The sequence below is a fragment of the Salarias fasciatus genome, chromosome 11 (genome assembly GCF_902148845.1).
Source record: "Salarias fasciatus chromosome 11, fSalaFa1.1, whole genome shotgun sequence".
In the NCBI taxonomy this organism is placed as follows: domain Eukaryota; kingdom Metazoa; phylum Chordata; class Actinopteri; order Blenniiformes; family Blenniidae; genus Salarias; species Salarias fasciatus.
Genome location: NC_043755.1, coordinates 6,841,633 through 7,098,191, shown reverse-complemented (window position 1 = coordinate 7,098,191; position 256,559 = coordinate 6,841,633). Strand labels below are relative to the sequence as shown.

The 256,559-nt window shown below is 43.8% G+C and overlaps 12 protein-coding genes across 20 annotated transcripts; 4 read left to right on the top strand and 8 right to left on the bottom strand.

Annotated features, from left to right (window-relative positions):
* Positions 1-22,355: 22,355 nt before the first annotated feature.
* Positions 22,356-105,204, bottom strand: LOC115396991 (poliovirus receptor homolog). 2 transcript variants are annotated; one of them, XM_030103130.1, is made up of 10 exons: positions 104,706-105,204; positions 74,989-75,098; positions 73,832-74,081; positions 71,027-71,320; positions 69,750-69,867; positions 68,978-69,129; positions 25,992-26,127; positions 25,773-25,830; positions 25,595-25,684; positions 22,356-23,988 (listed from the first exon to the last, which is right to left on the bottom strand). In XM_030103130.1, the coding sequence occupies exons 1-10, from the start codon at positions 104,791-104,793 to the stop codon at positions 23,770-23,772; spliced, it is 1,515 nt and encodes a 504-aa protein (XP_029958990.1). In that variant the 5' UTR covers positions 104,794-105,204; the 3' UTR covers positions 22,356-23,769. The 2 variants fall into 2 exon arrangements, with proteins under 2 accessions (XP_029958990.1, XP_029958989.1); XM_030103129.1 differs by lacking the exons at positions 22,356-23,988; positions 25,595-25,684; positions 25,773-25,830; positions 25,992-26,127 and adding an exon at positions 58,387-61,791.
* A 2,678-nt stretch (positions 105,205-107,882) lies between these two features.
* On the top strand, positions 107,883-121,529 carry g6fl (g6f-like). The gene is made up of 11 exons (XM_030103131.1): positions 107,883-108,059; positions 109,436-109,768; positions 111,841-112,107; positions 112,425-112,460; positions 112,749-113,084; positions 115,605-115,859; positions 119,563-119,685; positions 119,954-120,024; positions 120,302-120,328; positions 120,688-120,734; positions 121,168-121,529. The coding sequence occupies exons 1-11, from the start codon at positions 107,987-107,989 to the stop codon at positions 121,187-121,189; spliced, it is 1,590 nt and encodes a 529-aa protein (XP_029958991.1). The 5' UTR covers positions 107,883-107,986; the 3' UTR covers positions 121,190-121,529.
* A 105-nt stretch (positions 121,530-121,634) lies between these two features.
* On the top strand, positions 121,635-134,012 carry abhd16a (abhydrolase domain containing 16A, phospholipase). The gene is made up of 20 exons (XM_030103168.1): positions 121,635-121,751; positions 122,233-122,289; positions 122,370-122,436; positions 125,724-125,810; positions 126,034-126,119; positions 126,237-126,310; positions 126,498-126,605; positions 127,042-127,156; positions 127,250-127,351; positions 127,462-127,525; positions 127,623-127,672; positions 128,320-128,443; positions 129,913-130,017; positions 130,114-130,177; positions 130,350-130,406; positions 131,135-131,197; positions 131,290-131,366; positions 132,310-132,408; positions 132,516-132,562; positions 133,198-134,012. The coding sequence occupies exons 1-20, from the start codon at positions 121,650-121,652 to the stop codon at positions 133,279-133,281; spliced, it is 1,632 nt and encodes a 543-aa protein (XP_029959028.1). The 5' UTR covers positions 121,635-121,649; the 3' UTR covers positions 133,282-134,012.
* vars1 (valyl-tRNA synthetase 1) lies at positions 133,806-148,076 on the bottom strand. Its single transcript, XM_030103066.1, has 29 exons — positions 147,984-148,076; positions 146,483-146,838; positions 146,259-146,402; positions 145,972-146,179; positions 145,770-145,885; positions 145,582-145,657; positions 143,539-143,639; positions 143,317-143,444; positions 143,030-143,194; positions 142,873-142,954; positions 142,665-142,784; positions 141,666-141,774; positions 141,395-141,574; positions 141,107-141,231; positions 140,871-140,974; positions 140,617-140,775; positions 138,858-138,948; positions 138,625-138,730; positions 138,396-138,466; positions 137,810-137,935; positions 137,616-137,720; positions 137,004-137,151; positions 136,703-136,830; positions 136,300-136,455; positions 135,986-136,207; positions 135,746-135,857; positions 134,660-134,835; positions 134,233-134,382; positions 133,806-134,125 (listed from the first exon to the last, which is right to left on the bottom strand). The coding sequence occupies exons 2-29, from the start codon at positions 146,834-146,836 to the stop codon at positions 134,057-134,059; spliced, it is 3,831 nt and encodes a 1,276-aa protein (XP_029958926.1). The 5' UTR covers positions 146,837-146,838; positions 147,984-148,076; the 3' UTR covers positions 133,806-134,056.
* Positions 148,077-149,044: 968 nt separating this feature from the next.
* Positions 149,045-153,523, bottom strand: LOC115396981 (uncharacterized). The gene is made up of 3 exons (XM_030103111.1): positions 152,881-153,523; positions 151,095-152,153; positions 149,045-149,572 (listed from the first exon to the last, which is right to left on the bottom strand). The coding sequence occupies exons 1-3, from the start codon at positions 153,208-153,210 to the stop codon at positions 149,054-149,056; spliced, it is 1,908 nt and encodes a 635-aa protein (XP_029958971.1). The 5' UTR covers positions 153,211-153,523; the 3' UTR covers positions 149,045-149,053.
* Positions 153,524-154,668: 1,145 nt separating this feature from the next.
* ino80e (INO80 complex subunit E) lies at positions 154,669-157,528 on the bottom strand. The gene is made up of 8 exons (XM_030103195.1): positions 157,458-157,528; positions 157,080-157,162; positions 156,913-156,983; positions 156,784-156,836; positions 156,613-156,694; positions 156,109-156,229; positions 155,715-155,813; positions 154,669-155,475 (listed from the first exon to the last, which is right to left on the bottom strand). The coding sequence occupies exons 1-8, from the start codon at positions 157,483-157,485 to the stop codon at positions 155,269-155,271; spliced, it is 744 nt and encodes a 247-aa protein (XP_029959055.1). The 5' UTR covers positions 157,486-157,528; the 3' UTR covers positions 154,669-155,268.
* A 1,657-nt stretch (positions 157,529-159,185) lies between these two features.
* Positions 159,186-161,704, top strand: LOC115397044 (E3 ubiquitin-protein ligase TRIM69). Of its 3 annotated transcripts, none has more exons than XM_030103207.1 (5): positions 159,186-159,380; positions 159,615-159,710; positions 159,895-160,123; positions 160,693-160,877; positions 160,962-161,704. In XM_030103207.1, the coding sequence occupies exons 4-5, from the start codon at positions 160,856-160,858 to the stop codon at positions 161,513-161,515; spliced, it is 576 nt and encodes a 191-aa protein (XP_029959067.1). In that variant the 5' UTR covers positions 159,186-159,380; positions 159,615-159,710; positions 159,895-160,123; positions 160,693-160,855; the 3' UTR covers positions 161,516-161,704. The 3 variants fall into 3 exon arrangements, with proteins under 3 accessions (XP_029959067.1, XP_029959069.1, XP_029959068.1); XM_030103209.1 differs by having other exon boundaries at positions 159,890-160,123; positions 160,762-160,877; XM_030103208.1 differs by lacking the exons at positions 159,186-159,380; positions 159,615-159,710; positions 159,895-160,123 and having other exon boundaries at positions 160,547-160,877.
* A 3,207-nt stretch (positions 161,705-164,911) lies between these two features.
* Positions 164,912-177,404, bottom strand: LOC115396983 (cadherin-related family member 5). The gene is made up of 12 exons (XM_030103113.1): positions 177,047-177,404; positions 172,543-172,608; positions 172,003-172,021; positions 171,647-171,912; positions 170,154-170,271; positions 169,550-169,728; positions 169,140-169,282; positions 168,514-168,661; positions 168,095-168,276; positions 167,896-167,988; positions 166,965-167,219; positions 164,912-166,928 (listed from the first exon to the last, which is right to left on the bottom strand). The coding sequence occupies exons 2-12, from the start codon at positions 172,586-172,588 to the stop codon at positions 166,494-166,496; spliced, it is 1,884 nt and encodes a 627-aa protein (XP_029958973.1). The 5' UTR covers positions 172,589-172,608; positions 177,047-177,404; the 3' UTR covers positions 164,912-166,493.
* A 731-nt stretch (positions 177,405-178,135) lies between these two features.
* mdc1 (mediator of DNA damage checkpoint 1) lies at positions 178,136-188,734 on the bottom strand. 2 transcript variants are annotated; one of them, XM_030103050.1, is made up of 12 exons: positions 188,721-188,734; positions 188,107-188,241; positions 187,039-187,623; positions 186,882-186,960; positions 185,521-186,749; positions 184,600-184,659; positions 181,540-184,496; positions 180,930-181,070; positions 180,514-180,696; positions 180,289-180,414; positions 179,598-179,708; positions 178,136-179,367 (listed from the first exon to the last, which is right to left on the bottom strand). In XM_030103050.1, the coding sequence occupies exons 2-12, from the start codon at positions 188,237-188,239 to the stop codon at positions 179,164-179,166; spliced, it is 5,808 nt and encodes a 1,935-aa protein (XP_029958910.1). In that variant the 5' UTR covers positions 188,240-188,241; positions 188,721-188,734; the 3' UTR covers positions 178,136-179,163. The 2 variants fall into 2 exon arrangements, with proteins under 2 accessions (XP_029958910.1, XP_029958911.1); XM_030103051.1 differs by having other exon boundaries at positions 184,600-184,656.
* Positions 188,735-191,461: 2,727 nt separating this feature from the next.
* tubb5 (tubulin, beta 5) lies at positions 191,462-195,918 on the bottom strand. 2 transcript variants are annotated; one of them, XM_030103152.1, is made up of 5 exons: positions 195,783-195,918; positions 193,257-193,365; positions 192,882-192,992; positions 192,547-192,791; positions 191,462-192,429 (listed from the first exon to the last, which is right to left on the bottom strand). In XM_030103152.1, exons 1-5 carry the CDS (start codon positions 195,837-195,839, stop codon positions 191,617-191,619), a joined length of 1,335 nt encoding a protein of 444 aa, XP_029959012.1. In that variant the 5' UTR covers positions 195,840-195,918; the 3' UTR covers positions 191,462-191,616. The 2 variants fall into 2 exon arrangements, with proteins under 2 accessions (XP_029959012.1, XP_029959014.1); XM_030103154.1 differs by having other exon boundaries at positions 192,882-192,989.
* Positions 195,919-197,903: 1,985 nt separating this feature from the next.
* Positions 197,904-205,307, top strand: flot1b (flotillin 1b). Its single transcript, XM_030103161.1, has 13 exons — positions 197,904-198,041; positions 199,203-199,253; positions 199,729-199,804; positions 200,023-200,113; positions 200,684-200,827; positions 200,973-201,092; positions 201,429-201,524; positions 201,612-201,764; positions 201,929-202,110; positions 203,019-203,064; positions 203,216-203,353; positions 203,442-203,606; positions 203,697-205,307. Exons 2-13 carry the CDS (start codon positions 199,211-199,213, stop codon positions 203,724-203,726), a joined length of 1,284 nt encoding a protein of 427 aa, XP_029959021.1. The 5' UTR covers positions 197,904-198,041; positions 199,203-199,210; the 3' UTR covers positions 203,727-205,307.
* Positions 205,308-205,504: 197 nt separating this feature from the next.
* ddr1 (discoidin domain receptor tyrosine kinase 1) lies at positions 205,505-256,001 on the bottom strand. 4 transcript variants are annotated; one of them, XM_030103077.1, is made up of 20 exons: positions 255,670-256,001; positions 239,594-239,751; positions 234,869-234,971; positions 231,252-231,327; positions 229,054-229,206; positions 228,327-228,474; positions 226,077-226,179; positions 225,158-225,344; positions 219,956-220,205; positions 216,805-216,951; positions 216,226-216,279; positions 214,988-215,154; positions 213,152-213,359; positions 212,101-212,220; positions 210,176-210,477; positions 209,940-210,067; positions 208,955-209,152; positions 208,592-208,859; positions 208,241-208,390; positions 207,413-207,553 (listed from the first exon to the last, which is right to left on the bottom strand). In XM_030103077.1, exons 2-20 carry the CDS (start codon positions 239,691-239,693, stop codon positions 207,413-207,415), a joined length of 3,003 nt encoding a protein of 1,000 aa, XP_029958937.1. In that variant the 5' UTR covers positions 239,694-239,751; positions 255,670-256,001. The 4 variants fall into 4 exon arrangements, with proteins under 4 accessions (XP_029958938.1, XP_029958937.1, XP_029958940.1 ...); XM_030103078.1 differs by lacking the exon at positions 255,670-256,001 and having other exon boundaries at positions 205,505-207,553; positions 239,594-239,693; XM_030103080.1 differs by lacking the exon at positions 212,101-212,220.
* Positions 256,002-256,559: the final 558 nt, after the last annotated feature.

The following is a 256,559-nucleotide window of genomic DNA, read 5'->3' as shown; positions in this document are numbered from 1 at the left end:
ACTGAGATTATCTGCCAATAATAAAATACTAGATATTAACAATATGTTTTTGAGTTTGAACTCATATTATTGCTTTTTAAACCAATAGTACAACATTCATAGGAGACATATCTCAACAGGAAATATAGAGTGAGGATTAATAATGTAATCCTGAAGTCCACTGTGCTGCCCACATGAGAGAGCTGTTAATAAAGTTCCTTCAATCTCATTTCATTCAAAATGGCCGTCAGCAGTACCCTTTTGTAACCTCTGCCGTGCCTCCACGTTTCTCCCTCCGTCCTGCCCTCCACCACCGCCGAGCCTTTACACGCCTTGCAGTACAAGACAGATGGGGAGGGAAACATCCCCCATTTCTCCCGCTCCGGAGCAAAAGCAGCCGGATGACCTTGTCTCGGGCTCATTCTGCTGAGTCAGAAATCAAAGGATGTGTGAAAGGGGGGGGGGACCAATAGGAGGCAAAAGGAAGGAGAGTGAGAAGCAGGGAGACGACACAGAGGCAGAGCTGCTGCTTATTGTTACTCTGATTGTGTCTCTGGATGCTGCGCATGCTGATACTGCTGTGTCACACTCATTTACATGAGGCTGATTTGTATTCCGGCATGCGGGGCTCAGAGAGATGAAGTGCCACGTGTGATAGTATGCATCATCAGTGATTTTTAGAGAGTGTGGCGTCAAGGGCTGCGGTGAATAGGCCTACTCAATGTCAGGAGGTTTTCGTGTGGAAGTTCAGGAAGTTCAGGAAGAAATATGCTGTCAGTGTAAAGTTGCATAGTATTCTACATGTGGGCTGCCTGGTGATGTAGTAGATAACACACACTTTGAAGCTCTTTCTGTGTGGACTTTGCATGTTCTACCTGTGGATGATGAATCACTTAAACCTCTCAAATCATTTGACTGCTGGAAAGATCATTTCTTAACAATGATTATTGAAATTTTTCTACAATAACTACCTCTGGGATGTTTTTCCAGACACACGCAGCCAGAAAAGGACTATTGCAGGTGAGCTCATCCTGGGTGATATAAGACCTCATTTGCAATCATCGACTCAGTTCATCCCAAAAGCGTTAGAGAGTTTTAGTATTAGTCAGATAGTGAGTCAATAGTTAAATTCTCCTACGTTAACCCCAAACTAAGTAAAAGAAAAGAAAGAGGCACATTAGTTAATGAAAGAAAATGATTACTTGACACAACTGTTATTTGATACTGCAATTCCAATTTACATTTTAATCCATGTCATAAATCTGTTCATGTTCAGTGCCACTCTGTCAGATTCAGGGTTGCAGTCGGCTGGAGTTAATCCCGGCGACCGTGGACGAGAGAGAGCACCTGTCCAGGGTACGTCCGGACGGGTCGCCTGTCCATCACAGAACAAACACAAAGAGACAATCACACACACACACACACACACACACACACACACACACACACACACACACACACACACACACACGTGCATACCCCAAGGGCAACTTATCATGTGTGTGTGTGTTTTTCACTTCTTTTTTTTTACTGTTGGAGGAAACTGAAGTAGCTTGAGAAATTCTATGAGAACATGAACACTGCACACAGTAAGGCCCCCGTAACATCTACAGGATATTCTCCCTCACCGCGACTCTTCTGTGCAGCCCTGATATATTTTCTACTTAAAAAAAAAACAACATATACAAAGGTTGGATTACTTTCTTTGATATCACATGATCTCCTCCATACCATCACTAACAGCCCCTGGGTAGATCGGATCGCTACACGACTCCTTCGTCCATGTAATATATCTATGAACTGCTAAATTTAGAGTTTGTGTGGGCATATGGAGTTATTTGTATTTGTGTGTGTGTGTGTGTGTGTGTGTGTGTGTGTGCATGTATGTGCAAGTGTGAAGGTGATCCTAGCTAATCCGGTTTTATAAATGTCTGACATAATCTGTGTTCCACTCACAGAGCCCAGAAGCGGGAGCAGGGAGTGAAAAGAGACAGAGGGGGACGAGGAGAGGGGAGGAGGGGAGAAAGAGAGACTATGGGGCAAAAAGAGGAGGGGACAGAGATGACAGGGGATGGATGATGAAGAGACAGATGGGGTTAAGGAGGTTGACAGACGTGAAGCATGAGAGGGGCGGGGCGGGGAGTGGAGTAAGAAATAAGCAAGACGTGGATGAAGGGGGACGGAGGCAGGTGGGCGGTGGAAAATTCCTCAGGGATTTAGTGTGGAAAGAGTGACACGGGGCTGTCTCTGAAGATTTAGCAATCATGGAGTGGCACCGGGAGGGTAGAGCAGAACATGCACTCAGATATGTGATAAAGCAAATAAAGAAAAACAGCATGTCGTAGGAATGCAAGTCTGAAAGCAGAATCGATCATCGTGCACCAAGAGAGTGAAAATAGCAGAGAAGTTACAATTGCTTTTGACATTTTCCAGCATGTAATATTTTACAATTACGAGTATTAAACCTGCTTTTGTTATTCTACTCTTTACACTCAGTAGGTACAACTTGGACAAGACCAACAGAAAGTACAAAACTAATATTGCACAATATTACACAGACCGGTCATACCTCCGAGAATATCCTGCCTTTTAATTAGCCGATCTTATAAAAGTCATTTTATATGCAGGAGATAATGAATAAGCCCATGCAGTGCTTAGAGAGCCTCTAGTTACCACCTATCTTTTCATTCTCCTGAATAATATGATTTCTGGAAGTTAAGTGAATAAAAACTGCAAATACTTTGGCATTTGTTGACAAATACATTTTGCAGAAAGTTTAATGAAGGGGTCTGGAACCCATGGCTCTGGAGCAACTTGCACGTATGATGAAAACACACACATTTTATAACATTGACAGTCGTCTTGTAAAGAGATTTAAAGTGCTGAATGTTTTGATAATGCTTTAGTCGAAGCCCCAGACTGCTCCATAGCATCATCCCACATACAGGCAGAAAAACGTCTCCTGCTGGTTCTTGTCATTGGAACATCAAAGTTCCTAAATCCTTCAATTTATACGAGTTATGTCTACAAGAAAAAAATGTTTTGAATCCTGACAGGTAACAACTTATGACATGCTTTAAACATAAACAGCACAGTATATGCATTTTTAATAACTTAGATTTGAGAATAGAGGATTAGTGTGATCAAGATACTCTGCTTTATTTAAAATTCTTATTGCCCATTTTTTGTTGGTGAAACAGCGACGGAACTGAATTCTTGTATTTATTGCCCCAAACAGGGGTCTCCAACTCCAGTCCTCGAGGACTGGAGTTGGAGACCCCTTTTCTACACAATAAGTTAAAGGTGCATTAAGGAGTTTTTCAACTTTAAAAATACTTATTTTCCACCATAAATATGTTACAAATATTCAATGATGTGTAGAGTGAGCCCTGACATATTCATTGCAAGTACTGCTAACAGCGCTAAATTATCATTTGAAAGTTGCAGTACCGGTCCGGCACCAGAATGTTTTGGGGAGAATTTGAGAGGATGTGACATAATGTGCGCTCCCGCTGGTCTAATTTGCTTAGGTTTCGTTTTGTCCACCATTACTCCGCCAGATGCTTAGCGAGCAACAACTGAGCAGTACTGAGGATGGATCTTCCAGAAAGTAAGAAAGGACCGGCTTCTAGCACTGCCACAACTCCAGCACAGACCCCACCAGGCAAAAGAAACTTAAATTTTACTCGAGCGCTACTAAAAGAGCGAGGAAGGAGATCCCCTCTCTCGTGCACTTACATGGACGCAAGCCACAGGCACGAGCGTTTCACTAAGCTGCAGTTACGCCCAAGGCCTGCAGGGGCCGTTGTTTCGCATAAAACGTGCAAACTCCTTAATGCACCTTTAAGTATCGAAGAATTAGGGAACAACATAGTGCAGAGTGCATTGTGATCAAGGACATTTTTAACTCTATCGACTCTATTGCTTGGGATTTTAAATATTTTAGTTTTTATGTGTCTGATGTGCAATTTACAACATAATTCATGGTTTATCATGAAACCTAAGTGTTTTATTTCTGAGGCATTTTGAATTTATACCATTGAGCTCATCCTTTTTTTTGTGATTTGAATTTGTAATTTCCAAATATCAATACTTTAGTTTTATTTCAATTTGGAGATAATTTATTACTGCCCTTCCACTTTCTTATTTTTCTCATTTCATTATTTATATTATCAATGAGTTCATCAAAACTGTCATCCCTATAAAAAATGCTTGTATCATCAGCGACTACATAGCTGAACTTCTAAAATGGTTAAAAGAATTGGAAAAAAATTCAAATGAAACTGCAATTCTAAAATCTCAGAGGCGCTTACTGTAGTTTTTAAATCTTAATAAAAGCAACATGAACTACAGGTTTTGTAAATACTTGAAAACTTTACCCTGTATATATTTATAAAACGTGTTACCTTTATTTTATAAGTTAATATTGCAAAAATATCTCTTTTGGTTCTGAGAGTTGCTGACCTCCAGTCAAGCTTTGTAACAATATTTAGAATAAGGAAGATATTAGATTGATGTAGTTTTGTGGGGTAAAACAGCTCTGATTCAAGATCCTGGCAGCAACCACATATATAAATAGATGTTTTAGCAGCAGACATTTAAACCTGTCATTTCAGGAGGAGCTCTGGTGTTAGTAATAACATTAACGGCGGCTCTGTGCCATTCAAACGTTCCTCTAATCCACACCAGGCAGCCGGCATGCACAGCGCCGGCGCCCAGGACTTAAGATGCTTAATATATTCATTACTCATGTTATTATTTACACCTCAGCTTTGTCCTAATAAATGCCAGGAAAGTTGAAGCAAAAGGGAAAAAATATGCAGCGCCTCATAATCGGGAGATGATGTTTAAAAACCTGACAACGTGCTCTTGGTGCTTCCAGAATACTCTCACACCTGACTGCACTCGGTGCACACAGACGCAATAAATCCTTCCTGTTCAGCAGTTTGTACAATGATCTAAATGCACGTGTGACTTCGTCTTGCTATAACTCAAATCCCCCCCCCTGTAAATCAGTGTCAGTCACCTCCTCTCTCTGCATCTGTGCATGTGGTTCTGAAGCATTTCCTCTCCTCTCTTTGTCCTCCCTGACCCCCCCCCCCCCCCCCCCCCCCCCCCCAATCGCCTCCTCCTCCTCTGGTAGCTGTCCTTTCAGCACCACAGCCACTGCAGCAAAGCTCTGCTCCACTCCACCTTCAGCATCAAGCTCTCTCTCTCTTTCTCTCTCTCTCTCTCTCTCTCCCTCTCTCTCTCTCTCTCGCTCTCTCTCCCTCTCTCTCTCTATTCTAATATTAACTCTTGAAAGCTTGAAAGCTCATCCGCATCTGAATACAGGAGTATCATGTTTCTGATGGGAACTTTCAATCTTTCTGTTGGGCTTTTCTGATGGACATTTTCAGGGGAAAAAAAACACTTTCATGCATTTTTCCCTAAAAGTTCATGTATCTGAGGATATTTTTTCCTCCTTCTTTTCTCTCTTGTTCTATAAATATAAACTCTCGACAGGGGAGGATTCAGAATGAAAGCAATAAGCTTTCCACGTCTCTCAGCCTGCAGGGCCATTTCAAAGAAAACTACTTGCCTCCCATTTTATGTTTCTTCCCACACTGAAGTATTTATTTTTAATATGCACTTAAAGCACATTGAAAATCTACATTAAGATTTTATATCACACTAATATACTGGCATCCAAGCATTTCCATCTTATCGCTCTGTGATATTAGGCTGATGATCAGCATTTGACCCAAAACTTGGAAATCAAGACTTTAAGCATTATATATCACTCTGTGTCTATTATTGCATGTATGAAAGCAAAACAACATAAAATAGTCCCTGAAATATTTATTTTGTGAGCAGATTTTGAGTCTTTCCTTGTTTCAGTCATGACAACCTAAATCCCATGTTTAACCAACCTCTCCCCATCATTTAATTAAGTTATAAAGCACCGAAGAAAAAAGTGGGGAGTGAAACACTGTAAAGCACAGCTAACTCACACCCAGCCAGAGTTAACTTCAAGAGGGACATTTGCAGATCTAAATGGTCCAGAATCTTGATGGTCAGCCATCCAGTGACTGGAGCAAGTGGTGGAAATGATATCCGATAACGACCATACGTTTCCTCTTTAATACATAGTTTTACTTCAATGAAATGCCAAAGTCGCTTTCTCCATGAGGAGTGTCACTAATCTCTAGTGTGTAGCAGCCATGCAGCAAACTTGAGAGTGAGGGGCGAAGTTAATCGTGTGCAGTTTGTACACTCCGTCAATTAATTAGACCTCCTGAGAAGAGGTTAATTAAGCAGCATAAGAGGAAACATCTGTGTGGGTGTAAAATAAGCGTCTGAGTGCTTTGAAGAAGCAGTCGGAAATGAACGCTTATTCTTGTTGAGCCATGCTATCGTGTTTCTGTAGTAAACACGAAGCTGCACGCAGCAGCTGGTCAGCTTTGCATAAACACTTTAAAAGGGAGTCTGGTCTGAATCTGAAACAAAGAAAGTCTGAAAAACACTCAGCACTCACCAGTGTTGGAAAATCTTTAAAAACTTGTGCATCACAGTGTTTTAATCACGCACATGTAGTGTGACATATTAGCCGAGGTGTGAGTGCAAGTTTGGTTTTATCCGATGATTAATTCAGTTAATAAGTTCATTTGCATAGATAAGAAAAAAAAATCTCTCCAGTGCTGCTTGGTGCTGAGTTGGTTGGAGAAATCCCTGGTTCGAGTTGGGGCTTGGGAGCCTTGCAATGTGGAGTTTGTATGTTCTTCTTTGTGTCAGATTTCAGTCCAAACACATAAAGACATGCAATATGTATAATCTGTTAGTCTTTTACCTTGCATTGTACAATACTTTGTGATCTTTTATCTGTGAAAAATGCTGCAAAATAAACTTCACTTACTTACTTACATTAAGTTTGGCAGCTGTAGTTTGCCTGTTGTCAGCTGGGATCATCTCCCACTAACGTAAGTGCTATAGATGGGTGAATAGATGGAATATGTCGCCACTGAAGGTGCTAGAGTTCTTGCAGAAAAGATTTTTTTCTTCTTCTGTATTCTGACCTTGTTCCGGGACTGATACTGTTCCTGACTGTGGCTTTGTGTTTTCATCTCTAATATCAAGCTACATAAATAATCTCAAAGGATTATTTATGTACTGAATATTAATCTCAATAGGATTTTTTTCTTCAAAAATGTTAAACGACGCTAAAGCTTTGTTCAGTCATCCATTAAAGACGAGTGCAGTGAAGATTCAAGGTCGAATCTGTTTAAGTCTGGAGGTTTTTTTTTTTTTTATTTCCGTGGTTGGCCACATTGTTCTTGTGATAAAATATTACTCATAATTATAAGCATTTTTGGAAGAACCTAACAGAGCCCAGTCATCTGTATTAGATGTGCTAATGTCAAACTGAAAGTGGTGCTACCAGGATGGGGGAAAATGACTTCTGAGTCCGCTAATGATTGGGCACATTAGCAGATGAGCTTTGCACCTTAGATGGAGACTTTAAAGCCTAATATGTGGCGTATTAAATCATTTAAGATTTTTTTTCCTTTCTTTAGTTTTCAGAATTGTTCTCTTGTTATGTTTTACCCAGCATCCTCTCCCCATTCATTCCAGACGGCACATTTGACTGAATTCGTTCTCCACGGAGGCCGTTCCCGCTGACGCTCTATCTGCTTAAGCTGCTTTGAAGCTGTTTGCTTTGTGTTTTTTCAGCTCTGCTGAGCTTGTAGTGTGTCACGCTCACTTATCGTAGAGGAGAAGGTTTGCTGAGTTCAAACCGCACTGGCTATCTGTAAGCACGGGTCAAGTGTTTGTGTTTTTTTTTTTTTTGTTTTTTGGTTTTTTCACTGCTAGTGTGCATTGGAGTGCTTGCAGTTAGGTATCTTTTGTCACTCTGATAAGTGACCTGTCATGTGAAGTCGAGCAGAGAGGCCCCGAGCTGATTTAAAAAAAAAAAAACAAAAAAAAAACAGGACGGTTTATGAACGTGAGCTGGAAAGATGTATTGTCAGCATCTTGTGTTGGCTGCATCACAGCGTTCTCTGATACATGTGAACTTGAACGTGTGTGTGTGTGTGTGTGTGTGTGTGTGTGTGTGTGTGTGTGTGTGCAGCCAGTACAGTAAGAAGCCTCAGGAGTGATGGGGATGATGACAGTGTTGTAGCGGAGCTGGAGAGGAGCCATGTGCTCCACGGGGGAACCGGCCCTTTAATGCCTATCGGCCAATCAGGCAGGGGATGCTGGGAGCAGGCCGTCCTTGGGAACGACCTTGCAGGGGGGCTGGAAGATGGAGAGGGTGCACAGGGAACGGCACAGAAGGGCCAGGAAAGAGGAGCAGAAACAAGGGAATGCAGAGATTACGGAGGAAGTGTGAGCAATATAAAAAGCAGGGAGAGAAGTAAGGATGTGAAACATATTCATCTGCACAATTCAGCGCCACAAAAAACTGACAGATGGATACAATAAGTAGACGGATAGTTAAAACGCAGACAGATGAATGAGAGATAGATAGTTGAGGACGCTAAGAGGATTAAAAGTTCAGCTGCGTAGTTGTGGCTAACTCCACCTCTCTGTCTCGGCCTCTCCCTCTGCCACAGACATGCAGACGTCACCGCGTTCAGATTAAACTGACAGCATGCCACGCTCCCACATTGCATAAGAAGTTCTCTGAAAGGGAGGAAGGAAAGCAATAAGGACACAGGCTCAGATTTAGAGGTGGGTATAAAGAAATATGCTGGATAAAGATAAATGAGACTCAGGATTTCTTGGTCCTCTTTTTTTTTGCCCTGACGATGAGAGCATCTTAAATCTTAAATCTAATTGAGAAAGAGAGAGAAGCTTGAAAATCACTCTCATAACAGTACGGTGAGGAAACAGTGACAGTAATTTGGCATAAACAGCACAAAAAGCTGAGCAACAAGACCCCTTCATGTGTTTTTCCAATGTCTCTTCAGTTTAATCCAAACAAAAACCACAACGGTAACAATGAAAAGACTCTGTTGTTTGGTATTTATTTGTCCAGGGGACTAATGTCAAATACAATCCAAGGTGAATCCCATTAAAATAGATTACATCTATCCATCCATCCATTTATGGCTGCAGGGGGGAAATTAAACTGAGATATAATGAAATGTTAGAAAGAATTCATGGAGTTTAGTGTTAATGTGAGGAAAATGTGGCAATGTTGGCTCTTTTCTTCACAATAGATGGATGTGGTATCTTACAATCTACATTTTAAATAGGAGTGAAATCTTTCTTAATGTGAGAAATAAATGCTCATAAGCCAAACAAAATCGCATCTTGGCTGAGTTTCGTGTCAGCATTGGGAAACGTCTCCTGTCTGATTCTGACACTATCTGACAGATCTGAGCTGAATTGTTGATCACAGTCCAGGTTTCATCACACTACATCAGCACATGCCTGCACTTGTGCTTCTTTGGTTGAGCAACAGTGAATTCCTGCAGCCATGGAGGCACCAGAGGTTTAGTGAAGCTTTCAGTAGGTTGTTCCAGAAGATGGTCAACAATCAGGAATGAGCTGTACAAAAGGTAACAGATTAGAATGCGTATATACAGGAGTGCCAGCTGAACAGCAGAGGAATCAGACACACAGTTTTTCATCCATATTTATATTCTTCATCTTAATATTCTTCTTTGCTCAAATAATGTACAGGCCGATATTCATTCTGTCTGGCATATCTAACTGTTTTCAGGTATTTCTTGATTGTAAATAACATCATATCCCCGTCTTAATGGCAGGCACTACTCACCAGAGTGTTATTGGTGTTCTTGTGTCACTTTTATTATGAAATTGTACTTCTGAAGTGGTTAAATATTCCCTCTTATGCAAAGTTAGATCATTTTCACCCAAAGTGAGGAGCAAGACTGATTTTATCTCTGAAAACACTTTGTGCTCCTCGTCCCCAGGGCCGACTTAAAGCCTGAGGCATTTAGTTTTTAGGTTCTACGTTAGTCTCCTTTTTTTTATATTAATATCTCCTGAACACCCTGAAGGCATTTCTACAAACTACTGATCAGTCACTCTACCTAAAATCTTATTTTAAGCTTTATATGACTTTACATGCATTAGGAAAACCTACAAATCTTTAATGATGTTTCTCTGTGGTACTATACTGTACTATATTGTGATACACAACCACGAGATGCTCATTCAGTTTTATTTTATCTCGATTCATTTTAATGTAGTTGATCTTGACCACAGTCTAGTCATGCAGCGTGCAGAGTCAGGTTTCCAGGCCTGCTCCGTCTGTGGTGTCAGCAGCAGGAGCAGCGGCGCTGTGGCCCCTCCGGATGCATCTCGCCTGGTGTGTGGCCCCATTCTGTTCCAGATGATATGTGAGGTGTGTCTCAGTGCATGTGTGTGTGTGTGTAAAACAAAGACAGTACAAAGAAAACCAAGTCTGTATAATGCCTTAATATGTTGGCGCCGGTACACAAAAGTGTATTGGTGCATGGACTATATGTACATCCGTGTGTGTGTGTGTGTGTGTGTGTGTGTGTGTGTGTGTGTGTGTGTGTGTGTGTGGCGGGCCCTGCTGCTGCTGTGCTCAATGAGTCACTGTGATGGAGTGCGAGCCCGACACTATGCTAGTTAGGCAACCTCAGCAGTGTTTTCATTACTGCTGCACCCAGCAACCTCAGATATGAAGCTCCCACCATGTCTCACCGCCCCCCTTCGCTCTGCTGGATCACTCAAACACACTCAGACCCACACACACACACACGCACGCTCAGTCTTGTATTTCTATCCTTGTGGGGACCGTCCATTGACTCCCATTCATGTCTAGCCCCTAACCCAGACCCTTACCCTAACCCTAACCCACACCACAACAAAGCCTAACCCTAAAGAAATGTTTTTGCACTTTTACTTTTTTCAGTAACAACAACATGGTCAAGAAAACACTGTTTCTCCTACTTAGGACCGGAAACAGGTCCCCACAAGGCACGTCGTTCCACGTTTTGCTATCCTTGTGGGGACATTTGGCCCCAACAAGGATAGAAATACGAGAACGCACACACACACACACACACACACACACACACACAGACACACACACACACACACACACACTCACACTCACATCTATAACCAAAAGCTAAAGGCCGCAGAAGAGGAAATATGCCTCTTCTCTGCTGGCTAATTTTGGAAGTTCATTTGTCTTCTGAGTGTGTGTCAGGTGTGTATGCGTCAGTGTGTGTGTGTGTTTGTGTGTGTGTGTGTGTGTGTGTGTGTGTGTGTGTGTGTGTGTGTGTGTGTGCATTTCTTTGTCTTCTGTCCCCCAGGCTTGTCCACTGGATGTGCATCCGTGCCCTTATCCCGAGCCCCGTTCTGACAGAAAGAGGCTGCTGTGTGCTCGTTACTCTCACACACACTGTTCTGCTATGGCTTCATAATTGGCTCTGCAATGGCTGCTGCTTTGCTCCCTCTGTGTCTGTGTATTCATGTGAATACTTACAGGCTGCAACTCAAATGTAAACTGGTCTGTAAGAGTTGGGCCACGACGGGCAGGGTGTATACAACACCGATCCTGACTGAGACCCTCATATGAAAATGATCAAACATGCATCAAACTTTTCCCTGAAAACTTCAGTCTCCAGATCATTGCCGAGCAGCGTCCCATTTGAGGCCTCGGTGAGTCAGGAAGTGGATTCATTCATCTTCTGAAGGCTGGACTGCTGCATTAAACTATATCTCTGGATCACTGCCAGGAGTCTCCAGTTCTGCTTCTTAGATACAAATTAGAGAGTGGCAACACCACCAATTTCCCATGCAAAGCAACACGGGCAGCCTGTCTGCACCATGGGAGTAATTTGTAATTCTGCTCCAAGTCAGTGTTCTGAACCAGTACTCAAGGAAACCAAGCTTAATGTGCATAACCGGACAGATCATTTGAAGGAGAAGGATTTTATTTTTCCACCAGCCGGATGACCTTCTGAGTACTGATTCTATAAGAGTGAATACCAGAGCTGACTTTACACCCCAGCCAGTAAAGGGTACAACTACAAATAGCATTGAAAACAAACTTCAGGGTGATTATTCGACATCCATCTGCTAAACGCCACTGTCCCTTTTTACCACAGAAAAAGGCCTCACGACCTTTACATCCCTGTTTCTGCATGTTATAGACCACATTCCCTCTGATTTATTAACTTATATACAGGAGAAGTATCATCTGTGCAGGTGACACATGCTAATGCTGGATAAAGAGCTTGAGTTTGCACATTTTCCACGCCATCCTGCCTCGTGTCCTCGATAGAATTCTGTTTTTCTTTCTCTCCATCCTCACCTCGCTCTCACACTTCACTCCATCTAGTCCTTTCCCTCTTCGCCACTGGCCTCTGGGTGAGTCTAATTCGGGCAGCAACACCTCAGTTACACTCGACTTTTACTGTCCCAGATATAAGAGTCTTACATCTGCATTTTCACAAGGCGCGTCTTGAGTGGATGTGTGCGTGCGGCTCGTGTGAACACATGAGTAATGTGATGAGGATGGAGGAGATGAAAAGAGAATTGTGGGGGAGGGGGGGATGGGAGGAAGCGTGTCCCCAGGGTCATTTTACTGGGGTGACCCTAATGGCTGATTGGTTAATTCCCTGTCCTCTGAGCCATCCCATGATGCTCAGAGGAAGGAGAACTCCCAAGGTTACGCATGCCAACACACGGAGGAGCATGCAGCGCGCAACACAACCGCAGACGTGCACAGACACGTGCGCAGACAAGTGAAGCGGAACTTTATCCATAGCGAAGCCTCGGGGATTGTCACATTTCCATTTTAACTGGTAAGGACATGTTATAGCAGTAAATCACAGGTCATTCACAACATGTGAAGAGCAAGGTGAAAGACTGACAGAGGACAGTCGGTCTATAAACTAGATCCACTAAGAACCCAACGCCATCAAAATTATGCTTATTTTTCATTCCTTTATCACTCGTAAATAACAAATACAGCTTGAAACCCATTAATTAATACTTTGAGAGGCAATTAATTGACAAAAAAATCAGATAAGAACACAGCAAGGTCAAAACTGGAATGGCTAGAGGGCTCTTACTTTCAGCAATCTTGAGAATAATGGTAGAAAAAAAATGCAATAATAAAGAAAAAAACACCCTCTTTGGATGTTTTTAAAAAATTTTACTCAATGTAATCTTTAAGATTCTTGAAAAAAATGTAATTAGTGGTTCAAATTAGTTTGTTTTTTTGTTTTACAATAGGTCAATTTTGAGAGGACTTTCTGAAATATATCAGCTGAGACATTCTAAAGGCAAAGAAAATATAATGGATGCAAAAAAAATGCAAGATTTCTGACCATACTCCGTAGGTTAAGCATTTCATGTCGAACCTTAACTAACAAAAGAATCTGTAGTTAAAAGACTGACTATGCTGGCTGGAAATAAGCCGAATGACGACAAGAGCAGTTCTAATAATCCCAGAGTCTTTTCATCAACTTTCAAATGTTTAAATAAATGGCAAACCGTCAAGTAAAATGGGCCAGGTGACACAATAACATAAGATTTAATATACTGCATGCATGACGCTCTTTAATAATTCCTGTTTGGGCTATCGTAGTGTATTGTATTGGCTGTTAGTCTTTAAGAGGCATCAGCCAGGATTTCCAATTGTCTTTATTATTTGTTGATAATGACAAATGCACTTTTGACCGAGCAAATAACAAATACTGTATCCCAAATAGGCTACAGCAGGAGCAAAGCACTGTGTGCCTTGCTTTAAGGAATAATCATTATAATCATTTGGAAAGAGGAGATTGTCTTTGACTTGTAACAGTTTTAAAGACCTCACTTGCAAAATATGAAGTGAACTTTCTAAAATCCTTTGAGGCGCAGTGACAAAAGTAAATCCAAGAGAAAGAAGGAAAACCAAAACTCCAGCAAAAAATGTCTAAACCACAGAGATACGATGCAGTTCATGAAATGAAATGTGATTTAGGCCGAACAACCAACTAACAGCAGAAAGCCCGATACCAAGTACAGACAGAAAATGAACTGAGGTGGTGCACAACAGGAAGAGAAAACAGGACGTGATATGAACACACAAAATAAAACAGGAACTGGAACAAAAGGCCACACATGAAGGGAATACAGATACAGAGACAAATTTTTAATAAGAAATAATGCAATTCATTATTGTCATTATTACTCTTATTATTTTAAGTAGTAGGAGCTGTCGCAGTATGATGCTGAAAGTCAGCATTTTGTTAGGTAGATAAGATTAACACTGTGTGACTACAACGTGTGTGTGCGTGTGTGTGTATCATTGATAAATTCAAATCCTGGTGACCTTTTCCCGTGAGGATTAGGGAGAATTGTGGGTAGATTATGACTGCAGGCTTGATCAAATTGAAACCAACATCTGGACACACACTGGTATGCCAGCAAGCAGAGACACACACACATAAGCTCACACACACACACACACACACACATACATGCACTTCATTAGGTTGAGTAGCTCTAACCCACAAATAAATCATGATTCAGTCTTCCGTGACAAGTTAGCTTGCGCGTGCTAACGTGCCACGCCGCTAAATCAAGGCGTCGTTCCTCTGACTGGACAGTCGCTTCAGCTAATGATCGGAGTGTGAAAACATGTCGTCATTGAACTGGTCCTCTGTGTGTCTGTCAGGGAGTGTGTGAGTGTGTTTGTGTGTGTGTGTGTGTGTGTGTGTGTGATTTTGGATTTAATGAAATTAGCTGTAATAAAGGGGATTGGATGAGCGTCCATGAGGCACTCAGAGGTTTTGTCTCTGGGGAATTTAACCGTCTGGCCTTTGGGTGGGTGCGTCTTATCAGTCTGGTTACACTTATTTCCTCACTAAAACACACAATCAAGCAGAAAATAACCTGGCCTGATTAGGAAGTCTGTATTTCTCTGCACGGCTCTGCAGTGAGTAGTCCGGATAAACTATTTGGACTCATTGTTTGAAGGAGCAGCCCTTATTATTCTACAGTCAACATGCGGTGTACAGGTCGCGCTTGATTCAAGTAGCTTTCCTCTTGATTGTTTGGACAGACGACAAATTAAAGCACAAATCAACATGATGGATGTTTTGGGACAGTTTGTTCGAGAGACGAGCGTTGCGAAGCTGCGGCAGCACAGCGCATTTAACGTCTCGCTTGTTTATATGAACCCAAACATATAAATCAAATCATCCTCACACACTCGGACAACCCCTGACGTTGTTAATTTACAGGCTGATCTACGACGCCATATTCAAATGTTTTATAGCCCAGATACACCCATTCCCAAAACACTGTCGCCAGACTGCGAAACCCCTGAATGACTCACGAGTGTTGTGATTTTTTCTTCTTCTTCTTCATTAAGTCAAAGTGATCATTTCTCTTTTATGACATTTCAGTGCTGAAAAGCTGTTGAGTGAAAATGACTGCATGCTGGAGCACTCAGAAAGAAGTGTTGCTGTAATGCCGCTGCTGCTGGCAGTAATGCAGGATTAACTCATTGCTGTTATGTTGAGTTGGAGAGCCGCTGTCTCTCGGTCCTACTCCCTGCTGTTTCCTCCTTCACGGCCCTGAATAAACAGCAGCTTTTCTTTCTAACAGCTGTGTGCATGTTGGGAGATTCGCTCAGCTGTTTTGTTGTTGCGCCTCCTCCCTAGAGAGTGTTTCAGTTGAAACAAGCATATTTTATTAATGACTGATTTACTCAAACAGACCAAGATAACATATGCGCGCCGTCATTTGTTTTCTAACTCATGTTTTTTTTTTTTTTCTGAATCAGTCATCAGACTGACTAACACAGAGCTAAACTGCAGTGATGAGGCTTTTTTTTTGGCGCGGTAAACCAGGATGACATACATATGCAAGTTGACCTTGCAAATGAAAAAATTACATCAACTATAATATTTAAAAAAGGAAAGAAAAAAAAAAGGAACAGCTGTTCCTGAATTACACAACAATCACTGTGGGAATCACACGGCCAAGGAAACGACAGACTGTTGCCAACATTAATCTGTTAAAAGCACTGTGGTAGATTCCAGGCTGCACTCACTTTTCTCTAGAAAGTGTTGGATGTTCATCATAGGGTTTATAAAAAGAAAAAGGCTCAATAGATGTCAACATTTTCAGTTTTCCAGTACTTAGTTTGGACGAGTTGTCGTTATATTTAGGTTAGTATGCTTTTATTGTACTTGTCAGATTAGGATCAAACTGGACTGAGAGATGCTCCTGGACTAACATGTGGCACTTCTACAAAAGACAAATTAATACAGAACTGAAATGATCACACAAAACACCAACAAATTTCAGGTGCAAATATTATATTTTTATTATTACTGATTCAAACTCTTAATTTCAGGTTCAAGTTTTCTATTCATGCCTGTAGCAAAGCTGGATGTTAGCCAGAGATTTCCAACGTGTTGAAATATGCATGGAACTGAAATCTCACGGCAGCCAAACTCTCATGCTACACATTTTCTCCTCATGCAAGTGATAATTTATGGATAAAAGCTGGATTTCTGTGTTTTTTTTCACATAATTGTTAGCAGCTGTTGTGATCCATATGCTATAAAAACATTAGCGTTGTTGACTCTTGAAACCTGAAGCTTGGTGAGTTTACTGTGTAAACTTTACAGTTTATATCATCTGAAACTGGTGTTACGCGGTTTTGCATCAAAACTGTCATTCAATTTCATTTCATCATCATTACAGCTACAAAAATGCATCGGAAAGTTTAACTTTTAACTACCTTAGTTAATCATTTTATCTTTCACTTATTTTTTCTTATCACGAGTTATAACAGGAAAAAAATCTTTCTGATATAAGGTATCACCCTGCATGACTCTGAGCTTCACACTTTGCGAGCCGCTGTTGTAATCTCTTGAGAAAACGCCATAGAAAGAATATTTTATTGTCAGGATGTGACCTTGTGTTAAAACCAAACCTTAATGCTTGAATAAAAGTAAATTACCCATTAACTGCCGGTGCTGATGAAGTCATTAGTTCCAGCTTATGAATCCTCCACAAAGACGGCCCGGAGTCTCAGCTCCTGTTTAATTCACGCCATCATTAATGTGGACAAGGTCCTCATCCTCACCTGAGTGTTTTTACAGTTTTGTCTGATTAAGGCTAAATCAGCATGACGAAAGCCGCGTTTACGGCTTCATCGCTCACTTCCAGCAGTTTTTATTGCTGCACGGCTCGTCGTCATTATATGAGACGGAATTAACGGCAAGTGTATGAAAACCCGGAGGCTGGCCCTTTATGGCCCTGTGGTCCTGCTGACCGGAGAGGATTTCTCACGTGTTGCAGCGCATTCTGAGATCGCCTGCGACTTAACTGAGGGTAATAAAGCCCGACTCCTCTGTCTCCTGTCTGCCTCATCTCATCCAGGTGGAGCACCTGCTCAGCACATCTGTGCACGCCGTCCTTCGGCCTGCCTCTGCAGTGCGGGCCTCCGGGCCGCGATTGGAGGAGAGAGGGGAGACACGCCGCAGTGCGATTGGACCGGAGGTGACACTCGGCAAAACGTGACTGGAAGTACGAGGACACTTATGTTGCTGGGCTTGTTAAAAATAATCACTCCGTTAAAGCACAGGCACCAAAAAAGTATGGAGAGGAATGAAGGTTGGACCAAAAAACCGAGGCGTTATGAGATGGACACACTCAGGACAGAGAGGATGTGTGTGAGATGTAACAGCCACCTCTGTGTCACACTATCCTCTCACACACTTAACATTTCAGCACAGGAAGGATGTGGTCCCGCTCAAGTCAGCGCCTCAATTTAGACAATAACTCAGCAAGTAGCCACGAGAATGGACAGCATCGCTCCTGGCAGCGTCATTCACACAGACGGATCTGAGCCGGCTCGTCCTCTCAGACGAGGAGACGTGGAGACAGTCCGAGGGAGTCGTTCAGCAGGTACACGACAGTGATGCAACCTGAGCTGATAGCATTAAATATTTACTCTGGTTTAAAACCAGCTGGCATCACGACTTCCTCCAGAGGAACAAGACGCAAATATCACAGACAGACTCACACCGGGCTGCTGACAGATTTCATATTCACATGAGATGATTGCACCAAGCACTGCTGTGCCTAACTAGTCTCATGCTCAACTTCTGTTTGTCTCTCTACAGCAGGGGTGGGGAACCCTGGTCCTGGAGGGCCGCAAACCTGAATGTTTTCCATGTCTCCCTGCTTCAACACACCTGAATCGAATCAAGATTCATGGCCAAGTCCAGCAGAAAGCCAGATAACGAGCCTCATTGCAACCAGCTGTGTTGAAGCAGGGAGACATGGAAAACATGCAGGTTTGCGGCCCTCCAGGACCAGGGTTCCCCACCCCTGCTCTACAGTGATATTGAAGCCTCACACACAAACATTTTATTTGTGAAGGTAAAAGTGAATTCAAGAAGTTAAATATACTACTTTTGAACCATTAACTTTACCTTTAAATTAACATGCAATTATAATCCCTAAAAGTTACAGGAGTGTAAATCAGATGTTTAACTGAGTCGATTCCCCTTTCGAAAGGAAATAATTGAGTTAGAGAGCAAAAATACAAAACGTAGAGAAGGATTCAACAAAAGGCTAAAGAAGTAACTGGCACAAATCAGAACCAACTGGAGAAGCATTTTACAACAAATCATGTTTGAATTGCAGCCTGACTGGGCATTAAAGGAGGCTTTCAGAGGGCCGCCACCTCTCAGATGGACAGAAAGACACGTAAAGAGGTGCACCAAACAAACAGCGTCTCAACAGAAATCACTGTCTGTGAAGAAATGGAGATGCTGAATTATAGTTAACATGATTTCTTTGATTATGTGTTGCCTCTATCAAATTGAAAAAGAGCAAATATCTTCTGTGAAAGGGTAAAAAGCTTCAGTATCTGTTCTATTTTTCAGATCTGTAAATAACCACCCTATGTTTTTCTCACGTTACACACAGCGTCCCAACCTTTTTGGGAGCTGATGATGAGTAACAGATACAGTATATGAGGGTGAAAACGCTCGATGAAACAGGAGTAAGTACTTATCTCTCTCATCAACAAATGGTCTCAGAATGACTGTGGAGTTTGCATGTTTCTCCTGTGTCTGTTTTCAGAAGCTTTCTGCCACAATCTAAAGACATGTTGTGTCTCTCTGTGATGGACTGATCACAGGGAGATCAGAACAACAACATAAAAAATAACATGAAATTGCATCATGTTATAATCGCGTGTGCTTGTGATTTGCATCATTTCTTTTTTTTAGAGAGGCACAAAACTTTGTTTAATTGCATCAGCAGATTTGGATGTTGGCAGCTCAGTTGGGTTGCTGGAGTTGTTATTCCCACAGATCAGGGGTAGGAGCGCCAAACTCCACCTACTTCAGTCAGAAAACACTGTTTCCCGCCTCGGGCATGCACGGAGCAAAATGCTGTAAGACTGAATCATACTATCAAACCTTCCCTCGGCCTCTTTTGCAGATTTATTCTGTTGGCTGCGGTTTCATTATTTCAATAACATGTTGGGGATTCGTTGCGTGCGGCTGCAAAGACGCCACTTGTTCAGAAATGAATGCTTTGTGTTTGTGAGTGTAGCTCCAGACAAGGTTTAATAAATAAATAATTGCCACTATCAGAAGGTTGTCGGTGTTTTTCTGATTCATGAAAGGAGCTGCAGCTTGAGCCAAACAGATAATTTGGTCTCTTAACATTGCGACACCCACAGTCCTTTGAAAGATATTCATAGCGCCGCTTCAGCTTCAGCTCTACATTAAACGTGTTTATGTTGAGGCTCTTAGATTTTATTTTTTTCCAGAACAAACTTGAAACAGATTATTTTCTTTGTATTTAGGTGTCCTTAACAGTTTCACAAGCTTTTCCAAACAGAGGACATGAGGAAAGGAGTTGTGTATATTTGGATCAGTCTGCGGCGATCCTGGCCTCTCCCAGCTGTCTGCTGGCCTTGTCTGCCCTCCACCTTCAGCTCCAGCTTTAATCCTCAAAGCTTCTCTCTCTCTCTCTTTCACAGCCTGTACCCCTTATCTATTCTCCACCCTCTCTGTCAGTTTCTCCCCCTTCAGTCTCACGTGCTTCCCCCATTGTGTCACTCACCACGGAGCCGGGGCCGGGGCCGGGACCGCCGCCGCCCTCGTCCTCTCGCCATCCTCTCAGGTAGCCCGTCCTTCTGGCCTGGTGTTTGCACAGTGGACGCCGCAGAGAGTTGTTGAAAAAAAATCAAATAAGAGAGAGATTTGAAGAGGAACCGGAGCAAACGGTAGAAAAAGCAAGCTCGTAATCTGGGATCATTTTACATAATCTAATTTACATAAAGTGCCTTTACTTTTGTCATTCACTAAATGGAAACCGATTCATGTGTTCCTGTCATCCTCTTATGGATAATTGAAGCTTCAGAAGTGTTTCTCTTCTTCCAAAGTAACATTTGATTGAATAAAATCGCTGCTTTGATATGACCACTGTTGAATCTGTGATCATTTCCTGGTTTTAAAAATTCAAGGTCGTTGAAGGTTCTCCGCTCCTCGTCAGGCCCGTACTCCTAAATCGGTGTTCGTCTTTACTCACCAACCATGCAATCAGCATACAGCCAAACATGCTCATCACTGTCATACACATGATGAGCCTGGGCAGAGTGTCTCCATCAGGCGGGGAGCGGCATGAGGAATGGCTCCCTGTCGGCCTTCGCCACCATGATGCCGCACACTTACTCTACTGGCAGTCAAGGTCACCCGGTAAATCCCTCCTCACCTACTTTACCAGGAGTCAAATCAGTCGTTTCCTCCTTCCCCCATCTTTTCTGTCCAGCCTGATTCGCCCAATCCCTCTCTTCTGCCTCTATTTTTAACCGGCTTAGCTGTATTGAAGGCATGAGAGGTTTATTCTCTGCCTTCTCTCTCACTCATTACCTGGCCGCCGATTCACAAAGTCTGGTAATCCCATAATGCTGCAACCGCACAGATCACAGCTAGTTTACAGGAGAGTAACACGGCGGAGGCGGAGAACAGCTCCCCTTTCAGAACAGCATGTCATAATGTACCGTTTGATCCCTGAAAATGAACTGCCTAAGTGAATTCTGTTATTGTATCGTATTTATTTCTACATCCATAGACCAGACCTTCCCATCATACTCATTTAATCAATACCCTCAGAGCCATTAGAGTGTCCCAGTCCTGCCGTTCCCAGATCACATGCATCGATCCAGATGTTTGTGTAGAAATCACCTCAATGCATATCCGCAAAATCGTGTTCGGGGTGCTGCAGCTCAGCTGAAATGATAAAGAGATGATCTTTAACTGCTGCAAGACACACACAACGGGTCTCCATTTAAATATAGATAAGCGTGACTTTAACTGTGCTTCTGCAGACTGATCTGACCTTGGTGTTAAGTCCTCGGCAGGCGTCCGTTGCGAAATGCATTATGTCAGCAATAAACCCATTACACTTTCAGTACTTCTTAGAATCTCCGTGTACCTGTGTGATCAGAATACAGGCAGTGAACAGACTGCAGAGTCATCGTGTGCTGCTAGCCGGGCCTCGTCTCCATCTGCAGGACCGTGAGCTAATCTGCACCGGCCCGGTCTCATCCAGGACACGACTGCACGTCGAACCAGATAAGCTGCAAAGACACAAGTGGTTTATACACATGACTCAGTGCTTCAGGAAGGTGATGGACGTAATCCTTACATTCTGCATCTACAAGAATGCCATAATTGGTTCTTTAGGTTTGATCACAGCAATGCGAAATGGGTGTAATACATTTATCAAGACTGCAAATACCCGACTGAAGGAAATAATGCTTAAGATACAAAAAGATGAGTCAGACAGGAGGAGGGAGGGAAGCACAGCAGAACTAGTTTCCACTGGATCAGGTGTGCTGCTGCGGTCCTCACAGGGATTTCTCTGGGTGCTTGCAGCTTCAGTTTGCTCCACAGCTCCTCATCGTTTACTGACAAATGCCATAAATTCATTTGCAGATAGATCAACACTCATACAATTCATTTTGTTGGTGTTTGGCTCATTTGCAGGTGATGATGATGATGATGATGTCCCTCTATGCTGTGGACCACAAGCCTGCAATCTGAGTCCATACTGCTCCCACATGGTGAAGCGGTGCAATAACACGGACAGGCACATTAGAAAATGCACATCATTGCAAGCTAATTGTTTTGCAAGTTATTGCAGCACTACTGAAGGATACAATAAAAAAAAATCTGAGTATTCATATGCTTTCATTGTGATAGTTATAGGTTTTGGTTTAAGTGAAGAAATTTTGAAAATAAGTACTCTTAAATGTTTTTACATAAATATTTCAGATTATGTTTTAACTAACATGATGATTTCACAATTTACAACAATAGAATAAACACATTATGAGCATATTTTGAGTTTCACAGTTTTAAGACTTTATTGAATCAACTGCTACCACAGTGAGGAAGACATAAACCCGCAGTAAAATAGATCAAAAAAAGATTCCTGAAAGCAGATCATTTATTTTGGAAGTTAAATAAAACACACCAAATTGGCACTAAAACACAAAAAAGACATCTATAAGGTCATGATGGAGGAGAAAAACTGCCCTTTCTTGCCGTGACCCTGGAGATGGACGGACCTGTGGATATGAGCTGGCTCTGTGTCAGCCCGTTTGAAAACTCCATAAACAACTATCTAATCCTCCACTAGAGATGAATCGCAACAGATTTCATGGACATAATCCAGATTTCCCTAAATCCATCTGAGCTTGCTGGTAGACAAAGCGTAATATAAAAAAAAACAGGTAGAAAAGTTGAAGTAACAGATCCTCCAAAACACACTATAATGGCGCTGGCTTGCTATGGCTTTAAAGATTGATAAATGCATGTAAAAAAAAAAAAAAAAGTGAAAAACGAAGAAAAACAAATCAGGCACACCCCAGATCGTTCCGTGTGATCACCTCATCACTCTTTCTTTTGTTTGTTCCTATCAGAGCTGAGAGGCGATACATTTTCAGAGGAAAGGCAAAGGGCAAATGCAAGAAAGAAAAAAAACAAGAAGAAAGAAAAATCAACATATTCAAATCACAACATGCACATTAACAGACAGTGTTGCTCCAGCAGTTAAACCCCTTGACTTCAGTTGAAAACATAATGTCGTCACGGTCTGCGGGCCGCGTCTCGGTGCCGGCTGATTAACTGCCGCTAATGGCTTCTCCACGGGGCGCCCCGGTTACACCGACTCCAAGCCCACTGGGTTTGGAAACCGGCAACAGGAGACAGATAAGACGAGACAGAGGTGAAGCCCGATATCCGGCATATTGTGCCTCTCGGAACCAAGTCGTGACCGTGACGTGCGCGGCGGCGGCCCCACATTCAGCGATGAGAGCCTCTTCGGTGTCAACATCTGCTTCACGCTCCGGCAAAGCCGGCAAAACCTGAGTGGGAGCTGACAGCAGATGGTGCTTCGAAGGGTTCGCTTAGAGTTATCAACAGCTTTAACTCATCGTTTCTTTACATTCCTGTGGCTGCACACTGTGCTCTAGTACTCAAAGGCCACATTCATTTTGTTTTTCTTTTAATCCTTTCAGAGCTTATGAAGATTGTCAGAAGAACAACACACAATGCGCTCTGATTTGTGCAACATTTAAAGGCTGCTGGTGACCAGGAAACTCATCAAATGTTCACATTTCCAGCTTGTTACCATATATCAGAGCGACTTTCAGCCCTATTTAAACAGAAATGAGGATTCACTCATTCATCCATGCACCCCAAACAGTATTTACACACACACACACACACACACACACAGACTGCCGTCCATGTACCCTTAAACAAACATGGCGGGCGACACGAAGCTGTCCCCTCGGCTGATGTCGGTGGCGGGGTGGTAGTCCCGGGGCTCGCGGTCTGTGTGCACGTACGGCGGGGGAACCTCGCTGTTCTCAGGGTCATCCCAGCCGGAGGGGGCAGCAGAGTAGTAATGGAGGTCATCCACAGGCACCCCGGCCTCGTCATCGTCGTCGTCGTCGTGGTAGGCGTCCAGGTTCTGCCAGCGACAAGCAAGAACAAGCAAGGTGATTGGTACCTATCCTTCTTTTTTTCCCCAACATTCATATGACAAATAGTAGAGTGTTTTTAATTCCATATAAGTAAATGAGAAACCTTCAGAGTCAATCTAAAACATTAAAACATGACAGTATGATTTAGGTTTATAATGAAAAGAAGATAATTGGACCGTTGAGGGGTTTTGAAAGCAAAAAAAAAAAAAAAAAAACGAATGTGGGTATTTAATTTACCACTATTTTACCAGTTAAATGCCCCGTGTCACTGATGTTAGCGTGGAGGTTGGTGCTTCTGCTTATGGAGGGCCTCTTTCATGTTTTCAGTCTATCACACACACCACACTGCAATCAGTGACCTGAAGAACACGCTTTCCTTGAGTTTCAGGTGTTTTGGAGCAGAAAGTGATTGAAGACCTAGCTTGAACTGGGGCCTTTTGTCCACAAGGTGGCGTTCTTCACTCTTTGTGAGAGCGTGAAACCTGGTTTCCTGGTTTACTCTGGGTAGACTGGGGACCACTGAAGGGATTACATCTCTCATTTCATCTTGAAGGGGCCTGAACTGCCCCCAGCAGAGCTGGAGGACGGGGATCTAACCCTGCGGACTAGGCACGAAGAAGTTGAACGTCAAGACGGCTGCATGTTGAAAACACTAAAGTGTCCTGTATTTTATAGGTATGATAAGTAACCAATTGAACTGAAACAGATCTCTGGGAGTTAAGAGTCCAGATCTGAAGGTGGTGCTGCAGCTGGAGCAGAGGACACTCCGGTGAAACTCCGTATGTGTTTTGATCCAATGCAGGATAAGTAAACAGTCTTTGATTGCAGGAGTCACCTTCAGTGTCAGTTTACAGGAAAATAAAAAGACGGAGTTCTATCCAAACATACTCTAATCATAATATTGTTTTAGATTCATTTGGCACAGATCAAGAGATAAATGAACTAATGGCCCACTGATACAAAAGAAAAACTGAGAAAATTCACTTTGCATTTCATGGAGGCTTTCGGAAACCGCCCTCTGTCTCTGCTTTAGCCTAATCAAAGACTTCTTCGCAGCGATGCAGCAGCGCACTGATACAAGACATCCCCAAAAGTTTAATCATCAAGCTGCAGTCGGCGGTGTCTCACATTAGCCTGATTTCAGACCTCTAATTTATCGCTGGCAAATCAAAAAAAACAACTGAATGTATAATCAGCATGAATATCAGGCTAATCTCGCCCACCGCTGTGTCACAAATAAACAAAAAGATTGCGGCTCACACTGCATCTTAACGATTTCAATCTCGCTGATGGGCTTTGAAAATGGTAAAATCAATGAATGAATAAAAGATAAACATCCTAATTTATTCATGAGCTCACAAATTGAGTACATTTGAAATAAAAAGAGGATCTTGGAGTTTAAATGTCGAATTTCCTATTCTAGTTATTAACTTTCTGCCCCTGAGTTCACTGTTAAACTGAGGGAAACAGATTTTCAGCAGGCTCTTAAACTCACATCGCAAATGAGGACGTTTCATCTCCTCTCTTTCTGACTGGCAGAGAAAAACACTGCTGAGTTGGAGTGATTGGACGGCTCGGCGTTACTGTTCCTACCGTGACGGGTTCTGGGGCAGTCTGGGTGGAGTAGTACTGGTTCTGCAGAGGTCTGGCCTCGGCCGCCGGAGCAGGGTTTGAGTTCACCGCCTGAAGACACACACAGGGTAATCGATCAATCATATTTCAACAGATCCACCAACCTGACACGCTGATCCATGTTCGAATACCGTCTTACCCTGTTGGCAGTGTTATTGTTCTTCTTAGGAGGGGGCGGCTTGTATTTGGGTGGACCACTAAAAAAATACAAAAGGCATGTTGTAGTCAGTGAAGCAAAAAAAAAGAAAAATGACAAAAAATATTATCTAATGGAGCTATTTGCAAACAGCTGAGGGAATGAAAAGGCTTTATAAAGAGGTGTTTTGAACTGAGGAGAGGTTGACACAGATATACTCACTCTCCGTTGAGTTTGTTGATCTTGTGTTTGCGGTACATCGCGATACTCGTCCCGATGATCGCCAGGAGTACAATGACTCCGATGATGGCTCCGATAATGGTTCCTGTGGTGGGGCCTTTCTCTGGAAGGCGAGTGCCTGGAAAAACGACAGTGAAAACAAAAAAAACTCATCATGAGACAAATCTTTACATTTGGCCGAATGACAGAAAGCATTCACTCGATTACGGATATATTAGACATAATGTATTTGTAAAAAGAGCTGACAAAACAAGTGATTTTCCAATCAGATTCTTTATTTGCACAGTTGTATTTGATCAAATTGTGAACAGTTTACACCAGTGATTGCAGCTGCTGAACGACAATCAAAAGAGCAGAATGTGTTCATTTACCGTTTCACCCAGACGAAGACAGATGATGCTCAAATGAACGAAACAACTGCAAGCATCTTGTCATGTCAGTCTGGCACTGCTTGCATAAATCAGTCTACGTTTAGCTCCACTTAACATGTTTTAATCAGAAACAGTCTATTATGAAGTTAAAAAATGAAAAGCTAGGCGCCGAAGAGGAAGCCTGATTAGACTGCAGTGTGAGGAAAGACGACCGTTTCAGAAAATGTCATGAAAGCATGTTTAAGTTCAAGAAGCACAACTTTTGGCATATTTTTGAGCAGCATCGCAGCTAATATTAGTCATGTTTGTCATTTTAGTATCTTTTCTAATCACAGGGCAATTTGTAAGGAAACCAGAGGGGGATGAGACGGAGGGGGTGTTTTGTTTTGGTTTTTCCCCCCAGCGCACCTAATTATCTGTCATTTTTAAGAAAAATAAGAAATCATGGTGGAAAAAAAATATATGAATAAGTAGTGTATTACTCATTTCAGTAAACATTTTTTGATGATAAAATATGCTTTCAAACAGCCACAAGTGTTAAAGGTTTTGCAGTTGCAGCCTACATATCTCCCTCTCTTTCACTTCAATAATAATGTGTATGAATCCAAAAAGATCTCAACAACTCAGGCTCTCTTTGTGACAATCATTAGGAAATAGTTTAGACCGGATGGTTTTTTTTTTATTATTTTGATTTTGCTGAAAAACAGTCGATAAAACCAACTTAACATGACACTTGTGCCGCTCTGGGTTCAACAGCGGCTGGTAACCTTGCAGAGTTTTCTCTGGTTATCTGGCAGCCACTCAAAGCCTCTAAACACACATGAGAGTGCTAATGATCTTCCTACTCGGTTTCTCCTTTGAAGAAGAAGAAAGCAGCTGTGTTATGCAGCTGAAAGCTTGGGGAATAGGAAACCTTGAGTCTGGAACTGTCATTCAGAGAGTCAGCGCTCCCGAAGCTGAGGATGCATCCCGCACTTAAATTAAAGGGGGAAAAAAAAAATGTTAATCATATCTCGAGTCCTCAGGTTTTCTTTATGGGAAAAGTCGGAAAAATAATGCAACCCCCAAAGATGAAAACAACGGTGTGTTTTTGTGTGTGTGTGTGTGTGTGTGTGTGTGTGTGTGTGTGTAAGGATAACGGGAGTCGTTCCACAGCCTCGTCGGTAAAAGTAAAGTCTTTCTAGTGTGAACGGGAAAAGTGGGGCTCGGCAGTGAAAACCAGTTTGTGTTCCACTGCGCTGGTTTGATTAGAGTGTCGAGTCACATGGGTGATTAAGACGAAACAGAGGAATCATGCAGAGGTTCCTCTAATGAACCATGACCACACCGAGCAACGCCTGGCAATCACACACTCTCACACACACACACACGCACACACACAAATGATCCCGTGCACGCACACACACACTGTGTGCTTGCTGAAGGTGCAAACCCAGCTCGTTATCCTCCGTATTCCCAGGGGATTATGTTAATGAGAGGGTGGTAAAGGGCAGAGAGGATCTGAGGCTCATTTGATGAAGACAAACCCTGGTCTTAATAATTGGAAGGGTCATGATTGAATGTTGTTAGTCCTCTAATTACGGTCCTTTCCTAACAATAGACTACTTTGAATATCTCCTAAAAATTATTTCCGTTCTTCCTCGCACACAAAAGTGTCCTAATGATCGTGCCTTTTTCGTGCTTCTCATTACACCGCGGCACATCATCTCCAACCACTGACCTTACAAGTGCTCCCCTGAACAAAGGCTTTGCTTTTTATGCTTTTTGTCGCGGTAAATAATTTATGAAGGCTGCATTTGAGAGACTTCTGTTCAAGCAGCAACACAAAAGCCTCTATAAACACATTCATTGTTAAGCTATTGTTGTATTTTTTTTTTTGTAAACTAACAGAAATCAATTGAAAGTAAAAACTAAATTGAGGAAGAAGTAAAAAAAAAAAAAAGCAACAGAGGTGAACGTGCCGTATCAAACAACAGCAATCACTAAGCTTAGCCACTTTTTCAGGATGAAATAAATGTGTTCCCCAGACATAATGAACAGAAATTCTTCTTTTGATGAGGTGAACTGAGTTAATTAAGTTGTTTGAATTTATTCTGTGGGGCACAAATAACTTTTTCATTGTTTATTTCCCTCTAGTGCCAAAACGTACACTGCTCATATCTTGGGACCGGAACCAACATGTGGTGCCCTCATTGCATCTCAAGTAGTTCTCCGTTTCTGGAGGGACACAAACCGCCACGGCGCTCACTCACACTGAGACAGAGAGAGAGAGTGTGTGTGTGTGTGTTTAATCTATCACTGACAATTTAAAAAACTTTCTGTAGAATTAAACATCAATTATGCATCAAGTGAGTCAAAGTACTTTTATTTGGCTGATTCATTAAGTACTCAATAAAACGATGCACAAAAAGGGGCTATTAAAGCTTTTTAACGCGAAAAAAGAGAATTAGGCTCAGGGCTGCAGGGAAATAAACCGGAATTATTCACACAACAATCCTAAAAAAGTGTGACTGAAAAGCTTGAAAGTGAGTGAAAACAATTCTGCTTCAGCCTCCCTGCGTAAAGCAGATTCTGGCTTTGAAAACTTCAGCATCCAAACAGGTATTTTAATGGGAGCGGAGAAATGATCTGTTTCAAAGATTTAAAAAAAGATCAGAATCAGGCAGGGATTTGTTGCTATTCAATTTTCAGCTGCAACAAACGCTTCGCTTGAGGCATCTAAGCTACAGGCGGATTTCAAACAATGGAAATATTTATTTTCCCCCCCAAGTTGTCTTCAAACTGCAGAACTTCAATTTATTTAGATATTTTACACCATGCCGTTTTATTCTTCATCATTTCAGCTGACAAGTAATGAAAACATAAAACAGTACCCGAAAATATTACGTTTCAGAAGATTGGATGTTTTAGCCATCTGTTGTCTTTTCTAACTAGCAGACACAATTGTCCCGACTTAATTTTCTAAATGATTGAAACTGATGTAAATGTTATGAATATCAAAAAAATTTACAATTAGTTAATTCCCTTCATGGAGCATCAACCCTCTGCCACTTGGTGGGGCTGTGTCTCTTTAACAGCAAAGCACTGTGGGAGAGGCGCTTCACTTCTTAAACCAAACACTGGACTCATATTTCCAGCATTTTGTGTTAGTGTTTCCTCATTCCAGAGCTCAGTGTGTTTATCATGACACCAGCCTCCTCATCTTATATATAGATTTATTTTAAAGTCTACAGAGACCCATTCATTTCTGCTTCGCCTTATCTCTGGCATCATTATCCAACCAATGTCATTTCCACTCCTGCAGATTTCAGGTGGAGAGCCGCTCCTTCCTCCCAGATAACCCCTGATAGAAAAGAGAAAGCAGCAGGAAAAGAGGGCAATTTTGAGGATTGCGGCGCATTGCTTTTTGCGTGAATGACTGGACTTGAGAGCATGCCCTCCGTGTTGGCCCTGGACACCAGCCATGTCTTGCGCTAATGAAATATCCCAGAAAGAGAAAGAGAGGGAGTGTGTGTGTGTGTGTGTGTGTGTGTGTGTGTGTGTGTGTGTGTGTGTGTGTGTGTGTGTATGTGTGTGTGTGTGTGTGTGTGTGTGTGTGTGTGTGTGTGTGTGTGTGTGTGTGTGTGTACTGTATGGCTGCAGGGCTTGTTTAAATCCTTGCGGCTTTCTGTCAAGGACATGTAACTGGACCAGCACTTACCCACAAAAATCCCTCACATTAAGACCAAACCGCCCTTCCGAACACAAAAACACACGCCGAAAATACACGGCATTGTATTAAGAAGCAGCTGGCATCCTGTCCTCCAATCTGAGCCTGACATATTTACACGGAAACGCTGGTCTGCAGCGCGCCCTTTGCCCCCCCCTGCTCTTCCTTTCTAGACAAACATCACAGGCACACACAAAGACATGTCTGCGTACATACATATTTGAACACTAAAACAGACATGAAAACAAGCGTACACAAATTCATTTCAGTGGAGAATAGCCCCGAGGCGGAGAGCAGCCCTTCAACCAAAGCATGTTCTGTTTTTTTTCTTCTTCTTTTTTTTTTTTTTTTTCCCCCAACGGTGAATGAGAAGATGGTTCAAAGTTCAAGCTCAGTAAAAGGTCAGCTTGCATTCCTGTGAGCAGATCAATGCTGGGACCATCCACCCCTTCCCTATACGTGAGTCCTGCCTTGCTCAGCCTTGCCTGCCTGGCCAGCAAGTCAACCATGGCCCAACACTCCCCCACGGGGACAGCCGAGGAGTGGGAGTGAGAGGGAAGAGGAGATGAGGCTGGATGGTTGGCTGAAACCGTCTGAAATTACTGCAGACTTACTTCAGCAAGTTGGAAATACCAGGAAAAATCTCCTGAGCTTTAAGATGCACGGATGAATCCCAGCTGCAGCTTTACACCCGGTGGCGACTTTTTCGATTTTACCTCTATTCTCTTAATTTCCTTTTTCATAGCGCTTTGAGGCGGTTTAAAAAAAAAAAAGGAAAGAAAGAAAGAAATTCGGGGTGCAGATCAGCACTCCTTTAAAACTTCGTAAATGTGCGTCGCTGACAAGGAAGCTGAAATAAAATAAAGAGAGCGCTCGAGGGATTCACTGAGCGAGCGGAGAGGAGACGCAGGGGTCCAAACAGAGGAGCTGGTGAGAACGACATTGAGGGCCGAGGAGGTGAGCGGAGGAGAATCAGAAGTGGAAGCCGGGGTGAGGCAGCAGGAAAAGCCAACAGAGATGAAGGCTGTGATTAAGAGGCTGGCTTCAGATAAGTACGGAGGGATTTCCCGGCTCCTGTCTGCAATGGGCTGATCACACACTGAGGGGATGAAGGAGAGAGCGGGAAGACAAAGATCTCACATCCCTCTCTTTTCCACTCAATCCCTTGTTCTCTCTTCCTGTGTGTTTACGCCTCTCCCTGAAGGGATTAAGGTTAACATGTTGGCCTATCCTCAACTTCCCCGCACGAGCTAGGCTTTTGTTGCATTTATCTATGCCTCCTCTCCTTTCATCCCTCCTTTCGCCCCCCCCCCCCCAGCCATCCCTCTTTCCCGTCATCCTGCTCCGTCGCCGCTGCAATTTGGGATTCGCTTGTTTGGCGCTGTAATACGACAGGCCAAATCTGCAGCGTCTCCCTCTGCATCTCTTATCTCTTGTGCCTAACGAGTAGAGATAAGCCTGTTTTTATTACCCTCTCTGACCTGTTCAGCAAATCTGTTCAGCACAGGCACACCTACACAACTTTTTTTTTTTTTTTTTTTTTTTTACTGCACTGAATGCCTACATACCAAGCAGAAAAATAATCTGAGTCCTGGAGGTCCAGCGAAGGAATGATTCACATGCGGTTGGTCTTGGCTTAACAGATTAGCAGAGTGCTGGTCACTAGAAATAATGATGATGATGATAAAAAAAAAAAAAAAAACCCAATCCTCCTGTAGCTGATGATCAAATTCATTCCGAATGGGTCAGCTCGACTTTTTAAAAAGTGACTTTTGACCAAAACATCCAAAGCCCAAGGCATCCCGTCGGCTCAGCTCGCTGCCGCTCCGGCCATGTGGCGGTGATGTAGTGGGGTTGTCCCGCTTGTAAATTCTTCCCTCTTTTTCGCTTGTTAGAGCCTTAAAGTCACACTCCATTTGCTTTTTAGCCAAGTGAAAAAGATCTTTTTAATTAAATAAATGCCAGACGTTTGATCAGCTTAGCACCGTTTGGGTTTTTTGATGAAGAATTCTCTTTTCTGCGAGAATTTTCCTTGTTGTCTCTAAGATGTCAGCGGAAACTTGCGTCGCGGCAGAGGCTCGCCCTTAATTCGAAGTTTCAGTGTAATGAGACAAACCGGTTTCAGCTGAAATTCGAGCCGTTTGAACTCGGCTGAGACTCCAGCTACAGTATCACCAGGCATAGAAAAACACAAGGCTACCACGGTCACAGCAGAGTGCCTGGAGATGAGATTAGGACCGAATGAATTGATGGCCTCTGAAAGAGATTAAGATAAAGAACAGTACATGTAATCTCATTTCTCACAAAGAGAAAAAGAGAAATCCTAGTCTTTAGATGTTGGGGTTAACTTAGTAAAAAAACACTCTGTGTGTCTGCATTCATTCAGGCTGATTCGCGTATAGAGCTGGTAATATAGTAACTCAATCAATGGCGGAGATAACTGCAGAATGGAGCGGGAAGGAAAAGACGGGGGAGGAGAGCACAGACAAACGGCTGGAAAAGTGAAAAAAAAAACAGGCATAGAAAACAGAAGAAAGTGAAGGTTATGGCTACAGAGAGGGCACATACATGCACTGCAGACCTAAACACACACACACACTTAAATTATTCACAATCAATCCAAGTGGTACAGTGCTGAGAGCTGCAGCTACCTTTGACATTAATTTTACGGCAGTTAAAGACCTGTAACACCCACCGCCACAATCACTGTCCTCCTCACTGCCATTGACTGTTCACTGCACTCATGATGGTGCCATTACTATTCACTTCAGCACCGAACAAATCACGCCAAATTGATTGTTGCTTGTTTGGACAACACAACCAGCTGAACAGACTCAGTCAGGGCAGATTCTACCGATCTGGAGTGTGTGTGTGTGTGTGTGTGTGTGTGTGTGTGTGTGTGTGTGTGTGTGTGTGTGTGTGTGTGTTCTTGTATTTCTATCCTTGTCGGGGCCAAATGTCCCCACAAGGATAGCAAAACGTGGAACGACGTGCCTTGTGGGGACCTTTTTCCGGTCCTAAGTAGGAGAAACAGTGTTTTCTTGACCATGTTGTTGTTACTGAAAAAAGTAAAAGTGCAAAAACATTTCTTTAGGGTTAGGCTTTGTTGTGGTGTGGGTTAGGGTTAGGGTAAGGGTCAGGGTTAGGGGCTAGACATGAATGGGAGTCAATGGACGGTCCCCACAAGGATAGAAATACAAGACTGTGCGTGTGTGTGTGTGTGTGTGTGTGTGTGTGTGTGTGTGTGTGTGTGTGTGAGAGAGAGAGAGAGCATGTGTGTGTGTGGACAAATCAGTAGTCTTGTTGGTCATTTCTAATCTCTCATGCTTCCTGGGCTCAACCTTGTACATATCAACTGTCTGCGGATTAAATTCATGTCACTGACATACACTTTGTGCACAAAATGTGCGCGTGTGCGCGCATCTGTGCGTATTTTGACATTTTGAAAAGCCGTGTGATGGGGAAATTTGAAAACTCTTTACGGTGTGTGTGTGTGTGTGTGTGTGTGTGTGTGTGTGTGTGTGTGTGTGTGTGTGCTCTCCCTCTCTGGGGAGACAGTGTGTTCCCTGCCACTGTGCATCAAAGCACACTCAGTTGCCTTGGGAGAAGGCAGGGAGGGACTCTCTCTCTCTCTCTCTCTCTCTCTCCCTCTCTCTTCCTCTTCTCCACCAAGGCTGCATCATCCCCTCCATTTCCCTCTCTTTCTGACAAGGTCGCCGGTCCCCTCGTGCTGTCTCGCTATCAATATTTACTGTCCACTTTACACTGGCACCGAGGTGGTCAGCTGCAGCCAGCAGAGAGAGCAGGGCTGCATTAGCCAAATGTAGCTGTCCACTCAGAACATGATTGATCCGCCGTAAAGCAAACACAGCCTCTTCTCCACTCTTTTTTTTTTTAAACACCCCTCACACACACACACACTCAGAAAAACAGTGTGAGGTAACAGGGAGCGCTGAAAACAGTGTGCAGACACTTAACAGAGATGTGACAAGTGCTGCAAAAGCACAGGTCAGACCGATATTCCATCTGCGGGAGCTTCCCAGTTGTTACAGACCGATTTTTAGCGCTCTCCAAAATCAAACACATTAAAGTAATTATGATACATCGCACCTAGTCTCACAATAAAAGTGGCGCTATTAAAAGCCTACACGCCGCATATTTACCATAATATCCGTTTTAGCGCTGTACCTTCATTATAAATTCTGTAATGTAATTATAATGATGTTAACGCAAATGATTCATTTTGCTCCGATGCACTTAAGATTACCTCTAGGCAGACTTAAAAGCCGCAATCTGTGTTCTAAACATTTAAAAAGCTTTAATTACACTAGTGGTGTTCATGAAACACGGCAGGAAAAGTGATTAATCATTTCAGCTATATAATTGCGGCTTTGTGAGTTCTTCAAAAAGCTTTTTTTTTATATCATCAGTAGAGACTCTTCATTATACAAGCTGTGACACAGATTTACACAATACCGTCTTTTCAAACGATTAAAGTAGACACTTTGCAAAGTATCAGTGCAATATGTGAAATTCTGCAACTTTAAATGACACTCGGTGAAATGAGTTACAGCATAAGGCTCAATCAGCCATAAGAAGAATCCTGAAAGCTGAAGTGAATAACACCGGTGATCTCTGGATCACACCGCCGGCCACTGTGTGGGATACATCTAGCAGGTATGGTGCTGTAAAAGGCAGAGCGAAACATTATTGTGCATTATAATGCGTATATATAATGCTTTGGCCTGTCAGTTATAGTCATCTTTATATTACAAGCATAATAAGAACAGTGAGATTGAGTTATATACCGAGTTACACTCAGGGGTAAAGTAGGAGAATTGTTTTATATGAAAGGAAAACAACAATTTCTTTCTAATAATACTTGATTTTCCTTAAAAAAAAAACACGCCGTTATTGACTCGTAGGTGTGAATGTCACTTCTTCCTGTGATGGAGTCAGATCAGTTCCAGAACCCCGTGACCCCGAGTTGGATAAAGTGATGTATGGAAGAGAGATGAGCAGCATCAGGGTCAAAACTAGAGGTTTGCCGACTGTGTGTCCAGGTTCTTTACTGCAACACATCCTGATGATAACTGTTCACAGTGTACAGTTTCTGCTTGTACACAATATTCCCTCTATTTTTATCTGTCAAGGTATCTAATGAGTGCTCTCCACACTCAGAGAAAAATCGCCGTCTGCTAAAAGCACAAACTATCCTTTTAACAAGAGCTGAATTGGTGAGCTTGAGAGGTGGTGCGAGCTAAACCTCTCAAGATGGACAAGCACCATAGCCAGAGATAGCAGAAGTACACAAGTACGCACGCTTCTGGCTTGAGAAGATGTTTAGATACCGCTATGAAGGAAAAAAAAAAAGATCCTGGTAAAAGCAGAATACTTGAACTGTTTTTTTTTTTTTTTACTTGCATAAAGCAAAAAAAAAAAAAAAAAAAAAAGTATAGACATTGGAGTATAATTCAAAAGGAAAAAAGATAAAAAGGCACTCTTTGAAAAAATTTCCACTGGCCGCCGTTTCTGTTCTTCCTGCCAACACCTTCAAACAATTCTTTAAAACGGGAGAGAAGTCTTGAAACCCAGTTCACTTTCAGCCATGTGGTGACTCGTTCCCTCAATCACACTCATCTCTCTTCATCTTGATCTTCTCTTCAGTTGACTTCATTGTTTGCTTCATCTCTTGGTGTCTTTTCACACGGCGTTAATCTTTGCGAGGCTGCCATGCCCAAAATGCGTTGATAAAAAGAGAAACATTTTTTTCCTGTTACTGTTTAATTTGTTTGGATTAAAATGAAGATTCCTTTGTCATTTCTTCACTGCTTGCATTAAGGGCTTTAGCAATTTAAATATTGCATTAAAAATGTCAATATGCGCACTTACAGCCTTTTATCTCCCTTGCTTGCTTCACACTGCCTCATCTTCACAGTGTGAGTTTGTGCACACAAGTAGCCGGCCTGCACCTAAACTTTGCTCCCAGGTTACGACTGGAGACACGTCCGCAACCAAACAGGCGGCCAAAGACGGGAGACGGAGTTGACCGATCCATTTTACTACAAACCTGTTCAACAGCTTCCCCTCTGGCAGGGCGAGACGAGTCAGTGTCACACAGTGAGGTCTTAGTCATTTCTTTGAATGGAAATAAAACCCGACTGCGCGCTGATCAGGTCGCTTCACCTGCACAGTGAGACGCCGGTCATAGGATAGTTGTGAAGGTTTATTTGTTGTTGCACTTTTCAATTCTTCAATAAATAATTATATAAATCTGTGATCAAGCTTCACTTGTTATCGTTAATGTCATATTTGTTTCCCGCGACAACCGAGAAGTGACAGTCTGACATGGTGACAGCTCGAGTTTGTATTCTGTAAACAAAATGGTGTCAAACTCACCACACATGAAAACGTGGGTATATATTTATACTTTAGAATCACTCAGCAGGGGCCTGAGGCTGACACTGACAACATTTTTTTGTGATTTCTTCTATATGCAAACTAAGATTGGACTAAGCTAAGACACTAAGCGCCCAAAAACTATATTCAAGTATTTATACTTCTTTGCGACCAATTTCTGAACTCATTTTCTTTTACCGAAGCAAAGTTAATCACATCCCAGCAACATGACTCCATACTTATCACACAGACCAAAACAGTTACATTTGATCATCTAATTTCCAGCCAAAAAAAATAAAAAATAAACTTATTTCCCACAAAGTCAAACAAAGTGTGAGGTGAGTAATTTGAGAAACCTTTTTAAAAAGCAGCATGTTTCCCACATCTTTATTGAATGTGACACGCAAGGAAATGTGTTTATATGTAAATGATGATATTACACTCTCCTGGGTGGCATTTACATGTTTTTCATCCAGGAGTAAGTAACTTGCAATTATAATGTCAGCCAACTCCTCAAACAAACATTGGAACTTGCAGTAAACGCTGCCATCTAAGAAAATCCAGCCACCTATTTTACCTCACCATGCCTTTAGGCTTCCCATCCATCTTCTCGCCCTGCTTTTTCCCGCTCTCCTTCGCCACCCCCCCGCCCCCCCCCCCCCCCCCCCCCCCCCCAACGCCACGCTTTTCCTCCTCCTGCCGGTGTCGCCGCGGCCTTGAGGCCAGGCAGTCAGGAGCAGCTGGTGTGTTTACCTGCCCTCCTAACCACCACTAACCTCTGGCTAGAAGGGACTCTCACCTCATTACCCACCACTCAGCCACACATGCAGCCTCAAACACCGCGATCCTCTTAGATTTCTCCCCTACAGCCAGGATCCTACACTGTAACAGCCTTCATGTGCTGCAATTTATTCAGCAGCCCGCTGTGCGAAAATATAACATACTGTATAATGAGAAGGGGGAAAGAACCAACGTGGAGGACTTGGCTGAGTCTCCCTTCCTCCCTCTCCGAGTCAGTTCGCTCACTTGTCTCAACTCTTGCCGACTCATATGAGAGTGCGCTTCATGTCGCCCTCCTACCAAGTTCCTCACACGCAGCGCCAGAAAGGAAACACCGCAGGAGGAAGCGAGCGGGGGGAGAGATGGCGAAGGAGAGAAGAGGCTGTCGAACATATAGGAAAAGAAAAAAAAAAAAAAAACAGAGACAACTGAGAGAATAGAAGATTTAATCTGGAGGGTGGGGAAGCAGATGTTGAGGGTGTGTAGGAGGGAGAGGAATCGAAGACGAAAACTATGTGCTGCACAAGAAAAGCTGCGAATGTCTCAGATTCCTTTGCTGCATCTTATATAACTAATAAACCCTGTGTGGAATTTGTTATGTTTTTGCTCGGAGTAATGATTTCCTTTCAAGTGTTGTTTACTGTGTTTTGTACCTGAAGTATTGTTGACCGCGAAAATAGGAAGCCTAAAAGAGCCTCACGCCGAGTCCTGGGAGTGCCGTGGCGGTAATAGGCCCCATCTCTCCCTCAAACTGCCTCTCATCAGCTGCTGATTAATGACACACAGAGTCATAATGGTCTTGCTCGCTCTCCACATTCATTCACTTTCCTCTTCATCCAATGCCCCCGGAGAGAGACCGCAACAACGCGGGCCGTCGAAACACCCCAAAACTGCGCGAGCTCCAAAGTGGAATTCAAATGCTCATTATGAGAGGCGCTTCCTCTATTGCCGTTCGGTAATGCACCGCCACCAGGAGCCGGTGGACACAGAAACAATAGAATACAGAAAAGATGGGAAGGTGGGGCGCAACAGCATTCATAGTTTAATTTATCCGAGTGTAAATAAAGAATGGTTTCATTAGTTTTTAAATGTGCCTGATTGGCTGTTTGGCACTGAGTGCTGGTGATTTATGCACTGGTTAAAAATAGACGTGCACATAAACAGACTTTATAGCTAATATGAGTTTGTATTTGTACAAAACTGTTTCAAGGTTTTATGCTGGTGTGTAAAAGTGCTACTTATCTGTCAATTATTAAAATCACACAGATAATTGACAGGCTTTTAATCCATCTGCAAAAAGACACAGACATAAAACAGCCAACGGCATCACCAGACTATCTTTTTCATAAAAACGTCTGGAGTTACATGAAGAGAGAGAAGGATTTCATCAACTGTTTCCAGTAAAGATCTGTGGTCCATTCTCAAAGATGTTTGGAGACCCCCCCCCCTCCCGTGCTGTGTTCCTATAAGAACTGTGCACAAGAGTAGCGAGAAGGAAAAAACAAGCTCCTTAGAAAGTAAAAGAAAAAAAAAATACTAATCTTCTGTTCACTTACTTTGCATTTTCTCATGTGATTACAAAAGAAAAAAAAATGCCTCTAGTCTCTAAAGCATTGTTGATTTGTAGAGTCTTTATTTCACAATCTTAACTGCAAATGCGCAGTACTGTACATGGAGGAAAACAACCAGAAACCATTTGTTGGAAACCAGAAATCTTCACCGCCTTTTATTCTTGCAGTTGCTGTGCATGTGTCAGTCTTCTCAAAAGGTCATCACCATGACTGCTGTACAGCTGAAACAACAATACATCACGCCGGCGTGCAGCTGCAGCTCAATACCGAGCATCTTTCACGTGTTCATAAGTGCGAGCAGGCGCACGCGACACGGCCTCGCATGAGACGGGAAACGCAAACGCGCACCGACATCCCCGTTGCAACTGATGCGCTTTCTGAAGCCAGCCGCACAGATGCAAATATTCACATATATGGACACGCTTTAACCCGCGCATATCACAGATGAAAGATGCCAAACTGCTCTACATACATCAAACAACGTTACACCAACTAGCCGCCGTTAACAAACGCTTGCAGCATCAATAATGAATAAATCTGCATTCTCATCTCCGTGTTTTGAATCCACTAAAGGCAACGCCACTGATCCCATTGTTCCGAGCCATAAATGGTTGCAGGCACAGGTTAGTTATTGGAATTGCTCTTTCATGCACCATTTATATGAATATTCTGATACAACCAAACCTCCTCCGTCTCCCCCTCTGCTCAGTTTTGTTCTCATGTCCTACCCTCGCTCTCCTTTGCGGGGGCTGTGTTTGTTTTCTGTGTCTCACAGCAGCAGTATTTATGTTCACTGTTTGAGAGCGTGTGGGGTAATCAATAATGTTTCAGTGAAGGACACTTAGGAGCAGATTGGAGCCCAAATCCAAGCCAGCATGAAAGACAACATGACAGAAACACTTGCTGCTCGACCTGAAGGGGCTCAGTGTGACATCCACCCTGACTATCAACAGAGCATGCACGCACGCACGCACGCACGCGCGCGCACACACACACTCTTAACTCCTTACGACTGTCTTCAAATACAGTTAAAACATTTACACACTGTTACATCAAAGCAGGTAAACTAATGAGTTATTGACCGATGAGCCGGCGCACAATCTACAGCCAATCCAAGCGCATCTACTGAGAGCACAAAGGACGTGACCAGCGTCCCACTGCAGCCGAGCACTCTGCTACAGCTGGAGAGTGTGTGTGTGTGGCGTGCATGCGTACCTCTGTGTGTGTGTGTGTGTGCATGCAGTTGCTGGGCTGACTGTGTGTACACAAGTCATTATTAGAGGTTTAGTGTGTGCTCACCAGTCAGTCAGGCTCCAGTCAGAGGAGTCAGCTTAAGGGCTCATAGCAGCTCCCTGAGGAGACACTAAATACCATCAGCCGTTTAAATCCATCCATGACCATTTTAAATATGCAGCACACACTCACTCCATTTTTAATAAGGGCTCTGAGCAAGACAGAAGGAAGAAAAAAGAAGAGAGAGGAGACGGACTGAGACAGAGAAAAGGAGAGGGGGGCACGGAGCGAGGAGTGGGGGGGGGGAGGAATATGAGTTGGGAAAAAAAAAAAAGGGGAGCAGAGTCTGTTGCATTGATTTCTTGGCAGTTTGGCACCGGCCCTGATTCGCCTGGAAAAGCCACGGATGTGTCAGAATCAGTTAGGCACGCAAGAAAAGAGGGAGCGCGCATATACATCCAACGTCGTCACATGCACGTATATATACACACACACACACACGGCAACATGTGCGGAAAACGCACAGCCAAATGCTCACATGGAGCGGCTCATCAAACAGAGAACACAGCATGCATGAGTCCTGAAAGTCAGAGAGCGAGTGTCTGCAGGTTACAAAAAGCACGGGCGTGAAAGGTGCAAGTGAAAGCAGAGGATGATGCAAAGGGTCTTGATGCCTTTCTGAGGAAATCCAGGTATTTCTCTCTGAAGGCAGAGTCAAAAATAGATACTATTACACACACCTAGATGGGCAGTAAATTTCTGCTTAATCCCTGGCTTAACTTAGCTCAGAAACCCGTCTGCTCTGCTCAACTTTCAAAGCACACCTGACTGTGTGCGAGCTGTATGCACAGCCCGGCAGAGGAGCCGGGGAGAAGTCGGATGTACGTTTTGATCTGAGGATGGATGAGACATTATGATCAAAGTCGGCGAGTGAGGAGAATCAGCCGATCTTAGCCGTGGATCCACGAGCAACTTCCAGTCAGACTACCTGATTAGCCAGGCGTTTGTGGCCTAAAATCAAGCATGAAAAAGTGGAGGGAATATTGATGATGGAGCCTCAGGCCCAGTTGTATGTCAGCGCCACTGAAAACACACAATGATACTAATGATTGTGAAGTCAGGAGGTTTGATTCTCACTGCGGGCATCTCTGTAGCAGCACTGATCCCGACACACACCACTATTTCCTCACTTTGTTAATACAGCAAATAGCTCATATTTTTCATGATTCATTTTGTTAATATCAGCAGCAGGGAATATACTTCCCTTGTTAAATATTTCATATGAATGAACACTGACTACAAACTGCTCCTTCTGGTTTATAGTTAATATTTAACAATAATTTAAGTCTTTGAGTGTTAGACTGCTGGGATTCAGTCTACAGAATCAAGCGTGTAGAGTTCTGCTTGCCTAAGTTTGTGTTTCATATATTCCTCCAGCAGCCCAGAAACATGAGTTTGAGGGTGATTGGTGGCTGTACAGAGCCTGAAGGTGTGAATGTGAGTGTGTGCGATTGTCTGTCTCTCCGTGTTTGCCCTGCGATGGGCCAGTGACCTGCTGTCAGGCGGATAAAACGGCATACAGGATAAATGGATGAAAGTCTGCTGCATTGCATTTGTTGGTGGGCCGCATGGAGCTCTCTCTCGCTTAATCCCAACAGTTTAAAAATATGAATTACTGTCGATCTCTGACTTGAAATTGCCAACTGTGATTGGCCCCAGCCAACATGACCCTGAGTTGAGTAAAGTGGTAAAAAAAAAATAGGTTGAATATGACTGTGTATCGTAAATACTGACAGAATGAATGGGTTGTCTGATAATACACAAGGAAAATAACGTAATCAATTCAAATTGTCACTTGAAAAAAAATCTTATTGGAACGATTAAGATGGATTACAAGGTTTTATGAATGGACTGCTATATGTTTAGAAAGTACAGATTAAGTGCGTGTTTTGAAGGGGCTGATTAAGCCATACTTAGCATTTATGAGCGTAACTGTAGGTTTTTTTTTTGCCGCCTGTTGAATTATTGATGAAAACATCACTTGAGATTCATGGCTGTGAGCGGAACACTTGAGAAAAAGCCTATATGTTGAAAGCGTGCACTCAGCGGCCACGATGTCACTCTCAGTATAATAGAGCAGCAGCTTGCTGAACACCATTTCCTGCTCCACACACACACACACACACACACACACACACACACACACACACACACACACACACACACACACAGTGCCTCTTGCTTCAGGTGACAGGTGTGTCACAGCGGCGTGGCAGGAAGCCAGTGATCCCACCTGACGGACGGAGTGACCGGTTAGTCAGCGAGCCAGCTGATTCACTGGCCGAGAGAACAAGAACTCGCCCGCCGTCACGCCCGCTGCGCTTCTGTAAACGCGGCTCTATTCTCTAAAAGAATAAAAGAAGGGCGAGTGTGTCACTCTGGGTTTACACATGTGGCAGTGCCTATACAAACAAACGCACTGGCACCCAAGATGCAGATTAGACATGTTGTGTTTATTACCCTCTGTGCCACAGACCAAACCGGTGCCGGGACCTCCATTCATTCGGCTGTCAGTAAAGACACAATAGGACAGTCACACTTTCTTTGACGCGCCACTCCGGAATGTTAATCACCACAGAAACCCATTATCTTCACATCCTCTCGTCCCCTCCCTCCATTTGTCTTCCCTTCCTTTTAAAACCTGACAAACTCATTCCTCGTTACCAGAAAGTACCATTGTTTCACTGAGCGCACATGTAGAGAGAGAGACGCAGACATGAGGCGGCGCAGATAAGGCGAGAGCAGCAGAGAGCGCAGGCCTGCCTGACTGCTGACATAAATTGGGGATCATAAAAAGTGTCTTCTTGGAATTAATCTGCGAAGAATGAATAAAGTGGAGTACCTCGGGGAGAGGTGTGCGACTGTGTGTGTGTGTGTGTGTACTTCTAGAATCCATAATGAAGACAAAATAATGAAGAGAAACATGAAATACATGACTTTCAAATCCATTCAAAGCTTGATGATCTGGATTTAAGAAGTGCCTGTGTGCGCGTGTGTGTGTGTGTGTGTGTGCGCGCGTGTGTGTATATACACAGTGAGGCTCTGCTGTGTCTATGTTCATGGCTCAGCTGTGACATACTCCTTGCCTCTCCTTTTTCGCTGCAGCGCCTACAGGAAGTGCCACATACATCATGAATTTTATGCATAAGGCTGAATGTCAACACTGATGCATAATTTTTGCAGTAAAATGCTAAATGTCACCAAACACCAGGCTCTGTTTCGACTGACGGCGAGCCTTGTATCACCAGAGGAGGTGCTGGCAGCCAGCAGTCGCCATGCCAGCCGTCACACCACAACTGAAAGGCTACAATTGTACTGTGCGCCGTTGTGGCAGCAGCACCAGAGTAGGCGACAAGCGAGACAGGGGGACAGGGAGGGCAATGAAAGCAGATTTGAAGGAGAAGAAAGTGAGCGGAGATGCCTTTTTCTTCACTCACACTTTATATTCACAATAGGGTGAAAAAGTGTTTGCTCCCTCCTGATTTCTTAATTTTTTTGCACGTTTGTCACATGTTTCAAATATAGGGCAAAGACAACACCGGTACTGGCATCAGTTCCAACAGGGGATCCTGACTTTCATGCTACCTCAAAGTTAAACTGAAACTCTTGGCTCATTAAGAAGCTCAATCACATAACAAGGTTGTGCGATGGAATCAGTTTTTGCTCTAAGCTCAAAGAGAAGACTGAGTGATGGGCGGAATGCCGCTATTGTAGAGTTATCGCACTGCACCTGTATTAATCTCAGCCAGGAATATTCTGAATGCTCCAGCTAATTAAAAGGCTCATATTTCTATTTGTACACATTTCAAGTAAAGACATGGAGGTCACTGCAGATCCGTTAAAGGGACGCTTGCTGTCGTCCTTATGGCGAGTACACAGTTAAAAGTCACATGCTTTTGTAAACAATTTGCAAACAGCACCTGCTTTTTTGACCAGTCTTGGTTCATTTGCTTGTCACCATTTGGATCGGGGCAACAATTACACCTTGGTTCCCTTTATGCAAACTAAACTTTCCAGGTTCAGGCTCGCGCTCAGATTGCCACTGCAGTTGTTTTGAAATCTGGTTCACTGGTTTGAATCAAGGCAGACAAAAGCAAAACGTTTCTTTGTTTTCCTCTGGTTAGTTGTGTGCCAGCATTAACACTTCGGCATAATGATTGTATGTCACACATGGCATGAATGTGTTGAACTTTACAAACTGTATGCCGAGGTAAAGGCAGTTGTTGTGGTGTCACGTAGAAATCCATAAGCAGAGGGTTAAACTAACTGTGATATCATAAACATGTTTTAAACTGAATGCAATCTCAAAATCTCATATTATGTTGAAGATATAGTTAAAAAACATAATTCTGATACCACGCTCCCATGCTTCACATGAAGAGTTTCTGTCCATAGTTATTGTTTTAATCAGCCCAGCTCAGATAATACCTTGATTTGTTTCTGGATACACAACGCCATGAAAAACTGTATATTTCACATCGACTCTTTCAGGATGTATCTGTTTGTCTAGTATACAGCTTAAAATAACCACTGTGTGGTTATTATGGTTATCATTATTACCACTGTGTGGATACATTTTCAGACTACCCAGCGAAGATAAACGCAAAACAGTGCAAACTTCAACCTGCCAATAAATCCGTTGTTTTCTTGTTCCCCTGAAATGTCACAACTATGCTTTGCAATGACTGGCTGACAGAGAAAAGGGGGGACTTGGGACACAGACGGTGATTCCAGGATCAAAGTATTATTTGGAGATTTCAATTAGACATGGGGTTGTTTTTTGTGTTTTTGTTTTTTATTGTTATGGGCTTTTGCACGCATAAAATTGAAAGATTAATTTGCACTGCACTGTTTGTTTTTTTGTGTATTATTGTCTTCCAGATTTTAATTAGATATAAGATTGTGCGTACAGTGTGATAAAAGGATGTGATAAAAGTCGAGCCGAGCGCTTTGGCCTCGTGGACATCGCTGAATCTTCCCTCGCATTTGCAGTAAACTTGTCGGGAGTGCTAGCAACATTTGGCTGAACAGCATGAGTTTATAATAACTGACCCAGTGGTGGGACAACAAGGTTCAAGACATTAAGTATTAAAGACTCGCTCTGTCCAAAATATACTTCTTCTCTTATTTGCGATGGTATCGAGCCAAGAAAATAGTTTTTCCCTGGCAATATTATGTTGTTTCTGTCTCCAGTGTCTCCTGCCAATCCAACGCAGGAAAAAAAAAATATGATAAAAAGCCCAGAAGCTTCATCTACCGGTATTAACACAGACAGTTTATCTGCATGCCGAATCTAAATAAAAACATGCATCCATCTACTGGCTGTCACACCTGGTATTAATAAGCCTTCTAGTTATCAACACTCCGCACTCATTACAATCAAATTTCAGTATGCAAATTAGTTCCGCATGGATGGTGTACTCATCAGCAAATCTGGCTCGTCCAAGGTCAGGGAGCATTATTACTTTTTAATAAACTATTGTGGGGAAAGACCAACTGTAGCAGGAACAAGCGGCGCTGTGTGACCCCTCAGTGAGTTTGATTGCCTTTTCACCCGGCGGACAACCAATCAGCATCTCCAGATGGAGCTTTGGCCGGTCCCATCGCTGTCGGATCACGATTCATCCTACAGTTATTTATGTCTGACGTCGACATATGTGTTTTGCCACTCCAGTTAGCATAACCAGACTGTTAATGCCAGGTGTATATTGGGTGTGGAAATTAAAAATTAAGACTTGGTTGGAATATATATTCTCAAAATCTGTTGCTGTGACAATCAACAACTGTCACGACAAACAGTTCTCACAGGGACTGTTCCTTTAACACAAAGTATTTGATTGTGATAATGGAGGGCAGTTGTATTTAAAACTCTCAATATATATATATATATATATTAAAAAAACAATAAAAAAATCAGAAATGTGCATCGCCAGAAAGCAGAATAACTAATACTTGAACGTGATGAACTGGCACTTTCCAAGACGCCATTCATTGTCCTGACATGCTTTGTACTCACGACACCGACGGCCAAATAAAAAAAAAAAGAAGAAAAAAAAAAAAACAGACAGGCAAAGTGAGGACAGAGAGAGGAGAGGATACGGAAAGAATAAGTAGCCAGTGATGCAAATATAAAGCTTAAACTCTTCCTCCAAGGCAGGAGACCACCAGCTGAGCTCCTCAAATGAAAAACGACACTATTAATATGTATGTGGTGAGCTGGCATCAAGTATTCTCAACAAAACATGCACCACAAGAGACACTGGAGGAAAAAAAAAAACACAAGGGTGAGAGTGCATGTGCATAAGCATACACACACACGCGCACACACACTCTACTCAACTCTACTAAAAGCAGGGAGCGAGAGCTACATACAGATATGCGATACTCTTGATTTTTAAAGCGCTTAGTTTGCGCTCATGACCTTTAAGGTTGAAAGGGTGAGTAATGAGGAGCGGGGCAAGTCAGCCAGGCCACGGAGTGAAGGGCGGAGATGGAGGGATGGCAGAGCGACAGACAGAGAGAGGAAGAATGAAGGAAGAAATATGAAGGCGCTGTCATCCCATTTCTCCTCCCCGCGGCTCCCCCAGCTGTTGTTCTCTCTCCCTCTCTTGATCACTTTTCATTGTCACTCATCCCTCCAATCACCCCCGAACCACTAGGCTGCTTTTTTTCTCTCCGATGCCCTCTCTTTCATCCCTCTCACTCCCTTCCCTCTTTTTTCTCCCCCCCCCCCCCTTTCTTCATCCACACAAATGACTCAGTGAAACAGGTCAAGTGTTACGAAATTTCCCCTGCAGCTCAACCTGCCTAATACAAGGCCCGGCTCATTGCACCAAGACAAGTAATACGCTGCCTACTCACATGGAGGGACACACTCACACACACACACACACACACACACTCGGCTCCCACCAACACACTATGAATATAAGCTCTTCAAATGCCGAAAAATTTGCATATATATCCATTATCTACACGAGTGCCGATTCACCCCAGTGCACATCAGATTCATCCCGTAGCAATATTTAACATTTTTGTGGACCATTATTACAGTCAAAGACGTCAGGAAACTAACTTCCACGTCTTTCCGTTTGTGTGTAAATAACAAGACATTTTTCGTAAAGAGCAGCATCGCATCCACATTCTAGAAAAGATCAAACAGTTTGACGGTCTTCAGAGTTTTTTGAAATTGCTAAAAGCAAGGAGCTTTTACCCCGGTGCAATTGAAATTATGACGACAATCTGATGACACCACCGAGAAATAATTGGTGGACTAATTGGTGTTTAAAAATACAACACATTCGAAGCCCTGTGCACTCATAATAGGGGCCAGTGCAAGAGCAAAACCAGTACAGAAGTGAGGCAGAAATCACATTGAAACACATTCTGCCTCATCCTTCTTTCTACCTCTCTCACCTATCCACACTAATGAATAGCAATTGGTAGACAGAAAACCCTGAAGCACTGGAGTAAAAGTGGTATTAAGAGGAGGACAGCAGGGTAAAGGGCCTTAAAATAGGATAAATGACCAGGAAAAACTAAAGTCAACACACACACGCATACACAGACACTGACACACACACACACACACACTTGCCCTTTAACACAGCCAAACACACAACATGACAAACCGGGCGCCCAACAGCGGAGTGTGCAATTGTGTTTGCTCTGCAGGCAGGAGTGTTGTGATATAGAAATGCAACAGCTCCATATATCAGGGTGGCGGGGACCTATAGAGGATAAACGACCTGTGAGCGGCACCTGGACAGTGTGTGTAATACACAGATAAATAACTGGGAACTGGAAGCTGTATGATGACACACAGACTCCCGGAGAGAGCATGTAAACCAAAGCAACGAGCACAAGATGAGAAACAGACCGCAGGCTCCAGGACTGGACCGGAGCGGAGCGCACACTTGTTTAGGAGAGTTCTGTTTGTGGGAATCCAGTGGGGACGGCAGTCGTTTGGGAGGAAACGGCTTAAGAAAACCGAAATATACTGGAATATAAATTAATCAAAATGTGAGCGCTGCATTCAAGTGCCTCTGTGTCGTGTTTTTTTTTTTTTTTTTTTTTTTTTTGTCATTTACACCCCGTTGCGTTCTCAAGGAGTTCAAGCTATTACACACTGCAAACACAGCACAGCTCTGCGCGGATGTTTCCCTTTGCTGCAGGTTGGTCAAATCAATCTGCAATGAACCAGTTATTACTGTCAAGGTGGCAGAGATCGGATCCGTGTTTGCGAGAGTGATAATCGACCGTGTTTGTAAACATTTCACGTAGGAGCAGCCTGTGATGCCAAAAGGCAAATCTGAATAACATTTAATTTCCTCCTCCAAGATAAGACCTTTTGTTCACTCAAGACTATTTTATTCCATCATTGCCCTCAGCCGACAGTTAAACGGACAAGAGATGTGGCGGCTCGGCTGTGCTTCTCATTCCAATGCTGAGCTATTTTCAAAACTTACGCACACTTTCTCTCCCTCTCTCTACCGCCATTCCTCACATTCACCACTGGAGTGTACTTCAGCGGTGACTCAGAGCTGTTACCCATGATGCTTCTGCTGTGGGGTTGAGTGACAGGCAATGTGGTCGAAATCGCCGAGGACCCTTGAGGGGAGGAGGGGTTAACAAGGGGCCAAAGACGCACAGAAGACCCCCAGCAGGTGCTGCACTGCGGTCACGGACCGCCACAGCGGTGCTGCGCACAAATACAACCGTACACGGAGACGGTGGAAAAGGGCAGCGCCTGACAGCCATCACTATCTTCAGCAGGAGCGGAGCGGCGAGATGTTACGCACACACACACTTTCTGTTTCTTGGAGCAATAATTAACGGGTTAAATCAATGATCCATTTTCCTTTGAAATGGCGCCTCTCGGTTCAATAGCCAGTGATTGGAGATGTGTGTTGAAAGCGAGAAAAAAGGAAATGGAACGATTACGGAGGATTTTACACCCCTTGTATTGGTTAAAGACGCACAGCCACATGCACTCACACACGTATGCCCCTTTAACAGACTCACAATGGTTTAACATTTAGTCCACAGCAGACGATAAGGAGATGGAAGTGGCAGAGAAAAGGACAGGAGCAAGAGAAGTGATTACAGGAAAAGAGATGTCGAGATAAGATGACAGACAGATGAATGAGGAGGCAGTCTGCAGTTATAAAGGAGGAGCTGACACATGCACACGAGAACACACACACACACACACACACACACACACATATACCCACCCACCCACACAATTTTGTGGAGTTCTGACAGTCCTGTCCTCACTACGGCTGTAATTCAATGTCAAACAAAGAAAGCCGAGAAGACTTGAACCCTACAGGGGAAGTGGCCAGTGCTGATAACATCACTCTGAACTGCTGCTGGAGACTCTCAAACCAGCTCGGTCCACTTTAACCAAACCGCATGTAGCAGCAGGCTTACAGAGCAAAAACGTACTGAGGAAAAAAAAAAAACCACACAACATGGAGACAGGATAATTAAGTGTGAATCTGTGAACTTCCTGTGCTAACGACTGTATCACCGCAGTAGAAAACTACATCAACACACTGACTGTCTCTGTAGTTTATAACTGCTACCACACATGTAAAACCATACAAGGCAAAAAAATGTGTATATTTCATCAACAACAACAAAAAAGTAAAGTAATATAGACAACATAAGATGCAAGAGGGCTGAACTTCCTCCCTTTAGAATTTTTGTAAACTTCATCGGGGCATAGTGATTGATTCAAGCACCATAACTAGCAACCAAATCAAATACATGTCTTTTAAAGTCTAACTAAAAGAAAGTTGTCACCTCTTACATGCTGAGAGGGAAACTCATGTGGATTAAGTTAGTTTGAATTGCAGATTTCCAAAAAATAACTGGTTAATTTATTACCCCCCAAAAAAGTGGTACTAAAACTGCGGGTTTGAGTTTATTAAAATCATATTAATGTTAGTATTTTTCTTTTATCCAAGCGACACGGCGACATCAAAGACTTCCACCTCCTGCTTCAAGCAACCTGACCACACTAGAGCAGCAGCTGTGGCAGGTACCGAGACCTACAATCAGACAAACTTTGAAAGTTAAAAAAAAAAAAAAAAAGTTTACAGCCTGTCAACAATGGTCTTTCATTTCTCAAAGGATCAAATGCTGAATTTAGACATTTAACCAAACTTTCCCACTTGGTGTGGGATCATCTGTGTACAGTGTCACTTTCAATAAAATAGAGGTGACAGCTCTGTGTGAGTTTGTTCGATGTATTTTGTCCAGCTGTCTGTGTCTAAGGACTGTGAGGGCGGTAACATTTAATTCCCCTTATGCAGTAGAAGGAGACAGACTGACCAGAGCTGGGGGTAAACTCCCATCATCACACGCAAAAGCCAACCTTAGCCATGTGAATCAACATGGAAATACTGATTGTGGTAATTTCATTGGCAGGGATAATCATTCAAAATACTTAATTATGATGGGACAATAGGTTATGCCATCATTAAATAGTGATTCAGCATTAATAGGATAAACATACACAGCATCATGAATATTACTTGTTCATCAGCATTGCGAAAATATTCATGATGAACTCCCACACAGAAAAAAAAAAAATACCAAATTTGCATGCACACTGCACTGTCAGGCAGGCAGGCAAGCATCTGCACAGCAGCCACATCCACAAATGAATAGCTCCACAATCATCCACCATTTACTGTGGATTTGGAAGTCTCAAGAAGACCGTCTCCCATCCTTAATACCAAATATTTGCAGACTTGTTTCATTTTTATCACCATATTCATCTCCCATCCTGTATGTTTATGTCTGAGTGTATGCAGACGTGCATGTGCCAGTGCGTGCATGTACTTTGTAAGAGCTGCCTGTTGAGACGGTGAATTAAGCAGCAAGTGCATTTGATCTGCAAAACACTTGGGGGCAAATACACAAAAAAATGAAACACACACACACACACACACACACACACACGCTTGCATACAGCATCAAAATCATTTCCGTCACAGAATCTATTCTTAGGAGCAGCAACAAACCATTCTTTCCCTGATATAAATCTCTTTTATTCATACCCACGCAGCCACGCACATACACACACACACACACACACGCATGCAGACACGTGCACATTTAGCTCAAAGCTACACTCCCTGGTGGTCATACTGCATTCACATAATGTTCTTTGTTTTGTTTTTTTTTTATTTTCTAGAACATGATTTGTTCCAGGTAAGTCACAGCATGAAGACCTTTCGGGGCTTATTTCAGTGCACAAACAGGCGTGCACGCACGCTGCAGCTTTCATCTGCTGGCGGTGGGTGTTTGTGCAGGTGTGTCGGGGTCAGCGGCGCTCCGAGGACGTCAAAGCCTCATCGCCTCTCCCTTTTCTCTCCCCTCACATTTTCAGGCGCGCGCACGCACGCACACAAGCGCCCAATCCGATCTGTGAGAAGCTAAAATCAACACAGCTGCAACAACTCAGCCCTCATCGCCCTCCTCCCTTCACTCAGCCATCTCCACTCCATCTTTAATCAGAGTTCTCCTCCCTTGCTCTGTTCTGCTTTTTACCCTTTTGCTCCCTCCGTCCTCTCCAACTCCTCCTCGCCTCTCTTCCTGCTTTTGCGCAATCTTGTCTTACTCACTGTTAAATTTATATATCGGCTGGATCTCTCTGTAGCTTTCGCCAAGAAACAAGACCCCAGATCTAACCTCTCCACCCCCACCCCTTTGGTCTCCTTTGCACCATCGCAGACTCTTTTGCACTCCCCCCCCCAGTAGTATCGCCCTCGCTTCAATCCTCTCCCTGCCCTTCCCTGCCCTCCCAGCAGCCGGCCGTGCGTGTACCACCCCGAGGGACGCTCGTCCGCCCTGCAGAGCTCTGCAACCACCCTGATACCTTCAGCCCTGTCAGCACGGGACAGGAAGAGTGAACGCCCACGGGCCTCCAGGGGGGAAACAGGAGCGTACACTTCCCTCCTTTCTGCCCGTCTTTGCGTTTGTGTGTGTGTGTGTGTGTGTGTGTGTGTGTGTGTGTGTGTGTGTGTGTGTGTGTGTGTGTGTGTGTGTGTGTACGTGCGCGCAGCAAGACGCACGTCTCGACAAAACTGAATAACCAGAAGCCACAAGATCGGATGTTATCGTTTACAGCTTGAGGAACAGGAATGATACGATTTCCAATTTCCTGTGATTATTTACAAATGCAACTTCCTCCGCGCTCTGCTCTCACCTTGCTCGGCACAGTAACAATTTCCTGCTCTGAAAAATACATTTGCCAGGTATTTTTTTTTTTTTGATTCAGCCTGTCTTGTAGAAGAAAATAAAAGAAAAAATAAAACAGAACATAAACATCACTTCAACAGAGAGGTTACAGTTCAGGATATTTTTTGCACAAATTGATATTACTGAGGAAAGAAAATGCCTTTTTTGAACTGCATTTCATTATCATCTTAGGTATTATGGTAATGCGTGTTTCTGGAGTAAACAGTGGATGAGTGGTTGTTGCCTGACGCAAAACAAACTCAACCAAAGTAGCAAAACTGAGACTAGACAGAGGATTAAAACAAACAACATAATCCCAGTCCTCACGGAAAAAAAAAAAAAAAAACAAACATAACCACTGGCAAAAAAAAAAACCAAAAAAAAACCTGTGCCATACAAAAAAAAAGAGGATCTAAAGTCGATTTAGCACTCACAAACCCACCACGGTCAAATAAATCAGCCTCTAACACACCAACATCTAATTTACCAACAGGTTGAGTCACAACGGTCTCAGACAGTGTGAAATGAAGAAATCCATTCAAGAGATTGTTTTATGAAACAATGATTTAGATTTCCCGTTCAATCAGGAAAAACAGGAGTCTAAAGCCTGAAAATATCAGCAGTGGAGGCAAAGCGTGGGTGTCAAGAATTAGGACAACAGATAGGTGAGTACGTACAGAACTCTGCAAAGGTTTTTTATTCTAAAATACAATGCACCCATTCCAATATGAAGCTATTCAGCAGAGGACAATAAACTCCACTGTACAGACAATTTCGTCAAGAACTATCTCCCAGTATAAATAAGAGTGACGAGTCCTGTTCATTCCTTTTGCATTGTCCAACTAAGAAGAAGAAATTAGGAGTACTGAAACATTCAGGACTGTGTAAAAGCTATAGAGAACAGTGATAATGAGCTGCAGGTAAATCAAGGTGAAACTATTCATTCGTACTCAATCTGAGAAATTCGCTCTGGAAATTTTGATGTCAAGATTCAAACAGCTCAACGAACAGTCTGAATTGAGACTCATGGACTCAATAAACCCTTCCTTTTCCTGAATGATTCAACTCACTGCATTATTACATTTGGTATAAATATCCATAATAATGTTTGATGATAGCATTGCTTTTTATGAAGTCAAAGGTTGATTGGTGATAAAAAAAAAAAAAAATCTTCAAAACAATACTTTCACCGTCAGTTCATCCATTCATTACACAATAGCAGATCATCACAGGCTTTACACAGAGAAGCAATCACACAATTAATTATCAACTGTTAGTAATTTCAGAGGCCCATTTAAAGATATGTCTGTGGATTGTACCTAGAAAAAGACATGCGAACCTCAACACTTTGGCCAGGAATTGCAAAAAGATCATTTTTCTGAGATGTAAGTGCACCACCCACAACCGCCGAGCACGAGCCACAGCTCCTCATCGGACTGATTACTTCATCAATTCACTTGCTTCCTCAAAAGGTCAAAAAAGAAACGAACACAATTACAAATCAGGCATAAGCTGTGCCAAAATCTGGACATAAACCATTCTGTCAAATGAGACTAAGAAGCAACTTATCCGCACACTGTTGTAAATGTTCCTGGAGAAATGGCTTGAAAAATGAATACGCTACCTCAGCAACACTACGCAACAGACATATTAGACTCAGTGTTTTCTTATAAAAGAGCATGGGCAAATTAAATTAAAAGTGTTAGCAAATTCGCAGAAAGTAAAATAATCCTCCACACATGCTTCTCCACATGCTTGTTACGTGCTGCTGGGTCGTAACTCGGTGCCATCAACCTTTCCAGGGTCTTCCCTCCTTCAAGCCGCGTCCTCAGCAAACACAGAGCGGGTTTGGACCGAGTTCAGACAAGTTGGCCCGAGAAAGACATTCCTCTGTTTGGACACAACAACTCATTAACTTCCTCCTACGAACTACGAGGACCGCGGGCTGGGAGTCAAACAACTGTGTGGCGGGACACAGAGCCCGAATATTGAGAAACACCATTTAAAATAATTAGCTGGTCAAAGACTCAGCGTTTGCGAGAAATGACTCCCACCGACTGTAACACAGCTGGGTATTTCATGAGCCTAAACAGGCCAGAAGAAGAGTGATTCCATTAATGCTAATAAAAATATGCAGGGACCTACTTTCATAATTGAGGTCAGAGGCAGACACTTGCTTTAATCTTTGTGAGGAGCCAGGTCACCACATCCATCACTCAGACATCCATGCAACACGCCTGGCCATTCATCACTCACTCTGGGATTTATTAGTCAGGTCTGGATCCAGAGGGTGAGAGGTTAAATGAGGAGCATTGTGTTGGGCCTTATCAGCAGAGAGAGACCAAAGTAGGTCTGTGTGCTAATCCACAACACACAGACGCCATCAGATGTTTAATCAACACTGTGGCGGTAGCTGCCAGCGCTGGAAGTTAAATATAAAGCCATGCACAAACATGCATGTGTCAAACACCACGCACAAGCACTGAAGTCACGTGCGCACACACACACACACACACACACACACATATGCAAACAATCTGTTAATATTTGAGTTCATAAACAGTTCCGCACGCAAACATCCAGAGGAAATGTGATCCGTCTGCACCCTGCGGAGCACTCAGCGGGTGCCCAGCCGCACGGACAGACTTCTTTAGCACGCTGTATGACCAAAGATACACTTAGATGCTCGCTCTCTGCCTAATGCACGCCCACACGCATGCACACAACTTGATATGAACAGGGCCTCTACCAGCTAACCCGATGGCCCGAGGGAACCACACCATGTCTCATCATTGTAAGCTAATGTCGAACACGGTGCTAGCGCTTTGGCGTAGCTCCTGTCGCTTTGGCTTCGGATCCAGGTTATTTGCCCGAAGCCCAAATAGGCCAGGTTCCTGCATTATGGGGTCACTGCCTTCACATGATGTGCATACCTTGTCCCTGTGACAAAGGCTGACAGAAACGCTCGTGTCACACGGGCTCTTATTACTCCACGCAGCTTAAAAGGCGCGCTGCTGCGCTTGACTCTTTCACATTCAGATACAAAAACCAAAGGAGGCAGAGTGTGTCTGTGTGTCTCTGTGTGTAAGTACTCCATCTCGCCAGCCTCGAATCCAAAGCAATTAGAGAGGCCAGATGGTGGGCTGGACCCACAGTAAATAGCTGTGCATTGACAGAAGAAGCCTGCAACAAAAATGAACTGTGACAAGGAGCCAGGATGACACACAGATTACATGACGGCATCAAAGCACCGAGCGAACACGGAGGACATGCTGCTATAACCGCCATAAACCAACTGTCACCATTACGGAGATGTTAAGAGCAGAACTTTATTGTGTCGTTTGGAACGCTGCGCAGAGGGGTTTTTTGTATGTTAAAGGAATAAGGCAGGTGTACATGCACGCATGAGCACTCAAGCCAGCACATTTGGAAACCCACTCATACACACAGACAAACATCCACTCGCCCGTCTGTTAAAATTTGACCAAACTAGTTTGGTTTAGTCAGAGTTCAAACAATGCAGCCTTTGAGAGGCACTCCATTCACGGAGTTTCAGCTTGGCCTGCACATTCCCCAACTGAAAACACAAACTGCCTCCCTCCAGGAAAACCGCCGAGGCTACAGCAACGCATTCCGCATTGATCTTCTCTCTCTGTTTGTATAATTTTTTTTGGTGTTCCTTTTTTTTTTCCCATGAGAGCTGTTGGGGTCATGCAGGATGTAATAACTTTGATAAACATTGACCAAAAAAAAAAAAAAAAAGTCTGACCACTTTTGTGTTGCGACTTCTCGTTGTCCACACACTCGGGTGAAAAACGGAAACATGTCCCTCCAGCATCTCATACACCTGTTACCAAGGCAGCAAGTTTACTTCAGCCAACCAGCACATGTTTACAGCAGAGAGAGACAATAAGGAGGTGGAGCCTGAGAACACGACAAAATGGCTTCTCCTATTCCTGTGCTCAGTTTCCCATAAAGCTGTTATCACACCTCTGTTGACACACACACACAGATTTATCAAGAACTAAACGAGACAAACAGCCAGACCAGGAAATGAGAGCGCACGCACACGCACGCACACACACACAGAGGGCGTGTTTCGAGTTGAAACCACCGGTGACAAGAGACAGAGAGGCCACTTCATATCCTGATCAATTAATCTATAAATCTAATCAGTGAGAATCAATGACCGGCGCTTCTATTCAATCTGGCTCCTCAGTCATCCAGCTCTCCTCGAAGTGTTAAAGAGACAGAGGGAAGGAAAAGGGGAGAAACACACAGCAACACCAGGACGTTTCAAAAATCAAGAAATCTTTAATAGCAACCAAATACGAAAAAAAAAATATAGAAAGACATGACAAAATTGTGACAACAATTCTGATTTGATTTTTTTTCTTTTACCAAAAAACAAAAAAATAAAATCAAAAAATACAGTAAAGAAAAACAACTTTTACACAGAGCAGTCAATAATAAAAAGCACATTTTGGGGGTAAGACTGTTTTTGTCATGTGTGTATATAGTTCATTTGTATAGAAGAAGCACATTTGCCAGTTTTGGCAGCAATCACAGCGCAGCAGTCAAGAATAAAGCACTCAGAAAACATAAATTATAAAGCACTGCAAAATAACAGAAAAGAGGAGAAACTGTAATAGGAGAAAATAAATCCTTCATGCTTGCTGTCACTGAGTAATACACAAACGTGACACCATAAATTAGTAATTCTTCTTCTCTGCTACATATTTATATATTTATACTATGTACACAGGGGAGGGTTTCTCTATTTTTTTCTTTATGCGAGTGAGATGGGAGATGTTAAGGCTTTGATTACTCATCAGATGTCTGAAGCCAAAGAAATAAACAGTCTGCGGCTTTCCAAAAAAGAAAAGTACAGAATATTTAACCTTGTGCTGGACCCAGAGCCGAGATGGCAGGTTTTCTGTAAAAGCATTTTCTCTAACAGGCTGGACTTGGGTGCTGAGGCGTGTGGCAGTGCCGCGCACGTGTGTGTCTGTAGAGGCGGCTGTGGCAGCGGAGGTGGCTGAATTAGAAGTCAAAACAAGATTTTGGTGAGCAGTAGGAAGTTGTGACTCCTCTAAAAGCATTCAAGACATCTGCGGAGGGGGAGGAGGTCAGCACAGTGGCATTTGTATGAAAGCTATATTTTCCCCGCATAGAACAAAAGCAGAACGGACAAACGCTTTCCTAAAGGACCCGCTGTGCTGACACCAGGTGAAGGGTGTGAGTCCCTGAAAATGTGGTTGTCTGTGTTATACATGGTCACTGACTCAGGAAAAGGCCTGCACTATTTGGGGGGGGATTGAAAGCAGCGGAGCGGTGGGGGACACTTCATGCTCTTTCCACACTAACAGGACACAGTAGAAGTCCTGACAGAGCCACTGAGCACGAAGAGCAGGGAGAAGAAGCGGATTTGTGTGGCTGTGTATGTGCGCGTGGACTTCTGTGTGCAGCTATGCCGGCACTTTTTGTGTGGGCTTATGTCAGGAGACGGCAGAGTTGTCAGGTGTGAGGCGTCTTCTGCACAGTCTGGCTGTGGGAGGGAGCGTAATGAGAGTGACTGAAGGGTGTTTGTGTGTGGGCGAATGTATCTCTGCTTTCTGCACACGTATGTACTGTATATATAAAGTATGTGCAAGCAAACAAGAGTGTTTTCAAAATGCACAAGAGCATCTTCAGCTTTTGCCATTTTATCCCGGTGACCAAGGGGGTGACAGCTGGGGTTACAGCCCCACCGGGCACAGAGAGATGCCTTAAAGCCTGCACGCGCACGTGCACGCACACACACACTTATACAATTCAAACGCAGAAAAGATTTGTGTGGTTGTCGTCTTGCTGATAAATTATAAATACTGAGTGTATTTTCGCATTGTGCAGGGTGTCCGTCAGGGAGATGGAGATGCCAATAGTCCACAATGAAATATGTGCTTATTAGGTGAATATGTAAGCAAGTTTTAAAAAAAAAAAAAAAAAGAAAAGAAAAGAAAATTAGCCTATATAATTTCCCCCAAGTCAAACTGATTCTTCGACTTTCGGTAAACCAAGCTCGGCTAGTTTAGTATGCCGTAACACCTGAAGTACCGAGGTACTCACAAGGTTAGAAATTACATTCTGAAAGCCCTCAAAGACATTGAACTTCAGTCAACCCAGAATGCCATTTTGTCTGTACTTACACAACACTGGCGCCGTCGACCTGATATTTACATTTTCATAAATATCCACATTTTTCACAAGAAAAATAAAGATGCTTACATATATAGTACACAGATACCGCACCAAAATGTACATACAACAGTTTAGTCCCTTATCAGTTTTTTTTTTTTCACCCCCAGTACTATGCTCCATTTTCTCTGCGTAGCAGTGACACACTCACACACACAAACACACAAGTGCAAAAATAAGTAATACATTTTTATATCGAGTGGTTGTGACAAATCAGCTGTGTTCAGTAAATTTACTGTACCCCAGGTTGACAGGAGTTGCTTTTATGTATAAGCTAAGGCCATTAGACGATAATCCTATTGAACACACTGGCTTACAATATGCCAGACGGCGCTCAAATGCTTAAACACCGTCTCTATTTTTTGTGGTCTGCCTCCTGTGTGTCTCTCCTCTCTCTCCTCCTCTCTGAAGGTGAACAGCCATCGCAGGAGCCGTTTCGCCCTGCACAGATACTCTTAACTGTATGCAAGTGTTTCTCTCGCGTCTGTGGTTCAAGGTTAAAAACAGGCAGGATAAGAAAAGACGGGGCGAGCGGCGTCGTCTCTGCCCTTGGCATTAGATCGCTCTTTGCTTGACCTTATGACCTGCAGCCAACGCCAACCCAGATCTCAGGTGGCCCTTTACGAGAGGTCATGACAGTCATCCAGGCTGTGCTCACTGGATTCCCGGTGGGTCAGAAGGGGAGCTGATTTGAAGGCCAGGAAAATCATGATTAGAGGAGCTTCCGTGGGGCTTCGCTCAGCGATTGTCCGTCACAGTCACCCAGTGGCTACGCAGAGACAGTGACGCATCCAAATGTATACACAGAGCCTCCGAGACAGCAGCATACAGTAGCCATGGAGCAATATTTGCCTGAGTGGGCCTCCAGTGGCTCATTAAAAGGATAAATTAACAGTCAGGAGACAATCATCCCTGAACCTGCATCATAAAACCGCCATTTCACTGCATGTTGCCTGTTAGTCAATATGACTCCCATCGCTTTGCTGTAGATGCTACCTTTTACGTCTCCCGATCAATTTACTACATTTAACCACATCCACTAATGGGAAGAAATATCATATGCTCTCATCTAAAACTGTTGTACTCTGAAAGTGGGGGGTTCCATTACATTCGGCCATTTACAACAGCATGGGAGGAGGCGGCGGGTGTCTGTGCAGCGGAGTGAGCCCGGCCACTCCAGGTGGATTAGTCAGTGCTGGCATGTCAGAGCAGGCCAGTCTGGAGTAGAGTAAGTGGGCCGTTTGACACATCAGGAGCAGTAAAATACTCCCCTGCTCTTGGTAGCCCTGACCTCGACACTGGCCTGGATAAATCATAAACTCCCCATAAACACCGGAGAGAGGGATGAATGGAGGAAGAGAGGGTGAGACAGAGGGGTGACAGAGAGACAGAGGTGGCGGAGTGGGGGGGGGGGATCGCCACGTCATAAACGATAAGTGGTGGCAATCTGTTGGTCCCGGCTAAGCGAGCGACTTCACGGCTCATTACCAATCAAGCTCCTCTTGTCAGGTGCGCTCTGAAGAGACGAGGATGAGGAAGAAGAGAAAAGAAAAGACGTGTTCCCATCCCGTCTTTCTCCCCCCCAACCCCGCATCCCCCTCTCCATCCCTTGACCCTGTCAGATCGGCTGCACCTCATTCCCCCATCTCTTGTTTACCGTCTACCTCCTCCAGGCACTGTTCAGAAGTTTGCATGTGAACACCTCGTTAAGAACTTGGCTCCATCACTCGGCAAACTTTCTTTTGTTTAATTCGGCTGCGTTTGTATTTGTGCAGCACATAACGACCTCTTGCTCTCTGAATTTTCCTCACCTCAAATCTACCCACAGTTTGCAGAGATGTTTATTTTTTTTTTCAGTTTGAGAGCAAAGCTTGATAGAGCGGAAAGAAGAACTCACCGGTGGACATGAGCAAATACAGCGCCTGCCAGTCTCTACATCACCTGATGGTTAGGTCTCTAAATCACTGCCTCTGGATTCATCAATATTACCCACGGGATGTCACAGCACCACACAGTACCAAAACAAAAAGGGTTTCCCAAGAGACAGCTGAGCACGGCAGGCAACTGTTGGACAACCTCTTCCACTTGTACTGTTTCGGAGAAGATAAGAGTGAATATGCAAGTGAGCGGCTTCCTCTATAGCCAAGCTTGTATCATGATTCCATTACTTTACTCCCACGCTTTATAATTTCTCTTTTAGTCTGTCAAGAGTCAAGGTCCCAGTGAAAGTGAGAGTGAGCAGAAGCGGTGGGAGGCAGGTTGTTCTTTTCTCTTTGATTTTCAGTTTGTAGAGACCAGATAATGGCAACACTCCTTTTACAAGACCCCACCAGAAAGCGTCCTTTTCATTCAGTCCGATTGGGGGCTGCACTGTGATTAATAATAGGCTAGGTTTAAAATCAATTTGAAAAAATAAAAGTGGTTTTACTGTATCATTTTCTTTTCTCTAACAGACAGGGACACCACCCTGGAGCCACAATATCCTCAGGAGGAATTTTCCATCGACCCTTCATTTTTCTCCTCTTTTTTGCTCCTCCTCCTCCTCCACCACCTCCTCCTCCTCCGCCTCCTCCTCGTCTATACGTAAACTGCAGTCCGAGAGATGACCGAGCCGTCCTTCTGGGACTCCATGTCATCATCCATGTAATCTCCGATCATACCGCTCTGGTCGTGCGGCGGGCGAAGCTGAAGGATTGGGCCGCCTCCGCCGAAGTGGTCATACCTCTCCTCCTCCTCCAGCTCATCAAACTTCCTCCTTTCTGCGTCATCTAATTCACTGCTTAGCAGGATGTCTTGGGCGGTGGGTGTAGTGGCGACCACTTCGGGCCGGCCCCCCACGGTGAGCGGCTGGTGGTGGTTGTTTTTCTCTCCGAGGCTTGGGTGGGACGAGCCCTCGCTGTAAACGTAGATGGGGCCGTTGTTGTTCGCCCCTCCTCCGATGATTCCGCCTCCCGTGCCTCCGCCCGTGCCGTTCTTGCTGGCCTTCTTTCCGCCTCCAAATATGCGCGTCTTCATGTCGCTGCCGCCATTGGCGCGGTAACCCTGCTGCTGCCTGCGTCTAAGGGTGACGAGCACCGCGACGAGAGCGCCGACCAAAAGAAGGCCCAGCAGGGTGCAAATCACAATTATCGCCACCGGGCCAGGGTCGGATGGGTTCTGTAGGGGCTCTGTAGGAGGGAGGAGAGGCAGGGAGAAAAGGGAAGAAAATGCTTGAGAAAAGGTGGGGAGCACAATCGAGAAGGAGATAGAAAATAGAGAAAGCATAAAGATGCTGGGAAGAGAGAAAGGGGAAAATAGAAGTAAAGTCTGGGATGGATGATGTCAGTGCTGCTGGTCTGAATTGCATTCAGTCAAGTGTGGAGGAGTGCTGAGGTGTCAGTACAGTCAAGTGTGTGTCTGTATGTGTGTGCTGAGCTTCCTGGCTTGGTGACATTTCCTCCTCTCCCTCAGAGCTGCTCCTGTCCCCATTCCCACAGACACGTCACAACAAATGTCTCCCATTCCACGTTTCCCCTGCTGCCTTCCAATGGCCAGGGTCTGTCCAAGGTGCGCCGCAAATCACAAGACGAGGCGGAGGAGGAGGGGGGGGAGGCGGTGAAAAAAGTGCAAGCCACACACACACACTTTCTGAGCGGAGCGGGGAATGGCGTGTACGTGCAGGGCAGGGCAGGTGGAGGCCGTGCAGAGGAGTTGAATAATGATGAATGGAGGGAGGAAATTAGAGGAGGAGGAGGCAGAGGCGGATTGAGTGAGTGACAAAGTGACACAGCAAAGTGACAAGTCTTCCTGGAAGCCATGAGCAAGGAGCAGGAGGACAAACTGGCACCCCTCTCCGCTTTCTGCGAACCGCAGGCGCTGTTCGAGAGCACGTCGGTGCTATATGTGGATCCATTTTCACATTGTTAAGTCACAATGGCCTCGCTGCTCATGCATACACATAAAAGGAAACAATTAAGGTTAATTTTAAGTTAGACAAAGGCATTGTTAGAGAGCAAACTGGCAAAGAAAACGTTGGCGTAAAACTAAGGCTCCTTTTCCGAATACACAGAATTTACCGTTTGTGTGTCTGTGTGCATAAAAACTCCAGGGATGAAGGGAGGTGTCTAAATCAGGGTTGTGAAGAGTTCCCATATGACTTGACAGTCACATCGTGCTTTTTTCCAGAACTCACACTTCCCCTCCCATGACATCTTTCTTCAGTGATATTAGTGCTGCATTGTAAAGCAGGAACCTAATACTCAACCAATAAATGCAGCTTTACAGGAAGAACGCAAGTTAACAGTGTTTGAAATGTTTATTTGAATGACGGCATTAAAATGCTGAAAGCTTAGGACAATTGACAATTTCTTCCTTTTTTCAAGATGACTCCTTAAAATGCATCACTTTGGTTTGGCGTTGTCAAATGTGTGCAACTATGAAGTAAATCAACAAAAACCGTGATCAAAAAAATCACATTAAAAATGCATAAACCTGACGAAGACGCCAGCATTCAGCGCCAGCTTTTAGCCCGTGGTGTCCTATACACTCAGCCTAGTTAGGACTCTGAATAAAGGCGCAGGAAACACAAGCAGAGTGTTGCTGCTTTGTACAGGCTTTTCAGGGTCATCAGCTCAGGGCTCTAAGTGCTTTTGGGGACTCTGACAACTCCCGACAAACAGAACCTGTGACTGTTTTTCCCCTGTGGTCATCATCTGTAACTCAGTAGGAAGAAAGTAACATTGCTCGACTTAATGCTGTTTGCATTCACAGCGCAGCGGAGCACTTTGAATAAAAATGTCCCACAAACTGTGAAAGTTAGAGGAAAAAAAAATAAAAGAAGACGACAACATAGCGAGTGCAATAACTTAAACAGAGAGGATAAGTACATCAGAGGAACAGCTTAGACTTTATTCCACAAGCTGTTACTTGAACAACATGCCTTCTTCAAAGCTTTAAACTGTAAGCCTACTTTTAGAAGCGAGGAAATGGATGACTCAGAAATAAATAAAATTTCGCGTTACTCTTTCAACAAAGCTCATTGTTGTAGAAACATCGTGTTATGGAATAAAGTAGGTTTATTATCTGTCACTCAAAAGCACCGTGAGCTCCCCGCAGGTTTGAGAGCACGAGCTACAGAGGGAAACCAAATTTGTGGTGAGTAAATGAATTTTTAATTTCAGTCCCCAGTTAAAAGTGATCAAGAACCCTTAGCTAAGCTGAACATCCTCTCTGCTGCTCTGGCTTTCCTTTCCACTCTGCGCGCTCTCACCAGCTGCTGCAGAGGATTAACCAGTAGACACTGCTGTTGAAATCCCTGCCTAAATTTGAGAGCAGCAAATCAGACCAATTCTTATTGTCACTCCTATTTGAAATCCAGCAGAAGCCGACCTCTCTTGTTAAGTATACAGAGAGCTGACAGAATTACTCGTGTAACACTGATTCTTGTCAAAAGAGAAAAATGTTAGTCCTCTGCTGTCTACACCTGTGCTACCATCATTTCATCCTCCTTTTCTACACTATATTTTTCTCCTTTTTTCCTGCCACCACTTCACCACCTGTCCCCTGCATACACTCTCTCCATCTCCTCTAAATCCATTTCCTTTGTCATCCCCCCAATTTACGTTTGTATTTCTGTCATATACCACTTCCTCCCGCTCTCCCCTGTGCTTCACTTTCAACAGACGCCTAGGGAAGGAATTAATAATGTGGATACATTTTCTATTACTTTCGTTGATTTTCTCCCACCCATCTCCCCAAGCACACCGGCTCTCTTCACCCGTATTCTCTCCAGAGTTGTGCTAAACATTCCTGTTCACACACACGAGAGTGAGAGCTAGCCCTCGGTGTCCACTCGAAACAGGAACACAAGAAATGCATTTTCACCTCAGACTCCGCGGAGCTTCACCGAATGCTCAGTGCCAACAATCTCTGCACAAACTTGGAGCTGGATGCTGCCACATGCTGCCATCACATCAAAGGGAATTACAAAGAAATTTGAATGCAAATTCTTCCTAAATTCCACTCATCCAATTATTTTTAATGCGTCGCTCAAGTCAGTTCTTAAGTGTCTCCCTCAAAGTCTGTGCTTGTAAATCCTTTTGTGGATGATAATTCATATTTTATTCTACCCTTCTGGAGGCCACACTTAAAAGATTCAAAAGCGAGATGTAAAGGAGCAACGCCAGACTCCAAGAACAGGGCCACTACAGACTCAGACACATCCTAACAAAGCACCCGTGGAATTTATTTAAGTGGGTGAAGAGAGGACAACTTACAAACACATGCTGCTGGATGAGCAAGCAGAAAAAAACTGCAATATGCATGCTGTGTGGATAATAGAGAAGAAGGAAGGAAAAAAAACAGAAAAGCTAACATGGATAGCTACAGTAAGAACCCCCCCCTCCCCACATGCAGGGCATACTGTGGAAGCCAAAACACAGCATGCTTCCTGTGAAGTCACGTCCAACTGGACTGTAAGCTCCAAGTGACCGCAAGTAATGAGAGAGATGGAGCGGAAGTAACATTTACTGCAGCCTCCCAAAAACATGCATGGTCACATACACACTCCCCCGCACCATTATGGTCATCAGCGGTCAGACGTCAGGCCGGGCAGGACCCAGAGCGTGGCTCAACAGTATTCTCTGTCAGCATGTTAAGTTATTGAACAGAGTTCTATGAGTGTGTGTGTGTGTGTGTGTGTGTGTGTGTGTGTGTGTGTGTGTGTGTTAATGAGGAGCAGGAAGGGGGCCAGTCGTAGGCTGCAGGGAGACTTGGCTCCATCAGACCTGTTCTCTGGCTGTTTTCGCATGGCCGGAGACACACAGTGACAGACAGACAGATGCAGGCAGACACACACTCATACACACACACATACACACACTCTCAAGCCAGCAGAGGAAAATCACCAAGCCCCTTGCCCTTGAACTGTCTCCTCAGATGAGTCTGAAAATGGCAGCAAAGACACCAAAACGAAAGGGAATCTTTTTCCCGCTGAACTGAGGAGCCCCTCGGACTTATGAGGGACACCGAGTCCAGGGCATTTAACTTTTGAGGTTCAGCTGAGCCAGCCCTGTAAAGGACAAGGCGAGAAAACAATCCAGAGGACGGGAGGAATCTAGGTTAGCCACATGAGAGAAACCCCCCCCCTTCCCTGAGACGAACCCGGAATGAAGGATTGGATGGACGGATGGAGACTACTAAGCTGTGATTAAGGAACAGCTACTGGTATTTAAGAGTTTGACTTGGAGAGAGAGGGAGATAGCATGCTCATGAGAGAGAGGGAGAGAGAAAGAGAGAGAATGCTGGGGGCAGGAGAGTCTTCTCTGAGCAGGGAGATCAGCGCCAGACTTGCGGAGGCTGAAAGACAACCTGAGAGAGATAAGGAGGATGAGGAGGGAGCATATGCTAACTGAGAGGATGAGAGATGCAATGAAAAGAGCAAACTGCAGCGAAAGAGATAGCGAGGGAAAGATAAATCAAAAGAAAGCGGAGAGGAGGGCAGGATAGGTTTGTGTGTGACTCAGCGGCAGGATCGAAGATGAGAGACGGCGAGGCAAGGAGAGGAGAGGACATCCATCCCTCTCTGCCTCCCTGTGCACAGGACAAGACTGAAGGCAGAAGACACGAGTCAGCACACAGATACACACTCGTCTGTGTGTGTGTGTCATGCAGCTGTGGGGTAAAGGAGACTCGGGGACCTGCTATGTAGCAGGTGCTGGCCATTTCACGCCTGTCGGCCCCTCTTAGCCCTGTTTGTCTACACACAGTCACATTAGCCTCCGCAGGTCTGAATCACACCACCATCTGGAGTCATTCCACATCTTTCTTACACTTTTCGACTATCATGCACTCCTTCAGTTCACTTTCACAACAGCATCCTTCTTTGTCCCTTTTTCTGCTTCTGCAAAACCTGCTTCGATCTGACACATGCTGGGTGCCTTAGTCATCCGCTAACTGCCAGCAAATTTAGCTCATATTCTATCCTCCTTTCTCTCTGCCAATGAGTAAGAGAGGAGTAGGATGGAGGGAGGAGGTGGTCGGCAGCAAGAGAACAAGACGAGCTGGAGGAGGCAGATGACAGGACAAGGAAGCTGTGGGAAGTTCAACATGGGATGAGACCAATGGGACCAAACAGAGAAAAAAAAACTGAAGCTGAACGAGGAAGAGAAAAAAAAGGAGAAAGCGGGATGGAGGATGGGGAAGGAGTGGAAATGTGGGATAAAAGAGAGCGGGAGAGGAACGGATGGTGGAAGAGAAGCAGCCAGGAGCTGAAGCAGCAAAGGGTGACTGATCCACTCTGAGAGGCTTGGAGACAGACAGAAACACACGCTATGCTGAGAGATAGAGGAGTCCAATAGCGGCGGAGATAGAATGCTGTGGCACAAGATTCCCATGAGAGTTTTAAATGCTGTCAGCATTGCTTCCTACCGCCATCTCTCTCATGCCTTTTCTCTCTCTTCTCTGACTGAGGATTGCATGCTGGCGCCGATTTATCCCGGTGCATGTTCCTCGACTTTGTAGTGTAAAAAGCAGCAACCTCTACCTTTCTCCCCACTTCCAAGATCTTTGCATCTTTCTTTCTTTTTGCATGTAATACACAGTAGGAGATGGTGACATCCTTTGTGTTAAAGAATCCGAGTACACTACTACTATATGCAGCAGTACAGAATGGCCCCAAAGGACTGGTGACGCATACTGTGGCACCATAAGGAGCCAAGGGACTTGAAGGAAAGATGGGGGATGAGAGCAAAAGACACAGAAAAAAGGAAAGAGTAAGACTGAGCAAGAGGCTGAAAAAAAAAAATAGAAAATGCACATCGAAGCTGGGTGGCCATCAGAGAAATGTACTGCCCCACCCCCATCACAGGCACGGCTTACTCCTGTGTCAGCAGAAAATAACTTCCGGTTAAGTGCAGGCAGAAGATTCGAGTGGGATGTATTTTGTATGAGGTGAAATGCAGGGCCGATCCCCGCTGTGAAGGGTGCAGCTCAACTCTTGAAAAAACAAGTCGGGAACAAACTTTACGGTCTGTTTTTCATTTTGAGAGGCACCATTCTGGATGGTTTAACTCATGAACCAGAGGAGGTACGAACAGCCAACCACTGCACAGATGGAGACAAGTGTTTCACAGACAGACAGAAGTCGACGAGTGCAACCCTGAACGCAGCTGTACCCGAGTAAACATTAAAACCTTCTCTAGTTCGATGTCAGCATCATTGTGGGTAAAATGTCACCTCTACTGATCAGAAACCGATGTTTTTTAAGGCTTTGACTCTGATGAACACATTGGTCATTTCATTCTCGTCGCTCTCCCTTCTCAGTACTGATGGCCGTCGGGAGAGAGGCGAACTTGTAGCTTTTGTGTTGAACACTTAAGGAGAATGAACTCCCTTCTCATGAAAAAAAAAAAGCTGAAACATTTGTTAAAAAGGACCATCTTGTTAGTGTAGATGACTCACGCTGCAAACTACTGTGAAAAAAACCTTGTGGAGAAATTGCTTTGTGAAATGGCCAAAGGACATACCAAAGGACATACAAAGCAGCAGACAGACCTTGGGCTCTGCTGAGACACAGAAACTTTGAGAATACAGATTATTGTGAGCATGCAAATGTACAGGGAAAAAAAGTGACATTTAATCTTAACAGTCCACAGAGGAAGAGGGCTATCAAGCTGAAGGAGAATAACTCCCTCCAAAAAACACAGGAAAAAAGCATGCACATACACACAAGCCAGTGTCTGAGTCAAACTCACACCATGGACAGAGCAGCTGGACCCTCTAGCCCTACACTAGACACCCAAGACGGTCCTCAGCACCGTGTGTGTGTGTGTGTGTTATGTGTGTGAGTGTTATGTCGTAAGAGGCTGAACAGAGTGCATCCCCTGAGAGACACAAAAACACAGAACATTTGTAGCTTGTGTGATGAAAGTGTACTTGGTTCCTGTTCATCAGTTTAGAGGATAAAAATGCTTTTTCGTATACAAGCCAGGAGAGAGTTTACAAGATGAATGAGACCCAAGTGAGTCCCATGAGGGTTTGTCATTTCACTTCAGAAGTGTTTGCAGCTTTACCGATACATTTACGACATACATTTTATCAGCACGTTAGTGTGATTTGCAGAAGCTGCAAATTTCCTGAGCATTGGTTTTAATCTATTTAGGGCAGCAGACGAGTGGATTTATGATGACGAGAACATCTCTAATATTACTTCCTCACATTGCGAGGAAGTGCAAAAAAGGACCCTTCTGGAACTAATTGAATCTTCTCACAAACACTTTGCATGCTGCACTTAAAGCAGATTAAAACTCAACACTTTTTCCAAATGACTTTTATCTTTATGAACCTCTACATGAGAGCTGGTTTGTCACTACTCACCTCTGACTAGGACTGTAACTTGCTCCTTTGTGGTCCCGATGCGGTTCGCGACCTCACAGACAAAAGTGGTGTTCACGGACTCGTCCACCTTCAGCACCTTCAACACGTTGTCTTTAAGTTGCACCGTTTCCGGCATCTCCATGCCCGACATGCTGCAGAGACATGAGCACAGTGGCGTGAGCGAGTGAGGGAGAAGAAAATCAAGAAGGCCAAAATAGTGAAATAAAATGAGACAGTGGCTTGTTTGACTTTGAGCACAATGAAATGGACATTGACAGAAATGTACTGCACTGTGCATTGTCAGGAAAATCTGCTAATCTTGATCAGCAGTGCAAAACCAATTGGTTTTCCCACCCTACTCATGAGCCATTTCATTCAGACCCAGCTGGAAAATACAATAGTGAGGGAAGAAAAATTACAACTGTTGGATTCAGTCCCAAAAATCTCATCTTTTCTATTTTAAAGTCAGACATTTTCAGGGTTTTTTTTCCCCCCCACAGTTATGTTAATGGCTGATAATTCCCAAAAAGTAACAGAAGGAGCCACACTGTGTTTCTCATTATGCAAGGGTTAAATTCTCGAGTCACAGAGTCCATTATGAGAAATTATACAGCTATCTCCATAATCAGAGCACAGTTCTGTAGTGGCAATAATAAAAGCGCTGATTGCAGCTTGGTGAGGATTGCATCTTTTTAGCATGAAGGGCAAGAGAGAGAAAAAAGGGAGAAAAGAAACAGAAGCAAGAGAGATTCCAGGATATGAAAATACTCACGTCTTCCAGTTGACACTGAACGGAGGAGGGTTTGCTGCAGCCTCGCAGGTGAGCATTACATTTGTACGTCCAACATACCAGTTATTGTCATAACCGACAATTCTGACCTGTGGGGGATCTTTTGATAAGAAAAGGAACAACAGAGGACAGAGGAAAGAGCAGAGAGTTAAATTAATGACTGAGGCTTTACGTTGGCACAACAATACAGTCCCGTTTGGTTTCAATGAAGCTGGAGCAGCAAAAAAAAAAAAAAAAAAAAAAAAAAGAATAACTTTCAAATAAAACTCCAAATGCCTAGTTCTGTTGCAAAGAAGCACAGGTATACTCCAAATATTTTTAGTAATTGTTCAAAAAAAACAAAAACAAAAAAAAAAAACCCAACAACTAAGACAACTAGCCTTAAATTTCCAATAGTAAAATCAGTGCAATCTAAAATTCCATCTTTCACCGTTTCTCTTCAGACAAACTTTGGCAAAAGCGCAACGCTTGGGTATCTGCCAATTTCAGCAGCCTTTTCTATGAACTGATCATACTTTCACACTAATTTTGCCCACAACAAGGTATCTAGCTTGCATTGCCACCATCTGCTGTTCTGTGCCGGGTGTTTCGGGTGCTTTCACACCAGGAGAGAACAGGGATGGATCATTGATTGGCCACAAAAACTTAAATGTAGCTCATTCAGTCCAGTTTGCATGACCTAAAAAAAACACATGCAATAAACAATGAAGGATTTTCAGATCACTAGTTTTTCATTTGCCATGTATCACTAAGTGATTTTTCATTACCATGCCAGTATTTCACATCTGCTCAAGAGACATTCCACTCACTATTTCTTTCCTTTCCTCGGCTTTGTCCTCAGCACTGTTGCTTTTGTTTTCATTAAAACTGAAGCCCATTCCCTACGTCACTCTGTGGTTCACTTCCTGCGTTTGTTCTGCCAGATAGTCTGTGTTTAATCTATGAACAAACTGCAGCGCAGTTAATTTGTGAGTGAAACCGAGACCCACATGTTGAACGGTGCACACAGATCATCCATACCAGAGTGCACAAATCAAGCGGACTATCCAAAGAAGTGAACTCTTCTCAGTTTGAAGCAGAACTAACAGCATTAGTGTGAAATTGTCTGAAGTGTTGCGTTATATCCCCACCCTCACGGGAAAATTTAACAATCACAGTTATTCTGGACCCCAGTGGGCCAGTCTGACACCTTCGTTAACAGAAAAGGGATCTGGGGAGAGGTAATGGCTGTTCATGAGTGTGTGTGCGCCGACTCTTACACTGAATGGCCAGCTTCATTTGGAAGCTCTCGTCTTTGACTTGGGTCCTGTGATTCACCACACAGCTGATGTCTTTCCCGTTGTCGGCCGCCGTGGGAATCATGCGGTACTCGCTGGTCACCGTCACCGTGTTTTCGGCCCCCGGCTTCTCCGCGAGTGTCTCGTTTCCGTTGGCTGTGGTCACCCATTTCAGCTTGGCGGCGGGGCGGCCGTCGGCAGACTCGCAGCGCGCCACCACCACCGGCTTAGTGCCGGCCACCACGGACACGGCCGTGGCCGAGTTCTGAGGCTTTGCTGATGGACGGATGAAAAGGTGCAGGGTGGAGACACAAAGAGACAGAGAGTGGCAGAGAGAAGATTAAAGGATGTACAGATAGATAAAATGGAAATAAGACAGCTGAGGGAAAAGATAATGTGTGCCATTATTGATAAACAATTTGAATCACTCGCCTGGCAAAAACAAATCCAAAACCTCAATCTCCAAACGTCCTCTGTCCTTCTACTCAACCGCTCTCTCTCTGCACACACAATCTTTTACCCTCTACAAGCCTACATTGATAAACAATTACAAGCAGCAGCACAAACACACCCCAACCCTAAATCTTCTTTATCTCTCTCTCCATTTCTTTAATCTATTCTCCTTCTATCCCTATTACCTTCAATTGATAAACAATTTCCCTGACGGGCCCCGTGCATTTCCATACACAATTTCTAAATCACTACATGATCTCAATCATCCCCTCCACTCCCCCCTCTCGCTCCTCATACCTCCCCGACTGCCCTCTCTGATACTGGTGTGGGATCAGGGGAGAGCAGGGAGGACAGGAGCTGACAGCAGGCATGACAAGCAGCCAGATCAATACACTGCCTGAGGGGAGGCATGGAGGCACGGTGCTTTAGAGAGAGAGAAGTGCGGGCAAGAGGCACAGGTACCGGGGTCAAGGTTAGGCCCGTAGTTCCCTTGCATTAACAAGAACACAAATGATCTGACAATACCACTTATAATAGCAATTAGGCCAGGCTGAGGATGCTTTTAACCTGCGTGCTACCTCTGGGGGAAGGAGCGAGTCGGAGGGAAACCGAGAGAGGCAGGCTAAAGATTCTTTTGAATGTATGAATACATAACAACCCAGATAAATATGCACATGCTCGCTATGGATGAGTGACAAATTAAATTGAGAAATCATTATACAGGAGCGCTTCATTTCACCGTGGTTGATGATCAACAGGTAAAACCGTGCTGGAAAAGCAAACATCGCTTAAATACAGAAGCAGATTCTTGGCTAGAAAAGATAATTTCAATGATAAAGGATGCCTAAAACAAGCGGTCAACTCTACTCCTTTCAATTTGTTTGAAGAACGAAGTCTTTCAAGTGTGCACTAACTTGAGATAGCGATTGCACTTCAAAAAAAAAGTTTCTGTGTGTGATGTCTCTGCAACTGACAAACAGAAAACAGGGGCTTACAAAGTGGCACTTGTTGAACAGTATTGTCATTAAGAAAAGGATGATTTACCCAACCAAATCTACAAAAAGCGTTCAGAAATGTGTAAGTCCTTGCGAGGCAGACACCTGCAGTGGGTCTGAACCAGACAGTACATTTTGGCAAATAGCTGCACTGAGTTTGGATGTTACCCTTGACAGAAATGTGGTGCGCGATACCCAACAACAGAGCTGCTGTGTTTCTCCTATTTGTCAAAGGCTTGCTTTCAGGGAGGCTGTGAGAACCCCTGTCCACCAGAGAGGAGCTGATCTTGCTGATGTTTAATACTAACATTAAAAAAAATAAACTATGTGGTCCCAAAAAAGACATTAAAAAAAAAATCATTAGTTAATCACAAATTCTTATTGTTGTAATAACAATATTCTATATCCAAAGCTTGGAGTGATTTATTCACACAATATTGTTGCCAAACTACTCCGACATCTGCATCTTTGCATTAGGGATCACAAAGGAAACACGAAATATTAAAACCTGTCACTGCAAGAAATTAAGCACATAGATTTCACTTTCATTCGGTGTGCACAGCAATATGCAATACCTACGAGATTTAAAAATGACACCAGTTTATTACTGTTTTAGAGCCTCACAATGAGAACATCCCAGTGCGAGTGTGTTTGGAGTTTGCATGTTCTACTCGTGCACGTACGGCTCATCTGTGGTTTTCTACTATACTCCAGAAACATGCATTGCAGGACTGTCTGTGACTCTAAACTTCCTCTATTTGTGAATGCTTAAGTGTTTTCTTCCTGTGTTGGTCGGGGTGTGTACTCCATTTCACCAGCTACAATGTCTGCCAACATGAATTTGACACAGCAAAAAAAACAAAAAAAAGCTGGAAGGATGGATTATCTTTTGGTTATCTGACAACTGAACCTCATGTGATGAACTAAAACTGAAAGCTTGGTATTGGAAAAGTCCCTCCGTTTTTTCCAAAGCTGTGAGCGACTGTTAAATATCTGAAGCACTTTCATTTACAGAAAAAAAACCCTGGTTGTTCAGTTACTTGAAGAAAGGATTTCAAAACTGCACAGAAGGGCCCACTGTTTTGATTATAATCGAGCATTCAACCCAGGTCCTTTAAGGTTTTCTATTTCATCTGTCATACATTTTTATGTATTTGTGAAATTCTAATTGACCTCTGGTCTTATTTAAAAAAAAAAAAAAATTAAAAAAAAAAGACATGTAATAAATATTCGGTGTCAACTTCAATTAAAAAGTAAATAAAAAAGCAAAATTTCAACATTGTTTCTTTGTAATAAATCTTAAATATAAGGTCCACTGTTAAATGATTTGACGACATACCCAGCATGATCAGGAAGGTGATGCCCTGCTCGTTGCCTCTCGGGTAGGTAGCGTACTCGCAGATGTACTTCCCCTCGTCTGTCATCCGGACATCAGTTATCTGGATGGAAGGGGTTTTCAAGTCTGGAGAACTGTTTGTGAAGCTGACTCGGCCTTGCAGAGGGGACTCTGGGTAGTTGGGATCAAAGTTTGGATGAAGCACGGCTATGTTCACCCTGTCCCCGTCCTTCGGCTCATAAATCCACGTGACCTGCGACCAAACATGGAAAGGGGTCAGTGGTAAATGACACCGTGTCAGTGACAGAAGGAAAAACAACATGCCTCATTTATCAAGACGCTGATAGGTGACAGGAGAGAGCATTTTGGAGTCATCCACATTTTAATGTAAACTCTGCAGGGTAGCATGCACAGCATCATAATCAAGCAAGTGGAGCAGGTATGAATATGGATGCCAGTTTTACAGAAGCGTCGCTCTCTCAGCTGTTCTTAGTGGAACCAAGCAGAGTTGTGCACTTCCCACTTCATTGAAATGCGACTAAGAAGAACACTCATTACCATATTCAATCCCCTAAAGCAAAATGAAGCTTAGTATTGTTTGTTTGGAGTAATAAAACATTAAGCCTAAATGTGATAAAAACCTATTGCTCGCCCCAGGATTATTTCTGTGGGCTATGGTTAGTTAGATTAAGGTTTAATGTGCCAAATAAACAAGGCACATGGACCAGTTTCAGTATTTTATGGTTATTTTTTTATTGCAGGGAATTGTTCACATACATTTGTCCACCTTAAGTTCCACATATTTGCAGATTTAGGTCGGCAGGTAATTGTATGGTTTAATTTAAAAGTAAAACTGCCGTACATTTAGTCACATACCTAATAGTGCATTCACTTAATGGCTGGCGTCTGCTGTATTCAATTGTGAAAGCGAAGTGTAGCCTCATACAATTGCAACAAATTGTGTTGTGCCAAGTCAGCACAATGAGCTGCAGTTTCCAGATGAATCTGACAATTTCATTGGAATTTCATATCACAAAACCCATTCAGAGTTGATATGAGAGTCACACATAATCACAAAGTAATTCAGGAAAAAAACTGTTGCATCAGGACTGTGTGTGTGTGTGTGTGTGTGTGTGTGTGTGTGTGTGTGTGTGTCTCACCATTGTAAGCTGCGTCCCACTGACATCGGTGAAGGCACAGCGCAGGTTGACTGTCTGGCCAGGATACGACAACACCTCTGGCTCCGTCTTCACCCGCTGACCTGAAGTTCCTGAATGAAACAAAGACAGAGAAAAGAAAAACATTAATCTCAGCTTTTATTCTTTATTCACTTCCACAGCAGGGGTGGAACGAAATAAGGAGAGGGGAGCAGAGGAATCACGCTGGAACAAAGCCTTGTGATGATAAATGAGGACAGTATGGAAGTGTCTGGTACAGCAGAGGACAGCATTAGTGAACCCAGGCAAGTAGGCCAAGAGTCTGGTATCGCTCCATGACTCCGCATGGACAAAGTGGCTGAAAGGGAGAAAAAAAAAAAAAAGGGAGGGGGATGTGTGCAGCAACATGGGAGGAAAGCCGCTCTTCTTTTTCACATCGGTCATAAATCATGTGGATGGGTTATGCTTTCCTAAAACCTGCCATTTGCTGTGCCGACGCATTCCTGCGTTACAGCAAAGAGTCAAAATAAATATGCTTTTCTTAGAGTGTTGTGTCAGTGGGTGCGCAAGAACCAGAAAGAGCGAGGGAGCCTTAAAACGACAATCTGTCCGTGTGCGGCTGCGTGCATGTGTCTGTGTGTTTGTAATCCAGGTCTCTGTGAAAATGTAATTACTTGTATGAGTAAGCGCGCATTAGTGTATGTCAGCAAGATGGCACCTGTTTTAAGTAAGAGTGGATTACCTGCGGATGCACAACTTCAAATGTCTGCAACTAGGGCTGCGTGTGTGCGCAGGAGTGTGCGTGTGAGCGTTCACAATGTGTTTGCCGACAAGCTACATACGCACACATTCAACAGCACCAGTGAAACAGGTTTCCCCGAAGACAAACAATTACTTGCAAAACTAGTTCAACTGGTTAGTGTCTCACCAAAACTGTTGTGTTGAAACTAATATGATCTGGAGGGCTGAGAGAACACACACACACACACACACACATATACACACACACACACACTAAACACCCACACGAAACCCATACGGTAAGAGATAAGAAGAAAGGGCAGCGCTGTCTTTCTCTTTTGACGAGCAATAAACACACATTCTCTCCTCTCGGGACATCTGAGATATCAATACAGAGGAAGAAAAGAGTGAGGAATGAGTGAAAGACTGTGGAGAAGCACAGAAGAAAACAAGCCTTTCCTAGAATAACACCACCTCTCCCAGGACCAGCCCAATTTACAACCACCAAACAACCCCCTTGCAGCCACAGAGAAACCTCTGGACAACCACTAAGCAGCCTGTGGGAGAAGCGCGCAGCCTTATTGGGCTGGAAAGAAGACCAACCTGCTCTTTTTTCTTCCCCCTGCCATAGATACACTAGCATATCTGTGCAAGTCAACCCAAGCATGTGCACGCACGCACGCACACACACACATACATACATACATGCATTTCAAGACAGCTTTATTGCGGAGCTCCTGGCCTGTAATCTTTCAAATGTCTGGAGTATTTAATGAAAGATCAAGCCACAACCTATTGTCAATCTGCTTGAACTAGTCTGACAAACTGCAGATTAGCTTTGGGAATAAGAGCGGTTCTCTGGTTACAAAAAGATGTAACAAAAAAAAAGAGAAAGGGGAACGAAAGGTTATTGAAACCCTTGATTACTGGTCCTGATTGTGGCATGAGGAAACAAGTCTGCCCGACTTGTCGGAAGTGATTATGCTGTGTGGAAGTGAAGATGAGTAACTACGCCTCATATTTCTTGTATGAGCACATGAGCGAATTCAGTCAGAAATCCATGCACGTGTGCACATTTGCCGTGTTCTCACAACAATGTGAAAGGGGCAGAGCTGAGCCGGGCCTGTTGTCCGTCATTCAGAGGCAATAAGAGGGGAGGCAGCACGGGTCAACTCCAGCCAGCACTGCAATGAGAGGCGGGCTGGCCTTATGAGACTCTCTGCAGCTCCAGGGAAATGAGTATTACACACAAGACATACAAGGACTTGCAAAGCTTCATATTGTGATGGCGCGAAGGACTCCATTGTTAGAAGGGCAGATGGAGTGAGGGAAAAGTCAGATTGTGCACATGACGGAAGTGGGGAGTCGGGGCGACATTTGTATAAAGTAACTGTTGTAAAAAAAAAATATTTGGAAAGCACTGGTCATAAAAAAAAACGGAACATTGGAGGCAGAGTGACGCAGGGTGTGAGGAAATGAAAGAATAAAAGACAGTTCAAGGGTACTAAAGTGAAGAAAGCAGCAGAAGTGGGGGAGAGAGGGTTGGAGGGGAGGGAAGTGAGAACAGAAGCCTTGTGTCACCGCCGCTCCACTTTACAGTAGCCCTGCTGCCTCCAGGTGACATACACCAAACCAAATGCACATGAGCAAACAAAGACACACACACACATACACACACACACACACTCAAACTGCCCTCTTTAAGTAGTCAGATGTCAGCATTCTAAGTACTGTCACCTATCATTATGTCTTTAACACCCACATGATGTTCACATAGGCTCTAATATTACACTGATGGTGCTGTGACAGCCCTGCCATATTATGACAGTCCTCTCTGATCCCCTGCCTGGTCACGCTGACATTTCCATATTTCCCACCATTCGTCTGTGAAGAGGGAAATGAAATGGGAGGAAGTACGCTCGGAGGATGGAGGGATGAAATGAAGAGACGCGAGACAGCCTGGGAATGCCAAAGCGATGGAGGACGAGAGCGGAGGCGAGGGGGGGGGGGGGGGGGGGGGCATGGTGTGCAAAGAAAGTGGGGATGAAAGGGTGCGAAGGGAACGTGGTGCCAGGAATAGAGAATGAAAGAGGAAGCGAAAAGAGGACGTGGTGGGAGACGAGAAGAGAGGAGGATCTCGAAGGGGAGACGGTCTGAGCTATAAACAAGGTTAATATGAGACAGCTGAGGGACAAAAGAGAGAGGCATTTATAAGAGAAGCAAGAGAGGAAGGAGATGTAAGGAGGGGGAAACAGACCCAGTGCAATGCAGTGGGAGCAACTGAGAAAGGAGAGGTACTGGGGTGGCACAGGTAGAGAGAAACAGAGCGAGGAGAGGCAGAGGAGGGGAGAAGAGTGGGAGGCGTGAAGCACCGAGAGGCAGAGGAGACTCCACACCTGACCTTGTGCGAAACACAGCGGCTGTGAATAGACAGCAAAAAAGGAAAAGGCGTGAATGAGCCAGAGGAAGCAAGAGAGCGAGTTAAAAAAAAAAAAAATAATAAGAAAAAAAAAATCCTAATTTTGTCTGCAGTCCATTTGAGCCAGCCACGGCTTATAAAACGAAGAGTCGCTTATCAGGCTGTGTCCGCCTGACTCGCTGCCTGGCTGGCCGACTCCGACGCCTAATGGCATTCATGTCCTCTGCCTGATCCCCACTACAGGGGAGAAAAGCACAACGTCAGGGGGACAAGGAGCGCAGGCCATCAACTAAAATATCTAATGGCGTTGGGAGCTCGGTGACTCTGCCATTTCATCAAGCTAGTGGCTACGCACTGTCAGGTGGGCTACAACGGGGCTTCCACATTCTCCATGTTCCTGAAGATTGCTTCTGTGTGTGTGAGAGTGTGTTCATTCCTTTGGCCTCTCTAACTCAGTAAGTAGTCTTAGCATTCATTATTCTTCCAGACCTGTGTGAATTTCTCCATTTCCTTTATTCCTTTCAATGCTGTTATTGTTGTGACCACCCTGTGGCCTCCTGAAGAAAAATAGCTTTTACACAGGCGTTACAGAGTGCAGGGCGGAGCCTCGGTTTTCCGTCCTGATGGGATCCATCTCTGCCTGCTCTCGCTTTCTCTCAGCATCTTCTCACTCTGATGGTTCTTCAAAGCTTTTTTTTTTTTTTTTTAATCTTACAGGCAAATTAGAATGATCTCCAATGTACCTTAACAAACTTAACGTGCTCTGCTTTGCAAGATCCAACCTCACTCATAACGAATGCACGTCGAGTGTCGGTATTATTACATATTCACCACAGTGTTTAACAGTAACCAGCAGACATTGGGGGCTGAGAGCATCCTTGAACTTCCTCCAAACAAGGACCAAAGTGCTGAATCAAAATTGTCAAGGATGATGCATTCAATCGCATCTATTTTTTTCCCCCACTGTGAAAGGGCCTGGGTTATATATTCTCAGTACGACAGCGTCTGTGTTTTTGTACTGGTCTTGAATACAAGTGGTTTCTGAGTGGAAGCTCTGCCAAATACCAGCTTTGTGAAACTCCCAATGTGCAATTTTGTTCTTTTTTCTTTCGAGACACTGGCACAGAAACACAGATTCAATTCCGCGATTATTACTGAGGTTATAGTTTTGCACCGCGCAGCTTGTAAGTATTGTGACAGAGATACATTTTTTTTTTGTGCTTCTGGGTTTTTATTGCAGCCAATTGAGCTGAAATTAAACAGTAGCCAAGATTATAGGACTGACTTCCAGCGTTGTGGCAACTGAAAGAACATTAGCCTCAAAACTGTTTCATGTGAGTCAGCGTGGGAGTCGGGGAGATTTGTCCGAGCTTTAAATGTTTTTATAAGGTCAATTCCTACAATGTATTAAGTCAGTAATTATTAACAGTGTAAATAAAGCTGAAAGCGCGGAGTGTGCTCTGAAATTCTGTCCCCTGTGAGCCGCCAGGGCATTCAACAGCTCCTCCAAACAAACTACTCAAAATGATTATTTTTATTTCTTGAAAGACTATTATTTTGGTCTTTTTGACTGATATACATTCACTTCGAGATTAGACTGTTCGTCTTCTTCAAAGTCCATCTGAGCTGTGAAAACTCATAAACACAGCCAATCGAAAATGTATTAAAGCTGGCATTCTAGTTGAAATGACCTGCCAGCGGAGCTACCCTGAGAACAGATTTCTCTGTGATGCTGCCATGGTCGAGTCCAAACCGAAAAACAGTGACGCTGCCGGAGCTGTGTGTCATGTCCAAACTGCTGCTCGTCGGTTCTAATAGCTGTTATCAGCTGGAGCCTGAAAACAGCGTCAACCTGAACCTGCTGTCTGCTGCTGCTGCTATCAGGCATCACCGGTTCCTGTGACTTCCACGTCCACACTCACACACACATGCACACGCGCATGCACACACACACACAGATGAACATCTATACTGCATGCGTGCTCACGCACGTTTATTTGTGGACACTTTGGTATGCAGGGAGCACAGACTGAACGCAGCTTAGCTTTGACAGGCGAGGCAGTTTGACAAGCTAAGAATAAAACGAGGAAATGAAGACTTGAGATGTGTCTCGTCTTCTCATTGACCCTTCTACTGGTGCTCTAAAGGTCCAATCGATAACACAAGGGGAAGCTAGATTTAGAAATAGCCATCGTACATTATGAACTTCTCGCATGACATCCTAATATAATCTGGATTTTTTTTTTGTGCCAGCGCGTGTATGACACATCAGTGAGGAAAATTTGAGTGAAAAGCACGTTTGTTTAAGGTAAAATCTAAAATAAAATAAAAAAAACCACATACACCCACACACTTTGAAAAACTTCAAAGCTATCGGATGAAACCAATACTCAAATTGCTGCAGATGTAAAATCAACATGAAAACACAAAAAAGACAAGCCGCTGTAAGAAGGGTTTGGATGTTACAGCGCGGTTGCACACAGGAAACAAGAGGTAAAACCAACTTCTGTGATGCAACAGGAGCCGGGAAAAAAAAAGATCCAAGAGAGGAGTGCTACATTTCACTTTGTTCACAGTGACATGATGAAACATTTGATAACCGACTCTGAACAGCGAGTGTGGAAAGAAAAGGGGAAATCAGACACACAGGCAGAAATGAGGAAGGGAAGCAGAAATGCATGAAATGTAACAGAAGGGGAATGAAGGAAAAACCGGGGTTTGGAAGGAGGGACACACACACACACACAGACATGAACAGGCTTCAAAGTGCCGAGGAGAAATGAACAGCTGGAGGAAAAATCTGCACCGGGAGAGGTGTGTGTTTAGCAAGTGTGTGCATCTATAACCACACACACATCTGTATACTAATGCATATTCCTAGTTAGTTGCTTGTTTATTAAAAAAGGGGGAAAAAAACAAGCCCTAGGTCTTCAATGAATATCATTTGCAAAAGTAAGCATTTGCCAATTCAATTAAGTGTATCATCTTAATGAAGAAAGACCCAGCAGGGAAGAGTAAAAGAAAAATAAGAAAAAATCAAATTAAAAATAAGATTAAGTTTTATTTTCAGAAATATCAGAGCACTTCAGCTCCAAATGCCATAACTTAGAGCACTCATAACTGGACCATGACCTTCATCTTGCCATGAAACTAAGTTTATACACTATGCATGAGCTCAAGAGTAAAAGGAAACTGGCTAAGTCGGAGAATTCACAATGGGATCCCCCAACCATTTTACAGTATAGGTCCCGACATGAAATTACACACAATAGCTCCTGCACACGCCCCTCTGTGGACTTCACCGTCTCTCTCTCTCATCCTCTGTATTCCGTCCCGAGCTATGCACATAATACAAACAGATTATTTGAGGTCAAGCAAGCCCTGCTGGCCAAACAGGTCTGAAATGAAAATCGTGTTTAGTCAGGTGAACTCAGAAAAACGGGAGCGGCCCTTCAAAACGCGGTTTCCCTTGTTCCGCCGCCACGTCTCGCACCTTGCAACAGGAGGGTGAACCTTACAACTAACAACATGATTCAACACAACACGCTGAATCATTTAGCATCTGCCATACTAAGGGAAAAACATGCATAAGAGATAAAAAAGACTTGCAAAGTAGTCAAAATCCAGTGCATGCGTATGTGGTCACCTCATACAAAAATTTCCTCGTGTTCGACTGCTCCATAAACGCAAAACCACTCTTAGACTGGCAGTCATAGAAACACATGATTGTACACACACTGGGTGGAGAGGCACTCTTCTCCACAGGGTGAATAATTCATCCCTTGGTAAGAACGAAAGCAGTGTGCTCTCCTCCTCCTCCTCTCATCACTTCATTATTGATAAACACCAACATCCACACTGTACCTGACCCAGGAGAGACGGGGGGGAAAAGAGAGCAAGCGAGGGAAGGAGAGAGGTGGTCAAAGAGGGAAGGCAGCGGTAAAGAATTATTACGGGATGTGAAAAAAATACAGCAGCTGTGTAGAGCAGAGGTGTATGATACATAAAATACAAAAAAGGAAAAAGTCAAAGGCCATCAGACACCAGTGTGGTTTAATGGTATTGCATGTTTTTATCTGTCGCTGGTCCCCTTTAGGGTCAGTAAAGCCTTGCTTGTAACAAGCAGTTTACTGTGGACAGGAAGGACATAGCCCTCCTGAGCTAAACAAATAACTCCTGCTTCTATAGTGCCTTGCTAGTGCCATCGCTTCAACCCACTGAATAAGTGACTGAATAACTTACTGGCTGGATGGCTGACAGACACCCAGCTCCCCTGCGGCTCCTGGCTCGGCTTTGTCTGTTCGGGCCATGCACATCATTCTACCTCCACCGCTCCCTGCCTTCTCTCTGCATCGCTCACTTTCTTTTTCCCGTCCCTCAGTGCTGTAGCCCTGTCCTGTCTTTTCATTTTGGAATAAATCCTTTTCATCCCTCTGGCTCATTCTGCTCTTCCTTGACTTCCTCCCCCCCCCCGCAATCCTACTAGTTCTTTTTCTGTCCGACTTCTTCATCCAAGCCCCGTGTGCCATCGTCCCTCATGGTAATTGTAGCGGGCATGTTATTTTAGCCCTGCATGTAATATTGGGTTTTAGTGCTGGGTGACCACATTGACAGATATGCAGTCAGTGAAGAAGCATAAAATGTAAATCCGTGGTTTGGAGAAAAACATTTTATTTTATTTTTTTTCAGGCAGGTCCACAGTCAGAGTCCAGGAAAGATCTAGATGTATTATCCATTAAAGAAGCTGCGGTAACCTTTTATCAAAGTTTGCAGTCAGCTCGCACAAAAAAAAAAAAAAAAAAAATCTTCAGACGCCTCTCTGTAAATGGCAATGGAGATGTGCGTTTGTGTGTGCGCATTCAGAGTTTTGCTGTATCTCACTTTGGAAATAGCCAGGAATTAAAGGATCAGGCTCAATCCGATGTGCCCCACTGGAGCGAAGTGTCAGGTACTTCTACAAATGTCCAAGGCTGGCTGTGCATGCATGAGTTCTGTCCTCGCTCTCCTCACCCATCACTTCATATACGCGTGCATACATCCATCCCCTCTGTGTGTCAGCTGCTAACATAATGTGATTATGCATCCTATTTTCGCCTTCCTAACAACACTCGGATGCGCAAGTCTACCAAGGTGTCAGAGAAGATATTTCAGGCTGGGTGTGATCCTTTCGCTGAATTAAAAACAGAGCTGCCTGTTAAAGTGAGAGGAATTCCATGACAACCCCGCCCCCGGACCTAAACACAGCTGTGTTTCCAGGTTTTTTTTTTTTTTTCTTTTTTCTGCTGTCAACATTCACCTTTAGTTCACCTTGAAAAAAAGGAGGGGTTTTTTACCCCGGTGGCACATCCGGTAGAGTCAGGGCTGCCACTCAACCTGCCACTGACGAACCCACTGGTCAACAACACTGTCAACACATGTTCATAGTTTAAGGGGTGAGGAGACCGGCCTAATTTATGCCACGCGGTTGAGGATTAGAATGCAGTCCTGTGATATGAGGGAGACGACTGCCATTAGCGCAGTCAATCTGTCAGGAGGATCACACAGCATGTTAGCAAATCAATGCCGGCCATATGGATGACAGAAGGTCAGCCACCACAAGCAAACAAACAAGGAGGAGCGTACCAATATTAAAATAAACCGATGAGTGTGTGTCCTTCATAACATGCAGCAACAACCAGCTTGAGTTGAAAAACTGATTGCAACTGTGTGTGTGTGTGTGTGTGTGTGTGTGTGTGTGTGTGTGTGTGTGTGTGTGTGTGTGTGTGGGAGCAGAGAGAAGCAATCTGCAGGAGAGGTTTCAGTGGACGGATGACGTATCCAAAATGACACCCACACTCAAGAAAAAGTGCTTTAAGTTCTGGGAAAGTACATCAGTGACAAAGTTAATATACAGTAGAGTACAAATGTTTTTGGCTGCTTCGATCGATAAAGTAATAGCGGCAGAAAGCTGCCTGATTGGCTCCAAATGAATTCTGCAGTAGAGCAAAAAAGCTCTAAATTGTAGAGCCAGTGTTTATTAAGCACTGCCGTCAGTGTGAGAAAGAACAAGAGGTCCTGAAGTGATAAGACGGCCCCTATGGAGCCCTTAATGTAAAAAGCCTGTTTTAAGTTATCTCCTGTTTATTCAGTTCACAATTTATATTATGTAATAAACTATGAATACATAATTTTTTAATGAATTTGTGCAGTTTTTTTTTTTAATTCCACACCAACCTAAAACTTTCCAACAGTATTGTGTAATCATATTCAGCAGTCACCAACCTGTCAAAAAAGTTAAGTTCTGTATTAAAACACAACGAGGACACGTGGCTGTTTCTGAATACAATCTTTTTGCCATGAGAGACAAATGAGAGCTACACTGAGGTGAACAGATGGTAACAATTAATAAACATCAGGCATGTAGGATGTGGCGAAAGAACAAAAAGATAGAAGTGGAAAGCAACAGATAACCGAAGCAATTAAAAGTCGAAAGAAACCCTCCTTTTTACATTAGGCCAGCTGCATTGTGTTCGCCAAAGTTACCTTCCCACAGGTCTGCAGTGAGCCGTGAGGGCGGAGGTGAACAGCACATTGTCTCCCAGCCTCAATAGGAGGCAGGTAAGATGAAACTCTCTCACACACCAACACATTCCCCCTATCGGTTCCTCCAAAGAAGGATGGAGGGAGGGTGTTATCGAGGAGCGAGGGAATAAAACTGAAATAGAAAATACAGACGGCTGTGGTGTCGTTAGGAAAAGTTCCACGGAGGAGAAAAGTGATAAACAGCTGGGACTTATGATGAGGAAGTAGTCTGAGCTGTTTTTTTAGCCCTCTCTCCATTTTCTTTCTGTGAGCTGGATGTTTAGATCAACTTTGATTATTCCCGGAAGGACAGTCACTATGACAACTTGCCTCGGGAACGCGGTGTATTGTTCCGACGCTGATAGACGGATAAATGAATGAGTAAAAGACAGACAGGCCCACAGCTCAAGGAGACGGATCAGAAAGAAAGAGGGGCACAACCTGATATTCCCTCTCAAGCCAGTTTATTGAATAAAATGAAAGTGGAGAGTGAACAGTGAAAACAATCGTGCCTGAAAGCTGTAAAACAATGAAACAAGAGGTGAGGCTGAAACTACAGGCTATAAAACTGCACACAAAACAGGTTTATCTCATAAAGGGGTAAGTATGCATGACAACTCAGAGAGTGTCCATTAACTAAACCACAGGGACAAAACAGGAAAGGCAAAGTTAAAAGTTCAATCATATAAAGGAGAAGGTCAAAAGCCGCCATAAAAGACTGCTACAAATAAACAAAATCGTATAATGGCTCAATATCAACGTATGTTTACATATCTGCTCGGTGACTAGCTTATATTTACTGGACTGAACTGTAGACACATGTAATGTTATTGTATGTAAAAATCAGTTCCAGTGCATTTAATGGATTAGTTCCAGGCCAGCTACTCAATCGACAGACAAATCACCTACTATGTAGAAACTGATTAATCACACCATTCACTTATTCAATACAAAATGTAAAGACTTCTTTGGATTTTGAGGATTTTCTGCATATATTTAAATCTAATTGCAGCCTGATTTGACAGACAGATTTTGAGAGAAAAGAGTACAATGGAAATGTTAATTTTCCCCCTTTAGTCAAAACACTTATATCTCAAGTATTTTTGTTCATAATTTTAGCTTACAAATCGTGAAACTCAATAGTACAACATTTTGAATTAATAAAATATGTCACAAGGTCGGCAGAATTAAATTTCTTTTAACCAGAGCTCTAAAAACAATAAAAAAAAAACTAAATTCCAACAGGCTTGAAATGTGTTAGTTCATCAATAGTTGCCATGGTAAAAATAGACCAATGCTCTGATCAATGTGAAATGTGTTTCAGAGGATGTGGCAAATGTTGACTGAGTGTCAACTTCCAACCGAGTAGATTACAATACCAACAGTGCAATGAATGAACCACTAAGAAGCAGCGTGTGATGAGAGGAAAACAATATTAACTCCAACACTACAAGGTCGCATCCTCTGCTGTCGGTTTACGTGAAGAAAATGAAAATTTACATAAACGCCACTCACGAGAAACACCTGCTGTCAGTCTCAAATAAAAGCATCGATGAAACAATGAGGTTAACTAATGAGGTTATGAGATTTTACTTTAAATATCTTAAGATACGGCTGCCTTTAGTGAACAGAAATAAAAAAAAAAAAGGCTCTGGTTCTTAGATCTTGGTATTGATGATAAACAAGCTGTCTTCAACACTTCTATCTCTGTGAAGAGTGGCGGCTTCAGCTTCCGTTCAACAACAGCATGAACCCAGTTTTAGCCCGTAATGGCTCGGCAGTCACAATGATGCCACAATTGATCCATCTCTCAGAAGATTGAAGCCACTTCTTAGAGATCATGAGAAGGAGCGCGACAACAAACACACACACACACACAAACACACACACACACACACACACGAGAGGCACTGGAGCGCTCCTGTCAGGCCGTCATTACATTGGGTCGGGGGGCTGCCTTTGTTTACCATTCGGCCCTTTAAGACAGAGTGACAGATAGAGGATTGGGAAGTGAGGGATGGATAGACAGGGGTATGAACATCCAGAAATGAACCTGCCATGCTCCAGTGGCCAGCTTCAAGGACAGACAGACCCTTCAATAACACTGCGTCTGTGTAATTAGACAGCGCTCTGTCACGCACCAAAGAATTACTCCTATTTGTGTCATATTAAACGCAGCATGGGTATCCCTCACACGCGCTTTGCCGTTGAGCCCTAATGCAAAAAAGGGGAGCAAAGGGGGGATTTGTATGAATTTAATTATGTTCATAATTCGTTCATCTTTAGCTGTAATCACTTGGGGTTGAGTTAAGTAAATCCACTTTTCAGCTAGCCACCCACACCCTGTGTTGCCACAAAAAAAAGAAGAATAAGTTCTGGGTTTTTCCAGGGGAATTTCATTGACAAACTGAAGCTCTCAAAGTGAAAGTAAACATAGTTTTGGTATGCGGTGGTGAAATATTAACAGCTACACCCTTTCGACTGAAGTGCTCTGTGCTGCTGCGGCTCACACGCGTTTGTGTGTGTGTGGGTGTCTGCTTGTGTACGATACTGTGTCTCTGAGGCCACCTGCAGTGTCTCCGAAAGGCACAGGAAGAAAGAAATCTGCGGTTGCGTTGCGTGCATCTCTGTGTGTCTGGTTTTTCTTTTGGATGAGATTTTGTGTGTCTCTAGCCGAGTGTGTTTGGTGCACCTCACAGCCAAATCGCTGCACAGGCAGGCGGCCTTTTCAACAGAGAGCGAGAGGAGGGGAGCAGATCAAACACAAGCCAACTAATCACAGACGCCGGCTAATTAGCGCAGTCCTCAAAGGGGAACCAGGAATGAGTGATGATTCCCCCTTATGAATTTCCCAATGACGCTGTGCCGTATGCCACCATGAATACTTACATGGTACAGAGAGAGGGGGGAAAAAAACAAGAGGCTGAAGTGCAGAGAAACACCTCTGGCCTCGCTGTAATCTTATCATCTGAGGGCAAAGAAGCAAAGTAGCGCTCAATATCTCTTATCAGTGTTTCGGTCATGTGCACACAGCACACTGAAGCGTTCTCACTGTCACAAACTCACCTCGGCATTTTATCTTAACATCCTCGAATTAGACTGCATGTAATGTTTCTCCATTAAGGGATTTCTGAAGCGATTAAGTCCCGGGCGCGGTGATATTCCAGCCTCCAGAACGAAGCACAGGTTGTCGTTTCTGTGCAAAAGCTCTGAGTGCTGATTAGCCAGCGGATCTGCCACACTGATCCCAGATTTCCACAAGATCAGAGGCAGCCAATTACAGATGTGACACACACACGTACGCTTTATGCACACACTCGCAAATGCACCCCGCCACATGGACGCAGACGGACGCCTGGCCGGGAACGGATCCCTTCGGGCGAGAATCATCGCAGTGGCGTGAACCTCCTCCTCTTCTCCTCTAATATCAGATGAGAGGACACCTGTCAGAGGAGGCCGAGTTCTACCGCTCACCCTGGCAGAGGCAGAGACCACGGGATGACAGAGTGCTGATAAAGATTGTCTTAACTATATACAAAGACACACAGGCCATTGAGAGCCTAAATAAAACACTCCATCACTTTTCAAGTATCCAACTGTCTTTTTTTTTCCTGTCTTTTTATCTCCCTATACATCAACGTCAAGCTAAACATAGAAAGTCTAATTCTAGCTCAGGGCCTGGCTTTGAACACCATTATGTCAGTGGTAGGACAAACAATAACAACAGAAGTACAGTCATTCACATTTCCCTCATTTCACCAGATTTATGAAGGAACAATATACTCTCTGTACCCTCTGCAAAACTGCCATCAATGGCTGACATTTGTTTCACATGATTACAGTGTGACAGTTGGCATTCATGTGAGCAGACAAATGTGCAGAGAACCCAGACTTATTGTTGTGACAAAAATGCTGATATTCTTTGAACATTAACAGCCACATCGGGGAGGGTGGAAAGTGAAACAAATTGCTGAGGCTGGTCAGAGAAGACAAAAGACATTTGAAAATAAAATTAAACTCGCCAATTTACGGTTCAGCGGCGCCGTAACGGGGGAACAAAAAGGCATGTAGATAAATAAGAACATAAGAGGGGAGACGGAGAGGGATATGGCAGGGGGGTGGGGGCGCCGCTGCTGCAGAGCAAAGCAACAGCTGCTGAGCATCACATCTGCTCCAAGTGGAGTCATCAGCAAACAGACAGACTGGAACCGACCCACTGAGGCAAGCCCGGGGGAGAGGGAGAGATGGACAGAGGAAGAGTGGAAGGGAGCGTTGGTAAGGCAAAGCGATGAGAGGATGGAGACTAGAAGGATACAATTAAAGATATGGAGGGAGGGGGAAAAAAAAAAAAGAAACGGGGATGAAGCAAGGAGAGCACGAGCAACCTGTTACTCTGCCCAAATGGAGGTGATGGGCTGGGCTGGGGAAGGGCTTGCATGGAGCGGGAAACATACCCCTTGCTGTCAATCTCCTTATCCTCCCTTCCCTGTCCGACTCACCCTTTCCCTGACATCCTTCCTCCCTCCCTTCCTCCATCTTTCTCTTCAGTGAGACTGACAGAACAAGAGAAGCCTGTGAGGGTAAAGATGAAAGGCCTGTGCGTGTGCACGAGGTGAATGAATGACCTCTCTTATCCCTCGCCCCCACTTTGGAGATGCGCTGCCTTGATACAATAGCAATAAAAAGAAATGCATATAAACCCTACTGGGGGCCATGTGGAGGTCGCACCCGAACGTGTGTGTTTGTACATGTGCTTCGCGCCTGTGTGTGTTTATCTTCGCATCGTGTTCCCACGTTAGAAAATGAGACACATCAAACATCGCTCTAACAAGGCTGTCACAGCGTGAAAGCCTCGCTCCGCGTCCTGCAGTGCACACCTTCGGCCTGCGGAGAAGCACCCCGAGGAGAGGTAGAGACCCTGAGAAGTATGCATTGTTCATTCATGATAGCAGCCACTGGCAGCGCGGGCAAGCCCGTAGCAGGGTAAGCGATGTCATTTGGCAGCAAATGAAGGGGAAAGAGCAAAGCAGTTTCTGCATCTCTCTGAGGTCTCACAGCTAGCTCTAACATTAAGTTGGTCCGGGTGCGGGACAAAGCTCAGTTTGTGTTCACATCTCTGCATGGTGAAATAAACATAGCTGCTGCTTCACAGTTTCCTTAGCTCGCCGTCTTATCTCACCCTCCTTCATTGTCACCCCCGCTGCCTTAAAGCGGAATCTACCGACACAGCGTGCTTTTCCAAAAATATTTACCCACTCATTATTGTCTGAACACAAAGGCCATTCTCTCAGCCTCTCTGATGTCTAACATTCAAACAAACCCTGCATCCTCATGAACTTGCTGACTGCACCTGCCCTGAACCGCTCTTCCCTCTCTGCACACACGCACGCCCTCTGTGCACGCTCTCACACACACTTGTTACTGTGGGGATTCCTCCTGTGTCCACTTGGTTTGTACCTTTGATTGATCTTAAAAGTTGTGAAAGGAAAGAAAACATGCATAGAAGCGACAACAGTGCCCACACCTCGCCTGCGGCACACAGTGTGGTTCTGCCTCTCACATCCTCGCACATGCTCCTCTGATTCAATACCCCTGACACTGTCTTAACACCTTTTCCTGTGCAGCTTGTGCCCCTCTTTCCTCTCCTGTCTCTGTTCCTCTCGCTCCATCCTATCTCACTCTGTCACCTTACATTCTCCCTTCGGTCCTCCTTAATCTGTTTCCTCATTGCTTCCTCCCTGCTAACCAATTTTCAAAGCAGCTTTTCCAACTAATCCAACATTTTCTGTTTTTAGCAAGCAAACCCAAATATAAGTTCATTAACAATCAAGTGCTGAAATCAGTTGCAGTGTTGCAAAGCTCCGGCTTTTCCTGGCTCCACACTCATTAGCATATGTTTGAAAACCAAGTCTAAATGAAATGATCAGAGATGATGATGAACTACAAACAAAGACCCAGAATTATTCCTATGATGTGGCTGCATGTCACGCTGGTTTTTAATGTGTTGCACTTATGATTTTTTAACTAGGTACCTAAAATAGATGCAAATGAATGGAGAGAGAAAAAAGCAGCCTGGGCACCCAGAGTAGCGACATGTCCCCAGGGTGCCTACTGTTTTCGGGTGATTGTTCAAGAACTCCTATGGGTATGCACATGCTAATAAGTAATAATGCCGTATCAAAGCGAGGTGTTGCATTGAATCTTCTGTCTTGTGGCTTCACAGTATCTCCGACTTATTTTCAGCCACCCCACCCTCCTCCTCCTCCCTGATAGGGGATCTGGTTCCACAGGCTGCACCTGTGTCTCATTACAGCCACTGATGGTTCAGTAACAGGCTCCTCTCTTCCCTCGCCATTGTGCTCTCACTCCCATACTGCCTTTAGCTAGTGCCAACATACATTTACCTCCAGCAGCACGGCTGAACTCGGCTCTTCTGCTCGCTCGCCCTGATGCATCTACTCACCTGATCTCTGCAACTCCTTTTCTCCTGTCGCTCCTGCAACTACAGACTCAGCACAAACCGAGTTTGTCAACTGTTAGGCGCTCTAATGATTTTGTGCTTAGCTGACTCATTCACTCAATTTGTCAAGACGTCCTCCAAGCTGTTTTTTACTTGAAAGGGGCATTTGTAGTGTTTAAATCAACCTGCAAATGCCAATACAGTTCGGATCGACCACAATTTTACATTTTCCTGATAATATTCCAGTCAGCATCTCGTTCTTTTTCATATTTACTTATGAAGAATAAGGTTCAGGAAAAATTTCCAGAGACCACATAGCATATACAGGTGCATCATCCAAAAATAGCTAATTATCTTCATAATTCAACTCAGTTAAAATATAGTTTTGATTTATGTCATGGAAAGCAAAGATACAGTAAAAATAATGTAAATAAATTAATCTGTAGGATTCAATTTTTTCCATATAAACGTTAGATCAAGATAAAGCATTTCAGTTAATGCTAAGCACGGAGGGATACAAACATATATTTTTAAATTATTTTCAAATTGTTTCAGATGCTTCGGTATATACGCTGACAACTGAGACACATTCATAATGCAGCACTGTGTCAAAGGCACAAAACTGAAATGAGAAATGTGCTTGATAAAACCTATTTTTCTATATATTAACAGATTCTGATGCATGAAAGCATGAAAGATGAGAAATCGCACTTGCATTGGTAAAAGTTCCAACAAGGCACATCACATATTTCTCAAGATTGCTGAAGTGCAAGAGGTCAGTTAAAAGATTTCAAACTTAAATGCTAGATTTATTTCATCAATATAAATATGTGAACAGTATTTGTAAGGTGTTAAAAAAAGTTTTCCTTTCTTTAAAAATACCTTTGTTAGAACTGCAGTTTAACTTCACACATTTCAAGCAGTCTGTGGATTGTCTCTGGGTTCTCCAGATGTTGTTTTCTTTGCTCAGATGTTGACTCACTAGGCCGCTGGTGAGGTTTTCCAAGGATGTTTATGCTGCACCCCCTCTGCTAAATTGTCCTTCAGCTCCGTTGCAGTCATTTGAGGATTTTGTTTGAGATTTATTCCCAGCAGATGGGCAGTTTTATCTTAAAGCTTTTGTCTTGCACAAGAGCTCCTCACTGCCCTTTGCTGATGACATTTTGGACAGTGAAAGTGCTTTGATATCTTTTTATAGCTTGTCTTATACTGTAGGCATCAATTAGCTTCATTTTCAGATCTTCGCTCTGTTCAAAAGGAGCTGTTTGCTTGCTGAATGTTGCAACAAGATTTAAAAATGCATTGAGGTCGGTAGTTATCAACTCATAACACAAAGTGACAATTTTGACCTGCCTACAAGACCCAACGACTTAATTAATATCCAATGTCTGAGAGATGCTCCGAGTTGAAAAGAAAAAGGTTGTCAAATTTTTAGCACTTACACACTAAAAAGTACATTTCTCAAGTCATCAATTACTTCATTTGTTAATGTCTGTTTGCTTTGCAAAATTAAACCAAAGTGCCATTTGTCTTTTTCCCAGTCTGAGCCAAAACGCTGACAGATAATTTGATCACAACTTGCTGGCATTACACATTTTCTGAGTCACAGGAATGTAAGTTAAAGTTCAGTCGTCAACAGTTTATCGCCTCAGTCCGAGTACAGCTGCCATATTTCAAGCTGTATGTTTTGTAACGGCTCGGGCTACAAGTCTCACTGTGCTGACCTATACTCAGTGTTATGAAATATGACACAGTAGGCAGCTGCACGGCTGGACAGCAGCTTCACGCTCTTCACTGTAGTCATTACCTCACATACAGTATTAGTGTGTACATATTGGAATGAGACAGGGGGCGGGGCGAAACGGAGGCAGATGATCCACTGTGGTGACAATTTAAGGGAGAAGCCCAAACACAGAGTAGTAGTAGTAGTAAATTAAATGCCTTATTTTGTTTTATCGCCTACATTTTTTTTTGCTGCGAGTGCCTGTCACTGCAAGTCAATTATCTGAAAGACTTTCATTCTCCTTTAGCAGCTCTTAGCAGGAAGCAAGTCTCTGAAATTACTTAAATCAATGGATAATGCATAAAGCGATTATGTTAACACATATAAACCATGAGTACTTAGCTGAAATCCAATAAAAGTGTCACATTAAAATCAATTTAGTTTTAGGCGATCCATAGAAATCAAGTCTAATCTTAAGTGTGATCTTTCTGGCCCAACTAAGAAGTCGGTGCCTATATTGAATTTTTTTTTTTTTTTTTTTTTTTTAAAGCCAATTAACCCTGATGTCAGCTCAAAAACTCAAGCACGAGCATTATACTTGAAAAATGATTTTAATATTGAGATTATATACAACTAAAAACGTACTAGTGGGTAAAGTGAAAGAGCGGCATTAGCCTTAATGGCTTGCAATCAGGTTGCCCCAGAAGTGAAGTCTTCTCAAGATGAGAGGAGGCAACTGAGTGGCTATAAGCAATAGAAGATCATGGACAGGATTCCTCCTACGCTGTGCATATTAATTCTTCTAATGCGGCTAAGCTCAGCTTGTCACACGTTGACACTGCATAATTATGTCATCTACAAGGGACGTGCTTTTTAAAGGGCAGACACACTGTGCAGGAGAGTGCTGCGGTCGATGGAGATGTTCCATGTTGTAAAATGTCAATATACGTCTAAGAGAAAGGTTTAGTTTGTAGTGCTGTAAAACTGAAACGATGTCAGATCCACGGACACCAGAATGATTCTCATGTTGAACAGAGTAAGTTCTCCAACGAATCCTATTATAGCTGCCAAGTCTTCCATGGAAGAGCCTTTTTACAATAACGAAGCAGCCAATTCTGTAAGTATTATCCTGAGTGACAAGAGCGTCCATCAAACGCCCAGATCTCCTCACCCATGGCCTCTCGCCATCCATCAATCCGCCCCGACAGCCTTACCTACCTCCTTCTCCCTTTATGTAAATAAACAGCGGGAAGAGAAGGGGAGGAGCAAAGAGCATGAGGGGGAGGCCTGAGAGGAAATTCAAAGTAGGACATTCAAACCTGAGACAGGCAAGACAAGCCGGGTTCAGAGAGAAACAGGAAAAGCGTTTCATTGGAAAGGAGAACAGCAGGAAAATATAGGAGGAGGTGGGAGGGGGCAAACTTACAATGAGCTGGGGAACAACGGAGAGGGAGAGAGTGTCACTTGGAAGGAATGAGGAGGAGAGGTGAACTGACTGGCACAGGGATGACAGCTGAATGAGCAGACACACCGAAGGGAGTCATGTAAAGGAGTACAGAGGAGGATCGTAAAGGAAGGCACAGAGTGGAGAAAACATCTACGGAGGACATCAATATTCCATGCCAGATAAAGCAATCCTGTGTCAGAGGTAAAGAATGTAATGGAGAGGGAGACAGTAGAGCAACGAGAGAAGTAGACAAACAAATGAACAAGACAAAAGCTGAGAGGCGGAGCCTGAGGGACTCCTATTTAAAACCAGAACAATTGAGAACACTTGTGGCAGTTTACACAAGCAGAAGAACCTCATCCTTTCCTCACCTCACCCCCCCAATCTTCCCCAGGCTGTGTCTATTTAAATGTGTGTTTAAACGGCGAGTGCTACTGCTCTAATCACGGCTGGCATCACAGCACATTCCCTCTGTGCACCCCCCTTACCCCCCAGCATCCCGCTTTCTTATGCCGTTCAAACCCTGCATACACTACAGACACCACACACACACACACACACACACACACACACACACACTCAACCACACTCATGTGTGCACCCTGCATGACTGTGCCGTGCCAGAGAAAAATTCATGAATCACTGGTGCACGAATCAGCCGCAAGCTTGTTGCGAGAAAGGGAAAGTGGGAAGAGAGGAAAAGGACAGGAGTAAGTGGTTAAAGTGTTTCCTTTAAAAGCTTTTAAAAAGGGGGAGGATTCAGGAGACTGCTTGCCACAACCTGAGGGAGCCGGCACACACCCAGAGGGCCCCGGCGACAAGTACGAGTCTGCAGAGGAGATAGTATGTCTCCTCGCTCTCGTCCCCTCCCTCACAGCTCCTCCTAAAGAGGCCCGGATAGAAACCTAAAGCAGCAAGTATGTAAGTAATGAGCGGGCGTATGAGACATGAGAGGCGCACACATGCATGCAGATATCTGACCTTCTGCACACAAATGCCAACTGAAGAGCGCATGAAAGTTTTGTGTACAAAGACAACTTGTTAAAAAATGGATCAGAGTGGTGGATCCACAACAGGAAAAAGGCCTCTCCGTCAGCGTGCATTTTAAGAGGAAGTACCCAATCAGCTCTAGTTACAGACCCACTGTCCCTCCAGGGCCACGGCTGAAAGACAGGCCTGTCCACCGATACAGGTGTGGTGCAGCAGGAGGACAGCAAGGGAAGGGAAGTTTGAAGGAGGAGAACAATAGATGGTCTTTTTCAAAGGCCTCCCTCAGTTCACCTGGATTCGGGGGAAAGAGGGGGGAAAGAGTCTGAAGGGAGGAAGGAGGAGGAGGGTCTCTAAGCTCGTCCGAGAACAATGGTGTCTCTGTTTTCAGTAACGCAGAGTGTATCATTCTGTCTTGCAGCAGCCGGCTGACCGCTTGGACTCAAAACACCTCAAGGTTGCTGCTGTTGGATGGTGGGTAAAAATATGTTTGACAGACAGTCTGAAATATGCATGATCATACAGTCACACCTCTAAAGCTGAGCATAATTTAGAAAAGAAAGAAAGAAGACACTGCTGTGTGTGACTTTTTTTTTTTTTTGATTGATTCTTGACAGTGATTTTCTCCAAAAATCATTTTCTTCACCCTGAAACCCAATAAACTATGAGGCAAAGAAATTCACCCAAAACTATCTGTACTTTTTGCCTCATCAACACCTCAAAACCTAACAGCTCTGATTCGATAATGTAAAGACTGAGAAACAGTCAGCAGGCAACTGATACCTTTTGGTGGCTTTTTTTTGTGCAGATTTTCTTCTTGACTATGATTTCAATAGTTTATTATAGGATGTTTTAGGTTACATTAGAGTAAAACTACATTTGCGTGTATCACGTCAGGTTTCCTTTTACAATATAGGGACATTTCAATCACTGTGAAGGACGGTGGAGATGCAGAGTGAGTGTGCAACCTTTTCTTACTTCATTATATTTGTCGTTAATATAAAAATTGTTCCCATTTTAAGGTTAGAAAGCAGATTAGATTCAACGAGCAGGGTGTTTATGTTTTATATGAGTAACCAGTAAATCTATTTGAACAGCTTTACAATGAATATATCCAAAAAAATTATGCACGAATCTGGTTTGTGGGTGCAGCACTGGCTTATATATTACTTTAACACTGGGAATTAACTCTTCAAACTGTAATCCCATTTCGGCGTCAGTGTGAGATTCCTGTTAGATGAGTCAGGCTATGTTACCAGCCAAGTCACTGCATGCAGGGGGAATCGAGTGTGTGACAGCATCTGGCAGCAGGGGAGTGGACATTGTCAGCCTGATCCTGGCTCTGCACGACAGGTTAGCTGTGTCGAAATGAAACTAATTCCTGCATCTGTTTCCATTCCTCCATCTCACCTACTCGCTCGGCTCCCTCACCGACTCTCACTCCGCTGTGTCAATTCCCCCTTTCCTGTCCTCCGTACAGTAATCAAGTGATTCAACCATCAAATGAGCCCAACATCCCTCAGTTCGGGACTGTCTCTGTGTGTTTGTGGTAGCGGGTGCGTGTAATGAGGTTGTGGTGATGATTGCCGTTCTGCAGGCTGGAAAAGAGCAAGAACAGAGGGAGAGAAGGGTGAGACAATCAGAGGAGGGGTGAGGTTGGGTGAAACACTGTAAAGTGTCACAGCAACTTAACCTTCAAAAAATGCCCACCAGGGTGGAGTGGGAGGTGGTGTTCTTGGCCATTAGACAGAAGAGAGGGAAAAAGAGGGAGAAAGAGATGGAAGGAGCGAAAGAGAGAGGATGATTGATGTTGAGAAGAAAAAAGGGAAACAGAAGACCTCGTTAGGGGTGGTAGGACGGTACAGATGCCTGCAATACAAATGTCTGTAGGGAGGGTGGGGGCTGTTAAGGAGGTATAAGAGGAAAGTGGAGCAAGAGACAGAAGGAGCAAATGAGAGTAGGAGAAGGGAAGTAGCATAGGCAGTTTGGATGAGCTTAAAGAGAAACTTTGGGGATGACATAGGTGGAAGAGACAACTGGAGAATTGGACAGGGGGACAGAAAGAGGAGGAAAGCTTCAGAGAGGAAGAGACGAGATAGAGAGCGTAAGAGGATCGAGGAAAGTACCAGACATTCCAATTACAGAAGGAGAAACAGGGGACTGATGACTAAGACGCAAAGTGAAAGGAGCAGGGGGGGAAAAACCCAAAAAACAGAAAGAGGGTAAGAAAAAAAGATACAGTAGGACAGCAGTTTACTGAGCAGATGGATCAATTATCTGGACCAAATTACAAAGAGGGAGAAGTTGGAGCATTACAAGAGGCCATAAAGAGAAGGGAAAGGATGAATCAAGATGGAGGAGTGGAAACAAAAAGGCACAAACATGGCAGGGGGAGAGAGGCTAAGAGGAAGGCAAGTGGCTGATTAGGGAGCAGGCAATCAGCTGAACAGATGAATGAGGCAAATCACTCCATCGAAAGAGGACCTGCTTTCCCTCAGGATCCACACCAAACAGTCCTGGCACACTCTGTTGGCAAAACACCGGGCCAATAACCGAAAAAACCTGCTGCCTCTCTTTGACCTTAATGTGCTGCTTGCTTCAGGGGAGGATTTAAATGTTGCTGCCATTTCACATCTCTTGGGACTAATGAAGACTGTGCTGCATGTTTATCAGTGTTGTCCTAAACCAATAATTAAAAAAAAATAAAATAGAAAACCTGTATATCGGTTATGAAATAAAGATGTGGGATTGTAACTACACTGCTTGCCTTGCAAAAACATGAGCACTCACCAGACATGCACATGAAAGAGAAAGCTTACCCATCTTGATTTTCTGAGATCATATCTACCGTCAAAATACTCCAATTTCACATCACAGTACACAATTTTACCATGTTGCTCTGATAAAATGACCGAGATCACAAGGAAAGCCGACTAAATTGAACAGTTGCTGTGCACAATATTTCAGAGGCGCATGACTCCAGTCGGCTCCCAGAGCCCTGACAAGACCGTGTCACGCCAAATTCAATTTCCTCCTGTAGCCAGCCTGTCCACTGCCTCTGATAAGTGTGAATTGGACATGACCTTGTCAAAGTCAGATGTGATGAAGATGCAGTGCGTCTGTGTTGTGTATAATAATGCCGACGTGCAAAGGTGTGCAGAGAGGCGACAAAGTGGACAGAAAAACTGAAACGTTGCTTGTAACACATGTTGATAAAAATGTGTGAAGAGAGACCGGAGGTGATAAAAACGGTAAAACCAATTCGACATTTCGCAGGCTGGGGTGGAAGGCGGGACAGAAAGGACACTAGGAAGGATTATGAGGAGGAGGTGGCAGAGAGAGAGAGAGAGAGAGAGAGAGAGAGAGAGAGAGAGAGAGAGAGAGAGAGAGAGAGAGAGAGAGAGAGAGAGAGAGAGAGAGAGAGAGAGAGAGAGAGAGAGAGAGAGAGAGAGAGAGAGAGAGAGAGAGAGAGAGAGAGAGAGAGAGAGAGAGAGAGAGAGAGAGAGAGAGAGAAGTGTTTCATGGTGCTGCCATGTTCAAGGAGCAAGCCCTAAATGTTTTCAATATCACATAAGGGCACTGCATCATCCACCATTCAATACCGGATCAATAACGCAAACCACCTTCCACCTCGCAAACTACATTTAGACACATTAAGGTGACTGCTAATGAGCAGCTGTGTGCATGCGTAAGTGAAGACACACAGAAGAGGACACAGTCAAGGGCCTCATCGCTGAGTCGCAGAAAGATCTACAGAGAGCGGCGTGGAGAGCGCTTCAGAAATAAAAGATTGTGACAAAGACAAAAGAAAGAGAAGAAAGATGACAGAAATGGGGTACAGGCCAGGTAACGATAATAAAAAGTGAAAGGACAATGCGAGCAGTCTTTTACTGTCCACAATGGGAAGCTCTTTAGCTATTAAATGTGTGTCTAATGCTGCAAGCGAAGGAGAAGAAGAGAGGAGGGAGGTGCGACTAAATTACAAATGAGCTGGTAATTCTTGGCCTCCCTGGTTCACTCCCTCATGCAGTTTTTTGAAATCCGCCTTCACCTCCTCTGCCAAGACGCTGCAGTGTGGAATTTGAAAATGTCGACATCCTCAGCGCCCCCCCCCCCCACCCGAAGCCCACCATCACTCGCTGCTTCACCTTCTCCGCTCCTCCTCAGTGATTTCTCTACAGCAGGGTCACAGAGACACCTATCTCCCAAGTCTAGTTAATTAAGAGGATTTTATTTTTAAAGGGTTTGGCTGCCTTTCAATGGATCTTCAATAGGAATTACAGCTCATTCTCCACATTGGCTGAGCTTGAACAGGTTTGACCTGCATCTCCCTAAATTCCATCTGGGCTTTGTTAGGAAAATGCAGATTTGGCAGGAGGGATCTTGACTAATGGTGTGGAAATGCCTGTGTGACTGAAAAATAAAAGTGAGCCACATTCCTCAAACACTGTCTACAAGATAAGCTTCTGGCACACTGTCGCACTAAATGGTAAGCCTTAAAATTAGCTATAATCTATTAACATGGGTGGTTTGGCTGAATCATGAAATGGTTTATTTGAGCAAACTCTTATCAGCCAACACATCTGATTTTATGTTGGTGGAAGTTTAACTCAGCGCCTCTGCCAAGAATATCATTGACCCCAGCACAGTGGTGTTTTTGGAAACCCCTCGGTTGCCCCATCCATATTAATAACACTTGGCATTCCTTCTGAGACAAGGATTTCTGCTCATTTTCTTTTTCAATCAGATGGGCCCGGCTCCAGAAGTCTGGCAATCCTGGGAGCCAAACATAAACATCCCAGTGGGGGGGCTTCTCAGTGTGACCCCAGCTCAGGCCACCATCCACCCAGCATGAACATGCAGGCAGGGTGCAGCGGGGAGGGACATCCGACATGGAGGGGGATCTGTCACAGAGCCACTGGCTCTGGCTCTCCTGCTGCAGGATGTCACTACTTCAAGATGCATGGAAAGTATCTTTTAACAGGGCCAATTAAATGAGCAGGCAGTAAAAAAAAAAGAAAAAAAAGAAAAGAAAAAAAAAAGGTTGTCCCCAGATCTGAGGTCTGTGGAAGATTACAGCGCCGCTGAGGAGGTTGATACACTTCACTTCCCGTCGAAAAGAATAACGTACACATGCATTGTCATGCAGCAATGCGACGCTTCCTCCCTTTTATTGGAATGTCATCAGACTTGCAGCACAGCTTCAGGTTACGGCTCTTATTCATCACCAGCTGTACGTGCACATGAGCGCGCAAGCGTACGTGTCGTCAATTGTGTTTCTGGTTCAATATGTGGCCTAAAATGCAACAAGACGCAGTGACTCGTGCTCATCGACCTCCCTCCCTTCACATTCATCCATCCAGTCTAATAATATTTGCCAGTTCAACAATAAACCTAATGGATCTCTTGTGTTTGTGGTCACTGGTTATGAAAAACATACAAAGCAAAACCTTGCCTGCTTATTTATTACACACACAGACCTTTTTTAATTAGTACTTCCTGTTTAAATGTTACTACATCTGTTAAAAAGCTTCATGCAACTCACTGGTTTATTGGTAGATAAGAGGTACTTCATTTCTAGACAGCCATTAAATATCACCAGTAGGCTGAAATCCCTTTTTTCAACAGCATACCTGGTGAAAGAGTGAGTAATAATAGAAATCTGTCTAAATCATTGGGCTCATTTGGTGAAATGCCAAATATTTCCCTCAATCATTTCACAATTATGCTATTCAGAGATTAACATGGCCGTGTTTGCCACACAATGTCGGTATAAAAAGACACACAATGGTTTGTTATCACTCACATGTCTCCATTAAGCAGTAAATTCAGGGGATTTTTTTTTAATGTCTGAATCAACAGACTTTTAATAGTGACTATAAAGGGAAGGTGGAAGTTATTGATGGGCCATTTATACAGTGAAGCGCCTCGGTGTGTGAATGTGCGCTTACGAGCAGATGTAACGGCCAGTAAGAGACTTTGTTAGACGTATGGATACACGCTACCGACCTTTTCAAAATCCTTCTGACATTTACAGGGCCGGTGCAAAGGGGTGAGGACGGCTCATTTCCATAATGATAAGACCAACCACGACAGCCATTAGCGCAAAAAAACCAAACTTAGACAGAAACCCCCTGCTCTGCCACAACTAATGAGATACTGAGGACTTACTTATCTCTTTTTAGGGATGCAAAAAAAAACATATAAACACTGCTCATGATCCATCAATTACATTCCTCTAAACAGTCAGAGTGCCATGCTTGCTCTGTGTTGTGATGACAAACGGTCCCGGGCTTGGCAGTACTACACTGTTAGCACATTATGCGGAGGGAAATGGTTAGACCTAATAGTTTGAGCAATTGCACATGTAGGACTGCCAAAAGAAACATCACTACATTAGAGTTACTGACTATTCACACTAAGTATGTGTGTATGTGTGGGAGGGCAGGAAGAGGGCAGCTAATATTGTAATGACCTGTGAAAATGCTGGAAATGTTCATGTATTTTAAGAGATTACAGCACATGCTGGTTTGAGTGGAAGAACAGGCCGACAAGAAATACTACAGCCTCAGTGACAGAGCACGCTGAGGTAACGTGGTATATTTGCCTGTCTGCCCGCATGTTTTTCCTGTCATAAACAGCACAACCTTGAGTCCAAAGACAGGCAGGGCGAAGCTATTTGAATAACCTAATCACCAACGTCACTCAAACAAAAGCACGGGGCACGAGAGAATGAAAGATAGCTGGAAAAAGCTGAGATGAGAACAAGGCCCCTGTATGTAGCCCGCAGCAGAGGTGGGGGAGGGAGCGAGGGTTGGCGGGAGAGAAGGATGTTTCAAGTGGCGGGTGGGAAAAGAGGGGAGGCGGGGGGGTCGTCTGTCTTAATCAGTTGCTGCCCGTTGAGTCTTCCAGCCAATCCAGAAACTCTACCACCGCCCCGCGCAAAGCAGGAGACTGCTGAAGAGCCACCTGTTTCATCAAAAACCTAGGAGAGCCATCCAGAGTGGCTTTGCATATGAAGAAGCTTTGCCGAGATAATCTCAGGTATACAGGGAACAATGGTGCTTTATTTGTGAGCAGACAGGGAAGCGGCCTCTTCCCCCAGCCCTGACCCTGCCTGCACACCAGTTTCTCAGGCAGCCAGCCAGCCAGCCACCCCCTGCATGCATGCAGCTTACTCAGCCAGAAAGACAATGCTGCCGTAGCTTCATAACCCCCACCCGAAACTCCCCCGCACATAAGCCCACCCCTTCCAATAAAAACATCTCCATGGTAATGGGCCAAGCTCTTCTGACCCACATCTACAGTCCCCTCAAACCTTGAATGGCAGAAGGTGATTATAGTTTAATGTCAGAGCATTAACTAGCAGCACACCTGATTACTTCTGCAGAAAGGTATATAACATATATAAAAGAAAAATATTACAGAAGCCAATGTTAATTAAAAATCCATCAGACTCAATATTGAATTTTTTACATTAAAGCTGGGTGATATTAAACTGAAAACTGTGCAGAGAATTAAATCACTTCTCTGGCTCTCAGACTCCGGATGGAAGGTGGAGGTAAGTGGTTGCTGTCAAAGCTTGAGAGGATACGTGAAAGAGAAAATGCAAAGTAGACAAGTGAAAAGTTTCAGCTCCCAAAGCAGTCGCAGCTTAAGTTGCATAGCTTAACTATTACGCAAAAGCAGGTCAGGGGTTTACGCTTTAAAAAAAAAAGTGACTCAAATAAAAGATGGCTAAATTCTGAGTTTTTGCTTGTAGTGGTAAAGCCTTGCATCCTTTTTTCACTCAAATATGCAAAACCTTTTTTGACCCCCTCCCAATCGCATCTCTCTCCCTCCCCTCAGAATACTCCATAATGTGTAAAATGGACAAAAAAGGGTCTGGTGCATGAATAAGTCAACAGGGTGACTGTTTTTATGAGTGGTTATTAAAACAACAACAACATAACAAACTGGCAATAATACTATCCACTACAGAGAATTCATACTGTAACTATGCCAGGATGTTAGATCTAGCCCTACATTCTTGCCCCAGTTCCAACACAAAACAAAAAGCTGGCCTAGGGAGAAAAAGAGCAGAGAAAATGTTGAACTGCATACCACACATTCATGTGTTACTGGGTCAAAAAAATGCCTGCACATATACATTTAAGATACAAAACGCTGTTTGACTATTTTTAAAACTGAGGAAAATCCGCTGAGGGTCAACATTGCAAACAATGCGTTTGTTTGTTGAACGATGAAACACCCATATTTACGTGTGATGTCCACCAGCTAACAGGCTCCTGTGGCTGTGAGTGACATTTAGACTGTGACCATGTTTAAAAATTCATTCAAGGTATGTGTAAATAACAGAAAAAGGGAGGGGTGATCAAATATAGGCAAAAAATATCTGTATAAGGAAGTAGACTATAATAGTCACACTGTCGTAGTCATACAGATCTAGAAGATTTACTGCATTTCATTGATGCTCTTCTGCATGTCTGGACCTGTGGCAGAAGAATCTAGAAGCCACCTGAGCTGAAGTGGACTGGAAACACCTGAAATATTTAGGTGTGTAAACAGGTTGCCAAGGAACAGGCTGGGCCTGTCACTTCCTTGAACCAAAGTCACTGGTGTGGTAAAGGAAGTGTGAGTGGATCTGATTGAGTGCCCTAATAATGCACATCAGCTAATACTGAATAAAAGCCAGCACAGGTTGAGCCATTTGTCATGAGTCCAGATAGAAAAGTTTCAGTTGTTAGCCCCCCCTTTGTTCATTAAGAGCTGTTTCCAGCCCATTTTTTCTCAGCTGGAGTGTAACTAATAGGTGATGATGAGCGTGTAGAGGGAAGAAAAAGAGCAGAGCAGAGGGACGCGAGGCTGGTGACATTGTGCGAGTGTGTGTTTTTTTTTTTTTTTTTTTGGGGGGGGGGGGGGGGGGGGGGTACACGGGACAGACTGTCTGGAACAGTGACTAGAGGACTCACTCCGCCGTGCGGATGCGTGCAGCACCTCGCAACACCTTTCTCCAGAGCCACACCTTAGGAAAACTAAACATGGCGTTGAGTCACCGACCGAAACTCAGGTCAAAGAGCGATAAGCAGCTGGAACCATGACCGAAAGCTATGCGGGACCACATTCTGAAGGCGAATTAGTCACGGTGCCTCATCTCAACTCGAGAAACTTGCGGAAACATAATCATTAACAGGCAATTCACCGAGAAGCGCAGATCACCTTTATTCTCCCGTCTCCGCCCTGACAGGTGGTAGTCAGGTTTAAATTAGTCTCTGCTCACATTATTATTAAAGCTCAGAAAAGAATTGAAACGCACAGTCCTGGGCTGATTGGAGTAATCTACACTTTTTTTTTCTTTTTTAAATAAGTGACTGTTTCTTACCTTGTTGTGTAAGTATCGACGCAACCATGAGGAGCAGTCCGATCATTTTTGTGCAGTCGGGCCAGTTTCGGGCGTCATGTACCGCCATGGTCGATTACGGTCCTTTATATAAAAAGAAGAAACCAGGCACTCACAGTCTCTCTCGAAGAAATGTAAACAGCACCTTCAGACACAGGTTGTAAGATCTCACTCAGTCAAGGCAAAAATAAATAAAAAATGAAAATAAAAAAATTAAAATAAAAACTTGTCCGCCTGCTGGACAGCGGTGGGGTCCGACAGACAGAGACTCTTGTTTTAAGTGTCCACTCGCTGCGCCTTTCAGGTGGGAGTCTGCTCAGATTAATGAAAGAAAAAAAAAATCCTGGTGAGCGCGTCCCTCCCGCACAGGTGAATGTGTTTCCCCCCTCCGAGCTCGTGCTCAGGATAATGAAGTGCTGCCGCGCTCGCGCTGCTCCAACGACAACTGGCTCGTGTGCGTCTGAGCGCGCGGCGGTCCGGCTGTGTGTGACTGACTGGGTGATGTCATCAGGCTGAGCGGCGTCACAGTCCTGCTTCCCAAAAACCAATTAAGACCAGCAGGAGCGGCGGGGAGGGGGACTCACCACAACTACTTGTTGAAAGCGCCAAGAGCCTTTCTCTCTCTCTCTCCCTCTCTCTCTCTTTCTCTCCTTGGAGAGACACAACTTGCACCTCGATAGCATCTCGACAGCACAGCGGGGTTTCGGCGAAGTCGAGTTTATTTATACAGAACCGATATGACTGAGCGTCACAATCTGGACAGCATTCAACACCCTGTCCACAAACCTCTGATTAGGAAGAGGGTGAATCCACAAAAACCCCAGCAGATAACTGATCTACAGATACACGCAGACCACGTGGGGACAAAACTGTACATTTACTTTGCTTCATGCCTTCTCTCGAGGAAACCCATAATTATATACGAAAGGGTAATGATATAGTTTGGAAATGTCTCTATATACTACTTGAGAGTCTTCTGAATCAATTCATCTGTGTTTCCCCATCACTGCAATGCGCCCAAATGGATGGCCTTCAATTAATGCGCCAATCGACACCAGAAAGGCTAAAAACAGCATGAAGTTATCTTCCACCCACTTCACATAAGTCACAGTTCGGATGGAGTTGTGAAGTGCGTGGAAACGGATGATTCTTACGCCCTCTGCCGTTTGTTTCAGCGCACGAGCGTGAGATTAGCCCATATAAACTCCAGCCCAGCAGATGCCAGAATCAATAAACATTCATTAATGAAAGGAAAAATACAAATCCTGTGGCAGTCAGCAAAATCAAATGAAAGGCAAACAGCTTCCCATGTCTCTATTTGCAGACTCCGGCTGACAGTCTGTTGATGAGATTTTTTTTCCTCTTCTACAGAATAACTTCCAATTCATTTTGCCCTATTTTCCTCTGAAGCAGGGTGCATACTAGCATAGCAAAGGCATTATCTGGTTCAGGTCTAATCCTTATACCCAAGTGTTTTACAGCCAATGTAATTACATCTCCATAAGTCCCACAGTTTGAACCATGCTGCCTGGTTCTTTCCGTTCTGTTTCATTTCTTAATTCCCCCTCCAGTGTCAGTCTGCTATTTCCCAGGCTGCACTTCTGAGGTGCTAATTCTGAACACATGGATAATGATCGGAGGTCAAACAATGCTCTGCAAACCAGAAAAACAAATTAGCAGTTAAAATATGCTCTCCTTTTTGGACTCCGTTGGCTTCAAAGCTACAGGAAGGGTTTCATTTTCTTTCTACTTTTTGCCCACAGCGAGTCCAGAAACTGGAAGCAGCTGTCACACAGACAAAAACAGCTGCTGGCTTTAAATGCCAATTCGTACTTTGCATTGCAATATTATAATTTTCAGTTCCCTTTTGGGCCCAGTCGTAGAATGTTTCAGGACCAACACAGTCAGGGAAAGTGTACAGGGACCACCCCATTCTCTGACTAAATTGTATGCATTCACAGCGGAATAGGGAAGAAAGTGGCCACCAAATAGAAGATCTCATTCCTTTTCCCTCCCATACTCATTCATTTTTCATGCCCGTACCAAATCGACCTTCACACCTTCCACTTTCCAGCTACCACCCACTTTACTTATCCAGTTCTTCGCCTCTTTTTCCCATCTCACACCTTTCCTTCATTTACACTTCACTTTCCTTCCATATTCTTACTTCTTCAGTTGCCTCCCACCTTCCTCACCCCCTCCCTCCCCCCCCCCCTCTCTCTCTTTTTCCCATCTTTCTGTGTCATTCAATATCCTTTGTCCACTTGTCCTTTGCTTTTTGCTCCTATTCAGCCCGTCCTCCATCCTTACGCTCTCCGGGGCATGCATAGCAGCGATAATGAACCACGTAGTTAACAGATATTAGCTCATTGGCAGTGGATTCATTAGATAGAGTCGAGGCTTATGGTGATTATTTACCCATCGAGGAGGGGCCACAGGATCAGAACCGTGCTCATGCGTCAGCAGCCACAGACTTCTTTGAAGTCACACAGTCTCTGCAACACTCTGTCTGAGCACCTCTCCTTCCACGTTTCTCTCCCTACTGCTCTCCGTGTTTTTTTTTTTCCCCCCTCTTTCCATGTCATTAGACACCCACAATACATATCTACTTTCTCTCCCTCTCTCCGTTTCTCTGTCTCCCTTCACCGCCCCCATTCACCCAATGGTAATTATGGAAAAATCTGTAATAGTGCTCAGAGGAGCTGATAATACCTTCAGCTTAATTAAAGACATTTATGGGATGTAAAGACATGTAGCCTAGGGGTTACTGTGCACCCACACCAACCCAAACCCTTTATTTCTCCCGTTTTCATCTCTTTCAAGCCCTCACTTTGTCTTATTCTTATCGTTTTCTCTGTTTCATGCACACATTGCGATACTTGAGTACATGCTCATTCCTATTGTCAGAGCGAATCTCGGGGTCATGGCTTCTGTTCATAATTGCCGTGAAGTTTCGCCGCGAAGTGTTGATCAGCATATAGGCTAGCATTAGGGTGATGCCAGTGTGTGTGTGGGGTTTATCAGCTTCATGCACACTCGCATGACTGGAATAATGACAGTCTTTTCCTGTTGATTATGCCCCTGTTGGTTTCCTCACGTCCCGTTGGGCAGAAAGATGTACAGCACACTTGTTAACATGTCAGTCAGGGACACCAGAAATATTGCAGGATACAGAACAATAGTTGGTGCTCTGAAGCACACTTTAGAAAGGTCACAAGACAGCTGGTGCAGTGAGAGTGCTTTTTATTTTCTTTAAATTTGTGATGGATTCTGGTTTTCTCACCTTCATTCTGGCTTTTTTCTTTGCAGTATATTCTTCTCCCACTGACATCACAGGTATGAAGCCCTTTTCTAATGTTTTTCAGAAATACATTTTTGCCGCACTCGGAATTGCTCTTGCTGAAAGATAAAACCTATATTTACCGGCAAACCTTGCTTTTGTAGCGTAGACATTAATAATGTTGTCTCACTGGATATAAATGATGAGTCAAAGGTCTGTTTTAAAAGCTTCAGTTGTGTTAAATCAAACAAAAGCACATTCTGTGCTCATTGTTGATTGTCTCTTCCATCATCAGGAAAATCTACTGACTTTATTTTGTCCAGGACATTTTGTTCAATAACAAAATGCACAATCACATGTTTGAAATCTCAAAGAAAAAAAAAACTACAGATCATGTAGAATATGAAATATTTCTACCCGCGAGGAGAATTAATCTATTTCAAGAGCCGGTTACCTTTTTAACCTTTGTGCAAAGGTTAGAATAAATGAACACAATTATTCGCTGTTAAATTTATAGCTTAGATATCAATAAAACATTATTTATATAGCACCTTTTATGCAGGTTGGTATGATCTGCTTTATAGAAGATAGACTCAGAGATCACTCCATCCATCTTCCATGCTACTTATTCCAACGTAGGGTTGATGGGTATTGGGACTGACCGTGGTCAGAGACAGCGAACACTCTGTACTCACCAGTCCATCACATTCACAATTAAAGTAATTCCCCAATTAATCTTAAATTCATGTTTCTAGACTTTGAGAGGAAACTTGATCACCCAGAGGAAACCAAAATACACCTTCTTCCACGTTTAAACCTGATTTTTTTCATCATGCTCCACATTAGTGTCCCACAGTAAACTGTGGTATTTTATTTGGGGGGGATTTATGTTACAGTATGTTACTTTATGGCTACAGCTTTTATCCGAAGGCGAGTGTTACATCAGTGGATTGAAGACTCTCACATCTTTCTGCTGGGAAAAGAATGTTTTACTCTTCTCATGCTGTTATCTTCCAAAAGGGTGGTCTCGAAAATGTTCATCTGGCCGTCTGTCCAGAGGAGCTCTGCAGGGCAAGGCTGGCAGGGATTTTAAAAGGAGATAGAGTATCTGGCGTTAAGAAAGAAAAGAAAAAGAAAAGAAAAACTCTATCTTTGTTCAATAACTTTAATGTTTGACTGACTCTAACTGAAAAACCCTCTTACCAAAATAGGACTATGGATTTTGTGGAGAACAGCCACCACTGAACTCTGATATTGTATATTTGGGCCCTGAGTAATATTTGAAGAAAGAATTGGAAGAAAAATAAACCCATCTCTTTTGGGCATTAAGAAAAAGACATCAGCGCTGCAGTGAATTTAAGCTTTTCGGTACACTTTCAGACATTCGCATCAGAAATTCATTTGATTCCCTGATTTTTGCTCTCTCCTTCAGACTGGGACGATGTTGTGGTGGCCAGAGTGGGCATGCCCACCACCTTGGTCTGTGCTGATCAGACTGTGAGAGGTGCTGTGACCATTAACTGGAAGGTTAGGCAACTCGACACGGATGGATGGCAGCTGGTTCTCACAGCCAGCGAAAAGACAAAGTTCTCTGGAGGTGCCTCGAAGCCATCCATGCGATTGACTGACCCTAACTTTAAAGACACCGGGAATTTCTCTCTGTCCTTTCAACCCGGCGTGGATGACAGCGGTCTGTACTCATGCTTGATAGAGCAACAGGAGAGGAAACAGAGGGAGACGTTTATCCTCCTGGCTGTCCTTGCAGGTGAAAAAATAAACACGAGCTCGACAACATGCGAGATACAGAAAAACACTCTATTTCACACCTTGTTGTTATTTAAAGGACAAATAACAGCACATCTGTATCAATCGCTAAATCTGCCCTGCAGGCAAGACAAATTAATCTGCCATGAATGATAGCGGCATTTTGAGTGAGGTATGACTTTTTGTCTGTCGGCATAAATTAAATGATGTGCTCTTGATATTTTATTTTGCTTTTATTTGATTTTATAGCTCTCCGTGGGATCTTTTTTTGCACAGCTGTTCAAAAGTGCTACGCATAACATCGTTCATTACTTCAATTTTCCCAGAATCAATAAGAACTGAAAAAAATACATAAATATATTACAGTTTTTCTCAGTAACATTGGTACATCTCTCAGATCCAAATGTATTTGTTCAATCTTCACGTAATTGTGTCACTTGTGTCCATCAAAAACGTGGTTTCTCATTTCTTTGAACAAGTTGCAAATGCTTTGATACATCCATGCAAATGATTATGAACAATTCTCCGCTGTTTCCTACATTATTAATAACTTATGTCATGTTGATCAAAATATTTTATAATACGTCTCTGCTAAATAGTTCCTCCCACCCTGCTTCCCATTCATTAACCCCACTGAGGAACTGTGGGTCTATGATGGCCCGACACATCCGCTGATGACCCTTCATGCTAGCACATGCTGCATCACAGCAGATGGCTGCAGAGGCTGGGTGAGACATTCTAAAAGATTGTTTACACGCCGCATCGCAGGAGAAGGTGTTCCTTGTGATGCGGATGACAGTTTGCGACCCAACAGACAGGAACGTCAGGAGGTGTAGGCAGACTGCACCGTAAATCTTACAGCTCTGCATGTACATTTTTCCCTAAAGAGGTCCTGTGTTCACATTGTGCACATTTCTACTTCTGTTTCATGTTGTTTTTCTTTGTGCTGTGCAGTGCTGTCTTTTCCTTTCTGTATTGCAAGGACATGGTCTGTCAACAAATACAGTGCAAACAGTAAAAGCGTAAATGTGAATATTGTCCTGTCGCTTATAATGAATCTCCCACCTACACTGAACTGCAGCTTTAAATTTACAGTAACTGTCATCAAAACCTTATCCATGGTTCACATCAAGGCATCCCTCCAGAGTGCACTGTTATATTGACAGTAGAAGCAATTCCGCTGCCTTCTTCGTGCACAATGGCACAAGGACTTGTCATTCTGATGGCACTGAAATCTTACTTTTGAGATCTGAACTAAGGAGTTTACAGGTAATCCATGGTGTTTTGCGATTTGTACAAACTGTCTTGAGAAATGCATTTACTGTTTGTAAATGTGGAGGACGATTCTAGAAATGTGCCAAACCGACTGAGAAATGCTGTAATTGAACCTTGACACAAACTCGGAGTAGGATGAGCCATTTCAAGGTAAGAGGGGTACACAATTGTTTGCGTCACTACATCGGAAGTTTAAAGCCGAAGTGTCATGTTTTGTCTTTATTTACACAAATCCTAAACATCCTGTACAAGAAGAACCTGTCACACAACCAATTTTTCATGCCATCAATGGAAATAATCATTAGGAAGTAAACAATTATAGTCTCTAAATAGATAGATAGGTAGATGAGAGAGAGAGAGAGGGAGAGAGAGAGAGAGAGCTGGCCCCTCTACAGTGAAACCATGCAGTATCCCTTATGTGGTTTAGCATTTTCTTTCTGAAATTTGCATTCCTTTCCCTGGTTGAGATGTTTTCTGGATGGGAGAATGCATTACTCTGGATCCTCAATGTAGCCCTCAGCACTGATGGTGCATTTCCAGATGGGTAAGCTGTGCATGCAATAAGAACCAGTGCAACCCAGCACCATCAGACATGCAGCCTTTGGAACTGTCTGCTGACACGCTGGATGGTCCATCCACTCTTCAATCCACACAGCATGCTGTTTTTGCTTTTGTCTACCATGAATGCTTTCCTGGACCTTTATTCAACTTGTTCTATATCAAGCCAGCGATTCAGTGTATATTTACACCACAGTTGAAATCATTCTTCTGCCGATCTCTGTTCTCGCTCTTTTCCAGTCTCAGTCGTCCCCGCCTCACCGGTTCCTCAGTACAGCACCCTGCGGCTGATGGCCAGGGTTACTCCTAATTCTGTCAGCACCAAAATCAACTGGGTCGCCCCTGGAGACATTTCCATGAAGACTGAGAAAAAGACCAACTCGGGGACAATAGCTAAACTGCCACAGGTCCAGACGAGCGACGGCGGCTCTTATATCTGCATGGTTCAAGCCCGGGGAAGCGGCGGGAGAACTCTGTTTCCTTTCAATGTGGATGTGACTGTGGATGGTGAGACTGACTGGAGAGGGAGCGATGTGGAGGCACTGAGGAGGAGAATGCATGTGTTGTTGCTGTTATTGATGGTGTGAGTGGGCATCAATGCCAGCAACTCCAGCAACAGCATTATTTATTTAGGAGTCCTGTAGCTACAGTTCTTCAAAGTATTTACTTTTACAGACCAGTTTCAAAACTCAGAGGCAAACTGTAGATCTGCTCTGAAATCCAGCTTGTTCTACTGTGAATATTATAGTTGCTACGTTTATGTATTATTCATTATTTGCTTTTTGCTCCCTTTTTTCCTTTTCTTGCTTTCCTCCTTCTCGCAGCTGACAAAGTGGCCTCATTCACCAATATAACACATGGTAAGTAACTCTGTAACACCAGCAGACTGGAAGTCCTGCGTCAGCAGCTTGCTAATCAGGCAGAACAGAATGGAAGAAAAACTGAAGTGACTCTCAGCATATAAGAACATAATCCCCATTGTTGTAGGAATTTTTCGCCTATCTCCATTTCCCCTGCTCTCTTGCTGTTGTGTTTGCTCTGTCTTGTCTTAACCTCCCTCCTCATTCTCTTTCGACTCAGAATTCCCGGCTGGTTGTGTTTTCTCGCACTTTAATATCATATTTGTCCTCCTCTGTCCTTGCCTGAAGGTCCCTTGATCTCCACCACCACTCAGGCCCTGGCCTCCTTTCCCCTGACCTGTCCCGACGTGCAGGGGGACTACATCCTGCTCCACTGGCTCCCGCCAGACATGAAAAAGCACAGCGGTCTGAAGCTGGTGTACCAGTACGACCGCTGGAGGGGCTCCACTTTACTGACTGAGCAGAGTAAGAGAATCCAGCTGGCTGGCCCACCGTACAACGCCGAGGCTGGGAGCTTTTCCTTTGTACTCACCCCGGGGCTCAGAGACGGCGGGCTGTACTTGTGTGAAGTGTACCTCAATGACAACGTCTTCAGCCAGAGGACGCGGCTCACTGTGGTGAAAGGTATGGAGCACAATCGGCAGACAATGGAAAGAGCAGGCGGATTATGCCAGGAGCAGTGTGTTTGGGTACTTTATGTGGGTCAGCTAATAGACGTAGAAGATGCTTTGATGAAAGCATTAAGAGAGCAGATGACAAATCAAAGGAAAATCCAAGCAAAAGCTTTTATTCACTCTGACGTATATGTGTGCCTTCTGAGGCTGCTGTAGGAATTAAATGCAGTTCTACTGCAAGATATTCCCGTATTTGATCTTTTAATCATAAAATATTCCATAGGTGTTCAGTGGGGCTGAGATCCCTCAAAAGGCCAAAGCAGATGACTCACTCACATCATTTTCATACCCATCAAATCATTCAGTGACCTCTCGTGCAGTGACTGCAGGCATCTGTATTTGTTATGTTTCGACGCCCACTTATTCGTTCTTTGTTTTTGCTTATGAAATTTCACGTGTCTGTTGTTGAGGGAATGCTTTGACATTCAAGGAAATTAGTTCATTTGACTTCTTGCAAAGAGTTACATGATAAGATCACGGCCATCTGTCTCCGCTCCGCACGCCGCGCTGTAGTGGTTATTTCAGATTGGCCTTTGTCAAATTGTCTTACAAACTGTCATGCCGTGTCGCCTTTTTCTCTCCTCCAAGCACACGCATGCGCCCACACGCACGCACGCACACACACACACACACACACATCCCTTAAATCTGACTTGCAGTAGTCGTCCAACGGCTGGAGCTGAGAAACTTTTTTGAAACAATGACGACAGGGTTTATTATACGCTTAAACATGTTTCAGGTTTCTCCCATGTGCAGCAAACAATACCAGACACACAATACAATACAAGTTTAATGAGGACATCGTCATTAAAAAAACAATAGTGAGAACATGAAAAGTCCACACAGGAAGGCTGCCAAGTCCAGACCCAAACTGATATTCTCAATGTGCAGTAAAAGTGCGAACCACCATGCAGCCCCTCTGTTCCAAGCTATTCTAATATTCATTCTGTTTTATTTTCAGTCTAACTAATTTTGTGATTTTTTTTTTTTTTAAAAATATATATATATATAAATAAATAAATAAATCATGCAAATTCATTGAGTGAATAGCTGCATCAAATCACTGAACTCTGTTTGATCCAGCGGAAAACCGCTCCCTTCTGTTATAACAGTCCCAGAAACATTTCAGAGAAATTTCACCACCGTGTACGGAAAAGAAAGAAAAAAGTGAATCTTGAAAACAATTTGAGAACGCTGAAAATCTATGTTTTCTTATTACTTGCCCAGCATCAATATCGTTTTCTGAGAGAAGACTTTTTTTTTTTTTTTTTTTTTTTTTTTGAGACGTTGAACTATTTCAGCAAACTCGGCTACGTGTAAGACATCTGAAAAATGTGTACTTGCTCAAACCGCAGCTCGGTGAAAAGAAAGTATTCTGTGCATTTCGAGGCCCCTTATCTCCCAAGGTATTCTGACAATCATTTGTCCCAATGATATATCCTTCAGCAATACTTTGAATTCCTGTTGATTTCTTTGTGGAATTAAAAGGAAAAAGAATATTTTCCACAGCTACGGGCAAAAATCTCACATCACTAAACAAATACGCTGATAATACACTCTTACAAAAAGAAACATTTGTTCAATTCATGTGTTGAAAAGGAAGGGCAAAAAAAGAGCAACGCACCTGTTGATTTTTACGAAAGGCCTTTAGTAATTTCACTCTTTGGAGGAGCAGGCGCACACACACACACACACACACACACACACACACACACACACAAAACGTCTTGATGGCCTTGGAAAGCTTTGCTAATCACAGTCTTACTGGCATCCATCACAACTGCCCAGACATGACTGGCCGATCTGTCACTGTCACTGTCATGCATGCTTCACACATCTGCATCCCTACACACACACACACACACACACACACACACACACACACACACACACACACACACACACACACACACACACACACACACAGCCACCAATCATGTGACGCATATATTTTTACCCCACCTCATTATAAGTATCATTATGTATGATTATACTTGCTACCCTCCCACCAGGGCTGTAGGTGGCCCACACTGATCTCACTAATCAAGGCTGAAATGTGTGTGTTTTTATGCGCGTGTGTGGGGGTCTGCAGGGCTTGATTACACCCAGATGGATTCTCATTTCAGTTTGATGAGACACTAAGCATCAGTCACAGTCAACCAATGCATTACCAGCAAATCACTTTAATGAATATATATTATTTTGACCCTTCTCTGAATTGTTCTTTGTTTTTTTCATATCACTTTGCCTTTACCTCATTACTCTCTATCTGTCCTTGCCCTTTTCTATATTCACACACTACCCTTTAACTCACTTTCGTCACCTGTCTCTGTCCTTTTTCTGCCCTCTTTCCTGTCGTTTCCACTCACTCATGCTCCCTTTTTTCTTTTCATTCCACACTCTCCCTGCATGGTCATGGCGTGCTCTTCTTCCCTGTGCCCCTTTCCACTGCTCTGTGTGATTTCCACAGTTATAACTAGCCGGTCCTCCTCAAACCTGGAGCTGAAGTGTCTGTACACGGAGCGGTCCCAGGTGAAAATCGCCAAGTGGAAACATCACAACGAGAGTCGCCAGCTGGCCATGTCGAGCAGCGACCCTGGCCGCATCACCACCACCCTGCCTTTACCCATCACCCAGGACACAGCGGGAAACTACACCTGCGTCTTGGAGCTGAAAAACGGGCGGGTCGTCCGGGCAACTCAAGTTGTCCCACTCCCTCCTGAAGGTGTGAACATTCCTGTAGTACTGCAAATATCAGTCTGTTTTTCTTCATTAACGTGAATGAACTCATTAGAGGGTCTGATAATTGTGGACATATGCTCAGTGAAGCAGTTTGTGGTGTAATGAAGCCGCCTCAGGTTCAATCATCTTTAAGAAAGCCTTGTTGAACAAGTGAAAAGCTTTTAACAGATATCACACCTAATGCTTTCTTAATGTAACTAAAGAGGTCAGAGATCAAGACTTCTGTGTATCAGAGAGCTGTGATGATATCGAGTGGAATAACTCGTTCCATTTATGTGCAAATTTTTTGAAACGTCCACCCCAGTCTGAACAATATGCTCTGCTTCCTCGTCCGCAAAATATAAAAACATAAAGGCTATCGTTTTTCTCATCACATTCACCCGGCTGATATGTGAATATAAGACGACGGGACCTTAGGACATCGCTTCCCTCAAAAGCTAAATTATTCAGGCTTATTGTATTGGCGGCTGTGGGGGAGCACAGGAGGATGTGACAGCTGAATGGATCCCTTAGCAGCGATGAGTTCGCTCTCCATACCCCAATACATCACTCCAGTGGAGGGGCCCAGAGCTCATCATGATGCACACTGATGGTATGGCCATAAGAATAATGCACAGGGAGGGAAGAGAGAGGAGGACGACAACAACTCCAAGAGGGAAACATGCAGCAATTTCTGTCTGATTGGAGTGATTCTGTATTACACATTATGCAGGTTAGTGGTTCCAATGGGGACAAAAATCATATCAGCATGGTTTTAAGGTGGAGACATGTTTTAAAGACACAATCAGATTTAGGAATGTGATCATTATGTGAAGGAAGTCTGCAAGAAATGAGTGCAAGTCAAAGCCAGAAGGCATGAAAACAACAAGTGTATATTTATATGTGTGGTGAATGGCATCCCTTGGATATTTCCTGTTTTGCAGAGAGAATTTGGAATACTTGGAAAGTGTTTTAAAGCTGGACTGAAAATCAAGGTTTGGTAACTAGTAGTTTCATCTGAGTTTAGAGAAGCTTTCCAGATAATGATTATAAGCCAGTATAAGCCAGTGTGAGTGTGCTCCATGCACGCGGGTGAATGAATGTATTGTGTACAGTACATTTAGAGAGAGGGCTGGATAAGAAGTTCAAAAATTGTATGTGTTGGATAACCTAAATTTATAATGCTGGAAAGTGTCAGACTGCAGAGAAACTGCAACAGTGCAGTATAATCCAACAAACACTGTTAATAATACATAGTTTTACATAAAGCAATGAAACTGTAGGCTTTTTTTTACAAAAAAAAACGTTTTTTTCTTAAAGGCAAAAAGAGACGGCGTGGGTTTATTTAGCACAGCGTTATCTCTGACAGAGAAGTGAAACAAGTTTTCGGTACAAATAATAACAGATACAGTAAATCATTTTTTTTTTATCATGTCGGGATCTCTAATGGAAAAATCACAAAGTAGTGTACAACCTGAACAAGTTAAAACAACACAGTATAATAGGATTTCTTTTATTGGTGCCACAATCCAAAGAGGACCAAATTGAAACAATCATGGTGTTCAGCTGCACACAAAATACTTCAAATGTCAGGGATTCTCTGCAATCATTTGCAATCCACAGTCTGCCCATCATTTGCAAAGCATTCAAGCAGTTCCTCGGTCTGCTTCCTATCAGCCAGAACACTCTACAATCGCGGCGATATAAATCATCCCTCTACCTCATTTGAGATAAAATAGACGAGGAGGGCAGGAAGTGCTAATGGTGAAAAGAAATAGGTGGGGCAGAGGGAGATGAGAGAAATGTGGAGACAGACAGACAGACAGACAGACAGACAGACAGACAGACAGACAGACAGGGGAGATGTGGTGGTGAGAAACTAAGACCATTTATGCTTCACTTCACTGCACTCAATTACCATAATTCATGTGTTAAAGCTGGCATGGAGAACAGTACAGGTCAGTCTTAGGGTCAGCTCTCACCACAGTATTCCATTAGCAAGCTCGACACATACTCACCAATCAATTACACCTCACGCAGCACATAATGATTGATTATTTTGAAGCTGGCTAAAAGCTGTGACACCAGGGCGAAGGTGAAGCTTGGAGGCCAATCCTTTTTCAAACAAAATTTGTGGGAAGTTGATGAGATGTGAGAGTAAACTTTGCTTCAGCCGGGTTTTTCACACCCTCTGTAACCTCAGGGGGCACAGAAAGACAACGCTGGAACTGTTAATAAATGCTGCTAATTATAACCAAGTCTGTTTCTGTTGTGGCTGTTTTGTTCATTAGGCTTCTACTGTGTAATCTAAAGTGTGTGACAGATCTGATTAGTTTGTGCTCCACGAACGGTGCGCTGACAGCAACAGAACACTTGTTCAGGTACATTAAATTGCAGCAATCACAGTGGAAACAAGTTCCTCCCTCCTGCTCCCCGTGTTGCCCTGTGGCTGCGTTTTGCAAGACTGATGTCACCCTCATTATGCAAACATATCTGACAAGTTTGATCACACCCTCGTGCTCTTCCCACAAATTTCGACTGGTGCAGCAGAGAGTTGATGGTGTGCTGATGTAATGCATGTGACGAAAATACCGGAGCTTTCAATCCATCTGTTTTCCATTTCAGCATCGACTGGGTTTGGCTGAAATGCTGCTGTTTGCATTGTTTGTCAGCGTACCTCCAGGCAGTTGAAAATCAGACGCGGAGACACTAAAAAGAAACGCAGACAGCATGTACACTGCGGACAGTACAATGCAAAGGTTTTCACATGCTCCCATGTGCAAGTTGAGGGGTGGCATAAACCGTGGCGTGATCACAATAATTGTGAAGTAAATATGCAGCATCAGTTCTTCTGAGTTCACTTTTTCATAGTTTTCAACAGAACTTACCTTGAAATTTATGAACATCTCAAAAAGTCAAAACACAGATCTTCTAGATGCGAGTATACCCTGACTTCATTCTCTGAAGATCAGTGCTCTGTGGGGGCCACACTATCACATCCAGGACCCCTTGTTCATAGTTACAGCGAAGATAATGCAATTCTTTATAAACACTATTTGTATGTTTGGGTAGTTTTTTTTTGCTGTAGAATAACTTTGGAGCCGATCAGATGCCTTCCTGCTGGTACTGCATGATAGATAGGCAGCATTATATTACACCAGACCTCAACCTTTGCATAGAATATTTAGAAAATGAGGCATGGAGAGAATTCAAAGCTACTCCTCTGTGTGGAGGAAGCATTTGCTGCAGGGATCCGAAAGCTTTCCGGACCTCTCAGTAATGCTACTTTTGTTCTTCTTGTCCACATTTCCAAATGACAGCCATTACTATCAAGACTGAAGGTCTGTCAGATCAATGTCTACTAAGCTGTTGCACGGAGCATTCACTCTCTCTGACAGTGTCTAGATTTCCTTGCCATCTTTCGCTGAAGCCATTGTCTGTGACTGACAGCAGCATGACGCAAATGCATGTAACATGTTGAGGAAATCATAACGGAAACACGTCTTAAAATATGCTGCAGAAGTTTGCAGGTGATGGCAGCCATGACTTGTACAAAAAGAGCAAACTGGAGGATAACTTTTTTGGAGTGCTTTTTATGGCATTCATCTGCACTTTCCCTATGAGTTTCATATTAGCACTGTTCCTGGAAACATTCACGCCTTTTTTTTCTCCTTCTCTCTCTCTCTCATGCTTTTCTCCTTTTGTAGTGAGTGTCAGTGTCACCCCCCCCTCCCTGCTCCCTTCTCTCTCTGCTTTATTACTCCTGGTGCCCCTGGTTGCTGCAGCTGTCGGTGTGTTGCTATGGAGACAGAAACACATTTCTGATCGCGGTGAGTCTTCCGGCGTTTTCTTTTTTGACAGCTTCCCGTGTTTTCGTCCATCTTCGGCCCCTGTCGGCCGCCACTGAGCGATTTCGGCCGTGACATCCTCTGGGTGTGTTGTAATGAATCTGCCCCAACCCCCTTCCTCCCTCTGCAGCCGTGTGTGTGTGTGTGTGTGTGTGTGTGTGTGTGTGTGTGTGTGTGTGTGTGTGTGTGTGTGTGTGTGCATGAATTTGTTTATGGCACTGTGCCACTAACTATCTTTTTGTGTGTTTAGGTATTGAGCAGTCCTTGTCTGTCCAGCCATGTGAAGCAGAAAACATCTATGAGAATCCAGGAGATAGACAGGTGAGGAATTCAGATGTCAGTTCCTAATAATGGTCTGATAAATTTTCCACTCTGTTTTGCCCTCGTCTTCACCTTTCCCACTTCTTGAAATTTGCAGGCTTTCTCTTGTTTAGTGTGTTTCTCACCTTCCCCTCCCCTTGCCTATCTTATCACTGCAGTGCACTTTTTTTTTCATGCCTTGCGTCCCAGCTCTGTTTCAGGTTTTCCCTCTGATTTTCGCTCTCTGTCACTTGTTGTTCATTAAACCTGTTTTCTCGCTCTCCTCTCTTCCCAACAGGCTGCTCCCCAGGGTTCAGTCTACATGGTGAGTTACTGTATCATCTCCCAGCAGCGCACACATGCAGGCATGGTGCATATGTGTCTGTGTGACAAGATATAATAGACACATCCAGCAGTGCATAAAGAAGCTCATTCTCTCAAATGCACCCTCCGCAAACTGTCAGCAGATGTGACTTCCCTCACACTTGTCGTGCTTTTGCTCAGTCTGCCAGCCCTCACTCGGATAAGCTCATTGCCTATCAACTGTCACCCCTACATTAGTGGTATTGACAAATCAATCTCATCACACACGAGGGACATAAATCTGACCTATCCTTATCCTTCTCCTGACTGTCCCACCGTTCCCCTCTCTCCCGCCCTTCCCCCTTTTTCTTTTAATGCCAGGATCTGAAGCCAAGAGGAGAGGATGATGTCTATAAGGAACTGGAGCGGTAAGCAAAAAGCCTTGCATCACCTGTGTCTGCTCTTTTTGTGTGCGCGTGTGTGTGTGTGTGTGTGTGTGTGTGTGTGTGTGTGTGTGTGTGTGTGTGTGTGTGTGTGTGTGTGTGTGTGTGCGTGTGCGTGTGCGTGCGCGTTCGTGTGCACTGTCATTCATCTGCCCCTCACATTCTTCTCACACTCACCAATCACGCTGGCCTGAACATCACTCTGACACTGTGGCATAATATCACGACATGCACTGACAGGCAACACTCCTTCAACCGTGTGTTGTTGTTGCGTGGGTTGCCTGTGTTTGTGTTAAAGGAAGAATAAAAGAGAACCGGGGGACTGGGAGGTTTTGTTTGTGTTGTGTGTGTGTGTGTGTGTGTCTGTGTGTTTGTGTTTGTGTGTGTTAGAGAGTTTGTCTTTGTGCTCTGTTTTCAGATACGAGCTGTGTCAGAGCTGATCACCTACCCACATCTCAGCCTCATCCAGCTGTCACATCTGCTCAGTTCCCTGCTGCAGCAACAGCCCTTTATAAACAGAAGTAACAACCAAATATCAGAGATGGGACTTGAAGTAAACCTCAGTGCTTCAGGGAAATGCTACTATGTGACTTATTTGTTGTTAGTATTCCAAGCTTTTGCTGGATGGAAGCTGTGAAAGGGAGTGGTTTTCATATAAGGCTTAAAAAAACCTTGTATGATGATAAATATTTATATGTTTCGAAGATTTTCATATAAAATTAATGTACCTGTATCATCTGTTTTACTTTAAAAAGTGTATGCATTTGTATTCACGCATTAAAAAAATAATCAAATAATTTGTCTCCATTATTTTTTTTTGGTTGCTTCAAATTTCTAAGCTCTTTCGCTTTTTTGACATGTTTGGCCAAAGGAGGCTTCCGTAGTTACCGTAGTGGAAGAATGGCCGGCTGGATGTGGCTCAAATGCGTTTTAGGGCCTCGTCTGCAACGAATTCACCGTTCTCCGGAGCCGTCTCGCTCAGAGGGCAGGTCGGGGAGGAGGGTAGGGATGTCTTTTCAATTTTGCATCTGTATTACATCAGCCAAGAGCAGTCACGGGGCGATTTTGAGCCATTTTGACTGCTGTGCTGCTCAGGCTGCGGCCCGGAAGTGTCAGTTGTTTGATTTTGAAACCAACTGCGATAGGAAGTGTTCAGCCTGAAAATCACTCAAATGAATGAAATGACGGAAACGCGGCGACACGCCGCTTATTTTCCTGTTTCTGGTTTGCTGTATCTGTGATCAGGGACTCCTAACCGCTGCCTGTTTACTGTCATTTGTAAACGGTGCCGCGGATGCTAACTGCCGCGAGCGCACACTTTGCCGCGAAAAGCTGCAGAACGACAGGAAATCTACTCAAAGCACTACTTAAAAACATGTATTTCGAGCTTTTTGTCCCTCTTTGATTTAGCATGAGTGCTACCTGTTAAGCCTCCGGTTGTTTTTGCCGTAAGACGTTGTAATGATCTTATCTGCCCTGTCAGGGATGGACCTACCAACCCAGGAGTCTGGAGAAACACACTGACAGCATCCTGGGCTGGGTCAGTACTGCTCCACCTTCACTGATTTTAGAGGAACGGCGGGAGTTTCGACAAATAAAGCTCATATTTTGTTCCTGCAGGCTTCAGCACTGTGGTCCCTGTCCTACTACAGCTCTCCTCTCCTCCTCTGCTATCTTTACAGGAAAGGTAGGTACTTTTCTGTAATTTGATATCACACTATAGCAGGCTTTCACAAGAACTCATGATTACATCCCCAGATTTGTTCCCCATGCAATGGGCAACAAAGCACCCATCCACCCATCTTATTTATTTATTGCTTTGTCCAACACAGAGATGCAAGGTGCTGCAGTGACCACAGCTCACTCTAGTTGAACCTTGGTAAATCTTTGAACAAGTCACCAGTCAGCTGCAGGGTGAACACAGGTCACACAAAGTCACATTCAAATGCACGTTTTAGGATTTAGGAAGTCTGGAAAGAAGCCAGGGTTCCTGGGTGAATAAAACATGCACGCACCAAGCCCGACTACACTTCAACCTGGAATGTGCTCAGTCTAAGGCAAGAAGTGCTAGAAACATTGCATATAACAAAATGCCCATGGAATCATAACGGATAAAACTTCAGCCCAAATAATTTATTATATTTAGAGTTTAGCTTGTGCTATGTCACCTCCTTTTGTTGTCAAGAGGACAGAATTCTTCAAATTGGTGTTGAACTGGTGACTATTTCAGCCAACACTGGGCGAGAGTCAGACCATTACCAAGTCACCAGTCTGTCATCACAGGTGTAATCAAAACACACACACACACACACACACACACACACACACACACACACACACACACACACACACACACACACACACACACACACACACACAGCTGTAGCCAAGTTGGAGTAAGCAGTGTAACTGGCCTTTAGATGTTGGCAGAAAGCCAGACTTCAAAAAGCAAACCTGCACAAAACGTAGTGAACATGCACATCCTGCAAAGGCTGGTGATGTTTCAACTAATTTATTTGGAGTGACAGTGATATTCCAGCAAGGGTGTCACCGTAGAGTGGTTTAGATATGATTCTCATCTTTCACTTTCTCTCTAGCTCACATTGTAATCTTTTCTTTGAAAATCAGATTTACCCTGAAGCTTTGTTCAAGCAGAAAAAGATTAAAGAAGACTTTTCTAATCCTCCTCATCCAACACAGATATGCTATGAACCTTCTTCCTGCAGGCCATTGGTACTAATTCACCACAGTGCCATCACTTTTAGCAGGTTTTATATATTGAAAAACAGTGACGTTTGATATCAGTTTTTACATAACAATAGGCTGAATGATGTGATTACGCCACAAAAGATGAGATTTCATTTTCTGTGCAGTTTCATGGAAGTATATGCACATATATTAGTCATATAGCTGTCAACCATCCATCAAGATACCTGTACCCCATTGTATTATTCCCCTTTCTGATACATTAATAAAAAAAATCTCAGGCGGTAATGGTGATTACCTGCTTTGTTGATAACCGATTGCCACAAGGTGTAACACCATGATATACTGTGATTACAATCTTTTCATTCGCTGTACTGATTGCACAGAAGAAATCTTTGGACCTATGTATGTCTTTAAGCTCCAGCTGTGTCAGTCATCTGTAATTTTGAAGACTTGTTCGTGAACTGTTCAGAACATTGTTCTTCTCTGTTTGAGCAAAATCTTACCGCTCTGTAAACGGTGTGTATGTGTGCGTTCTCAGGTTGTGACTTTCTTTTCTCAAAGGCAAGCATGCAAAGAGTAGTTTGCTGCAATAAAAATAAATAAATAAAACTTTAGAAGCATTCACCTTGTACAATTCACCAGTCCATCTAAACAACATACTTTTAATGGTCAAGAAATTCCACATTAAATACATATTTTCAAAATCCGCAATTATATTTTCTGCACTTGGAAACTGATAAATCCTTCTTATGAAAAAATGTCCAGATTTTCTCTGCTTTGACCTCCAGTTTCAGTATCTGCCACATTTTTGTCCGTGTTGTGTTTTTCCGTATGTTTGGGATGTTCTGAATGCATCGCCTTAGGCTGCCAGAAACTAATTGAATCCTAATTATGTTATTTTCAGATGTTCGATAGACCACAGTAAATATATTTGGTTACAAAATCCATTGCCCGATCAATTAGAAGTAAACATAATGGCTGTAGATGAAGCAAGTCATCATGTGAGTCGATGTACCGAGCAGAGCTGTGTTGTATCGTTCAGCTCTTGATTATATCGTTGTGATGTTTATTTGAATTGACGCTCATAATATGACGACTTGTGGTAATGTTCCATAGTCATTACATAAACCATCACACTGTTATGCTGTGCTGCATAGATCATACGGATAATTTAATTACAGGAACAACAAGCATGTCTGGAATTCATTGTAATTTATGAAGAATTTGACTTCCATGCTCTTTTTTTCTTTTTACTGACTATTTGAAGGAATGCTATCACATTAATGTTGGGAAATTAAAATCTCACACACTTGTTGATCTGATATAGAATCATTTTTAAGCATATTTGTTTTAGCTTTTGTATTACTAGCTTAGAATTGCAATGATATATTGTATTATTTTTTTCAATGACCTGCTCACCCATCTTTAATTCTAACATCAGCAAGCAATTAAATTATTATATATGTTCATATTATGCATGTGTACATGAAAAAAGTCAAATGGAGAGATAGTGCCTCCTCTCCCCATTATTTACTGAGACTTGAAAGCCTTATGGCCTTTTTTTGTGTTATTCTATTTAATTTCTGCCTAAAAGTCTGGAGGGTATTTCAAAAAGGGTCTGTTGTTATACCGGTTGTTAAACAGAAGTTAAAGTATTCACTTTACAATAGAATGTGTGAACCCCAGTTTTATTTAAGTGACTTTTGAAAGATCCTGACACTGATGTTTGGTTATTGTTGAGCTCTCATTATTATCAGAAAACAGAAATACACTGAAGTAAATTCTTGTACTTTTTGTTTTGTGTTCATGCGTTTTTTTTCTCTCTCTTTCAAATGTAAAAGCTTGATTTAGTTTGTTGTGTTTCAGAGGCATGTTAAAAGGAGATTTTTTTTTTTTTTTTTTTTTTTTTTTTTTAAATTCTCCTGGATTGCAATTCTCTTTCCTCTGAGGAAGAAAAATGATGAAGGCGGGTGGGTGTCCTCAAGAATTGGTTTTCTCCCTGAAATGGGATTATTATAAACTTAATCAACTGAATCACTCAGTTAGACTGAGCGTCGATAGAAATTAATTGCGTGAGGTTGTGTGCTGCTCCTTAGTGTATAATTCAGTTTCTGATATTGATTTATGCACATGATTGTCGAGGAGCTGTCAGACCCTGAGTCTTTTTTTTTTTTTTTCCCATTCGGCACTTGTTAATGAGCCTTGGGCGTTGCAGGGGCGGCCATGTTGAAGTCTGTGTCACAGTTTTGTGTGTTTCGCTTTCAGGCTACATCTGCAGCAGTAAGCTGGTCCCGGTCAGCCAGTATGTGGGCACGGTGCTGGTGTGTCTGCTCGGCGTGGCCTGTCTGCGAGGTGAGATGGCGGGTTATAAATCACTGGCAGGAAATAAGTCTTTTACTTTACCTTCAACACAAGCACAATTTCTCCCGGGTTTGTTGAACATGGCCCACACCTGCAAAGCATACTAAACGCACCCTTGAGATTTTTCTTGAAAATGTTTATTTAGCCTCTCATGGACTCCACTTGAACCTCTTTCCCCTCCCGCTTCTCCTCCGTCACTGCGTTTCTCTCTCAGGGTGGGGGAGATGGAGGAGCCCGGAGTATCTTCAGTTTGTCTCCATCCTTGAAGAAACTAAGAAGAATCACACGCCAGCAAACAAGGTGAGAGCATGGAAAGTTAAAACGCTGAAAACGTGGGCTAGTTCTGTTAAACTGAAGCATTTCTCACACATGAAAACATCTTGAACTGATGTGCATCTTTGTGTTTTTTTTGAATAGAGAAAACTGAGATGTTTTGACTTTGACTTCGCGCACTGGCCTGCAGATTTCTCCTGGACAGAAGTCAGCAGTCCGTACGTTTGTTTATTCACTACTTGATTTCCATATGACAGGCTTTTGTGTTTGCAGCGTTTCAATTTCCCCCAGGGTCGCTTCATTGCATATGCGCAAATTAAAAGGAGTGTGAGCGACATTAGATGACTGCAGTTGCTGAATGCTAATTGATTTTGTAACCGACCCTTTTGACTCCATTTGTGGCAGGAAGCTTTCCAAGGCCGGTGTTTCTTTGTTGAAGCCAGAGCCCAGACTGAGAGGAGCTGCAGACAGCGTCCTCAACTCTGTGCGCACGTTACCATGTCACATCATCGGGTAAATATCACTCTTTAGCTCCTTCTTCCTTTTTTGTTTTGGTTATTGAGGTGCTTGGAAATAGCAGCAGGCTAATGTTGTTTTCATTTCCACCATATTTCATGAACTGTACTCCTCCAGGGCTGAATGCATTAGCCATTGAAACATTTGAAAAAGTTATGACCTGGGAGCTTAAATGAAAGTTGGGTTCTTGAAAGATACCTTCTGCTTCCCGTCGGGATACTTACGTAAAGTAGGCAGCTCTTTTCAAACTTCAGCTCTGCAACAACAAAGTTCAGAATTAGGAGCCCAGAAGCAGCTGGACAGCAGCATAACATGCCTTGTACTTAAGTATAAAGCATCTTTTTTTTTCTCTCTCCAGTGCTTAGCCTCCAGAAAATTAGTTCTTTCCTGCTTTTGATTATACCACAGTGTCATCATTCATCTCTCCCTCCAGTTTTCTTATTGCCCACTCGTTTGGGAGGAGGATGCTTTACCCCGGCTCAGTGGGTTTGCTGCAGAAAGCGATGAGGCCCATGCTGCAGCAGGGCCAGGCTCGTCTGATAGAAGAGGTGAGAAACGGATGCATTTTCTTTCCCCGACCTCATAACAGTGTGGGAAATAGACTTCAGCGCCGATCCGTCTTTCTCCCTCTTTTATCGCAGTTTGACGGCCAGAGGAACAAACTGGTGGCCTGCGACGGCAATGAGATCGACACAATGTTTGTGGATCGAAGGAAAGACGGAGGGCGGAAGGGCCGGACTCTGGTAAATGTCCGCTGTGATTTGTTGTTGCATCGCCTCGGGCTCGTTCGGCGCCCAACAAAACCCCCCACCCCCCCGGCCGCATTACAGACAGTTGTCAAATTCCGCCACAGGTCATCTGCTGTGAGGGCAACGCCGGCTTCTACGAGGTGGGCTGCATGAACACGCCGCTGGAGGGTGAGCGCCGCTTCACTTCGCAAGAATTCAGATATTTTTCTGGTGACATTTAAAACGTTCAATTACAGTCGAATGTGGTGTTGCCGCTGCTCCGCAGGTGGATACTCGGTGCTGGGCTGGAACCACCCCGGCTTCGGAGGCAGCACGGTAAGCAGGTTTCGCCAAATCCCGAGCTTCGGTGAAAGCTGAAGCTGTGTGCACGCTGAGCTTCATTTGGTCTAAACGGGCAGCAGAGTGGAGAAAAAAAGTATACTGTTATACTGGTTTACTGGGATCTGCTGCGCAGGAAAGCTTCTCCACTTTAGCGCCTGCAGAGAGCCAATTTGGATTCGAAGAAAGCCAGACTAATGAAAGAACATATTCTCTAATAACACATTCAACTAAAAATGTTCTTTTTTTCTTTTTTAAATAAAAGAAGCTCAACTCCATTTTGGAAAAGTCTACATTTAGTTACCTGCAAAGCCCGAAAAGTCTCAGTCTTTAAAGGAAGAAAAGGGACATTTACAGCAATGTTTTATATTTTTGCCTCCTGGTGCATAAAGTCCAGAAGTTATGTCCCTGTTATGTTTTTTGCAACCATAAAAGCATCAGATGGCTTGCCCCTGTACTTTGTCAGTGAAGGATGCGGATTTCTCATTTCAACACTTTGCAGGCCTGATTAGATTCTGACAGGCCAGTTTTCACCTGCGCACCTTGTTTGCCGCCTGTTTTAGATCTTTGTTGTTTTGACAATCATAGTTTCTATATGTGGATCATGTGTTAGCTATTTTATTTAAACGGTGTCTTTCTGCCAGGGAGTGCCGTTTCCCCAGAACGAGGCCAATGCCATGGACGCGGTGATCCAGTTTGCGATACACAAACTGGGCTTCCAGCTCAGCGACATTGTTGTGTACGCCTGGTCAATAGGCGGATTCACAGGTACTCAAAAACAACACAGTCATACCTGAGCTTAACTTATTAAGACCGGCCCAGTTGCTCTGCAGCAGCAAGTTTAAAAAGCAGTCAAAATCAATCCGAAAATGTCAGAAAACCACAGTAGATCATAAGAAAATAGATGGCATAGATGAAACTCTTGCAGACATTGAAGCTTTAGAACATTGTTGAAGCAGCATCGGGATGTTCAGGTCTGGTTTTTGGCAGGTAGTTTATCAGGGATGCCTCCAGCCTTTCTAGTCTCTTTGCGGTGCTGCCTTGTGCCTGGTGTGCATCCGGACAAAGTCAAAGTATCCAGGTTCGTTCAAATCCAACTTTATTTATACGGCACTTTTACTACAAAGAAATGGAGCACAAAGTGCTGTACAGGGTCAAAACACAATAAAAGCAGAGTGATGCCCACCCCCAAATATTATTTGGGGGTGGGCATTTATATGCATTTATATGCATTTATATGTGGGCATTTGTATGCATTTATATATATATAAATTTATATATATATATATATATATATATATATATATATATATATATATATATATATATATATATATATATATATATATCAAAATAAATGAATATAATTTCTGAGATCCTACTATAGGATAAAAGGGGACTTCACTCAAAAGCCTGTTTTTTTAAAAGGGAAAGTCTTGAGTCTTCAGGTTCTCCAGCAGACTGTTCGATAAATGTGGTGTTGTGTGATGGAAAACAGCCTCACCACACGTTTTTTATTAATGGTGAGAATAATTAAAAGGCCGGTGCCAGAAGACCTGACGGTTCAGGATGATTCATAAAATCAAAGCATTCAGACACTTAAAAACCATTAGAAGAACCTTGAAATTGATCCCAAAAGACACACAGGTCCAGTGCAGTCCATTTAAAACCGATGCAACATGCTCCTGTTCGACCATTTGCTTTACATGTGGAATAAATCAATGCTCAGAATCAAAAATGGGTTCTTTAGGTGATCAGATGTTTTTAAAAACAGTGCCTGATATTTAGACAAAATCTCTGTTAATTTCTCTCCCTCAGCCATTAGCTCAAACTTCAGTTTTGTCCTCACTGGGCTGAAGGAAGTTGTCTTCCATCCATGAGTTAATTAATATCTAAAAAACTGTTAAAAAGGTCATGAAATTGGCCGCATGTCTTCAGGAGACACAGCAGTGTGTCGTCGGCGTAGATGTGAAAATCGATGCCATGTCCCCTGATGACATCCTCCAGTGTAAACATATGAAAGTGGAAAAGAAATGGGCCTAAAATTGAGCCTTGAGGCTCCCCAAGGAGCACGGATCCATACTTACTGAAAACTCCTATGTGTGAGGTAGAACTTTAACTAGTAAAAAACTTGTGATGCTGCTGTGTGCTTTCCCGTTTCCATGAAACCTAATAGAGTGTTATTTCTGTGAGCTGCCCCCATCTTCACAGTCTGTCTGTTTCTTGGTCTTTCTCAGCCAGTTGGGCAGTAATGTCATACCCAGAGATCCAGTCATTAGTCCTGGACGCCTCCTTTGACGACCTGCTGCCTTTGGCCCTCAAAGTCATGCCTGACAGTTGGAGTGAGTCCAGCATTTTTCATCTCTATCGATCTGTTTGAAGCAGATAGTTTTTTTTTTTTTTTTTCTTGCAACTCCAGCATGTTGCTTGTCTTCCAGGACCGCTGGTGCAGCACACAGTCAGGCAGTACATGAACCTCAACAACGCTGACCAGCTCCTCAAGTGAGTGGGCGTCGCCGCGTGTTGTTGAACCGGTCGTGAAAAGCCAGCTTGTCTGAATCACCAAAACCGTTACGCAACGCCCTTGGAAGCGGCAGAGAAACTTGAGAATTCTTTCTCGGCGTTGCTCGCACAAAATAACCGGTGAGTAACACAGCTGCTTCTCCTCCTGCAGATACCAGGGACCGATCCTGATCATCAGGAGAACCAGAGATGAGATCATCACCACAACGTACGTCCGCTCGGCGCATCGCGAAACGCCTCGGCGCCATACCATTTGCTTTCCCTACTTGAAATAGATTTGTTTTCTGGGAGGTTTGGGTTTCAGTGACTGGAATTGCATTTTCCCCCAAATACCACGGCACAAGTTCAGCGGTCTGTTCTCACTGCAAACCTAAAAATACAGCAGGATTCTGCAGAAACAGTCTTATCAGTTCTTCTTAACTTCAACCACAGTTCCTGTGTAAATGTCTCTAAAACATCAGTGGGAAGACGGCCTGATACCTTTGGGAAAAACTGTCAGAGTACGTCAGTGAGTGAAGGATTATCTTCTCCTTGCTCGGGACGTAACATCAATCCTGTTCTGGCAGTACCACTGATTTTCTGTGTTGAAGTTAAATCTGAAATATACAGAAATGTTTATTTTACAGCATGAAAATGTAATGCCTTTTCATTCAGGGCTGATGTAATTATTTATGAGTTTAATTTGGTATTTGCAATTCCTTAAAATTAATTTGTGGAAGTTGACATTTTGACAGTTTTTGAATCATGCTTTTCTGAGATTTAGCGTCGTAGCAATTCCGGATGATCATCAGAACAACGTTAACATTAATCATTGGACTTCCAGTCTACAGAAAACCACTGTTCTCAATACCAGTAAATCTGAGCAGCATTTTTCAAAGTGTGGAACTATTCAGGTGAAGAAAGAAATCTAAACTGTGCGGCACTGCATTAACACAGGGGCCCAGAGGACATCATGTCCAACAGAGGCAACGACCTGCTGCTGAAACTGCTGCAGTTCAGGTCAGACTGCTCATCCTCACACAAACATTCAGCCTCAGTGGATTTTCTCCGCCGGAAAGATTCGGGAACTTGATGTGCTTTGTCCTCATCAGGTACCCTAAACTCATGACAGACGAAGGGATCAGAGTGGTCAGACAGTGGCTGGGAGCCTCCAGTCCTTTAGAAGAAGGTAAAAGTGTGTGTGTGAGTTTGAAAGCATGGTTTGAACATGTGCTTCAGCTGTGTGTATGTGTTGTTCAGACTTAATAGTTGCAGACAATAACAGAGTGATAGTTGAGGTCAGAATCCTCGCATATTCCTTTTCCCACCTTTAACAGTGGAGTTCGTGGGGAAAACCCACAGAGAGAACAGCTGGAGACCGAAGGCCCCCGTCCACACCCAGACAGCATTCTCTCTTTGCGCAACACTTCCTTTCACTGCGTTGTTGACATATTAACAATGAGCGTGTTTCAGAGGGTGTGCTCCAGAGTTTCAGTCCTCCTGGTGTCAGTTAGAGGCGGCGTTCAAGGTCGCTGCTGCTGCTGCCGCCGCCGTTTCAGGGAGAGATGCGCATGAAGCAACGTTTGCATTTGTGTAATTTCTTGAAAGTGGAGCTGGTGAACGCCCTACACTTGCAGGATGAGTCATCGGAGATTTGACACCCTTTTTACACACAGAGCAGGAGGGAGGGTGACGTGACGACACTTCAAGTAATATTGTTTGACAATTATCCATCAGAGATCAACAGATAAATCAACAGTAAGTCCATAAACACGAGATGTAAAGTTTAACGAAGTCTTTAAGTACGAGCGCAGCGTGTCACCAAAGACATCCAAACTAATCAAACGCAGCATGTGGCAGCTGCTGGAGCCGCCATCTGCCTGCGAGAGATCCTCCTCTGTGTTTGTGTGTGTGAAGCGGAGGAGCTCCCGCTGCTGTTTTGACTGCATTATGCATTTTTTAAATGATCCTGAGCTCTCGGTTGGTTAGAAAAAAATAAAAAAAATACTACCCTGAAGTGCGTTTAGCCCAGCACACAGCCGTGTTGTGGCACAACATGCATCACCACAGCTGTCCGCTCTGGTCCAATCCACATAGAATTGTGCGTAATCAGCTGCTCTCTCGCCCGGCAGCGTCGGTGTACAGCGGCTACGAAGTGGACGACGACTGGTGTGTGTCCGTGCTGCAGTCGTACCAGGCAGACAGAGACGTCTCGTTTCCGTGGAGCGTCGGTAAAAGCCCCCTCCCTCCCCCCCCGCCGCCGCTGAAGCCGATAACCCACCAACACCCACCCAGCTCCGCGCTGCTCTACGTTCTGACACTCTCTCCCTGTCACCAGGAGAGGACATGACTCTGGAGGGGAGACGGCAGCTCGCTCTCTTCTTGGTAAGGAAGTGGCTCGTTGTCGTCGGTGCTCTCGGTGTCACTTGTGTAGTTTATATAAGGGCAGCTGCTTGTCTATCTCATGTCTCCACGGTGGATTTCTGCACATTCCAGTCCTCCCTTTCACCCAGTTGTATGATTTCCTTCTCTCCAATAATCCCAATCTTCATGTTTCAGGTTTTTTTTGTGCACTACCTCTTTCACTTGCACTCTGGGGGGGGTTGGAAAAAAAAGAAACCCCATCACAGCTATTCAGACATCATTACCACTAAGGAACACTTTCCCAGTCACCATAGTAACCAGCTCACCTGTGCTCTCAGGTTGACTGGTGTAATATATTTCGGTTCGCTCAGCTTATTGAAGTCATTTAACATCAAACAAGAGGAGTGCCATCAATTACAGCTAATGCTGTGCTTTTCCTCCCCTGGTAATGCCTTCTAAATTAGGCTTTATTCACCACCTGTGTAAACCCTTAAGAGATGGGGGAGATTTGTAAGGCACTGAGCCAGATAGACCGAGCCTAATATAATCAAGTTCTGCACTTTTTGCTCATTGCCCTCCCACACCTCTCATTCTCCATTCCTCCTCCCGGTTCTTTTTTTTTTTTGTGTTTTCATACCTTTCCTCCTCTCTCTAAGGCACGGAAGTACATGCGAAACTTTGAGTCGACGCACTGCACTCCTCTCCCCGCCACCGAGTTTCACTCTCCCTGGAGACTGTAGAGGAAGCCCCGGATGAGGGGAAATGAGGAGCAGAGGATCCGACGGCCTCTGATCAGCGTGTTCCTGCAATGGTGTGAATGTACTACTGTGACTTTTCTTCCAGATTGTTGTTTTTTTTTTTTTTTTTTTTTCTAAGACAGGTTTGTAGTGTTGCTGTGGAGACATCTGGACAGATCTGATCTACCCTCACAGCCCCCCACCCGCACCTACCTTAGCCGAAACAAAAAAAAGTTAAATATGGTACATTTTAAGGTTCGTGTTGAGTCATATTTCAGTGTTTCTTTTTCAAGAAAAAAAAAAGACGTTTGAATAAATGAACAAGCCATTACTCACTCACTCCCTCCACCCGTTCTCTCTCTTTGGCTGCATTTGTCAAGCAACTGTAAATGTTGCAACAATTACACGAGCTATTGTAAATCCAGAACGACGCAGCCAAAGTGTTCCACATTGTGTTCCTCAACAAAGATGTAATAGAAAATGAAACTCTTAAATGTTGTATTAAACATGCTGAATTAAAAAAAGAATGGACTTCAGGGATTTTTATTCAATTTGGTCATGATATGATCCAAGTGTTCAACAAATTGCGGAGATAAACAAGAGACACAGATGAATAAATTGCTTATGAATATTACATAGAGAAGCACTTTGTGTTGTGAGAGATTTATTGAATTCCCTGTGTACTACAATCGGTTCATAAAATGAATATGAAAATTAGCGCGACGACGAGAAAAGAGTGAAAGGAGGTCCTGATTTGCATAATGCAAGAGGGGAGAGTTTACATCATTTTCCTGAAGTTCTCTACGGCTTCTTTCACTTTCTCAAGTTCGGTTTGGCTCTGCCGCAGCTGTGGAGAAAAGGATGAGGAAAGTTATTTACCAAGCATTCGCATGTCTCACATATTGGAGAGAGACAGAAAAAAAAAAAACCTGCAAGTCAATTTCTTTTTCCCACCTTCTCAGCATCCTGTTCCTGCACCTTCACTGGCACCTTTTCCTTGTAGTCATTCTTCACCATCTTCTCTCTCAGTTTCTCCATCTGTTTTTCCAAGTCGCTTTCCTTTGTCATCAGCTTGGCCACTTCCTTCTCCACGTCAATGAGGCCCTGAGGAATAAAAGGCGAAGTGAAGCCGGCAGCCGAAAAAGTACGATCAGACGATTCCGGGAGGGAAACGGAGGGGAAAAAAAAAGGAAAAAAAAACAAACTGACAAACTGCTCAAATTCTGGTGAAACTGCTCCAGACGGGCGACGTGTTTATACTGTTCGCCGTCGCAATCGATCAGGAGCAAAGTGGTAAATTGAACTAATTCATTGCTGGAAATGCGACGGCTTTAATGGGGCGGGGGGGGCAGACGGAACAAACCCGATTACCGGCCCTCACCTTGAGCATGAGGTTGACGGTACATCTGTCAGAGGCGATAGCCACAGCACAGCCTTCAGGGACGGGCTGGCCGGCAGTCAGAGGGATGACGGCCTGGGAGTAAGACAAGGTCTGAATCTGCAGGCTGTATTTCTGCACCAGGGACGCCGTTGCAGTGTCGACACACTGGAGGTAACCTAGGAGAGAGAAAAAATGAAAAACGGTGAAATAACTGTACTTTCATAGATGCGGGGATTTAAGGTGCGACTGCAGTATTCAGGTTTATCGCAGGTCAAATAATACTCCGTCACATCTGATCGACGCTCACACAGCATGTAAAATCTTCAGCAGTTGGAAGAGTCTCTTAGTTCTAATCAAAATGCAGCGATGAGGAAAATCTAAAAAGCCTTGAGGAAAACCGGCGTTTTGAGCATGGATGTCAAACATATGGCCCGCAGGATGAGACTGCAATTTTTCAGAAATTACCAAGTAAACATCACAATTAATTAATCTCCCTCTGAGTGAGTCAGTCATGCGGTGGCAAATCCAGCTACCTTATTACTGGTGGAGTAGAACGTCTATCAGAGCCGTGGTGAGAGGGCGAGTTTGTGGAAAAATTGCAAGATTTTGCGAGCGTGACAAACACCGCAGCGGAGAATAGTGGCGTTTGGAGGACATGATTTTAGGATATCAGAGTGTTTTTGCATCAGGTGGCTTTAACAAAAAAAAAAAATGGAAATACAGAGAAATTGCAGTAATTGTTCTGGTGCTCCTGCTGCTCCTAATGGCCCCTCGCTCAAAGAATTTGAGACGCAGCATTTTAAAGCCTTTGGAGCTGCTTGTTCACAAAGAGAACCTGCAGCTGGAAGCTCACCCCCGCGGTACGACCACAAAGTCCCCGTTCACTGTCTGCACAAATCATCTACAGTATGTTTGTTTTACACTGTAGTCGTCAGAATCACAATAATGGAGCAGAAATATAAAATGACTCCAATTTTTGGAATTACTTTCACAACAACGCAGAAAATAAATGTGGATTTTTAAACGATATTGTGCTAGAATCATTTGGGTCGGTCTTGTTCACATGTAATGCGAGTGTCATCTCACAGTCGGCTCTGGTCTTGGTCAGGTTGTAGTCCGCCCTGAGAGACCGGATCGTCTTCACCACGGTCATGATGAAGTCCATGTCGCGGTCCGCCTCCTCACTGCTCCAGCAGAACTGCAGCCCATCGGAAAGAAAAAAACAAAAAACAGCCGTTTGTGAGACTTCTTTGAAATAAACACTGAAACCTGCTGCGGTAACTCATCCCGACACCCGCGGGTTCGTTCCCCGGCCCGTTTTCTCACCTCTGCGGTCTCGGGGTAGGAGGTGACACAGATGCTGGGGGGGTCGCTCTGCTGTCGTCGTGGCAACCTCTGGTAGAGCTCCTCGGTGACGAAGGGCATCACTGGCGAGAGGAGGCGAAGGCCGACCTCCAGGCAGGTGTAAAGTGTCTGTCTGCACACCAGCGCCTGTCTCTGGCTGGCGGCGTCGTCCTCAGCCTTGCTGAACACCGGCTTTACACTCTCCTGGAAAACAAGAGGAGTTCATCCATTCAGAGGCGTCCGTCTCACGAAGGAAACCTTCGAGCTGTTGCTTTGAGCTTCACGGATTCTCTCACCAGGTAGACGTCGCACAGCTCGTACAGCCAGAAGTTGTAGATGGCGGTGGTGATGGTCGGGAAGTCGTAGGCCTTGAAGCCGGCGTCGCAGAGAGCGACGGCGGCGCTCAGCCTGGACAGAATCCACCGGTCCGATACGCTCTCCTCTCCAGACAACTGAAAGACAGTCGAGCACAGACAAAGTCAACATGACTCCTGCAGCGGCTGCCTCACAAATGTCACCGCGTGCGAGTCTCTGAATACAAATCAGGGCAGCATATGTGCAAACAGAACTCGCGGACGAGCAGAGCCGACGCCGGCGCGGTCTCACTAAACGGTTACTTGGCCAAAATGTCATTCAAAAAAAAAAAAAAAAATCACGAAACAGTCCGTGTTTGTGTGGACTGTGGTCTTTATGTCTCACCTGGGCTTTCTCTGCTGGGACGAAGTCGTCTCCCAGTGACTTCATGGCAAACTTCACAGCGTTCCACAGCTTGTTGCAGAAGTGACGGTAGCCCAGGATGCGGTTGACGTCCAGGTTGATGTCCCTGCCTGGGAGCGGCCGACAGGGATATATCATCATTTCAAAACATATTAAAAATAGACCTTATAAAAAAAAAGTGACCTTTCACTGACAGGACTGTTGGCTGATGTGTGTGTGTGTGGGGGCCGGCGGCCGGCGGAGGGGAGGGAAAAGCGAGGTAAATAAAGATGAATTAGTTCACCTTGGCTCGTGTAGGCGCACAGGGCAAACCGGAGAGCATCTGTGCCGCACTCTGGGATGCCATTTGGGTAGTCTGACTTCTGGCCCTGCTTCGCCTTCTCCATCTCCAATGGATCCAAGTTGCTGTCTACCAGCTGGGCGTGAAGTCCCTGGAGAAAAAGGAGGAGGAGGAGGATGCGCTCAACATTTTTCTTTTTTTTTTTTAATCTTTTCATCTTGAGAACAAGACACTCCTTTCTCAGCTGTGGGACGTTTTAATCGTCCAGGCAGCGAAGAGCCTTCAAAGGAAAACATCCAGGGTGAAGTGCAGTTCACTGCTAGTCCTTCGGTGCCCTCTAGAGGACGGCTCTGCTGCGTCTGGCTGAGCATCCCCCCCCCCCCAGCTACTGGAGTGATGGATGGACTCAATAACAGCTTGTTGAAAGCAGAAAAAAGCTGCTTAATAAACCTTACATAACAATATGTGTCACGGGAGACGGCAGAGTGTGTGGTGACCATGTGAAATGCAACCTGAGAGAGATCTGATTTGTGTGTGTGTGTGTGTGTGTGTGTGTGTGTGTGAGTGTGAGTGTGAGTGTGTCCAAGCATACATTAAAGCGCAATTAGGCCTCACCTCGAGGGAGATCCCTGTAATGACATCCAGAGGGTCGATGACATTGCCCAGAGACTTGCTCATCTTCCTCCCGTGTGCGTCCCGCACCACGGCGTGCAGATAGACCTGTGAGGGAAGCATCGGCGCCACTGAGTCAGACGGCGCCGGCGTCGCGTCCCGGCGTGTCACGGTGCGGCCATTTTGACGGTTCTCACCTCTTTGAAGGGCAGCTTGCCGGTCAGTTTGAGGCCCATCATCACCATGCGGGCCACCCAGAAGAAGAGGATGTCGTGGCCCGTCTCCAGCAGGGTGCCGGGGTAGAAGACGCTCAGGTCCTGGGTCTGAAAGAGGAAGACGGAAGAAGGAAAAATGTATTCTGAATCAGAGATAAACAAACACATCAAAATAAAAAGGCAGTGTTTATTCAGGACAGAGGAACATCAAGCTGCTGGATGTGGTGAGTGACGGCCGGTCACCACAGATCATGTGCTTACTAAACTACGAATACATCTTCTTGAAGAGCACCAACGACAGTCGAAGACTCTCACGCAGCACTGTAACTAAACACACTGCGAACACAGTAAAAGTCATACTTTACGAGGAACACTGAGGTTCAGAGACGAGCTCGTAAAACAGTTTATTAATAGACGCTAAAGTCAACTCGGAACTTAAACGGAAACATTTCCGTCTAACAGGGTTTTATTTGCCGCAGCGTTTCTGCTGCGGGTGAGATTCTGTCCGCGGTGAGAAGTGCAGATTGTGTCGGGATGAAAAAGTTAAAATTGGCCTCGGTTTCTTTACCTCATTAGGCCACCCGAAGATCGAGAAGGGGAAAATGCCAGAGGAGAACCAAGTGTCCAGAACATCCTCGTCTGAAACACAAGCACAAAAGTTATCTCATCTGCATGAATGTGGAGCGGGGAGAATTAAATTAGACGAGTGTGTGTGTGCTGGCATAACGCGCAGCGATTAGGGCCTCCGCGACGGTCGTCGCACTGAAAGCGCTAATTAAAAGCAGATACATCTTTACCTTGTCTGAGGCTGATTTTGTCAGGAGACACGTTGAATCGCTTGGCTGCCTTCTCTCTGGCCTCCTCCTCTGATCTCCCGCTCACCCAGTAATGACCGTCCATGTCCTGGGGGGGGGTCGACAAGCCGGACGGGAAATAAATCAGGGAGCGTGTGCAGCACTGATGCAAATAGCTTCTATCTGTCATGTGAAAAACCTGCAGATCTGGACAGTAATGATAGAAGTGGCCGCACCTCTCCCGGTGTGACGGAGGGATCGCTGACAGTGATGAAGTAGGCGGGGATCCGGTGGCCCCACCACAGCTGCCGAGAGATGCACCAGTCCCTGAGGGCGAGACGGATGGAGCAGACGTGAGATCTGAGCTCATGAATATTCACACCGCTCTACTTAACCGAGCTGAAACAATTAGTCACCTAATTGATGAGGTGACGACAGAGAATTAAATGGCAAACAGTTTTAATAATCAATTAATAATTTGTGCCGTTTATCTAATTAAGGTGCCTCGGTTTGAGTCTGTGGCTCCTCGGAGGCGAGCCGCTGCTTCGACGGGACGCTAAACTCAACATCTGCAGTTTGAACACGTCTCTGAAGTGGAAACCAAACCTGCGATGTTCCCAGAACCGTTATTTTGAACATTTTTATTTGATAAACGCGTTGGATAGTGACGTGCACATTAACTGATAAGACATTTCATTTTGATGAGCAACGGCTCTTTGCCTTTAACAAACGAACAAACTGTTCAGTCAAAATCTTGGCAGATTATTCCAACGAAAACCAAACGTTTTTACTTTTGAAAAGGATCATTTCACAGCAGAGGCGCTTCTATTCCAAGCTTTGCTTGTTCTCAAAAAATATTGCTCAAAAATATATTAGTTGATGAGGGTGAAGAATTAAAAAAAAATATTAAGGATACAAGATCTGTCACAAAATAAGTGATGACAGGATTTATGAACAGGTCACCATGAATTAATTTGATTTTATGGCTTTAAAATCATCAGTGACATTGTAAGGTGTGTAATGAACTCCTGTCCTCTGCAAGACATTGAAAGTTGACGTTATCATTCAAAGCTATACCAAAATGAGTTATGATTGCTGTAAGCAATGCATAAAAAATACCAGTGACGACACAGAACGCCAGGAGAAGGAAAACAGTTAAAACCTCAATCATGACTTGTTCCTGTTTTATTTCAGGACACTGAATAAAAGACGAAGCTGTAATATTCCACTGGCTTTTTTTCAGCCCAAACTAATTTTGTTTAAAGTATAAAAGCACCGTGTTTAACTACAAGTTGACATTTTTAAAACGTGTAAAGTTTGTGTTACCAACTGCAATGTCAGAATGACTGAAGCTTTAGACGTCCTGTTTGTGCTTCATAATCTGTATTTTGAAAAACCTCTTTATATTAATGATTTATGCTTCATGATCACTTTTAATGTCAGCCAGCAGGAGTGTGCCCCCCTGACGAGAGACACGCAAGGATATAGATGGAAACAACAGGAAAGATAAAAACCAGGAATTGATGATGACAAAAAAAAAACCTAATTAAATATTTTCTGTGAAAATTGAAGCTTTTATCTTCTGTGAGTTTTGTCTGTGTGTGTGCCGGGTTGTTACACAGCAGAGGGTGATTATGAGAGGGACAGAACATAAAACACCTCACATTATTACACAGCTCACCTCAACTCCTCTGAAAACTACAAGCTCCATAATGAAGAGAGGTTTCAGAACCGAAATCGAGGCTGAGCTGCTGTGCTGGACGACATTAGGCTGTGCAGAAAGAAGTAACCACCGACTTTATAAGCCTATTCACCCAGCGTTCATAATTCAATTAAAAACTTTAACTGCCCTTCTGTCAAGGCCAAGGCCAAGAATTTATGAGATCGGTATCGCTGTAATTATTGTGGAAACACCAAACGCCGAGTAGATCGGCCATAAAAAGCTCATAAAGGCTCTGATCCGTTTCATTATGATCGGCACTAACGCATAATTACCGAATGTTGTCCATCCAGTTGAACCAGGTCTTGAGGTGGTGATCGGGGATGATTTTGAGCCTCCCCTCCCTGACGGCGTCCGCGGCCTGCCGGCCCATGTCGGAGCAGCTCACATACCACTGCGGCTTCAGCAGAGGCTCCACGATGTCCTTGGAGCGACTGATAGCAGAGAGACGGCGGGGGGTTTAAAAGACCGTCCCCAATAAAAATAAACGCACCGAAAAATGCAAAACCGTGCATGAAGCGAGCGTCACCTGCAGACCGGGACGACCATGGGGTTGTCTTTGATCTCTTTAAACTGGCCTCGGTCCTGCAGCGCCTGGAGCACCGCTTTCCTGGCCTCGAAACGCTTCATGCCCTGGGGGAGAGACAAAATGGTTAAAAATGGAGTAAAAAGCCGCGCCGAGCAGACTGTGGAAAAGGACGACTTCTAGAGTCATGGCGGCGACGCCCGCACTGCAGGGGGGAGCAGGATAACGAGGCACTGTACCAGGAAGGGGGGAGGCACGTTAATGAGCAGGCCATTCTCGTCCAGGATGTTGATGAAGGCCAGGTTGTGTCTCACTCCAACCTCGTAGTCATTATGGTCGTGGGCTGGGGTGATTTTCACGGCGCCTGAGCGGGAAAAGGTGCCAAGAGAAAGGAAGAGGTGGGAGAGAGGAGGAAGAGAGCGGCTGTAATGGGGACGGTGGTTAATCTTAGCGACTCGTTACGACGACCGATCCTCAGCACTGGACAGATCCACACACGAACCACCGCCTCCTGTAGACACGTTTACCTGTTCCGAAGCCCATGTCCACAAAGTCGTCAAACACGATGGGCATCTTGCGGTCGGAGAAGGGGTGAAGCACCATTTTCCCCTTCAGATGCTGATACCGGGCGTCGGCGGGGTGGACGGCGACGGCCGTGTCTCCAAGCATGGTTTCAATACGAGTCGTCGCCACGACCACCTCCTCGTCTACGGAGAAGACAGACGAGAGGAAACGTGAAATAGGGGGGGGGACTCACTAAAGCAGGGGAAAGACGACGAGCAGCTCGCCATGACGTACCTGATCCATCCACTTTGTAGGCGAAGGAAACCAAGACGCCGAACTCCACTTTCTCCTTGTAGCCAGGCACGGGCAGCAGCGTCCTGCCAGTCAGCTCTTTCTTATCCACCTAAAGAGCAAATGCAGGATTTAATCGAGAGAACACACAGCGGACGGCACTGGGGGGGAAGATAGGAACCATTACGGCCTAATGAAAGAGTTCCGAGTCACACTTATTCAGAAAGTTCATTTACTGAATTAAACCACACGGTTCTGCAAAAAAGATCATTTCTCCCTCAAGAAAGTAAATCAAACTGCTAAAGCTTTTCACTCCTGTTGACACTGCCGGGATTGATACATACTTTGTATGGTTTATTTATTTATGGTATCCACAAAATTAAAGATAAAATACCTAAAATGAGAATTATACAGCCTTGTGCCCACATTCCAGTCATTACAGTGGCTGCAAGGACTCTACAGTACGACCACACACTCACAGAAACATTCATTTAACAGATTTCTGCTGAAAAACAGGATTTGTTTCTCAATGACATTATGTATATAAAGGTCAGATGAAAAAATGAAAATATTCACAAGTGAGTAACACCTTTGTTTCATCAAGAAAAACACACTAACTGGAGAATTTCCAGATATTGATGTTATCTTGGGAAAAAGGAGCAGAAGCTTTTATTTGCTGCACATCTTTTTGAAAATGTCATAACCATAAAATCTGAACAAATAAAGGCTGTCTGATCATTACATGCTTAAATACTCTGGTGTTTAAATTTAATGGAATTGAACCACTCTGTGATAAAAAGGCTCTCAGATATGAAGCTACATCACAAAAACAGCACAAATAACCAGTGGGCCGCATTCCCTTATCAATCAAAACTGTTCTGTGTTAAAACTGAGTCCTAAAATTAGTTTATTACACAGAACATCAGATTCATTAGACGTTTTGTTGTGATGTCCTATAAATGATTCCTAGATTCCTTGATATTTAAAGGCTGAGTAACTTACTTCGATGTCAGAAATGGCAGAGTTCAGAGTGCAGGACCAGTTCACCAGCCTCTTACTCCTGTAGATCACTCCCTCGTCGTGCATGCGGATGAAGGCCTCCTGGACCGCGAAGGAAAGTTTCTGGAGAAAGAAGGTGATTTAAACTTGGCATACTTCAGCTTGTCTGCAATAAATTCCCCCCAAAAAAATGAAAGTTTATAAAACCCACCGGGTCCATGGTGAAGCAGGCTCTGTCCCAGTCCAGAGAGGAGCCCAGTTTCTTCAGCTGGTGGTAGATTCGGTCTCCCTTCCTGCAAAAAGAATCATATTTTTTCCCTGCTTGTTCTTATTCATGCTTTCTCCTTCCTGCTCCTCTTGATACTCACTCATTCTTCCATTTCCAAACCTCCTGGATGAAGCTGTCCCTGCCCAGATCGTGGCGACTCTGGCCCCTCTCTCTCATCAGCTTCTTCTCCACCACCACCTGGGTGGCGATGCCGGCGTGGTCGCAGCCCGGGTTCCACAGCGTGGTCTCCCCTCGCATCCTGTGCCTGCACACACACACCGTCAACAGAAAACACACACACTGAGTGGGATTTAACTCAGCAGACACATTCAACAATGGTCTCAGAGGTAAAATTAAAATGCTGCTGGACAGTTGAACTGCAGTTACCATCTTGTCAGCGAGTCCTGGATGGCATTGGTGAGGGCGTGGCCCAGGTGAAGCGAGCCCGTCACGTTAGGAGGCGGGATGCACATCATGAAGATGCCCCGGGGGTTTTGATCACTGATACTCCGCCTCTAAAAAAACAAGAAATGCGAGAACACATGAACACCTGCTCAAATTCTTTCTCTTCAAAATGACATCTAGCGTGGCAGTAAAAGACTTTCTCACCCCGTATTCAGGTTTGAAGAATCCCTGCTTCTCCCACCAAGGATACCAGGCCGCCTCCACATACTGAGGACTGTAGGAGTCAGGGAGCGGACTGACGACGTCTGACGCCAGAACACAGGGTTATTCATTCAAAAGTCTGTCATGGAAATCGGGTTAACGATTAACCAAACAGAGGGTGCAGTTCACTTGGGCTGAACAGCACGGTCGTCGTTTAGAACTGTAAGAATGTGAGCAGTCTGAATCCGGGTTGAGCTCTGAAGGCCTCTCTCTGTGGAGTTTGGCTCCATCTCTCTGTGACTGATTTTGGTAATCCGTCCAGGACGTTCCCCGGACGGCTAGGAGTTCACAACATACACCCAAAACCACTCTCACCTCAGTGAAGAGGTAAATACGCCTGCAATGAATCAAGAAAATGGCAAAACTCAGAGGAATACTGGGAAAGGTCATGAAGACCTGAGACGGCGTGCCGTCAGAATAACGAACAGTCTTTGCTTTTTTTCTTTCCTCCATGTAGATGGTGAACCTGGATCACTAGCGCCACTGAATTATCACCAAAGCAGAAATTTACCCCATCGAACTGTACGTTGCCATGGGAACCGTGAACTTAACTTGCTCCTTGGCAAGTTTTCTGTCACATTCGCCAAGTTTTCCCCCCCCATCTGCTCCCTCCTGCTGAGCCCAAAGCAGCAGTCGGACACAAAGTCTGTTCTCCTCATTCACCCGATTGATGTTGAAGCTGAACTAATTCACACAGCCGTGGCTGGAAGTCATGTTGAAAACCCTGATTAAGAAGTGCGATCACTTCTCGGCGACTGCCCAACGGGACACGATCGTTTTTCAAGCGGACTTTTAAATAAACAATATTTTCTAACCTCACATCTCGAAGGCAGTGTTGAAACTGTCAGAGGTCAAAGTTGGTGTTAAAGAGGGAAGTTTGCTCTTTAACCAGCTTATTCTGAACTCACGCTGACATTTTTCCCATCACGCCCAAAAAAGATTAAGTCAGGCTGAACAGCTGTTGTGACAGATGCTGGAATGCAACCACCAAAACGATGCCGTGTGAGGGAATGAATCTTTGATTATGCAAAAACACAGTGACTGATGCTGCAGGAATACGCCGCGTCTGAAACTTTTGCGTCTCGAGTTCGGGCTGTTGAAAGGTCTTTGGTCTGTGCTCCATCTAAACTTCAATCGAGCGGCGCTGGACGGAATCTGAAGCAGACTGACCCCTGCTTCACAAATCACATCACTCAGACAGCAATGATCAGCAGGGCTCCTTTTAACTGGACCAGAGCTAATCTTATATTACACACTACTGACGTGGTCTCAAATCAAAGCAACTCCTCTCTGTTAGTTTTCAATTTAAGCTGACAGAAATTTTTCCTTTATTTAATAGCACACCAACTGCAAAGCGGCAGCTCTGAAGGCCCTGAGTGCCTTTAAATATCTATGAAAGTATAACATGTTGAAATAGCCACTGCATGATTCAAGCATTTTTTTTTAAAATAGGACCAAAAGCAAAGATAAAGCTGATTTGTCCACATGAGTTGTTAACGGGATGAACTCTCGTTTTATGACCCAAACATGCTCATCGATGGAAGCACAGCCACGAGCAAGGAGGGAGGAGGCTGTAGATATTTCAGCAAAAATGCAGTTGAAGTGGTGAAATGCAGAGACAAGACGTTACACACTCAAAAACGATTTCAAACGTTTGCTTACCAGATCAATTTCCTCTTTTTTTCTATTCAGATTTTTTTTTTTCAGGGATGAACACCTCTGCCTGTTAACTCTCCTTTCTCACCCGAGCGGTGAGTGAAAACACCAGGACTTTAAACTCGTCCCTATTACTGCAGCATTTCAGTTCAATGGACAAACCTTATTTAGTCAGCTATACACAAAATTTACTTCGAGTAAACATAAAAAAACATTTTTTTATCCCGCAGGTCATTAACATTTGCTCGTTTGGTAACCTGCAAACTTCAAGGGAGCTTCCTTGTACAATAATGCCTCACAAAAATACACTTCCAACCACAGAAGAATCACCTTTTTTTTCTCCAGCAGGCGTAGCAATGTTGTATGTAATCACTCCCAGCTCTTTCTTCTCCGGTTTGGCCTTTTTCTGGAAGAGAAACAAGAGAACACCTTTAAATTATTAATTCTGTTTGAGGATAATGGCCCTTAAAGATAGATTTTTTTTTTTTTTGTTTTACACTGCACACGTATTTCACTACCTCTGTTGGTGCCTGTGACTTTTTCTTTGCCTCCATTTCCTTCTTCTGCTGGAATTTCTCCAGCTTTTCTCTCTTCTTGGCTTCCTTCTTCAGCTGGGCTTCTGTCTTCGGGGGGCCTGTAAGAAAATACCAACGTTATTTTATGTGTTATAGCTCATACAATATTTATCTTACATTTTGGTGTTATATGAGATTTCCTTACCATTAGCTGTGGCATCAGCAGGCTCAGCAGCAGAACCGCCACTACCAGCTTTTGCGTTTGCAGCAGCGTTTGTCTTTGGTGTCACCGGTACCATCTTCTCACAGAGAGCGATCTCCCCCAGCACCTTCAGGAACTGCGGCTGGTTAATGCAGGTCGTGAACCATCTGGTAACATTTGTTAAAGTCTTCCTGTCAGATGGCTCCAGCGCCTAAAAATGAAAGTACTCTCAGTTCACAGTATCGTAATCAGAGAAACCTGGAAGACAAAGTTTTGGGTCGTACACGTACATATTTGAAGGGGAGAAGAACCGCCGTCGCCACAGCCATGTCAGCCAGGGTGATGCTCTCACCCACCAGATAAGTTCTGGGTGCCAGCGACTGATCCAGAACCTTGAGCACACGCATCAGCTCCACACGAGAACTCTGCTGCAGCTAAGACAACAAATAATAGAAATAATTCAACATATCAAATATGATTCACACATAAAACATTGAAGAGTGTGTTTTAATACCTTCTTATCAACTGTTATCACTCCAATCAGTGGGAAGACCACAGCACAGGCCACAGGGGTCAGCTCATTGTCTGCAAAGCTCAGCCACTGCCACACCTGGCTCTGCTGCTTCGCATCGACACCGGCCCTCCTGCCCTGACAGGCCAAGTACCAAGCCACAGCATTGGAACCACTGAGGACAGAGTCAGCTCCCCCTGAACCCAGCACCAGGGTCGGTCTGGAGCGGGCGTTCAGGGACGCGGGAGGGTCCTCCGTGACGATCCGCGGGCGAGAGGACGGACTGTACTCCGCAGCTATAAGAGGCAGGAGACTCCTGAAGTCATCAGGGTGAGGGGACGCGTAGAGAGTGGCCATCTCTGGGGGAGAAACACATGAAGCAAGCTGTGAGCTCATTTTGACTCAGTCATTTCTATTTCTTTCTGGTTTTGAAGGGAAACATTTCTTATTTTCCTATCAGCCATCTTCTATCACTTTATTGGCGCAGAAGACCATTGTTGGTATGTAAACTACACGCTGTAGAGCAGAATCTCCTAGGGTCGTCATATGTAACATTCAAACTGGCTAAAAATACACTCTGTAGCACTTCTGCAGTCTGCAGCCCATCCTCCACATAATTATAAATGCCAGTTAAATCTTTGTTGGATCATTATGTTTATACAGTCTGATTGTCACTGAACCTCTTCACATAACTGTGACAGGAGTTCCTGACGGAGAAGAGACAGACTTATTGAAGTCTACATCTGTTGAGGGTAGAGATTTTATTATATGTTTCAAAGGTTTTGAAAACAATACCAAACATGCACACCACTTTGTTTTTACTGTTCTGCGCTGTTTGGTTTTTAAACGGAGAATAAGCTAAATATTTTGGAGAGGAAATGTGGCTGATATGGGGGGGCGCGAGGGAGATCTAACCTCAACAGTAGTAATGTATGTGTTTAAGACAAGTGGTGGCGCATTAAACAGCGGCAGACCTTGATAAAGTTTCCAAAAAAGTGCATTTTTAAAACTTTCTTGCAAACAGTTTTACAGCGTTACCTCATCAGCTTGAAAGCTAACACAGTTCATTGAAATACGGATGCCTTCCTCTTAACCCCTACAAAATGTCATTTGACAGAAATACCCATCAAAGCTCATCTGGGTCCATTTACAAACAAGTGGCAGTTCACTTTGGGGAGGCAGCTCAAACTATGGCGTTCATTAGGTTGTGATAGCGAAAAGGGCAGCTTAAACAGACCTAAGAAAGTATCAGAAGATGTGATCAGTGGTTGAGTTAAGTGCTTAGCTCTCTGGTCCTCGTCGTGAACAGCTTATCTGTCTCCTGTCCCACACTCCAGAGTCAAGCAGGCTAGTTAGCGTTAGCGTGTCAAACTAGTTTCTGTGGATAATTCGCTCTTTCAAACAGTTTTATCTCCACAGGCTGCTGCATTAAGTCCGCTTTGAAGCTGATATTTTAGAAACCCGAGGCTTTATAGAGGAAGTTTATTCATAAAGCAGAACATACCTGTAAATGAAACAGAAAGAGACGTCAGCTTAGTGAGCACATGAGTCCCCACCGACTGATGCAATGAATGCAACGTCTTCCGGGGTGACCCGCCTCTTCCGGTCCACACCGGAAACCGCTCAAAATAAGATATTTAATAATTAATAATGATCCATCGATCCATCTTCTAAGATGCAGATCAATAATAATAATAATAATAATAATAACAATAGAAATAATACTCTTCGTCATATATGCAAAATTAATTACAAACATTTTTAATAATAATAAAAAACATTTTACAGTGAGGAGAGAGTGCAAACCACTGTGTCAGCGACCGTACACATTGTACCTCCATACAGTTTTGCTGTTATGAAAAACTCACTGACATTAACAGGTGGAGAACAATGCACTGCTCAGAATTCAGTTGAAGTGTAGTTAAAAGTGGGCTGCAGTGGTTAGTGCACTTACCTCACAGCGAGAAGGTCATGGGTTCAAATGCTTGCTGGGTCTGTCTGTGTGGAGTTTGGTTGTTCTTTCCACAGGTGTGGGTTTCCTCCTACAGCATCTGAGGTTAATTGGTGACCCTGTGATTGTCTGTCTCTGCGTTTGCCCTGTTATGTACTGAAGACCTGCCCAGGATGTGTCCTGCCTCCAGTGGTTCTAGTGCTCTGCACAAGTGCTATAGAAGAGAGATGGATAGCTTGATGTAGTTAAAAGTAAAATGCTGAAGTGAAGATATAAGTGTACTCATTGGGTCAGAGAAATGTGTTATTCAAGGCAAATATTCCACTTTGAAATTTTTGGTCAGCCTAACTTTTATTCAAAATATACAGATGCAACAATGTTGACACTTGAGCACAGGGTACTTAAAGTCACTTTTCAAACACAGCCCTTTATTTGGACAGCCAGCTTCCACAGCAAAGAGTGAGACATTAGAAATTCATCACACAACTCAAACATCTGGCATGTATCACAACTAAGGCATATAAAATGACATTTTTCTCACCTCACACTCGAATGTACTGAAGAAATTTACAAAGCCAAACAAGAGGGGAAAAAATGTGTGATTTATTTTATTCTTTATTCGTTTATTCTTCATTGTCCCGACCAAAGGCAATTCTAAATGCACCAAAGATTATGTCCAGAACACCAAAAATAATACCCCCAATCAGGCCGAGTATTTTACCCACTGTGCCTCCACTTGACCAGAGGAGCCTGAAGAACCCTCCACCCACAGCCTGAGTTTGACCTCCCATCTCTGAAGCCACTGTTCCTACATAACCGCTGCTCCATTCCCACAGCCGTCCTCCGCAGAGCTTCGTCACCCACCAGGCATTATCCAGGGCACCGCCGAATATCCCCAGCGTGTCTCCGGCCAGGGTGCCCACGCCGGTGACCCCGGTGTGGCAGCTGTTCAGCAGCTCCCCGGCCATGGACGAGGTACAGTGGTAAACGTTGCAGAAGCACCTGTCTCCGATTCCATACAGCGTTTCTGCTGCGGAGCGCATGTAGGACAGGCAGTCGGAGGTCAGCAGGTGGAAGAGGTTGAAGGTGTCCCCCGGCAGAGCGGAGAGGACTCCGAGGTCTTCCTGGAGAACATAGAGGACCTAGAACCAGACGAGACCCTCATCAGGGACATCACTGAGAAGGATGTTTTAGGAACAGCAGTGAACAAACACAACCCTTCAAAGAACTATTAATATCTGATAGAAATTTGTTGGTAAGTGGAAAGATTCACAGTTACACAAACTGAGTTTAGTTCTAAATTTAAATAACACAGTGACACAGGTTTATACTCCTCGGATCGACCTGTGGGAATCTCTGAGGAGAAAATTTTTTTCAAGAGCAGTTTTTGAAGAGATCAAGATTTGCTCAAGAGACTTGGTTCAGATTTTCTTGCAGCTTCATGATAGCAATACTGTCAATTTCTTCATCGTGTGAGAGCTTCTTGGTATTCCACAAAAGCTTTAAGAATTGCTTGAAAGGGAAGCAGTCCAGACCCAGAAAGTTTCCCATCCATCAAACTTACTTGAGCCGATCAAGTTGACATGAAATAAACTACCATTGGCAAATTTGTACAATTATTTAGCATTTTTATTAAGAGGAAATACTAAAATATTTTCTTCCCTCAAATGATTCTGTGAGGGATTCAACCATTGCCTATGATCAAAAATGGTAAAACTATATTTTAATTTGATTCCATATTTAATGAATTAATGCAACAATGAAGTGATCTGAGAGAGAGTGAGAGATTGTTTGCCAAAGAACAAATCATAAGCACAGTGGTGTTTATGGTAATATGTGATGTGTGAACATAACAAATTCTGAAGCTCTCACAAAAGCAGCTCCTGTCTCACTGTTTAACAGCCCTACGTAAATATGCTTCAGTAATCATTCACTGGATATAACCACTTTGGACGACACATGAAAGTCACAAAAATATTAACTTGTGTAAGAAAGGGTTATGTGATTTTTTTAAATGCTGAATTAAAAGACAGAAAGACCTGAGGCCATGCAGCGAATGAAATCAGCCCCACCTCCTGACCACACCTCATTCCAGCCTTTGGGAGTAGTAAACTGGAATGAAGCGCTTCAATAAGAGAAGCTGGATATGAACATTTAAATGAAATGACAAAACTTAACCAGCTTGTTTTTTCTGCAGCCTGTTTTCTGTCATAGGTTTGTTTTAACAGGAGGAAATCTACTCAAACGCAGAATACAAAATTATTACAAACGAACTCAACTTCACAGTCTGTTGTTTTTGTCAGACTTCCACTAATTATCCTCATTAATCATTACTTTTCACATAATTAGCAAAAGTATATAAACAATATTCATTTATGTAAGAGTAGAGCTTCTGGAACAAGCTTTATAATTGGAGGTACTGAATCCGTATCCCTGTACAAGTAAAAGTAAGAATTTTCCCTTTGAAGAAAATGTACCTGCTGTGTCTTGTTTAACCTTCCAACAAAACAAGCAGCTGGATGAAGAGCATCTTCCTGCTCTGCTTAATCCTTCAGCCATGTGGCTACTATGATTATTCTCAAATGCACGCAAAAAGGACTGAATAGAGAAGCACAGCTGCTAAGAATGATGTACTGTAAGTATGAAAGTGTGTTTTGTTATCACCTGTCCAGGAAAACTTGTGATTCTGGAGAAGATCGGCCTCAGAGGAGCTTTGAGGACGGACATGGTGGTGGAGAGGATGTAGACCACGGTGCTGCTGGAAGTAGCGTTCCTCTCCTCTTCTTCTACCGTTTCTTTGTCACCTGACGACTCTGGAGACTTCGACCATTCAGCTCTGGAACGTGCATCGTCCTGCTGTGTGTCCCTTCTGCTCTCGGAAGTCGATGAACCCGATGAAGATTTTTGAGCGACATCTGTATCATCAGATTCCCCTGACTGAGCATCAGCAGCATAATATTTCTGTGTCTTTTCCTCAGCATCATCAGATTCCCCTGACTGAGCATCAGCAGCATAAGATTTCTGTGTCTTTTCCTCAGCATCATCAGATTCCCCTGACTGAACATCAGCAGCATAAGATTTCTGTGTCTTTTCTTCAGCATCATCAGATTCCCCTGACTGAGCATCAACATGAGCCGCCTGTTCCTCGGAGGTCGATACTCCTGTACTTTCTTGAGCATATTCATTTCGATCTCTGAAAGTGAACCATGAACCTGAATCTGCATCATCTCCTTCGTCCTCAGCGTCTCCCTCAGTCTTTCTGACATTTTCAGGATACTCCTTGCTGAAGAGACCCAGTGTGATTGCAGCAGCTGCCTTGTCTGTTCCCCCACAGCCTTCAGAGAACAGCTCTGGCACTCCCAGGATCTCCACCAGTTCGGCCACGCTCACCTGCCTCTCTCCTCCCTCATCGCTGATCATCCCCACACTGAAGCCACCGTCCCCCTCCGGGACGTCACAGCACACTGCAGACCACAGCGGCCCTGTCTGACACCCGGCGTCTTCATCCTCAGCAGCCCCGGGCCCCCCCGCCCCCGACAGGATGTAGAGATCGCCCCCTAAAGTGCCGCACTGGGGAGAGATGCTTGACTGGACCAGTGTTTTGACTGCTGAGTCCCACAGTTCAACAGGGGAGTCTTCGGGCGAGACAGAATCAGAATCATCCTCGCCTCGTCTGAGAAGAGCCGGCACCGCTGCTTTAACGCTGTCTTCATCTTCATCTGTCTGGGAGAAAACCAGTCAAAATAAATCAGGTTCATGCATGTTAAGTATGGTTTGATCCATTACACTGAGGCCAGGATCTGGATGACGCAATAAAGAATATGTATGGCTGAGAGAAAGTAGCAATAACGAATAGTTATTATTTAAAGATGCAACATGTATCATTGAAGTAAGACCGCCGTTGTGTTGAGTCACTATAGGTTTTAGCTTGTCCTCAGTTTAAGTTGGAGAGTTAGTTTTAACAGTTCAAATTACAGCAACTACAGCAAAAAACTGCACATCGTACCTGTCAATACTTCAAAGACTGAGTTCAAATGCGAGTGATGTACTTTTGCATTTGGATGATGAGTTTATAGAAGAAAACATTGCATTAAAGCATTATTTCATACATTCTTGCTGAATAATTACACAATTTTTAAGGATGACAATTATTAAAACATAACTATCTTAAAAACTAGTTATTGAAAAGCCACTATCATTTTCTTTTGAGAGTTACTATCCACAATGAATGTTAAATACCAAAAGTTTTGAGCTGATCAATAGTTCCCTGACATAAAGTAATATTGATCCTCTTATGAAGAAACAATGTGAAATATACAATTAAGAGTAAATGAGTTAACAGACTCTCCATCACTGGTTCTGCAACCACACCAATGCTGATCTTCCTCATATCATTGACTCCATCATCCAGCCTGAGATATTTTAAGCAGCGTGATAGATGTGTCCTTACCACGAGCTCTCCCCCCTCCCCGTCCTCCCCCTCCTCCTCCTCGGTCCATCCGCGGCCGAGCCGGTAGGCAGAGTAGACAGCTGTGTCACAGGTCGGTCTGGACAGAGTGGCGAACGCCCGTCCCCCGGGCAGCCTGTGGCAGAGCGGGCGCAGCCACGGCGCCGCCGAGGCTCCCCGGGGAGGCGTCTGTCTGTAGAAGCAGCGGCTGCACGGGGTGAAGCCTGGCTCCGAGTCGTCCTCGGCCGCAGCGGCAGGCGACAGGCCCGGGCCCAGCGCCGCCAGCAGCCAGACGGCCGCAGCAGCTGCACTGACAGCAGCAGGACACAGCATGGTGATGGTGAGCTCAGCAAATCCTCCTCCTCCTCCTCCTCCTCTCTCTCTCTCTCTCTCACACTCACAGAGTGAGAGGGAGAGGCTTATAAATTATCCAGAGGTTTCCGTATATAGATGGAAAAGACAAGGTGGCCGAGGTCTGGCTGCTGATGTCCTGTTGTTGCTAGTCTCTCCTGCTCCTCGTTTTCTCCTCCAGCTCCTCTGCAACCATGCCTGCCTGTCTTTGCTAAATGTCAGCGTTAGTCTGAGAGTGAACCTGCGTTTGCAGGCACAATCTTGCTTACTCCTTCATTTCCCCTTCCCTGACAGCCTCGCCCCCCTCAGTCAGATCCACCCTCTGTGACTCTCCCTCTGGCTGTACCTCCACCTCACCCTCCCTTCCATGCTCCCTATGGTTACACCTTTAACTCTCACACAAACTGAGCGCACACACCCATCAAAAGCTGTCAATTACAAGTATATCCACATTCCTAAACAACGATTGTTGTACAGGACGACTTCATTGCTTGCCTTAACTCTCGTTCCTCAAAGTGTTGATTCTGTAAACATGTTGTTTGGAGTCGATTCCAACTCAAGCACAACTTTTCATTTAAAAAGACAAATGAATTAGAGAAAGCCTGATCTAAATTTAACAAGTTCTGTTCATAAAATCCTCATTAAAACTTAATCCTGACAGTGTCAGCTGAGTGGGTCACTGTCTGACCCCAAGTGCAGCCATTCTTGAAATCTGACTGCAGAGCCAAAACACACTCCCCTTCATGGCTCACAGACAGAACATCGCCGACCAAAATATTAGAAACATGCCTGTTGGGACTTGATGCCGGGGCTGACGCTGCGTTGCCAAATCATTCCGCAGCAAAATCAGCAACTAGCGTGATTTCTTACAACATAATGGAGCACATGCATCTGAGAGTGAACAGAGAAATATCCTGTTTTTTGAGACCTGGACAAAAACTGGAATCCTGCCCAGCTGCTTATGAGTCACAGCCAACATGAGCCAAATGCACCACTGGGCTTCTGTCAAGAGAGCGATCAGGATTCCTTTGCAGGGGGGTTAAGGAGGAAAAGACAATCACCAACATGAAGTTTACACAATCTCTTCCTGCTCATACTTTTAGTCTGGTAAACACTGGCTGAGCACAGCACACCTCTGGAATGAGAGTTTCAGGGTGTGATGGTTTGGGCTGGTATTCAGGTCAGACAACACGCTTTTAATAAGTATTTCACAGTGGTGTAGTGCACAGCACTCCCAGTTCATGTCAGGTTTGGATTCGGAGGCCTTTTTTTTTAATGAGGTTTGCATGTTTCCCCAGGGCATGTATGCTTGTCTGTGTGTGTTCTGTGATTCAGTGGCGACCTCTACACGGCCTGGAGTCCTGCTTTGCCAGTGATCAGCTTCATGACCCCGAGTGAGACATCACACTGTAGCCACAACCTGTTTTTTTGGCAATAGAATTGGCACCATCTATGGAAAAAAAGACTCACTATTAGCTTTGAATAAAAACTTTTAATGTGCTGGAATAATAATAGTTTGATCTAAAGTTGAAAAATGCATGAACATGCATGCATCTTTAGAAAATAAAAACTTCATATTCATGACGACAAAATCAAATATATCGGCACATTTGAAACTTTCAAACACTTATAACAAGGTTAGACTGTTTAAATTGGACTGAGTCTTCAGACAGTTGAAAAATCTGAGATGTTTAGACAGTTAAATTTGTGAGTAGGACCCACAGGACTGTCATCACAGTTTGTACAATGTTTAAACAAAATGATTTTGAAACTGCATGGAAGGCAAAGCATCCAATCAGAAAAGTGGTGATGACTTGTCTTAAGTTTTCAAACTGCATCATACCTGATGTAAGATTTTATCACACCACAATGTTGCAGTTTAGCTTTAGTCCACAGGAGGGCGCTCTATCTCCTTTTATCAATTTGAAGGAGTCGCCAGATGCAAATACACATTCAGTCACCTATGATAGTTCAACCTTATGCTCACAGATTTAAACCAATGTCCGCTGTTCATAAATAAATTGAAACACACACTGGGGCTCACTCGTTGGGGATGTCGATGACGAGTTCCGCCTCGTCTCCCTCTCCTCGGTCCTCGTCTCCTCTGTCGCTGTCTGCATCGCTGTCGCCCTCCTCCTCGGCTGCATCGCCGCTCAGCATCTGTCTGGGAACCCAGCTGAAGTGCCCGCTGGCTGACGGAGCGGCGGCGGGGGCTGATGGGTAATTAGCAGCCATTGGTGCAACAACCTGAGAACATTCAAATAAAATAAGACATTTCTGGAATTTCATCACAAAGGATAAACATTCAGAGATCAGTGTGAATGGATGGCAGCATTAGAGATGCACAAAGTAAATCAATGACAAAGCATGAAGCATGTGTATGAGATACTGGCCTGGACGTCACATCAGTACAAAGAAATGATAAGTATTTGTTTTAATTTATAGCTATCACATCAAACATCTTATTTCTCCTTCTCCTCTCTCACCTTCCCCGTTGGCTCTTTCTTGTTTTTAGGCGTCTTTGTTTTTCTTTCTTTCTTCATTCGTTCAGCTGGAGGAGCCAAATACTCTGGTGGAAAGGGCATCTGCCCAACATACATGTAGGCCCCAAATTGTCAAATGACCACAGACATGCATGTACGCAGTCACATAAACAGTGAAAAAGACAGACACAAAAAAACATCCACAGAAGAATGAACAATACAAAGACAGTGAAGGCATCATAAGTCTCAAATGAAAAAAACAAATGTGATATAACTGACTTGTGAATAATAAGATAAAGCAATCAAATAATGCCGAATTAAAACAGGTATTATGTTTGCAGATGAGAAGATGATAATGGCAGTATTGTTGATCACAGAAAGACTGAATTAAACTCACAGTGTTGAGGTAGGGCCCAGAGCCAGACGACTGCAGGGCATTGACGCCCGCACGAGAGAGAAGGGAGAGGTGTGGAGATGATGATGATGAAGGAAGGCACGCTCCAGGAATATTCTTCCTCCTGCAATTAGAGAAAAAAAAAGGTCAAGAGTCAAGTGGGATAAATGTCTTCAGAGCTACAGTCGTGTATAGTTTATCCCGCTAAAAACATGCTGCAAAGCATTAAATATATTCTATAAATCTGATTTTTTCACAGTTAGAGGACTAAACACAATTTCCCTAGGAAAAAAAAAAAATTCTTTCCATGTAATGATACACAATTATCAGATTCCACTCAGTGAACTAGCACAACCAGGTTTATTTAAGATTTCAAGAAAAACAAGAAAGAGTGAGAAGAAAGCAAAACGAGAATAAAAAGACAGCTCAGTTCAGTGAAAGCAGTCTGGGCAGCGTTAGCAGGTTATGTGGCCACAGGAAATTCACTTATTTCAGTCTTAATCTTACTTTTTGACTACTTCTCTTTCTCGTTCCCTCTCTCTGGGTCCTTCACCTTCACTGTTTTCTGAAGAGACTGTTGCATCAGAATCTGGATGACAAGAAAACATGATTCAGTGGTTCAGAAGAGGCAACACAACAACAGCTTTCAATTAAAATGATAGAGAGTTTCATATTCACCTGATGAGTCTTCATCCACCCTTTCATACTGCAACAATCTGTCCAGGAGAAAACTGGAAAACACAGAATCGCTTTATTAACAGATCGAACATGAAAGTCGCATCACGGTTAATCTAAATAAGACCTCACCTTTTGTCTCTGGAAACTCTGAGGAGTTTTCTTTGCGCCCTCCTCAGCTCCTCCTGAAAGCATTCCTGCTCCTGTAAAACAATAAGTGTCAACCCTAAAGACAGGCACATGATGCACATCAGCCGCGATGCAGCCAACATGTGGCTGATCGGAGTGAAAACACTCACATAAACAAGAAACTTCAACTTCCGTTTGAGATTCTTGTATTTTCGTTTGTAGTCAACCTCGACGTCTGCTTGACCGTTCATCTCTGCAAGATACAGGAACAACAGCAGGCACACTGAAATCAATTTTATAACTAGTCCTGTGTGTGTGAAACAACTCGATCTGACTGTAGTGAGTAGCCGACGCGATACACCAGTCAGCTCGGCTAGCCATGCGATGCTAAACGTGCAAATGTTAGCTCAGTCGGACATTTTGATAAACACACAAAACCGGAGGTCTTGCATAACACTGGAATATGAAAATATTCACAGACATTTCTCAGAAACATGCGTGCGCTATAATGCAGAGGTCGTTTGAGCAATAAAAAGCGAGTCAGTTACCTTTTGATTGAGTCTGTCTATGCGACATGCTCTTTGTTTACTTCCGTTACGTCATATTCACGCGACAGGTTATGTGGGCGTGTTTTTGAAGAGTTATTTATTTATTACTTAATATTTATTTCAACTTGTCTTACTCAAATGAGGTGCTATAATAATAATAATAATAATAATAATAATAATAATAATAATAATAATAATAATAATAATAATAATAATAATAATTGAATAGGCATTTTGTAAATTGAATATCTAATTTTTATCTGAATCCCTCTGTTTTAAGGAGAATTATCAGTGGGGCCAGTTCCTCCAGATTGAAAAAAACAACTTCATCTACCAGCCTGTCTTTCCCATCAACAATAGTAGAACAGCAATGTCCTGTTTAATGTAATTCATTCTGTCATGGAAAAAAAATTGAACAAATAGTGAGGTTTCACTCAGTTGTTGTCATAACTTTATTAAAATATAGATCCATTCATTTATCCATCCATCATTCATCATCATTCCTCTTTTTTCCAGCTTCGTCCACATGGGATCCTGGAGGCAGTACGGAAAGCAAAGAAACCCAAGTATTCCTTTCACTCGTATCTTCATTTCACTCCTTTGGGGGGACCCGAAGTTGTTCCTAAAACAAACTATCTCTAAACAGCCGAAGTGATATCATCATGGTTGTTTCTGACAGCCGCATTTATCAAAGACAAAACAAAAATTCACTCAGTCCTTATGTGATCAACAATATTTATTAACAACTTTAATTGCTATTAAATTGCTGTTTCCATTCTTTCATGACTTCATGCAGCAACTTTCATGCTTCACAGAATCACCTACCACTTGCCGCATACTGTAGTTTGCTGCTCAGCCATAGCTCAGCATAGTCACTTGCCAGGACCCAGAACCATGAATTATAGATGAAGAACATTTGCAGAGATGCTGCTTCAGTGCACATACCCTGCACCCAAAGCCAGAACCCCCTCCTTCGTGGAAACTAGGGGTTGGAGAGTTCGCATGGCTTTTGGGGGAAGAAATTTAAGAAAATAAGAAAGCAGTGTTTAGATTTTAAGTGGACAGATCCTGAGGAGATTAAAAAGAGAAGACATTTGTATGTGAGCAGTGGGATACAGATAATGCTCCTTGAAGGACAGGGAAATGCTGACTGTAGTATTAATGAGAGCCTCCTCTTCTCAGACAATATGAAACTCAGCAGGGGACACAGAGCCAAGCAGCATCCCCTAATGCAGCTTCCAAAGCAACGCTGCATAAATACAGTAGTGCATTTTTTCACCCCCTCAGATGTTAGAGATCCATCTCACAAAAAAATGATTTTGCTTTGTGTCCCTTCCTGGCAAAACATCTGCCATTATGAAACACAATATCTGGCTGGCTGGCTGGCTGGCTGCCTCTCTCGTTGTTTCCAAAGACACTGGTGGACAGAAATAGATTCTCTTCAGTCTGCAGCCATAAATCGTCGTTGCCAACCATCCAGCCAGGCAGCAAGCTCTCCTGGCAGCTGCAGTCATCTGCCTCTTTCCCACCCCTCCTCGGCCTCCCCTACCTTTAATGGATCCATATATTCTGAAGTCACGCTGTAGCTACTGATCTGTGCCTGTCAATAGGCCATCGCGTGTTAATTTTTCCACTTGGAAGTATGTCCTTGGGTTTTTTTTTTTTTTGTATGGCTTTTTTTAATTGCGCTTATGTGTGTTTTTGGTCCTGTCTGTGTCCTTTCTCTCTCTCATTGCATTGATGTGTTTTTGTGTCCTTCAATTTATCTCTCTGTCCCACTCTCTCCATCACCTTTATTCAAATATCTCTGAGTTTTTTTTTGAGTAACTCTGTTGTCTACATATGCAGAAAACTGGAATGTACCAAAACCACATGAAAGACACCAACAACAACTGCAACAAAAGCCTTCTTTGTGATCACAAGGTAAGTTTTGACTTTAATGACTTTCACTTGCCACTGCACTTTGAAAAAAATGACGTGAGAAATGTGTCACGATGTGTGCGGGCTTACTTGAAAGTTTATATTTCACAGGCAAACAAACTCACGTTGCAGCTTATTACATCGTTCTATTTCTGTTCCGTGTATCATCTACTTGAATTTTCGTGTGTGTGTGTGTGTGCGTTCGTGTGTGTGTGCATTCGTGTGTGTGTGTTACAGGAAAAGCTTTTCCAGGCTATTAAAAGAATCAAGCATGAGGTAGACCAGTGCAGAGAGGCAGAGAGAGAAACGTACATAGATTCAGTGGAAGTAGAGGTACTGTTGTCGCCTTATTTTTATACAATCTTCCTCAAAACATCCACTTTTCAGACACAATCATTTCATTTGGATCAAACTAAATGTGAATATGGTCGCATCAGTTTTGTCTCAGGCTGTTGTTTCATCCAACATGGACTGAATCTTCTATTTTTGTGTTCACCCCTGTTGCCCTTCAGAACAGATTTGATGATCTGGAACGGGAAATCAAGGCTGAGTTTCAAAACCTCCACCGCTTCCTGGATGAGGAGGAGTGCAGGGAGTACGACCGGCTGAGGAGGGAGAGACAGAAGCAAGTGAAGCAGCTGAAGGAGAGAGAAAAGAAAATAGTTGAGCAAGGGAGGGACCTGGACAAAGCCATCATGGTGCTCAATAGCAAACTGACTGAGGAGGACAGTCCCAAGCTGCTCAAAGTGAGGAAACATTTCCACTGAAACAGAAGACACCAGTTTACATGTCTTTACATTTCAGGCTGCTGTTTTCTTACCATGACCAGGATAAAACACACACATATACACCCGGTTTGATCAGGAACAGGTCACTGTTCATGCCGTGATTCTTCCAATTTTCACCAAAGGGACCCAGCTGCAGGACTGTAGCTTTGTTAGCTGATGGGCTGAGCCTCATTCACTCCCCTTCAATCAATGATATACATTTATTGACTAAACAATTCACATTCCTGGTTTAACAAATCTAAATCAATTTCTAATTTGAGAGTGAAAGGACAAAAGGCAGTCGGTGCACTGGTCGGCAAACAGGAATCTCACTGAGATAATAAAAAAGTGCTGCAGTGTTATTTTAACTAATTACTGCCAATCTCTATGTTGTTTCTCTCATTACAGGAAATACAAGAGCTCATAAAAAGGCAGGTGTTTGTCAAATTAATGTATTATTTTTCTGTCTCCTCCATGTCCCTCCCAACTCATTAATCATGTGTATATGCATGCTTGGTATCAATTTGTCTCCACAACCGTCTCTGCAGTGTGTCTGGTTGGTTGACACATCGCCATCCATCACTCAGTCCATCCATCTTCCCGCTGTCTCCAAGCAGGTCTCAGATTAGTTTCAAGCCTCCAGCTGAAGTGGACACCGAGGTGCGCTCTGGGCAGTTCATAGGACCCATCCAGTACAGAATATGGAAGCACATGAAGAGCTGTCTGTACCCGGGTTTGTACATCTATCACACTGGATCTGAAACAACACACGGAAAACCCACAGGAATACTCGTTGACACCAATCTCCTCTCTGTAGATATCACGCCAATGACCTTTGACCCCGAAACAGCCCATCCGAACCTGTCGCTGTCCCAGTCCTTGACTTCAGTCTGGTATGAGGAGGATAAAGACACGACGGATTGCCCGGCCAACCCGCGACGGTTTCACTATTACTACTGTGTGTTGGGCCACCAGCGCTTCATCAGCGGCCGGCACTACTGGGAGGTGGAAGTGGCTGGGAAGACAGCGTGGAGGCTGGGCGTGGCGAGAGAAGACGTCCCCAGAGGGGAGATGCAAACGACAGGAACCTCCAACGGTCTGTGGACACTGGCCCTGAAGGGAGGGTCCGTGATCGCGTGCACCGACCCGAAGCCCACCAAGGTCACCGTATCGCTCCGCCTCGTTCGCGTCGGTGTGTTTTTAGACTGTGAGAAGGAAGAGGTCACTTTCTACAACGCTGTAACCATGGCGCCCATCTACACGTTCTCCATGGAAACTGTAGCAGGCCCGCTGTTCCCCTTCTACAACCCCTGTGATGATGACGATGGAAAGAACACGGCACCGATTAAAGTTTTCACTCCTTCGCTATAAGAAGTTCAACCCGTTCAGACCTGAAGTAGCATTTATACCAAGCCCTGGGGATTATTTGAAAAAAATCTTCTGAAAGGATGAAGAGAAACCTCTGAATGTGGTGTTTGCACTAGCCTATCAGCCTGTGACTCATTCATGGCCTAAGATAAACATAACTTTCCGTTAAGGCACCCGTTCATTATTGGGTAGTTAACTTTGCTGATTTTTTTTTTTTTTTTTTTTGCATTTTATCTTCTCATTAGTTATAAAAATCAGTTACTTTCAGGATTTGCTAATGTCTAGATTGCAGTGCATTCTATATAGTAATACAGTAATGCATAGCTGGGTTTTCCAAAAATGTTGTTGCTGTTTAATTTTCAGTGGAGTGACTCTGTTACTTTCTAAAGAAAATAGCTGCAATCAATGTTTATTTACCAATGTGTATTTCTAATCAGAGTCCACTGTACTGGCTGCATGTCTTTAAGGTGATGGTATCATGTAAATAAATTCAGGCTACATCTGGCTGGAGAGGAACACACACATCTGTTGAAATATCAGTGGAATTATCAATAAATATTGTCACTGAAAGAGTCATTTATTGGATTGAATGCATATTATTTGAAAAAAAAACTGGATAATTTTCATTTTTAGGATGAACAGTCCCACTTTCAGTGGTTTCAGTCTGAATTACTGACTTTTAGAAATTGCTCTAAATTGGCCAGTTTTCACAGTTTGCTGCCAGAACAATGATTAAAGGTCAGGATTTAACTCTATGTAGCACCGGTGGGGGGCACAAAATAATCATCTGTAGTATGTTCAATTTCATTGTTCACTATTTTACAATGAAAGTATAAGGTCATGACAATATTAACGAATGTTTTGTTCAGTGATCTTTTTTTTTTTTTTCATCCTTTGCACATAAGTGGCTGAAATCCAAAGATGAAAATCTAAACATGGTTTATAATTTGCATTCAGTTTTGACGTCTAAAGCAGGTGTAAACAGCTTTATGATGCTACCTCGTCCTGGTTATTTATAACTCCGTACATGCCCTGCTGTGACTTGTCCTGGAGAAGTTATGGGATCCCAGAGCAAGGCAGTGGGAGTCGTGGGACTCGGGAGTGAGAACGCGGCTCACGAAACTCCCGGCAAATCTATGTTGACACTGAGTGACTGACTGAGCTGAAAAGGACAGCTCTGAGACCGAAGTGCCCGTCTGCCTGCTTGTAGCTCAAAGTGACTGAAGACAACAATACAAGCGTCATGTTCTTTTGTTTATTCTTAGTATTCCTTTATACATGAACGAAAGAAAAAAAAAACATTGTCTTTACAAAACATTTGTGTGAAGTGTTGTGCAAAAAGGGAGGACAGAGAGATCATGTGGGACATCAAACCACAACCAGGCCGCAACAGTAGCAGTAACCAGAGAGAGCAGCAGCGACTCACGTAGTGCAAGTAGCAGAGGTTTTAACAGTAGTGGTGTCTATCAGTGTCTTATCAGAGGGGGGAGAGAAAGTAAAATCCCTCTGGCACCGTTTAGGCGCAAACAATTTCAATCCCATTAGACAGAGCCTGTTTGAGATGCTGGCAATGTGGAAAACAAACGGCTCATCGTACTCACCACTCACGATCTGCCTCTCTTAATATACTCCTCTGAGTGGCGCAGCGTTTCAATCTCTGACATCGCACGACTGTGACGAAGCTTGAAAACGTGGTTTCGGTTGTCTCTCGTCAATAGCTTACCACACAACGACCCCCGGGGGCTACGCAACACACACAAAAGTTGAGTCATTCATCTGCTGCTACCATGGACTCGTCCACATTCTCCAAACTGTGCAAACTGTGCTGCAGTCTGGGTTCAAGAAAACCCCCCCTCGACCACTGACCAAGCACATGCAGAAGTCTGTTTGCTACTTATAGTCTAGTCAAGTCACCTTCATCGTGTCTTTACAAACGTCTTTCACATTAACACAGTCTGTCACAGTCACAATCTCGCGCCAGTTAGTTTTGTCACTTTGTTCATTTAGGTGTGCAAGCTGCATCTGGCAACTGTGAATATCCAAAAACCATTAGGTGCCATTAGGAAGTGGCTAATGACATACAACAGGCCAACTATCCAAGATACATTTAGGCACTAAAACAAAGACAAGAGTTACTTGAATATCATTAACTTTTACAATTTTTTTTAGTGGCTTAGAACACATTCACACTCATGACTTAAACACAGCACTTGTTTATCTTCACATTGCAAGACGAGATTTATGCAGGCACGTACATGGATACCTCACCACAGACAGAAAAGCACAAAGTAAATAAGCTTGCTTCGTTCTGTACAAACCGCGTGACCACTCGCTCGCTTATGAACCACTCACACTCGAAGATACATGCATGACAGCCGAGGCGTACACACTCAGACACAGAAATCCCTGACACACAACGATGGCAACATGAAGACATCACTCCTCCGGTCACACACCTACCGCACTGACACAATGTCTGGACAAGACGCTGCAAAAGCTCTGACTCTTACCAAGTTTATATTCAGGACAGGAGTTTCCACACCTATCCCCAGAGGGACACACACAGAGTTTACTCAAGGTTGATGGAGTGTATCATTTTCCCTTTACTGTATCAAAGCTATCGCTGTCATCAAATAATAGCTGGGGGGCAATTAGAAATGGATCGTCGACCGTAGTCAGTCTGCAGGCTGTTATTTAGACACTTTCATTCCACAAGAACTGACCCACACATCTGACGGAATCCATATTTCTTATTTAAGTTTCTCACTGATGTAGAGATTAGCAAACTATAGTTGGAAGCTGTACATACACTTGGTAAGAGTTTGAGTTTTTGCGATGTTAGAGCCTGTCATTCAACACATGTCGTGGACATGCTGTGGCTAAACATTGAAATACAACATGTGAATACAGTGAGAAATACAGAATGTGGTGAATACTGTCAGGGTGGGATGGTGATAGAAAGAGCTCGTATAGGGCTTTAATGGACTTTTACAATATTTGGTTGTTAAATTTGTTCAAGACATTAGTGAATATTAGTGTATATATATATTTATATATACATATTCAATTTGAAGATGGTGAGAGTTTTATATTATTAGGTATATAATATAACAACTGTTCTATACACTAAAAACATTCAGCCATGGGAGAAGGCCGGGTTAAACTGGCAAACACATGCAATATTTACAAGGCTGGGGAGTGTGTTTGTGTGTGTTTGTGTATGCATGTCAGTATAAAGAGCACTATCAGTATTGCCAAATGACTTTGTGCTTTCTTCACAGATCTGGGCAGGAAACAAGGCAGAGACAGAGTCTTCCACGTTTTCCACTGAAATAACATTCCTCAGTGTGTCGATCAGATACAGTTAATCCATGAAACATCGAGGCACCTTGATTTGAATTTTTTTGTCATTTTAGTATTTTGTGTCGATTTTCATATCAAATCTGACATCTAAGTCTAACTTCTCTTATGGCTTTTTGAAGATGCTGGCACATCTCAAATTATTTCTAATAAAAATGTATTTTTCAAGACACGTACTGAGAATGGCCAGTCGATTATAGATGGATCTGCGCAGAATTTCCACCCCCCGTTTCTCTCATCGCTTTGAATGGTGGCCTTTTTTGTGCTTCCCTACAAACTCTGAAGCGCTCCAGTGCGTCAAAGCCGAACAGTCGTTGAGTTCCTGGTGGTCGGTTAAAACTTGAGGTAGAGACGTGCATTTTTCACACAAGAAATTGTATCTGCACACCTCCCCAGGACCACACAAACATTTCAGCGGGGATTAAACTGTGCTGACTGGGCATCCTTGTGTACTTCCAAACTGACTCAGACCAGCTCCGGACAGATCATGGTCGTGGCAATGAGAAAGGCCTCGAAACTGTAGGAGTATTTCAGAGCTGCTGAATATACAAGGCATAAATATTGAAGCTTCTGCTAAATTTTACAGGGTCACAGACACAAGAATGACTTTTCAATGAACTGTATGCTTTGATTTCAGTTAAAAGGCCATTTGTTTAAAGATAACACCGAACAAATGAATGGAAGAAGAGGCGGGGAGAGATAGAGGGCTGAAAGACGAGCTAAAGTAAGGACATAAAAAAGGAGGCCGAAGGGGTATTTTCTAAATCACCACATTATTCAGTATTTTATCTTTGGAAAGCCAAACATACAGGAGGAGCGGGGCGGTCTTATTAAGTGCCTGAAGTTTCCTGATACCTTGAAACTTTGAGCACACTGGGATGTTCATAGAGCCACCGGGAAATCCAGATCAAAGACATGAGGGATCTGAATTCTCCACTGGGGGCCTGAATCTCTGTCTGAGGCTATACATTATGTAATAGGGATTAGTATTATTAGTGTTATTGTGTGGGTAAAGATAAGAGTGGTTTTCAAGCTGGAGATCTGGCACACGTGAGTAAAAAACAATCGTGTCAAGTGTAATCAGAGGGGTTGAGATGACAATGGCTGCAAATGTCTTTTTTTTCTGCTTCATCCATACGCTGACAGAGAAGAAAACATCGGAGTGGGATGTTGAGGACTTTCAGCATGTTGTTATAGTAAAATGCTGTAAACCTTTCTGGGAGTTTTTTAAGAAGAGACCTTATGTGGAGTTAACATTTTAGATGTAAACTCTGCAAAGGCTTTCATTTGCAGTCTGGCAGTTTTACTGAAAAGTTACCAAAAAATCTGAGGCTGCAAGGTGCGAATAAGTAATATGTCGAACAATCAACAGCCACAATTGTTACGTGAAGTGTTTTTGATGCAGAGTCTCCAAAGTTTTAGTGTTAGTTGATAGATAAGTGAGTTACTGTTATCAGAGTAATACAGTGTTCAGCCATTGGACGTGTTAAAATGCCATCCCAGCCCCAGAGGTGGCGGCTTCCTTGATATTTGGTAGGGGAGGTGCTGGATTGTCTACGGTGGGGGGGGAGATGGAGGAGATCTGTGGGACTTCCTTTGTGTTTTCGCAGAGGACCGGTTCTCAAGTGGCGCTTGTTGAATCCTCAGCCACGGTGATATCTTTACTGGCTTCCAGCGCGGCGCCGCTTGATTTCAGCTCCACCTCGGGGGTTTTGGGTGGGGCCGCTTTGGGGGTGGAGCCTCCGATGATCTCAGCGTGATCTGGGCTCGCTTTGGAGTCCAGCCCGGGCTCGGGTGTGCCGTTGGTAATGGGTTCGGGCGTGGTCGGTTTGGGGGACTCAGCCGTGGGAGTCAGGGAGCTCTTGATCTCGGGTGTCGGGGTGGTGGCTTTGGGAGTGGCCGGCTTCGGTTCGGGACTTGGGGTGGGCGCGGGGGCCTTCGGCTCGGCCGGACTCAGACCAGACTTGGGCTCGGGGCTCGGGGCTGGGCTGAGCTTAACTTCTGCCGGTTTGGGCACATCTAGCTTTGCTTCCACGGGCTTATCGGGGGTTTTCTTTGGCTCCGGGACGGGGCTGACTTTAGCTTCAGGTACTGGACTGGGTTTGGTTTCCGTAGCTGGTGGAGCGCTTGGCTGGGAGTCAGCAGCAGCGTCAGCAGCAGCAGCAGCGGCAGGCGGAGGACTTGGTTTGGGTTCAGTAGCAGCCGAGATGCTCACAGCCTCAGAGTCAGGGATTTGATCAGGAGCGTCGGTGTCAGTGTCCAGTGGGAGGGCAGTGTTAAAGCCAACCCCCGAGTCACTGGTCTCCATGTTACCGATCCCAACTTCCTTCGAAGAAACCTCCAGACCCTGAGTTCAGACAGACAACAACAACAATTGCGCAACTGTCAGTAACAAAGAAATTTGAAATGATCTGAAAAGGCGATGGGAAGAGAAGGGAAGCATATAAACTGGTTTTTAAATAGAGAAATAAATTGGAAGATAATAATAAGCTAAAACAGAAGAACTTATGTCACAGTGCAGCTCAAGTGCCGAGCAAGGATTTAAGAAGTTCAACTCAATAAAAGGGAGTGGCAAACAGAAATATTTCAGCCTCGTTTTAAAAGAAGGAAGAGTAGGAACTGACCTCAGGTTTTCTGGGAGACTGTTTGTGAAACAGAAAACTGCTTCTCTATTTATGTTTTTGGGGCAGAAGGCAAAGCAGTCCCAGAAGACCTGAGAGACCAGGACGGTTCACAACACGGCAGCAGATCAGGAATATATTTTGACCCTGAACCATTCAATACTTCATAAACCAAGAGTTGTATTTAAAAAAAAAGGCATTCTTCGCCACACATGAAGCCACTGCAAAGATCCGAGACCTGGACTGATGTGATCCTCTCTGTTGATCTTAGTGAGGACTCTAGCAGTAGCGTTCTGAATAAGCTGCAAATGTCTAAACGCAGAAGACATCATAAAAATTGAGACGTTATGGAAAAACCTCTGAATGTTTCAGTTATGAGGAGAAAACCGCATTATTTCTCACTTTGATGTCCACCTCGGTGCTCTGAGATTTCTCTGTGTTGTCCGCCTGGGAGTGTTTCGACTCCTCGCTGAGTTTGGTGATGTTCTTGACCACCTGTGAAAATGCACACAGATACGGAACAGAAACATAATCCACTGCATCCAATTACGCACCGCTGTCACCGTCAACACGTTCTGAGGTGTGTCTTTCATCCTCGCACCTGTCTGAAGGCTTCTCCCTCATCCTCTTTCCCTGCATTTTGGGCAATCTTTTCTAGAGCAGCGGCCCTCTTGGCCCTTTTCTTCACTTTGATCAGGCAGGAAAGCAGACAAACAAGCAGAAGGAAGACCAGCAGGCCCAACAGGGCGATGATGGCCACATACAGAGACTCCAGTCTGTAAGCTACATGAAGACACAGCAGGAAAGAGGAGAGTGACAAGAGAACAAAGGGAAATAATTCAGCTGACCTTTTATTGATCTGCTGAAGTTCCTCAGCGTGAAGACAGAAGAAAAAAGAGGGATTACTTGATTTCTACCTCACTGCGTCACACAGCGCTTATTCTTGGACGACCATACTTTGATACCAACGACCCACTTCTAATAATACAACCAGTTAGCCTTGAAACAGGCGTTTCTCACGTTCTAGTTCCAGGTGGACGTTGGACACAGTGAATCCCTGCAGGTCTGTAATTTTGAACTCGCCCACATCTGCACGCTTGACCTGATCCAGATAAACCACTGAACCATCCAAGGAGAGGCGGTCCTCCAACCCCAGATCAATTCGTGCCTGGAATAAAAACACACACACACACACACACACACACACACACACACACACACACACACACACACAAAAACCCTGAATCATTATCAGAGCAGCAGTAACTGGAGCACAAAAACTCCACCAGTGATTGACTGAGAAATAAATAGCTCTGAAGTAGTAAAAAAAGCATTAGAGCTGGTACAGAAAAGGATCCCATACAGAAAATATGGCAGAAATATGTCTATAAACATTTGAGTTACTGTAACTGTTACTGAAGTTGTTTTACTTTGCATGTAAAGATCAGTTCAAGAAGTCCAAGCACGAGGTTTTCTGCTTTTCCTCCCACTGTACTTAAACGTTTAAAGATACTGTACTGGGAGAATGATCCAAACAATTGACAGAATATATAACAGTAGTTTGTGTGGTGCTTGCTTGAGAAAACATTTCTATTTCTACTTTTATTGGATGGTTCAGCTTTAAAAGAACAAGAGATCTTATTTACGTTTGTAAATTCCCCCTTGTCCAACAGCAGATGTGGTGTGGACTCGGACTTGGGGCGGTAGTAAAGTTGCACCAAAGAGCTGTTGAGAATCAGGTTGATCTTCAGTCGTGCATCTTGGGGTAGGGTCACAAAGTTGTGATGCTCTGAAGAACAAAAAGACAGCAGAAGATGGAGGACATTCGATAAATACTTCACAGAGCCGTTTCCAGGCTTGTGGATCATCTGGAACGCATTAGCCCGCAGAAGCCATTAGGGTTCCAGTCTTTAAAAAGCCATTAAGACAAACAAGAGCAGTGTAAACGCTAAAAGGGAGACAAGGGCAACATCCTGGACGCAGCCTCTGATGATTTAAGACACAAGAAGCAGAGCTGAGCTAAACACAAACACTGCGTCTTCATCTGTGCTCTCACCTTTGACATTAAGACACTCCTTCTTTTGAATGTCTCCTTTGCCATTCCAGATGGTGTAGCTGCCCTCGTCGCTGCCGGTGACGCCGTGGAGGGTGACGTACTGATCGTTGATGGTGATCCGGCCCTGGTAGGGCTCCGGGGATGTCTCTGTTGCAGTCAGCACGACCAGAGCTGGCCTGCAGTGAGTAATGTCAGAGAGGAGGAAGTTTTCTCAGCTTATTTTTGGAAGTTATAATTGTCACAATTTATATATAAATATTGTTTTGCCAAGACTTCCTTCTGTTATCAACACGACCAAGTTAAACACAGAGAAAAAACAAACAACTTTTAATGTTTTTTGATTATTCAGAGAATTATCTGAGTTGTTGATTTATCAATGCTGCTCTATTGGACATGTGAGGGCATGGGAACCCTGAGTTGGGGATCAATATCTTTCTCAAGGACACATCAACATATAAAGAGGCGGGGGAACAAACCAGAAACCAGAGGACTGGAAGATATCTAGTCCTACCAGCTGAGAATCCACTGAGACCGATGAAGCTGTGTGAACAACTGAAAAGTTAACTGGGCAGAAACATCAGCGCGATTTTTTAGTGTTTACCAAGATGTTTGGTTGGCTTCCACAGCGCTGGACTTGTACTCCAGGGTGATTGGACGAGTAATCCCCGATAAAGACAAGCGGAAGTTGGAGCCGTATTTCACGATCTGCTCGTTTGTGCAATCTAGAACACAAAAAGTGATATGCATCAATCTTGCAGCAAAATCAGTGACATTTACAAAAGAAAGAAATAAGAAGAGCCAAGGATTTGTTGAGACAGAGGATGGTTTGGGGGGGGGGGGGGGGGGGGGGGGGGGGTTGAAGCAGAGGAAGAGGGAATGGCCTGACAGATGTGGTGAAACGAGGACCGACTGCAGAGAAACGAGCGAGCAATGGTCCAAAAATATCAGGGCGAGGGGAATGAAAGGGTAGAAGCACAAACCAAAGAGAAGGAAGGACAGCGAAGACAAGATAAAGACAGGAAAACAGCAGGGACGGGAGCAGAGGGGAGGGTGCTGGTGGTTAAAAAGCTGCATAATTACTGCCTGGCAGCTCCAGCATGCTCTCGCACTCTGACAACACACACACACACACACACACACACACACACACACACACACACACACACACACACACACACACCACACACACACACACACACACACACACACACATACACACATCTCTTCAACACCTCACAAAACATTTAGTCCCTCCATATGGCATTTTATCCTCTGCAGTCACATTTATCCACGCTGGTTCTGAGCCTACTCCTCCCTCTGCATGTTTAAATGACTCTCTCCCTTTTTCATGTCCGGTTTGTGAGCATACACTGACCGGAAATGCCTTTTAGAGTTCAGAGCTAACACTGCAGCATATTTTAAGACTGTCAGGACAAACAGGACGTGCAGATGTGTGGTTGGAGTGGGTGAAATGTCAACACACTGATTTTAAATTCAGATCAGGGCTCTTCATTCCCTTGTCATTTATCTGATGCCAGCTTGAATAAAATTATTAAACCACAAAGGGTGAATAAATAGGATTTCATTGCCCTGAAAAACAAACATTACCTTGATCAGGGCTCCCTTCTGCTCATTTGTTTTTTTTACATTGTTAATTCAGAGCAGGTAGAACATTAAAACCATTATTACCTGGAATTACCTGGAACTACCTGAATTTATATTTGCTATCAATGTTCAAGGATGAGAACAGAATCAAATTAAAAATCAATTTGAAAAACACTTAAAAACCTCAAATTTTCAAAACGAAACACATTTTGATCAGCGCTGTGCTGTTTAGACGCTTAGGAAGTAAAGGTCAGAAAGCTGGGTCCTTATTTAAAGGCCTGCAACTGTCACACCTGTTACACTCATGCCTGTTTACTGTAGCTTACTTTATCATTTGAATTTGACATCAAAGCCGAAATTAGGAACAGGAAATACTGGAAGCTCCAAAAAGTCACCCTGCTGGTATAAATGTGATTAAAATTTTGATTGATTGGAGCCTTGGAGCTGCAGCACTCTGCTCCATTCCTGTTCCTCATGAGTCGTGTTCAGTACCTCGGACGATCAGGAAAATGCGTTTAACGTCATCGGGCTTCTCTTGATTCTTCACGGTGTACGTCCCCTCGTCTTCCTCGCGCACGTTATCCACCACGAGGTGGCTGAGGTGGCGGTTGAGTTTGACCCGGCTGCTGACCACAGCGCCGTCCCTCATCAGGATCAGACCAGTGGACTTGTTCTGAAACGTCACCTCCACATTGAGCGACGGCAGCAGGATGTGGAAGTCTTCGCCGTGGAATAAGGTCAGGTTCTCCTCATTAACTGGATCAGACATCAGAACAATTAACGAAGATGCAACAGGGCAAAAGTCTTCTATAATTACCAAGTGATAACACAGTAGTATAGATTTTACCTTTACTGGAGCAGAAAGAGCTGCAAAAACAAAACAAAACATGAAAATAAGAATCATATCAGGTCATATCAGTAATATGTGGAAATACAGTTTCTGAGACTTTATCTTTTCTATAATTCAACATGATGAAGAATTTAGAAACTCTACTCCTTATCAAAACAGATCCTCTCCCGACCATCAAAGCTAGTAATATAGAGTATTGCATATGATGTGTTATCATGCGCATCACGCTTGTGTGCAATGCGCAACAGTCAAAACGTACACAATAAACTTGTTTCCAGTTCAGGACACGACAAACACAGAATGTCAGATAATCACCGGCTCCCAAAATTTTGCTTATTAACCTTACCATCTTTTCATGTTTTTTGCACCATGAAATGAAGCCAGAGTATCCAGAGTATACAGTCATGCATGCCAACTGCTCATAATGCACACATTTTATTATTCATTTATTTATTATTGTTTGATTTCATTGTCATTTTATAAAAAAATTTTACCATGAAACATGAAACATGAAGGAAACCAGTTGCTCTTTACATACCTGTGCTGATCAGGATGCTCAGTGCAATCACACCGATTGCCGCCATCTTGGCTGATTCTTTTGAATCTAGAAATAAAAACACACATTTTAACATCAGCTCTCACACTAGTATAAGTAGTGTTGCTAGTATCCCCGTGTCGATATAAAATATCTGACTGATTTCTAATGAATTAGTGTTGCTTATCGCTCTAAGCTTAATGAAAATCACTTCATAAACAGAAAAGGAATCTAGTTGACATGTCCAAAGACACACACACACACACACACACACACACACACACACACACACACACACACACGAACCACAGAATTGTAAAATCAATGTAAAGGTTTCAGCAGCCAATAGACAATAAATGTGTAGACATTATTTTGAAGCGCTCCATTCAGGAATGTTACAGTGAATAATGTAAAGCGTAAAGTATCTTTAACAGTGTAAGACACAAAGGTCATCAACATAATGCTCCTTTACTGTTCTCAGTGTCAGATGTTCTAAGAGGAACGCGTCCTGAAATGACCTGTAAGCATGAGCAAAGAGTCTGGGATTCAACTGTTGGCTCTCACAGCCAAACAAAATAAAATAAATAATAATAATAATAAAATTAAAAAAAAAACAAATATTAAAAATCTTGAAGGTCAGTTCAATTCTTCAAAATAAAAAATGACAAGAAGCAATTTCTTGCTAAACCCCAATATTCAAATCAGTTTCCAGTGTTACTGTTTATGAAATGAATATCATTTTTTATTGTGGTTTTTGCACTTTTGCAAAATAGATCACTTTCAAATTTGAATTTGCGCTCAAATATGTGTTTTGATTAAAAGGTTAACATTTCAGTAGTGTCCTGTACTTAATCATTCTTTGGTTTAAATTCTAGTAGATGCGCAAGAAAAACACACACAATAAATAATCTGAATTAGTAAAACTTCAGAAACAGAAAAAAGACTGCAGCAATACACTTTGATGATGCAGCACAGACGTAGCAGGCAGCCATGAAGTTATCTATACGCTGGAAAGACGAGCATCAAAGTCATTATAATTCTATGAACTTGTTAAATTATTGATTTGGAAACAGTGTTGCCTAACTTGAATTCCTCTGAGAGCATGACTCTTTCTTTTTTTCTTTCTTATTTATATGTGGTACAGAGATTCAATTAGACCATCTAATCATATTGAAATCTTAAAAACGCTCCCCATGAAGAGGCTGTCTGCTATAAATCCTGCAATCTCTTTGCCGCCACCTCAAGGTTATCACTGCTCTTCAGACATGACAACAGCCTGTAATGCAATTTTTCTTTGGGAAGCCATTAGGATTTAAATCCATACCTGAGTGGAGTTTAAAACCAGGGTCTTTAGAGGGTTTGTGTGGCTCGAAGGCCTCGCTAAGCCCTTCTCTTTTGAGGGATATGTGCATTTTTATGAGGGCCACCTGGGTTTGGATCACTGTCAGTGACTGTCTATTGATTATATGCCTCGACTTAAATGCAGAATAATTCATGAACCACAAGATAAATCAAATCATGTTGATCTGTCTGTCTGAGGACTGGGCCGGGTTTCCATTTGGAAAAGTGGAGAACAGTAAAGGCGGCGGAGGAACTCATCCGTGGAAACCCTCAGTCGTCCTCTGTTGAAACACTGAGGGGGATTATGATGACGTGAACCGCCTCCTGTTATACACTGAGGCATCTGTAGCAGCACGCCAAGGCTTTGTGCAGAAAAGAAGAATTTTGCTGCAGCTTTCATTTACAAAGCCCCGGAGGAGACTCGGAGGGAGCACCTGCAGTGCTCACGGCCGCACTTTGCAGCAGCTAATAAACACACAGCGAAGATTAAAGTGTCTCGTTGTAACACGGGACATGTCCGAGTCGCTGCGGCTGTAAATGGTGGGATGATTACCGTTTCTTTAGTGTCATAATGTACCAACCAGAACTGCAGTCTCACAGAAGGCCTCATTCATCACTCAGCTATGTCTGCCACATCCTCATGCCACATTCTGGGCAGAAGGCCTAAAAGCCCACTGATTCGATTGTATCTGAAACTAAATATGGAACCAAGCTGCATCGCACAGAACAATGTCCCTCAATAAAGAAATCCTTAGTGTCTTCTCAACGGCACAACTCAAATTTCAGCAGCTCCCATTTTGGTTCCTCGATTTGTTGTTGTTTGTCTTCTCGGGTCTCATCTGAAGCTGCTGTGTCATGCACTGATTGTAATTTCTGACTCATAAAATGACTGTTGACCCTTGCAGAACTCAACATTCAATTAATAGAGCAATCTGAGAGTCAGGACTGATGGACTATGGGAAAAAAAGAGAAAGGACCGGGGACCATCTGTTTGTCACAGCAGTTGGTCTCATGGAGTCACCGCGGACAATCTGGTGTTCCAAAATGTCTGTGAGGCAAAGAAATTTTAGTCCTTTCCTCGGTTTCTGTGATTTTTAAGCATTTGAGGCAACAAACAATGCCACAAGCCTCCTTCACTAACAATACACATGCAGGGAGGCAATACTCCCAACCAGCATTTAGATGCTTTCCTTCAGGCTACGAGCCACAGCCATGTGTGCCATCTGCTGTCCTTCCATGACTCATCATTACTTCTACCTTATTGGTTATCTCGATTCAGTTTTGTTTATATTTTCTCAAATATTTTCTCACTTTTCTCACCATTCAAGTGTCATTGTACAACTCCATGGTTCCATTCCTCAGTAATGAACCTCGTGTGCAGGTTTTTGGACTTTACACAGAGAAAACCAAAGAGAACAGGCAAACTCTACAGAAAATCCCCCAAGTCAGGATTATAACTACAGATTCTCTCATGAGATGAGGGTGCAAACCACTATACCACGTTGTGGTCCTGCTTTTTCCTTTAACTTTGTAAACGTATCCATATTATTTTGTCCTGTACACCAGGAAGATTTTATGAAATAAATATCTTATGAAACAGTTTGTAGCATGTAACAGAAAGGTGTCATGAGACCTGAAACATCAATCTGTACAGTCATAGATGCACAAAATACAGCATGCTAGACAGTTTCCTGATATAAGCGTTTCTTACATATTCATCTCATTGAATAAACAGTTTTGATTCTTTAACTTTCTGTGCCAACACTTGACAGTTTTGTATCGATCTCTCACTTTCTTTTCAGTGTCTTTCCGCTAAGACCTCTCTCCTCCCTATCTTGGAATATCGATCTCATTTCTCACTTTCTTTACATCTCTTTCTTCCTCCTTATCTTATATGTTGCCAGAAAGAGCATCCCACTCCGAAATCAAAGGCCCTGCCTGTGTTCCCTCAAACTCCAAACTCACAGCTCACTGGGAGGTGAGGGACAGACAGGTCTTTGTCCATGGCCTTTAAAGAGGCGGAAATGCTTTCAATGACTGCAGATGTGGGGCAGCTACAAAGCAAGTTCTGTGTCGGGCTATTCATCATTTCACTTTCATTTTCAGCAGACGCTGTTTCTTTGCATCGGAAGAAGAAAGAGCACATACTGTACCCTGCTACCTCCAAAGCCTAACATTTATAAATGATGAGGAAGAAAGAACATATTGTTATGTCAGGAGATACGCAGAAAGATGACAAATGGAAAGTTTGGATGCAGTTGTGAGATTTCAGACATATCCTCACAACTATCACCTCAGCTGGTCTCATGTTCAGAATCAGCATGGCAAAATGACAGCAGCATCTCATGTCTGAACAGAAACCAAATCCCCAAGTTTTGCTGTGAGAGGAAGCTTCTCGGAGCCGTCAGCCCATTTCTTCTACAAACTTCAGAGATCTAAAAGATATGACAGCTATCCACCATATTAGCTGGACCTGTCAGATTCTTTAAAATCAGTGGAGATGGAGGATGGGGAGAAGGGGGGGGCGATGGAGCTGCTGTGCAACACAAACAAACACCCCATCTGAGGCGATGAGAGAGTGATTGTGAAATTGGATGATGGCAAAGGTGATCTCGTGATGGAGAAGAGGGTGAATGAGCAGCAGGGCTCTCCTGTGGCGCTCGGGGCTGCCATGCAGCCCTGACTGCAGTTTGTGAGCAGGACACTGCAGGTGGAGGCGGCACAGCCGCCGAGCCTCCAGGCCACAGCATCCTCTGATGATGGATGCTTCTGAGCTAAGACAGAGAGGCAGCTGCCTTAAGGTACAGAGTAGTGCATGAGATGTAAATATAGGTTATCATTTTCCTAAAATAGGACATTAATATTAATTGTTGAATGTTTTGGTTTTCAAACAGTCTACCTGCTGTAAAAACAAGAATGAAATCAAAATATATGTATATCCTTCATTTTACAATTCAAATTTCTTTCCCTTTTTTTTTTAATCATGATGATTTTAGTCCAGTCATAAGAGGCTGGAGTCAAATAGCATCAACCTGAAAGAAGCATTTCACCTCAAGCCGGATCCGTTTAATCAGACGGACTGAACATATTTCCACACCTTCACCACATTCCAGTAAAACGTGTGTTAGCTGATAAAATGAAAAAAAAAAAACCTCCCAGCTCTCACCTCCGGGCCGGGACAGCCGATCAGCGCATCCACCAAAAAACTGCAGAATTTAACCCGTGGGGCTCCGGTGGCGTCCGGGACGCGTGTCCGCGTGTGAGATGAAAAGCCTCCGCTGCCTCACCTTTCCTCCGTCCGGCGGGAGCGGCGCGAGCGGCGCGAGCGGCGCAGACGTCCGGATGCGTTCAGAGGCGAAGATCAGTGCGGATGCTGCAGGTTTTCCTCCCTCCCGTCCAACCTCGCCCCCCTCCAGAGCCGCACTTCACGACTCGGGCTCAACATTTGGAAGATGTTCAGAATATGTCGGGCTGCGCTCGCTCGGAGGCGCTCGACTCGTGTCGGGAAACACCGGCCGCCTTCCTCCTCCTCCTCCTCCTCAGGACACCGATGAACGTCTGACAGCGAGGAGGAAAACAAAACATACGACTGGAGAGGAATTAAAACCTGATAGGAAGACCAAAGGGAGAAACTATGTTGGCGATATGCTGCAATATAGCCTGTTTTTAGTTATATGACACGGCTGCCATTTTTACTTACTTTAATACAGAATGATTCATTTATGTCTTGATTTTGAGTGATTTCACATACTTGGGCTCATCAAATAAGAAGTTATTGTGCACTTTGCCCACCTCTATCAGGTTACATGCAGCTTCTTTCATCCCTGACCCCTGACCCTGGGCTTTAAGAGAAGCTGCAGCTCCCGACTTGCACGATTTAAACTTTCCACATTTAACTTTCTTTCCACATTTGAGTTAGATCTAATAGAAAATTCAATACAATGAAAAAGTTCACTTTTTCCCAGAATTGAAACTGTCAAAACTTTCACATGTTCTTACACACAAATTAAGTTTTTCAAGCATTTTTTGTGCTTTACTATCCTTTTATAGATTTAGCACATCAATTATTACAAAAAAAATGCTTGAAACCCTTTAATTTATGTTTGATTAAATTACAACAAACATATTTAACAATTACCATGTCAATGCTCTTAATTTCTGTTACACACCTTTAAAACATTCTTCTGGATCCTCAACTATACAGATTTGAACACAGTGATAAAGTACCAAAAATATCCAAATGAGATGGAGTAAGGCGACAGAAAACATACATGTATTTCCAGGTGACAGAAAATGTTTAATATCACTGAATGAACTGGCAGATTTATTGAATAATTGCAAACGAATCGGGTGATAAGTCATGAGATAGATGAGCATCTTTCACAGCACAGATGGCATTTAAAGGCTTATGGTAGCTCAGGAGGAAAACTGCCGATTCCTTATGTCTTTCCTTTACATGATGTAAACAGACCACATATATGGATGTGAAAGAGAAACACAATAAGATATTGATGTACTGGCAGCATCAGCAGAGTCAGGTACCTATAGAGTCTCACTCTCCCTGGAGATAAGAGGAAGGGATTAAAGCCTTAATGGAGTCGGTGGTAAATGGAAACAACAACACATGAGTTGGTTCATGATTATCTCAGTATATAAAAAGGCACGATGCATTTCTTATCAGGACAGGAAAGACTTTACTGACCACTGCAGCTGATGGGTTTCAGCAGTGATCCCATCAGTTCCACCATCCAAACAAACTCTCCCTTCACGGCTGGTCACCCGCCAAACTGCCCGACTGAGTGGAAGCAACAGTTCGGCAGATTGAAACTTGGTCTTTAGTTGTTCAGTAAAAGAGAATGAGGAGAAATGACGACGATGATAATAGGTAAATATTTCTCACTCTGCATAGCAGCTCTTGTATCGACGCTGTAAGATTAGCAGCAACCGTTTCCTGCGCTCGAGGTAAAACATCAGATCGTAACAAAATTACTTCACAAAGATTAGATTTCTGACACAGTGCTAACCGAGGCTTAAGACAAGAGAAAATCTCTCCAGACTTTCTCTCACGCATTGGTAAAGCTGTGAGGCCACTTTTAAAATGTCTGATGACAATTTGATAAAATCACACGTATGCATATAGTGCAGCTAAAGTACAACTAGTAATGTTTACACTAGGGACAAAAATCAAATGTTGTCTTGAATACATTCAAAAGTCTTTTCTCACAAGTATTCCATCAGTCCAGTCCTATTCTGTGTAGGTTTTTACATCATGAACCATCACCACTAGGTCTTTTTCTTGCTCCGTCCTCTGCCCCCGGCGCTCTGCAGGCTGGGTGCAGGGAGAGAGAGCTTATGGGCCTGAAAGTCGACTTTCTGCTGTAGGATTCCTGTGAGGATGAATTCGGCGGTGACGACGGGGAGCGACGCAGACACGGCCGGTCCACACAGCGGCCAGTCGTCTTCACAGGAAATCACCACCGTGTGAGGCTGAGAGAGAGCGAGGGTAAATACAACAATCAAGTAAGAACGACACCCGACGAAAATGGAGCGCGGAAATGAAATCAAAACCACTTCTATTTTTATGCGTTTAGTGGAAAATGTCATCGAGGCGTGAGGATTTTCCCTACTGTGACTTTAAAAAAAGCTATTCTTGAGAAGCGGCAATAACAGGTCATCTTTAAGACACATTAGACGTGCTCTGAGGTCATATTTGGCACCTTTTGAGAAGAGGGCATCTTTGTGAGAAACGTGGCTCCACTGCAGGTGATGATGTCCCTCATGTGAACGGGCTCCGGCTGCACCGACTTGGTGACATGGATCTCATATCCCTGACAGAGAGAGAGAGAGAGAGAGAGAGAGAGAGAGAGAGAGAGAGAGAGAGAGAGAGAGAGAGAGAGAGGAGGCAGGAGGAACACAACACAAACAAATGTTTTAATCGCTGCAATAAAGAGGGAGAAAATCAATGAGGACATTTAGGGCTGTAATTTGGTACAGCATGTGTAATCCCCTAAATTTAGCCGATACCAACATCATACCCTTTCTCAAGCTAATGCCTGGCAGCTCTGAAGAATCGGTGCTGCTCAGAGAGGCGAAATACATTAAAACACAACCGGTACGTTAACTGTAAATGTCAAATGACTTTCCACAAGGCACAGAGTGATGAAAAGCAATAAACTCTCTGCACTATTAAAGATATCAGTGCCCTGAACAATAAAAAAAAAAGAAAGAAAGAGAAAAGCCTGACTTCAAAGCAATGCTTGGAGCTAAGAATTAGATCTGATTTAAGGTGAGGAAGACACCAATATTTCTGGATTCCCACCATGACTTCATCCCCAAGCCGTCCACAGAGGGAAATGCGGCTCCGACACGCCGCGAACCTGCCAATCAGCAAACAACAGGAGCGAGTACCTGTAGAAGACGCTGGCTGCTGGCAGCACTCAGAGACTCCTCCAGGCTGAAGCTGAACTTCTTCTCCTGCTCGGCGTCCTTCACTAAGAAAGCATCAGGTGACAGGAAGCTCCCAGATTTGCCACTCTGTAACATGCAGAGGAGAGCGTTTTTGGATTGACTTCATGTATGCTAATTTCTTTAGCATGACTGAAAATTCTATCTTATATGGAATTCTACAGTTACCTTTTCAAGCCACTCCGTAGTGACGACCGGGACGCCTTTAGCCACTGCACAGAGGAATTTGACCGTCCTCCGTACTTTATCAGTCACCAGACAGTTCATGTCAGCCACACCTTTGGCCATAACGCCCCCCAAACGGGCCAACACTCTCTCCCCCGCTTCATCCGCCACTCCAGTGAACAGCACCTGCCAAAAGGACGGCTCGAGTTTAAGAATTTTGGTCAAGCAAACCTTGACTTGAAGTTTGCTTGTGTGAGAATTATAAAAAATTGATCTGACAGACTATTTTCTTTATACTTTGGAAAGAAAGTGGATACATTGCCCTTTTTTTTTTTTTAAATAATCGGGGCTATTTATCCTTTCTGTGCAGATTGTTTTGACATAAATGCCTACAGGTTCACAAAAACAAACACACAGACCCTGTAGGTTTGGCTGGTAGCTTGTCGTCGACCGCTGGCTGCAGGGGACGCAGGGGAAGATCGAAGACTCTTTGCTGTGAGACAGGAGTCCGCGGTTGCCTGTCGCTTCCGGGATGCACGGTTGGATGGAGTCTGGGGCAACTGGAGAGCAGAGGAAGAGTAGAGGGAGAGAGAATGAACAAAACAGGGCAAGAATCCTAATAGATGAAGACAGAACACGCAGGAGAGGAGGAGAGGAAAGCAAAGCGTATATAGACCATAACAATCATGAGTAGGAAGAAGCTGTGTTACCACTAAACCACTTAATTCATTAGTGTATTAATGGTGATGCAGAGCGGGTTCGACTTCTGTGCAGTGAGAGGAGATAACGGAGACAGCCCGTGATGTTGATGGCTGTACATTATGAGGCTTGAAAAGGCTGAGTCGGACGGACGTGAGCTACGGCCATCAGCCATTCCTCCATTTACAGGAACAAATAGACACTGAAAGCCGACCGCTCAGCTTTCCACTCTGAAACACACTTTTGTGGTGTCTGAATGATAAACCAAGAAAAACACAGTTTTAAAGATGATGCATGCTCCGTTATGTGTAAAGGTAAGACTGAGGTCACCTCTGATGCATCCGGCTCCACTGAAGAAACCGATGCTTCACTTTCCTTTGATTCCTCTTTCTTCTGTCTGGAGGCCACAGATGTTCGACCCCTGGCTTTTCTCTGAACTGTCTCCATCTCACGTGTTTCCTCCTCTTTCACCTTCACATCAGAGGATTTCTTTGCATTTGGCTTTGCTCGAGTGTCAGATGCTGCAGCACTTGTCTTCCCTTGGAGAACATCTTTTCCTTCTTCGTTTGCAGCTTCATTTTTTTGGATTTTCTCAGAATGGCTGGAACCAGATTCACTCTGCCTTCTTTTTCCATTTCTGGATTTAGCGTCTTTACAGTCAGTGACTGCAGGAGCTGGTGTTTCTTCCACGGGTTCACTCTTTTCTACTTTCTGACCTCGACCCCTGGCATTTCTTTTAGGCAGAGGAGGTTCTTCTTTAGAACATTTCTCCTCTTGATCTGTGTGGTCTTTCTGTGAAGGTTGAGGACCATCTTTTGCACTGGCTCGCTGGCGCCCCCTAGTGGCAGAAGGCTGCTGAGAATCAGTTTTCTTCGGATCTTCTTCATGGATAACTTCACTGTGGGATATTTCAGTTCTCCTGCTCTTCCTGCCTCTGGCTGTGGGAGTTGAGCTCTGAGCACTCTGACTGATGGCAGGAGCGCCGGATTCTGAGCAGGGATCGGTTTTGGACTGTTTTTCTTGCCGCTTGCCTCCTCTTCCTTTACTTTGAGGACTTACGCTACAGCTCGAGGTCTCAGCATTAAGGGAATTAGACGTGATGGAAAGGGAGTTGAGCGCCTGTGGATTAACATCATTTTCGTTCAATTCAGCTGCTCCTGCAGCTGCTGCTGTCCTGATGCTTCTGACATTGGTTTCTTGGGATGCCTCACTGGTGCTCGTCGCTCCTCTCCCTCTCCCCCTTCCTCTCCCCCTTCCTCTCCCTCTCCCTCTTCCCTTGCTCTCCTGGGTGTTCACGCTTGATGCAGACCTCTCTGAGCTGACCGAGTTTGACGAATTTGAGCGTGATCTGGTTCTTCTGGCAGTGACGGTTTCAGGGGTTGACGGCACTGTGCTCAGAGCTGCCACGGTTCTTCTGCCTCCTCTTCGACCTCTTGCAGGAGTTTGTGGCTCATCTTGTTTTTGCTCTTCCTGTGCATCATTTCTCTCTGTTTTTTCTTTATCAAGAGCTGCCTGGTGTTCTTTAGCCTCCCTTTCCAGTTTTGCTTGATGATCTTGTTTTGTTTTTTCCTTCTCTTTTAATTCCATCTTTGCGATTTCAACATGTTTTTCTTCTTCTTCTCTTTGTAATGTCTCACGCTCTTGTCTATTTGATTCCACTTCCTCTTCTTCTGTGTTTTCACACTCTGGTGCACCATCCCCTTCTTTTTTCTTCCTTCCCATCTCAAGTCCTGTTCTCTCTGCATTTTCAGCCTGCAGTGTTTCTTGTTCTACTTTTGCTTTACTTCTCCTTCCTTCTTCTCCTTCATTAGTGACGCTCTTGTTTACAGTTGGTTCCATTTCCAGTCTGCCCTCCTCATGTTTCTGCCGCCCTGTATTGTTTTTCCGTCTAGTCCTGCTGGTCTGATTAACTTCTTCCTTCTCTTCATCAGGACTTGCTCTTCCTTTCGATCCTTTGGTACTTGACAAAGATTTCCGCTGCCCTCTCGTCTTTCTCCGTGGATGCTCTGAACACTCTGGCTGTTCCTCCACTTCTCTAACATTTGCCCTTGTTGGTCTTTGCACTTCAGTATTTTCAGCAGTGGTTTCACTGTTTTCAGACTGTTTCACATGTCCTTCCTGACCTTGTGGGTTACCTCTTGTACTGGACGGCTGAGTTTCGACTGTAGAGATGTCTGAATTGTTAACTGTCTGTGTCTCCTCCTCAGTAAGATGCAATTGCTCCTCTTTTCCTTTCCCTGACAGCGAGTCTTCATTGTCACTTTCCTTGTCCTTTGCTGTGGATAACGGCAGGGTCTCCAGAGAAGACATATCGCTGTTTGTCTGGTCGTGTTTGGCCTTCCTTTTGCGAGGACCTGGACGGAAGTCCTCCTCATCACCTTGCTCACCTTCACAGGCACCTAAGGGCTGAGTCTGGCCAGCAGAGACTTCAGAACAGGGGAGGGACTGTGTCTCACTGTCAATCTGCAGTGGCTTCGCTTTTCTTTTTTGCGGTCGTCCTATTAAATCTGAATCATCATCATCATCATCCTCATCATCCTCACTTGGAGCAAGAGGCTGAGTTTGAGCTACAGAAAGTTCAGAATTTGTGTACTCCTGTGTCTCGTCTTCAAGATGGAGCTTCTTCGCCTTCCTTTTTCGTGCTATTTGTATAGAGCCTTCACTATCACTGTCGTCAGTTCCACATGGAGCCATGGGTTGAGTTTCACTAATGTCCGGGACTGCGAGCTTACTTTGACTGGCAGTGGCCAAATCCTCCTCTTCTACCTGGGGAGATATTAGCTGGGTTTCCGCCATGGCAATTGAAGATGAAATACCGAAATCTAAAGGCTCAGTGTTCTCCTGCTCCTCGTCTTCATCTGCAGCGTCCAAGTCACTGCCGTACGGTTCAGAAATGTATGCCTGTGTGGCTTCCAGGTCCAAATTCATTTGCTTCTCTTTTTCAGACACTGATGAACATTTGGCAGGCTCCATGTCCGTTTCGTCCTTCGAGCCATTCTCAGCAGAGACGGCTGCCTTTGCCTGGGTCTCTCCCACACGGGCGGTCTGGAGATCTCCAGTCTGGTCCTGACACTGCAGGAGGCTGCTGTCAGACAAGCCTAGCCGGAGAGATACTCCACTGCTGGACTGGTCTTTTTTATCAACAGGGGAATCAAGCGCTGATGTTCGGCTTGAGTTCTTGCTTTGCCAGGTATTAGGAATGAAGGCTTGTGTCTCAGCTGTGGCCAAGTCCTCATCCTCCAGGCATTCTTGGAAAGAAGAGAGTACGACAGGTCGTATAGAGGGGGCTGGGAGGAAAAAAGAACAAAAACATGTAAATGAATGAAAAAAAAAGTTTGTTTCCCTTTTAGAAGTAAATGCATTTCAGTTTACCAAACATCGTGTACTCACATCCAATTGTACCTGTCAAAGGACTTATGAAAGCCTGAGTTTCCATCTCTGCCACGTCTTCTAAAACCATAGAGACAAAAAAAGATCATTTGAGTTACATCTTTGAGTTAAAATGACACCGTTTCCACAGCAGATCAAGAAATAAGACGTCTTAATTAGGACAAAGATCATTTTCGGCAGTCCCTTTGTAGCAGACTACAGAGGGTTGCGTTGTTGATCATGTGGAAAACTTCTCAGTCTCTGAACTGCTATATTTATAGTTGTAATGCTTTCTCCTCCTAAGACTTTGCAGTATAAGAGGTTCTTCTACACCATGCACAAATTGTCTATACCTTGTATATACTGTAATAATGACTGATGTCATGAAGACATGATGGTGCAAGTTAAATGTATAGTTGCATGATTGTTTTCTTCAGAGTTGCTGTTATAATAATGTGAAAAACTTATTCACCAATCTGCTCCATTTCAATGCTGAAATGAACATGCAATTGACTTGAGCAAAGCAATGATGGAGCTGAAAACTAATCATCATCCAGATTTGTACAACTGCTCAAGATAAACAAGTGTTATAAACACACTTTTTAATTATTTTGATTATACAAATACATAGCAAAAAAATCTGAATTATGTCCTTTAATAATTAATTGGACTGTGGATCTATCAGAGTGTGCCCTACCTTTGCTAATAAACAGTTGTACCTGTGATGCAATGATGAATAAAGCAATACTGAAGATGAATTGTTATTTTAACAATTATTAATTGCAGATGATAACACTTCAAAAACAAAAAAAACTATTTGGTTTAATACTATAAGAGCAGCAATAACTGATAAACCTTAACTTTTGATTTATTTATTTTTTTGCATTTTTCACATAGCTGTCTAGTGCCTACCTACATAAATACAAAAACACACATACACACCTGGTAACTGCAGAGGAGTAGAACAGTTCAGCTGAGGAAGGTGTAGCCCAGGTGGAGCTTCCCCTTGTGGTCTGGAGATCTGGTCCACGCCTGCTGCTACATCCTCATCGTCCACATCTGTATCACTGTCCACTTTTTCAACTTGATTGGTCTGGTCCCCAGCGGGGGGCATCCCGGGTTCATCCACATCTGTGTCTGCATCAGAGTCTGACTGTGAAGCTTTTGACGCTGCGCCTGCCAGGGTCTGGACAGCAGCAGGCGGAACCAGGGGAGCACCGTCCTCTACATCTGTGTCACTGTCAGACAGAATATCCAAATCAGCTCCTACATCTGTAGCAGCTATCAATTCTGTCCCGGTAGCAGCCGAGGAGGGTTTACTGGCAGATGGGGCAGGAACAGCTTCATCATCGGTGTCACTATTAAGGTCCATCCTGTTTGGGGCAGCAGAGGTAGAATTGGGACCAATAAGTTTAATATCTAATTTGTTGGATGTTTCAGGCTTTTCAGAGTTTAGGGGTTTTGCTCCACTGTCCCCTTCTTCCTCCTCGACGTCTGTGTCACTGTCAAGGTGGAACTCTTTCAGCTTCACTGAAGATGCAGAGTCAGCTGAGCGTGTACTCTGAAACGATGTGGATTTCGCTTTTGTGGCGGCATCTGACACAGCGGTGTCTTCATCTACATCGGTGTCGCTGTCCGTGGTGATGCCCTCGGGATGAATAACTGAAATCTCATGAGGATTTTCATGAGAAGGCGGCAAAATTTCTGGAGCTTTACTGAGAACACCCTCATCCTCATCTTCGCCGTCATCTGTATCACTGTCCATGTGAAACTGGACGGTGTCTGGCGGCCTGTCAGCTTGTTGGTTTGCATTCAAGATCAAGGGCGCTGCAGACTCGACCCCTGCAGACATGACCCCTTCCTCCTCTCCCTCGACGTCAGTGTCACTGTCCATGTTAAAAGCTGGAATCGCTGGGTTGGAAACGGGCGGTTCACCTTCCCCTGAAAGATTGACATTGCTGTCTTTTCCTGGTGTACATAACCCTCCTTCAGATGCTCTTTCTTCCTGCCTGCCTTCCTCCGCTTCACAGGCATTCATATTTTTAACTGCATTTGCTTTGTGCAGCTCCTGTCGCCCCACATCCTCATCTGTTTCCTCCGTGGCGAAGCTGACATGTCTGTGTGGCCTATTTTTGTTCGAGGAAGACGGTGTGCCGAGACCTTCATCATCACTGTAAAACCGTAGAAAACAAAGTGACAAGGATTACGGTGAATAGATGAGCGCTGGAATCAAGAGACGTTGATATTCAAAGGCATTAATAAACACCTATGACAGCAAAAAGAGTAGACAGATTTCTCTGTACCTTTCAGGAATGGTTTTGTTTGCAGGACTCAGGAGTGTAGAACAGTTCGGACTGGATTTATGGGAGCTTGAATCAGACACTGTAAAAACAAACAAAAAAAACTTCAGGATGCAAAGGAAAGACTTAATTCCAATGTGTAGTTATTTCATTGACATACCTAGGCAGCTGCGGCTTCTGCCTGCTCGTCCGTCTCTTTCGTTCTCTGAGTCAGAGTCAGATTCTGGGACCAAACTCCCCTGTGGCTGAGCTGGAGTTTGCTCAAAGGACAAGCAACTGCCTCTGTCTGGGGTCGTCAATGACAGCAGAGGTTTCGTACCCTTGTCGACACATTTCTGGCTGCCTGTGCTCGTGTCACTTTCATTTTCCCTTGAGCCATCTGGCAAAGAGGCCTTGACTCCTGAATTTTGGTTCAGAGGGGTCCCTGTGTCCGCTTGAGAAGAGGCTGCGTGTGCACTCCAGCTGACATACTGACACGGGATGTCGGCTACCACCAAGCCATCACCCTCACTAAGGGCATAGCGCACATTAGGAGTCAGCTTTAGGCGCCCTTTACGGGTACCATTCATGCTCCCCAGATCCCAGACCAAAGCCTCCATGTCCACTTCACTCTGACCACCTCTTCTTCGGTAGACCGATATGGAAATGGAGGCGTGCTGCTTGGACACGGAGGGTGCTGGGAGGGTCAAGGTGCAGGAGGTGGGGTCACGGCCCAGCACATTATCACCCAAGAAAAGAGGCATCTCTGGAAGTCAAAGAGTATAATAAACACAGTCATGACCAAGGGGTTGAACACCCACCTGAAGTGAAAAAGGAAAAATGTGTACATCACGTAGTAAAGCAACTTCAAATTTGTCATACCAAATGAATTCATGTGCCTTCTTGATTTTCAAAATCTTGCCTTATTAATTGAATAAACAAAAATTCAAAAACTATTAAACATTAATTTAAGTCAAAGGTAGCAACAAAATAGAGCATTGAGGTCAAATGTGAAAATGTGAGCAGCTGAGTGACACACAGGAGTGACGATGGAAAATACTATAGCTACAATGGTTATCAAAGAAGGGCCCTTTCGATCTGAAATGCAACAAAGCAAACTGACAGCCTCAAGACAGCATATTTGACACAAATGATCTTGTATGTTGCAGTGAAATAAAAATAATAAAGTGCCTCATACACACTGTGCATGTCTTATCTTTGTCTGAAGTTGTAAGTGCAACTCACTTACCTGTCTCAGGTATGTGCTGATTTTTTAAGATTAGCAGCTTGGCCAAGGGTTGCCCTCTTTTGTTAGTATCTTCTTCATTTTCATCCTCATCCGACTCCAAGATTGAGTCACTGATTATCTGTGTAGCCTCCATTCCTGGCAGATGATGAGACGGGATGACTTTTACACATTAACAAGCATTTAAAAGGCTAAATGGACAGGTACACTAACGCAAGGAGCCAAGATGCTGGCTTTGATCGGCCCTCGGGACAAATCCGGACATGCCTCTGCTTCCCATTGCTCGGGGTCAGTTCAGTGCAGCTAACCGTTAGCATCGGTGGCTAATTTACAACTTCAATCTCAACGTTAACTCCACGAGGACTGCAAAATACTTGATCCAAACAGTTCATCAAGTCTGTCACAGATATCTAAACTTTTGCTTGACACTGCTGGTCCAACTCTGAATTAAACTTTTTGAATAGAACCTGATTGCAGCAGTTGAAAACACGTTGATTTGAGAAAATCAAGCCTGAATATCACGATCACTCATTATCAGTGCCCATTTGACCACTGCACTTGCATGCATGAACAATTAAAAAATACTTTAAATGAAGATATCGTACTTTAATACGCACCTTCACACGCCTCGTTTTCCTCATAGGAAATAAACAAATGAGAATATTCACATCCTGGTTTGGTTTTACGGAGAAACTAATGGGCGTTTCCGGCGCAGCTGATTGGTTCATACAAGTGTCACTCATGTCTAACTCTTCTACTATTGGTCAGTTGAAGGTCTCGTCTGCTTAAACCGTCTCTGATTGGACCAAAATACTTTTCCGTTTTTGTTAATGTGTCCAGTTTCGCGCGTTCATTATTACTGAGGAGCCCATTGGCCAGCACCCTCATCTCGTTGTCGGTCGTGGGTTCCAACCCGCACTTGAGCCTTTCTGTGTGCTTGCGTTTTTTCCAGTATTCTTGGTTCCTTTCAGTGTTTTAAAGTATGGATGTGAGGTTAACTGATGACCCTGCTCCCCCCCACAACACACACACACACACACACACACACACACACGTACACACACACACGTACACACAGTCTTGTATTTCTATCCTTGTGGGGACCGTCCATTGACTCCCATTCATGTCTAGCCCCTAACCCTGACCCTTACCCTAACCCTAACCCACACCACAACAAAGCCTAACCCTAAAGAAATGTTTTTGCACTTTTACTTTTTTCAGTAACAACAACATGGTCAAGAAAACACTGTTTCTCCTACTTAGGACCGGAAAAAGGTCCCCACAAGGCACGTCGTTCCACGTTTTGCTATCCTTGTGGGGACATTTGGCCCCGACAAGGATAGAAATACGAGAACACACACACGTACACACACACACACACACACACACACACACACACACACACACACACACACACACACACACACACACACACACACACACACACACACACACACACACACACACACACACACACTATTGTTTAATGACATTTTCATTTTGGGTTAGTTGAAAATCAAACTGAAGACCTGACAGTCCAGTTTGCCATTCAGAAAGTAGGAGGGTCAAACAAGTCAAAACCAGTACTGACCAGAGTGTGAAATATTACTTCAAAGTTTGATCATTTTCCCCAGAGGTATAACTATTTTTTTTAATGATAACAAAGCATATGCTGTAGTCTATGTTTAGTTGCTGAATTTGATTCCATTTATTTTATCACAGCTACTTTTGATTGTATTGCATGTTGGGATACCAATTCTGAGAGTGAAAAATACATCAGTATTGCTGTCTAAATGGGAATTTCCACTTCAAAACAGTGTAGCAGCAGGAGACATATGGAGGTCTGGGGAAAGCCTTTTCCATGTATGACTTTCCCCTTTGAATGAGAAGCCATCCTCATCAGTCTGCCACACTTCAAGAGCCCCTGAGGTGATGCGGCATCACTCATCAACACAATGGCATTTGTGCACGGACTACATAAGGAAAAAAAAAACATTTCAATTAACAAACCCTTTTTGCAGTTAAAGTAAAAGTAGTTTTTATTTATGGAGACCTTGAAGTCGCCAACCAACACCAGTATTTTCATAAGTGCAAGAAGCATTTGTAAGTGATGCTGACTTCACACACATCATTTCTGCTCAGTAACATAACATTTTTTCTGAGTTTGTGTAGTTTTCTGAGATGAACTTGTTTCTTGTTGCCATGTGAACACTCAATCAGGAGTGTGGACTTTCTTAACTGGCGTCTTTACACGTTCCTGGCTTTATGAATGCACAGTGAAAACAAATCAATGGTTTTGTGTTTTCATCTTACTGTTTCCCTATTCTGATGCACCTCTTCTCTCCTCATTCGTCACAATCCTCATGTTTATTAACAAAACACTGATTTCCTCTTACATGTGGTCTAAGTGAAGTGATTTTTTCATCACTTTGAATATTTAGCACATTTTCTATATTTTCCTTTCTAGATATATGCACAATTTGCACTTAGGCAAAATTATATCTGAATGGTACTCCTAATTGAAACCATCTCCCTGAGGATACATAGGTTTTCTCTGGTTACTCTTGTGATACTGACATATTTTTGGCAGGAGTGATTCTATTGGTTTATATCTGTTAAGTCATATTATGAACTGCTGACGGTGTGCCTACTTAATCCCCTAACCACCCCAAAGAGGGATTTAAAAATCTGTCAAGATGCAAGGAACATATGTTTTATAGTCTGAATACTGAACACCAGAATGGTGGTGGTGCTGAAAAAGTCTCGGTCTCACTATCATGTAATGGTTGGTTGTGGGCCAGTGGTCATAAAACTGCAGATACAGCTGTGGAATGGGAACAAATCCAGGCATTACAACTCTTTAAAAATATGGGGTGCAATGCATATTAAGTGAGCAGAACTAAACTGAAGCAGAAAGAAATTCTTGAAGTGTACCACTTTGTTACTTCTCATTAAACACTCACTTATTCATTCTAAACCAAGCTGACTAACGTGAGGCTGTTTTATTGTTTAAATTTCATTAAAACCATGTATTTGAGGCTGCTTTTTATGTATGTCACTCTTGAGAGATTTTCCCCACGGCACTCAAGCAAGTCATGAAATAAAGTCTGAAGTGTTTAAGATAGACAACTGGAATTCATACTTCATTTGGGACATTCACGTTTGAATGTAGATTTAAAAATGCAGGGAGTGCTAAAGTCAGTTTAATTTATGAGTAAATATCACCAGATCAGATCCTCTCAACTTTGCAATAATCCCCACATCTATAAATTAAGATTCCTGGGTTTACAAATTTCAGAAATTGCTGTTCTGAAAGAAAGACATTTAACAGACACATGAATGAAATGGAAACCAGATGTTGTTTGAAAGCTTTATTTGCACTGAATTACAAGGGAGGACTACTGTGGGCTAAAGTATGATTCTAGCAATGCTCTTGACACTATGTAGGTTCCATGTTTACTAGTTTTGTTTTTTATTTTGGCGTTGATGTCTTGACTTTCACATCATGATCTTTTAAGCGTCGTCTTCAGCCTCTTCCTCAAATTCACCCTCTTCCTCAGCAGTAGCATCCTGGTACTGCTGGTACTCGGACACCAGATCATTCATGTTGCTCTCCGCTTCAGTGAACTCCATCTCATCCATACCTTCGCCTGTGTACCAATGCAAGAAGGCCTTACGGCGGAACATGGCGGTGAACTGCTCGGAGATGCGCTTGAACAGCTCCTGGATGGCTGTGCTGTTGCCGATGAAGGTGACAGCCATCTTGAGGCCACGGGGCGGAATGTCACAGACTGCGGTCTTGACGTTGTTGGGGATCCATTCGACGAAGTAGCTGCTGTTCTTGTTCTGCACGTTGAGCATCTGCTCATCGACCTCCTTCATGGACATCCGCCCGCGGAACACGGCGGCGACGGTCAGGTAGCGACCGTGACGCGGGTCGCAGGCGGCCATCATGTTCTTGGCGTCAAACACCTGCTGGGTGAGCTCAGGAACCGTGAGAGCGCGGTACTGCTGGCTGCCCCTGCTGGTCAGTGGGGCGAAGCCAGGCATGAAGAAGTGCAGACGGGGGAAAGGCACCATGTTCACGGCCAATTTGCGGAGATCGGCGTTGAGCTGGCCGGGGAAACGCAAGCAGGTGGTGACCCCGCTCATGGTGGCGGACACCAGGTGGTTGAGGTCGCCGTAGGTGGGCGTGGTCAGTTTCAGCGTGCGGAAGCAAATGTCGTACAGAGCCTCGTTGTCAATGCAGTAGGTTTCATCTGTGTTTTCTACAAGCTGATGGACTGACAGGGTGGCATTGTAAGGCTCAACAACTGTGTCTGACACCTGTGAACAAACAGACAAAGCATTTATTCATTCCGTCGTCTTAGAAGAGACGCTGAAGGCGAAAGAAGCTAAAATTGCACCACAAAATTCTCATGGGTAGTCACAAGAGCATGTTACCTTGGGGGAAGGCACCACACTGAAGGTGTTCATGATACGGTCTGGGTATTCCTCCCGGATCTTGCTGATGAGCAGGGTCCCCATACCAGAGCCGGTTCCACCACCGAGGGAGTGAGTCAGCTGGAAGCCCTGTAGGCAGTCGCAGCTCTCGGACTCTTTACGGACCACATCGAGGACCGAGTCCACCAGCTCAGCCCCCTCTGTGTAGTGACCCTTGGCCCAGTTGTTTCCAGCACCGCTCTGGCCTGAAGGGGCAGGAGGGACATACAGATGAGCCAGTCCTTTCCCTGCTTCATATCTTATTGTGACATTAGTTATGTCTTTATTTCACTCACCAAACACAAAGTTATCAGGTCTGAAGATCTGCCCAAAGGGTCCAGACCTCACAGAGTCCATGGTGCCAGGTTCCAAGTCCACCAGAATGGCCCGAGGCACATATTTACCTCCTCCACAAGAAAATAGAACGGGACAGAGAGAGAAAGAAATAGAGAGAAACCAAGAAAGAAGAGAGGAAACAAAGCACACCAGCTTAAAATTGCAAGAAAAACAACAATCTGGGAATTTGTGCAGAATATCAAATCTGTGACGTTTTTGAGCATGAGACAAAAAATGAAGGCATGTAATAACTTGTTTCATTTCATTTTAAGGGTCAAATTAAAAAAGCCAAAAATACATTCATTTGCGTGGGAAATAACTGGAAATCTGCTAACCTGTTGCCTCATTGTAGTAGACACTGATCCTGTCCAGCTGCAGGTCACTGTCTCCATGGTAAGTGCCTGTGGGATCGATGCCGTGCTCATCGCTGATCACTTCCCAGAACTGCAGACACACATGGAAGGTATCACATGACAGTTACTTGCGAAGGAATTGTACATCCACCCATTAGCCATGCGGTTAACAGGACTGCGGACTTTAAATGAGAAAAACAGCAGCGGCTTTGCATTTTTGGATTCTGAGGGAAATGAAAGGATTTTCCCCCATTTCAGCAAGATAGATCTGAACCCACTCCCTACAGCGCAGCTGTTAATATTTCCAGAGTCGTCGACTGATGACTTAGCAGAATGCACTTCTTTCATATGGGGAAAGCAAAGGAGCGAGCACAAAGAAGCTACAGATCTCGCTGCAGGCTAAACAGAAAATAAACTCCATTTGCTGGGAGTCACACTACGCTCAAGACGCCGATTGTCTTAAGATTTGTATTCACGCCTTGTTCTCGTTTTAAAGCCCACATTCAGACATTTAAAAGTGTGTATGCAATAAACGCAGCAAGTGGGAATGACTGTACTATCCAGTAAGCCATCATTTGTATGTGCATATATTTTTCTCCTCAATACCTTCCAACTCACACGCTTCATAATATTGCATGTGATTTTCTGCTAACAGCAGCAACGGGAGGATTTAAAGTAATCTGGATAAGCTGGCTGAATTTCAGCTCAGTATTTAAGAGATTGGGAGTCAGCTGTGGAGTGAGTATCATGACGTTTGAATGAGACTGTAAAACAAAAATGACCAAATGACCTCAATACGAAGCAGATCATCCCACAGAGGAACAAAGGAGCATAAAGAGTTAGAAAAAAAATGTAAAGCCTGGGAAGTTGACAGTGGTGTGATGGTTATCAGTGCAGAATGAAAATAGTCACAGTGAAAGAATGAGGACAATAAGCAGGGAAGCAATGCCACACCCTGACCTAATTCACTACAATGTAGCTCTTCAGCAATTCTGTCAATCATATCCATGGACATCTGAGGAATGGGCCTCTTCATTACTGCGCTATCATTTCTTATTCAAACATTCAGATTTGCCTAACATAATAATGCAGAACAGTCATGTATCCTGAAAAAGGGAACATTTTATACATCATTGCATACTGCAACTCAAATATATATGTGGAGAAATATTAAATAAAATCGCACATGTGTGGATAGGTCCCACATTTTACAACGAAGACACTGCCAACAATTGCACATTTGGTCAATTGAGAATCCAGTGACTTCACCCACTGTGCATCAGCTGTTTCCTCCATTCCTCCCCCACCCTCCTCCTAATTTGGTTAGGGGAGGAAAGACATGGATTACAAAGAAAGGCCCTGCTTTGCTGGACATGAACATCTGCCAGAAGAGCATCATGACAATAATGATATTTTCTGTAAAAAAAAATATAGGTCACTGTTAACAAGAAATCCAAACTATGGCTGAATACCAGGGCAAGGTTTCTGCACACAATTGAGAGGCTGTACTTAAACATATGCTGTCTGGCACAAATGATCAACTGTAAAACAAAAGGAGATGATAAGACAGGGATAATTATGGGGAAGGGGGGGGGGATGAGCCTCTAGCAGACTGCAATTGTTACTGAAAAACTGGGTGGGTGAGGCACTGCATTGAGGAACTGCAGAATACAGTCTGCTACAGCTGGATTATAACACAACATGACATTTTTATTATTTTAAACCCATCAACTGCTCTGAAAGGTGCAGTTGATGTCTTAGAAAATGCTACAGGCTTTCTTCTAAAGAGGGTCTCACTCTTCCTTTATCAATTATCCATGCCACACCCTGTCTGCTCTCTCCACTGCTCAAACTGCACGCTGCCTTTACGGCATGCAGAAATTAAACCTAATCAATACGGAATATCGATTCATCGGCCATTTAAGAAGAAAGAAAAAAAAAGAAAGAGAGAAAGAAAGAAAGCAGGCCTCTGATTCCAGCTCCCTTCTCATTGTCTGGGATTCCAGTCAGAGCCTGTGCAGGACAAAGAAAGCAGGGAGCCGGTACACTCACTGAAGGAGCCTGACAGGCGAGAGAAAAGCCCGATTATTGCTCCTGTCTGTCTTTTCCCTCAGACAATGTCTCGAGGTCAGCTGGATCCACGCAGACACGCCCGGCGTGAACAAAACGAGACACAAGAGCCCCGTTATTCCAACGGAGCGCAGAGCGCAGAGCGCACACCCACCCACCAGTTACCGCAGTGCCGAGAAGCACCGACACTCCACTTTCACCGCTTTTACGGACACATCTCACCATCAGCATCCATTTTCAATCTCTCAACCGAATACTATGTTTGGAACGAGTAATTCTAATTAAACATTTTCACGAATATGTATTCATCTCCATTAACAGTTTCTCAAACAAGTGTATCCGCCTCCGTTTGAATGGACGATACAGGAAAAAGCAAAAGAGAAATACCATTCGAGTTTTTCTTTCTTTCTTTTTTTTTTTTTTGTTTCATTTTCTTACCTTGGCACCAATCTGGTTACCGCACTGGCCGGCCTGAATGTGCACAATTTCCCTCATTATGGATGCAAAAGTTTTACGGCGACGTGCAGAAAAGGCGTTAGTGGACGAGCACGAGGAGGAGACCGCAGACTTGAAGCGAGCGTGCAGGACAATGGATTTATAGGACTGGAGCTCATCCAGAGAGGGGGGCGGCCGGGGGGGGGGCGGGGATCCTCTCAGACACAGCTGCCTCCACCGGGGATTGGCTGAGAGGAGAGATCGGCCCGGAGTCGGAGGAAGAGGAGGAGGAGGAGGAGGAAGAGGGGGAGGAGGAGGAGGAGGCTGGATACTCCTGCAGATCAGGGAGTGGAGGCTGGAAGATCGAGCAGAATTTTACCAGCTGGTCTCCAGAAATACCCGGTAAAATAATTCACAGTTGTTCCAGCTGTTTGGGCAAAATGACTAATCATTACCGCACCTCCTCACCAGCAGGGTCACTGGGCCTTACTGCAGCTCAGCCCTGGGCCTCAGAGTTCATGCTTTACTGCTACGTCCTTGCCTTTGAAATCACAAATATCCTACTGAATAGGCCCACAATTTGAAATCAGTTTCACACTTTTTAATGTTAATTTTGCTTACAATAAGTTTCATCTTCAAACTGGTAAAATCCTGCTTACTTTGAACGGCTGTTGTATATGTTATTATAAGTAATTAAAAATAACATATATATATATATATATATATATATATATATATATATATATATATATATATATATATATATATATATATATATATATATAATACGTATATAAATGTATACATTTGTCCAAATACATACAAGCAACACAAAGAGCTTTGTCTTGAAAATAAATCCATCCCTCAAACCCACATTATATACAAATATATACAACAATATATACACCGCAAAAATGCACACTCACACACAGGACTTACATTAGGGAGACATGGCATGGCACTATGGATCAGGGAAAGGTGTTCAAGAAATGTGCTTGAACATAGATAATTAATAGAGAAAACATTGCTGCTACTGACAGTGCATAAAAGTTCTTTGTAGACTACCTGAAGTAGTTTTAATGTAGATATAAAGGAACATAGGATATATTAAAAGCACTAGAGAGTCCAGATTGAGATAGTTTGGAGATGTACTAAGGAGATATAATGGATACACTGGATGAAGGATGTTGCCTTATGAGAAGAGAAGAAAAACCCAGAGAAGATACTTGGATGTGGTGAAGGAGAAGACTGAGATGGTTGCTGTGTAAGGTGAAAATGCAGTGGGGACAGATGATCTGTGATCTGTGAAAGGAGCTGATAAAAGATGAAAATGTAAAACGCAGTTGTACTGATACAATATTATTGCACATGTAGACAAACCTTTAGAAAAGCAGAAAATGTAGAGTTGAATTTGGGATGAGCGCTCATCAGATAGTGTGGGCAAACATGAGCAAATCCAGATTATAGTTTTGATAACAGATTACAGAATCAAAACAGAAAACCAAAGCCAGAGGATTTTTGTTTATGTAAAACAGGCTTAGAGCAAGCAAGGCATTAAAAACTCAAATTACTTTTTTTCAACTATATTATACTTAATGGTGCACATTCTTGATGTAATTTGAAAATGCATATTTCACAAACAGTAAACATTTATTCGAAGTTGGCTTTCGATCCAAACCAAACTAAACAAAAGTCTGTTTTTTGGTTTGATATTGATAAAATGAGCTTTGTATAACTTGAACCTATAAACACAACACTTTTGTTTTTACTCTCATTTTTCATGAGATGAACTTCAAGATTTAAAATTTTTTAATGTACACAAAGGCCTGATTCTCTAAAATCGTGTTGGAAAAAATTGTCTGAATGAAATCAATGTTGAACTGAGTTACCGAGTCAACAGAAACTAGTCTAAGTAGTAGTAAAAGACACCTTTGACTTTCTCAATTTAACAATTGCGCCTCAGAATAAAACCTTTTCCCCTTGGAACTGTCCACAGACCTTTTGCTTTGAAAACTTGTGTTTTGCTGCATCAGGTCATGTGCAGGATGACATCAAGGTGCAGTTCTCGGTGTCGGCCGCTGGGGGGCGACAGACCGCGGTGTTGCTTCTGCTTCAGTGCGGATGGGCGTGGTCAGTGAGTGCTTCTCTGTACTAACTGACATTTTTGTGATTCCGGTTGTCGGGAAACGAACCTCACAGCGAAACAGTCACTACCTGGGTTTATTTGGGAGAAGTTTGCGTTTCCCCGCTGCTAACATATCGGTAAGTTGAAGCGTGTTTGGCGTGTTTCATCGTGTGGTTGTTGTGTAAATAAATGCTGGGGCGGTTTTTCTCCCGGCCGTACTCGTTGTGACGTTATCGACCTAGCTAGCGTTAGCATGCGACCGTGTGCACCGTTAATCGATTAAAACATGAACACGACCGTGTCTATCTCATGTTAACATGGGTGGGGGGCGGCAGTGAAGGGTGGGGTGCAGCTTCTGGTGATTTTGTTCCCGCGGTGCGGGTTGAAGTGACGCCGAGCAGGCTGCTCCGTCCCGGGCTTGATGGGACGGAGAAGGAGCGTCGAGGTTCACAGTGGAAATTTAATTAGATCTGTGCTTTAAATGACTGACAGGCGCAAATGGGAATTTGTCCTGGAGTTATTGTACTAAATCTGATTCCTTTAAACTTGTTCTTGGTCACTTGATGCCCTAATTATTGTTATTTGACAGCCCATCATGTACATGTTAAGTCACTTCCTGTTGATAGTGCTTAATATTGGGAATATCTTGCTTCGAGAAAAAAATGTTTAGCAATATTAGGCAAACCACAAGCAGGCCTGTTCACATGACATTACGTGATAACTAGTAGTTTGAAGTAAATAAGAAGATTTGGAAATTCTAGGTTTTTGTCTCATACATATACAAATATGGATGTTCGCAGTTAGAATTGAATAATTTCAGAAATATTCTTTGAAATATTTTGAGATGGACCTGTAGTCTGTGTAAACAGTTTGTACTTTTTAGGCCCAAATTTACAAACGTTTAAGAAATATCTAATTTAATAATTATGAATGAATCCGAATTATCGCGCAGGCGCGTGTGTGTCAGTCACTTCCGACTGTAATATTGTTTATGGGTGGGTGGGTGATGTGTAAATATTAAGAACTGCCAAAATGATGATACAGCAGGACCAATCAGAATGATTTGACCTTACATAAATGAAGACCTCAGGGTTTGAGATGTTGGTGTGAAAAAGAAAAAAGGAAGAGGCTTTTTATGAGCTCAGTTGGTTTTCAATGTGTTTCTTTGTTTGATGTTATTTAGTTCCCTATTTTGATTTCAGCTCTTTAACATCACTGTTCTTAACCCACGTATTCAACCCTTACTTTGGTAAATGTCAAAATGTCTGATGAAGTCTCCTTTTATTGTCTCTTATCAGGACTGAAGATGTTTTACACATGTGGACCCAATGAAGCCATGGTGGTGTCTGGTAATGGAGATGCATTTCCCACATTAACACAGGAAATTTAGAAAAACAGAATATTCCCTGTTGGGTATTAAAGCCATTTAGGCACAGTGCTGTTTTGTTTTTAATAGAAGCTTGAAGGTCATTGTGCTAATGTGGTGCTATAATCATGTTTCAGTGAACGTTTGTGTACACTGATCGAGTATTATGTGACTCATTCAGTCATTGCATGTCCCTTGATGGATGAGATTGAGCAATATATATAATCAGCTTGGAGCAAGAGTGGAGTTTTCCAGTTGTCGAGTTTTAACTGAAGCTTGAAAGGACAAATGACTTGTTTACTTTTTTTTGTAATTTGGTTTGTGTGGGATAAAGTGTGCCTGTCCATTTAAAGTAATGAGTAACCTCCTCTGTGTTACTCAGTAGTGCAATGTTTATGTTATGTGACCCCCCCCCCCCCCCCCCCCCCCCCCCCCCCCCCTTCCTCCCCCTCTTCCAGGCTTTGGCCGTTCTCCACCTCTAATGATTGCTGGAGGACGAGTGTTTGTGTTGCCATGTGTTCAGCAGATCCAGAGGTGATCCCATTTTCAGTCTGTTGTCTTTTTTCTGTATTTTATAATTTCAACGTAGCCTTAACTGTGCTCATAAAAATTTAATGTTAACATAAAATAGGTGTGTGTCATCATAAACCTCAAGTGCCTGTAGGGACTGTTGATCATTAATCACAATGCTGTCAAGGATACTTGTTCTTTTAAATCTCATCTTCTTTTCATTTCTTTAATGCTCCTCTCAGGATCACACTCAACACTCTGACTCTAAATGTGAAGAGTGACAAAGTGTACACCCGCCATGGTGTCCCCATCTCTGTGACTGGCATCGCGCAGGTACGCCTGAAGATCACGTTTTGTGAAACCTGTTGCATTTGACATTTGAATTTTTTTTTTTTCATTCAGCCTGTGTCTGTCTGTGATCAGTCTTAATTCACAGATTGTGTCTGTTGACACAGATGGATGGGATTTAGTCATTGTTTTAATTAGTTTATGTGCAGTCCTGGGAACTCTGATCAGTTTACCTGTCAATGGAAGAAATGGAAAAAGAAATCGAATTTGTTCATACATTACCTCAAGAAGTGATTAATCTGAAAACCTGCATGCTGACTAAATACTGGACAACAAGCAAACACTGGTGCAGATCTATTTCCCAGAGAGAAAAAGAAGAAAAGAAATCCCTGTATGTTGATAAGCAAAAGGAAGACAGCAGCTGAGATTGTCTTATGCTGAATGAAAGGTTAAAGACAGAAAGAACTGAAGTCATTGAAATCAGACACTGGTGAGCTTTAAGTGGGATTGTGATACTGAAAAGAGTAATCGAGAATGGGGGGATTATTTGACATTTGTTATAAATCATGGTCGAATCAACTCCACCTGGATCAGTTTTTTTTTTTTTTTAATCAGGTGAAGATCCAGGGCCAGAACAAGGAGATGTTGGCCACCGCCTGTCAGATGTTTATGGGCAAGTCTGAAGCAGAGATTGCCCAGATCGCACTCGAGACACTGGAGGGACATCAGAGAGCCATTATTGCCCATTTGACCGTGGAGGTCAGTGTATCAACTTTATAATTATTTATTTTTTTAATGCTCTTAGTTGTCATGGATTTCTATCTACACTTCCTAAGCACTGATTGAACGGGTTTCCACAGTGCATAAATGACTTCCAATGATATGTTTGACTATTTTTCTGCAGGAGATCTACCAGGACCGTAAGAAGTTCTCCGAGCAGGTCTTCCAAGTGGCCTCCTCTGACCTGGTCAACATGGGGATCGGTGTTGTCAGCTACACTCTCAAAGACGTTCATGACGATCAGGTGTGTCGCGTTCGTTTGGCTCCATGTTCTTTCAGCACGAATGACAAAGATTAGACTGAACGCTCTGTTACTGTGAGCCATCTTTTCTGCGGTAGCTCTTAGCCTTTGATGGCTTCCTCTGTTACAGTAATGCATTTAAGTGATTGGTATTGACTGTGTCTGACTGAACAGACCCCCAGCCTCAGTTCGCTGCAGACATGAATTAGCACTGAGTGCTTTGTGCTGCGACCGCATCATCTCCTGGTTTTTTTTTTTTTTGTCTTGTGCTCTGTCTTCCTTCTTGCTCCGGCTGGGTTGTCTCATGGTGGTTTTCATCTGTTCTTGTCTGTTTCGCAGGACTACCTTCACTCCCTGGGCAAAGCCAGAACAGCCCAGGTGCAGAAGGACGCCAGGATTGGAGAGGCTCAGTACAAGCGGGATGCAGTCATCAGGGTAAGTGACCATTATCTCTATTCGCTCCTGAGGATAATCTGAAAAACATCTTCATTTTCTCTCTGCCCTGCTGTTCTTGTTTAACAGGAGGCCCACGCAATGCAGGAGAAGGTGTCAGCTCAATACAAGAATGAGATCGAAATGGCAAAGGCCCAGAGAGACTACGAGCTGAAGAAAGCAGCCTATGACGTTGAGGTCAACACCAAGAAGGCTGAGTCAGAAATGGCTTATCAGCTCCAGGTGAAGCTACCTCTCCTGGGATCTGTCTTCTTATTATGTTACAGTTTTTTTTTTTTTTTGTAACACTAAGGAAGTCTGAGCTGGGCCAACTGGCATCATTCCTAGTTGTTGACAGTCTCTGAATACCTTTCATTGACGAGAAGCTTTCCTTCCTCCCACGCCAGGTGGCTAAGACCAAGCAGCGCATTGAGGAGGAGACGATGCAGGTTCAGGTCGTGGAGCGTACCCAGCAGATCACTCTGCAAGATCAGGAGATCATCCGCAAGGAGAAGGAGCTGGAAGCTAAAGTCAAGAAGCCTGCCGAGGCTGAGAAGTACCGCCTGGAAAGGCTGGCTGAGGCTCAGCGGTGAGTACTGCGGCGCCGCCACGGTAGGGCCCGAGCTACTGAAGATTCGTTTGTATAAAAACAAGTTCAAACTTGATCTTTCTGATCTCCTGGTGGCACGCACTGATGGCTGTGACTGGCACTGTCCTTTCAGCATGTGGGGTGGAGTGTGTGTTCCAAATCGGGCAAAATACTGGGAGGAGTTTATGCTAACAGATTAATGTACAATGCAGTGTTTATTGACTTTTAGCATATGTTGTAACTTCCTCCGCTCCATCAGAGTTTGCCTGTAGGAGCTCTGAGCTCCGTCCAATCTCTGCAGGGTCAATGTAAACAGCAGACCTTTCCAGCAGAGCGTCGTCGTGTTAACAGCACAATGCTCCTGTTTGCTCATGTCGTCACTCAGTGTTTTTCTTAGTTGATCACTTACAGAACATGTACGAACTGAAAGGCTGATCTGTTTGGTGATCGTGCAGTTTAATAATAATGCATTGGTTTTATATAGCGCTTTATTGGACACTCAAAGATGCTTTACATTGCATTATTCATTCTGTCCATACTGGGTGGTGGTAAGCTACTACTGTAGCCACAGCTGCCCTGGAAGACTGACGGAAGCGAGGCTGCCAATCTGCGCCATCGGCCCCTCTGTCTACCATCAACCATTCACTCTCACACTATTTTCATACTTAGGCAAGGTGGGTGAAGTGTCTTGCCCAAGGACACAGCGACACTTTTACGCCTGCGGGAGCAGAGATCGAACCGCCAACCTTCCGGTTATAAGACGACCCGCTCTACCATCTGAGCTACTGTCGCCCCGTTTGGCAGTTTGGCACATTTTAAAGAGGATTTTAGTGAATCAGGCCCGATATGATGTTCAGTGCTGAAGAGAGCGGAGCAGTTTGTGTAACGGTCTGTCTTGTGTGCCGCAGCCTGCAGCTCATCATGGAGGCCGAGGCTGAGGCAGAGTCTATCAAAGTGAGTACTGCCACTTGGTGCTGCTCCTTTTTCTTTTGTTATTCTCCCTTTACCTTAGTTTAAGCCTGTAATCAAACTCCTGGGCTCCTTTCGTGACTTTAATTAGCCCATTTCTGTGTGTGTTTGTGTGTGCATGTTTGTGTCAATGCAGATGAAGGGAGAGGCGGAGGCCTTTGCTTTGGAGGCTAAAGGTCGCGCCGAGGCTGAGCAGATGGCCAAAAAGGCGGAAGCTTTCAAGCAGTACAAAGAGGGAGCCATGGTGGACATGCTGCTGGAGAAGCTGCCGCTGGTCAGTAGAGGACAAAACGCCGTCCTGCTCATCCCTTCAACATTTCTCCCTCTCTCTGTGGACTCACTGATCTTGGTTGTTGCTGCAGATGGCAGAGGAGATCAGCAAGCCCCTGTCGAAGACCCAGAAGATCACCATGGTGTCCAGCGGCGGGTCAGAGGTCGGAGCGTCCAAACTGGCCGGAGAGGTGCTGGACATCATGACCAGGCTGCCGGCCACGGTGGAGAAGCTGACCGGAGTGGACATCTCCCAGGTACGCAGGGCGACGCGTGCTCAACGCTGCATGAGGCGGACGACGTCACACAGGTGTGTTAACTTCTGTCTCTCCTTTTTGTCCCCTCAGGCTGCAGGACAAACCACTACGGTGTATTAAGGAGAGCGGGAGCGTCGGTGTGATGAAGAGGCGGAGCTCCACAGCTCCTCCTCCTGCCTGTAACCACTGTATTAGTTCAGTAAAGGTGTAGTTGTGTCTCTTCATCTGTGTGGATGCATGTGTTTCACTGTGTGTCTCTTTTGCCTCTTCCTCCTCCAGCTGAGACTCTCACTCCTCCTTTGATTTTGTTTTACTGTTCCTGGTTGTTGCTGTTGTGCTTTTTGCTGCGAGTCACTACAGAAACAGCGGCAGGGAAAGCAGCTGTGGATTTTTTTTTTTGTTTTTTTTTTTTTTTTTTTTACCTGAAAGACCAAACCTCTGTTTCCTCTGCTGTCTTATGTCTGACATTCAGTATGCAACTTTTTACATTGTGACTGTCTTTATTACTTCCTGCATGGGGAATAGGTTTCTAAAAACTTTTTTTTCAACTTTTTCATGCAAAATATGAAGAGACTTTTAGGCTGCTATCAGATTTTTCTGTGCCTTTCAAACGATGCAAAGCAATCCTACCAATTCTGCTGCCGCTCCCGCTGCAACACATATCCCACACACCCCTCCACGTACGGTGTGCCTCAGCCAGAGCTGCATTGTTGCAAATGACAAGATCAGAGAGCAAACGTCAAACACTAATGCATCTTTAACGTTTCCTTCCCTGTGCGCTCTGGGGGATGTTGTGTTGTTGGTCCCAGTTTGTTTATTTTTCGCCGGTCGGGTTTTTGTCACCGCAGGATGAAGTTTAGCCGTAGTTAGTTGACTCTGTCGCTGTGTGTCGTAACTGACTGTACCGCTGCCTCCAGCGTCGTCAGCTAGAGCGGCAGGTGGGAGATGGAAGATTTACCAGTACCTTGTCTCAAGATGAAGGGGGAGGAAGTCGTCGATGGGAACGAGCAGCGTCGGTTTCCTGCTCAGAGCAGTGAAAGGTTGTTGTGGTTGGAAAAAAGCAATGTTGACCTATATCTGCGATGCAGCATTCCCTCATTTGCGGTTGTCGTCTCGACCTGTTTGTGTGTTTGTGAAAATGAGGAGGACGATCTCTAACGCTCACTAACCAGCCTGCTGTTTGATGTGCTTTCTGCCGTGTGCTCAGAATCACAAATTTGACGGAGTGTATCAGTTATACTGAATTTCTATGCTAATGTGATCGTTATTTTATCAGGCTTTGGCTGATTTTAGCACTTGTAGTTTTAGAGCATTTATATGTACTGTTGAAAATTTAGATTTAATTTAATTTTTTTTTTTCCCAGACTGTTGATTATTTTCCAGCTCCAGAGCCTTCTTCATTTTGTTACCGCCAAGTGCCTGGTCAGAAACCTCTCAGTATGCTGTTAAACCTGCTCAAACGTTCTTCTGTCAGGGATTATTTCCTCTTATTCAACTGATCTAAAGCCATTAGTCATCCCTTTTGATGACTGTAGAAGAAAGCCAAATTAGTCTCTCCTTTTGTATCTACTCGTTACTAATACGTCAAACAAATGGTTGCATGTTTATGCTTGTTAAAAAAAAAAAGCCTAACATTGTGCAAGCTGTATCAATTATCAATGAAGAGCTGTAGTAAACAATAAAATATTACATAATCACTAAGTACAACTCTGTTTTTACTCTGCCAGAACACCACAGTGAAGGCAGTGATGCTTGCTAGCAGAGTGCCATGTTTTCCCTTGATGCTGACGCTGACGACGTGCTGACACACATCCATTAATGGACTCCAGTAATGCAGCATTTATACCAGCTAAACTGTAAACACCACCTTAATTTATCACGACGGGACACACAGTGGCTTATTTGAAAAGGTTACCTTTATTAAAACATCTACAAAAATAGACAACACATTGAATTACAATAGCATCAAGGTAGCAAGCGTTCTACAGAGACACAGAAGACCCCAAATGTAGCAAGAGTTCTCGATATATTAGTAAAGGAAATTACAATTCTGTCTTTAAAATATGTACAAACAGTAATGTTCAGCTTCAAAGACACAATGGGACAAAATCAAACATCGAGGAGAGTCTAAGTACATACAGTATTTATATAAGTATATAAAAAAATAATGGGTTTAGTTGAACTACAGTGTATCAAAAATGACTCAAATGGCACATCCGTTCACATGGAGTAAACTTCTATAAGTTCATAATCTTAATCATCTCGGGGCTGATCGCCTCGACCTCGGTAGATTTAATTTTTAACCGTGAGGTGAGTCCAGTCCAAGCACTCCTCATCTGAGGGTCGCCGGTTGACGGATTTAAAGCTGAGCGATGAACAGATAGCTGGGTGAGCATACATCTCCCAACACACCGATGGTTTTCAGACAAAACATCAAACCTTTGAAATGACTTAAGGATCTATTTCAAGGGGGGGGAAAAAAAAAATCTTACACCTAATGGTTTGGCAATGTCTTTCTGGGGAGCATTTTAAAAGGCAAAGGGATTTTGTCCCACATGTGGGATCTCTCCTGGAAATCACTGCGAGTGAAATGCATCAGAATCCACTCGGACAGGAATCATACGGCTGGGGCCCGTCGCAGAGGAGCTTCTTTACACATGAAGGGTTTAAAGTGCTGCTGGCTGTGGAATTTTACCCTCTGTGACTGAGTCACAGCCCGATACAAAACAATAAAGTCATTCACCACCGAGACGCCTGAGCAGGTGCGTCTGAAGAAGTCCCGTCCACGGCAGGATCGGCTCTCTGCCTCTGTGGCAGCAGTGGGGGGGCTTTTTCGGCGGCTGTGCCTTTTTCCTCAAGGTTGAGAAGTCCGTTTGGCACAGAGTGCACGGTTTGATTTGAAGACGGGAGTTGGGAGAATCAGTGGCTGCTAGTGAGCTTCACACCGTCACTGGCAGAAGGGGGGCGGGGGTTGCTGCTGTTAGTTCACATCTTTCTACATCAGCACCCAAGAAAGGTGGAGTCACGTGTGGCTGTGGGACATGAAGCTGAGGCAGAAGATCTTTTGCTCAGGTTTTAGACTCTTCTTCCACTGAGGGGATTTCACTTAGCCAGAGGATCTGGCGCCGGAACGACCCTCCTGAATTAGACTGATTACAATGTGTGCGGTGACCTATACATACTATAAATACTAAGACAATCCCTGTGTGCCGTCTGATCTCAGAACAACAGGTGCTGCGACGTTGGTGTGTCCCGTGCAGCCAGAGTTCACAGCACATGCGCACCGTCACCCGATACCCTGCATGTAGCGTTTGAGACGCCGATAAAGGAAGTCAATAAAACTTTATAGCTATTAATTTCTTGCTTTGCTCTGGCCGGAGTTCAGAGGCTTGTCTGTGATTCAGCATGCTACACCATTACCTCTGCAGCTCTAATCAGCAGGAACACACACCATCATTGATTGTAAAAAAAAAAAAAAAAAAAAATCTGAAAAGAGAAACTTCCTATGCAGACTGCACCCACCACCACCACCCAGAGAAATGTAGCTCGGCCCAATCAGAAACTGTGTTTAGTTTCATACCTGGGGTCTGACAAGGAAGTAAAAACCGAACCAGCGGTCTCTCAGCCCCCATCTACCCAAAAAGTAAAAAACAAAAAAGCGAGTGACTCACTCTCACTTCCCATCCGACAGGTGTGTGTGTGTGTGTGTGTTTGTGCTACCTCCACCACACCTTCCACCACCTCGACTACCACCGCAGCAAGGCTGTGAGACAGAGCGACACACTCTCCCTCCTCCACGGCTCTCTTCACACCATGTTCATGGCGTCCTCGGTGAGGAAGGAGTGGATGTCGGCGAAGGAGGGTCGGAGCTTGCAGTCTCTGTTCCAGCAGCTCAACATGAGCTCGTAGAGACCCTGAGGACACACGGCCGGCTTGCTCAGATACACCTGCAGACAGAGGAGACGTTTCATTATACCGGACAATAGTTTTCCCCCAGATTCAAAATGATCATTTAATTTTTTTTATCAAATCTTGTAATCATTCATTTATAGCTTGATTCAGTTTCTTAGAACTTTTTATAGCTACTTTTTTTTTAAATTAACATTAGATTGTTGTTAGAACAGTGGGGTATGTTCCACATAACCACCAGATGGCAGCAGAGCTCACGAAACGCCTCAAAGTTACTGAGTTCAAGTGAGAAACCATGAAATGGAATAAATCTGTGTGGAGATTTAAAGAAATTTAGGAACAGCTTACGTTTAAACAAGCAAAATGTGTCTTGTTATCTGAGAGGATTCAGAAGCACCTGATTGACCCTGAGAGCAAAACATTTATACTGAATATGTCAAAATCCATTTTTTTATATGTATGATCAAATTACTTTTGACACATTAACTATCAAATGAGCACGTTTTAAAAGAATTAAATCAACAATGTAATTATTTTTTAAGGGAAAAAAGCTCTAGATTTGCAGGACATCAGGCAATAACACACAAACAACTGTGTACAGAATATGAACTTCATATGAGACAAGTGTGTCCTTGTAAAGTTTAAAATGTGGTTTTAGGCCCAGGCTGCAATAATCTAAAGCTAAATTAAACATCGGCTGTCGTGATGGTTAACATCAGCTTCACCTGTCTGCCCTGGTCTCTGAAGAACTCCCCGGCGTTGTCGATGACCTGTTCGTCTGTGAGGTTGGAGTACGGCTGCTCCTGACAGACGCTCAGCATCTCCCACAGAGTGACTCCGAAAGCCCACACGTCGCTGGCCGTCGTGAACTTACCCTGAGAAAACACGGCAAGAGCAGCCACTGACAGTCACCTTCATGAGAACAGGTCCAGTCAGAACATGTGGAGAAACATTGTTGGGATTTGGGATTTAAAAAAGGCATTTTAAAGAATATGACGCCTAAAAAAAAAATCACTCTGATCAAAAAGTTTCCCCTGTTTGAAACAGACCGATGAGAGTTTTTCAGAGCTCCTCACCATCAGTATGCACTCCCAGGCCATCCAGCGTATCGGCAGCACGGCCCGGCCCTGGATCCTGTAGTAGTCTCCAGCGTACAAGTTCCTGCTCATGCCGAAGTCCGCGATCTTGATGTGACGCTCGCCGCCCGGGTCCTCTCCGCTGTCACCCCTCTCGCCCCCGACCAGGCAGTTCCGAGTGGCCAGATCTCGGTGCACAAAGTTGAGGGACGAGAGGAACTTCATTCCTGAAGCGATCTGGCTGGCCATGGAGATGAGTGCCGGGTAACTGTGGGGAAAAGATAACAAGAGGAAAGACGTTAATTGATAGCTACTGGAGTGTGTGTGTGTGTGTGTGTGTGTGCATTTGTTCACAGTGGTTACCTGATGGTCGGCGTATTGTGTGAAGGCCCGCTTTTGTCCAAGAGCACTCGGTGAGACAGATACTGGTTCAAGTCTCCGCACTCCATGTACTCGGTGACCATACAGAGGGGGTCACTGCTCACACACACTCCCAGCAGCCGGATGATGTTTGGGTCCTTCAAGCGCGACAGGATCTTCACCTCTTTCAGGAAGTCATTTCTAAAGAATGAGAAAGAGAAACGTGAGAAACGTCTGAGAGACGGAGCTCGACTGAAGAGCAGAAAAGCACTGAACTAGAAGATGAAAAGGCCGAAGGAAAGAGGCAGAGTCTGCATTCTGTCTCTGCTCCACTGGGCATTTAAATTGAAGATATTATCAAGCAATTATGTTGATCCCATTAACGAATTAAGAGAAATTTCTTTTAAAAATCACCACCAGAGCCTGCAGGTCACAGTGACCTTCAACACTCCTTCTCCCATCGATTTGTTTTGCAGGTCAATATGTTTATCTTGCCACAGCTCTCACATAAAAAGGACTTGAAACATGAGCTCATGCATGTTGAAAATACCTGCTCAGTGTGTAACTCAGACAGAGGCAGGGTAAATACACAGCTGGTGAAAACACAAACATCACGAATAAGAAATATTTTTCTTTGGAGCCAACCGCAGATATCATCCAAAACTATGTACATCACAACAAAGCAACCGATTTTGTTCTTGTCGTAGTTGACTAAGTTGCTAATAATTTCTTACTATAAAATTATACTACTGCAATAAAGAGGAATTTATCAGTGAAGTAAAGCAGCACACACTTTTAGTTTGCAAATAGCAAATTGTACTAAACATTGGTTAATATTTTCATAACACCATTGTAAGTGAGAAGGCTGTGGTTCAATGAGCCCCCGGCGGAGTGTGAAGGCAGAGAAAAGCTGTAAAAACACAGATAAAAACTGTGAATCACGCACACGCCCGAGTCCAGGCGGATCTGCCGGCGCGATGCTACACACCTGGCGTTCTTGGAGGCGTCGGGCCGCAGTATCTTCACCGCCACCAGAAGAGGGCGCCCTTTTCTCACATTGAAGGGGAACTCCAGGTTGGGAAGGTCCTGAGGGTTCTCAATTTCACACAGGTGCACCTTTCCAGAGAGGAAATAATAACCCTGTTACAGCGCCGTCGTTCCTCCACAACCTCACACACACACACACACACACACACATAAAACACTCCTCCTCCGTCTCCTCACCTCCCCAAACTGACCCTCCCCCAGCTTCTCTTTGAAGATGAGACACTGGCGGGGCAGCTCGGGCAGCGGCGAGGCGTCGGCCCCGGGGCTGGAGGAGGTCAGGGCGGGCACGGCGTAGGTGTTGTTCCCGCTCACGCCCTGCAGACTCACGATGTCCGCCTCGGCGTAGTGGGGGACGCTTGGAGGCAGCGGGGGCGACACGGGAGGGGACAGCGAGGGGTACGGAGGGGAGCCGGGGTAGGGGGGAGGCTCCTCGTGCGCCGGGGGAAAACCTTTCTCCATGTCCAGGTCCAAACCGCAGGCTGGTGGGGAGAGAGAAATATTCTGCTTTAACACTGATGCCTCGTCTGTGAAGGAAATGAGTGACTTCAGGCAGCTTGATGTAAAGAGATAGTTTGTATTCAGAGGGAATTTCACTTGAAAATAAAACTCTTTGCATTTCTTTGTTGAGTTGTGTATGAAAAAGAGGCGTCACAGCAGGGTGTTCTTATCAGGATGGAGGGGGACGCTGAAAAAAAACTAATAAAAACAGATCTGACACTCCGACGCATCGAGAGTCAAAGTTCTGCTGTTTCCTCCGAAATCACTCCCAATACATCTGAGTAACGTTGGACTTCTCGAGAAAGTTCACACGAAAACCTTTCTATTTCAGTGACTGTTGGGATCTGGGCAATAATCAGCACAACTGGAAGCTTTGTAGAGAGAATATTTCACTTTGAAAGAAGGAGCGAGTGAGTTAAGACGGCGAGCAACTGTTGTTCCTCTTCAGGTTGTCCGCTACAGTGTGACACTTTCATTTAACTAGTTCTAAAAATGCATCCTTCAGTTTAATACATATCATAAATCTGAGTTTTAAACTAGATTCACTACTTTGAATGCTTTGAAAAGAAACAACCTCCCTTCCCTCTCACCGGTTTCTTGAAAAACTGCAACCTGCACAAAACTAAAAAACAAAACAAATTGAAAATAAAATACAGAGAGGTTGACTAATGCAGTTATTTAGATGCTGTGGAGGCTCATTTACTACTGTAGATGCGACGGAGACCGTCCTGTGAGTCGATTCATCTCTGTGCAGCAGGAACGATGCAGACGTCACAGAGCGGCGACGGAGCTGCTTCTGGCTTGCTTTATAAATTTGTTAAATAATTCATTAAACATTGGATCTTTTGCCTTTTAAGAGTGATGTTGAAGGCGGTTAAAAGACCTTGTGCTGATGAAATGTGAATTACTCCGCTGTCCATCACAAAGTTCGCAGTTTTCCTGAGAGACTCATAATTGCCTCCATTAAAAGCTTTAATGTTGAAGTTTTGAAGTGATTTTGTCCCCGGTGGATTCCTGAAATCACTGGAAAATATGACTATGAGCACATTATTAAGACACAACTATGAGACAGCTGAGGAGTAATGGAATAGCTACATTTAAAAGCAACTACTGATTTTTAAAAAACTAATAGTTACGAATATTTTACTTTTGTCTACTTGAGTTTTGTTAGTATAGTATATTATATAAGTATATTTACTCATGATATTGTACAATTCACACCATATATTCTTATCTGCAACCTTTAAAACAATAAGTTGCTTCTGAGAACATCAACATTTTCAGAAAATAATGTAAAAAGACAAAAAAAAAGCGATCTATTTTTTGGAAAGTGTGAACTTCTTTTGAATTCCCTGTGAGTTCAACCATTCCTTTACACCAGGCAGGGCTTTTTCAGTGGTGAGTGAAGGAGGGTGACTTGATTTGTGAGTAAAACTGTGAGTAAAAAAGAAGAGATGACGAAGGCCAGACACATGCAAAGACCCAGTGAAACCTGGGAGGAGGTCTATACGACGCCACTCACACTGCCCCATCACAGTGTTTCTAGAAAAGCAGAGAAGAGACGGGGGCCGATCCCGGCTGTGGCCCAGTCTGAGCTCTCTTACCCTGCGGCACATTCAGGCTCTTTTCTGGAGCCTGAGCAGGACTGGAGACCACTACAGCTCTGGAGCCTTTTCTGTGGTCTGGTGCGAGCAGGTGACAGGCCGGACTGTTTAACAGCAAGGCTGGGAGGACATGTGCATATATGAACACACACACACATCCACACAAAGACACACAGGACGAGGTTTGGTACGAGCAGTCACCACAATACAGATTATACAAATGAATACTCACAACAAAACACGACAACAACCATCAACACGGCACTGTTAGCGTTTCAGTAGTGAAACAAACGGATGGAGGGGAGTTGCATTACGGACGCATGGAGCACAGAACATGGCAGCATTGCAGGAAACAGGCAAGTTAAAACTCAGGCCACAACCAAACATAACAAAAACCAGTGGATGAAATAATGTTTCTGTTACTCGTGTTATTACAAACTCACACAGGCGCCTTGTAAAAACCGGCATGCCGACCTCCTGTGGTACAAAGCAAGCGGAGGAATGCCTTTCCTTTCCTTACTCTCCCATTTTTTTTCCCCTCGCTCTTCTCTTTCTCTTCTTTCCTCAGAACAATAGCTCTTTTGTGCCCCCTCTGTGAAAGTGCATCTTCATAAAGGCACTCTTCCAGGCAGCGTGTTTGGTTTGATTTACTTGTGTTTGGCATGGTGAAATACCACTGTAATGCCCTTGTGTGTGTGATGTGCGTGCAACTTCTCTTTCTCCTGCTGCTTTTCCTCTCTGAATAAATTTACTCGTTGACATGATCAACAGTGTGCTAATGCACAAACAGGCGTGCAGACAAAGCCGTCCCGTATAAACCACATATATGCTCTAAACACGCTACATATGGAAGTTTGCACTGTTTCACATTTTCCACTGAAGCCGTGCCAGCCGTTTGTGGCATTGTTAGCATGTTTTACTGCGTGTTTTATGTCACGCCACTTCATGTTGCTAAACAATATGCCCTTTCTTGGGTTGGCCCGACTCAATTTCTGGCTTTCAAACTTTATTTCAAATACAATACATCAGACCCATGTGGTTCCCGTCTTACCCGTGCTGTCTCTGTGGTCTCTGGGCCGGAGCAGGGCGCTCGGCTCCTGATACTCCCCTTCTCCCTCTCGGTCGTGGTCGCGGTCGTCTGGGAAAGTGTGAATCCGCTGGTAGCGGCTGGAGTAGCTGTGGGTGTTGTTGATGACCACGTTGTCCGACGGCACCGAGAGGTGGACTCGCAGCTCGTCGCTGGACAGGCTACCTTGAGCCTGGCGGGGCAGAGATCTCACATCAGGACGGGTCATGCAAAAGCACCGTTTCAAATATCTTTGCGGTAGAAGTGCTTCAGGTGTTTGGGACAGACTGTAATCTTTGAGCAATTAGCAGTAAACATAAAAGGACTCCCACTTCCAGATGGAGATTCAGGGCTGCTCTGCCAAAGAACTGACAGCAGTGATCTCAGGCTACGATCAATCACATACAACTGGTTTAAGGGGGCGACTGAGCTAAATCAAGCACGTAAACATTTCTTACTTAGAGCCATTATATTCTGCACGATGCAGCTTCCCTGAAAACGGTTAAAAACAGAATGATGCACAGACAGTGTGAACTGCAGGAGACACTGTTCCTGGAAAGGAAACCTGGTGGACAGTTTTTCAAATGTCCTTCTGTGAAAGATGTGAGTACAACAATGCCGGGTTTTATTTGACAGATGAGAAAGATGAAAAGTGAATAAAATTATGTCTCAATGGACGCATGCTACCAAGGACAAACACAGAGAGACAGACAACCCCTAACCCCCCCCCCCCCCCCCAACTTGTTGATTAAAAAAAAATAAGGTAAAGATCTGCAACAAATTACAGTCTCAACAGGCCATTTTGTATGTGTCTACTCCTAATATCGCAATGTCAACAAACTGTCAAAGCAACAGGGTGAAATATTTAGCAGTAGCTGGAATAAACAGTTTGTATTTGCTCACAGAAATTATTTAATTTTACCCGGCATCTTTTCGTATTAATGGATTCATTTTTAACCACTACATTCTCTGGGGTGACTAACACGCCGGAAAAAACAAAAAGAGAATATTTTCTACACTTTTTCTATTGTACTTCACAGGCGGCAACCTGATCCGTGTTTTTTTTGTCCATTTCTCTTTCGGCTATATTAGTAAATTTGCTTCACAGCTTGAATTAATTATTATAGGGATAAAAACTTAGATGATAAAATATAAATACACGTGTATTCCTGTGGTATTTAAATCATGCAGGGGCTGCAGAAGTTTGCAGACAAACTGACACTTGCTGTTGAGAAAAGGTGGACATCGCCTCCAGAGTTAGAAACGGGCTGGTTCTCATTAAACAATAAGGCTGACAATGCAAAAAGGGAAAACAGCAGTAACATATAGGATTAATTACATAATATACATCTTGAAATCTGAGTTTTAAATTTTAGCAAAGGCAGACATTTTTTTTTTTTGAACAAATGACCACAATTTCTTTTTTCGACAAAACAAACAACTGTTAAAGGTCTCCTTGCACCTGAAGTGCTGGAAAAAAAAAAAAGACCAGGTGAAAGTAGATCTGTGCTGCAGATTGATGACTTTCATTAAGAATTCATGTAATCTGGGTTTTGGCAAAACATAAACAGGAGCTGACAGGTGGTTTATTACTTCTGGCTGTTTGTTGGCATCTTACCTTTGCATTGATAAAACACCTGCAGCCTCAAACACCTGCAGGGCATGTGTGTGCATCTCAAGCAACAGAGCTGTGCACAGCTATGTACGTGGTTCAACGCCGATAACTCATCTTCGAAAAGCATAACTCGCATTACACATCACATTAAACTTACAAACTACCGCCGACAGGCACCGAAGCAGCGCATGTGACTTCGAACGTACCTTTCCCAGTATCTTCTTCCAGTACTGCCTCCAAAGAATGACGGCTATCACGGCCAGCAGCAGCAAGATGATGCCGACCAGGCAGCCGATCAAAATAGCCGTGTTGCTGCTGTCGTCTTTGGCCACTGGGAGCCCCGCCCTCGATGTAACGGCAGCGAATTCAGGCCCTAAAGAACGCAAACAAGAGGATGAAACATCAGGTATGTGTATGCACGCGTGATTGCGCCGGCTCTACTGCTATTTGAGGCCCTTATGTGTGTGTGTATCACTATGCGGCGCCGCGCCTCGACGTGTGGGCTGTGCAGACACACGCCGGGGTGAGACGACGCGCTGTTGAGTCTGACTGGCTTGCTCGGCAGGCACGCACTCGCTCAGGTCACGCACCAACATAGTTTAATTGAGCCGACTGACTATCAGATGGGAATAGTGTGTGTGAGTGCACATTTAGTATGCTCAGAAAGACTGGAGAGCTTCTACCAGCCCGCTGATTGGAACACAGCGTGTGTAAGCACTTCTCTGTGTTCAAAACCACTCGGTTGTACTTTCTTCCTGTGAAGGTCAAACGTAATGCGCTATTTGAGTTTTCACAAAGCCGTTTGGTGTAAAACCTGCTCATGTAGAAAGTCTTGAAACCGTTTTTACAATCTCAATTTGTCAGTTTAGAGGGCCCGACTACAAAGACATGCACGCCATACGAGGTGGATTTATGCGCAGGCGAGCACATAAATACGTGATTAATACACCTGAAAACCCACACGAAAAAACAGACCAACAAGCAAATTATTCACAGATAACACTGAACACCAATCAATAAACCTAAACAAAGCTGTCCAACCACAGTCGTGACAGACAAAGCAGCATACATGCCACAGAAAACCATTTCAGTAAAAGGCCTGTTATTGTTTAGTAGTTTCGCCAAGAGCCAGTTCCCCCCCCCCCCAAAAAAAAAAAAAAAAAAAGCATGCAGTTTGTGAGACCGCAGGAAGCCAAGTTGTTATTCTACATAAATATAATTTACTATGGCTCTGTTAATGTTTTTTTCCTCCAGCTGTATATCTTCAAACCCGGGGGACAGAGCCCAGTGCCAAAGCCCGTCGCTGTAATCTCTCCTCTGCTCTACTTCATGCTCTCCACCGAGCAGTGGGACACTTCTGAGACGCTGGCAGATCGCCAGAGCAGATGGAGCGAGCTCCCCACCCCGCTCGCTTCATCTCCCTCCTTTTGTTTTGGTCGCTCACCTGACAGCGTCCAGTTACCAGTGGTGTCCGTGGCGAGGGGGGTGGTGAGGGCTTCTGGAGGAGCGAGGGATGCACAGAAGGAGGGACGGGTGAGAGAAGAGATGATGAAGGAGGGAGCGATGAAAAGAGAAAATCACGGATGGCAGGAGTGAAGCTCTTTGCGGTTTCTCGTCCGTCGCGGTGAAAATTTACAAAAGTTTACTTATACTGACTTAGAAACTAAAAGCTTCCACCTGGAATTTGAAGCCAGATTCTTCCTGCCTTCAAATGAAACATATACGACGTGAATCTGGCCAAGTCAGGCTGAGAGCTTAAATCAGGAAAGCTCGTCAATCACAGGCCTCCTTTGGCACTGCTTGCGTTTGGTATTTGCTTTAGACGGCGAAGATTCACACTGCCAACACACTCAAGCACAACTGGATAAAAGGAGACGAGAGGAGATGACAGAGAGATCAGCGGAATAAAAAAGGCTTGAGAGCAGCGATGAAGAGGAAGTGAAAGAGAGAGAGAGGACAATGGGGGAAAAGAGGGGAGGGGCACGCTCTGGGAGGGAGGAAGACGAGGGTCGGCAGGACTCACCTGAGGGGCTGGTGGAGGCGTTTGAGGGACTGTGTGTCGATGACGGAGCCGAGGAGGTGAGGTTAACGAGAGGAGGGGAGTAACTGGAGTCAGGGGGAAGATTGGGAGGAAATGAATGGGTGTCTGTGCCGTCGCTCCCAAATGGCTCTGAAAGAATAAAAACACAGAGAGAAATGTTGACATTGAAATGCATAATTTGTAATATATTTGGGCTTTTTTCTTTTAAGATTAAATATCAATGCAGCAAGATCTTTGTGTAGACTGACTCTACATCCACGCTGAACACACACCCTCCATGTGGGTTAAAATTAGCAGGTTGCTGGGTTGGTGTGAAACCAGCTTAAGATGCCTGACAGGACTTGTATATCTGTCCAGCCAGACAGCGTACGGCGTCCTCATTACAATGACTCCTGGATCATTTATGATGCCTGGAAGATTAAAACATCTCCAGAAACCAGAGAAGTAAAGCTCTGCATCCAAACATACTGCTCATTACACTGAGCTCCACAGTACGACCGCTTGATGACAAAAAAGATTGATCGCAAAAAACTTCTCAATATCGTCAAAAGCAAAAAAAAAAATATATATATATATATATTAAAGAACTGTCAGATATTGGATTTTAATCTTATCTAGTAAATGAGGGCCGATGCACATTTTTTAAAATTCTACATTCATAAAACCTGAATAAATTCAGAGTTTTAAAGTGCTGTTTTCTGCGTATGTATGACTAAATGATAACACAGGAGCAGAGTTCAGAGCTGGAGGGAGTTCGGTTTCTGAAAGCTGCAGACTGCTGCGAGCATGCAGGGATCGTGTTTGTTGATTCAGGCCGAACGAGCGCCAAACGTTGATACGGCCCCCTTCATGTGAGAGATGGCTCATGGATGTATATGACTGGAGGCTGTGAGGAATATTTAACTGGAAAACCACTATGGGCTGTCTGGATCACTGACTTTTTTTCATAATCATAGCCTGCGGGATATTTTGCTTACTCACAGTTTGCCACCAGGAAGCCATATCGATGCATTTGGTGGTAAAAAAAAAAACAGGTTCAATTGGCAGATGTGAGCGGACTCTGTGGACTTGGAGTCACGCTGAACGGCTTCATGATTTGGGGGCTTTTGCGCTGTAAACTCTAGTTCAGTACTAGTCCTCAAAGCACACTAGAGCACGAGCAATCCTGCTATTTATCACCTGTCTGGCAGCAGCCCAGATGTGTCAGGCCACAGCTGGGTCGAGTCACCACAACCCCCTGAAATCGGTCTGATTACAAGGCATTTTGCTGATTCCTATCACAACTGACAGTGTTTTTGACCAGAGAGGACACTTTAATTAGTCACAGTGATCTCAGCAGGGGCGCTGGAGTCCTCTATCTCCCCTGCAATCAGAGAAGCATAAATCTCAGCTTTCAAACCTTTCTGCTGCGTGGCTCGGTCTCAGCACACAGGAGGAAGGAGGTGATGACAACAAATGAAGCAAAGAGTAAACAATTTACCAATCTTAATAAGGTTCACAATGAACTGAAGGCACATTAATACTAAATATTCATATTTACAGTGAATGCACAGCCTCTCAGAATGATGGGAAATACCAGATATCTGATATCAGCTCCTTGAAATATTGAAAAAAAATCTGTCAACACTTCTTCGTTTTATTGCTGAATTGGATAATTCTTTTTATTTTACTCAACAAGATAATAGTGTGTTGGTGGTTTTAAGTTAATCCTATTCTGAACAAGCAGTTCCAGAACAGAACCTGCAGACAGTTCCCAGCCAGTGTTTAAACGGCTGGATGGTAGTTAAGTTCTCACAGTGAGACAACCCTTGGTTCGATTCCAGGCTCCGGGGCCTTTCTTCCTGGAGTTGGCACGTCCTCGCTGTGTGTATGTGGGTTTTCTACAGGTAATCCAGTTTTCTCCTGCAGACCCAAAACATGTATTTAAAGTCAACTGGTGATACTAAGTTGCCTGCAGGGTGTGTGTGTGTGTGTGTGTGTGTGTGTGTGTGTGTGTGTGTGTGTGTGTGTGTGTGTTCTTGTATTTCTATCCTTGTCGGGGCCAAATGTCCCCACAAGGATAGCAAAACGTGGAACGACGTGCCTTGTGGGGACCTTTTTCCGGTCCTAAGTAGGAGAAACAGTGTTTTCTTGACCATGTTGTTGTTACTGAAAAAAGTAAAAGTGCAAAAACATTTCTTTAGGGTTAGGCTTTGTTGTGGTGTGGGTTAGGGTTAGGGTAAGGGTCAGGGTTAGGGGCTAGACATGAATGGGAGTCAATGGACGGTCCCCACAAGGATAGAAATACAAGACTGTGTGTGTGTGTGTGTGTGTGTGTGTGTGTGTGTGTTTCCTGTGAGTCACTGGTGACCTGTCCAGCATTTCTTGCCCTCAGACACATTCAGTAAACATGACCTCAAACCTGTGGCGAGCCTGAGTTAGAAAAACTATGATATGGAATAATGCTTTATCTTTAAGTTCTCAGGAACACAGTGCGAAGGACGCCCTGTTTTGTCTGAAGTCACTTGGTCTCATGAGCTTTCCCCTGAGGAACAACACCTGCTATTCTCGTGATATCTGGCTGTAAGTTATGGCAGAGTTGGGTTGGGTTCTCCTCGGAGCAGCAGCCTTGCTCTCAATCAGCTGATTTGTGTGTGTATCCTCTGCCGTCCTCAATAAATCCTCCTTGTGCAGCGTCAACACCTTGACTCGTCATCTTTGGCTCTGATTCACCAAAAATTCCACAACAAACTATATCGAAGAAGGACAGATGGATAACTCGTCTACTTCGTCAACGATCTGGACTGAAACAACATCAGTAATTTACACTTTTTGGAGAATACAGTTTTCCAATAATGGCCTTTCTTTATGCTGAAAACAAAACAATGTCTTCTCCTTGAATCCCCCTCAGTTACTTGACAAGACTTTCCTTGAGAGATAAATCTTGGTGACTGGACATCACAGTAGAACAGTCTTTGACAGGGAAAAACATTTTCTCATCTTCTACATCTACTTGAGCAAAGCCACAGCTTTTCTGGACTGGTATAAAGAATTGTTGTTTGGATAAGTGTGACACAGAAGCAAAGCTTCCCATATTATCTCCACCGCCCGTCCGACAGACGTCAAAACTGACCACTTCAAATCCGCTTCCTACCAGAGAGGAACGATATTTCGCTGATGAGCAGCCAGCGGTCCGCGAAGTAGAATTTGCAGCGGAGGATCTGAGCCGGCCGGGCGCCGAGCGGGAGCGTGATGGGCCGGGAGGACGGGTCCTTCAGGTCCTCCAGGGGCACAGGCAGGGTCAGGGCGGGAGCCGACCAGGGCTGCAGGATGCTGGGCTTGAAGAGACACTCGACTTTGCTGAAGACGCGCACGCCCTGCGTGTGGCGGTTGTTACTGTGCACCTAGAGGAGAGGAGACAAACGCAGGGTAAATACAGAGGACAGATAAGAGAGGAAATAAGAGCAATCAATTAGAAAATCCCTCAACTTTTGACACATCTGAATTAGCTGCGTACTGTGGCGCTGATACCTGGAAGGCCTTTATCTTTTATTATTAGTTTGGAAGAGGAGAGGGAGATTAAATTAACACACAAAATTAATGGCAAATTGTCTTCTTGTTCGGCCGTAATTGCTTTGGCACAACTTGGAGGTGAACAGCGCCGCAAATGAACAAAATTAGAAGACAGGGCGAGAGAGAAAGGACGGCGGGAAAGAAAGTGGACGACAGAAGGCCGATAGAAGAGGGCGGAGGATATATCTTTCCTGTTTTTACAAGCAGGTAAAGGCCAAAGAGAGAAAAATCCATAAAGGCTGATCTAATACATGAGGCGTCATTGTGGTTGAAAGGAGAAAGAGAGGCTTCAGCGGAGGAAAGAGACATGACAGAGAAGATGAAGGCTGGTTAAATGAGAGAGCGAGAGGTCAGGACTATAGATCTGAGGGATGGAAAATGAAGGACGAGATGGTGGAAGGGTTTTTTTTTTTTCCTTCCTCAGAGAGAGGAATTGTTGCAGAGGTTGTTCTGACAGGTTAGATATTAATCTTACATACTGCAGATCCAGCCACTCTGAACTAATCCACATGTAAATAATACACAGGAGATGCAAGACAAACAGCTGCACCAGATGCTCAGCTCGCATGTAAGAAGGCTTGCATTTGCAGAGACACACACACACACACCGCGTCGGTATACACATCTGCCCTTTAGCTGAATTATTGGGGAATAAAACTGCATCTATTCCGATGTTTTCACATTAAAATACACAGCAATTCAGGGCTGGTCCACTGGCAAAATATAGCATAGTATACACATTAAATTTCCCAAGTTCCTCAAAGAGTTTCTTTCATTTATGGAGGGAGGAAAGCTCAACTGCAGTCTAATACACACTCAACAAGTGAACCCTGGTGCAGTTAATTTTCGTTGCGAAAGGCTGGCGGACTGATCCAGCAGAGCAAATACAGGAAATGAACCAAAGAGAGAAGTGGACCGCGGGAGCCTGAGAAAGCTGGAAAAAACTAAGAAACAGTGGGTGAAATGTCTCCTGGGCAGACGTGGAACGATGACGACCTGCGGACATTTATCAGCACGTGGTCAGATGACTATATTTCACCGTGGTTTGTGGTCGTTCACAAAAGCAACCTTTTTAATTGCTCCTCTGTTTGTTGTGTCTGTTTTTTAGGTTGGGTGTGTGACGCGGTCTGAACACGATAGATTGCCGTTTTTGATCCTGATAAATCCATGAGCTGGATGCCCTTTTTGCTTGTGCTCTAATTCCTGGCCAGTGTTCGTTTGGGCCAAGAGCAGCTGCTGTAACTACATGACCTTGTCGCAGCGGTTTGGTCTTTTCAGCATTAAACATGAAATCGAGCCAAACTCTCACACTATCCTGGTGTGAAAATCATAGCAACTCCACGTACGATAAAGAGATGTATTGAATTTAATTTTGTCTGCATTGACTAATTTCAGTTGTCTCACAATATCAACTTTTATCCCACTGAAATACTTCACAATGGAAGATATCAAAAATACAGTCTTTTTGAAAGGTATTTCAAGAGTTAATTTTACCAAGAAACTTTTTATAGTCAAAAAGTAAATCATAATGTCATAACAACCCCTTTATTTATAACAAAATCTGTAGTGACATTATAAAAAGGACCAATATTACATATTTATATGATTGATGGCTGAAAAATTAGCCCACATGGGAAAACATTTCTCATGCTCTAAAACCTTGAGGATACAATTGGAATTACTCAGTCTACAGTCTAATGGGCAACAAAGGTTGCTAAACACTCCCCCAAGGTGTCTGCTGTCACTGTGATTGAATACAGTATGACATTTTTGATATTTTGTTGAAAAACAAAAAGCATCAATCCTGTGCACTAACTGGGAGTAAGTAAAACACATCAGTGTATTGTTAGCATATGAGCGGTTTAAAGCAACATTATCAGGTTTCATTGTTTACACACAGGCTACACCTATTTCAATAGTGCTTTCAAGTGTCTGAAATTGACATTAACTGAGCAGTTTGGCGGAAACAGGAAGATATGAGGAAATTAGCAATATGGAAATTAAGGATTATTTTAAGATTCAATTGAAAAAAGCAAAACAAAAACAAAAAAAGCTGCATCTAAAACCATCTCCTTTTGTAACAAATCACACAGTGTGTGTAAGTGTTACTATCTGGAAGAGTACAAATTGAGGTATGTGTGGTATGTTGTCGGTAATAGCAGGGGTCTAATAAGTCAACAGAGCCTTGGAAATCCACTACTCCTTCGGGGAATAAAGTGGACGGTTAAAAGCTTTATTGAAGAGCTTTACACCCCATTATGCATTACGTTTCTCGTGTTTCATCGTAAATCTAATTTACATTACAAATTCCCTGTGATCTTTTAGTTTGGCTCCACTTTAAGGTATGATTGTGACAAAAAGTTTCAAAAGACAGAACCAGAGCTCATCAGTGTGAAAAGAGGGGCGACTAATCCAGGTTATGACTGACGAAAGGTCAAAGAGCAGATTTCCCTTTGGGACGACGGCTATCCACAGGTTAAAGGAACTGTGACCTGCAGAGACGAGTCGGGCCAGAATTAGCTTCAGGTTCCCACTTTTTATTTATTTGACCTGTGTGTCTGACACATCCGCTCGACCCGACCAGCATAATGGCGTATGTCAGCTGAGGTTAGTGTGGGAAAACCACCAGGGAAAAGGCAGGAAAAACAGGATAAGCTTAGGAAAACACTTGGAATACCACAGGGGGAGGCTTTAAAAGGTAGCTGGGGTATGCAGGAATAATTATGGCAAAGAGGGAAAACATCGAGAAAAGTTGAACATTCACCAAATCTTATAAAAGCCATCGAGAAATTAACTTGTATCTTTAAAGATGAAAAAAGCTGAGGATGTATGGTGCAGCTCACACAAACTGACATTCTTATTCCGCTACAAGATACAGATATAATTCAAGCTGAGTTGTTTCATATTATCCTCTCTCTGGCTGCTCCACAAGCTCACCCCAAAAGTCGTGCACACCCACACACGCTCGCATATACACATGCGCACACACACACACAGACACACACACACACACACACACACACACACACACACACACAGACACACAGACACACAGACACACAGACACACAGACACACAGACACACACACACACACACACACACACACACACACACACACACACACACACACACACACACACACACACACACACACACACACACACACACACACACACACACACACACACACACACACACACACACACACACGTTATGACGCCATTCAGCGGATCTGGATCCCAGAGCGATGAGCCCAGAAGCACTGGCCCATGATAAACAATGGCGCATTCAAACTAATTAAATGGCTGCTGAGCTATTCCAGTCAAATGATACTTCCTGAAACAGCAAATTAACAGAGTTATTGTTGTCTCTCCCCCCAAAAAAACACACACACACAACAATGCTGATGGGAGTTTTGTTTCGGAGGCTGTGCTGCTGGTAGCCGAGCTGAGGAGCGTCATCAGATTCCCAGCACAGACACAACAGTTTGCTTGTTTTGGACTAATAAGATAATTAATTACCAAAAACAACGAATTAATTATAAACATTTCCGAATTAACCTATTTTTTTCAAAACGTAGACGGATATGTTAACAAATCTCAGTAAACATTGTCATCGGCTCGTCTCCTATGAATTAAACAATGATGAACTAAGAGAATTTGGCCAGTGAATTCCTTTTGGACTGCACAGCTGCAGAGGAAAGACATGCACAAAAAAAAACATGTGATGTCTGAGATGATGAAAAGACTGCATGTGTATGGAATCCTGTAGAGTCTGAATCATGTATTCAAACTTTGAAAAGGAAAGTCTTCCTGAACACAAAGAACAGGAATCAGTGCACATCAGTACATCTCTGCATCTATGTGCCGTCTGAATTTCAGGCAGTCTGGTCCAACACCCTTACAGTTAGTTACAGATAACAACCTATCACTTGTACTTCAATTTAATCCATTACAGCACTGAGAAGTGCATTGCTGTAAACATTTATCTGGTAAATGTAAGGTTAGGGCTCCTTTATTGTTCTCCTGTGTAAGAAATAGTGACTATTATACATATAACACATTCAGTACAACAAAAAAGACCAAAAGACAGAAATAAAGAAACATTACTGAACTAATGGCCTTATTCACTGTTTGTCCTAAAGGATTGTTTTACCCAAACCAGCTCTCGATGACACTGGTGACCGCTGGTAAAATAACCTCCATCCAGTTGAACAAATCATGTTGTGCTATCCATAAAGCATAACAGTCATGATCTCATTTATTTAACCTAAATAACATGGATATATTATTTATGAATACCAAATATTGCATGTTTACTTCCAGTGTTGAACTAAATTAATAAACATCATCATAAATTATATAAAGTCCAATTAAATTAAACAAAACAAAAAAAAGGAAAGATGAAAGCTTCTTCTTTTCTCCTTCATTCTTTCATTGTCTATTAACACAGTGGATCTAAGCAGGTTCTCAGTTCACTAACTGATCACTCAGTCTATCACTTTTCATTACATAACCACAAAGTGATGGTACCGTGTAAAATTCATCTGTCTGGGGCTCTTTGAAACTGCTTCTCCGGCAGATCAGTTTACAATTTTAAACAGCATTAAAAAAGTTCTTTGAAACACATGGTGTACTGATATTTGGGATTATTTAAGGTTTAAGTTTATATCATAGTTTGCAGCTGTGTAACAATGTATCTATGGAGCCATGATGGAAATAAATGCAAATTTTTCAACCTCAAAAACAATGTGGAAAGTTCAACAGTTGGATCAGTGCCTACCTGCATGTTGTGGAAAACCCGAGGCTTCTCGAAGTGGAACTCAATATCCACGCTGCCTTGCCCAAGGGCTTCCCGGCTCCAGCCTAAGTAGTCATACCCGGGCCACACCCTGAGCTCTTTGGTTTGTATGAAGTCGTCGCCTCCCAGGACACCGTCGCACAGCTGACCCAGACCTCCAAACTGCATCCTACACACACACACACACACACACACACACACAGGAAAAGGTACAGCTTTACATGCAGGTCTGTGGAGACATATTGATGTGAGCTTGATGTAATTTCCCCAACACACGCACGCACGTACGCATGCACGCACACACAAAGCAACACAAAGGGATCACAATACAGGTCCCTCCGCTCCCCGCCATGTGAGCCCTCACACATACATCTGCTCCAAATACGTCTGGATTACATCAAGAGTGCGGCTTCGCCTGCTTGCAAAACATTTCAGCTCCATTAACTGCACAGCCCATGCAAGTGAGGACGCCCACCCCTCAAATTCACCCACTCCTCTGCTCCCTGCCAAAACATTACAGCCAGGAAACACGCCTCAAATCCCAGAGCTGCTAAAAAAAAAAAAAAAAAAAAAAGAAAATTCCCTTTCGATTAGGCAGGCAGAATAAACTTTCAAGAAAGGATTTGGCTGAGACCCCACTTTACTGCTAGCAGATGTGATGAGTGCTGCCCGGACGCTTTTGCTGCCTCAGTGATGGAGGCATATTTCTAACCACAAATTCCTGAGTATAAAACTTGTGAGTTTTCATCATGATCATATTTACCACAACACTGCTGTAACCGCATCTGTACATTTCCATAAAAAGAAAATCGATGAGTTTGGAGGTTCTATGGAAATCAGACGCCTACGCGCACATAAAAATGGAAATGGAAACGACGCCCGGAGCAGCCGAGTCTCTTACCCTTGTTCTGTGCTTCCATCGTAGGTGGAGTCGTTCAGGTAGACGGGCATCCCAGGCAAGTGCATGACGTGGCCCACAGGAGCCGTGTAAGCCTTCAACCCATCTGGGAGACAGAGACGGAAGGGGATTGGAGATGGATTGGAATTGTGCCGCATTTCGCCTTTGACGCTTTACATTTTCATCAAGAGCAGCTGCACGTCTTCGAAACTCACATTAGGCAGAAACCAGTGCAGCGAGGAAACGGCTGCGGCTGGTTTTTTAAGTAGTAAAACAAACGAAGGGGTCAGCTCCTCGGGCCCACTCGGCTCCAGCCACCATTTATCGGCGAAACCCAAGCCTCCCTGCTCTAACATTCAGCTAATCAACCTGCTCGCTCAGACCAGCGGTGACGTCAACCGCGCCGGCCGCGGCGCGCTGCCCTGCTACACATAATAAACATTTACAGTATGTGTGCAGTACGCTCTGTTTGCACATAAACGAGCGCCTGTGGATGTGATTATATCTGCGTGCCAGTGACCGAGTGCACGGCCGTCAAGCGGATGCAAACAAAAAGTTTTTAGAAAAATAAGCAAAGGAAATACTTTGTCCTGCCTCTTTGTTTTCTGACGTGAGACGAAGTCAAATGTGTGCAAAACCAAACACTGTACTGATTTTACGTAATCTCTGTCCTGTAGATGAACTGAGCTGCAGCACCTCAAAAACCCACAGCGGAGCATATTTTACAGAGATGGCCTCCCCGAAGACACGGACCGGGGTCTTTTAGTGTTGGTGACAGCTCTGATTTACAGGCAGCCTCGTGCTGTATGAGGGAGGCGGATGGGCCGGGAGACGAGGTGAGCCAGTCGTAAATATCCAGCTCGTCAGTGTTGTGCTTCAGGAAACACAGGGACCAACATCATCTATCAAAGCCTGGCTTCTTTTATCCGGGCAAATCCTCCGGGCTGTAAATTTGATGTAATGCTTCAGCTCTGTGCACGGGACGTATGGTAAAAACATGCACTCTTAATCACGGCCAGCTGAGATAGGAATCAATCCGGGAGAGCAGTAAACCGTCACCTTCAACATGAGAGAAGTCATCAAGTTTATTCAGATCTGAAGGACATGCGTTTGAGTAAGCCTATCAAATGGTTTATTAAGTCAATGGTTCCTAACCTTTCTTCCCTGGAGAAAACCACTTCAATCTCTCATTTGCCAACGCATTTATCCTGCGTCTCACTGGGCTGCAGCAGACTGTGGACGGAATTCACAGAGCTCTTAAACACTGGCGGGAGCAGGGGGGGGTGCACCTTCCCAGTGGGAGCAGCAGGGTCTCACAAACCTGTCACCTAAGATTAAGAATCAATATTTTTGAAAATTTGTTGACCCATTTTTTTATTTTATTTTCCACTGAATACTCACATATTTCCCAAAGAAGTTTAAAATCTTTTTCAATTCAGCTTTTGTGAATTATAAACAAGTTAGCTTTCACAAAGTTCTCCATTCAGAAGCTTCTGCCCGTCTTTTATTGAGCTCTGCTTTGCTTGACAAAATGTCTGAAGACAAAATGCTTGTCTGAGTGGTTCCTCTCTGTGGCTGTCCTGTCCTCCTCTGCCTTTCTATCCAATAACCCCAGAGTGAACAGCAGAAAGTCGCCACCTGTGGCTCTGGTTATGCAGAGGGCTTTTACAGCAGCAAGGAGCCTCTCCTTTCCAACAGGCACCTTTATGTGGAATAGTTGGGTTTTTCTCTTTGTCATTAGTGCTGGTAAATAAGCAAAAGACAGTCGCAATCTGGAAAATGTTGTTCGAATCACAAGCAACTTGAGGCACAAATTTATCAAAAATTTCCCCAGAGTTTGTTCCACATTCTTGCTACATCTGCAGGAAACCAATTCAGGGTGTGATCAATTGAAAAATTGATTTTGTTGGTCTCCAACCAGTAGCTCTCTCAGCCCAGAGCTGTAGGACGCATTACAGTGAAGCCAAACTTTTGTAGACACCACTTTAACCAGCACACAAAAGCAGGATACCAACTTAAAAGCACTGAATAGTTCAAGTTTTGAATAAAATAATAAAGTGTCTTAAAATGTTTTTTTGTCGTGCAGATATAATTTTGACATCCGCAGAGCAGAAAACCTTTAATATATCCCAAGGGCGGTCCTGATGGCAAGTTAATGACCAGACAATGAGCTTAATCCAAACAAATGTCCAAACAAATTGACACATCATGTATCATTGTTCATTCGTCCATCACCTCCATGCAAACACTTACCGTTCCACAGACAACCGTAGAGCTCCACCCGAAGGCAAACACTCATAACTCGGTCTGCCAGGGGGTAGAAACGCACCATGCGGGCCACGATGGGAGGTCCCAGATCTTTCAGCACAACATCATAGGTGTTCTCATTACCCGACACCACCTGTGGGAGAGCAGAACAACGGCTCGGTCACACAGCGCACTGCTCAGCCGGGCTGTTAACTGCAGGGAGACATGGATATCGCCTGAAGCTTCTGACTTTTTATTCAGTGTGTGAACTCAGATTAATTTCATCTAAACAGTACTGAAACAAACTCACTTCGCTTTGTCTTCATAGGAAAAAGAAGGAAGAAGGCCGATTTTATATGGGATGCCTCTGGCAGCTTTTTGTAGGTGAAGTGCATTGGTTTACATTCTCAGATTATTTGTCAGGCATGGTGATAAGGTCAGAACTGCGAGCCCAAAATAGCCCTTCTCTTAACAATGGAGATCTGCAATGCCGCTCTATCATGTGACAGTAGAACAGGACTTGTCAACAAAGACAATATCGGGCATTTAACTTCACTGATGATCAACTCTGCATGACGCTCGGCACCCCAGAGAGATTTTTCTCATCAATAATCCGGAGCATTTCTTCTTTGTAAATTCAAGGTTTTGATGATCAAAGGTTATTTAATCTGTCGTCTTCCTCCGCTGGAGTGCAGACCTGGAGGAGACCCTCATTAAGAAGAGCTGAGCTTACTTCTTGGCCCCAGCGGTCCTTCCAGGTGTTCCATTTCACTCCGTCCCTGGAGTAGCGGAGGCGGTAACTGCGAGCGAACTCCTGGCCGTGTCCGTCGGCATGGCGACCTTGGGTGCCCACCAGAGCCAGGAAGTGAAGTTTGCGCAGGTCGATCTACGGATGACCACAACAGATTTAAATACATAGACTATATGTATTTCAAGACTTTTAAAGCAACTTGATAAGTAGAGACAAAAAGCTTTTTATTTTTTTATTTTACTTGCTTTGCTTTTTTGCATTTTTTCCTTTACTGAGATGTTTTTCACAGTGACATTGTGCTGTCATGGTTAATAGCCTGGCTTCTTATTATTAAGGGTTAATTGGTGACTAGATCTTCTGTACATGAGTGAATGAATGCTTTTCTATCCATCCTGCAACTCCAGTTGTTTTAGGTCCTAACTTGATGAGTAAGTACTCTACATGCAAAGATTACATACCATCATTTTTACCAATCATAAATGCTGTCTAGTCTAAAAGGATTTTCACTCGTCCTTCGAAGATAGCAAAAAAGGTAATACAAAATGATAAAATAAATCAGAAAATAGGAATATCACTGAAAAGCTTGTTGGAACATCTGCGATGAAAAAGGCTCTCAAAGACTCCCGACGCCACTGAATTTTAAGACCAGCATCAACCCAAACTTGTCCCTGGCTTTGACTGAGTGTGTGAACAATACCACATCCTCCCTTCACCCCCAGTTACAGCACCTCGCCTACAGCTGCCGCATACATGAAAAGGAATAGGCATTCAGTGGAGCTTGGTTCAGCCACTAGACTTTAAAGAGTATGAGCACGTCAGTGAGTATCAATTTTCCGACAGCTGGAAATGGAGAACAAGAAACTTCATTATTTCCCTTTATATACTGACCTGAGGACTTATTAGTTTGATAAGAGTCAATTGAAATGTCCCGACTTGTTTTGGATGATTGAGGCTGATCTGTCAAGCTGGCTTCTGAATATGGAGATTTCTGTTTTAGGGAAATTGCTGGAAGATGGCTGGCAGCTAAGACAGAACTCACTGTATCCATTACTGAAAAAGCAATTACTGTCATATAAATCAAATTGATTGCATTGTTTTCTTTTGCATTTTTTTTTTGATTGTGTGCTTATTTTAATTGTGATGCACATGTCCACTTAAATGATTATCTGCAAAGGGGTGACTACACATTTCCCATAATGTTTTTTGTTTTTTGTACATTTCTGAATGTCAATCCGAAGTGAAGCCAGAAGGAAACAACAGCTAATATTGTAACAGCAACAAATTGGATTTACTCTGATGAGTCACTAAAGGCTCCTGTGACTATAATTACATATAGAACGTCTGGATTTTTTGTGTAAATGACTGTCTGTGCCTCTTTTTCCAAGATAATGTCAAACTTCAATATTTGGCCATGTTTTAATATGAATGTGCCTTTTTGATAATATTGACAAATGTTTGAAATATTCTTGAATTATGTCGGTGATGAGCTGGCAAAGTGCTTGGAGCCCCCAGAATGATGAGTACATGGGCACAAAGCTTGATTTCTCTGGTAGTTTTCACATAGTTAAGATAACAAAGGATGAGGATTCAAGGGCAAATGTGTCAAACATCAGGCCAAGGTACAAAAACTGGTCTATGAGCGGCTCTGATCCAGTCCACAGGAAGAGCTTTATTGAAAAAAAGGCCAGTATGAACTTTAATTTTTCAATAGCAGTGGCTGAATCAGTTTGTGATTTATTCACTGTGTGCCACGCTGTTTTTGTAAGGCTAACTGAGAACTGCGTGGAGAGATCAGTGATGCAGCAGTTGCACAGTGTCTATCCCACTGCTATCAAAGTTGCATTTGCATTAAATCCACCCTGTGAAGGTGGATTCGAAAAAACTTGCTGAAGGCTGCAAATAATCATGCAAAGTCAGAATAGACTGAAAAAAAAAACACTACGATAGTTGAATTTCAGATCTATCTGTGAATTTGAAATAAGAAAAAAAGCGTGAAGTAAAGTAATCTTACACAATTTCTTTCTTTGAAATATTCAAGGACGAAGTTTATTTTGCAGCAAATTGCACCTGTGTTTCTTCAAAAAAATTCAACTTGAATAGAAGAGTTAATGAAAACAACTCCAACATTCAATGTTTTACTCTACAAACAATGCAGGCAGTGAGTAAGCCAAGCGTCTGACCTGAAGGTACTCTGATCCGCTGGGAAAGACGGCTCCTGCTGGACACCACGCCCCGTCGCCTTCTCCAGTGCTCAACCTGAGGCACACAGAGACACAAAGGGAGGAATTAATGTGGTGTGGTGCAGTGAGAAGAACTAACTTTAAGTTCTGAAAACAAAAACATGATTGAAAAGTCCAAAAACCTGCAGTCCCCGACGCAAACCTTCACACAGATACGAGCGCACCTACAATACTGACTACATCAAAACCCTCAGTGCCGGCAGCGCGCAGAAATACAAGTGAGAATTCAGTACAAACAGTCCAATCCTCCTCTTCTAGCAGCGCATATATTGGATTCCACAGGAGCCAAATGTTCACAGATAAATAAAGCAATGCTGCCTGACAAATAGAGGAGCTGAGAGAAGGAGACCTGGCAATGGCTAAAAACTCGCAGAGCGACTGTGGACAGATGGAAAATACAGAGACACAGAGGGCTCGTGAAGAGAGGAAACAACCATGAAGAGAGTGAAAGAGTGAAAATTAAAAGCTCCTCTGCATTCTTTAAACCTCACAGCAAGATATGGTGTGGACCGATTGTTGCTCGCAGCTCCGCAGGCCACACACGGAGATTTTCACTCGCCGTGACCTCCTTCAGTACCGCCAGTAAGCAGAGGTCACGCCGGCACCACACATCGGCCGCATGAAGACCACAAACTTGGCAGTGCGTCTCTCACAACTCGTACGAGGAGCTCCGGGAACGGACGCCAGGCCGCAACCACGCTCTGACCGCTGTGGGGCTCCTCTCTCGAAATGCAAGCTGCTGCTCCGACCGCCAAACAAATCGCTGTATCAACTCAGTCACACGCTGACAGCAAAGCTTGAATTTCAATCAATCTTCACGGGCAGGCGGTGAGATCATACGGCTGGCAGCGAACAGATGATATCGACACATTAGTGAGGCCATCAAGAGTCCTGTGGTAGTGGGAGGAGGCGAGAAGGACAGGATTACCACAACGGAGATCCTCCATCCACAGACACTCATTTATGCTCTATTCCTTTCTGCCTCCATATCAGGCGATTCTTCAGTCGTCTCATTGTTCTCATCGAACAATATGCCTTTAATTTGAGTAAGAACAGCAGTGAAAAAATGCTCAGCAGTCCTGAATCTCTCACTTCACACAACACTTTCACTCAAACCCTGTTTTGAAATTAATTTCTCCCCAGCTTTCAGCACGCGATTGCAGCGAAACCCCTCTTGCTTGGTTTTTTTTTTTTTTCCATCTTACTCTATGTCCGCTGCGCTCTCTGTTTTCTCTCTTTGGGTCTCCCCAATGTGTCTTAAACATAGCTGGGGTTAATAATCATTTCCACATGGTTAGACACTCAGCCAAGAGACCCAGCCCAACACACTGATGGAGACAAATGAATGCAAATACACAAACACACAGACACACACTCACACACACACACAGAGTGCTTTTACACGTGGCTGTAACATGTTGCAGGTCTGACGTTGCCTTCGTAAATCAGACCTCACTGCCAGACAGATGAGATGGTAATGTAATTATCAAGGAGGTTTTATGGAGACACACAATATCTTCTTCTATGATAATCTAATAAAGTGCCTGAAAATTGCTTTTGCGTGCTGCCAACAGCCGGAAAGTAGACAAACTCATCAGACTGCAGCTTTGCTGGGTATCGGACTCACAGCAAGTACTTGAACACAGGTAATAGTAACTTGCATTTGAGTAACAATACTATTTACTTATAAAAACAACTTCCTATTACTTTTTAAGGATTACTTTTAATCGGACGGCTTAATGGCGTTCATGTATTAGAATTCCTGAGATGTATTAGCCGAGCTGACGGCACCGTCAGTCTAATCAGTTCTCAACATCTGGTTTGGCTGGAGCTACATCGGTTCATTGGAAGTCAAGTGGCGATGCACACGTGTTGGTTGTGGTGTGTTTGGACAAATCAGGCATTATTCAGTCATTCATTAGTCAGTCTGGCATATTCAACTGCCTGTGCTCCCACAAGGGAAAAACACTTTGCAGAAATCATGTAAAACTCTGTAATGCACCTGCAGAACTGTTTACACATGGAGCTGCATGTCTTCTAAACGCTAAAGCACAATGCTGCTTTTCAGGAGAGGAGAACAAACATGATTTCCTATTTACCATCCAGTTGGTACAGATTCAAGGCAGAGTGCATGAATGAAGTCCATTTTATATGATACATCAAATGAGAGCTATTATACCATTGTTGATTAAAGCGTTTTCCTTTTGTTATATAATTGAATTTGCTGTCCACGCAGAAGGCATATTTTAAATTTGAAACTATAGGGGTATGTTAAGTAAACTTCAAGTATTATTTGATAATTAAAGCATGATGACTCCACATTAAATTTGCTTAAAGTCTAGTGAAGGTGTGAAGCTCATAAAAACATTGTAAATGTTACTAATTCCATAACAGTAAACACTTAATAATATGTTGCTAAAGCCGTGGCGTTACAGTAACACACCTCACCTCAGCGACATGATGCACATGAGCATTAGGAGATGTCTTCCAGACAGATGGAGCACATGATCACGTTTGTACAACAGAATGTGCGACATGCTGACCTTTACTGTTTAATGACAACACTGATAATCCAGGCTGATAATCACCCCTAATTGTTGTTTTTATGTGTTGTTATTGCCTCTAAGAGACTCAGCTGCATTTAAAGAGTTGTGGGCAGCAGTCTGCAGGGCTGGTTGATTCTATTCCAAGTGGTAATTATATTTTCTATACAGGAAGTTCTCTCAAAGGCTGGATTAGAAAGGAAAACTTCAAAGTGTCCTACCTGTGGTTTCGTGTGCTTTTAATAAATGTATCACCATCAATACACACACCGCATCAGCCCTCATCATTGTGCTCTCAAAGCAGCGCTTTGCTTTGAGCTACAAATGTGAAAAATCTATCTTTACTCTCTCTGCTATCTAACGGGTTTCCCTTCATTTCAAAACAACGTGAAAATCAGATAAAATGCTGTGAATTAAAATCATCTGGGTTATGTAATCCAATTCAGTGAATCCCGATTAATGAATGTAAGGTTTACACCGACACTGCCAGGTATTGTCTGCGCTGCATTATCTCACAATAACAAATCAATGACTAACAGGAATGACAGGAAAATAACCTCTTTAATCCATTACCATAGGGCACACAACCAAAGGGAAAAAACCCAGGAGAAATGTAAACCACATGGGTGTTGTTCTTTAAATAATGACATTTTAACTAAAACAAAGTGTGAGCTCTGCTGTTCATAACAGGGAACAGTATTTGGATGAAAATCAAGACATTTATGACCGGCTAATCAGAGTTAGCTGGGCTTCAGCGGTTAAACTGATGCTGGTGTGTGGATGTGTGTGTGTGTGTGTAGTGAGTCATGAGATCACTGCTGCTGACAGCCATTTCTCAGTCTGGGGTTCAATTACTGTTTCACGTGGGAGACAAATTACAGCTTTTTTAACAGCAAAAAAAAAAGTTTGTCTCCATGGAAATCTTTTTAATTACACTAAATGTAGTTTGTTCCTTTCCAGCTTGCACACACACACACACACACACACACACACGCATGCATACACACGTCCCACCTTCCATGTTTGGCCTCGGTGGAGTCGGACCAGGCGCTGGAGGCAGTGATATCAGAGTCTGGGATGGTGCCATCCTCCATCCCGAGGGCGTAGCGACACTGAGCTGTAAGGGAAGCATCGAGGGAAATAAAGAGACAAAGCAAGTCAGATGGAGACGGTGGAGAGATAAAGATATGATAAAAATGCCGCTCGTCATGATATACGTCCGGAGGAAACCTCATATTTCTGTTTAACAGCCAGCAGCCGACATTGGTCATGGAGCATAATGTCGTTATGTCATCTCTGGGAAAACTTCAGGATTTCATGCTTCATAGTTCACACAGACAAGGAGCAGACCAAGAATAACACACAAATACTCTTTTTTTTCCCCTGTTACTTAATACACACTCTCTCAGCGACTTGATGTTGTGTGTAAATGCAGCGTTATGAATCATTTATACCAGTGAATCAGCTTGAAAACTGTCATCAAAAGCAGTCATTAATTCCCATACAGTCAGCACTTTAAAAATTCAATTAAAAAAAAAAATGAAGTGGCAACGGTTACTCATTACTTCTTTCAAAGATATTGGAATTATTTTGTAACTGCAAATTAAAAGGGTAATTAATTACATTGGGAAAATAACCCTTGCATAACTTGAAATTCCATCTATTAATAACGATGTCTTAATAATATGAGCTGTATTGTACTTCTGCTGTGAGACTGCAGCTAAAGCTGTCAGCACCGTGTGGGTCGGTCTAATGACTCAGTCATTCAGTCACTTCCACTGAGGTTACAACAGCTCGTTTCAGGAAGCCGCCAAACACTCTGGATGCGAGAAATATTTGAAGGAAAAATAAAGAACAGGAAAAAGCACCATGAAAATAATGATCTCATTTATATTTCAGTGATCTTAACGGTTGCAAATATCATAATAGCAAAGATCACTTGGGTGTTACTGCAAAAACTACAAACATTACAGCAGTGCATTCCTTTATATATAATGTAGTGGTGATAACAAGTACTGATACTGCAGTTCTACAACTGTTTCCAAGCAAGACAAAAGGAAAGAGTTCAAACTCACAGAAGCCTCTATAAATGTCATTGTGGGACTAATTTCATTGCAGTAATCATTTACGAGCATGTTACTAATGGAAACCGTTATGTATCACAGGTTACTCACGTTGGCTGCTCTTATGATATTGGCCCTGTGAATCACTGTGATATGTCTTCTGAAACACTGAACTTTTTCCCTTTCATTGCTCCAACCTGCTCTACATCTCGTACAAAGCCACCTCCCCAGGGCTCCTGCATTGCTCCCTTTCCCATTACCACAACTTGGAGATTTGCAGAAAGAGAACAAAAGAGTCAAAGAAACTAAGGGGCAAAGGGAAAAAAAAAAAAAAAACAGACAGGTCTCAGTTATCTGCAGCGACTCTGCTCCAGCGGCAGCATTATCAAATGATCCAGATAGCGTGGTCCCAGGCAGGGATTACCAAACGAGCCAGCTATCCGCTCTGAAGTCAGTCATGAGGAAGGGGTGGGGGGACAGCAGGCTGAGGGAGTGTTTGGTCAGTGATAAAGTGGAAATGGGTCCTGACAGTGATATGGAGGGTTGGCTGAGGGTAAGAGAGAGAGGCAGGGGCGGGGTGGGGGGCTAACTCACTTTCTGTCATTGAGTCAGCGGACAGGAATGTTGGGCTGCATGACAAACCCTAAAACCCTGACTGGTGCAGCGCGCGCACACACTCACTCACAGACACACACACACGCCCCTAAGGACAGGTGTCTGTATAATAACATCATCATGATAGCACATTCCCAATCAACAGCCCACCATCGGCGGTATTTTGATTTCTCACCGTCTCTGACCATCTGTGTCCTCTACGTTCACCCTTCGCTTTCTGTCATCTCTCATAAGATTTTACCCAGACTGCAACACTTCCTGCTCACACTGGTGAGCCCAATTCAGCTCCGTAAACAAAACAAATGTGTTCATCGTTCAAACTTCAAAACCAGACTCATGGAGCTGGAGCCACATCGTGCTTCCTCAAACACCAGGACTGTCACATTTCATCTGATGAAGGCCAGATAGTTCTGATTAAATGTGGAAAATATCTTTCACATTACAAGCTATTATTGTTCACGGCTGTTTGAAACATCGGTTGAAAATGCATTACTGTTCTCCACCTAATAAGACACTTTTAATTTGAAATATCTCTCAAGTGTCTCTATATAGATCACCACTGTAGCACTTACTTTACAATAGAGTTTTAGAAATGTTTAATGGGTTTCATCATATAATGCATTTTACCACTTGAGTAGTCTCAACAGGGTTTGAGTGTCTGAACCTCCAACCTCGGGGAAGGAGGATAATCTGCTCAACCGATGAAGCCATACCACAGTCTGTCCATGCATAAATCCATCTATTTTCTATAACGATTCATTTTATTGGAGCTGATCCCGGCTTAGTAAGGGCAAAGGCTTGGATGAAATAAATTGTATTTTCTACATATGTCAGGATTTTCCTTCAAAAATTCAAAGAAAAATATGTCTGGAAAAGGCCTGACCTCTGACCCCCCCAAACTGATCCCATCTAATCTGTTTCACGGTAAGTATTTGCTTTTCACGTAACAATTCAAAACATTATCAAATATAAACAGGAAATAGATTCACTGTTCCTGGCAGTGCCTCCGCTAGCCAGAGACGCTGCAGCTGAGAAACACATTTGTCCCGACCGGCCATGGCTGCAGTATATGCTGTTGGAAAACGTAATAAAAGTTTAAACGAGTAGGACTTCTTGGAGTATTGTGTTCAGATAAATGGGCCACACATAAAGCCGTTCGTCTCTCTTCAATATCTCCTTATCCTGAGACGGGTCACAGGGGACTTGAGGCTATCCCAGCTGACAATGAATGAAGGCATTGGAATCAGTTCATCAGTAATTCAGAGTGAACAAAAGTGCAAATTTTAAAGGAATTCCTGCAGTGCAATTGGGAGATATTGTACTGAGCAAGAATGGGACAAAGGGACAGAGGGACAGCCTGAAAACTTAATGTCGTCTGCCCGTAGCTGTCACCTCGTGAAGGAATAAAAACAGCAAATTCTCACATCTAGGAAGCCAAAAAGAAATGTTTTGATGCTTTAAGAAAAGCCCGGAGCTATGCTGGAGGCCTTGTGATTGTGAGCAATGCTTTAACCTAAAGGTAAGTGTGTTATCATCAATAAAACACGTACACCACGGAGCAGATGGTACACGGCTATAATAATCGCAGTTTGAACTTGTAAGTAAACTTGAGTTTGGTAAATAACTCTAAGTGAAGCTGCAGGGTTTGTTCTCATTATTAAAAGCTACTTGGATGTTAAAAGTTCTGTGTTTTGTATATTTTCAACCCGCTGCCTGTGTCTGAGCCTTGCTTGCTCTCCTGGATGCTGGGACGTACCTGAGCATGATGGGTGAGCATCTCTGATTAGCAGTGGTTCAGCAAAGCTGATTTTCGGCTTCCATGCTTCTGACTTAAAAGGCTGGCCGGTTTTCCCAGACTGATGGACTTTCATCTTACCATCTTCAACCAGACTGCCTGGATGCTTTTATGTCTAATGATGCAGAACTGAGCATTGTGTCAGAAGCCCAGCTTCTGACAGGTTTAACAGGTTTTGACACAATTTCATCATTTGCTATTGTTGCATGAACCCTTTCCCCCTGTTTGTTATGGAATTATATTATAGGTTTCTCTGTTTAAAAGACATACTCGTGTGGTTTTACCTTAGTGTCTGTTCCTGGAGGTTGCACTCTGATGTTAAAAGATTTTTACATCGAAATTCATCAAAGGTTGACATTGTCAGGTAACTGATAGGTCTTGGAAGCTTGAAAAAAGGCACTCACTTTTTTTTTTTTTATGTTGCATCACATTCCACCTGGACCTAAACTGATTCAGAGCAGCTACTGAATTTGAACTAAAAGGGCACCAGATCACTCCAGAGACCACAGCGAGCATCTTACTGTGAAATAACTGACTGCATCATCAAGACAAATACTGAAATACCAGAATAAAGTAGCGATGGCTGTTAACAAGATGGTGAAATCTATAGTTACTGTTTCAGGAAAACTCAAACGGTCATTTAGATCAGTGGCTCCATGTTTCTTTATTTTCAGAACTTCAGTGATGCCAAACGCTCATTCAAATCAGCCATCAATCAAAAATCACAAACCCTCTGATGTGAGCTTTGTTCATGTCCTCCATTTTGATTTTGAAATCTTTATTAGACAGGATGCCATTGAGGGCCCCTGGGAAATCCTTTCTAAACGACTCAAAGACTTTAATAATTAAACCCCACATGATTAAAAACAATAATCGATAGCGGCTGCATTACCCAGAGCTTGGTGCTGCAGTCAGAAGGTGCTGCTGCAGTAGGAAGGGGTGACACACACTGCAAACACTCTCCTCCGGTTACACCTGGCTGGCTCACATTCACTTCCTCGCTCCCTTCACCGACATTTTGACTGACACTTTCATGATCTGCCTGTGCATTAGCGGTCCTGACGAGCCGGAGGGGACGGGGGTGGGGGGGAAGGACCGCCTGGCTATCTCACTCTCGTATTACACAGGACTGGCTGGCAGGCAGGGGGAGGACATAGGATAGCCTGTTGATAGTGGGCGAAGAATGAGCCTTACTGATCTGAGAATGTGAGGAGAATGTCAGATGTTCAGAAGTTCTGTGTGCTGCGTGCGTTTGAATGAACCCACCTGGATTAAAGTGCCACTCGTGTTCCCCTGAAGGCGACGCCGGCACGGCCAAGACTGAGACCACGACCAGGGGGAACAGCCGCAGGGTTGTCAAGGCCATGGTGGCAGCAACACACCTGGTTACCTGTCCGGAGACGCACCGGTGACCACAGGCATACCTGTAGCAGACAAACGAAGCAGAGAGACGTTCTGAGCCACTTCAAACTTCCTGTCTGTGCTTTTTTTTTAAAATTGCGACAATCCGAGTCAAATCCTAAATGGCTCCTTTACATACGGCTCCACCCAGAGGCTGGGAAGCTCGGAGGCTCTCCATCGATAACCCAACTCCCTCAATCAAATCCTCCGATTCCAGAGCACGTTGCAAGTCTCAAAATCATTTGTTTCTTAACGTTTGCTACGCCAAGCTCAGCGATGGGCCAAACCCCAAAAGAGTGAGCACACAAGCATGCAACAAAGGCCACTTTCTCAGGCTAATTTGTTTTTCCTTTCTCGCCCCAGTATGGCACGATACAACGGTACTTTACTGCCTTTAGAAAGAATACAAACAGCTTGATAATTGAGGACAGTATAATTAGCCGTCGTCATTTGGCTGCAGTGAATTTCTCTCATTCAGTATTCAGAATGCCAATCACTTCTCCAAATTACTGATTTCGGGCCTACTTTCGCTTAACAGGATGGAGCATATTTGGAGCATGGCTTGAGGCATTTGTCTGGAATAAATAAACAGAGAGAGCTGCCAGACTGGAGACACGAAAGAGGATAAGTATTGGAGAGCAGAAGGACAGATGTCAAAGTGTTTTCCGTGAATTGCGAACACAAACATGGTCAGTTATTACCAAGAAAACAACTCACTCACAACAACAAAACAGACAGATTTTAATTAAATAGATTGTCAAGACAAAAACACCCGTCAATTTACACCAACTCTTAATTGTATGTTTGTTGGATACATCTTCATAAAACTACAACTATAAAATACAGGACTATGTGAGTGTGTGTGTGTGTGTGTGTGTGTGTGTGTGTGTGTGTGTGTGTGTGTGTGTGTGTGTGTGTGTAAATTCTTTCAGAGTGATGCTAATTCAACTTTATGATCATTTCGGGGCCTGCAGTCTGTGGGGCTGCTGAATTGCGTTGTGATATACTGAACTTCCAAAACGACCATAGAGTAAAAATCAATACCACTCTGGTTTCAACAAAAGCCGTGCATTACAACCTTCATAAAGGTGGGATTTACTGCAGGTCTGCAATATAAGGACGTATGGTTAGGTTTAGTGAGTGTCTCATAACCGGGCAATTAGGACTGTGCCCACATTGATTTTTAAAATGGCATCCTGTGGGTGTTTTATTACTAAAGCAAACATAAAAAAACATCATATATACAATAATTTTGTGGAAAAAAAGTTGCAATGTTAAAATACACAAAAGCAGGTGTTAAGGGATAGAAATGAACTATTAACACAATGCAAAGTGAATAAAGAGAAATCAGCATTTTGCGTAACAACTCTGCACCTGAAACAGAATCAACTAGAAGAAAGTTACTAAAAGTATTGTGCAGAAAAGTTGCTTGAAGCCTCTTTCAGACTTAAGCTCAGCTCTTTTGTGGAAGTACGCTCCCTCACATTCTTCTGTCTCTTCATGCAAAACCAAAACAGACATTATGAGATTGAGATCAAGACCGTGGGGGCCATCCCATCATTCCCAGGCCTTGTGTTTGACTTTGTTTTTTCAGTCAGTGATGATATTGGAGTATACTCCAAGACAGTTCCTAAGGATACTGGTTATGTGATTGCCTTTATTATACTACGCCATGGAGGAAAACCTGCAACCAATCAGATATTTTTATAGCTCTATCACTGCATATGTGACTGTTGGATGTGTGTGAGGAAGACTTCGAGCGATGGAACAAGAGGGAGGAAGAAAACTTCATGATAAGTGGACGTTTGAAGTGGGGGCGACAGCTGTTGAAGACAGAGAGGCCATGCTTTCCTCCCTGTAGACCCTCTGCGCTTCAGCTTCATCTCCAAGCAGACTGGGACAGGCCGACAGCTGACACACAGCTGTAGTGACAGAAGATCAGGAAGGAGAAGGGGAAAGGGGGGAGGGGGGTGGTCACTGGGGGAGGCAGGGCGAGGGAATGCACAGAAACCGAGCGAATGACGGCGCTGGCTGGGGCGCAACAGGGCGGAGACGGCAGGACAAGCGGAGCGATGACATGGGTACATGTGTGCGAGTATTTGTGAGGAGGGAGGCGGTGTGGAGAGGGTGACTTATGGCCCGGCGGTGTGTGTTTGCGTGGGTGCGAGGGGCGCGTATGTGGGCAGAGAGGAGGGCTCAAGGATAGCCAGCCGGTGCAGCTGTCCTGAACAGGAGACAGAGCGCAACCGATACATGGTGCATATGTTCCAAGTGTGGAGAGAAAGAAAGAGAAAGAAAGAGAGGCTGACGTCTTTTTTTCTTTATAGGAAAAAAAAAAAAAGTCTGAGTTGTCCAAGTGAGTAAGTATGCCTGCACACATGCCAGATGACAAAATGCTGAAATATGGGAATTACTGGACTAAGCCCTGTGTGCAAAATCAGAGCTGAGAACTTGATGGCTGAGGCTTCAAATCTGAAGCAATCGCTATAACAACCATCGCGGCGTCAACAAACATTAACCTTCGGCCGTCTCGTCAACGTTTGGTCGACGCGGGAGAACGCACGAGAGAGATGAGTCCGGCGCTCCTCACCAGACACGAAAAACCAATCAGAGCAACGTTTCAGCCGGCAGGAACCAAAGCGTCCACAACCATGTGAGAACATTGTTGCTGGAGAAGTCAAGTGGTGTTGAACAGCTGTGGTCAGTGCTCAGAGAGGAGGAGAAGGGCCCGCTGTGTTCTGGAGGAGGCAGCGCAGTGTGCAGCCCAATCTGCACGCTCACATTTTGTCTCGACTAATCCACGAGCAGGGCTAATGAATACTTATGAGCAGCTGCTGTTTCAGTCCCGCACAACAAAGCACAACTGACAAGAGAGGCTCGACACACACACACACACGTACTCACAGACACACACACTCCTTCAGTTGAGCGCCCATTGCATCATTGCAGATACATTGCCAGGCTCTATAATTAGATCACCCCGGTGAAAAGCTGGCAAGACGGCCGCCTTGGCTCCGGGTAGCGTCTTTTCTACAGAGCCCCTCACGCCGGACCCTCATATTCATTCTGCTTTCCAGTTGTTCAATAAAACGACTTCAGATGCCAGGACTGACTTGGAGGATCTTTCAGGTAGTTCTGCAAGTTTCTACAAACAATCTGTGTTTTATATCTGTCCCTGTTCTACAAAATGCTAAACCTTTTTCATTGTTTCCTGCACTGTAGAAAGTCAATAGTGTGACAAAGCTGACACATAAAAGAGTTAACAGCTCACTCTGAAGACACGCTCCACTTTTTGATCAGACTTCAAAGGACTTGCTGAAAAGCAATCCTTTGCATATTTTTGAAACTCATCCCACCAATTTTAGCAGCACTTGATCAATACAGCAACAGTGACAAAACAAACTGAGCACATTTACTGTATTGTGGAATTTCTTCTGAAAACCCCCCAATATTCTAGTAATGTATATGTTTTACTTACCTCACCTCATTGTCCCGAGTCTGTTCAGCTAAGAAGTTGAAAACACTGTTTGAGTTTGACTGGGTCCAACTCATACGAATAAAAGTAATTCTCTCTCAAGCCGGCTGCAATGAAACCTCATAATTTAACAAGATGCATTTAGATTTAGTTTAACTCAATGTAATATGTTAGTACAACTGATCGTTTTTAAGTTAATCAATTTTAAATCGTGATTGAATTATTTAATGAGCCAGATATTAAAAAAGTGAAATTCGTAAAATAAATCTTTCCATTAAATGCGATGAGCCAAAATCGTTCTAATTTAACTTGTTTATTTTGTTTTTGTCATGGCTGTTTTATGCTGCCATAACAATAACAGTTTGTCCCCCAATATGTATTTTAGAAATTAAGTTTCACAGTATTTCATTTATTTTTCTTCCTTAATCATTTTCTGACTTGAAGAATACAGGACTTGGATGAAAACTACTTGAGTTTACTTAGTTGTCAAACTCCAAGGTTTTATGCAGTGAATCACTGTGGTGTGCAATCAATTTAACTGAAAACAACTGTTGTGAGAAAAGACAATAAATGAATCCAAACTTGACTCACAGCAGTATAAAAATTGGCAAACGTACCATGCTCATGTAGTAACTGCAAAAGCTAAATACAAATAAGCATTTTAATCAAAGTTCACAAGTCAGTTTTTGAAACTTTTAATATATCAGAAGTTGTTCAGATGTTTCACTCAAAGTGATAATGTCGGTTTGCGGTTTAGAACTTTTGGCTTCATCAGCTACCGAGTGATTTACCCTCTGTGTCAATAAATTATGATGAATGGTTTTCCACGAGTTATTCACTCCGATTACAAAAAAAAAAGTAAATCCTTTAAATGAAAAAACGTGCAATGGCTCAAAAACACTCCTCCTGATCTCATATGTTTCATCATGTGTTAGTAATTTAAAAAAAAAAAAAGTCCAGCAATAATGTCATAATGTATGCAATTTCAAGTATAAACCTCAAGATCAGTTTTTTCCATATCTTTCTCCTTCCATGCAGAGATCACAACGTGTGAAGTCTCCAGTCACAGCCAGAGAGTAACAGTGAACACGCTGCCAGTTACACATGACTAATGGCCACTTGGGACACAGAGTATCCAGCTCTTTGTTTTGGATTTCCGTCAGCGTTTGAGGAAGCCGGTTATACGCACGACTGTGCACCGAGTTCTGGAGAGGAGGGAGCACAAATTAATCTCTAATCTTTAAAACTCTTTGAAGGGCGAGACTTTTCCAACTCAAAGTCCTTTGATGACTTTCTTGAACACAAGTTTGAAAATAAGGTGCCGCAGTTTCCTTGTCACTAGAAGAACCCACTGGAAGAGCAAGCCTGCAATGTTTTCCTATCAGAACCTGTAGAAGAGGCTCTCATTTTTATCATGAAAGCATTATCTTCAGCGTACTCGATTATAGAAAGTATAAAATCCTCACAGTAGCTGATCAACTGTTCGGTGTAGTCTTGGTCTCATGGTGTCCAAATATGAACAGCTTGGCGAGGAGGACTGTTTAATTACCAACTCTAATTGAACCAGGAAATCTATTGATGGATTCATGAATCAAACATCTGTTGTGAATTTCGCTGTTGAGCACCTTGTTGGAGAACAGCAAGTGGTGCCAGGAGCACTGAAACAATAAACAGTTGGTTGAACACATTCAAAGGTTTAGAGAAGGTCAGATCAAGTTCACCTGTGAAGGTTACAGTGCATTTTAAGTTCATCCTGAAATTTCACCTGAAATGAAATACACCGAACTTTTGTGAATAGCGTGATCAACAGTATGATGAAAACAGTCCCTTTGGAAGGAAAAAAACCAGGAGAGTATGAGACCCAGAGGTGGGTGTCTGTCTGCCTTGACTAATTGGGGTGAGTAGAGAGCAGAGATGAAAGAAAGAAAAAAACTGTGTATCGAAACAATGAAATGGGGCAGGTGTGTGAGGTCGGTAACAGCAGATTAGGAGTACACAACTGCAGAGTGAGAGAAATGTGCAGGAAGGTACATCGAGAGAAAAGGCTGATGGGGGGAAAAACAGAACACTGTAGAGAGCGAGGACCTGGGTTAATGGAGTGTGATGGTGAAATATGAATGCATGAAGAATGGAAAAAAAAAAAAGCACAAGAGCTGAGGTGTTCAGGGTATTATGTACAGTTGCACTGCTCCGTAAGAGACGGTTCAGGATGATCTGAAAGCCAAAGCCTTGTCACAAAGTGAAGTTTCAAACCAAATCTCAAAAGTAGAGAACATATCTGGCTCCTGCACCTGAACTGGAGGTTCCTTCCACAGGAGAGAAACCTGACAGTGAAAGGCTCTGCCACCTATTTCTTTTTTGGATACTCAGAGCAGCCCAAAATGGTAATATAGGGTCTTTAATATAATATGATGGCGCCCGTGGCCTAACGGTCGGGTTTTGAATTCTAGTCATGAATTAATGTGGGACCAAGAGAAGGAGGCCAAAATGATCCGTCTTACTAGCGTCTGTGAGCACTCAAGCTGATAAATTTTGTATAAACGAGAGAATTTACTGTTAAGAGACACTACAGCAACAAGAAATCCCAATCCTCAAGCCTTGAGAAAACACAGAAAAAGACAAGTTTTTCAGCTCTAATGCGATCTTGTCAAAGAATTAACAACACCGTGCCGATAAAACAAGGCAGCCTTTGAAACTTTATATATATATATATATATATATACACATCTTTTGAAAGACACCTTTTGTGCAAAAATGACAGCAAATTTCATCAAAGTTGTAATGTATGATTTAGAAAAGCCACTCAGGGTAATATGAGGTCAGAAAGTTTGTTTCTGAGGTGTCAGTGGTCCAAAAACAATCACATGACAGGACATCATTTGAAGAGCGAGTCATCTTACAATACTAAAGCTGACATTTAAATCCGTCTCTGCTATGTACCAAAGTCTCTTTGGGTAAGACACTGACCATGGAGTTCCCCATTAAAGTCTGATGTAATCACTTCACTCATATTCACTTAAACGCGCTGAGAAGGTGCGATAGTCTATTTGCCAGTTACGTGCCTAAATTTTAATGAGCCGATTTGTTTTCAAGTGCCTCCACAGATAAATATAACTGGATATCATCTGCATAGCAATGAAGATTCATCAAGTGCTTTCTTACAGAGGAAGGAAGCTAATTTGGTCTTCAAATTGAAAATACGCTGGCTGACGTTTATATCAATCTTCAAAATCACCCAGGCATGATCAAATATCGAGTCAAGGGGCTGTTAATCAAGGTGTTGGTCGTGCGCTGGTCATCAAATGGAAGCTCTGTGAGTCATATGTTCATCTATACACGGAAGTGCCACTCATGGCTGTGGAATCTGATGATGCCGAGTCTTATGAAGGAAGCAGGAGGAAACAATGTGTGAATCACTTGAGTGTGAGGAAAAGAGGGTTCCAGCAGCCGAGTCAGAAAAACAAATTAAACAGCAGCAAGAAAAGGAGAGAGAAAAGCAGTGTGGCTGAAGGTTGACTGAACGCACTGGTGAATCATTATTAAGATGGAAGTTGTTAAAGAGAAACGTCTTCCAGGAATGGTTTAGTTGTGCTGCTCAACACTGAGTCAGTCATGAGGACAGCTCAGCTTTTACCTCAGAAACCAATTTGAAACACACCTTCCTAAAGGCAGACACACTGCAGGGTCGAATCACAAAAGTGTGATTTGCAACAGCAGAGCTCCTATCAAATCTAATTTACAAGCTTACCAGCTCAGGACCGAGTAGAGCCGGAAAGATGGTTGAAAATGATAACCAGAGTAAACATAATAAAAATATCATAAAGATAGGGTTATTTTATAAGCAGCTTAAAAGATTGAAAGAGTGAAATCCCCATCAATTACTTCCCTCGATCCTGCTGATTTTTTGAAACTGGAAATAGGCCCACTTGATTCCTGAACCTATACTTGTTGCAGCATTGCATCGCTGACAGAGACAAATAGTGATTAGAACCATTTGCTCTGGTTAATAAGAATGCCTTCATCAACAGAAACCCTGCAATCCTGCAAGTCTGAGCAGGCAGCAAGGCATTACACCATGTTTACAGTCAAAAACCCGTTTCGTGTGGGAGTTGAGAACGAGCTGAAATCAGAACAGCACTTGATTTCTTTATTTTTAGGTCAGTGTTCATTGCAGACCGAGGCTATACTTTTTCAACCAACTTCAAATACATACAACATGTGTGAAATAAATACAGCAAACTATAAATCCAGAACTACAAAGCCTTTAAAAACACCAAACAGGGGAAGAAAAAACATTGAAAAAGTCAGTTCATTAAGATGTGGGCAGCATTCTTTCCTTATAGTTATAATGGTCACAATGTACATTATGGATGTTATACAGTGGTTTTCTAGTCAAGCTACACTCTTCAGAGACAGCACATATTTGGTAAATCAGAATAAATAGCAATTGTGGGGCTTTTTGCTTGCAAAGTGATGGACAGAGAAAACCCACGAGTTCAGGACAAGTCCTCCCAAATTCGACACTGCTTTGCAAGAAGAGAAAAGAAGGACATGACACTCAGACAGAAAGATAAAAACATACTCATAATTTATGGTGGCTTTACACACTGATGCATTATTGTCGAATTTTCCTGTCATACTGCTCACTACAGCCTGAACCTGCACGTTAGCTTCATTCATCATATTCAGATCTTTCTTCAATGCCAGATTTTGCAGAAACGCTCCGTCTCCTCAAAATTATAGAATCGGTAGAGTATGTTTGCGAAGAGATTACTGTTGCTGGTTCCAACTACACTTGGATTCAGGACTATTTTATGCACATCCATTTTACTAACTTTGTGCAGCGGGAAGAGGCATTCAGTAATTACCTTCTGTTACTGCTGAATGACACTGACGCAAATCTGCCTCCATGTGAAATTTGGCTCGTAGGTGCCAATCAAACTGAGTTTTTATATTCCACTATATATGTTAATGCCAACCTGTTAAATTAGTGAGTGATAACAATTAAAACACTGCAATTTCCTCTTTAATCTTCTCTCTCTTTTCAGTTTTAGTGTTTCAGTCGCTATTTTCTGAGGGCAGACTTATCGATGCATTCACCAACCTCCTTTTACTTACTTGCAGAATTTAACAGTTTGGCTGGACAGCTAAAAGCAGTTTTCGTGGTGGGACACAGTCTGAACGCAGCTTTTCACAGATTATTATATATTGATTTTCAAGAAATATATTTCACGTAAGCCTTCTAGAAAAACAGATTTCACAAACACTGAGCTGAGAACATCAAACTGACGTTAAATTCTGACACTGAGGTCCTAAAATATAAGACTATATAGATATTTGTGAACCAATTTTCTTGTCAATTGTCTTCAAGCAGAAGACTTTCAAGCCTCATGCATGAAAAAGAAAACAATTGTGAAAGAAGGAAAAGCTGCACTAAAATGAGCACGTATTGCTGTTATGTAAACTTTAGTCCAGAGAGTTTCTGTCGATTACAAAGTCTCACAGCTCTGATCACATTATCATTATTTCACTTGTAGTTTAACATTTGACAGCTGATATATTTGCCTTTCGAGAGTCAATCATTGCAAATTTGCATTTGCCGAAATGCAAATAAAAAGTAAATTTGTTCATTCACTTTTTGTCAGTCATTACATAAGTAATCAAACTCAAATAAAAGCAGACAGCTTGTAAAAAGGTAGGATAAAAAAATCCCCCCCAGCTACAGACCTGCTGTACAAACAATACTTAGTCTGGACCAGTTTTCTAATTGTAGCCATATCACCATGCTGTAATATTATGGCATCCGCAAAGGCAATCAAAGGGAAATAAGCCTGATCACACACAGAAACAGTAACAACACACAACTCCTCACTGGCTGATTTCTTGTACGAAATATTCAGCAATAACTACAGAACAGCCAAATTTAAACTTGAGAAGATGTTCTGGAGAGCTGAAATATGAAAAAAAAAAAAAAAAAAAAAAAAAAAAAGAACAGAGCGCAACAAAAGCACGCATATAAAAAAGCGAAGGCCTCGTTAGCACTTCTGGCAGCCAACCTGATTCACGCCGAGTCGACTGATTAGTAGCTGCATCGTGTGAATCAAAGAGCAAAGTGCTTTTGCTGCGCACGCAAAGGAAAAACACAAGTAGAGAGTGAGTGATAAATCCCTGTGGGAAACTGGTCGTGACTGACAGTAACTGGAACACCGCTCTGCGTCTCGGGGCTTGAATCTCCGTACGTGTCGGTACATGTGGGCGAGCCGTCGTCAGCTCCGGTCTCTGGATGCGAGCCATCTGGAAGGAGCGGGGCGGCTTTTCAGTTTCAGGTGAAAGTGAGGTAATGAAATAGAGGTCTGTCTCACCTCCTCTAGAAGTGAAAGCCGAGTTATCTACTGCCTGAAAACGAACCTTCACCACTGCCGTGATGAAGACTCCGAGCCTGACCTCAGCTTGAAACGTGGGTGGGAAACCCGTAATGAGAGTGGCGCAGGTATGAGGTGGCATCAGCATGTTAATATGACAGCAGCGTGGCGGCGTCTATGAGGATCTGTGTTTCCAGTTTGACACGCCAGCTACTTCAGGGGCTGCGGCTCGATGGCCAGCCGCAGCTCAATTCCCAGAATTCAATTTGCACAGTCTCACTGCCACCTGTCAGAGAACAAGTGTGAGGCAGAGAGGAGGCTGGGTGGAAAAGGAGGGGGAAAAAGGAGAGGCATGTGACAGCACAGTGCTACTCTCACAATGGGCAGAGAGAAAACAGTCGCCGACTGAAACGCAGACGGACCGACGGAAGAATGTCACGGAGGAAAAATTCCCAGCAGCGATCGGACAAACAGAATACGACTGACAGAGCGAGCGTGGGACAAAAGCAACTCTGCCCGCAGGAGGCAGAGAATTATTCATCCACGGAGCCGCGATTGGAACAGAATGAGAGGGAAGGAGGGGGAATGAGAGAGGGAGGGAGAGAGGGACTGTGGGGAGAAACGGCAGACAGAAAACTGAGAGATCAGGTCAAACAGGAATGAATTCAGCCAGACTCAGCATTTCGAGTCAGAGTGAGAAAAACAGTGCGGCCGAGCCCAGCCCTCCAACAGATGTCTTATTCTCATTTGTGATGAATGGCGGCCGAGGAAAAGGAAAGTCTTTCAGAACTTTGAGGCCTTCTCAACGTTTAGCTCCGGCAGCAGGCAAAAGGAATACTAGACTTGCATGAAAAGATCCAAAAGTGCGGTGAAGCCTTTTTAATATAAAGTCTGAGCTTAAAAGTCTAGCTTTGCTCTCTCTCTCTCTCTCTCTCTCTCTCTCTCTCTCCTCTGTTAAAAGCCTCGGGCAGAGGCTGATACCTCTATCACAGTTGCAGTCCTCCTCCTCCTCCCTCTCAGCAGAAAAAGGCCTCCTAAAAAGAGCTAAATTACACATCACACAACAGTTTCCTGATGCTAATGTTCCCCTCCAAACCCCTCGCAGCGAAAGACAGACACGTCCAGCCCACTCAATGAGGATGTCGCTGGAGCTCATATCTATCATACGCAGAGACGACATATTGAAAACGAATGTAACCTTTGATGTTTGACACGTTTTTTTTCCCCCGTGTTGCAACAAGGGTTCAAAAGCTCTGACTTTGCCAGGAGCCATTGGTAATTATTAGTGGTATACTGAGCCACGGGAGGCCCGGTGTGCGCTGGCAGCTCAGGGTAAAACACCACCACAGTGTGAGGGTTTGAACAGAGATGAAAAAAAAATCTGAAGGAGCAAACGGGAGAAACAGAGCACGGGCTGGCTTTTAAGTTTTGTTCCATGTTTTATAAGTTTCATCTTCTTCATCCAAGAGGAAGATAACTTCTTCTTGGTGAAACATGTGAGTGCACACAACACCATTCACAGCTGGTTGAAGCTCAGTGGATTCAGCTTTGTCCTCTTCTAATTAGACCATTAACTTCACAGTGTAAGATCTACAGGGTGGAAACTTCAACAGAAACCTTTCAAGGTGTCGGAGCAGAACAAAGTGTAATTACATGAACTGATGTCGCTTACATCGGCCTGGAAGACGCAAAAAAAGAGACATTAGAAAGAAAAAAACAGCTGCGACATATAAAGCTCCGCTCATTTCTGCTTCAGGTTAACTAAGAATCTGTTATCATAACACATTCAAGTCGCCACAGGACCTGTAAAACGCTGAGGTGCATCATGGGTAATGAGGGCACCAAGTTTTCATAACAAAATTTAATTTAAAAAAACATGCAGTTTGTTTCGTAGATCAAGGAGTGGCATTGTAGGAATAAAATAGATTAAAATAAGATTAGACGGTTTCAGGTAGGCTCCAGCAAGGACATTTGAAATTCCAACATCATAGAAAAGCAAGAAACAGCATTCACTCAAAATTCAAGTAAAGTGAAATGAATTGTTGGGGCCACACAATGGTATAGTTGTTAACACAGTCTTCTTTAAGCAATGGAAATATCTGGTTTGATTCTGGGCTTCATGTGTTGAGTTTGTATGCTCTTCCTGTGCGAGAGAGCTTTCACTAGGCAGTCCAAAAATATATTTGATTTAAATTTCTGTCTCTAATTGTTAGAGTGTGTGTGTGTGTGTGTGTGTGTGTGCCTCATTATCAGCTGGTGACCTGTTTTCCTGTTCTGCTCATCTGCAACCCTGAGGTGGATAAAACTGCACAGAAGGGCGGGTATTGAAATATTTCATGAATTGTGTATTACAGTTGACAGGTTGGACTTTAAGAAGGTAGTGCTCGTCATCTTTTAGGTTTCCATACATTATTGCATGCTGATAGCGATCCCTATCGCCGACGTGAAGGTAAACAAATGCCTTTATCGAGACGTTTGGAAGACATTCAGAGGCACACACAAATTAAACAGGAAAACCTGATATGCTTTGATAAGATGCTGTGTCAATATTTTTAAAGCCAAGTTTCCTTACATTCAGACAGCATCATCTCCCCAGTTATCTAACCAGAGCAGCCTTAATGGAAAGAGCAAACAGACAAATAAGGAGACTGGCAGAGATGATGGGAGAAGTGAGGCCAGGGGTAAGATGGATGAGCAGAGGAGGAGGGGGAAGGATGGAACATCTAGCGCTGCTTCAAAGGGAATGAGAAAGGCAGAAGATGAAGAATCTGTGCTCCTCGTTGGATGTAGTGACATAGACAAATTGTCAGAATGATCAATTAGAGCATCAAACATATGCTGGATGTCAAGGAAGGATGGAGGGACAGCGGAGTGAGGCGATGGATGAAAGGAGATAAAGCTGATCTGAAAAGAGGCTGGACTTTGAAGATGCAGATTTATGAAGAGGGCATCTGAAAGATTTGAAAACTCACTGACAACTGAAGTGCAAGAACACCCTCCATCCCGCTTTGAAGTGTCACCACCCATTACGCGATTAATTTGTTTGCCTGACAGTCTTGTCGAGCGCGCCCTGCATGTGACCACACAAACGGCAAATGCAATTGAAAAGTCCAGCTGTCTAGACTTGATGGGAAATTGGTTTAGGAAAACAGAGGGAACAGTGGAGTCCTGCCTTCAATTGGTTTCATTTCCCATTAAAAGGAGACGGAGGAGAAGGGAGGCAAGCAACCGTTTTGTGTCTGTGGCCTGAAATGAATTCTTCCACTGGACTTCCCACTCGGCCTGTCGGGAGCCAATTACCAGCAAACTCAGACCTAATACATTATTTCTGTGAAGGAAGTCCCATAAAAAAGACTGTTCTGGATTGAAGCACCATTATCATCACTGTTCTCTTTATGTGGTTAACTAGCCGCATTAGCCACATCGCTATAAAGATCAGGCAACTGTGCAAAAAAGCTGCAGTTAAGGCATTGTGGTCGATCTGCCTCCTCTAAGTTTGCTGGGATCCACCTGCGAGAGGTCTTTTCAGGAAAGTCAACAAGCAGAAACAAACAGAAATGAATGTGTGGTCACAGCCACAACAATGACCCACACAGAGGAGAAGAGACCCAGGTCAATGATCAGCCAGAGTTCTCAGCAAACACTCCAAACTCCGCTTTGTTTCTGTAAAAACTTTCACTTCGGCATGCAACAATGTGTTTTCAATCACAACACAAGAAAAGAAAGTCCAGGTTTTTCTATTCTTTTACATAGAATTACTGCAAAGTTCTTCAGAATACTTTTGTTGCAGAGCAACAAAACACGTCATTATATATTCATCAGACACTGTGAGACAAATTACTTTCCTCTGTGCATAAATCCTGCTGGAACCATGTTATGCAATTAAGGTCATTTTCCAAACAAATCAATACACGAAACTTTTCTCAAAGTGCCGAGTGAATGCGGGCACACCAATACTCACATAACTGGTCGATGCACTGGTTTAAAATATTCCAGCTCTCGTCTGCGGGTCTGCACAGCTGATAAAAAGCAGATATGTGGGTCCAACGGCTCTCACGGGACGTGGGGAAATTAGCAGCCAGATGCCCATTAGACAGGGATCCAGCAGACATGTGCCTGCCGTGAGGGACTATGCATCAATACGGAGGGCTCCTCCTCACTTTATGCCCCTGCCTTTGCTATAGAGGCGGAGAGGGAGGGACGGGGAGAGAGAAAATGGCATTTTATTGCCTCTATCTTTTGGCGAATTGCACAAGCACTCCCCCCCACCTCCTTCTCCAAACAGTTTAACAATACTACACTCTTCCAAATTGCCCGCTCAGTCTCCCGGCCAAGAAACTTGCATCAACCGATTTTTTTTTTGCTCGTGGTGGGAAAGGTGACTGCCCGCTGCACTGCACACCCACTGAAGCCCATTGTTAACTCCTCCATCAGGACGCCTCCGCCTCCCTGAGAGCAGCACAAAGGCATGCACAAACACAGAGGAACAAGGTTGGCAACAGACACACACGAAACCCCCTCATTTTCACATCTCCTTCCGTCTCCATACCAAAGTAAGTAAAAAAAAAAAAAAAAAAAAAAGAAAAGAAAAACAAGCTATTTCTGAACATAACCTTCTCTCGACACCTGCACCATCCTGTTCTCAGAGAGGATTCAAATCATTTGTGGCACCTTGTGAATGATTTACCCACAGTTTCCTTTTTTAACCCCAGATGAGGCTGTGCCTCACAGGAGAGAGCATCTCGTTATCGATCTGCGTCCTCGGCCAACACGCTGAACCCAAAGTATGCATGGCAGCCATCCTCACTGGAATGGGTGTGTGCGTGGATGGGTGACTATGACCTCTATCAGAGTGAATCATACACAAACAGTTAAAAAGTGGTGAAAACGCACTAAATAATTGAAGTTAATTTACCATAAACAAACATAAATCGACATCCTGTTTAACGCATAAACCTGCTTGTAGATTATCCCCAGGGTCTGAAATGTTTTCTGTATCAACACGGCTCCTCCTCCCCAGCGGACTGCCGCCCTGCGCTCATTCCAGGTGACTGATTAGCTCCCCAGTGGAGAGTCACCTCATTCAGGGCCAGAGGTGAGTGAAACCAGAGCTGATGGTCCTGTCGGAGGTCACCTGCGATGCCGTGGGGGTCACAGGTTGATGGCCACCAGCTGGACGTGCAGAGGTTAGACGGTGATTGTACTGAGCCATTCATCAGGACTGGTGCAGATTTATAGCGTGGCCCACAGAGAAGGTCCATTTAACATGTGATGTTGGGTGAAGTGAGCTTGCACAGTGTTTAGTGTTTGAGTCCAGGCTTGAACAGAGTTTGCATGCTTTCCTACTTTGAATTGACAGTCTGAAGATGTGTGAGAGTTTATATACTCTCTTTCAATTTCCAGTTAGTGGGAATGTGTGACTGTCTTGTGCACATGTTTTATTTTCCCGTGATGGACTAGTCAGGTCCTGAGTCCCAGGAGGACAAGTTGGATAAAGCAGTATAAAAGATGTATGGATGGATAAAGTGAATGAGTTTAACAGACAGTGAAAAGGGGAATGATTAGTGATCACTCAGCCAAACACATGTAACTTGTTTTTAAAAGTTAGAGTCTGGTTAGAGAGTGCACTCATTGCAGAGATTTGGAGGAAAGTAAAGTCCAAGCTGAAGTGGAACGTGTGAGAGCCGCTTTTGGCACAAATCGCGACCCTGGGTGATGTTTTCTGCAGCCAAGGACCCACATTTAGCTCGATGTGGAGCAGCAGCCCATGATGTACGCTGTCAGAACATTTCAGCCACGCAGTCAAGTAAATGCCACAATGTATCCGCCGCACAAACGCGCGGAGAGACCCGGAGCGCAACGTTATACTTTCACACGCGCTTCCCGGGAGTCCGTGGCCGGCGTCCAGATCAGCGCCCGGTTCACACACCGAGACTGGGAGACGCCAAGCCGCGGAGTGAGAGGCAGACACACACACACACACACACACGGACAGCTGGAAATATCCACTGCAATATTATTATTATAGCCGCTTATTATGGTGTAACGCGCACGGAGCGGGCGGCGCGCGGCGGGTAAACACAAGTTAGTTGAGCGGGACTCACCGAACAGACCGGGGAGAAGTGGGCTCTGACAGCGGTCCCAAACTTTCAGATAAACTCTGCGTTTTACTGAGCGACGCGTCCTCGACAACAGGAGAATAATCCCAACTGAGCTCCGGGGCAGTTGTTGCGTTCAGGGGGGGGGTCGAACTCCAGCCAGAAAACTCAGAAGACGGCAGGAGCGCTCCGGAGCGGCGGGCAGAAGACGCTCCGGCAGCTGCGGCTTCTGGCCGGGGACTGTCAACCCTGACGGGGAGAAGCGGAGGGAAGGCGGGCGGTGGAGGGTCCCTGCGTGCCGCCGCCGCTGCTGCAGTCCTGCTCCTCGGCTCCTGCTCTGCTGCTCTGCTCCGCGGCTCCTCGGCCGGGCCAGCGGGCGCCACCAGGTGCTCATTTACATAACTGCACCGGCTGCGGCCAATCAGCGCCGCCGGTAAAGTGTCTGATTAAATATGCTCGACCAATCAGAGGCCGCGTCGGGCGGGACGTCTAATCTGTAATATTAAAATCCGCTGCGAGGATTTTGGGAGTCTTCCCAGCTACAGACGGTCATATGATACAGCACCTGGCAACACGGCCTCACCTTGTTAAAAATGTTGCTTTTCTGTTTCAGAACAGGATGTTTGACAATATAAAGTCCTTCAATAAACTGCTCTACCTCCAAGCATCTGGCCAGGGCGGTTTAATGTAAGCCCACAGCACTCTGCCTTGGTATTTACCTCTGAAGGAAACTTTATTACAGAGTATTGGCGGTGTAACTGTATACCATTACTGGCCCCGGGCTATAATGACTCAGATTGAAGGGTTTGCAGTAAAACACTGCTGTCACCAGGACAGTTGTTGATAGGGGACCAAGAGGAACGCAAGAGAGAGAAGGAAAATTCACATTTAAACTG

Coding starts and splice junctions, on each gene's coding strand:
- LOC115396981 (XM_030103111.1), bottom strand. CDS start 153,210: ATGCTGTGTCCTGCTGCTGTCAGTGCAGCTGCTGCGGCCGTCTGGCTG. Junction 152,154..152,880: donor GGGAGGGGGGAGAGCTCGTG/GTAAGGACACAT, acceptor GTTTTCTCCCAG/ACAGATGAAGATGAAGACAG. Junction 149,573..151,094: donor TCACAAGTTTTCCTGGACAG/GTGATAACAAAA, acceptor GTCTGGTTCTAG/GTCCTCTATGTTCTCCAGGA.
- LOC115396983 (XM_030103113.1), bottom strand. CDS start 172,588: ATGGCGGCAATCGGTGTGATTGCACTGAGCATCCTGATCAGCACAG. Junction 170,272..171,646: donor CATTTTCCTGATCGTCCGAG/GTACTGAACACG, acceptor TTTGTGTTCTAG/ATTGCACAAACGAGCAGATC. Junction 169,283..169,549: donor GGAGTGTCTTAATGTCAAAG/GTGAGAGCACAG, acceptor TTTGTTCTTCAG/AGCATCACAACTTTGTGACC.
- flot1b (XM_030103161.1), top strand. CDS start 199,211: ATGTTTTACACATGTGGACCCAATGAAGCCATGGTGGTGTCTG. Junction 200,114..200,683: donor CTGTGACTGGCATCGCGCAG/GTACGCCTGAAG, acceptor TTTTTTAATCAG/GTGAAGATCCAGGGCCAGAA. Junction 201,525..201,611: donor AGCGGGATGCAGTCATCAGG/GTAAGTGACCAT, acceptor CTTGTTTAACAG/GAGGCCCACGCAATGCAGGA.
- tubb5 (XM_030103152.1), bottom strand. CDS start 195,839: ATGAGGGAAATTGTGCACATTCAGGCCGGCCAGTGCGGTAACCAGATT. Junction 192,792..192,881: donor ACCTGATAACTTTGTGTTTG/GTGAGTGAAATA, acceptor CTGCCCCTTCAG/GCCAGAGCGGTGCTGGAAAC. Junction 192,430..192,546: donor GTGTGGTGCCTTCCCCCAAG/GTAACATGCTCT, acceptor GTTTGTTCACAG/GTGTCAGACACAGTTGTTGA.
- LOC115397044 (XM_030103207.1), top strand. CDS start 160,856: ATGAAGAGCTGTCTGTACCCGG. Junction 160,878..160,961: donor GAAGAGCTGTCTGTACCCGG/GTTTGTACATCT, acceptor TCCTCTCTGTAG/ATATCACGCCAATGACCTTT.
- g6fl (XM_030103131.1), top strand. CDS start 107,987: ATGGATTCTGGTTTTCTCACCTTCATTCTGGCTTTTTTCTTTGCAGTA. Junction 115,860..119,562: donor TGTCCCACTCCCTCCTGAAG/GTGTGAACATTC, acceptor CTCCTTTTGTAG/TGAGTGTCAGTGTCACCCCC. Junction 120,025..120,301: donor AGAATCCAGGAGATAGACAG/GTGAGGAATTCA, acceptor TCTTCCCAACAG/GCTGCTCCCCAGGGTTCAGT.
- ddr1 (XM_030103077.1), bottom strand. CDS start 239,693: ATGGCCTTGACAACCCTGCGGCTGTTCCCCCTGGTCGTGGTCTCAGTC. Junction 225,345..226,076: donor GATGGAAGCACAGAACAAGG/GTAAGAGACTCG, acceptor GTGTGTGTGTAG/GATGCAGTTTGGAGGTCTGG. Junction 216,952..219,955: donor CGAAATATCGTTCCTCTCTG/GTAGGAAGCGGA, acceptor TTATTCTTTCAG/AGCCATTTGGGAGCGACGGC.
- mdc1 (XM_030103050.1), bottom strand. CDS start 188,239: ATGGAGGCTACACAGATAATCAGTGACTCAATCTTGGAGTCGGATGAG. Junction 186,750..186,881: donor AACAAAACCATTCCTGAAAG/GTACAGAGAAAT, acceptor ACGGTTTTACAG/TGATGATGAAGGTCTCGGCA. Junction 180,415..180,513: donor CTACGGAGTGGCTTGAAAAG/GTAACTGTAGAA, acceptor TGCATGTTACAG/AGTGGCAAATCTGGGAGCTT.
- vars1 (XM_030103066.1), bottom strand. CDS start 146,836: ATGGCCACTCTCTACGCGTCCCCTCACCCTGATGACTTCAGGAGTCTC. Junction 138,949..140,616: donor AACTGGATGGACAACATTCG/GTAATTATGCGT, acceptor TCTCGCCCTCAG/GGACTGGTGCATCTCTCGGC. Junction 136,208..136,299: donor AGCTGTGCGACGTCTACCTG/GTGAGAGAATCC, acceptor CTTGTTTTCCAG/GAGAGTGTAAAGCCGGTGTT.
- abhd16a (XM_030103168.1), top strand. CDS start 121,650: ATGGCCGGCTGGATGTGGCTCAAATGCGTTTTAGGGCCTCGTCTGCAA. Junction 125,811..126,033: donor CGGCGTGGCCTGTCTGCGAG/GTGAGATGGCGG, acceptor TTTCTCTCTCAG/GGTGGGGGAGATGGAGGAGC. Junction 130,407..131,134: donor GATGAGATCATCACCACAAC/GTACGTCCGCTC, acceptor GCATTAACACAG/GGGCCCAGAGGACATCATGT.
- ino80e (XM_030103195.1), bottom strand. CDS start 157,485: ATGTCGCATAGACAGACTCAATCAAAAG. Junction 156,837..156,912: donor AGAGTTTCCAGAGACAAAAG/GTGAGGTCTTAT, acceptor TGTGTTTTCCAG/TTTTCTCCTGGACAGATTGT. Junction 155,476..155,714: donor AGAAAGAGCCAACGGGGAAG/GTGAGAGAGGAG, acceptor GAATGTTCTCAG/GTTGTTGCACCAATGGCTGC.
- LOC115396991 (XM_030103129.1), bottom strand. CDS start 104,793: ATGGCGGTACATGACGCCCGAAACTGGCCCGACTGCACAAAAATGATC. Junction 69,868..71,026: donor AATGAAGCTGGCCATTCAGT/GTAAGAGTCGGC, acceptor TCTTATCAAAAG/ATCCCCCACAGGTCAGAATT. Junction 61,792..68,977: donor AGTTACAGTCCTAGTCAGAG/GTGAGTAGTGAC, acceptor TCCCTCCTACAG/AGCCCCTACAGAACCCATCC.